Source organism: Chelonoidis abingdonii, chromosome 6 (assembly GCF_003597395.2).
Source record: "Chelonoidis abingdonii isolate Lonesome George chromosome 6, CheloAbing_2.0, whole genome shotgun sequence".
NCBI classification, from domain to species: domain Eukaryota; kingdom Metazoa; phylum Chordata; order Testudines; family Testudinidae; genus Chelonoidis; species Chelonoidis abingdonii.
Genome location: NC_133774.1, coordinates 104,050,343 through 104,275,342, shown reverse-complemented (window position 1 = coordinate 104,275,342; position 225,000 = coordinate 104,050,343). Strand labels below are relative to the sequence as shown.

General features: G+C 41.1%; 3 long non-coding RNA genes across 7 annotated transcripts; 1 reads left to right on the top strand and 2 right to left on the bottom strand.

Annotated features, from left to right (window-relative positions):
* Positions 1–75,155: 75,155 nt before the first annotated feature.
* LOC142047001 (uncharacterized) lies at positions 75,156–180,582 on the bottom strand. Of its 2 annotated transcripts, none has more exons than XR_012656154.1 (3): positions 180,430–180,582; positions 83,810–83,915; positions 75,156–75,271 (listed from the first exon to the last, which is right to left on the bottom strand). It is a non-coding gene; the product is annotated as an uncharacterized LOC142047001 (long non-coding RNA). The 2 variants fall into 2 exon arrangements; XR_012656153.1 differs by lacking the exon at positions 180,430–180,582 and adding an exon at positions 93,278–94,114.
* LOC116823191 (uncharacterized) lies at positions 128,838–165,545 on the bottom strand. 3 transcript variants are annotated; one of them, XR_012656152.1, is made up of 4 exons: positions 165,498–165,545; positions 159,234–159,401; positions 131,099–131,202; positions 128,838–129,971 (listed from the first exon to the last, which is right to left on the bottom strand). It is a non-coding gene; the product is annotated as an uncharacterized LOC116823191 (long non-coding RNA). The 3 variants fall into 3 exon arrangements; XR_012656150.1 differs by lacking the exon at positions 131,099–131,202; XR_012656151.1 differs by lacking the exon at positions 131,099–131,202 and having other exon boundaries at positions 159,234–159,449; positions 165,498–165,542.
* Positions 180,583–181,406: 824 nt separating the features above from the next.
* On the top strand, positions 181,407–197,684 carry LOC142047000 (uncharacterized). Of its 2 annotated transcripts, XR_012656149.1 has the most exons (3): positions 181,407–181,498; positions 181,719–181,785; positions 194,393–197,684. It is a non-coding gene; the product is annotated as an uncharacterized LOC142047000 (long non-coding RNA). The 2 variants fall into 2 exon arrangements; XR_012656148.1 differs by lacking the exon at positions 181,407–181,498 and having other exon boundaries at positions 181,517–181,785.
* The last annotated feature ends 27,316 nt before the right edge of the window (positions 197,685–225,000 follow it).

Here is a 225,000-nt window from a genome sequence, read left to right as displayed (position 1 = left end):
CATATGACATCCATGTGGACAATAGGAAATAAATTCACCATTCAATTAAAGAGATCCAGTGTAATCCAAAATAATGGGACATTTGGATCTTTCCAAGGGAGGCATCTGCAAAGGGGAAATTTCTAATGGCCTAAATTCCATAGCTTTACCAATTTCAACATTTGTTTTGCATTTTTTCTTTGTTTTTTAACAAAAATTTTAAAGTAATTTAAATTTCATATTTGGGAGGTGCTTGAACTTTCTCTTGTTTTCTTTCATAGCTGCTTATGTTTCTCAAGTCAAAATATTTTATTAAATATATATATTCTGTTTAGCATTGATATTTGGCTTTGATTACTTTCCCTGTATTGTTTATGCCTCAATTTTTAATTAGACTGAATCTGTATGAGAGTTAATATGTACAAGATGGGGGTCTCTATCCTGGGGAGTGTGGGTAGTGATATTGAAAAATACTTGTGAGTCATGATGGATAGTGATGTGAACTCCTACCATGATACTGTGGCCAAAAGGGCTAATGTGATCCTTGTATGTATAAATGGAAATAGTGAGTAGGAGCAGAGAGGTTATGTTACCTCTGTATTTTGCACTGGTGACAATGAATAGTCATTGGGCCAGGGCAGAGAATGAGAGTGACTCTCTAGCTGGTGGCTAGGACACATTCCTACAGTGTAGAAGAGTCAAGTTCAAGTCACTTCGCCACAGCAGGTAAAGGGGATAATTAAACCTGGGTCTCCTATAAACCAAGTGCATGCCCTAACTGCTGGGTTAAAAGTTATAAGGAGACCACATTCTCCTACTCTGGCTGTTTGGGGTATCTAGCTCTTTAAAAGTGCCCCAAACAAATGTTGTGGTGCAAACAACATATGTCATATAATCCAATATATTTGATTTGCTGGAAATTTTCATGATTTTCAGATCTGGCATGACTCAATGGATTTTTTTTTCTTCCAATTTTTCAGAATGGCCAGTAAACAGAAATAATCCATTAGTCATGCTACTTATAACTTGATATCTAATTTAACAGGCTTTTAGAAGTTTGGTACATAGTACAAAAATTATAAACCACCCAAATTGTAGCTCACATTAAACTTGAAATTTAGAGAAATATGATGTTGGGCTGCTATTATTATTATTTAGTTGTAATAGAGATGTGGCTAATGTCCCAGTCATGTACTCCATAAGATGTAGGATTTCTCTATGCATGAGGCAATCTGCACCATGGAGATTTGTCCCTTCGTTTCAGTAGTGTCTAAGGCCTTCTATATGTCTTCTGAAGTAAGTTCAATTTCATCCTAATGTTTGTAAAGTTCCTTGATTAGAAAGTGTTACAGGTGTGCAAAATAGTATGTGTTGATTCACTCATGGAATTAAAATCCGAATGCAAGAACTTTCCCATTCCTCACTCATTCCCTTCCTCAGTCTTAAAAAGTCAAACCAGGAGAAAACCAAAAAGCATGTAACTAACGAAGTTTTGATGATTCTTTACCGTATTATTTTATTTGTAAGTTCGATACTTGCCCCTGTCTTTATCTATTTTGTCTTTTAGATTATAAGTTCACAGGGGTGTGCGGCTGTCACTATCTCTGTAGAGCAGAGGTTCTCAAACTGTGGTCCATGGACTACTAGTGGTCTGCGAGCTCCATTTGGGTGGTCCATGGATAGTTCCCCTAAGGTACACACCTGGGCAGCCACACATGAGAAAACAAAAGGCCACCCACCTAATTAGTGCAGCCACGCAGGTTATGGCCTTGGGGCAATAGGTGTTAGGTGTGAGGGGGCAGTGGAGTGAGAAGAGGGGGTGGAGGGAATTTGGGACATGCAGGTCTGTGGTGGCCAGAGAAAGAGGTGACTTTCCCCAACTCCAGGGCTGCGGCTGCCAGGGAAGGATGGCCCTCTTTCCCAGCCTCAGTTCTGTGGCCGTTGTGGCGGTGGAGAGACCCTCCTCCTTCCCAGCCTCAGCTTGGGGGCTGCTGCAGCTGCGAAGAGAGGGAAAGACCCCCCCTCCTTCCCAGCCCCAGCTCAGGGCTGCCACGGAGGGAGGGAGAGGGCACATCCATCACATTAGAAAGGTAAGACTGCTGATATTAAAATGAGTTGTGTGCTTTTATTTGTAGAACAAAAAACGTTAATTATTATTTTTTTTATATGGAGCTTTTATCTAAAGCACTTTACAGTAGCTAGGTAATGGCACAAACAACATTTGGAAAGATCATTAAGTTGTCCATCAAGACCCTCAGCAATTTTCAAGTGGTCCACGAAAAGAAAAATGTGAGAATCACTGCTGTAGAGCATCCAGCACAATAGGACGCTGATTTTGACTGAGTCCCTTCCACATTACCATAATATAAATGTTTACGACTGATACAGTACTATGTGCTTATTTTTAAACTGGGAACCATACCCTACTGTTGTCCTATTTTGAGTTTATAAATCATCAGAGCCTTGTTTATTGAGTTGGAGTTTTTCCTCGTTCTGCCATACTTTGTGTTTAATTTCATGCATTAAAAGGTGCTGAAAGTTGTCAAAAGTAATAAGACTGTAGTCATGTTATCCTAGTGCCATTTACAGAGTCAAAGCTGTGTGCAAAGTGAATTTCTTTCCTCTGACAGGACCACACATCCATCTCTTCCCATCTGCTCATTGATGCAAAGAGACTGTGACAAATCAAGTTCCCATGTAATTACATGGAAAACTAAAATGTGCATGTAAAACTTACATGTAAAACTAAAATGTGCAACATCCTTCAGACAATTATTTCTTTTCTCTGTGTATTTTTTCCCTTTGTTTCCCCGCCCCCACCCTGTTAGAAATCAAACCAGGTACTCTTTGTTTAGACATTCTGTTCACCAGCTCTGCATATGTTAGACTGCATTCAGATATGAACATGGGCTTCCCCTGTGATCTTGATGGCTATAATCTCACATTTAAAAGAGAATTAGTCACAAAGACTCACCATGGAAGTAAAACAGCCAGTTGGTTTGCATGTTAGTGCTGTTAAAGTAGTAAAGCAAAGTTTTTAAAAAGGTAAAGTGAATATAAGAAATTGGGAACAGTAATTAGAAAGAAACAGTTTCAAAGTGTGTAGAGGAACCAAGCTAACTGACTATAGTATCAGAGGGGTAGCCGTGTTAGTCTGGATCTGTGAAAGCAGCAGAGAATCCTGTGGCACCTTATAGACTAACAGAGGTTTTGGAGCGTGAGCTTTCGTGGGTGAATACCCACTTCGTCAGACGCAGGTAACTGTTTTGTATTGCAAGCCATTCAACGTCTTTTTAGTCAGATGCTGTGTTGTCAATTGGCAACTGAACTGAAGCTCAGCAGTTTCTCTTGGCAGTCTGCGTCCTGAAAGTTTTTTGCTGCGGATAGCCACTTAGGTCTGCTATGGTGGCAGGGAAGGCTTAGAAGTGCTCTCCTACAGAGTTTTGTATATTTGCCATTCCTGATATCTGAGTTGTGTATCCATGTATCCTTTTCCGTAGTGACTGGTCCCAGTTGGCCGCATGTAACATAGCAGAGGGCTATTGCTGGACTATAAGGATGGCTGATATACATTGTGGAGCGTGCAGGGATGATACGACAGTGATGGGTGGCCTGATCTGGTTGTCCTATGATGGGTCGCTAGATGATAGCTATGGGGCGAGTTGGCTCGAGGGATTTGGTTGCAATGGTATGGTTCATGGGCGGAGAGTATATTGCGTGTCAGTTGCTGGATAGAGAATACGTTTCAGGTTGGAGGTTGTCTGTGGGCGAGGACTAGGCCTGCCACCCAGACCTAGTGACAGTGTGGGTCATTGCCCGGATGGGTTGTAGTCCCTGATGATGCGTTGGAGAGGTTTTAGCTGGGGTCTGTATTGTGGCCAGTGGAGTCCTGTTTGGTTTCTGTCTTGGGTTTGTCGTTGCAGTAGGGAGCTTCTGAAAAAACTAAACAAGAACAAAGATTAGGAGTACAACAGTCCACAGGCGCGGCATGTGCTTCTGATTTGATCGTTCTAATTTCCTCGTGGGGATGAGCCTGGTGGGTATGGTGTTGCTCTTCTGAGGGGTTAGAGCAGATGCGGTTGTACCTCAGTGCTTGGCTGTAGACAATGGATCGTGTGATGTGCCCGGGATGGAAGCTGGAGGCATGAAGGTAGGCGTAGCGGTCGGTAGGTTTTAGATATAGAGTGGTATTAATGTGACTATAGTATGTGAGCAGGAAAGGCAGCCCAGTAGCTATTCAGTCCTCTTCCTTGACTTCTCTTTGCCCTCCTCTCTGATACCCTGGGTGAGAAACAATCTAATCTGGGGTGAAGAAAGGGTCATTTGGCTAATGTCCAGGTGTCTGGTTAACTAAACTACTAGGGCAGTAGGTTGACTCCTATTTTAAATTAGTGAGATTTTTTTGATGGTTGCTAACTTGGGAGTTAGAAGGGTGTGATGAAGTTTCAAATTTTTCTAAGTGCTATTGGCCTCCTCCCCAGTCTAGTGAGCCCCCAGACATTTTATCTGTGTTCTGTTCTCACCCAGAACATTTTCTGTTTGGAGTTTCAAGTGATGGATGGATGTGGCATAAAAACACCTACAATATCACAGAAACAAACTGAACAAGAGAGGATTAGAAGCAACCAGCTGGCTGGAATTTAATTGGCAGAGTTCAGCTAATGTAAGAAAACTTGCCAAGATCTAGTCTTGTGTTAGGTCATCTGTTTCCTCCTAGCTAAACGTATCTTGGATATTTATAGTCGTAAATGAATTATTTTTCCTTACAATCTTGCAATTTCTGGTATTTGAATGTCAGTCAGGAAAAAAAATAAGGAAAACTCTAATGTATTTTTCCCTCTCTCTTCAGATGGAAAAAAAATTGGAAGGAAAACACATTTTGTCTTTCCAGAAGAAAATAAAGTTTAACAGCCTGCCTATTTTTCAGTAAAAACAAAACACACTCCCTTTAAAGAAACATATTTTATGTGGTTAAGTGCTAATGAGGTACTGTGCATTCTTAAATTGACCTGTATAGTATGCATAAAAATAGGCCATGCTAGTGATGGAAAATCTAATGGGGGGAACTTGGTTGGCTTACCTGGGCTGAAGGGAAATTTATCTAAGTACCAGTCACTGCAGCCAGAGATGAGGGAGCTTGTGGTACTTTGAACCTGCAAATTTAAACAATGTCAATAAGCAGTGAATGTTTGCTATGCTTATCTGAATGAAACATCTAAATCATTTGAGTTTTGCTAAGCTCTAACTTCTATTTTTTTCTAAATATTAAGGACTAAAGGTCCTATCCAGCAGCAATTCCTAGAGTCAGGTCATACTGAAGATAATGGGAGAACTCTCATTGACAATTTGGTCAGAACCTCATTGCGTGGGCTTTAGTTAAGGTGTTTTTTTTTTACAAAGTATGAAATTTCAATTAAGACTTGGCAACATGCAGGACTTAGTCCTGCAGCCCTTACTTATGCGAGTAATCTTTACTCATGCTCTACTTTATTAGCCCCCCAATCATCTCTCTCATATATTTACCCATTTGTTTCTTTGGGTGTCCTGTATTCATGAGCGTGCCCCTCCTTTGATTACTGTGTGTTGCCATCTCATGGTGCTGATCTCCATAGTTGCACCTCTTTCTCTCCTTTGTAGTGAGTCACCCCGTAAATGCTACACAGAACATTGTTTTCCTCACTCTAGTTTACATAGGCTAGAATCTATGTTGTTAAGCTGCAAAATCTGGTTTCTTATGTCCTGAGTTGTATAAAGTACAGTGCAACTTCCCACTTCAAATGCTTTAGACCAACCACAGAACTTGTGTGAATATTACATGAAAGGCATAAATTAGCCCCTTTTAAAAGGACAATTTCAAGGTATTTAAAATATTTTCAGTGATATTTTTCCAGATTTTTTTTATTAATCCTTTAGAATCCTGAAACTAATCTGTTTCCTGGCTATTCCCCCTCTGCCCTCTTCCCCCCAACACTCACACCCAATCCAGTCTGAAGACAAATTTATGATGGTGAGTTTTTTCTGAGTATCGAGCTGGTGGTGGCAGTATTTTTCTTTCTTAACTTTCAGGGGTAAAAAAACAATTAGTAGATGGAGCTAATAAAAATCAAGAGAAAGTTAGGTCAAATGTTTGGTCCACCAACATTATCTGTGTTCCCTTTAAGAGGTGAACTTGCTGCAGTCTAGAATAGTGAGTGACCAATACAAGCGAGCAGAGATCAAATAGAGAAAACTGAACCAGATATTCTTTTCAGTAAAGCATTCGTGTTAAGTACTTCTTTTACCTGTCTTAAAGAGGTTTCTCTTTCTTCTGATGATTTATTCTGGGTGTCGTATGTGCATACAAAGTTTCTGCATCAACAGCTAGAACAGTGGCCTAGACTGCACCTCTATTGATTACTGTCCTCCTAGCCTCAGGAGAACCACTTGTCACTGTGTACAGACTATGATGTTTTCTGCTGCAGTGGAAAAATAACCTTAGCTGTTGCAAAACATTTTCCAGTGATTTAAGGCTATAGCATTCTAGCAACTCACTGTTATAATGAGCTGTGGGGTTTTTCACTTGGAATTTTCAGGATATGCCCTTGAATTATTTATATCTAGAGCAGATACCTGCTTGTAATGATTTCCCATTTTGGCAGCCCTGTCAGTGATGTTACAGCTGAGGAAAGAACTTGCCTCACTCTTAGGACAGTCAATGCAATACCATTTCTGATCAGTGAAGTCTGTGCTCCTTTAAATGGATAGACTTTTGGTCGTCACACAGAGAGATGCTGTTCAGTTGTTCACACAAGTGCCTTTAATTCCAGTGTTCTCCTCAAAGATTGAAATTTAATGAACAAATGTGTGTGTGGAGGAAGAAAAACAAACAATGCAAAACAATCCCCACCCCCATATACACTGTCAAAGTACAGTTCTGTGCTGTCTAACAAGCCATTCTGCCTCTTCCCTCCCCCCGAATAAAAAGAAACATTACATGTTTGAGTAGATAACAAGAGGTACCATTAGGATACAGAAAATTGAAAACCTAGACTCCAATAAAATGCACACCCAGGGGAATTAGTAATGCCTTCTCCACGTTTTAGCAGAATACTTCCTTTTTATGCACCTAGCAAACAGTGTTCACAAACAAAGCTATGATTTATATTTATGGACAGGTATACATGTTCCCCTGACCTCCTGCTGCTTTTCTCGCCCTCAGCACCAGAAGCAATTTATGGAGACCAGCCTAAATAAACATTAAGGAGTCAAGGCCACAAACTGACAGCAAGGAAAATCAATGGCTCCAGAAACCAGCTAGTAGGATCAATAAAAGAGATTAGGCATCACAAGCTAGTGTGGGGCACTTACAGGTAAATGTGGCTTACACGTCATCTGACAGGGTTCTCTCAGCATCAGGATAAAAGCTGTCATATAAACAGAAGCACACTGAGTAGCCAGTGCAAGACGCTCCTTAGCTGCAAACACTGACTGCTGACCTCTGAAGGAAGGAGATATATACTGGGGCTGCAGGGAATTTCCAATTGCTTTTCCGGAGTCATCTCTCACACCTGTGCATTTGCCCGTAGGAATAGTTTCAGATGCTGGTTTTGCAGAGATCACTGCTTTTTCTTTTCTTTTCTTTTTTTTTTTGCCTTCCTGGATTTTTTTTTTTCCAAAGCCCTCCCTGACAATTCCCTCTCTATATATTCCTCTGTATAACCTGTTCAGGTGCATGTTATGGTGAGTCAGGAAACTTCGACTGAGTTCTGCTCAGCACTGCCACATTCTATCAGATTTAGCTGAGGGGTAAGAAATCTCCTGTACTGCAAGTCAGATGTAAACAGCACAACAACACCCCTCCCCCTCAGTTTCCTTTTAGTTCATGCTGTACTAAGCACACAGCTGTGCCAAAACAGCCCTGTCATTGTTATCCAGCCAGATTTTAACTATATGTTGTGCACAGGCTGGGTTGTCATCCTTTGTCAAATCATGAGTGGTCAGTGTTTTATTAACCACAAACCTTCTATTCATCAACATGAATAGAAGATTGGGATCACTGTTTTATGCCTTTTCATACTGAAACAAAACAGATGAGCAGAATCTGAGCTGGAGTCCCAGCGGAGTGGGTCAGGGTGCATTGGAGCCCATTTTTATGTGGCCCTCCCAAATTGGCTGGGGCTACTGGCCCATTACCTCAGTGGATAATCTGCCACTGACTACAGCAGTATTGTTCAACCCATGTGCGATGGGAGGTAGAAGCTGCAGATGGTGTCTCAAATAAGGACCTTCAAGTACAAGACATAAACGCCATCCAAATCTACTCACCTGCCCCATTAGTAGGAAACCCCCCCCCACCACCCATCCCTCGCTTTAAAAGTCCTAGATCTCTCAACCCAATCCTAGAAATGGAATGGTATGGGAGAGAAACAAGTATTTACAGGACAACATGAACACGTTAAACATCATCTTCAACCAATAGGCCTCCAATGCAGATCAGAGCGTACTGGCTATCAGGGAGATAGGCCGCTTAACGACTGAGTACACACAGTCTGTATTAGCTTCTGTTTAAAAACAGATGTGAGACATAGCCTCAGGTGTAGTGCTTTGCAATAGTCTAATTATGAGCTGACAAAGATATAGATGCTGGTAGCAAGACTGGGTTTGAGAGAGATAGTGGACATTGCTGCTACCTGATCACCTAAGAGCAACTGGGAATGTGACCAAGATTGGGAACTTAATAACCACTAGTACAAACAAATGCACACACTTTATCCAGGGGGCTGGTATACTGTTCCCCATCACACAGTTGCTTACCCCATCTTGCCAGCATCACTTCCATTTTATCTGGATTAAGTTTCAGCATCTAGCCTTCAATTTATGCCATGCTTCAATATGCCTGACGTTTGAAAGAAAATGTGTGTGCATTTCCTTTATTAAAAAGAGTGACCTGATAAACATGCCTTCACATCTCTTAGCAGAATGTCAAAAATAAGCTCGCTGAGACCTCAGTGCATCCATTCTGTCATATTAATAAAATCCCCAATAGCTTCAATCTTCATCTCTGCCTTCAAAAGAAATAACACGAGAGGAGAAAGACGCATATTATTATTATTTAATATGTATATTAGTCCTGTCCAATCATGATTTCTCCCTCCCCCCCAGTGCTACGTGCTGTACACACACACACACACACACACAGACACACACAATTTCCTCAAGGATTGTACAGTATAAGTAAAGGCAGACTTCACAGAGAGGTAGAATGGTTGGCGGGGGGGGGCGGGGTGTCACCAGTGACAGAAAATGGAGAAGCGGCCTGAGAGAGTTGACAAGGAAATCATCTTTGGCAATGTTAAGTTGGCAGCAAGTCATGCAGGATGAAATGTAAGACAGATGGGTCAGGAGCAAGAGATGAGAGAAGTTATTCAAAAGCAATGTATGCTTAGAAGAATGGAACCTCTACTTCCTCTTGGGGGCAAGGGAACGGGATGGGGAGAGGAAGGAAAGATCAGCTCTGTCTAGCCTTATCTACATAAATTATAATGTTACATATCCATATACTGTGCTTCATTGCTTTATTTAGAATTTATACACTGGTGGTATAAATGATAGCTTGTTACTGTGATGATGAAAGGATATGGGAATTGTACAGAATATGCCCTGGAGTAAGTGGCAGGCAGGGGACTCTGATTTGGGAACAGGATTCAAGTTCAAATGGGATTTAGGGAAAAAACAGAGGACTATCTGCAGAATTCTATCCCAGGTAGCAGGGATTCTTGTCTGTTTTGTTCTAGGTTCCCCATCTGAAGATTCTGCACTTTGTGGAGTGATTCTGCAGGACTGGACCAGCTGGAATGGTGGTATTGGGTAGTAGTGGTGAAGAACTGACTTCACAATAAGGCCTGACCAGACCAGGAGCAGTGCTGGCCATAGCTAACATGAAACTGGACAGGTAGCTGCACATCTGAGTGTGACCCGGTAGTGTGGGCTTGGCTAGACTGGAACAGCCAGGCAGAGGAGACCCACCCCCTTAAAAATCCTTGACTATGGTGGACTTTAACTGTATCTGTTGGTGGGAACTGTTGTGTGCCTACCCATTCTTGATCACAACACACTGAGCAATTAATATTTGCAAATATGGGTTTGGTCACACTCCTGATACAATGACTGTGGGTTTTGTGTGTGGGTGTGTAATGTTTTTTTTTTTCCTTTTCTCCTAAATGTCTCCAAGGACTCGGAGTCCCTGAGAGTGGGAAGAGTGACCAGAGAGATTATATTTTAATTTCTGATAGGGAAAAATAGGGATATGGCTCTGCGGGTGGGGGAGGGTGAGCCATCATTCTTTTTGTTTTAGAAATGGACCCCTAGACAGATTGAACCCAGCCATTCTTGTTTCCATTGGCACCTGGCAGAAGGTTACAGTGAATCAGATGCCTTGCCTTCCACCCCTCACCTTAGCCTTTTTCAGGTACACAGCAAAAAGAGTTCTTTCCTGATGGGAGTTTGATCATTTGCCTAGGACAGACCACACTGAGAATACCACACACAGGGCAGACAATCCCCCAGAACTGGTGGTTTAGTCTACAATTAGATTCACCAAGCAAGTAACAAAGGAGCTTCTGTAGCACCACTCTTGTTACTAAGAAGCCAAACACAGTCTCCTTTGGGCATTCCAGCCCTTGGCTCCCATCCAGACAAGCAGGTCTAATATAGTGACAGGTTACTGAAAATCCAGTTCACCATATGTGAGGTTCTACTGATCTCACATGATCAGTGGCTTACCCCCAGAGCGATGTGTAGCTCAGATCTTACCTAAATGTCAGCCAATCCTTAATAAACTAACTAAAGATTTTATTAATAAAAGAAAGGTGTGTTATTAATGGTTAATAGCTCATATACATAGAAATGATAGAAGTGATGGAATAGACTGCTGGCTTGAAAAAGTCTCTCTGGTAGCTTCCAAAAGATTGGAAGGGCCTCAGTCCATAGTTCAAGCTACTCTATTTAGTTGTAATTCCACAGTCCAGAGAAGTTGGAGCAGGAAAGAGGCAAAATGGAGATGTCTCCCATATCTTTTATATTCTCTGCCATGTGCATGGAAATTTACTGTCCCAAACAGAGCCCCCAGCCCCTGTGTGTGGAAAGTTACTGGCCCAAGATGGAATCCAGGGTCATATGAGCATATCACATGCCCCTACTCATTTTGCTGAATCACAGGGGGTGGCTATCTGAGGCATCTGCAGGAAGACCTACTGGGCAGGATGAGTTTCTTCAATGGCCCGCTCTGAGAGCCAAATGTCCTTAGTGAGCCATCAACACATGGCTGGATAGTCCTGATCTGAATCTTTCTGAGGGTGTCACCTAGGAATAAAACACATGTAAGTCAATATTCGTAACTTCAGATACAAAGATGATACATGCATATAAACAGGATAATCATAGTTAGCAAATCATTTTTCCTTTGATACCTTACATAACATACTTTGTACAAGACTTATGGAAATTGTGTAACAGTGGTAACAACAATGATATAAATGGTCACCTTTCTTATACACAGCATCACAGGGAGATCAAAATTTCTGTATTGTTTTTGTTTTTTCGATCCCTTGGCTACTGCTCCATGTAACTCTTCTATTTAGTGTGGTTCAAATGTGACCACTTATCCCCAAATCACCTTTCTTTGAACAATGTCAGCATTTCCTTAGGTTACCCTTGCTGTACTGCTGGGTGATTGATATCTATCAACATGTGTCTCACAGTCTGTTGCTTCTCTGTGGATGCTTCATACATTTATTTTCAGTTTCATCACTGAAGTAGAAGCTAACAGCGTTGTGCTTTATTTAGTTGTTGCTGGCATCTGTGTTGCCCCAGGAATGGTGTTTAGCTGGAATTTGCTGAAATAGCTGGCTGTCTGCAGGAGGAGACATCGCCGGCTCTTTGAAATGCAAAGCAAGAGCTGGACATGGCTAAAGCATTTCAGATATTTGAAATGTGCGAAAAGATTCAGCTTAGTCTTCATCTGTTGCTATCTTTGCTTGATTAAGGCATAGTACTGGCAGGGCCTCAGAGACCTTTTCTGTGCATAATCTCCATGAAAACATTTATGGATCAGGGTGAACTGAAGAAATTCACCATTTCAGAAAGTTCATTTTAATTAGAGAGAGGGAGAGAGCGAGCCAAGTTTACAACATGATCTCAGGGTCCTAATTTTCATTTACATTAAAGCAATGTAAAGAGATAATAAAGTAGGTGTAAATTTAATTTATATTAAAATGTAATTGCATTTACTCTCATTTTAAGGTCCCTGAACAATATAAGTTACTCTGACAGAAGTGCCGGTATGGAAAGTGCTATGTTGGTGGGAGACACTTTCCCATTGACATAGCTACCACCGCTCTTTGGGGGTGGTTTAATTATGCTGATGGGATAGCTCTCTCTTGTTGGCACAGAGTGGCTACACAGGAAGACCTTACAATGGCGCAGCTGCGGCGGTACAGCTGTGCTGCTGTAAGGTGTCTAGTGTAGATATAACCTAAACTGCTACAAACTTCAGTATGGCACGTCGTTTCTCTATCAGACATCAGTCTTATGCCAAGTTCACTACACCCTAAATCAAAATCATTTTCAGAGTGAAAGCATAAAACACAGATCTTCTCCCATACTTTCCCTTTCATTTCAACAGTGTTGTTTGTTCTACATTTGAACAAGTCCAAGTTTCACTCAGATGTTGCCTGTTATCATGTTCAGACTTCCTTACGCTATTAACTTCTGTGTGTAGAAAACCCCCTTTCTCTATCTCATTTTTCACACAGCTGAAAAAGTTGGATCAGTTCAAGTATTTGGACAGTACCATCTCAAGTGGCGGTTCCCTTGATAAGGAAATTTCCTCCAGAATTAGTGAAGCCACCCAGGCCCTTGGCCGACACTGAACAAAAGTCCTTAACCAACACAATTTTAGTCTTTCCACCAAATTGAAGATTTATAGTGCAGTGGTTCTAACATCTCTCCTGTATGGATCTGAGACATCAACTCTTTACAGACGTCTCATTAAACAGCTTGAGCAATTTCACATGCACTCCCTCCGCTCAATAATGAGAGTTGGCTGGCAGGATAAAGTGACCAATATTAAGGTCCTTGAAAGAGCAAACACAATGAGTATTGAGGAAATGTTACTGAGAGCACAACTTCGGTGAACCAGACATGTCCTTAGAATGTAAGACCACCGTATCCCAAATCAGATCTTGTATGGGGAGCTGAATCAGGGCAAAAGAAAGAAGTGTTGTCCATATAAGCACTTCAAAGATAATCTGAAGAGTGGTCTCTGGTAGGCTGGCATCAGTCCCAAAGAACTTGAGCAAATGGCTCAGAATAGGACTCACTGGTGGTCTCTGACAAGATTAGCATGTAACAGGTTTGAGAAGGATCGACAAATTCATCTCCAGGTTGCACGTGAAAGGCACCACAGAGCTGTATCATCAAACATCATAAATACAGATGTCCCATGCCCTCGGTACGGCCGACTGTGCATCAGCTTTTGGAATTCTGAGTCATATGCATAGCCATAGATGAGAACTGAGACAATATTGTCATCGGCGTCAGCGATGGACTACCAACATGTAGAAAACCTCTTAGGAGCTTTAAAGGCACATAGGGTCACATACTCAGCCAAGGGCAGCTCTAGCTTTTTTGCCACCCCAAGCATGGCAGGCCGGCAGCCTGTGGCAGCTTGCCTGGGGGAGGTCCCCAGTCTTGTGGATTTGGTGGCTTGCCTGTGGGAGGTCCACCAGTCCCATGGCTTCAGCATATCCGCCGCCAAATCTGCAGGACAGATGGAACTCCTGCGGGCAAGCCGCTGAAGGCAGCTTGACTGCCACCCTAGCAGGGACCGTCAGGGACCCCCCCCGCAGCTGGCCGCCCCAGGCACACACTTGGAGCACTGGTGCCTGGAGCCGCCGCTGTAGTCAGCAGGTGTAAATGATCATAACACTGAAGGTAGTAATGCTATGACAGTTTACTCCTGTGTAGAACCTTGTGATAAATTTCAGCCCTAATAAACAAACTGCTGAAAGCATACAAGTTTTAAAAAGCAGCTGTTGCTGCACAGAAAGCTTCGAGAATGTGTATATTGAGAACATATATTGTTTCTGTGTCTTGATTTTCTATTATTGCCTTTCTTCCTTTCTTTAGAAGGGAAATTAGACTAAAATGAGATCTTTATTTCATAGCAGATCATCTTCCTAGGTTTCTTATTCCTTATACTTTGTGGTATCATGATAATTTCGACAGTGACAAATTGTGATGCTACAAAGAAAGGGGGTTGGTGAAGGTTGTGCAGCAGGAGCAGATGAACTTCCAGAACTATATTTTTAAATAAAAATTAAAAATAAAGTGCATGAACATACCTGAATGCATGATATACAGAATTATTATTAGAATCCTTGCCCTGGTTTGCAAATGCATTGTATTTCACATGGATCTCCACCCCCCACTTCCAGAAAATTTGCCTTCTAAAAACAAGATACTTTTTTCATTCAAGTGACCCTAGTACATTCAGATTGTTTTTTCCCCTCTACCTTTTGTAATGATTCTACCTTAACACACATCACAAATACAGTACACTAATTCAACCAAGTTGCCTTTAGCCCAAAATAGTGCATGACTGCTGGCCCGAGGGGGTCTGGAAGCACTTTTGGATCTTGATATGATATATATTTTTTGGGGAGACAAATGTTTATGGGGAAAGTCCCTTCTATTCTGTTGCTTTTGAGGGTGTTTTTCTGGGAATTAGTTGTATTGGTTTTTTTAAAGATAACATTAAAAGCATGCAGAGTAATAGATGAGTGCCTTTAAGCACAGTTACATATGGAAGTAAATAAAATACACAATTCAAATTATTATTACACAAAATTTCAGCCAATAATGATCTTCAGTGTAATTTATGGCCTGATTCATTAGCCACAAAAACACCACACAGCAACAGGAGAACAAACCAACAACATATCAAAACAAAATAAACTCTGGAAATAGTTGCTAATATGGACAAAAAGTTCAAGGTAAGGTGGGTTGCCATGAAATGGAGTCTGGCACAGGAATTTCTGTAAGGAGGGCCTGTATATATATATATATATTTCCCAGTGTGTTACATCACCTGCTGCACCTTGTTATAAGAGTGCAACAAATCCAACTTGGATTAAGAAGTTTTCCATGTCAATCCCTTAGGGCGGCTGATTATAGATTTGACCTTTTGAGATTCTGTGTATTTCCCACTTAATCAGTGCTAGAATGAGTTGCTGCTAAGTAGGATCTATAGGAACCCTATGGGAAACGTGAAGCGATCTAAAAATAATGAGTCTCTTTTCCACTTCTGTCCCCTCCACCCAGTCTGAACTCTATTAGGCTATGATAACAGTCTTAATCTAGGCTACACAGAAGCATAACATGGCATGTGATGCTTGCATTATAGAGGGGAAAAAAAAGACTGAGATGCTTGGAATGTAAATGAAGCTTTACAACATGGTCAAAAATGCTTCACTTGCCCCCTCCTTCTCCTCTCCCCCCGCCCCCGGCTAAAATGTGTTTGGTTGCGCTGAGGCCTGTGACGTTTTTTAAGCTTCAGCACCTCACATTCTGACAGAGTAATTGGTTCCCTGTTGCCTGGGCAATAATACAAAATTGGAACCATCTCCATTTTGTCTTGTTATAGTAACATACTCCGTAGTTTAGATATAATCTCACAAAGTACTCTGATTTGGTCATCAGTTCACTTTTCAATAGCAGAGGCTGTGCGTTTTTTTCCCCCCTACCCTTTTGGGTTTTTTCCTCCTCCCACCCTTCAATAACCTTCTGTGAAACTGAACAGCATAATAGATGTAATTAGACCTTCAATAATAGGACTGAATGGAGCAAGCAATGAGACTCCTACTAGGGAAGCAATCAGTGCATTAGGTCCCCAGGACAGAAACTACATTTAACAAGGTTTGGGGCTTAGGGATTGTCAGTTTCGGCCTCTCTTGCTTCCCCAAGAGAAAGTTCTACCCAGAATGCAAATCTTCACTTCCCATTGCTACAAAAGAGAGGAAAAGAACATTAGCCACTTTATTACACACATAATGAAGCGAGCTATAGCTGTTAATATATTTTTTTCTCAGGCAGTAAATCAACTGTTCACAAGCGCTATGAAGTATAAATATGTGTTTCATCTGTGTTTTAAAATCATTTCCTGTGTTTTCCTCCTCAGTTCTTGGAAGAAGATAGCTTTGAATGGTGTCAAATAAAAATACACTTTATTTTGGCAGAATGACGCAAATAAATTTCCAGGCAGGAGTAAAGATTAGTCTTTAATCCTAGAAGGAACAACACCAGAATGGTCCTTTCAAGAGAAATGAAGAGCAAACATTAAATATGATAGGTTGATTTCTGTTCTTAAGCTATGTAAGCAAACATGCATGTACAAAATTGCCATTCACCTTTATATCCTATTGAATCATCTAATCATTCAGCTTTTTGCCCTATGGGATCAGCAGTTGACAGGAAATATGGTGAATATGCAGACAAAATATTCTGACTGTTATGTCACAGGAATTGTAATTATTTTATTTATCCAGTGCCCAAAAATGTGGTAGCCACTTTACAGGTCAAACAAAAACACATGAGGTAGTCCCTGCACTTACACTATACTTTAATTAGTTACTTTCATTGCTACCACGAGCACAAATGTAATAGTGGTTAGAGTAAGGTCAGTAGTGATCACAGGTCAACTGCAAAGGTTCTGTTTGGCTGTGCACCAAGAAGCTTATCTGGACCTTCACTTCTTTTCTCCATGTCCCATTCTTATTCCAGCTCAGGATCCTTTTCATTTCCTCCACCTCTGATCATCTCCCATTCTCCCTCTGTGTACAATGAGCTCTGGTCACTTGCGCTGGCTTGAAGCCAATGACCCTCTCTCCATTCCCTCACACTAGTGCCTATCTTTCACCTCATTTTGTCCTCCAATACAAAGTCTTTCTGCATCCAACCTTTGCTTAGCCACGATCGGTTTCCAGGAGGAATGATAGTTTCTGCTGTGTTGGCGCTTGAGCTTAATCTGCACCAGGGCTTGCCAGGGCTGAGCCGTGACACTTCTAGGTTTGACACTTCATAGTCCAGGCACGTCTGGCTTGCTGCATCAGTTATGAATGTAAAACAATTGTCTGAGCCCCCAACAGCAAATTGCCCCAACATCTCTTTCATTACAATTTAAACACTGGTTGGCTCCCCAGCATGTTCCAGGGCTTCCCTGGATCAAGGAAGTATTTCCTAATACAGTGTAGGTGAGGTCCTGGCCCCAGTGCAGGTACTGAAAAAAAAACAACCACCCATGGTTGTCATTCTAAGAAAACCCTAGATCATGTAAGATTTTAAGACCACTGTCAGACCAGAAAAGCTTACAAGAACTGCTTAAACTGTCCATAGATTTTGAAAGATACGAATAAAGATACTAGGGTCAGAGGAGGGGTTATTGGGAACAGACAAGCCCTTTTAGTTCTAGACTGGATCAATTATATAAACCAGTAAGAACATTTAAAAATGCATGGGTTCAAGGCTATGTATAGGCCAATTCCTACTTTTATCAAACTATCACTGCCACTAGTTGTTAATAGCCTTTGCTGCGTAATCTCCCTTTTTTTTTTTTTTTTTTTTTTAATGTAGTGTGGTATCTGAGCAGTTTGTGTAATTTTACATACTACACTGTAATAATGATGGCAAGTAATTTCGAAGTTGGCATAGACACTAGTGTGAAACTTAATGAACTTTGCTATAACTTTTATTTGCCTGATGACTCAGAATACTATATTGCAGATAGATAGAAGGAAAACCCACACACACATGCAAGTAAGAGGAGGAGAAGAAGGAGCAGTGATGCTGAACCACTGAGACCCACAAATTAATCTCAGTCCAATGTCTTCCTGTCATTGTGTTGCAATATTTCCATTACGCTGTTGAATCAAGACACCAGAGTTGTGTTTATCTGACAAAGCTACATGCTTCAAACATCGGAATCCATTTTCAGGATTTCACTTGAGGGGTATTTTGTGACTAGCTTTGATTCTTTTTGGTGACTAAGTGTCTCTGTAGCTCAAGACTGAGCATCACTGATCTAACCCATCTTTCTGATATACTGAAAAGGTAACTTAAAAGTTAACTTATGTCAGTACTGTGCCTTTCCCAAGACCTACAGCTACAGAAGCCTAATTGAAAGGAAGGGGAAAATCAATCCATTGGCTTTGACTGCAGATAATGAGCAATGCTATGGGAAAAAAATCTATTATCAAACTAAACCCCCTGGAGTGTATGAAGTAGAATAGCCACATTCCACACAATGAAGCTTTTGCAACATCTACAAGATATACACTGCCAAGAATTGTCAGAATTACAAAGGCAATTTATAGGTACAGCCAGTGGATATAACTGACATTGTTACTTCCCTGCGTTTACATTGCTTAGATGAAATTAATTTTTACTGGCTCAGTGAGACAAAAGCCTTGCCATATATGAAATCATTAAAAAGTTGTTCGTTATCACAGTGTGCTATCTGAACCTTACTTAAGAATGGTGATAACTATGGTACATAGTGGTCTCCTATCTCTGTCAGTGGCCAGTACCAGATGCTTAAGGGAAGGAACAAAAAAAACCCCATTGTGGGCCAAAATAAATAAATCTTAGCTTCTGTACTGTAGTAATAGTTGCTTAAGCTTGACTGTATTTTGGCTAATTTGCAATCGTTGCAGTGACTGGCCAATAATGGATGCATAATTGGACTCTACAACCAAATTCTGTACTCCCCATACTCCAGTTGAAGGCCTGGTCTACGTTGGCCGAGGTGGGGGGGTGGGGTTGATATAAGATATGCAACTTCAGCTACAGGAATACTGTAGCTGAAGTTGACATATCTTATTCTGACTTACCTCCCGTCCTTATGGCATAGGATCAACGGCCACGGTTCCCCCTTTGACTCCGCTACCGTCGCTCACCCTGGTGGCGTTCCGGAGTTGACAGGGAGCGCGTTTGGGGATTGATCGCTACCCACCGATATGGCGGGTAATCTAGATGTACCTGAAATTAGTGGAGTTGCACAAGTTTTAGCTGCGATGAGCACTATGTAAATAATTGATGTTTCCGTTTGGAGACCAAACCAAAAAAAAAAATTAAAAAAAATGTTGTGACCTCAAGAAGTTAAAAAAAAAAATTTTGGATTGAACAAAACACTTTATTTTATTTTTAGATTGAAAGAAACATCTTATTCAACCAACAATTTTTAACTGTTTCATTTTTATTTTTTCCTTTATTTAAAAAAAAAATGTAAACTAAACTTAGATTTGAAAAGTCATTTTTGAATTGAAAGATTGAAATGGTTCATTTTGAAAATGTTGGAATGAAAAGGTTTTTTGGAATTGTTTTGGATTTTTTTCCTACCAAAACAATTCTGTGAATTTGTCATGAGTTCCTGACACGTTTGTTGACCCAAAATCTGCACCTACTGCAACATCTATTTGTGAACAGCAGGGTTCCATTGTCTGTTTTAGCTGCCGTGGTGTGTAGGGCACATGTGCAATGAATCAAGAGTGAGATGATAAACGCTGCCGAGTGGGTATGTCCATTAGACATGTCTAGCCATCCTTTAATTGCATTTTATATATATATATATATATATATATCGCTACCTCAATATAACGCCACCCGCTATAACATGAATTTGGATATAATACGGTAAAACAGTTGTCTTTGGGGGAGGGGGGCGGCTGCGCACTCTGGTGAATCAAAGCAAGTTCAATATAACATGGTTTCACCTATAACACGGTAAGATTTTTGTGGCTCCCAAGGACAGCATTTTATCAAGGTAGAAGTGTATAATAACAATAATTCTATATTGCCATTTGGCAGACCCAATATTAATGGTACCATAATCAGAGTTAGGTGTAACTTCGGGTGCAGCAATATGGCTTGAAATTAGTCTTGGCAAGCTCAGTAAAACCAAGGACAGAACTTTCTCAGGACTGCTGGCCATACCTTTGGCCATTACTTTTCAACAGCTGGGTAACAATTTCAGTAACAGTGTAACTTTGCCTTCCATCTATTAAAGTTGTAGAGATAGGTTTCCTGACTCTACCTTACTTTAAAAAAAAAAAAAAAAAAAAAAAGCACTAACCCTTTGCTTGTAAACTGTCTTATTTTCAGAGGAATAAGGAGTTTGAAGAAAAAAGTATAAAGTGCAATTATCATAAAATGTGTCATTCTTTTGATTTCATCTGTGATTTCCTGCCCCCCCATATTCTGCAATCCATTGCTTGAAAAGAAGTGTGATAGGTTCACTGGAAACCCTAATTTAAGACTTTTTGGACAACCCCACTTGAGAGGGGGCAGTTCTCCACCATGCAGTGTCAAGGAAGTCAGACAGATGAAGCTAGCTGTTGTGACTACCAAGCAATCAGGTAACCTCACCTCCTCTTTCACCACTGCCCCTATTGGCTCACTTGCAGTGAGGAGCAGCAATCAGGGTGATAGAAGGAGGCATAGAGTGTTGACTGACTCAGTTTCCCTTGGGAAGAAAGGTGTGGAAAGAATGGGAACATATACCAGGGGCACACACATCACTGGGTTAGTGGAAGTAGAAGGCACCAGCCATGGACACAGTTTGTGGAGTAGGGAGGAGATACATAGACAGTACTAGGTGAGAGAGAGCACAATGATGTGGGGAGAGCTCCAATAGTAGAAAGACAAGATTACAATCTGAGAAGCAGGACTGATGGGTGTAATGGGAGGAAGAGCGAGAAAGAAAAGGGGCCAGCAACAGGTGATGAGATGAGAGATAGAATGGCACAGAGAGAGAAGGAAGGAGAAAATAAATCATTAAAGGTAAAATTACATAAGAGGTGGCAGCTCAATTTAGAAAAGAAAACAGGAACGATTTTTAAATGGTTTAAAAACTCCGAACAATTAGTCTGAGAGGAAAAACAGACACAGAAAAGGCCCATTTATCCTGGACTTAGGAAGGGATGTCATAAAATGTGCATGCTGAGTCTCAAATGAGGTGTAGCAGATTTTATAATCTGACGATTGAGTTGGTTGTATTGGAATTTATATCCTGCTTGGAGGTTGGCCTGATTACGTTAGAGCTCATATCATGGATCTTGACTGTGTTCTTCCATCGCTCCTCAGTCTTCATCGTGAAGAATCATTTCAAAAATTTACTTTGGTTTAGTGCAAGTGATTCACTCTTTAAATATCAATCTTATTTTTAGAAAATTAGAAAAATGATTTCCAGGGGCTTTAAATAATGGTATAAGCTCCTTCCTTCTTATTAACTATAGACAAATATCAAGTACAAATCTAAATTTTCTTTGTCTACTAAGACAAATAGCTTAGTACAAACCACTGAGCTAATGTTGAGCACACTCTAGTATCAGCTTTTACTGCCTAGTTCTGAAGTCCTTACTTGGGCAGAGTTTCAATGAAAGAGGAGTTTGCCTAAGTGAAGGGCTCCAGGTTTGACCCATAAGTTTCAATTCTGGTCCTCTGTTCCAAGCTATATTTTGATTTGCACAGAATTTTTCAAGGCCTAGGAGGACAGAAACCTGTGTCCATTGGAGAGGTAAGGGCACACATCTCTCTATCCCTCTGATTATCTAGTGAATACCTTCTGGCAACAGCTGCAGGACTCGCATCTTTTTTAAAAAAATGAGTTACATCTACGTCCATAGGGAAAAGGTTACATATACAGGCAGGCTTCTGCCACAGCAAGAACCTGTAGGCAGAGGTGGATTACGGGTTTGTGAGGCGCTGGGCCAGAGCAAGTGGGGTCCCACCCTACATCTTCTGCCTGCAGTCCCCCTCTGCCCTCTGTCTTGATGCTCCTGCCAGGGAGCAGGGGCTTGCCCCACCCTGTCCCACCCAGCGTTCCTGTTGGGGAACTGGATCAGGGCACGGGGGTTTCTCCTGCCAACCTAGTGCTCCTGCTGGGGAGCACGGTCAATGCGTGGGGGCTTGCTCCGCCTATCCAGGCCTTCTGCCAGGGTGCAGGGTCAGGGTACGGGGGGCTTCCCCTGCATACCCAGCACTTCTGCTGGGGGCAGGGTCGCTGGATGGATGGAGAGGGACAAGCCCCCATGCCCTGACCCTGCTCTCTGGCAGCAGCATCGGGCAGGGGGAGCAGGTAGGATGTGGGGGGCACCCATTTTTCTGGGGACCCATTGGCCCAGGGATTAATCCACCACTGCCTGTGGGTAGAGGTAACAGCAACAGATCTCTGCAAAGCCTTATGCAGGTAGTTGGGCCAAAGGATCTGTGGAACAAGTGGATTCACTGCCATAGCTTGACACTCCCAGGCTTACCCACAAAGCCCCAGTTCATGGTCATATGCTTCCCTAGCTCATAGGAAGTTGTGAAGAGAGCTCTGTGAATAACCAGTGTTTTGGTTCAAGTGGCCAAACCAGGGGGAAAAAATTCAGTTTGGCACAAAATGAATATATTTCATATTTTTCAGTGAACCAAAAAAGTAAAAAAATAAAAATGCATTTCAGTCCCAGCAAAATGTTTCATTTGGGTTTTGAGGGTTTTTTAAACCTTTTTTGTTTAAAAAAAAAGAAAATCGAATTGTACTAAAAATCAAAAGAAAAAGCCATTTTGAAAATGTCTAAATGAAACATTTTGTCTTTTTTGGATTGTGTTTGTTTTGTTTATTGATTGAAACAATTTTGCAAATGCCACACATCTTGGTTAACACAAATCTGCATTTTCAGAAGAGTAAAAAAGTTTTTGTCCAAAAATTTTTGTCCAGCTCTAGTTGTGGAATCACCTTTCATGACCTTTCTGTGGTCTGCCCCTTAATCTCCACTTTTGCACTTTGAAAAGGATAGGTGAAATCCTGGCCCCATTGAAATGAAAGAACTTGCACTTTCCATTCTTGGACTGTGTGGGGCCTATACATAGCCGATAGAGAATAGGTTATAGTTGCTAATGAAACCAGCAACCTTTTGCATAGATTGGTAAGAAAGGAGTGCGATCTTAATTTCTCTTTGCAAATAAAGAGTAGAAATACCCGCTAATTCTTAACATTCTACAAGTTAGAACTCTGCCTTCATTGGCCTTACTTTGAATCTAGGTTAATGTTCCCATCAAGTTACATAACATTTCATCTGCTGACACTTTTAATACTCTTCTTAGTGCAAAGAAGTAGTAGGGAAACATATGAAACATCACTTTTAAAGAGCTTTGGAAAACAAAATATTCCAAAATGGAATTTGAATTAATTAGACCAAGGATGGAAAATTCAATTTAAATAATGAATTAGAAACCCTTAAAAAATTGGAACCTTATGTTTTTAAGGTAACTTGCAAAACTTTTTTCTCTTCAGTTCAAAGCCATTAACACTGAGCACTGCAGCATCATACTGTAGTAACTTTGTTTAAAAAAAAAAAAAAAAAGTGAGCCCTTAGGAGCAGAGCCTCAGCTGGTGTAAATCACTATGGAGCTATTATGACAGTTGAGGATTTGGTCTATAATTTACACATTGAAAACATTCATTATATGATAGCATAATAAAAATGCTTGCTAACAAAAAGTATTATTAATCAAAGTGAATCTATTTAATTATTATTAATGTTCAACAACAAAGTTTTCTGAAATTTTTAAGGGTTTTAATGCAATTCTCAAAAAAGCAAAGAAAAATCCAATATATGTCATAATCAATTACTGTGTATTTATTGTCATATAACATATCAATATTGAAAAAGGTAAAAAAATAAACTAAAGAGTAGAGTCACCCCGGAAGGTACAGTTTCATCCTCTTGCAACCACATGGCCAGCTGCACTGACATTCACTACCAGGGGTGGGTAGGCTACAGGATCCATGCCTCTGCTCCTCTCAAAATCTGTTTAGGGGGCAAAGGAAGCTTTATTTTACAGCCAGAGAGCTTCATAGGAATCCCTGTAGCAAAGGCTCCTCAAGAAATGCATTAAATCAGTAGATTTCTCAGCCAGCCTAGCTCTGCCCTGTCTCAGGCTGGCTCTGCCCTAATCATATGCCAATACCCCTAGCTTCATAGGAACACTAATGGCTTGAGTTGTTTCTCCATTCCTGTTAGATTTACTGCTTTTGAGGGACCCACAGCCTTGGAAGTGAATTGACTTCAGCACGCTCACAGGTGGAATGAAAAAGGAAGAAGCGATGGGGCACCAGGAAATGCACCCACTGATATTCCACAGTATCCTTTTGAAAAGCATGCCAGGCCAAGGCAAACAAGCATGTATAGAGATGGTATAGCAGCGACGTTGAAAGAAAAATGTTCATGTTAGCACTTAAGTCACATGAGTAGCACCACTAAAACTGGGACTACTGGCATAAATAAGGGCTTACCAACATTAGATTACCACAGTTGGACCTGTAAGGAGCACTCTAACATTGCTTCATGAACAAGATGCTACTTCAGGGATATCTCACAATGTGCCTTGAATAGAAATATTTTGAGGCTGTCTCTAGAAAGACCTGCTAATTGAGCTAAAATTATAGGGACAATGCTAAAGTGTGTAACATGATTCATCCCTTAAAAGTTTTTGCAGGACTTTCTTAGGTGAGATGCAATTGAAGAACTAAAACAAATATTGTCGGAAGAGGCCAGGGGAAAGGATGCTGGAATATTTCTATGGGACAAAATGAAACATAATGAGGCAAGAGAGTTAACAAAGCGAGAGAGAGAAAGAAAACATGTATATTTTACATGCTATTTTTGTACCTCCCGCCTCCCTCCCACTAAACCTTTTTAGACATATGACAGTGAAAGGAAAAGAAAAATAAATGTAATGGAATAAAAAACAAAAATATAACATCATTTTGTTTTACTATGTGTGCAATAGAGTTATTGTTGGTGCCTACAAGTTAATATGTTGTGATAGTCTTCTTCTTATGTTTATTTTACGTCTGTCTTTATTAGAAATATCTGGACAAATTTGTCTCCCTGTGATCAAACTCTGATACAACCAGTAGCTAATGTAGGTAAGAGCACAAGCATTAGCATTTTGTTTGGTTAGATGTAATCTTGGATGCAGATGCCTGTAGAATGCAAGGCTTTGGGGAAAGAGATTCTGTGTGTGTGTACAACACAGTGGGGCTCCAACCCCAGTGAGGGTGTTTAGATATTATCATAACTTAAATATTAACTACCATAAAATAATAGGGTGAGATGACATCTTGTGTTATGGAACATGGCAAGGAGAAAAGAATGAAGCCAAAAAAATAAGTGTATATCTCTGTGTGTGGAGCGGTGTAAGGACGTAACTTTTGGCTTCTCAACCATTCTTCCCACAGCTGGTCCAAGCACACATCACACTGTGGAGAGACTGGGGAAATAGGGGTGGTGAAACAGGGGCAAAACTGATAGAGCCATTCTCTTTCCCCTGGATTCTGACCAGTGGAGGGTAGGCTGGAAGTAGGCAGTCCCTTTTCCCATGGAGAGACAGGACAGTTGGAAGGAGTCCAGCCCTCTACCTCCCTTGAGGGAAAAAGGTCCAGTGGAGGTTGTCTTGCAGCAGAAGAAAGAGGGCAGGATTCCTAGCATGGACAATTTTTCCCACCTCAGATTCTGATGCTTATGCTCTTAGTAGTGGGAAGAATGGAAGCCACATACGTTCTCCAGCCAGGCACCAGCTCTTCCTCTTTCATATTCTTCCATCTAAGGAGTCTTCATTTTATTATCCAGTGAAGAGGAAGGAGGAGAGGGGCAGGTCTTAGGAAGCTGAACTCCCTCAAGACCCAGAGAGGAAGAAGAACTCTCCCAGTGCTTTAATTTGTGGATACTAGTCCTCTATTTTGTGTTAGGTGTTGGGAGAAAAAGTGTTTGGTGATAGATGCTTGCAGGCATATTTATTTAGCCTTGTACAGCCTTGTACAGCACCAGGGTGTTGATCGTCTCTTTTGCCAAGATCCAGAAGGATCCCAATGGAAGTTAGCCTAAATATCTTTGTGGATTTGGGCCTTTGGTCTTTTTATCTCCATTAATCATGAGTAACAGGTGATAATTTCCAAATCAATATTCCAACTTGTGACAGGTAAGACAGTAAGCAAACTCAGTCAGTCCTCTCTAGAGCTGGGAATTGTATGGTATTTGTGCCCACGTATGTCTTGTAGCTTAAACCAACCATTCATATTTTAGTTATAACTTCAATCTTGACCTGTCAGTTAAAATTTCAGTGTTTTATCTATTAGTTCTCTGAAGCCTAGAACAGGATATGCATGTGAAATATTTATTTAAAAATACTTTTGTGTGATTTGCATACTGCCATATTTATAATTATTTTTGTTTGACATGGTGCAACTGCAACTAGCATAAAATCAAAAGCAGTAAACCAGTAAATTGTTTTGCTGCTTGTCTGTTAGCAGTATGCTAAGAATGCTAGAATTCATCACTAGGAAAACTAAACATAATATTTAGCTACAGGTCAGGAAGTGAGTGTCTCTTGATTTTCTTTTAAAAAATGTAGATACCATATATTAACGCCCACTTTTTGCTTCTTTGAGATGAGTTCATCCCATCTAATATGCATTAGAAATAATCTACTCATTTCATGAAAGGTTTCTAAGGCATGAATAAAGGGCCAGGCTGGTTGACTAGTGGAGCAATTAACGGAATCACACTCAGCTTCTTTCTGTGGCCTATTTTCTCAGGCCAGCCATCAGTGTAATTATCAACATTAGAAGAATTTTCTGAGATAGAAGAGAGGGTCACAAGTCAAAGGGAGTTCAAGTTCACTCCATGAAACTTGGCTGTTTGGTTTTAATAATTCTTCATTAAACACCCTTCATGGTATCAAAAGGATTTATTTCCAGTGTTATCCTGCAGTCTTTATTTCTGTGCAGTCCTGAAGAAACAGTGACGAGAGAGTATTTTAGTGCTTAGCATTTCCCTTCCCAATTTTGAGACAGTTTGTCCAAAATTGATATTGTATTAAACTAGCAACATAGGAGGGATCCGTTTTCCAACAGATAGATATGTAGGCATGTGTAACCAAGGCTATGGGTTCATTCTTAGCCATGTCCTTGTGCATATGTGTATGAAAGTTCAGGTATAAATGCACATAAAAGATCATAAGTACAAAAAAAAAAGAGTAAAGACATTTGTGTATATATACATACAGCCCCGTGTATATGCATATTCCAGACCATTTATGTGGTATATATAACCATGCTTATGTGCCCACACAAAAACTCTTGCCAGAAAGATGTTACAATTCAGAGGATTTTGGTTAATGTACCCTTTGTACTTTAACATATACTTCCTCAGCGAAATAATGTTCCCACCGTCAACACTGTAACACTGTCTCAGCTTCACTGCACACTGAAACTGCTTTTATTATGCTGGATAAGCAGGCCAATCTCTTTTTAGATTAGATTTTTAGATTTAGATGGCTTTTTCTTTTCCTTCAGATTTCATAGCTCAGCAAGGGGAGGAAGAGAGGGGAAGCCTAAGAGGGTGGAGAGCAAGAGAGATTTTTCATTGTTCCCAGTAATGGAATGAAACATACTTGTGGCCAATTTCTCCAGAACTTGATTGGTATTTCTGGTATTGTGCATTTGGGCGTTTGGTCTTTTTATCTCCATTAAGAATGACTAATGTCTGCTAATAATGTTCTAAATGAAGACTATGTTTAAAATGTTTGAAGATGCTTAATAGAGTGGTGGATCACTCTGTCTCTGAACGTTGTTGGGCTTTTAGGTCATTCATTTCAAGTGATATTTATAGCAAGAGCTGGGAGTGGGGATGGAGAAAGAGGGAAAAGAATGAAGGTTGAAAAGGGTGAAAAGAACGAGAGTACTTGTGGCACCTTAGAGACTAACAAATTTATTTGGGCATAAGCTTTCATGGGCTAAAACCCACCTCATCAGATGCATGAAGTGGAAAATACTGTAGGAGGATATATAGATAGATAGATATATCTCTCTCTATATATTATATACACATACACACAGAGACCATGAAAAGATGGGCGTTGCCTTACCAACTCTAAGAAGACAGATCAATTAAAGTGGGCTATTATCAGCAGGAGGAACAATCACTTTTGTAGTGGAAATCAGAATGGTTCATTTCAAACAGTTGACAAGAAGGTGTGAGTAACAGTAGGGGGAAAATAGCATGGGGAAATAGTTTTTAGTTTGTGTAATGACCCATCCACTCTCAGTCTTTATTCAGGCCTAATTTGATGGTGTCCAGTTTGCAAATTAATTCTAGTTCTGCAGTTTCTCATTGGAGTCTGTTTTTGAAGTTTTTTGTTGAAGAATTGCCACTTTTAGGTCTGTAATTGAGTGTCCAGTGTTCTCCAACTGGTTTTTGAATGTTATAATTCTTGATGTCTAATTTGTGTCCATTTATTCTTTTGCATAGAGACTGCTCTGGTCCTCTGGCTGCTTCGCGCGCGCGCCGGCATCTGGCACATGATGGCATATAATCACTTGGTAAGATGTGCAGGTGAATGAGCCCCTGATGGTGTGGCCTGATGTGGTTAGTCCCTGTGATGGTGCTCCTTGAATAATATTACAAGTTGACAATGGGTTCTTTGCAAGGATTAAGTTTCCTCGGTAGTGTTTTTGGGATGTAGTTGCTGCGTGCTGAATATTTGTTTTTCAAGTTGCGGGCGGCCTGTCTGTAAGCGAGAACTGGCCTGTCTCCCAAGGTCTGGTGGAGTGAGGGATCATCCTTCAGGGATAGGTTTGTCTCTCTCGATGAATGCTTGTTGAGAGGTTTTAGTGGGGCAGAATGTGAGGCTAGTGACGTTCTGTTACTTTCTTTGTTGGGCCTGTCCTGTAGTAGGTGACTTCTGGGTACTCTTCTAGGCTTGTCAATCTGTTTTCAATCAGCAGTAGGTACTGTAGTTTTAAGGAACGCTTGATAGCGATCCCGTAGGTGTTTGTCTCTGTCTGAGGAATTGGAGGCAACTGCAGTTGTATCTTAGCTGGCTGTAGACAATGGATTATGTGATGTGTTGGATGAAGCTGGAGGCATGTAGGAAGTTAGTGGTCAGTAGGTTTCCAGATAGGGTGGTTGTTTATGTGACCATCGTTTTTTTATTAGCTTGTAGTTGGTCAGGAAGTGGATTTCTTGTGTGGACTGGGTTCCAGGCTGAGGTTGAATGGTGGGCGGGGAAATTGTTGAAACTCCTTGGGTGAAATTTCCCAAGGGCTTCTTTTCCATGGGTCAGTCCAGATGATAAAGATGTTCATCCAATGTGTAGCTCGAAGGGCGGTGTTACTAGGTATGGAGAGTTGAGGAAGCGTTGTTATAAGTCAGCCATTTAAAAATGTTGGATACTGTGGGCCATGCGCAGTACCCCATAGCAGTTGCTGCTACTTGGGATGGTTTTACTGTTTGACAAAGTTCCCTCCTCTACCTGGTCTCTCTGCCGGCTTATTGGCAGATTTTGCTCACCTCAGTGATCTTCCCACATCTGGGGTCAACTTCTCTGTGTCTGACAGAAGTCTGAAGGTTTAGAGGGAACCCGGGCCCCCGCTACTCGGGTTCCAGCCAGCCCGGCCCTGTGGATATGCAATGGTCCTATCTGTTACCTCCTGCTAACAGCTGACATGCAGCTACAACTCCCTGGGCTACTTCCCATGGCCTCCTCCAAACACCTTTTATCCTCACCAGAGCGCATACCTCCCCTAATGTCTGATACATCGCTTGTTCCTAAATCCTCCCGCAGTACAATCTCTCCCTCAGCTCCTCCTCTCTCTCGCTCCAGCCTCCTCACTCGCACTTCTTCTCCTCTGGCTCCTCCCTTGCCTGACGGGTGTGAGCTGCCTTTTTTAACCCAGCTCCCTGATTAGCCTGCCCTGATTGCGCAGGTGTCTAATTAAAGTAGCAATCTCCACTGCCTTCTAGAAAGGTCTTAATTGGCTCCAGGTGCCTTGATTAACCTGGAGCAACTGCCATTTGGTTACCATGGTCCTAGGGATTTGTTTAGCCTGGGGCTAACATACCTGTTTCTCAGTACTTTACTGTAGCCATCTGGCCTTGCCCCATCACAGTACACATTGTTCCCAAATGTGAAATAGTTGCGGGTGAGGAGAAAGTCACAAAGTTCAGCTACCAGGTTTGCCATGACATTATCGGGGATACTGTTCTTGACGGCTTGTAATCAATTTTTGTGTGGCATGTTGGTGTAGAGAGCTTCTACTTCCATAGTGGCTAGGATGGTGTTTTCTGGAAGATCACCAATGGATTGTAATTTCCTCAAGAAGTCAGTGGTGTCTTGAAGATAGCTGGGAGTGCTGGTAGCATAGGGCCTGAGGAGAGAGTCTACATAGCCAGACAATCCTGCTGTCAGGGTGCCAATGCCTGAGATGATGGGGCATCCAGGATTTCCAGGTATATTGATCTTGGGTAGCAGATATAATACCCCTGGTCGGGGTTCTAGTGGTGTGTCTGTGCAGATTAGTTCCTGTGCTTTTTCAGGGAGTTTCTTAAGCAGATGGTATAGTTTCTTTTGGTAATCCTCAGTGGGATCAGAGAGTAATGGCCTGTAGAATATGGTGTTAGCGAGCTGCCTAGCAGAGTCTCATTCATATGCCGACTTATTCATGATGACAACAGCACCTTATTTGTCAGCCTTTTTCATTATGATGTCAGAGTTGGGGATGAGGATGGGGTGAGTTGCTCAAGCTCTGGTTCTTTTAAATATTATGCCCAGTGATGCCCTTTTGTCATTGGAGGTGAAGGATGAATGAGTAATGATGAGGAAATAATAATGAAGATCAGTGCAGTGAAAAAAAGATTCTCCAGTTGAAGTGATGCTTTCACTTACCACTGTACAACACCACTGTCTACAGATGATGACCTGGGTTAACCCTGAGAAACTGCATTACCCATCGCTAGTGCTGAAGAAGTGCAATTATGGGCAAATTTGAAGACATTGGTTTTGAGCAAGTGTTACTGAGTGCATGAAATGACCTGCAGAATAGAACTGGGTGTTGACCAGATTTTCCATTTTGCAGAATAGTCTGTGATTTTGACATTTTTTTCCATTCCAAATGGAAGAAACCTCCCCCCCCCCCACATCATTTAAAATTTCATGAGAAACAAAATTCTGGAAAAATATCGTTTTAGGTCAACTGAAATGTTTCATTTTGATAAATCAATATGTCATTCTGATTTTGACTTTTTAAGAATTATATATGATATTATATAAAATGTAAAAAGTCAGAGGAAAGTGATTTTGGAACTGAAAATCAGATTGTTCCATTCTGTTTTCTTTTCAGAACGACATGTCCTTAAAATGGATGTGTTTCTGTGAAAAGCTTCACCTTTGATGAATCAGCATTTTCTGATGCAGAAACGGTTCTTCAGAAAACTTCTACCAGCTTTACTCAGCTTCTTTAATTCTGGTGATGATACATGAGAAGGACAAATCTAGCTTGACATTCCCAGCCCACAGGGATGCTGCAGGACTGGCAGTTAGAAAATCTTTTTTTTTTCTTGGAAACAGAGACGATTTAATATAGAATGAGCGAGAAATAATACAATGCAACCCCACGATGCCGTTATTACAGAGCTACATCTCAGCTTGAGCTGCACTTTCAGCCTTCTAAGAGAATAGTTGTAAAATCTACACCTGGGACGAGCAACTAGAGTAGCGTGGAATACTGATGTGATATGCTTCCTTAGGCTGCTCAGCAGATGAACAATTGCATTTTGAACCATCTGTAATCTGTGGCTGGCTATCATTGTCCATAACTGCTCCAGGTCATCTTAACCCCAACTGTGCTTTATTATATATTAAACTTACAATCAATAGTAGAATATAAACTTGCTTCTAGAGAAGAGTACGCTGCCACTCCTGCCTTCCTTCAAGCTCCCTACTCTCCTCTGAGCAGTTCCTTTCTGTTTGCTTATATAGTTCTAAGTGCTGGGAATACTTCCACCCAATTATCCCCTCAGCTGTGTCTTCACTCTGCCAACTCCCCGTCTTTCAATCAGAGCTCAATTAATATAAACTGTGGCAATTTGAGTGACTTATCTCCTGAGTCAGCACAACCTGTTACTTCTGGGTCAGTGTGAATTAAACTGCTTTGCAGAAATCCAGTCTTGAGGTATCAGAATGGATCACTTAGGCCAGGTCCCTATGTGAGAGAAAGGGGTACCATCAGTTGACCAAGCAGCTGAAAAATAAGGTGTTTCTGGTACTGCTACTATTGGGAATTCATTGATCATGAAAAGGCAAGTGTTTCAACATCAGATGAGTCAAATTTTTGCCTTTCCCTCCAATTACATCTCCTTGTCACCAGAATCATTTCAGTCTTACCTGTTTTTTATCTTAAACTAGGCATTGTTCATTTAGATTCCTATTTACTTCAGACCCTAAGCTGGCAAAGAGACAGCAATGTCTGCACTAGGGTAGGAGATGTAAGGCTGGGTGTCTCTTGGATACTGTAGCTGTCTTATACAAGTTCATACTGTCTCAACAGCAACATCACAACATATGTTGAAAAGTAGAGAGGAGGAAACTAAACCTTGTGGCGGAGGAGCACCTGGGTTGGGCAGAGACATCCAATGGGGTGAATTTATTAATGGGGGAAGTCTATATCCTGGTAAAGAGGATAGGAAAGAAGTTGGTAAAGTACAGGTAGGATCTAGTGGGGAACAGTCAAATGTAAAAAGTCCCATTTAAATTTAACACGTGAAAGCAAGCAACTGAATATTGACAAAATGTACAAGTGCTTGTATACAAATGCTAGAAGTCTAAATATTAAAAGCGCCTGGCATTAAACGAATGACAGAAATTTGGTGAAATCAGGATAATCAATGGGGCACCATAAGACTAGGCAGCTGGGCTAGATGAATTGGTCTGAGCTAGTATGTCCATTCTTCTGAGAGGGCTTCCAGTGAATAGCTGCCTCTGCTTATCACTTCTCTCTGGGTCTTAACTTACAGGAAGGCGCTAAACCAACTTAATACTATTCCATCCATTTAATACTAGGTCCTGCAGGCAGTGCTTCATGATGATCGATAGTACTGAAGGCTGCCAGAAAGTTTAACAGCACCAGCAAGGACATTTGATCTTTGTACACAGTTGTGAGAAAATCATTCATCATTGTTGCTAGTGCTGTTTCTATGCCAAATCCTGCTCTGAAGACAGAATGAAAGGAATCTAAGTTGTTGAAAGAGGCTGGTGTTGCCAGACTTAGCCTGAAAACCATCAGCTCAAGGATCTTGCCCAGGAAGGAGAGGTTGGAGATGAGGTGGCAGTTGCAATGTTGTATTTAGTGATAGCTACTTGAGCATGGTTGCACCATCAGGTGGATTATGGTTGCTGGGGAGTCAGCCTCTTTCTGAGCAAAGTGTTGATAATCTCTGCTAGCAGTGACTCTGGGCATTCACTTAAGATGGGCAAAGGTGTAAATCTCACATGGTTCCATAGGCTATCTCCAGCAGGTACAGAGCAACTCTACACTTGCATGCAAAAAGCTGTCCTCGATGCAGTGGGTCCTCGCACATATGTATAACAAAATGACATTCTCCATGAGCAGTGAACAGCCAGATGGAATTGTCCCGCAGGCTCAGCTGGTCCTGGGTCACACAATGAATGCCTTGCATACACAGACAGCACAGCACTGCTTAAAAAATCACACTGTACAACTGCTCTCTACCCTCTTATTTGCTGGGCCAGCTGGCGCTCTGGTGGAACTGAAGATCTAGCCTTCAGTCTCTTGAAGTAGAAAAGGTTTGGTTGGTTGGGTTTTTTTCTAAAAGAAAAACCACATCTAAATCAGTCTTGTGCATACTACCATTTTTTTTAGCAAAATTTTAAATTGGATGTACTTTCACTAGTGATTAATTTGTAAGGGAGATGTAAGTGCAGCCAGGGAAATGTCTCCCACTAAACTATATTTGATTCCTGGCTTTAAACATTGGCTAACGCCTTACCCCATGAGTACATTTTCCTTCTCCTTTCAATATATTTTTTGTGATTTGTATTATCATTTGCTTAAACATGTTACGCAACACACATTTTACCTCAGCTGGTGCTTCAGATCCTTTATGTGGCTTCTGCTGGCCCTAGCCTTCCAGGAATTTGACAAACTAATCACTGACTTTAGCACTTTATTTTTATGGTTGGGATTGTGGTGCTGAAGAAACTTTTCTCCATGCCTCTACTTCCCTTTATACTCTTAGGACTGACCAGGAATCTGAGAATTTCACAGTAATAGCCAGTGAGTGTCAGAAGGCAATAGACTTATTATTTTAACTCCAATTCTCATTCTTTCTTCTCTACAATAACTACTCTTTTTATGTTATTAAAAACTATTTCATCTCCTTGAGGTCCTGTGTGTGATCAAATTTTTACCACTTATTTACTATAGTTTTCTCTATTGTGCACTATGCGCTGCTTGACCACTGATGTGTTCAGCAGCTGTTATACTGCACAGTGCTGCCAGCTGTCCTGCATGGCACCAGGCTACCGTATTGTTGTGCCATTTGGAATCCTGCTGCTTTGCTCCATTAATAATACCAGTCATTGGTAATTTCTTTTTTCACAAAATAGTGATCATTCCATGTTTTTTACACTCCTCCTCTCCCAGGTGCTCTCCAGAAATGGTGGGGAAGGTATCAAAAAGGCTGTAATCACAGCATTTCTGGCTCTAGTAGCTGCAGGAAAAATGGAGGGGAATAATCTCAACAACACTTGGACTTCCAGTCCAATTTTTCAGTTAAACAAGTTAAAAAAAATGGGCCAGTAATCTGCTGTAGTATGACAATACCTACGTTAAAAATTCCTATGTGGCACTGCCTTGCTTATGTGCTATCACAATACTTTCTAACTGCTGTCTTTGGTTGTTTGTCCATTTGTCTGTCTGCTTACATACACACATATGTGAAAGAAATAGTATATATGGGAAAGCAGAGCTTATTTTTTAAATTGTAAATGGGTTTTATCTTGGTAGGTTTTGAAGTATCTTTTCTCAATCAGCATGAGGATTCCAGAAGATAAACTGTTTGATTTACCACTCTGTTTCAAACTAGAAAGATTGCAGTAAATTGTCTTGTTTGCGACAGAATGATGACACTGATACTATGTTGTTAAAAGTTATTTTTAATTTTGCTCATGGATGACTGTTGAGAGACTAATGTTGAAAAAAAAACAACAACCTAGAAATCAGCAATTTTTATAGGGTATTTGCACTGATCTTTCTGTAAACTGGTGATACACTGGTGCTCAAGACTTTTTTTTCCCTGATAAGACCATGCCAGCTTTCTCAAAATGGCCTTATGTATCCAAAGTTTTTATATTTTGGTAGGGAGCGAGGATCACAGACTTAGTCTTTGTGATATGTCTAACACTGAATATCTTTTAAATTGCTGATTTAAAGAGGACTTTTCTCTAAAATGGGATGACCTTATTAGAACCTGATTAGACCACATTGTATGGCTCCACAGTGTAGGCCTTGCACCTGATTTGTCCATAGACGTGGGAGAAATGTGCTGCAAGTTGGAGTAAGTGAAGTTCACAAACCATACCAAAATCTCCAAGATCCAGCCACCGTAGTGGGAGAAAGTCAAAACCAACGAACAGGCTCTGAGCAGTCTCACTGCACTGGAAGATAGCTAGCTAATGACAAACACTGTGCCTGTAGAACATCACTGTCTGGCATCTGGACTGCAGTTCCAGCTCCTTACTCCACAATAGTTCAGAAGACTACAAGAGCTAAAAGCTTCATGAACTCCCAGTTATCTTAAGTATCTTATTTTTCCTTCTTTCTGTTTTTGTGTTTTGTTTCTCTTAGCTGGGTGTTGTTCCAGCCTTTTTATAGTCTTTAATTGTAGGGTGTGAAAGTGTGTCTGCGTGCATGCATATGTGTATTAACAGCCATAAAATCCATGTGGTGGGCACCAGAAAGTTCCCTGAGTTTAAGCAGCCCTAATTATTGGCTAATACAACTATAAAAGAGTGTATTCTGTGTCCTATGTTTAAAAGTCTTGAGAGACTTGAAATTGTCCGCTGTAATTTCTGGTAAATAAGAGTGCTCACATTTTTGCTTATCAAGAATGTTCTATTAAAGTCCATGTTATAATATGTTGGGGTGGCATGGAGAAAGGGATTAGCCACCACACAACACCAGAGTTCTAAGCAGAAAGCTTTATAATTGGCACTGAGGTTGTGGTTCAGAGATTAGATAATTTGGTTTCAATATTAAGACATTTAATCAGCTACATGTTGTAGACCTCATTGAGTTTGATCAAATCCTTTAGTTGGATTTATAACCAAATGAACAGCCACCTTCTTAGAAGCATCTTTAGCATTCATAAGAATTGATTATTTTTACTATTAATTTGATGATTTAACTTAATTGCTGATTTAAGTCCAGTCTAATACTGACTTGATATTGATTTTATAGATGTAAGGCTTTAATCTTAGTGCAGTTTAAAATTAGTATTAATTGCTTAGCTTTGGTGACATATTTCAAAATTTTGTTTCGGTTTTTAAAAAATTGATAAAGAGATACTGAGTCACATTTTTTTCAATCCGCAGTTTGGTCTGGAACCTTTGAGGGCCTGGGTGGATACAAGCCAGGCAACCAAAAGCCTGACTAGTTCCCTCTTATTTCTCTTTGGTTCTCACGTGTAGCCATGAAATGTTGTACCACTAATGTAACTCCCAGCAGAAAACCCACTTATTATTGTAATACCCCAGAGAAAAGCACTACGTACAAATATCCTGTCAAGTGTTTTTTTTTCCTAAAGAGAAGTTACAAGTTTAACCTAGTACATGTGCCATAAATTGTATGTTAGACAAATCTCATTTCAAAACTAAGCATCAGGTTCCCATTCTGTTACTGAACCTTTTTATAGTTACTGTTTTAAAAATTCTTTAATAGAACTGGTTGAATTATTCATTGTGGACAGATTAAGCAACAAATTTAGCCCTTTTTATAAATCTTTTGAGATATGCGTTTGCTAATTTTGCAAACAAATTCCATCTGTGGTTTACTGACATTCATCACTTTAGTTACTTGCTATACATTAGTCATGGTGTGTGACTGATCACCTAAGTCACATGGTGGTGTTTCTGCTGCCAGTTTTGGCACTTTTTAAACAGACTCCCAAAACTATGAATAGGAAATAATGAATGCTTTTGTCCCATGTTTTGAGTGTGAAGGAGGGAAAGCCGTATAAAATATTGGAATTAATTTGGAATTCAAAACAATGTTCCTGAGCAATGTTTGAGCATTGGCCTGCTAAACCCAGGGTTGTGAGTTCAATCCTTGAGGGGGCCATTTAGGGATCTAAGGCAAAAATCTGTCTGGGGATTGGTCCTGCTTTGACCTCCTGAGGTCCCTTCCAACCATGATATTTTATGATTCTGTGAAAGCTGTGGCCTTCAACGACTTCCTCCATAAAGAAGGATCAATGCTGGCAGTTTTTATCTGACAACCAAATTACATGGGGGAGCTGTAAATGACACAAACAGCATCCTCTCCTGTGAGACTAAAAGTGTCATTTTTACCAAACCAACCAGTCACTCAGAAATCTGCAATTCTTACCATCAGGTTACTAGGCCAACTACTTGTACAGGTTACTTCAATACGCTAATATCTTTCAAAATGTGTTTGGATTGTTCTTACAATACTATCTTCATTGATAGGACTGACTAGGCCCAATTCTGATATCACTGATGAGCGTAAAAGAACAATAACTCCACTGATATCAATTCCATTCAGTTATATGTAGGTTCTTACACTTATGCAGTATAAGAAGTATCTGAGTACCTTCCAGGAGTGTATTAAACATCATGATTAATATCTGTTATGTGTCATTCCTTCTTTCTGTCATCCTCTCTCCAGAAAGTAAATTGTGCATATATAGTGTAAGTGTAGAAGTTTATTATTAGAGAATGTATGGTCAAAAAAGTGCACCTGGCACTGGGAGCAGTATGTGGTGAGGTTTTGGATGGTACAGTAAAAGCTTTGTTAATTGGCATGTTGAAGGAATAGGGGGTGCCAGTAAGTCAAAAATTCCAGTTAAGTAAGAAGGAGGAAGTTTATGTTTGGGAGCGGGCTCGGGGCTGGGGTGCAGGAGGGGGTGCTGGGCACGGGCTCTGGGTGGCAGTTTGGGTGTGGGAGGGGGCTCAGGGCAGAGGGTTGGGGCACAGAGGAAGTTTTGGGTTGCTGGATCTGGGTGGTGCTCACCTCAGGTGGCTTCCCCCAAGCATCAACTTGTTCCTGCTGCTCCTAGGCAAAGGTACAGCCAAGCAGTTCTGCACACTGCCTCTGCCCACAGTTCCTGGACACTGGGAGCTGGGGAGCCAGCGTTTGGGATGGGGTGGGGGCCATTCTTCCACCTAGGAGCATTGACAGTCAATGGGAGCTGCAGGGGTGGCGCCTGTAGGGAAAGGCAGTGTGCAGACCCGCCTGGCCGCGCCTTCACCTAGGAGCAGCCAGGAACCTGTGTCTGCTTGCGGGGAGCTGCCCAAGGTGAGCACAACCTGGATCTGGCACCCCAAAACCCCCCCTTGTGCCCCAACACCCTGTCCCAAGCCCCCTCTGTATCCAAACTCCTTCCAAGAGCCTGCAACCCCCCGTCCTGAAATGCTGGTTTCCAGTTGGTAAAGTGCTGAATAACACACTGTACTTGGTTCCTGTGGGAGTTGGTTCCACGGTCTTGGATTGGACCCAAGAAAGTTCAAGACAATGGGGTTACACTAGTGTTAAGTCTCATGAGGTCAGAATTAGTTCCTGTATGCTTTGAACCAGAATAGTCTTACACAGCTACTCTGTCTCTCTCTCTCTGTGAAGAATATTATGAAAGATTTTTGTTGAACTTCAATCAGAGCAAATCTGAGTGTATTTGAATGGTTTGACTGTATGCATATAAGTATAGGATTTTTGTTTATGAACAAGAGGGACTAGGAAGCAGATTGGAATAACATAGTATTTTTTTAATTCCCTTATTCTACAGTCAACAATTTTTGCTCTTATGCTCTAGAAAACTTGAGAGATACTTTTATGTCCCAGTATCTTCAAATTACTTTTCAAATAGCAAAATAGTGTGAGAAGAGTAATTGTTAAATAGGAAGCATTGTTTGGGTGATTCTAAATATAATGAGTAGGTATAGAATTGGATACTTACTGCTGAAAGATAAATCTTCATAAATGGCCTTACTGTATGCAAGGTACTGAGTAAATTTTGGTTTATGCAGCTACGGTCAAAACAACTTGGACCCCCTTCTCTCCAAAAAAGCATATAACCAGGTAATACCCGATGAGTTAAAGAGGGCTTTAATGGGCCTGATTCCATCATAATTCAATTTATTTTCTAGCTTTTAGAACTAAATCAAAACTGGGAGCAAATTTAGCCCATACAGACAATAAATGCCACCATGAAGTGTTCTGGTATGGGTGACGTTAATGAATTTTTGCAAAGCCTAGTGTAAATCAATGCTCATTGTAGGAGTGGGTGCCAGGGGGCTAACAAAGTCTATATTTCTTATTTTGTTTTCTGTATATGTAATATATGTATATGTAGCAAACAAAAATGCCTGAGCTGGTCTGAGAATGTTAATAGCTTAACTAGTCTGAGAAATATTTTTTCTTCTTAGCCTAGCGTGCTTATGGGGTTAATACGGAAGGGTTATTGCTTAACAACCACACAGTAGTCAAATCTCATCACCTTCAGCAGGAATAATTTATGGTTTAATCTTACATGCAGGCGTATTAAATTAGTATTACTCATCAGAACCCGCTTATTAATAAAACAAGCTGAATTAGCCACTGGAGAATCATATTTGGAAATGCAATGACAATTTTACATTTTTAATAAAGGTTCAGAAATATTACTGCAGAGCAGGTGGTATGAAGAAATGTGGTCAAATTTGACATTCATTAATAATTGAAGGATGGAATGTGACAGAGGTGAAAATTGATATTGATTTTTTCCCTTCTAATATTTGGATGAGTTCTGAAAAAGTAAATAAAAAGACATATCAAGTCTCACTGATTTCTTTGATCACCCCTCTCTGTACGCACACACATATATCACTATTTTCCCTATCATGTTTTGAATAATTCAACACCTATAGTCTTTCCAGTTCAATGCATTATAAAACACACTCAAGCAGAGTTTCAATCATATTAGACTGAAAGCTGAATTTTTTATGAAGGATTATTTAAAACAAAATGCTTCTTGGGCCCTACAGTCTCTGAAACCAAACAATCCTGATAGTTCAGTGAGGAAATGTCAACAATGTGGAGAATTTTTCGATTCAAAAAATTAAAGGAATCCTGTTTGATGTATATGAACCATATCAATATTAACAACCTTCTGTTGGATTTCAGAAGTGATTTGACAATGGCAGTATTATAGGCCTTGTTTTTTAACTAGATGTGAAAGCTCTGAATTACTTGTACTCATGCTGAATTTGACCTGCCTTGGGAAAGCTCCAGCAATACTACTGATCTGTTACTTTGATTCAGCCTAGATTCACCAGCTCACATTGGCTGAACTTCAGGGTTCTGGTTCTAGACCTTTTTGCAAACAGAGAACTCTGTATGGGCTGGATTTTAGGGCTGGATTAAACCAACAAAAGGCCCCAGACACCACCTCTGGTCCCTATGTCTCCATTCTCACCAGCCCCATCCTCCTGTGGCCCCATCATTGATTGCGGTAGTGGTGGCAGGGGTTATCCTCTCAAGAGCCATATCTTGGATGATGGTGTTCTAACACTGCTTTTTGTCAGTTGGACTGGGGACTCCATACAACAGAGTCCTCTGTTAGGATTACAGAAGTCCCCCCTGTCTTCTGCTGCCATGGTTGATTCATATTGGCAGGGTGCTCTAACACAGAGAGCCCTTTGCTGGAGTGGTTGGCCATCGTTGGGCCTCTGTTCCAGGGAGTGGGGGTGGAGCCTGTGCCCCCACACCTTGTTCAAAGGTGCCCATCTTTTCTGTACTTGCCTGAAGAATGGTTGTTAGAGCCCCCACCCTTGTCCATCTGAACAGCTGCTGTGGTGGTGGCTGGGAAAGTGGCATCTAGAGCCACCTCCTCCAAGCTTTTAACGCAGTGGTGGTGACAGCTGCCCTCCAATGCCATGTGATTCTCTGAGTATCTCGGATGGTTCCATAGGCAACTCCTATGGAACAGGCTGCCCTCATACGGCTGTTCACAATGGGTGTAGCTGTTGTGGCCGAATAAGGACAAGAGTGTTACCTCTGTTCATTGCAGACTTTTGGCCTAGAATCTTCCCCAGCCTACGTTGCCTGCCTTCCCCATAAAGTGGTAAGGAAACAGTGCACATACCTTCACATCTCTCTCCACCATTTTTTTCTCTCTGTAAAACAGTCTGACAAGAATCACCATTTAATAACAATAAAAAGCCAGATGAAAGTCATTAGCTTTACCACTGGTGTAGATCAGGGGCAACATCCTGGCCTCAGTGAAAGTCAGTGGGGGGCCAGGATTTTATATCTGATCATCTTCTGGCTTTGAGGAGGGTTTTGTCCATTTGATTAACCTAGATTATCAAATCTCACAGGTGCAGACCTCTGTTCAATAGGTTAGTACTCTGCTTAACAGGATTCTCTCCCTTCAGGAAATCTGTGGCATGGGAGAAGATATGGAATCTCCTGTTGTATTGATGGGGAGGAATGAGATGAAGGCTGTATGAAAGGCAAAACAACAGAAAATCCCAGAAAAATAGAGTCCAAAGGGAAAACGGGCCACCTCCAGGCCGGCCTAACTCCCCTCCCCACCCTTCCTCCCACTGGCATGGGGCCAGGCTAAGGTCCCCTTCTCCCCCAGGACTGGTTCTAGCTTCCCCACTGCTCCCCCGCATGCAGGATTGCCCCAGCCTGCTACCCTCCCATTGCTCCCCGGCATGCAGGACTGCCTGAGCCCTTCCAACCTCCCGCCCCCGTGTGGGGCCAGCCTGAAGTCCCTCTCCCCACTGGCTCCTGGGGCCAGCCCAAGCCCCCCTGCCACCAATCTGTGACCCCCCGCCTCCCCATGGTGGGGGAGGGGAACCTGTCCACACTGGGGGCTGAATCTCCAAGGCCACCTGCTTGTGCGTGGGGGCTGGTGGGCCAAGCCCTGTTGCATGCTGCCGCTTAAGGCCACCTCACCCCTTCCTGCACCCAGGGCAGGCCAGATGGCATGAGCCACTATCCCTTGCCCTCCCGCATTGCCTTTTATCCCCTCACAGCCACTAGGATCCCGCCCCACTTTTTTGACAAAACTGAACAAGTGTCCTGTTTGCACTTGCCGACTGACGGTCGGTTGGCAAGAGAAAATGGGACAAATGCCCAGTTTTGTTACAAAATGTCAGGATGGCCAGGACAGGGCCTAAAAAAGGGACTGTCCCAGCCAAAATGGGATGTATGGGCACTCTACGAAAAATAAACAACTCAAGGGGTTGGTACAAATGACAAAGTCCTAAAGCAAGAGAGTTAAAGGACAAATTCTTCAGAGCACAATTGCTTTCAAAGACTGATTCGTATTTTCATATGAACATCTCTAGTCCAAGATATTGAGCATAAATAACATTTATTGTCTGTAGTTATCTTCAACTTTCATGTCTCCTTACTGCTTACTACAGAGCAAGTTAGTAGGTCTCTTTGACTGTGTTACCAGAAGAAATGGCTGTTGCACTAACTCATTTTTCCAGCCTGAATATAAATTGACTTCAGTAGCCAGAATTAATGAAATCGAGTGAAATGACTCAAAAGGATTCCACAAGGTATTTCGCTTTAATTAGTGAGATATATTGCAGGAAATGTGATTCATCAGAGATTAAAGAACGTTACAATATATTATGCGCTTTTTTTAAATGTAGGTTGGTTACTGCTGGAAATAGAATTCTGAATTCTGGATTTGTTTGGCATTGGAGTGACGTTCATTCAGTCTGTTTTCATATTTGCATGCACAAAAAGAATAAATGAACTCTTAGGTACCTATTTCTTTGTAGATTGTTACCAGCTTTTGATGTGTGTCAGTACAGACAAATGCAGGTTTTGCGAATTACAGGGTATCCTTCAGGAAGGAGGCTGGAGCTCATAGTCTGAATCTGGCCAGTTGTGATACATTCTTTTGAATCTTATGCCCTGTATTGGAGGTGAAGGGTTTCTTCTCCTCAATCATATTGTCTATCACGTACTGCAGAGCAAAACTATTCTTCAAATAGTGAATCCCTGCTGTATCTAATTTTCTTCACCTGGCTATTAGGCTAGATGTTTCTCAAAGTAAGTTTTATGCTCTTCACAGACAAGATTGCTACAATTTGGATTGGATTGGCAGTCTTCATGCCATGAAAGCTCTGTGTAGGAGATGATAAATGCAAAGTCTTTCGTGTTGGGTGTTCACTAGTTTTCCCTGCTGGTTTCTGGAAGTGGTTGGGGAATTCCAGGATGCAACCTGCAAGTCTGGTCCATATCTTTCTTGGCCGCTCAAATTCATTAGTCAATCATTGAGTCCATTGTTATAGGATAGTATCAAGGCTTAGGAGAGGTATCAGCAGCATAAAGACATGATTTCTAGGACTATGCTGAAGAAATTATTTCTTGACACAGACTACCTCATTAATTATTGCACTAGCCATAATTTTCCTTTTCCTGGGTAAGGGAAACCTGGCAGCAACTAGAGGCCACAGATTTCTTCAACTTCCTTCAGTTTGGTGTGTGGCATGAGACGGTAAGGAGACTGCACTTAATGGTTGTAACAGAGATTGCTATGTTCCTACCTGTGTCTTGTGATATTTACGACATGGAAAGGCTATAAGACAGAGTAGGCAAACTTTTTAGCGTGAGAGCCACATTGGGTTTTGGAAATTGTATGGAGGGCTGGTTAGGGGAGGCTGTGCCTCCCTAAACAGCCAGGTGTGGCATGGCCAGCCCTGCCCCCTCTCCGGCCCCCCACATCTTGCCCCCTGATGCCCCCCCAGACATCTGTCCCATGCAACCCCCCCATTTCCTGATGCCTCCCGGGACCCCTGTCCCATCCACCCCCTCCCTGTTCCCTGTCCCCTGACAGCCCCCCAGAACCTCCACCCAACTACTCCCCACACCCCATCCAACTCCTCCTTTCATTCCTGATTGCTCCCCTGGGATCCCTGCCCCAATCAACCCCTGTTCCCTGCCCTCTGACCACCCCTATCTCCTGACCACCACCCCGAACTCCCCTGCCCTCTATCCAACCCCCCTGCTCCCTGCCCCCTTACCGTGCTCCCTGGAGCATCCGTGGCTGGTGATGCTACAGCCATACTGCTCAGAGAGACTGGGTCAGGCCCGACTCTGCAGCTGCACTGCCCCAGGAGCTCGCAGTCCCACCACCCAGAGTATTGCACCAGCAGCGCACTGAGCTGAGGCTGCAGTGAAGGGGGAACAGTGGGGGAGGGGCCGGGAGCTAGCCTCCAGGGCCAGGAGCTCAGGGGCCGGAAGTGGCCCACGGGCTGTAGTTTGCCCACCTCTGCTATAAGAGATGACAGGCATGATTTTCAAAGGCACAGGTAGGCAGCTGACTCCAAGTGAAAGTCAATGTGAAATAGCCACGTAACTCCTTTAGGCACCTTTGAAAATTCCAGCCTTAAGCTTTTTTCCAGGAAAGCACTTTGGCTCTTGCTGCTCCCAACTCTACAGAACTGGATCTGAGAAGCCCCATAAGCCTTACAATGGTAACAAGGGATTGTGTTAAAGGACTATGAGACATTCCACTAGTACATGATCTCTAGAGTACTTCTCACTTTGCCCTCGGGAACCTGATAAATTGTGCTCAAGATTACAAAATTCTCTGAGACCCAGCTCACTGAACTTAAACTTCCAAGTAAAACTGCAGGGGATGATTTGCTTCAGACTCCTGCAAACTGAACTGTAAGGTTTGATTCATTAACCTTTTGTGAAGGGAATCCAGGAGTGTTCACACTGCCTAGTTTAGAACCTGTAGTGTAGACTATTTCTGCGCAGTTATTTTTCATTTCTTTAATTCTAATGATCAATTAGTGTTCCTATTAGTTAATTTACCATCCAATGTTCTAGAGATAACTTGTTTTTTCCCCCTCTTTCTAGATTCCCATACAAGTACAACACTGATATTTCTACAAATCTAGTCATTTTAATTAGTGTCATTATTATTTACTTGCTTTTGGTTTGTGACTAAAAGAGACTTAGGTATTTTGATGCTCCCACCCTCTCCTCTCATTCACTAAATCTTTATGAAGATAAAAAGTTTTCCTCCTTTATCAATTTGATTAAGTGGGAGGTAGGGAGTCAGTGCAACAAGGGACAGAAAACTTTCAGCTCCTGTTAATGGACATTACGTACAGAATTCTTCATCCACCACATGCAACTTCAACCCCTTCTACTGAAGCAATTGGGTATAATACCTGGAAGAGATACCATTAAGTGAGTTTCTCAGCTAATGAGCCTGAGTGCAATTCTCTCGGTGCTCTCTGTTCACAAGTATAATGCCAGTGTGGATAGGGACACCTGGGTAAATGAAGCAAAGAAGGGAGAAATGTCTTACATTTGCCTAAAGAAGTAATTATCAAGTTCAAGTGGCATAGTTCTGAAAGGCATAGTACAGGTGAGATGCACTTTTTCACTTCTGTGGCAGAAGTAGTAGAGAAACAGGCCTTAGTTTATGTGGCATACAGTACAAGATACATGCACAACAAGATTAATTATGTTTCCCTAGGCAAAGCCATGATGCCACATACAGTGGAAAATTATCCCTACTGGTTGCAATTCCTGTGATCCCAAGCCCCTCCATGCCTGTTATAAGAGTGCATGCAGGCACAAGGTGCACCAATGTTGTCAATCAGCCTTTCAGAGCCTTATCCGTCAATGGCTTTCAGTGATCCCTCTGAGCATACCAAGTTGAGTTCTTAGGACATCCACGTGTGGGCTACTCCTACATAATTTTGTTTAGCACGTGGAGAAGCTTCGTGTGTTTTTTTATGCTAGACAGGGAGGCACTGCCAAAGGTTGGATTCTGAGTTCTGTGGGGAAATGGTGACTTGCTGGGAAGGGAGAATCAGAGAGATTATTAACCTTTGTAGGAGACAAGCAGAGAAGTCCCATGGAGGCTTCATGGCCTAAATTGCAGAAACTGAATTTTGATTAGACTAATGCCTAACTGCACATGTACAGAAACATCTGAAAATCACAAAAGAAAAATAAAATCAAGAACTAGAGATCTCTTTCTTGGCTTGGAAATTTCTTAACTCAGAACAGAAAAGATCTTTTTGCATTCACATTATTGTCAAAGAGGAGAAAATCTTATTTTAAAAATGTTGTTGAGAAATAAGGCCAACTATTGAAATAAGAGGTTTAATGCAGAGGAAGTAAGCGGATGGTACATGCGTCCTCATGCTCTGCTCTGGCACTGGGAACAGATTATTATTTTATGAAGTCTACAGAAGCTGAATAACTCAGAGTATAATACACAGAACATAATATTTTAAATGCTAGTGCCACATTTTTCTGAATCACAGATCAATTCATCATTTATAATTTAGCACAATTTGATATAACAGGCAAAAATATATATACTGTGTGAAACAAATAGATGTTACAAGTATATGGTATTTTTATTTCTAATCTCAGGAGGGGGGTTGCTATATTTTGTGTCTCTATTTGTCCACAGTCCTTGGACTACACTGATTGCTCTTAAAAGATGAAAGACATTCCTCTCCATTTAGTGGAGAGAATTTTACAAGAGACCATCAACTGCAACCCACAAGGCACTTGTTACAAATGTCATCTTGAAAAAGTTTTCTGGAGAACAATGAACTGCAGCTCTGACCCAATTTCTCCCCCTCTCCTGCCCCCACCACACACACCTCAAAAAATAGTAACATCCCTCTGTTTCCTTTGGAGGAAAAATAACTTGACTCTCCCTCCCACACACACACACACGATGACAGATAATGCCAGTACAAACAGCCTATATTCAGAACATGTGTGCTTAGATAATCAAGTTTTGTCATTTACACAGCATCCGCTACACAAAATTTTAATGTTTACAAAAGCAGTCATGATATACATTAAAAAAAGATTCTTGCTTTATAAAGATACGGTATCTATTTCAAGACATGGGAAATTAAAAAGGTCTCACAGTTTCAAGGTAACTGCACCTTTCTATCCTAACCAAGCTCCACTCCAGGACAGGAGTGCCTGGTGCAGTCTCAGGTCTGCAGCCATCATCTGTCTCTGGGTAGGGGCCTGTCACATGATCCACTCACAGCATGTGGCACTCCCTCCTGGGGGCTCTGGAGATTAGCTCTTGCCAGGTGCTGCCCTCCTCTACTCATCAGTTCTTTCAGCCTGCAGCCCCTCTGACTCCTGAAACTGCAGCTTCCTGTCTGTGGCTTGGCCTTTGGGCCAGATCACTGAGCTCCTCCTCTTCCAGAAAAAAGTCTTTCCAGACCACCTGCTGTCTCCAATGACCTGTGTCACTTCCCATTGGCTGGTAGGGGAACCCAGCTCCTGCTATTTCTGGGTTTGCCAGCCCAAGTTCCCTCTTCCCAGGGAGTGACTATTGACTAATTCCTTACAGCCCCTTGGACTTTATACAGGCCCCTCCTGTTCCTGCCAAGTTGAGCCCATTTCCAGTTAGTGGCCTGTTCCCTGTCTCCTTCTGGTGCAGCCTGGGCAGTTAATTGGCCCATTTAGCCATTTTAACCCTTCCCAGCCTTGTTTAGGGCGAACACCCCATCACAAGACTCTAGTCCTGCTCCCTTCTGATGGGGAGGTTTTAAGGCTGCACAGCACCTACCAATTACTGCAATATCACCAGTATGCCTAATGGCCAGTATCTGGGCTGGGATTTCTCTCTGAGGATAACAGCATATTTACCAGTGACCCCACAGTTCTTTCCCAGCAGAATACAATAATTTGAAGGAGGGCGGAAAAAACATGCAGAGAAAACACTTTAAAAAAAACAAACAAACAATAACCAGACTCCAACCCACACTAAATATACTGGAAATCACCCAGCTTCTACATGGGAGGTCTGATCAACTAACATTCTTTCCCACCCTGCAGAAGGAGTTGGGGACAGAGAGTCATGTCCCTTTACTGAATCAAAATTAAGATCTCGTGTCAGCTGAAGCTCAATGTTTTTATACCAAAACTCCTTTCTTTGACTGAGCCTCTAGAAAACCCAGTTTGAACCAGTACATGCAAATGCCTCAAGTGTTTCTCTGGAGTTGTTTACAATCTCCAGGGTACTCACCTGACATTGTTTTGGAGCCCTGGTAACCCTTCCCCATAGAGTAGGACACAATCATACAATGGTCCCAAAGGTTGGTTGCCTAAATGTTCAAAATTCCCTTTCCATCCCAGAGCTCCAATATGGATGATGGGATTAATTGTGAATTTGCAGATGACACTAAACTGCAGGGAGATGTAGATACAGTGGAGGGTAGGGATAGGGTCCACAGTGACCTAGTCAAATTGGAACATTGGCCAAAAGAAATCTGATGAGATTCAACAAGGACAAGTGCAGAGTCCTGCACTTAGGAAAGAAGAATCCCATGCACCACTACAGGCTGGGAACTGACTGGCTAAACAGCAGTTCTGCAGAAAAGAACCTGGGGATTACAGCGGACAAGAAGCTGGATATGAGTCAGCAGTGTGCCTTTGTTGCCAAGAAGGCCAATGGCATATGGGCTGTATTAGTAGGAGCATTGCCAGTAGATCAAGGGAAGTGATTATTCTCCTCTTTTCAGCACTGGTGAAGCCACACTGGAGTACTGTATCCAGTTTTGGTCCCCCTCCCCACTACAGAATGGATGTGGACAACTTGGAGAGAGTCCAGTGGAGGGTAGTGAAAATGATTACGGGGCTAGAGCACATGACTTATGAGGGGAAGCTGAGGGAACTGGGGTTATTTAGTCTGCAGAAGGGACGAGTGAGGGGGGATTTGATAACAGCCTCCAGATACCTGAAAGGGGGGTTCCAAAGAGGATGAATCTAGACTGTTCTCAGTGACAGCAGATAACAGAACAAGAAGCAATGGTCTGAAGTTGCAGCGTGGGAGGTCTAGGTTGGATGTTAGGAAAAACTATTTCACTAGGAGGGTAGTGAAGCACTGGAACGGGTTACCTAGGGAGGTGGTGGTTTTTAAATCCTTAGAGGTTTTTAAGGCCCAGCTTGACAAAGCCCTGACTGGGATGACTTAGTTGGTGTTGGTCCTGCTTTGGGCAGGGGATTGGATTAGATGACCTCCTGAGGTCTCTTCCAACCCTGTTATTCTATGATTGTATGTGGTTTAAGTAACCCACAGGGAGGATCAAGGCAGTCCCACTTTTGTCTTGTTTAACTTGGTCCAGCTTGTATTAAAAAGTAATGTTCTTATCTGGGCCAGAATTGTTAACTTGCAATGTATAGGCAAAAACATACTAACTGTGATTTTTTAATTTACTTTGCACATATATGAAGGGTGAAGGTGGCAATCATAGCCACCATGAGATATACAGGGCCAGGGTGTCCTAAGGTGATGCTTTAGCTTACTTTTTTTTTTTTTAATTTCAGAGTCACACATTACTTTGCTGATAAGACGAACCTAAAACAAAAATATATCTATCTAAATGACACATATGCTCATGAACATTATATATATATATATATATATATATATTTATCAATTATTATTATGAAATGACTCATGAATGACCAAACATAAATATTTCTACAGCATGTAACAGACAAGGCATAAAAAACACATGATTTGATGACGTGGACTCACTCATTAATATTTTTCACTGTGTGGGGCAAGAGGAGAGAGAGCGAATTGCCATGTTATGATAAATGCTTTACTCTACTTGCAACAAGTGTGATTACAGGGAACAGTGTTATATCATGGTGTAGAAAAGTGCTGGCATTGGCATACCTACCAACAACCTCAACGCAAAAATGAGGCTGCTAATTTGAATAAGTGGGCATACTTTGCATAAAAAGAGAGATAAATGGAAAGGGGACAGCTAGAGAGGGAAAAGAAAACTCCTCCTTGTTTTTTTCCTGGCTGAGAGGTACAGCAGATTTCCTCCCCACTCATTAATTCAGAGTCCTACCCCAGTTTGATACCTTCCTGACCTGCCCATTCCACAGTCAATCAGTTCTTATGCTCTACTCCATTCCAGTTCAATCAGTTTAGTCTTGCTTCTCCTTTCTCCCAGAGCACTGCCTATATATATATATAAACAAATAAACTAATTCCCAGTTTTATTTGTGTGGATCAGAGTGAAGGATGGGGCTACTGTGCTGGATCCTGTGCTATCTGTGAGTTAGCACAAGAACAAAGGGTCAAATTTCTGATGATATTTAGGTAGGTGACTAAAGACACTGATATGTGTCTAATGGAATTTTCCAATGTGCCTAGATACCTAACTCCCATTGAAAACATGGTACTTTTGAAAAGCCTACAAGGTGCCTATCTGCATCTTAGAGTACCTAAATATCTTTACAAAACTGGCCCAAGGAATCACTTGCTGAGCTTTATACATGTAGGGCCCAGTGTTGCGTTCAGAGCCATCTGTTCAGAGAGATTAGGGCTCCTGGGCCTTGGGAAACTTTGGTTAAGGTCTGGTCCACCAGACTTGCTATTAGAGAGGTGAGGTAGGTGAGATCATATCTTTTATTGGACCAACTTCTTTTGGTTAGAGAGACAAGCTTTAGAGCTTACACATCAGGTCTGGGAAACAAATTCAGTGTCGCTGCTAACTACAAGATTTTAATAGATTGTTTAGCATAAGTAGTTAACACACAAGGTGAAGCCTGTTAACATGCCTCCAGTTGTAAGGGAGGAAAGAAGGGGAGAAGCAGCTGGTGGAGAGGGGTTATTAGTGGGCTACAGATTGTTGTAATAAGCCATAAATCTGGTGTCTCTATTCAGTGCATGATTTTTAGTGTCTAGCAAAGTTAAATCCCAGGCTCGTCTTCTGAGAGCACTGAGCAGGTTCCCTTTGAGGCTGAGGACTGATAGAGTGATCACTTTTTGAAAAGAGTTTACCCACAAGTGATGGGGTGTTTTTGTCTTTTATCATTTTCCTGTGTGAGTTCATTTGAGAGCGTAGTGATTGTCTGGTTTCACCCACATAGTTGCTATTGGCGCATTTTGTGCATTTAGATGAGGTACCCCGCATCCTATGTGACTCAGGGCAAGTCCCTTGGTGGCCCTGCCTCAGTCCCCCATCCAAATAATGGAGATAGTAGTACCTTCACACAGTGGTGGTGTGATTTACTATGGTAATGGGGGCCATAGAAGTACCTAAGATAGATATGCATTTCCCAGCAGTTCCAATGAGAATTTTATCAAAGAACTGGAGCTTTAGAAAACAAAATATGCCACATAAAATGAAAAAGAACCCTGTTAAAAATGGGTATGATAAATGGGTATGAAAAAAAGAAACACCTTGTAAAAATACTCTTTTCTGAATACATGGGACCCAGACTAATAATCATACCCATTTTCAGTCTATGCATAAAAATAATGGTAAAGTCATGGCAATATATTCCTGGAATTTATATGAAAATATACACAGCACATCTTTCCTGCATAAATTCTTATCATCTATAATTCATCAAACACTGTGTGGTCTGTTGTAGGGTCATATATTATGTACAGTAACTTTTTTCTTACATTGCATAATCACTTACTAACTTCTTATGCTCATACATTCCTTCCTCCCCCACCACACTTTGGCATCCTAAAGCAATTACTTCAAAGCATAACAGGAAACATACTACATATCTCCTTCTGTATGCACTCACAAAACCACAACAAATACATACTTCTGCTGCTACACAAAAACAGCATAACTCACTAAGATTAAACTATAGATGAAGCAGACCTCTGCTTCCTGGAAATTTCTTTTGTTGTATTTCAGAGCAGTACAATACAGGGTCAACTGCCCTCTGCAGCTGTAGAGCTGAAAGTTCATTCTCAGGGACAAACCTCCTTTCACCTGCTCCAAAGCGGCGGCTCCTGCCTCAATCCAGCTAGGGTGACCAGACAGCAAGTGTGAAAAATTGGGCGCCTATACAGGACAGAGCCATGAATAGCAGGATTCTCCCCTTAAAATCGGGACAGCTGGGCATCCTAAATCCAGCCCTTGTTCAGACTTACAGTCCTCCATATTTTTCCTCATCCCCGTTCCACTTTCCTTCATGCCCTCAGCCGCAATTCTCCGCAGAAAAGAGAACAAGAACCACCATATTGCTATTATAAAAGTTCATTTATTCCAGTGTTTTGCCTCCTCCTCAAGTGTCTGGCCTCCTTTCTTTACTGTCCAGTCAAGTCTTGGTGGTGCTGAGGTGACCTGCTCTCCTCCCCTCAGTCCCACACTACCCCCCTCCTCCATTTATTTCTATATTATGTTGAACAAATTAATTCCTTGATTATGTCTTTGGCTTTGTAATTGTGCAGCAACAGCCAGACTGCATAGCACAGCACATTCAGGTTAGTTTCAAGCATGTTTTTGTCCAAAGTATCCCCTCCTAGGGTGAGCAGGTATTTATATTTCTATATTATATTTCTCCTGGGGCAAGCTGAGTGCTTATGAAACAAAGTGTGTGTGGGAAGGAGCACTTTGTCAAAGGGTGGGGGAAAAGACAGTGTTCACTTCTCTCTGAACCCATTGACCGTCCAGCTACTCTGCCTGACTTTCTTGAAATCAAACACCTACAAACCCTCCACAGACCAGACTGGCATCTCACCAGGTCAAATACTCTATTTCACCAGATCTAGCCATGCCAGAACTGTGGCTTCAGGGGCGGCTATAGGTATTTTGCCGCCCCAAACACAGCAGGCAGGCTGCCTTTGGTGGCTTGCCTGTGGGAGGGCTCTGGTCCCGTGGATTCGGCAGCACGCCTGTGGGAGGTCCGCCGAAGCCACGGGACCAGTGGACCCTCCGCAGGCATGCCGCTGAAGGCAACCTGCCTGCCGCCATCGCGGTGACCGGCAGAGCGCCCCCCATGGCTTGCCGCTCTGGGCACGTGCTTGGCCAACAGTATGAGTGTGCCAAGACATTTAACTTCGTTAACCTTTTATTCTTTTCAAATTACCAAAAGAACAATGAGTAAAGAAGCAAAATGTAGTTCTGTCAGGACTTTTTTAAACTTGGCAGGATTTGAAATAATGCAGCCCAGCCAGCAAATAAAAAAAAATAATAATTAGTGGATTGTGTCAGTCTGATCAAAACCAAAAAAAACACAGTAGCCTGAGTTGCTCAATGGAGCAAACCCTTAGCTGGTGTAAATTAGTATAGCTGCATTAGTGATACCAGTGGAACTTATTCCATTTTACACCAGCTACAGATCTGACTCTACACTATCTATTCCCTTACTTTCCATATTCATCTCCATTAAGTTTTTGAGCTTGATTCTTCCCTCATCTACACTGGTATAACTCAAAAGTAACTCCACTGATGTCAAAGGATTTACGCCAGGCTAGAGTGCAATTCTGGCCCTTCATTATTAAGCCGCTGGTATAATGTTTTCTTCTTTCTTGCACCTGCTTATTCCGAATCCTACATTACAGGTTTCTGGTACTCTGAGTGTTTTCAGATGTGTTTCCAGCATTGTGATTAATTGGTGGTGGCGGCGGTGGCGGCAGCAGCAGCAAGTTTTTGTTTTGTTTAACTTATTACTGAAACCCAGGTAATTTTTCTGCTATCAGCGCATATTGATAAAGAGCTATGTGAAGATGGCTCCATGGAGCTTTTCTAAAGATCCAAAGACTTATACACAGAGTGACAATGCTCCAGCAACTGTAATTCTATATTCAACAGGGTGGCAGCTAAATGATTCTTAATGTAATCATAGAATATCTGGGTTGGAAGGGACCTCAGGAGGTCATCTAGTCCAACCCCCTGCTCAAAGAAGGACCAATCCCCAACTAAATCATACCAGCCAGGGCTTTGTCAAGCCTGACCTTAAAAACCTCTAGGGAAGGAAATTCCACCACCTCCCTAGGTAACCCATTCCAGTGCTTCACCACCCTCCGAGTGAAAAAGTTTTTCCTAATATCCAATCTAAACCTCCCCCATTGCAACTTGAGACCATTACTCCTTGTTCTGTCATCTGCTATCACTGAGAAAAGCCTAGATCCGTCCTGTTTGAAACCCCCTTTCAGATAGTGGAAAGCAGCTATCAAATCCCATCTCATTCTTCTATTCCGCAGACTGACTAAATCCCAGTTCCCCCAGCCTCTCCTCATAAGTCATGGGTTCCAGCCCCTGGACTCTTTCCAATTTTTCTACAGCCTTCTTGTAGTGTGGGGCCCAAAACTGGACACAGTACTCTAGATGAGGCCTCACCAATGCCAAACAGAGGGGAATGATCACATCCCTTGATCTGCTGGCACTGCTCCTACTTATACAGTCCAAAATGCCATTAGCCTTCTTAGCAACAAGGGCACACTGTTGACTCATACCCAGCTTCTTGTCCACTGTAACCCCTAGGTCCTTTTCTGCAGAACTGATGCCTAGCTACTTGGTCCCTAGTCTGTAATAGTGCATGGAATTTTTCTGTCCTAAGTGTAATGTTTCATCACTTCCTTAACGATTGGTAGAAAAAAAACATTCCCCAGTTAAAGTCATAGCTCCTTTATTCTGTATTTGATAATTATTCATAAAACACTAGAATGTGACTCTGGGTTAGTGACAGTGCACAAACCATGCTCCCAAGACATATTTCAACTCTTTGCCTCTGAATCTCCACTGCCTATACTACTGCAATCATTTATAGCCATTCAAAGTGGGTGTAAAATGCTACTGAATCAGAATGGTAGAGCTTCAGATCCACTCTGCGCTAATGTAAATGACCAGACAAGGAAGAAGGCAGTGCTATCCGTTCTGCAGTGTAATTTGCAAATTAGGCAGTTATAGGACATTTTTCTGGCCCAAGGAAGAGTGAGCAAGTAGCTTAAGTATTAGTAGTAGCATTGGAGTTAGTGGCATTACTACACAAAAATGGTAATATGGTGTATTAGTGGGTAAGAATGTGAAACACATCCAAAACACCAGAGTCACCACACTCAAATGCCATAAAGTGGAGCTGGCCAAGCATGTGGCCTATTTTTGGCACAATTATCGTGTTTGTCAGCCAGCCCCAGCTTCTGACTGCCAGAGGTTTAGGGAAACTCAGTTCACGGGGTTGCATCCCTGACCATCTTGACTAATAGCCATTGATGGACCTACCCTCCGTGAACATTTCTCACTCTGTTTTGAACCTAGTTTACTTTTGGCCATCACAACGTCCCTTGGCAAGGAGTTCCACAGGTTGACTGTGCATTGTGTGAAGAAGCATTTCCTTATGTTTGTTTTAAATTTGCTGCCTATTAATTTAATTGGGTAGCCCTCGGTTCTTGTGTTACGTGAAGAAGTAAATAATACTTCCTTACTCACATTCTCCACGCCATTCATGATTTTAAAGATTTCTGTCACATCCCCCACCACCCCAATCAGTCTCTTTTCTACATAGACCAGTACCAGTCTTTTTACTGTCTCCTCAGATGTAAGCTGTCCGATAGCCCTAATCATTTCTGTTGCCCTTCTCTGTACTTTTACCAATTCTAATGTATCTTTTTTCATATTAGGCAACCAGAACTGCAGATAGTATTCAAGGTGTGGGTATACCATGGATTTGTATAGTGACATTATGATACTCTGTTTTATTTTCTATGCCTTCCTAATGGTTCCTAAATTTCTGTTAGCTTTTTTGGCAGCTGCTGCATACTGAGCAGATGTTTTCAGAGAACTATCCACAATTCCAAGAAGATCTTTCTTGAATGGTAACAGCTCCTTTAAACCCCCATCATTTTGTATGTATAGTTGGGATTATTTTTTTTCCAATGTGCATTATTTTGCATTTATCAATATTGAATTTCATCTGCCATTTTGCTGCCCACTCACCCAGTTTTCAGGGATCCCTCAGTAACTCAGTTAAGTACAAAGCTGACTGCACAATCTTGAATAATTGTCTATCTTCTACAAACTTTGCCACCTCATTGTTCATCCCTGTTTCCATACCATTCAGGAGTTTGTTGAACAGCAGTGGTCCCAGTACTGCTCCTTGGAGGACCCTGCTCTCCACTGTGAAATCTGACCATTTATTCCTAGCCATTGTTTTCTACCTTTTAACCAGATATTGATCCACATGAAGACCTTCCCTCTTATCCCATGAGTGCTTACTTTGCTTAAGAGTCTTTGGTGAGGGTCCTTGTCAAGGTTAAGTTAGAAAAATTATTGCTATAAAGCATGATGGAAAACATATTTTCGTAGGTAGCTCTTTGCTTGAAAATGTGAAAAAGTAGCTCCATACCACTAGTTAATATCTCATGTAAACCAGTCAGTGATTATTTTGCCTGTCCAGCCCAGACGGGAAGCCAAGTCCAAATCTCTTACAGCTGTCACCTACAGGCGACCCAAGCAGCAGGTAGCAAAATAGTCCTTTTGTTCACTCTCTCTCTCTCTCTCACACACACGTGTATACATGCATAAGGTAGCGTGTTGTTTGTGTGTGCATCTCTCACACAACCCATATACAGGTACGCCCATGTATAGCTCATGTGTGCATGCACACACCCGCACACACTCAGCATATTTCACAAATTTTTTGAAATGCAACATCAACAAGGCCCCTGTTTATCCCAGGGGATTAATTTGGTTCGACTTCATACATCACACTGTGCCTAGCATTAATATTTTACTCCAAATGCCATATCATCTTTTATCTTTTATTTATAGTGATCTTCATATTCATTTCTCAACCATGGCAGGCACTGCAGGGAGCACAGACATTGATCTTTAATTTTTTTTCTCTCTTTTTGCAATGCATACTTTTTGACCCTTAAGAAACCACAGAGACTAGAGAGAGAAGGGGGAAAAACCCACCACAAAGTCTGGGGATTCTACACAGGAAGCTGGAGACCAGACTTAGCCTTTGTCACCCAGCAGGATGCTTGGATACAAATCAGAAAAGGAAAAAAAATAGTTGTGTGAATTTTCCTTCAGGTGGCAATGTGCCTGTGTGCTGCTCATGAACTGAACTGTGAATGCCAAGAGGCAGGTGGACAGGAGGCTCGGGTCAGGGAGGTGTGGCTCTGGCAAGGGTGAATGGCAAGACTTTTTTGGGAGGTAGGGGGATAAGTACCAATAAATCTATATGCAGCACTTATTGACCAATTGATTAGATACAAGATTACCATTTAAAGGGTTTAAATGCTAAGTGGCGTCTTGTTTGAACAATAGCCCAGTTGGACTGTGAATCAGTATTAAGTATAGCTATCTGGTAGCCATGTTGCTACTCCCTAATCAAGACTCTTTCTGGCCTGCAGGGGCTGATGTGGGGCAGATTAATCAACTGAAGATTGTAAACAACATACTGCAAACAGATAATGGTCAAACCTCAGCAGTGTTGGAGCCTTGGTTATGCGCTGTAAAGGTTGGGGGCTAGATTCACAAAAGGACTTAGGCACCTAACTGCCATTTTAGGTGTCTAAATCTCTGAATCAGGCCCCAGTGAGAGTAACAAAAGCACCCACTCAGCTGTTCCTAAACCCTGTAGGAACCTAAACTTGGCAGCGTAAAAGATCCCTGAGCACCTATATTTCCTGCCTCTAGTCATGTACACTGCAGCCCCACACCAGGCAACTGGTTGACTAAGCCCAGAACAATGTGCAAACCAAGGGGAAAGAGACATTCCCCCACCTAACTCGTATGTGAGGTCTAAATCCCAATCCTGAGAATTTGTCTAGCAGATTGGGTCCCTATCAGCAAACTTACACAAAATGGCTGGAGGAGGACATCCTCCCTCATAACGTTCAGCCCAGTGGTTAGGTACCCATCCATGACATAGGAGACCACTGGTCCAAGGCCCTCTTCTGTCTGAGGGTAACAGTTATAAGGCAGCAGCTCCTCTTACTCAAATGGAGTAGGATCCTAATCTCAAGAGAAGGTTTGCAGCTGAGACTTCCATGCAGAAGGCAGCACCTCTCCGCAGCTTGGATTTAGCTGTCTATCTCCAAAAGTGGCGTGGAGGTTAGCATGCACTCCTTGGCATCTCCCCTTGGCTAGCTTAGGCAAGGAGTCCTGGCAGGTTGGCTTTTGTGAATCCATTCTGAGGTGACTATCTCTCCCCATTGTAAAGCAAGTAGGTGCCTTACCCAAGCTTTGAGAATCCCAATGATTTTCTAGCTACTTGAAAGTTAGGTATGGTGATGCTCAGCATCACCACATCTAAGGCTTTGTCTACACTTACAGTTTTGCAGCGCTGGCCGTTACAGCTGTGGTCGTACAGCTGTGTACGGCCAGCGCTGCAGTGTGTCCACACTGACAGCGACCAGCACTGCAGTGTGTCCACAACTTGCACACAGTTGCCAGCGCTGAGTGTTGAGTGTGCATTGTGGGCATGCTATCCCACCAGAGCACCTCGTCCCATTTTTTGTCTGCTTGTGTGGGTTTCGGGTAAGGGGACGAAGGTGTGCGCGTCATTCGTCTTTCCTGGGTCCAACGACCTGTTGATGCTCTGGGAATTCGACCCCATGCCTAAGAGGCCCTCCGCACCTTAGGCACCTTTTTTTTCTTTTTTTAAAAAAAAAACTACCCCGTTCCCCCAGCTGCGGTCTGCTCCATGGTTTCCGCTCCTTTGAGTGAAAGCGCGGCGGGAGCGCGGCAGGCCCCACTCTCCCAGCTAGAGCTCCAGCCGGGCGCGGGGCTTGCGGCGTCCGCCGTGGGCTTCCAGCTATGAGAGTGGTGGGCGGTGGGGTTTGTCGGCTCCGGCCAGGATAACAGTTGAGTCGCGGAGCTGTGCCAGCGCTCCGGCCAGAGCACGGCAAGCCCCGCGACCCGGGGACTCCGGCCAGAGCACGCATAAAGTCCCCGCGGACCCCGGCTGGAGCTCCGCGCCCTTTAAATAGTCCCCCCCTGAGCCCTGCGGGCAGTGAGGGGGGTATTTAAAGTCCTGGGGCTTCCAGCTGGCCTCTGCCACCCCGGTCTCCTTCAATAGCCGCTGAGTCCCGCCTCCCTCGTGCATTTTCCCCAGCGCTCCCGCGGCTATTTAATAAGGTCCCCGGAGAGAAGGAGTTTGGGGCTTACTAAAGGGCTGGTTCCAGTTGCCTCATGGGCTCACCCCAATGGACCGCTCCACACCAGTCCAGCCCCCCTCTGCTCTGCAGCCAGCTCTTTGCACCCCCTGGCCCACAGCCAGTCTCTCTGCCAAACACCCTGTCTCTGTCCCAGCCAACCCCTGCCACACCCCCTGACCCCAAAGCCAGCCAAGCCCCCCACTACACTTGCTGCCCGTACCAGCTCTGCACACTCTGCCCAGCCCGCACCCCCTTGTTCCCTGTTTCCTATCAACCCCTGCTGCACCCCACTGCCTGAAGCCAGCCCGCGCCGACACCCCTTGTCTCAACCAGACCCCCACATCCCTTGTTCCCCTGCCTGCAGCCAGCCTCTACCTCCAGTCAGCCCCTGCCTGCTTCAGCCAGCCCCATGTCCACTGAATGCCCTGCATTTTTTCCAGGGCATTAACCCTGCAGGGAGCAGCTGAACCAAACATGTGCACACCCCCAGGATAGTGGTCGGGGACCCACCCATGTGAAACTAGCAGGTCATTTAATACCAGATCAACAGCATATATGATGCAATGTATTAAATTTTATTATCATAATTATGGAAATGAAATAATAATACATGAAAGAAATGAGAGGCTTTTTTCCCACTTTTTTTAAGTCATCGCCTGCTTCCGATCTGCTCCTGCGGTAGTCATTTCTTTCTCTGGCAGCCTTCTCCTTTACTCTTGGAGTCCTGTTCCTTTTCATGGTTTCCTTTTATCCTCCAGTCTTGCAACTTTTTATTCTTGGGATACAGGTTTCCTAACTGCTTTCACCATCTCTTCTAGTCTTCCTTGGTTTTTTCTTAAGCTTTGCTGTCTTTCAGAAGTGTCTGCACTGATGGAGCCAAGTATTCAAGTTCTACTTTAAAAAAATAGAAAAAACAGAGATAAACTGTTAATACAAGATCCTTGTCATTGTTTTAAGAGTTTTTGCTTGGCATGTCATTTACACATGCCTGAGCATAGCACAGATGAGGGCCGCAGCTGCAATTAGAAGATGGCGAGTTTTCCCCACACGCATGGCTCACAGTGGCCAAGTGGGGCTGCTACGGGCTCACCTGGAAGGGGTGGGGTGGGGTTGCTCACTCTGGATGCCATGGGTTTCTGTGCTCTTGTGGAAAGCAAAGAGCAGCTACAGGGAAGAAATAACACGAACCTATTCACCCACATCTGCCAAGCAGCTACTCTCAGAGCTTCTTGCCACACGCAGCTCACCTGGGAAGGTTGGGGGTTGCTTCACTCTGGAACCATGGGTTTCTGTTGCTTGTGGAAGCAAAGAGCAGCTACAGGGAAAATAACCTGAATCCCTACACCCCACATCTGCCACAGGCAACTACTCCAGACCGATCTTTGCAACAACACAGCTCACCTGGGAAGGGTTGGGGGGTTGTGCTTCACTCTGGAAAAGGCCATGGGGTTTCTGTGCGTGTGGGAAAGCAAAGAGCAGCTACAGGGATAATCAATGGGTTATTCCACATTCTAGGCATGCTTGCATAGCAGCCATAGCCCCCTTGTCCCAAAACATTGCATCCTTTAATATAAAGCTTTTTACTACCAGTGACAGGCTCCATACATGGTTTCCTCTACTACACTACAGTCCCAAGCAGCTGCCCGACTTCTGGGCGAAATGGGGCTTTCTTCCGTAGCTGTGAAAATAGCTTCCTGCCCTGCATGACGCCTGGGGAGTCTCAAACACCCCAGAGCCTCCCTCTCGGGTTTCCTCTACAACCATCCCCCTCCTTTCTCCCAGAGCTTCTGTAGCTCCAGGGCAGTGGGGAGTGCGATAGTTATGGACTCAGAGAGGCTGTTAAAGAGGAATGCTGGGTAAGTCCTAATACCCTGGAGCCATAAAAACTGTGTGAGTGTCCACACCTGATGACAGCGCTGCATTCACCAGCGCTTGGTCTCGCTTACACCATAAGAAACAGGACCCAGGTGTACAGCCAGCGCTGCAAACAGGGAGTTGCAGCGCTGGCTGAGCTTTTAAGTGTAGACACCTGCTAAGTTGCAGCGCTGTAACCCCCTCACCAGCGCTGCAACTTGCAAGTGTAGACAAAGCCTAAGTTTGTTTATGAATCTAGGCTGAGGTGTCTTATCTAAACCTTATGCAGCTTCTCGTCCGGTATGTTCCCTTTCTGATTTTCATATTGTTCTTCATCTTCCTTCCTTCTGACCCATTCTTCCACTCACTTGGCTCTTAACTCTATCATCTTGCCTTTTGCAGCTCACTGTGTGAGCTCCTGGTCCATCTATATCTGCTTCTCCCAATCCTTTCTCTCTCACTGCTAGGCTGCCTTCAGTTTGGTTGCTCTGGCCAGATGCTTTATTCAAATCTCACGGGCTTGCCGCTCCTGCAGAACATCCACGTCTTGCCAGTCCCACCCTGAGGAAACCATGGAATGTACGAACTTTGAGACAAACAGCTAACTCAGCATAACTTGCTAAATCCACACCTGGATAGCAACAAAGGTAGGAAGCCCAGTGGGGACTGGGTGGAAGGACGCAGGCTCAAATTCAAACAGTAGATTTAGGGTCAACGTGGGATTTGGTCTGAGCTTCATGCTGGGTGGCATCTCTCTCTGTTTAAGGAACATATAGGCATCTCTATGGTGTTCAGCAACAGCCAGACTATAGCATTTGCATAGTTGGACTAGGCTGGGGCTGCTGAAGTGCAGCCCACCCTGTGCAGATTCTGAGCTCCTAAGAATTGTGCAGTTGTTTCCTTTTCCATATATGGCTGGTGTGGAGAGAGGTTCAGGCCTTGGTCTCAGCTTTGGTGGGACAGGGGGTTGCATCTCCACCCACAGGTAAAGGATGAAGTGTCCTTACTCAACCACGCTGCAATTCATTCAGTCATCAACTAGCCCCCATACAGAGAACTTGAGGAACAAGGGCAAAGAAGGCTCCTTACATTTCCACTGCACACTAGGAACAATTCTGGCTCCCAATGAGCATCTTTCTCCCTGTTTAAATTATTTATTTAAGAAAATCATTACTCTACCCCCCAGGAAACAGCTTTGTCATTCTTCTTGGATTGATCCATCTGGCTACACCTAGGGTAACTAGCTGGGTGTGTGTGGGGGGGGTGGAATGGGAGGGGAAACAATTATCCCTAAGATTTATGTCACCATCAAAGAACAACTCCAGTACTGGTCTGTCTTTGACATGCTAAATGGTGAATTTAAAACCCATGGATTTTGATCCCTTAATCACTATATATGAATACTGGCTTAGCAAAAATGGTGGGCTCAGTTTTGCTCCAGCTACACAAGCAGAAATTCCAGTGAAGTCAGGTTCAATCCCATGGAAATTGTGCCTAATTATCTGAGGGAAAATTGGACCCTAAAGGAATAAACAAACAATCTGATGACACTTAGTTATTAAATCACACATCTCTAGACATTTAAGAATAATTAAAAAAAAAAAGACTTCCAAAAATAAATGCATATAAAACAGCATTATCCATTTGAAAATTATGCTCTTACAGTTCAGCATGATTTCATGCTCCCTGCTTCTTCTGGCAGTCTGTAGCTAGCACTGGGCAGAGTATGTGCTAAACCCGATTAAAGAGAGTGTAGCAGTTGTAGTCTTGCATTGCGCTCACCTGGCGTCTGTGGAGCTGATGCCACCTTCTGCAACCCCATTTAACATGACAGTGGCTGCTGCAGTCACAATCAGGCTCTGAATGGTTTGCTAATAACTCAAATTCTCTTTAAGATTTCACAAGGAACTATAACCATGTGTCCATGTCCCTACCTGCCATGTACTTCATGGGAACACAAATGTTGATGAACCAATGTATAATGAATTACGTTATATTAAAACTTATAATGAAGGGGTGGTAAAAATCTCTAAATTGCTCCAATGCATTTCAACAGACTGTCACTCAATGTTTAGGGCCAAATAATTACATTACGACTATAAAAGAAGAAAGCAGTGAAACTACTTTGTCTCTGTAGTGCAGTGAGAGGTTGCAGGAACGTAGCCCAGCAAGGTGGGGCAGGATGGGGGAATTCACCAACAGCTGTCCAATGGGGAGCAATCTCTGCTTCTCTGCTCACACTGCCAAGAAAGTGTGGGTGCATGGTGAGGGGCTGTGATATGGACACTTGACCACTGGAACTGGACTGAGAAACAAATCCAATTCTCAAATGCTACCAACAACCCCTCAGTTGGTGTCACAGTACTACAGCACATGCTGTTCCTTTGACCCTTCCACAGTCTCTCGGAGTGCCTTCTTCTTAGTCATAGGCCCTGAGCCTCCACTTTGCTCAAGTGGGAGCTCCATGACTCCATTAATGGGTCCCAGGCTTCAGCACCTCTGTTTTGTGCTGTGGCTCCTTCAGCAGGTCCAAATGAGCTTGGATCCCTTTGGAAACAGCCTTTTGGGAGCTATGCAACCAGCAGATGCTGGCAGTGACACAGGACAGTGTTTTCAAAACAAGAAATCATTTATCAGTCAGCAGAAATACACTGTTCGGGGGTTAAAATGGTAAAGAAAAGTCTAAGAGTAACACTTCAGTTAGGTGAGAGTTAGGTTGATTAAGAAAGTTCCTCTTGGGACTAGCCTGGGATACAGACTGCATGCCTGAAGCAAGCCTCCTGGGCCCTACCACCCTGTTCTGGGTTGGATTAGCCCCCTTCCACTGGGAGAACAAGTTCTCTTATATCTGTCTCTTAACACCTCACTGCTGTCTCTCCAGTTGAAGTCATGCTGTGTTCATATGTACTATATATTCCTCTCTCCTTGGATTGAGGTGGGGAAGAGCTAGAACACAGCAAGTAATGGACCATTCACATTCCAAAATGTCGCTTTGGGAGATGTTTTTATTTAAAGGGTCCAGTCGCTGGTCTTCATTGCATCTCCAAGATAGTGCTATTCACGTGCTGTAATTCTTGCTAGGTCATTCATATGAATCCAGACATGTCTCCTTGGATCACATCCAGTCCATTTATCACTTATTCCCCTGCTCCCAGCAAGGGCTCTGGAAAGAACCAAGCAATAGTGGAACAAAAGTGAGTCACTCCTAATTCTCATAAAAAAAAAACAACACAGAAATTTCCCATGTTCACCACAGTTGGAAACAGCTTTGGGGCATTAGCAACCTTAAACTGGTAACTTAAAGATTCCATATGTCATTAGCAAATCAGTTGTCTATTCTGCCAGAGTTATGCTACTGAATATATTATGACATGCAACTTCAGATTTATCTGTAAGTCATAGAGAAGACCATGACTATGGGCTGTCACCTTACATTAGCTGATACTGTAGTTAGTTCTGCTAAATCTCCAGGTTTCCTTAAAAGCTAGTTAGTCTTTAAAGAGAGCTCTTCTCCTTTCCACAACCTTTTCTCAACCCCACAAAGGCAGCGGATACTCTTGCAGGGTTAATTTGCTTAGCTTTAGGTTTAGATTCATAGAGCACAGTGTGTCCAGCCTTAATATTTTACACTGTAAGCCATATCATCTTTTATCTTTTATTTATAGTGATCCTCATATTAATTTCTCAATAGCAGCTGGCACAGCAGAAGGGACAAGGCATTGATCTTCCAATTTATCCGCTACTCTTACATGTCCTGAGGTCGAAGCAGCCTAGAGAGATCGATGGAGCTCTGGCATGAGTCCAGCCGCTGTGTGTTTCTCACGCATGAAAATCAACAACAGGAAACTGAAATTTGACAATTGCCAGTAATATCAGCCACCTCTGTAATAAATATAACAGGATACTCTTCAATAATTTAATGGGGTATCTGGCTTTTCAGTAATGAAAAATCAGCCATGTGAGAGCGTGTGTGTAGCTGTTTTGTGTGTGTGTGTGTAAGTAATGAGAGCAGTAGCAAACATAGCTATGCTATTTGTTTCGTGTACAGAACAGAAAGTCATAGAAGCAAACTATATTGAGATTATATACATTATTTCTTTATCAATGCAGGGAAAACTATGGTAAAATAAGAAAAGATTGCAGTCATGTTTTCAGATGCTAGGTAAGAATATATATTCCCTCTAACCTTACAAAATGAGTCACAGATGCTATATTCTAAGCTGTGACTAGTATCTTAGAAACATTTATAAAGCCTGCTAGGGACAGGCCTCTGAAGGATTACACAAAGAGAAGACTTTCTTACTCTTAATCATTATATTGCTTGTAGTCGCAAAACTGGGCTTGACAGCTCTTGCTGTTTCACTTCCATTTTATGTCTTTTTTTAACAAAAAGTAGTTGATCTGCATTGTTCACAGCTATGAACCACAGACCAATTCCACACACCCTCCAGCCTCCCTTTCCTGTGTGTGGTCAGATGCAGCAGGACAGTTTGATAATCACCATTATGTCTCTGCTCTTAATTTAACCTCCCAGCTCAAGTTCTGCTGTAGACAGTGGTCAATAATATACTACTGCACTCTCGCTACTAAGCACAGTACATCTCAACCCACAACTTCTATTGCAGCTAGAAGAAGGTAAAAAAAAGTCATGTGTATGACTGAAGCTTGATTAGACATGCAAAAATTACTCTAACCCACCACAACCATGAGGAACTTTATCTACAGGCCACACATACACAGTCAAAATAAGCTATGATAAGACAAAGTTTAGTTTTCACTGTTATGCATTCAAAAGCCAGGATATCACAAAGTTAATATTGCACATGTAACTTTATCTGCCCCCTTTCTAGGCGCATACTTTAGGCTACAGTATTTAGTTATATATTCACATGCTCTTTCTCAAGTAATACAATAGAATATCAAATAATTGTTTTTTTGACAAACTCCTCTCCTGTGGATTGTAGCAGATCAGAAGGAGAGCAACAGGGGAGCTACACCCTACCTCTACTCTGGGCCTCAGCAGCCCTCCATTAGTGTCTGACAATGGTGAGCATGGACTGAGGCAAGGGCACAGTTGCATTTTACCATTCTTGATAGAAAGGCATGGTATGACCAGTTGAGCTTTCTATGGTAATGGGGCTATTTGAGAAAGGCGGATGTTGTAAATGAAATCTCTTACTTCAACTTTGCAGTAAAAGCTATGAAAGGTTTTAAAGTAGAGCAGCAAAATTGCAGGAATTTTGCTGCTCTACTTTAGCTATTTTTCAGTTTTTCTGACTATAAAGCTCCTTTAGCCTCAGAAATTCAGAATCATTAAAAGAAGAAAAAAAGAGCTAAGATTCAGGGATGCTATGAAACTCAGCTTTAGCAATTTTCTAAAGTATTTAAATGTTTGACTATAGAAACTGAAATATAGGGCTATAGGAGGAAATACAGTGACTAGGAATTCAGAGCCAACTTCCTTCCCCCAGTCATCTATAGGTCAGAGGTTCATCCCTCATCTCTACTCACTGAGTCCTTGTTCTCAAAGCTGTGATTCTTATGATTGGGGTTAATAAATAAAGTGTGTGTGTGCGTGCGCGTGTGTGTACGCGTGCACGCTCACTCAACAGCCTTTCTTCCCTAGACCAGCATCTTTAAGGTTTAGTATCAGTTTTGTTTCTAGACTGTAGTCTGGAAAGATAAATGTTACCAGCTTAGTTGCAGTAAGACTGAGGGTATTTCCTAATTAATATCTTCCCCATTGTTTTCCTAAGGACCCCTGGCTGTACTCTATCTTTGCCATAGTTTCATTTCCTGTTGGTTCTTCCCTAAGAGACAGTTTACAAAGCCGAAGACTCTGATTGAGAGCCCCACCTCAGAATACCCTAAAGCCTCATAGTTAGGGCACTCAGCTGGAATGTGGGAAATTCTGGTTTAAATCTGTGCTCCCAATCAGGCAGAGCAGGTATTGCCATTAAAACACTGGGCTATTGGCTATGATGGGAGGGCAGGAGGAGGGCCCTCCCTCTTCTTCCAAGGAAGGCTGAATCAGGCTGACCGGCTTAGGTGCCTAACTGAAGGAGAGGAATCATAACTGAAAATCCCAAGCAAAGACTGATGGGCCTGAGGGCAACACCTGTCAGATGCCTGAGACCCAGAACAATGGGAGCTAGGTGCTTAAGTTCCTTTGAGAATCTGGGCCATACATCCTACTCTTTTCCTCTGTATTTCGTTGCTGGCTAGCTTAGGCAGCAGCAAATCCCTTTCTTAGGCACCTAAGTGTCCCCATACAATTAACAGAGACCCTGGGCATGTAACTCAGGGCTCCGAATTCTACCATGCAGGCAGTCATACTTGAGACCCATGAGGGAGATGTCTGCCTAGTCCCATACCTCCTCAACCCCCATATATCAACTCATTTCTAAGTACTTTCCTAGCAAATAAGCAATCAGTTTGTCAAAAAAAGTTTAAAATGATCCTCTGGATAAACTTAAAACTATGAATATGGATTCCAATGGAAAAATGAGAGAACAAACGACCTAAGACTGAATCACCTAAGCAGCTGAAGGGGGAGAACTTGAGGCCACAGCCAAACCTAGCCCAAGATATTACAACAATTTCAAGAATTCCTCACAGACCAACTGGATTCAATCTCAAAAAATATTTATGGCCTCTCTAAAGATCTGTGTGATGTAAAATGTTGAATGGCTCACTTGGAAAATGAGCTACAAAAGACTGCAATTGAAACCAGTGACATTAAAGAGGAAACTGCCTCCTTACAGCTTAAACTAGACAAACTGGAAGAAAAACAGGATGACTTAGAAAACAGATCTTGAAGACACAACCTTCGCCTCTTGGGCATTGCTGAGGGTCTAGAGAGGAAGACTATAATCAGCTTTCTTCAGAAGCTGTTCCCTGACATAGTTAAATTGGACTCCCAGCTTCCCCCATTAGATACTGAAAGGGCTCACTGAATGCCTAAGTACTAGAAGGCAGGAGTCTGGGGAGCCCAGGCCCACCATCTTCAAGCTGCTGAAGTTCAATGATAAAGTAACATTAATGAATGCTGCCAGAGAAGCTGTACAAAGGCCAGAAAAATTTCTCTTTTCCTGACTTCTTAGCTGAGCTTAACAAAAAGAGACCTGCATTCAATGGCATAAAACAAATCTTGAGGGGGACCAATATCAGATACAGCATCAAGTACACATCTACCTGCACTATGGAGTTATCAGGCTCCACAAAATTTTGCAAACTTCAAAGACTGAGACCAGATTTGACCAAAAATAGCAGAATGTTTTCCTCATAGAAAGCATACCTCAACAACTTTAAAAATCAGTTTGTTTTCCTATGTATCCTTGTAAATCTAATACTAGTCACTAATATAATCTTCCTGCTCCTAGCAGATGATTGAACTCTTTCTCTTGTTCTCCTTTGGACAAGGACATAGATGAGTTGCAGAGAACGCACAAGATTTACCCAAATTATGAAAAACACCTACGTTCTCCAATCAAAACCAACATAAATATAATGAATTGTTATCCAGCCAAGTCAAATTTGAACTCAACAGGGTCAAACAACAATATAATGAATGGAGAGATAAAGGAGATAAACTATTTGCCAGAAGACTTACGATGGAACTAGCCAACAACAACATTTCTTCCTTATTACAAGACAATGGGAGTGCCATCCTCGAACCAGTAGATATATAAAGCTTGATAGAATTGCTTAATTATTTATAAATCAGACATCCTATTTGACTCTAATAAATTTGATCATTTCATTGAAGGCCTATCTTTTAATACTCTAACTTCAGAACAAGTGTTTATGCACAAAGCTATCACAACACAAGAGGTCAAACAGGCTCTAAAAATCTGAATTCTGGCAAAGCACCTGGGATGAATGACTTTCTAGCAGATTTCTGCAAAACCTTTTTTTAATCAGCTACCTTCTATTCTTTCAAAGGTCTTCACTGAAACATTCCAGGAAGACACCATGCCTTGTGACATGAGAACTGCTTTAATTACTTTTAATAGTAAAGAAGAACAAAAATGGTTGTAACTGTGGCAACTTCCACTCCATCTGTTTCTTGAACATAGTTTGCAAAATAATTGCAAAAATGTTAGCGACACAACTGAACACCATCATCCCATCAATTATACATATTGATCAGGTTTGTTTCATTAAAGAAAGATTGGCTGCTGATAATACAAGAAAAGTTGCTTATTAGATCCAGCAAGCTCAGATGTCAGATGTTCTCTCCATAGCCTTATCTCTAGATGCAGAGGAAGCATTTGATAGGGTTGAATGGCCCTATCTAATAGCTGTCCTTAAATAAATAAATAAAGAAAGAAAGAAAGATTTGGAACAATGTCCGTGTACGGCGGTTGTGGTTCTCTCTAAAATTTCTTCTATTGAAGTCCCAAAGGCACCTAAATTTCAGTAGTCTTCCATGTTCCAGATGAGTGCCCTAATCACTGGGCCAAAGGTTACACAGGGGCTGCCACCTCCTCTGTTTCTTGCACAAGACAGCATCTCCTTCCAAAAGTTAGGTGCTGCTATGCTGAGTGTTGCAATGCCTAAGTCCCTTTGTGAATCTAGCCCCCGATTCCTTTTTCTGGGGCTAACCTACCAATAAATTCTGGCCCAGCTTTGTGTTCAAATGTCCGATTAGCTAGCCTTAAGATCCTGTGGTGGACTAGGATTGGTAGGTGGGGCTGCACAACCTACCATTCATGAGGTAAGTTCAAGTGGAAGCACAGTCACTTTCCCCTCCTCTATCCTGGTATACCTCTCCATCCACATGCTGGAGTAGAGGCACTGACTACTTCAGTCAGTTGTGCATAAGATATTTAAGTTCTTGTGTTGTCTATTTTGTTTACTGATGTACCACATCTTTCCTTTTTGGTGCTGGACACTTGATAGGGCCATTGAGCAAGTTCTTACTGACTATACTGATGATCCCAACTTTGGTTGTTTACAGGATCATTTTTCTACAGAACATTTGCAAAACAGCTGGCTATTCAATGTGAGGGAGTTAATGGTGTATCCCAATGTGGAGAATGGGAGACAGAGAACGTAAGGGTTCAGGGCAGTGAAACCACTGGCCTACACTGCTTGAAGCTGCCCTTGATCAGCTCAAGCCTGTTTTACAAATTGGAGAGTGTTTTACAGCATCAGGCCAGGGATGGGTAAGTCCTATGGCTGGGTCAGCCCAGGGAATGGCCAAAAGAGCAAAGGGTTGCTGAAGTCGCAGTAAGGACAAGCGGCAGCGCATGGTCAGTAGATTAGCTGCAGCCACCATTTACTGCAAGAAGTATGTTTTTCTTGTCCCAGGGTTGATTATTATTGTTACAGTCTTTCCAGTCAGTGTGATCATCCTCAGTACAGTGCGTTTTAAAAAAAATCTGAATAGAGACTTTTCAGAGTCATATGTTACCTCTCTCTGATATATCAACACTGAGTGCAAAAAGTGTTAGCTGAAGCTGGAATCTAAAAAAATGCAAGGAGGCCTACCTGACCTTATATGATAGGGCTGCCAGTGGGCATAAAGCACCATCAGAGTTAATGAAAGAAAACTTAATTAACAGAAGAGTGTTCTAGTACTTCATTTACTCACATTAAACAAATGGTATCAATGGAAGCTGCTGAATGCATGGCTCTTTTGGGGGGAAAAGAAATCAAGCCACTTAGTTAGATGCCTTAAAACAGATTTAGGGGGTTAATTTAAGCCAACCATTATTTTTTAAATCTTGGCCTCCAATTTAAAAACAAACAAACAAACAAACAAAAAAAAACAGAAGTCACTGTTTCAATGAATATCACAAAATGCAATGTTTTGCACTGCCTCCTGTCGCTCCTTCATTAGCAGTTAACTAACTAGCAGTATTCCCTCAGTGGATATAATCTACCATACAGGGCCGGCGCTTTCATTTAGGCGACTTAGGCAGTTGCCTAGGGCACCAGCATTATGGGGGGGGGCGGCATTTTGCCGGGGGGGGGGAGGGAGCCAAGGCCGGTGTGCAGGCGGCTCGGTGGAGCTGCCCGCGGTCGTCGTGCCTGCGGAGGGTCTGCTGGTCTCGCGGCTCTGGTGGACCCTCTGCGGGAATGCCTGCGGCAGCTCCACCAAAGCTGCGAGACCCATGCACGGGGCGGCGAAATGGCCCAGCGCCTAGGGCGCCAGAAACCCTGGCGCTGGTCCTGCTACCATACTGATGCATAAACCAAGATGCTTTTCTGTGAGAGTGTTATTCTAGAATAAGTTGAAGTTTATGTTATTACTGTTAAACAAAAACAGTATCATCCAAAACCAGCTCTCTCATTCAAATGTTTGCTCAGGAAACATTGATTCATTCTCCAAAGACAGACAAACATGATATGGAAGTAACAAATAAAACATTAACCTGAATAGAATATTTAAAACAATGAGTAAAAAATAGAATATAAAATGGTATCTCTTCATCTTTCTCCACCTCCCTTTTACTTTCATGAAAAAAGCTAGGATCAATGCAGCGTTAAACAGGATTGTTTCAAATGGAAAATTTAGAAGTTAACATTTGAAGCTTGTAATTGTTTCAGAATCTGGCCCCTTCAACTTGAAATACTAAACTTAAACTGCTGAGTTGACTGTCTCCAACCTTAGCTTGTTTTGTAGATCTTACTGAGACTTAAAAATGAGAATCTCTCTGATATTGGAATGTACCATATGCCAAGAAATGCCAGTTTGTATAGCATTATATGTTAAGTGACACACAATTTTTTATATGCATATGTTGTGTTTTAAAACACAAAAATCAGGGGGCAGGGTTGAGGTTTCAACCTTAACAACACTTGGTGTCCTGATTTCTGAGAAATTAAGTTCTCAATAGTAACACTGTGTGAGGCCAAAAACAAGATTTACGTTACAGTGACATCCTGTTATGTTTTGGAGGGAAATGGTTTTTTAAAATAAAAACCAGAAGAGTTATCACTTTTGGAGATAAAAAATGGTCGTATCCTCTATCCAAATAGACAAAAATATATATGCTATCAAAAGATAAAGCAGGCAATGAACACAGAACCTAAGAGACCTGTTAATTATCCTCCCACCAATGTTGATTCTAACTTTCGCCAATGTTTTGACAAGTCCATTTGAAATTACTCCCATGATGGATTTTTCCACCATTTTTTGTTTTACAGTCTAATGCAGTGCTTCTCAAAGCTGGTCCATCTCTTGTTCAGGGAAAGCCCCTTGAGGTCTGGGCCAGTTTGTTTACCTGCCACATCTGTAGGTTTGGCCGATCACAGCTCCCACTGGCCGCAGTTCGCTACTCCAGGCCAATGAGGGCTGTGGGAAATGCAGCCAACACTTCCCGCAGCCTCCATTGGCCTGGAGCGGCCAGCCACGGCCAGTGAGAGCTGCAATCAGCCGAACCTGTGGACACGGCAGGTAAACAAACTGGCCCAGACTGCCAGGGGCTTTCTGTGAACAAGCGGCAGCCTGACTTTGAGAAGCACTGGTCTAATGTATCCCATGTTTAGAACACTGTTCCTAATGTTTGAGTGTACATTTTGTATTACTTAATTTCATCTTATTACTAATCATGCTCCCTTATGCCACTCTAAACAGTTTTGCTTCCTTTTTTGTTGGTGGTGGAATTTTCATCCCGCAGGAAATTCAGATATATAGAAACTTGTTTTCTCACTGCATTGGGACAAAATGTTGAAATAGCAACAAATTTTCACAGAATAGCAAGTTCTGAAAATTTTTATTCTAAAATTCAAAAGATCTCATTTTGGCTTAGTTCAAAATTTATCTGTCCTCTCAGGTGCTGCACTGCCTCATAGGAGTTGCAGTTCAGGCACCTCATGCCCCAATTCGCCTCTGTCGGTTTGTCTCCTCAGGGGGACTTCATGATGCACCATGGTCATGTGATTCCCATGATCCAGAGGGGAGGCCATGGTATGTCATGAGAGATTGAGTCAAGCCCAGAGAGAAGACTAGAGGCATGAGATACTCTAACTATAACTGCCATGAGCTACCATGGAAGCTCAGGCTGGCTGATTAATGTTAAAATGATCCCACATGAGATATTTCAGTTTGGTTCAGCAAACCACAATGTTTTGATTTCTGTCATACTGACCAAAAAACACAATATTTTTAGTTTTTCCTGTCCGAAAATAAAAAATGTTTTCTGCAGCATTGAAATTTTCCTGACACAAGATTCTGATTTTGTGGAAACTACTTTCTTTCAAAAAGGTACTTAAGGAACGAAGTGATGCAATCTTGGAACCATTAGCAATTATCTTTGAGAACTCATGCAGGATGGGTGAGGTCCCAAAGAACTGGAAAAGGGGCAGACAGTTTTCCTATTAAAAATAGGTACTAAGAGGACCCAGGGAATTACAGACCAGTCATCCTAACTTCGTAGTTGGAAAGATACCGGAAAAACTATTAAACAATCAATTTGTAAGCACTAAGAGGATAATAGGATTGTAAGAGATAGCCAACATGGATTTGTCAAGAATAAAATCATGCCAAACCAACCTAATTTCCTTCTTCGACAGGATTACTGGCCTGGGGGAAGCAGTAGATGTATATCTTGATTTTAGTAGGGCTTTTGACACAGTCCCACATGACATTCTCATAATGAAACTAGAGGAATACAGTTTAGATGAAATTACTATAAGGTGTGCAAACAAGTAGTTGAAAGACCATACTCAAAGTACAGTTATCCAAAGGTTAATAGTTGGACTTGGAGGGCTTACCTCATGGGTCTGGCAGGGGTCAGTCCTGAGTGTGGCACTAGTCAATATTCTCATGAATGACTTGGATAAGGGAGTGGAGAATAGACTGATGAAAAATTGCAAATGACACAAAACTGGGAGGGGTTGCAAGCACCTTGGGAGACAGGATCAGAATTCAAAGTGACCTTGGCAAAATAGAGAATTGGTCTAAAAATCAAGATACATTCAGTAAAGACAGGTATAGTACTTTGCACTTAGGAAGAAAAAAAAATCAAAATGTCCAACAACAAAATGGGGAATAACTGGCTAGGTAGTAGTACTGCTGAAAAGATCTGAAGGTTATAGTGCAGTGGTTCTCAATCAGGGGTACATCAACTCATCTAGATATTTGCCTAGTTTTACAACAGGCTAGATAAAGAGCACTAGCGAAGTCAATACAAACAAACATTTCATACAGACAAAATGAGAAAGTAAGCAATTTTTCAGTAATAGTGGGCTGTGACACTTCTGTGTTTTTATCTGATTTTGTAAGCAAGTAGTTTAAGTGAGGTGAAACTTAGGGGTATGCAAGACAAAGCCAACTCCTGAAAGGGGTACAGTAGACTGGAAAGGTTGAGAACCACTGTTACAGAGGATCACAAATTGAATATGAGTCAACAACATGATGCAGTTGCACACACACACAAAAAAAGCAAATATCATTCCAGGGCACGGTGTATTAACAAGAGTGTAATACATAAGATACAGTAAGTAATTATTCCACTCTACTCAGCACTCATGAGGCCTCAGCTGGAGTACTGTGTCCATTTCTGAGTGTCATATTTTGAGAGAGTCCATAAGAGAGCAACTAAAATGATACAAGGTTTAGAAAAACTGGGCATGTTTAATCTTGATAAAAGACGACTGGGGGTGGGGAGACAGACAACAGTTTTCAAATATGTTAAGAACTCTTACAAAAAGAATTGTGAGTAATTATTCTCCATGTCCCCTGAAGGTAGGACAAGAAGAAATAATGAGCTTAATATGCAACAAGAGAGATTTAGATTAGATATTGGGAAGCACTTTAACTATAAGAGTAGTTAAGTTCTGGAATAGGCTTCCAAGCGATACTGTGGAATTTCTGTCACTGGAGGCAGGTTAGACAAACACGTGTTGAGATGGCCTAGGAATACATGGTCCTTCAGTGCAGGTGACTGAACTAGACAACTTCTCATGATTCCTTCCAGCCCTACCATTTATATGATTATATAACAGTCATCCTATCCTCCCCTTCTCAACCAGAATGTCATTTGGCCGAACTTCTTCCTTTCTGTATCTAATGCTACGGAACAATCAGAAGTTTATAAACTAGCTGCATCCACTTCCTCTCTTGACATTAAACCTCACTGGAATATCCTTTGCCTATTCTGCTACAGATGACCATGTCACACTCTAATATCTCTTCCTTCCCACACCACTCTAACACTCACCATTGCATAGTCTTTGTTAAACCATGACTGTAATACCACCTAATGGCTGACAAAATAGTAAGCATAAGACCAGGATCCCTTTTTTCAGTTCTGCAGTTTCCACAGCCTTTATTCCATCCTTGCATTTCATATTTCCATCCATAAAAACTAGGCTCGTCATTTCCAGAGTCAGTAATAATGATTCACACAAAAGCACTGTAAGAAAAAGAAGAAAAGCTTAGAAGAAACTCAATAATCTCTTAAATTTGAATCTTAAAGCTAGCATTTCATGGGTTCCTAAGGTATTATACATTATAAGAAACACCTTAAGTCTGAAGTCAAACCACAGGCTTTCATCTATAGGTAATTAAATGACCCTATGTTTCAAGACAGAAGTCAAGAAATTTCAGCAGTACAGTAATCCTTATAGACTAATCCTCAAGAATTTTCTTCACAACATGAGAGAGGTACTGCAAAGAAGCTTATGGACCAGTAAGAGAATTTAATGGGCTCTTAACCCCTTTCAATTGATGTACATGATGTGGGATTAGGAAATAGAGCAACTATGTAAGTGTCATTTCATTTAGCAAGAAGTCCAAGCGTAGTTGTTAAAATTGTATGTGCAGCTGTTCTTCTTGGCACTGAATCTTAGATCTTAAGAGAAAACGTGGGGGAAGCCTTGTTGCATTATAATTGTATCAGAATATCTCATTTTAATCAAATGTCATTTTCTTCTGGGATGATAACACTCTAAAATTAAAAAGTCCATTTTAAATTAAAAAAGGTTAATTTGTTGACCTCAACTTTGTTTAATTGTTACTAATGCATTTTATGCTAATTAAACAAGGTTTCCCAATAATTACATGAGGAAACTGCAAAGCTTTTAAGGCTTCTGTTAATCCAGCACCCTGTGGCTGCTTATTTCTAATTTGTTCATTTTAATACACCAATTATATGAATTAGATAAATAAATATGTCATAAAGAATCTATCATTTCAGGAACCCTGACCTGCAAATGCTCTACATTTGATGAAAAATACAATACTACATTATTTCTCAGAAATAATAATGAATTCAGTGAACAAAGGTTTGTTTCGTAGATTGAAATATCAGCATTGTCTAATTGTCAGACTTCACAGGCTCAAAGTCAGTTGACTATGTGTAACATTCAAACTAATTTAAAAAAATTGCACTATGTACCAATCAACTAATAGCTCTAGAAAGACTATATGATTTTAGATATCCTGCCCACGCAACATTAATTCTGGCATTTTGTAACTGTCCATGCCTGACTTTGTAGCCTTAATAATGGTCTCAAAATTTAGTTCATTTTGTACACAATGTTCTTAGGTTTTTTTTCCTTGAGACTACATAAAAGCAAAACCAAATTCTGTTATGTTCATCTGTACCAATCCTATCCCCATCATCCACATGGCTGGGGCTCTGAACCTTCAAGCATACACCTCTAGTACTTGAGCTACAGAAGCAACAACATTGCCTGTTACTAGAAAGCTGCTCATTATTTGTTGACCAGCCATTAAAGAAGGATGCTCAATATAATCCGTTATACATGGAAGTTTTGCAACATTATACAGCATAACCAAGCACAAGGTTTTGGAAGAGTCCCTTCAAGACAGTGTCATCCACTTAGCCATACTAACACTTGTATCTATACTGGGGGTGGCCAAACTTACTGACCCTTTGAGCCACATATGACAATCTTCACAAGTTCGAGAGCCGGGGTGTGCCTGCTGGGAGGCATCTGCCCAGGCTCAGGGCTTCAGCCCTGTGAGAAGCGGGGTGGTGGTGGTGGTAGGGGCTTCAGTCCCACTTCTGCTGAATCCCCTAGCCCTGACAGGCATACCCCATGAGGCTGAAGCTGATGGGCTATTTTAGTCATAAAAGGGTTGAAAAAGACTTCCAGCTGCATAGCTCTGAACACTGGCAAAGCCTATTAGTAAAAGGTGTTATAACATTCCAGACCTCTGAGTGGCCACCTCTGAAAAAGAGAGTGTGTTAAATGGGTGAAATAGAAATATGGTTACCCAGCTCCTTCCCTCTTTGGAAAAGCCAAGAGCAAGTAAACTTTTCCATTTTATGAAGAAGTCCCCCATCCTCAGCCAGATGGAGGAAAAAAGACTACATCTGATATATTCTGTACATAAACAGTAACACAATAGCAGTATCAAATTTGTCAGGCAATTAAACTTTATGCCAAGCTAATTCAATTTTTCTGTGACTTTATTAAGTTCTATGAAAAAATGAAATCTGTTCTCTCCAGTAAATCACAAGTTTCACAAAGCATTTTCTAACACAGATTCCTTGCTCTGCTATTTTGATATATTAAATATCCAGCAAAGAATTTCCAGGGTCATAAATCTATAGTGATAAAATTAATCCTATTGCTGAAGAGAAATAAATATTTTATTGCAGTTTTATGAGCTTTTGTTCCCTTTTCACTTGCAGGTAGGTGTTGTTTAGCGCTACAAAGACATTTTGCTGCTGAAAAATGTATTAGAACCAATACTGAAGTAACAGAATTCCTATCTACAAAGCTGTTCACTTCTCACGATAAAGATTCGAGAGTATCCCAAAGAACTCTTATAAGGGACTGTTGTCAATACCGCCACTCCAATGATTCTTCTCCCCATACTTCAGACTCTGGAATATATTCCACTGATATTAGTGATTATCATTATCATTTCAGTGCCATTTTAATATCTCAGTATTAAAGTCTACTGAGTACAAAAGAAACAGGCAAACTTGGAAGCCACTAGCATTGATCGAATTAATCTGGGATTTTATTTTCTGCAACAATAACACCCTTGTTTTCCTTAGCAATGAAAGGAAACTTAAAGGTGTCCTTTGCCTTGATCATAACTTGGTCTGAGGTTCTGGTATAGTGACAATTCATAATAAAAACAAATTTATTGAAAATGGAGATAGCATATAATACTTTTATAAGCTAGATCTTCAGCAGCAAAAGAACTTCATGTGACACAATTGAGAAAGGATCAGTGCAAAGATGGGAATTCCAGCTGAGTAGTTAAAGAAGTGAAATTGGGGGCAGGGGAAAGGAACATGATCTGGTACCATGTTACAATATATATAAGTTGTGCCACTCTTTAATCAGAGTACAACAGATAAGCATAATGGGCCTGATTCTCCATGGCCTTGGCATCTTGTGCTGTCATTTACACCTGTGCAAAGTGAGTCTAATTGCTACCATTCCAATTTGGTAGCCTATTACATCCACTTTGCACAGATGTATATGCCTAGCTATGTTGTGAGGCACGGGAGAATCAGACCAATGTGCCCAAAGGATTTCTATATAGCTTGACAAGTCCTCAAGCACAACAAATAAAAACAAATGGAATCCTGGAGCACTTGTAAGGAAAACTTGACTCACTAAGATATCATGATCTATTTAAAACAAAAAACTTCCACATGCACAATAGTGCATTATTTTACACAAAAACATTACAAAACTCCAGAGAAGGCACAGGTCACTCAACAGGTTGGGCTTTTGTCAACTACTAAATGATTTCGCCAAAACACTGTCTGTTTCCTTTAATTCCTTTGGCAAGTTTCTGTTTAGATTTGACGCAATAAATGTTTGTGTTTTGGGATTAATTAATTAGTGGATCTATCTTTTGAGTTAGGCTACTCAAAGTAGGTAAAAAGGCATGAGTTCTCCCTCTCCCTGAATTCTTCCCTTCCCCATTTCGGAGAATGAGATACACAGTATTTTCTAATAAGTTAATTAGTCAATGTGCCAAAATTGCTGCATATATTACTAAAGTAAACTCTGAGGATACCTAACAGACTGTATAATAAACAGCTTTCTCTGTATCTTGCTTCACTATAGTTCTTCTATACTTAAGGATATCTCCAAAGAAAATTCTCTCTTTTAAGATGTTATTTCTGTCTTTTAAATATTTCTCCACATTGCAAGTTTCTCTAAAAAAACCCACACATTTGTCTTTATGAAAGTAGAAGAAAATAGGAGGAGTCAGGATTTAAAATATATTCTCTTTGAATATAGATAGTGGAAAGAGGTCTTTGAATATATAAAGCAACTGTCTATTAGTGCAATACAATTCTGGTTTCCGATTAGATTGGTGGCTCAGAAGCCTAGAAGCGGTTTTTGTCTTGACCTCGAAAATATTAAGTTATCTGTATCAGAACCTGTCTGCCTTGACAACTCCTATTAAATCAATAAGATTCTTTCCACTGATTTCAATGAGAGCTATATTAGACCCTTATACTGATACTACAGTGATGAGCATGATAAGGGCTGGGACAAGCACTATTCTAAGATCAGAAGCTTCTAATGCCAACAGATCCCGGTCATTGGTGGGCAGGATTGAACCTGGGACCTCTGGAGCTTAGTGCATAGCCTCTACCGCCAACTGGCTGTTAGCTAAGGCTGTAGGGCACTCATTCTCTCTCTCTCTCCAAGTGGTCTCGAGACAACTAGATGGGACAGAACAGCACACCCAGGAGGTGTGTGGGTTACATGCTTCCTCAGCTAGGGGAAGTATGTCCCAAACTTCAGAGATTTCCTAGCTGAAATCCTGGACAAGCCCCCACTTGTAATGCTGACAGACCCCAGTCAGCGGTGGGCAGGATCGAATTTAGGACCTCTGAAGCTTAGTGCATGAGCCTCTACCATATGAGCTAAAAACCAACTGGCTATTAGCTAAGGCTGTAGAGCAGAATTATTCATTCTCTCTCTCTCTCTCTCCCCCTCCCCTCCTCCGATGGGACAGGACACCCACCCAGGAAGTATGGGGGTTACACAGGCACTAGTCTAAGATCAGAAGAATTTTACTATCTATCTTGCACCTTTTAATTAAGGCCTCTACTTGACTCCCTGCCACTGCTTCTCCCTCTTGCATTATTTTTCTTATACCCACCCATCTAAGATATTTACAAAGATCCTATCACAGACTTTAAGGTCGGAAGGGACCATTATGGTCATCTAGTCTGACTTCCTGCACAATGCAGGCCACAGAATCTTATCCACCCACTCCTGTATCAAACCTGTATCTGAGGCACTGAAGTCCTCAAATCATGGTTTAAAGACTTCAGGGTGCAGAGAACCTCCCAGCAAGTGACCAGTGCCCCACACTGCAGAGGAAGGCGAACCCTCCCCAGGGCTTCTGCCAATCTGCCTTGGAGGAAAATTCCTTCCCGATCCCAAATATGGCAAGCAGCTAAATCCTGAGCATGTGGGCAAGACTCACCAGCTATATCTAAACACTAAGCAAGTTTTTTGATTCCCTGTCACCCTTTTCCCCGCTGAATCATCTAGATATCCATCCCACAAATAAGGCATGTAAACATCAAATTGACAAAGTGTTCACATTTTCCTTCAGATTAAAAAAAAATGAAAGAACCCATAAATCGCTTATTCAGCAGTAGAGACCGTCAAATTTCATCCTGGATATACAATAAGCTTTTCATTTTGGCCTAGGTGCCAAATGCAGTGAGCAATTACTAATTCATAACTGTAACTGACAAAGCTTTAGCTGATGAGGAAAGGAGAAACTGTACGAACATGAGTTGGAGTATAGCATAAAACAATAGTGTTAAATTTCCAGAAACTCAACAGAATGACATGTGATTAAATATTTAATTAAGCTAAATACGGACCAGTATCTTAATTCAGAATGTATTCTGTGGAATAGCATTCCATTGAAATGAAGATGAGACAGTTTAATACTTCCTTTTAGCTAATTTTATTTAATACTCATCTGCGTTCTGCTGCTACTTACTGTTGAATCTTACACTTCATCCAAATCAAAGTCTTTGTTCCACCTTTCTACTGAAAAAGTGAACTAAACCCAAGGAAAAGGACTTTGCTAGTGATGAAATGAGCTGCAACCCACTGGGACCAAGGGAAGTACTCTCCAGCCCCGTACCAAGACTAGAGCAGCTGCATGGCTAACACTGCTGTGTATAGTGTCTGTGGAGAATGGAGGGGGGTGGGGGAAGGACAGTGAGTGTAGCCTATTGTCCCCTCTTAACATTTAAGTCACATGGCTCAACGCTGTTAATGGATCCTCACAGCATTTGTGGCTAACACACCTTTTGCTCCGTTTTCCTCTGCAGACTGCAGTAGATGTACATTACTTATACTTTCAGTGAAAGATTTGTACTTATTACACTTGTCCATTGCATGCAATTTCCGAATAAGGATATTTTAATCAATGATATAAAACATAGTCCCTAACTCCCATATATCAAATCCTGCCATCCTCTCTGTGGCTCCAGATAGAGCCCTATACACAGCTGTAGAATACAAAGAGATGAAGCAGGATTTAACAGAGTGGCAAGCCTGGATCCTGTGCAGACAGTTGCCATTCCTGGTGTACTGCAGAGCACTATTTCCATGATGGTTCAATGCACCCCAGTATGGAGAAGTTTGGAGACCAGGCAGGCTAGGGAGGATGGGGGCTGCTGGATCTGCAGCTGGGAGACTCACTGTCATTCTTGCATGACCTACAAAATAAAAAGGAGTCATATAAAAAATGGAAACTAGGTCAGATTACAAAGGATGAATATAGGCAAATAACACAGGAATGCAGGAGCAAGATTAGAAAAGCAAAGGCACAAAATGAGCTCAAACTAGCTATGGGAATAAAGGGAAACAAGAAGACTTTTTATCAATACATTAGAAGCAAGAGGAAGACCAAGGACAGGGTAGGCCCACTGCTCAGTGAGGAGGGAGTTAGTAACAGGGAAACGTCGGAAATGGTCGAGATGCTTTAATGCTTCTTCATATTTCGGTCTTCAGAGAGTCTGAAGGAATGTCTAACAGTGAATGCTTATTGGGAAGGGGAGGTTTATAGAAATATAAATAAAAAAAATAGAGCAAGATAAAAAAGTCAGTTAATGCTGCAGTCCCAGCCTGATGACATGGTCGTAGACAAAAATCAAGGAGTTAAGAGAGGAGTATCTGAGCTAGTAGCTATTATCTTTGAGAGTCGATGGGAGACGGGGGAGTTCCAGAAGGCTGGAAAAAGGGTAATATCTGTGTCCTCATCTATAAAAGGGAAATAAAAAACACCCAGGAACTACAGATCAGTTAGTTTAATTCTGTTGCTTAGGGAAATAATGGAGCAAGCAAGGTAAAAAGAATCATTCTGCCAAACACTTGGAAGGTTGGAAAAGGGTGATAGGGAATAGCCAGCATGGATTGTGTAAAGAACAAATCAGTCATCATCCAACTGAGAGCTTTCTTAAGGATTAACGAGTCTTGTTGGATAGGAGATGAGGTGTGTAGTGACATTAAATAAATACCTAAGACTTCGTAAGGCATTTGACTTTCTAGGTCTCGCATGATGCCTTATCGATAAAACCTATTGGGCACAATCACAAATGTTAGATGGTTGCTGTACTATTAAGTGGTGTTCATAACTGTTCTGGAATATTGGTACTCAGAGAGTCGTTATAATGGCTCCCATTCCTGCTAGACGCTCTATATAATAACAAGTGGGGTTCGCAGGGGTCTGGTTTTTTGGACGACTCTGTTCAATACCTCTTTCATCAACGACTTCGAGGTGGCATAGAAAACGCTATTAAGTATTTGAGGATGATACCAAAACTGGGAGGGATTGCAAACTGCTTGAAGGCAGGGTCAAAGTCAAATGATCTGCGCAAATTGGCAGAAGATTAGTCTGAGAGTATCATCCGGCTGGAAGTTCAAAAAAGGAAATTGTAAAGTTCTCCACTCTTTAGGAAGGAAACAATCAGTTTCACACATACAGAACTGGTGTAAGCGAGGGTCTTAGGTGAAGCGAGGTATGTCAGAAGATCTAGGGGTCATAAGTGGACCCCATGCTAAATTGAGTCACAGGCTGTTGACTACTGTTGCAAAAAAGCAAACGTGGATTCTGGCTGCTAAATTCAAGGCTGTGTTGTAAAAATGAACACGAGAAGTCATGTTTTTCAGCTTCTGATCTCTGCCGCTGGATTAAAGGCCTCACACTGGAAGTATTGGTGGTCCCAATTCTAGGCACCGCTAATCGTCAGGACAGATTTGGAGAAATTGGATGAGGGTCCAGAGAAGAGCAACAAGAATGATTAAAGGTCTTGAGAACATTGGACCTATGGGAAGAAGGGCTAAGAAGAATTGGGTTTCTTTACGTCTGAAAAGAGCAGATGAGAGGGACATTGATAGCAGTTTTAGGTGACTATAAAGTATCATAGGAGGAGGAGAAAACGTTCACTCTTTAGCCTCTAATGATTAGACAAGAAGCAATGGGTCACTAATCTCAGTCAAGGTGAGATTTAGGTTCTGGACATTAGGAAAGGTGTACCACTGTCAGGGTAGCTTAAACATGGAATAAATTGCTTAGGGAGTTTGGAATCTCCATCTCTTGGAGTATTAAGAGTAGTTTAGATGAATTGTCTCCTTATCGGGATGGTCTAGACAGTATTTGGTCCTGCCATGAAGGCAGGGGACTGGACTCGACCTCTCGAGGTCCCTTCCAGTCCTAGAGTCTATGAATCTATTCTTCCCTCAATTTAGAGAGGATGCAAAACACACACAAGTGACTGGAGGCTTGAAGCAATTAAGCTGCAATAGTGACTTCATTCAGTTCTGCAGCTTGGGAAAGGAGGATTATTCCTTCCTTATTGAGAACTCCTTCAGCAAGCCCGCATATGTCACACTGGAGCATGGTACAAGATTTGCCCCTAGTAGCACTAGGAGGGGGTAAGAATACAATGTAACCTAGTACACACCAGTGAAACTGCTTCAAAGCCCACAGGAGTTAACAGGACCTTTTCCATGGACTTCCATGGGTGTTGGATCAGGCCTAAAGTTTCCAGCAGAATTTGTAAATGGTTCCTGGAAAAAGAGAATTGATACCACCAAGTATTATAGCTTGAGGTTTAAACAAGAATAGAAAAGTAAATGAAAAGTGTTAACAGTGCCGTAGATAAGGACTTAGTCATTTAACTTCCTAGGCAACCCTAAACAAGCTCGTGCTCTCTCTCGACTCTTTCTCCCCCTCCCCCAACAGAGCTCTTTTTAGATTGAGTGAAAACGATAACCTGTTAAATTTTAAGCAAACATTCTAAACATGGAAGTTAAAATTGCACACATCCTAGAGAATCAGACCTCTGAATAGCCTCTCCACTGGACATGGAGAGTCTTTTTTGGAACAGTGCAGAATTTGAACCCATAAGACAATATCTAACTCTGTTCTATATGGATCCATAGATCACTGAAGAGATTATTGCCACAATTTGAAGCAAGTACCATTACAATCTCTAATTCTGAGGCCAGGATGAGATCTAATGCAGGGGGAAGACTACCCCTCATCTGCAGGGTTCTTGCACCTTCTTCTGAAGCATCTGGTACTGGTCACTGTTAGAGATGTGCTACTGAACTAGATGAGCTTCAGCTTTGATCCAGTTTGGCAATTCCTATTACAATTTGGCCCTTAATGTAGCATACTACTCTGTACCACATGGGTGCACTTTGAGGAAGCGATAAAAGGGAATCTCTTTCCCAGGCAAATGCAAGACCAGATTGCAACCTAGCACTCAAAAGAGTATTAAACTGTGAAACTGCCAACAGACATGGTGACTAGACTATTCTAAAATGGCATATTCTGTCACATCGTGCATGGCTAGGCCCATAGCTCTATTTGCATATGCAAATAAATCCAAAACATGCTCTACACATTGCCCCACTTGCATGGAACAGTAAGATACCAATACACAATGTTTCCTGCTTGTTCTGAGCTATCCTGCTTTGACTTGTGTCAGATACAACTGGCTCCTCTGTTCACCTTCCCGGTCAACTGCAGCTCAAGGAAGAGCTTTGCTCAAAATGCGAAAAAATAATCACTGTGTAGTTAAAAAAAAAAGACCCACAAATTGGAATTTAAACAAGAAAAAAATCTGAATGAGAATATGCCTTAGAAGAAATAAAGGTCTTCCAGGCAAAAACCAAGTGTGGTGCTAACAAGATGCAGCACTGACTGGCTCTCTTGTTTAGGTTAAAAACTCATTTATAGCTCTTCTGGGCTTTTTTAAAAACTGTGAGGGAATTAGACCACAGTTTCATTCTATTAAAAGAGCTTATATGGGAAAACACAGTGGGGGAAATTGACTAAAATTATGAAAAAGTTCAAGGAAGTGGAAAAATTGCATTACTGGAAACAGGGTAGCAGAATGCAATAGCAGTAGCCTCAGAAGAGAATGGGCACAGATCTAACACACAATAGAGTTGTCTGCTTATCTACAGCACACAAATGCCATGAGAGCAACCAAAGCTATGATATGTCCTACTATTTAAATATGGAAGACAAAACAAAATGATACGAGTGTTCATTTGTTGGCTGACAATCCAGATGTGAAATTGCATCTCACTTTCTTTTTTGTCAGGACAGCTTCAAATAATTTAAACCTGAATGGGGAGATCTCTGAACTCTAAATTAGCAGAACATTTCAGAAACTTTGTTCTTTATGCTAGTGTGTTTTTCTACCTGATCTTAAAAAGCTTGGACAGCAGGATGCATTCAATCTCAGGCACTAATTTTGAATTCCTCCAAACTCAGATTTTCTATTCTTCTTCCATGTGGTACAATACAGTTCATCCATTTTTTATTTACTAATTTATTAAAAAGAAACATGGGCAGAGGAGACCTTTTGCTGAGTAAACATGAATTCCCTTCTGTTAAATATTTAATAGTCTTGCAATCATGACAGGGTTGGTTAAGTATTAATATTATTTAGCAGATCAGAGTGCAACTGTCCTGTGCTTTTGGTTAAAAAATAAAAGCAGTGTTTCTATTATCAATTGTCCTTTTTTACCCAGATTGGCAACACTGGGCATAGCAAGAATGAGGTTTGCTACAGTATTTTCCAAGACTATATCAAACGCAGATGCAACCTAACACAACAGCAGGACTCCAATCAATGATGATGTAGTTTAGTTTCACCATTTCATGAAATAGATTATAAATCTGAAAAATTTGGTCATTTATTTTCCAAACATTCAACTGTGTTTGGATTTACTAAAACAACTGGGTTCTCAGCCTCTTTGTCCTCCCCCTTCCATTTACTCATTCAACAGCATCAGAGACAATGGCTGGTGCATCCTTTCCACCACAAATCCTGCTGGCCAGGAAATGATTTCACAGAGCAAACTAGAAAGGCGTAGGATGGGACTCCCACTTCTGCTCCTTTGAAAAGGAGTAGCATGCACCCCAACTTAGTCCATGCTGCTGACAGCAGCAAGAGTATTAGCCAGTTGAAGAGACAGTCCAAGTTCATACCATTAAATCAGACAACACCCATTCTTTGAGGCATTAGTGTATGGAAGCAGGATCTAATATTTCCATGAACATTGGCTTGGAACCCTACCAGGGAAGAGTCTTTCTTGGCTTACTAGCATATCTACACAGAGCACGACCTTAGAATTCTACATCAGTATTAGTTCTTTGTGAAAACAGAAATATGCAAGACCAGATGACTGTATAAACAAACAGGATGACAAGTAAAGATTGCAAATTTAGTCTGAAAGCTGAAATATTTTAAATGCTTTATTGTTTTGTGGCCTCTGAAATCATTATGCAGGGTTCTCTCTGAAAAACAGACTAATGTTCTTCAGTGCTGGAGGGAAGGAACAAACTTCCTAATTGTGAAACGCTGCCTTGCTCAGAAGATGGTCTAGTTGTTCACAGAGCAAACAGTACAGCTTTTTTTTTTTTAATCTACTCCTTTTCAGAATGCATTTGCACTCTGATGAAACGATAATGCTGACCCTGCTATTTGTTTCTTTTACTTAGTGGAGAGGGAGGAGGGATAGCTCAGTGGTTTGAGCATTGGCCTGCTAAAACCAGGGTTGTAAACTCAATCCTTGAGGGGGCCATTTAGGGATCTGGGGCAAAAAAAAAAAAAAAAGTTGGAGATTGGTCCTGCTTTGAACAGGGGGTTGGACTAGATGACCTCCTGAGGTCCCTTCCAACCACAATATTCTATGACTGTAATATATATCATCAAATGCTAAAGTAAAGAATTGCCCTTCTGTAAATGGTCAGCAGATACACAACAACAGTACGTAGAGTTCTCCATCATGGGTGAACTTTTTTGGGGAAGACTTTTATCATACAACTCAGTAAGTTTTTCTTTTCATTGATAAAACATTTAATGAATGGCTACAGGTAAACTGTATGTCTATATAAACCTGAGTATACAGATGTTAGCTCTTGGTAAGTCATGCAACAGAAAATGATTAAGAAAGTTTATGGCAACAAATCTTGCTGTAAAAAGTCACTTTTATTTGAAACAATTTTTGCCACAACAGCACATTTCAGACCTTTAAGATACCTCTTTAAAAGATTTAGTATGTCCAATATAAGTTCCATAGCATCAGTGGTAAACTTCAAACTCTCAGCAGCTGAGCTGAAACTGACTTTTAAATTTATTGCTGCTGAACTTGTTTGTAACTAAACAAGCACTATTTTCTCACCTGTAAGAACAATACTTTGCAGATGCATATACACATGTATTTTTGCAGTTGTAATGGTTCTTAAAAATATTCCTTATTAAGAGAATCTACAAAGATCAGGGTGCAGAAAGAATTATTTCTGAATTAGGATTTTGTTTTTATATACTTTTACCAGTGTTTTACCAGTTCATTACTGTTTAAAAATAAGGAACTAGAAAGCAATGCATCAGAGATGAAATAAAGTGAGGGTTATATTAATTTTCATTTTGTGATACCTCAATTGTTTTGTTTTAGTTCTGCATTGACTTCAGTGGGAATTGGACCCTAAATGTCAGATTACAATTGTGGGGCCTCTATAGTTTAGAAAGCCATTGTCAATGAACTCCTCTTGAACACATCAATGGTACCTTACAGACAAGACAGACAATGTAGGAATGAAGAAGACTACCATCTTCTTTCATCTTTTCTGAATTCATATATTCAATAGTCATAAAAAAGATCTCAATTTCCCCTCCAAAGTTTCACGTGAAATTTTAGGGGAGGTTTTAATGAAAAATCAATGTATTTTGGGGTTTCAAAAACTATTTTTAATAAACATTTTTCATGTTTAACAACTGAAAGTATTTACCCCCAGAAAACTTTTGGTTTTTATTAAAAATAAATTCACCAAAATGAATTTTTCCAACAAATTTTCATTTTGGCTGAAAAGTAGTTTTTCTTTAAGGTGTTTTGACCAAAGAGGGGAAAAAAAAAACAAAAACAAACAAACACAGAAAAGCCCACAGCCAGCTAAGTTCTATTCTCGAACTTTGCTGGTAAAGTTATTCCTTTGGGAATATATCCGGCACCTAATTGGCCATATCTGTGTACAAATTCCTAATACCTAGTGAGGTATTCATCAGCATAACTAGGCATGTGGAAGCATATGCATAGTTTGGCCTAAGTAAAGCACAGAATTGTATCCTAGTAGACCTACCTCTGCCCCAAGGCCCCCTCCCTCCCCCCCGCCATGAAGGAGGGGTAGTCTTTTTGGAAAATGCTTCTTTCTAGCCCTGATGTAAGGAAGATAGCTGTCTTAGACTGGGATGGGAGAAATCTAAACATTGAATCATTTGACTCAAATTTCAGTTAAAGAATTTATTGAAGCTAAAAAACGTGCATGAGGTGATTTGTCCTTGTATATGAAACACTGACTTGGTCAAAATTCTAATTAAAATATTTAAGTAACAAGCCACTCATTCTTAAAAGTAATGAGATTACATGCTGAGTAAATGCCATGACTACAAGCAATAACTGCTACTGAGTAGTTTACAGGCCACTGTAAGTCATTCTCTGCTGATCTTTCAAATGGAATTTCATGTAGGGAATTTTGAAGACCACAAAAATATTGTTTCTTACAAGTTCAGTCCCTGATTTGCCAGAAGTACTCTCAACCAAAATAAAACCTGATTGCAGTTTTTTAGAATGGCCAGTGCTGAACTCAAGTTATTTTTTATTAATATAAATATATTTATAATATCAATTACCAGAAGATCTGGAGACTCTCCATGGAATTTATCATGTACAAGGAAGAGAGGTGAATGGTTAAGGTTCTCCCTACTTTTTCATTTAATCTATGAATTTACATTTAGGTTCCTATTTTAGGGGAGTCAGTAGAGATCCCTCAACAGGTAATTGTTAGGACAATGCATTCCTGAGGAGATGGTATTGCATTGTCTTCAAAAGTGAAGAAGCGGGTTAGGCCTGATCTATGGCAGAGGCTAGTTTTAAAGTTATGAGTTTTCAATTGAGAAAATTCTGTTAACTCAACATTCCTTTTGATCACAGTGGGATTTGAAGTAGCTGTGCCCCTGGTCCTTCAGGGTTTGATATGGGCTATATCCAACAGTCCTTTTATAGGGTTTGATCCAAATCCCACTGAACTGGATTCTGTACTATATTTGTGCCCAATGCACCATACAGACCCCTGTGTTGTGTTTTCATAGAATATCAGGTTGGAAGAGACCTCGAGAGGTTATCTAGTCCAACCCCCTGTTCAAAGCAGGACCAATTCCCAAATAAATCATCCCAGCCAGGGCTTTGTCAAGCCTGACCTTAAAAACCTCTAAGGAAGGAGATTCCCCCTACCCCTAGGTAATCCATTCCAGTGCTTCACCACTCTCCTAGTGAAAAGTTTTTCCTAATACACCTAAACTCCCTCACTACAACTTGAGACTGACTTCTTGTTCTGTCATCTGGTACCACTGAGAACAGTCTAGATCCATCCTCTTTGGAACCTCCTTTCAGTTAGTTGAAAGCAGCTATCAAGTCCCCCTCATTCTTCTCTTCTGCAGACTAAACAATCTCAGTCCCTCAATTTTCTCCTCATAAGTCATGTTGCTCAGCCTCCTAATCATTTTGTTGCCCTCTCCCGCTGGATCTCCAATTTTTCCACATCATTCTTGCAGTGTGGGGCCCAAAACTGGACACAATACTCCAGATGAGGCCTCACCAATGTCTAATAGAGGGGAATGATCACGTCCCTCAATCTGCTGGCAATGCCCCCATTTATACAGCCCAAAATGCCGTTAGCCTTCTTGGCAAACCACACTGTCATATCCAGCTTCTTGTCCACTGTAACCCCAGGTCCTTTTCTACAGAACTGCTACCTAGCCATTCGGTCCCTACTCTGTAGCACACAGTGCATGGGATTCTTCCATCCTAAGTGCATGACTTTGCATTTGTCCTTGTTGAACCTCATCAAGTTTCTTTTGGCCCAATCCTCTAATCTGTCTAGGTCCCTCTGTATCCAATCCCTACCCTCCAGTGTATCTACCACTCCTCCCAGTTTAGTGTCATCTGCAAACTTGCTGAGAGTGCAATCCATGCAATCCTCCAGATCATTAATGAAGATATTGAATGAAACTGGCCCCAGGACTGATCCTTGGGGCACTGCTTCATACTGGCTGCCAACTAGACATGGAGCCATCGATCACTACCAGTTGAGCCCGATGATCTAGCCAGCTTTCTATCCACCTTATAGTCCATTCATCCAGCCCATACTTCTTTAACTTGCTGGCAGGAATACTGTGGGGGACCATATCAAAAAGCTTTGCTAAAGTCAAAGAATAACACATTCACTGCTTTCCCCTTATCCACAGACCCAATTATCTCCTCATAGAAGGCAATTAGGTTAGTCAGGCATGACTTGCCCTTGGTGAATCCATGCTGACTGTTCCTGATCACTTTCCTCTCCTTTAAGTGCTTCGGAATTGATTCCTTGAGGACCTGCTCCATGATTTTTCCAGAGACTGAGGTGAGGCTGACTGGCCTGTAGTTCCCCGGATCCTCCTCCTTCTCTTTTTTAAAGATGGGCACACTAGCCTTTTTCCCATCACCAGGGACCTCCCTCAATTGGCCATTATCTTTGAAAAATCATGGTAATGGCTCTGCAATCACATCCACCAACTCCTTTAGCACCTTCAGATGCAGTGCATCTGGCCCCATGGATTTGTGCTCATCCAGCTTTTCTAAATAGTCATGAACCACTTCTTTCTCCACAGAGAGCTGGTCATCTCCTCCCCATGCTGTGCTGCCCAGTGCAGCAGTCTGGGAGCTGACCTTGTTTGTGAAGACAGAGGCAAAAAAAGCATTGAGTACATTAGCTTTTTTCCACATCCTCTGTCACTAGGTTGCCTCCTTCATTCAGTAAGGGGCCCACACTTTCCTTGACTTTCTTCTTGTTGCTAACATACCTGAAGAAACGCTTCTTGTTATTCTTAACATCTCTTGCTAGCTGCAACTCCAAGTGTGATTTAGCCTTCCTTCAGCCTGTCCTGCCTATCAGATGGACTGCAGTGTGCTTTCAGGTGGTTACTTTACACTGAACTGAGGTTTTAGGGTCATATGCCAGATATTTTTGCCTCTGTAGTTTCCAGTGTGATTTCCTGTGATTCATTAAACATTAAATGAATGGGATTGTTCTGATGAGTTGTGTGGCAAGATCAGTGTCCTCAATGAACTTGGAAGTTAATAGTCTAAATGCACACCCTCTTGTGGCTTTGTTATTAGAGCATCATTCTTTAAAATACATAAAAATATAAAGCCCATTGTTAGGGACTATGGTTCTGCAACATTTGACCAGTCCGAATTATAAACATCTAACTTGGGCGACTACAAAGACCTATGCATCCTCTACACCGTGCAATCTGGGCCAAGGAACCACAGTGTCCCTCTGTTGTTGAATCCAATTGCTATGGGTCATGCAGGAGAGACAGGATAGGACCCAGTAATAATAAAACCCCTTAATTTCACCTGTGTATAAGGCCTCCAATGTGCTTTAATAGGCTAAGCAGCTTGGGATTCTCATGAAAAGTTTTGCAGGCACTAAAGTGGCAAAAACATATATATGAAGCCTGCTGTCTAGAACTGTGAAAAGATAAACACTTCATAAAACCTCCTGCCACAGAACTAAACATATTGAAATGACTTTTTATGGAGATATTGAAACAACAAGGCTTGTTTCTCCTGAGGGTTCAATTATTTGGAGTGCTGGTAGCGAACTTTGATTGATAAATCTAACCTTTACTTTCCTGGCAATAGTTTGATCACAGTGATGAGAGAGTTAGAGAATGGAAGAATAATATTTGGATTGCAACAAAATAATGAAAATGCAAAGATTGCCTTTGACTTTTACAAGGTGAGAAATGATTTCACATTTTGACTGTATGATGGCAGGAATCCCTTCTGTAAGAGGCAAGCCTGGACTTTGCATAAGGTTATTTTCCAAACTTTACACGATTTTTTGATCTTTTCTAACAGAATTTTCATGACATTCAAATGCAATTCAAGTTATAGTGGCAACACCTGTGTTTTTATTAAAGCAGTATTAATGACTGATAAAGCCAATGTCATGACAGCATTTTATATAGGACATTTCAGCTAAAGAGAAAAAAAAACTGGCCAACCCACAAGAAAACTTAAGTAGCCTTTCCAACCAAAAAAATTTGCAATGTTTGTCACCTCAGCTCATTCAAATACACCCAACAAAGATATCCACCTAGACTCTATGGGATCTCTATAGGTCTCTTCAATTACCCCTTTAAGTCTTTATGTTTCACCCTTTTCTGCCACCAAACTTCTCTGTCTAAAATCCTCTATTGTTTTCCTCGACCCTCTCTCTTCATGTAGAAAGACCAGGGATGGTCAGTGACTTCAATCACATCTCTCACGTATAGATCACCTCCTGATGTCCAGATCTGATGTTGCAGGGGTTCTCTCAGTTCAGTGCCCCTTTTAATCATTCTGGTGTCACAATGGCCTGTCACTGTATGTGTTCTAGCTCTCCAGCCAGCTCACTGATCAGTCCATTCCCCTTCTAGGAGAAACAGAAAAGCCCCAGATTGGAAACCCCAAAGGCTAATAACTCCATCTGGGGCCTGTGATACTTGGCCTCTTCTCCTTATGATGCCTGCACCTTCCCCTCTTTGTTTGGGGAACAGTAGGGGAACCCAGTCCACCCTCAGACCTTGCTTTAGGCAAATAAGGGACAACTTCTTTGATCCCTCTTCCCCTTCCCGAGCTACTTCTACCTTCACCCTGATTGTCTACATCTTCACTGGTCTCTGGCTAAGGAGAAGCTGTAAAGAAACACAGATCCGGGTGGGGATAGCAGAGTCCAGACAAGGAGGTATGTTCTCAAAGAAACACTCGCCCCCACTACTTTGCAGCACCTGGGCTATATTGTGAGAAATCCCTCGGTCTCTCACCTTTACAGTAGTCGATTTCTCCCTCCTCCAGACAGGAGTTCCCCCTCATATCTCTCTCAGAAGGTCTTTCAAGCATCTTCCATTAAGCTAGCCTATTCTTCTCTGCTTTAGGCAAGAGATCCCTCTCAGCCTTCTTCCTGGAGCTGGGGCTTGTGTCTCAGGCCACTTGTCATGGAATAGTCAGCTGCAAGACTTTTGCCAGCTCCCTTCAGCTGAATATCCTCTCCAATTAGCCTTCCAATCTGGAGGGCTCAGCAGGCCAGCCTTCTCCTGTCAGTGGTGTCTGCCTGCTGCGCTGGAAGGAGACATCCTTTATGCTGATCCCTTTTTCCCAGCTCCTGTGACACACTGTCAATATCCTGAGACAACTCTTGTGGAAATGAGACAATTTAAAAAGTTTAAGTTAAACTTTATCAAATTAAGGTTAATACACTGCAGTTGTATATGTGCTGTGGTGGAGTTGTATGAATTTTCTTATAGGGAGAAGGGGATGCTATTGTACTTCCTCCTCTATCAACCCCTTTGAAGTTACCACCCTGGAGAGGTGTATGTATATTAGTTCAAAATGGATTCTTCAAGTATTGGGAGACAAAGAAAGCATTTGTGGATAAATAGTCTGGTTTTAAATTGACTCAGGGCCTTCTTCTTGCGCTAGCAAGTGGACAGAACCTCTGATCCACAGATGGCCCTAACGCCTTGGGTAGAGTTGGAAGGACTGGGTGTTTGTTCTGAGTCGAAGCGGTGATGAACTGATAACCACAAGAAATCCCCTCTGGGTAGGGACTTGAAGGACATTTCCTGTCAAAGCCCATGTTAGGGTTGGAGTTAACTCTGGTAAGCGCATTAGCACATGTGTAAAAGAATCAATCAATGAACCTCAACGTTTCCTTTGTAGTGCTTTTAACTTGAAGAATAACGTAGCCTTGCACAGGAAGTTGTGTGTGGTACTTTATGACTATAGCAGTTACACCAGTTATCTGAATCTGAAGAGAAAGCAAGCAGGTATCCACAGGTGCTAAGACAGACATAGTGAAGACAGGAAATAGTTCAGCCTGGAAATACCCAGTTCATAAGGGAGAGGGACGTGGGTCTCCAACAGAGAGAGGCAAGAGCTGGGAAACCAGAAGCCTTACATGGGGTGCTCACACTGGGCCACTAAGGGGAAATACAAGTTCAGTTGTGTTGACATGTGACAACTGCTTCCCAGTTGATTGGTGGGAAGGGAGACTTACCCTGCCTTCTCTACACCATTCATTCCTAGGACCCTTAAGTTTATCTATTGGACCTTCCAAACACTTAAAGAGCTAGGTGGGATGACCATAGGCGATACTGCCCTCTATGGCAACCTATTCCACCACAGTGGCATCAAATGAAAGATCTATCATTTTATTCCCAAAAGTTTCCATCTGCACAATTTCCATTCACTAAGAGTCAGATTTTTCCACCCTTACTGACATGGAGATGTACCATACAACACAAATAGGTCCACTGAAAAGATCAAGAAATCTTGCAAGTCCAAAGGATACATGAGGAACCAGTTATTACCCTGGGTGGCCCTAAAAAGTGAATCTGACCATCATGATTTATTCTGAAAGTCAAACATTCTAGACTTTTTTAAAATTGAATTTTCTTTAAACAGGGCTTTCCATCTTTCTCAAAGAAGCATCGTGTGGCTGCATGCTAGAGTTTGGAGAAAAAGCATTTCTTCTGAGGCTGAGCCATACTGGGAGAGTAGGAAGATGGACTGCTCAAGCACCAGTGTCTGGAGGCATTACGGCTACTGGCAATTGGGGTTTAGCCTGAGGAGAGAGACACCCCCTACTGCAACTTGAAACAGGTTCAGAGAGTGCAGCACTCTCAATATGGGAGGGCATGGCCACAGCTATACTCAGTCAGAAGCAACCCTCTTGGCATCTTGCCATCTTCTATGATTAGAGAGTCAGAATGCTAAGAGACACATTAAAGCTGCCTCCAGCAAAGGTGTGCTATTGGGAGCGAAGTCTCCCTGCCAGCTCTCAGCCATGCAGGGCAAGTGTAATTTAGCCCTAAATCATTTAGTTAGTGAAATCACTGCTAGAGACTATAGTTAATCACAACAAATTGGATCCGTATAAAGCAGTCCTCTGCTTACAGGCAAACATGAGCAGTGGATCACCTTTCCACCTGGTTCCCCAGACTGCAGACTGTCTATTTGTCTGATGTCAATCTAGATGTCTGAAGCTTAGGATGAAAGCACAAATTTTAAAAGTAGCAATTTTTCCAGTAGCAATTCTGCCTAGAGATTTACAAACTCCTCTTGCAACGTGATTGATGTGTTAACAAAACCGAAGCTACAGTTGTGAGTACATATGCGCAAGCACACACACACACCCGCCCCAAGGATAATAAAAGTAAAAGTCACTTTTGAAAATAAGGCTTTAATTCTCAACAGGTGTCTAGTACAAAGGGAATGGAGCAGAATGGCACGCAGACAAAGTGATTTTAAACTGACAAGAAAGTTACATTGAAAATGCCTATGTAACCCACACACCTCTGGGTGTGGTGATCTGGCCCTCTAGTGGCACCGAGACCACTTAGAGATTAATGAGACTGCTATACCCTAAGCTAAGCACTAGTTGGCTTTTAGCTCAGCAGTAGAGGCTCAGGCATTTAGCTTCCCAGGTTCTATACCACTCACCGATCACTCGGGTCCATCAGTATTACATCTATACATGTGCCACTCAGAAGGCTACATTTTCTAAATGGCATCTCAACTTGCACATGCATAATTTGTGTACATGTCTTTGTATCTGAAAAATCTGCATTTGACCAATACAAACCTCTGGAAACTGTATAACTAATGATCTTTTTTCCTGCACACATGCAAACCCCATGTGTAAAATGCATGATCAAGTTTAGGGAGTGAACTCCCCCTCCCATCAATATGGGATTAAGAATTGGCCAGAACCTTCTCTGGAGATTGCCGGAGTTAGTGATCCTTTTCTGTACTGTCTCCTCTCAGGTCAGCCATGAATCTTCAGAAAATGCTCCATATTTCACATACACATCAGTTTTGCCTAAGTAAAGCTCTCCAGAATGATTCAACTAGGATGGATGCTTATTTCCCTATAATGTATGATGCCTCCATCCTTCAGTCACTCAACAATGTTCACAAGCAAGCTGGTCCTCCGTGCCTTCAATGGAGATACAACTACAGCTGTGCCAAGAATTGTGTGTGTTTGGTTCACTGGAACAAAAAAAAAAATTGTTTCTGGTTGAACCAACACAGCTTTTGTTTTATTTTGTTTTCATACTCAGCAAAAAATAATTTTAAAAATGAAAATATGAGGTTAAACAAAACACTTCATTTGAGCTGAAAAGTTTTGTTTTTGATTTCAAGCATTTGTATCTGCTTTTTAATGAATTAAAAGAAAAAAAGAGGATATTTGGAAATGCCATTCACGCTATCACATGAAGAAGGGTGATGCGTCCTCTACACGTACACGCCTCTGGTTAGGACACACTGCTAGGATGCTAGAGACCTGGATTCAAGTCCGTACTCTCCCTGATTCAGAGCAGCGGGTTGAACTGCTGTCTCATGCTATTGTCCAGTGGTTAGGGTGGACGCTGGGGTGGGTTTCATTCTTCTGGTGAAGCTGTTCCACTTCGTATAATAATTAAAATTTTAATAGGAATAAGGACTGGAAGCCGGACCTCTTCCAGTTGAGTGCTCTAAGCACCAGGCCACAGAATCACTCACTCACACTCTCTGCTATCCAAAGTGGCACACCTTCCACCGAAGAGCAAGAGATCCCAATAGTTAGGGCACTCAGGTTATGGGAAATGAAAGTTCAAGTCCCTGCTCTGCATCCTGCAGGTCTCCCACACTCCAGGAGAGTGCCCTAAGGACAGGCTTATCAGGTCATCTCCTCCTGTGGTTTTGTGAATGGCATCAAAAGTCCCCCTGTCAATGGAGCCTGAAATTTTTTTTTTTTTTGGCCAAAACTATTCAGCAAATCAGAGTTGAATTCAAATAGTTACAGGATATTCAAAATTGCATCTTTTTGGAGAGGAAAAAAAAATCCAGCTCTAGTTACAAGTGTTAGATTTGTCCCCTGGCCCTTGTGTTTAGGACCATGGAGGTAACAGAGTATAGCTTATTTGGAACAGTCTTTTTTAAATGTGTTTAGATTCTGTATTACTCTCCCAAGCTCCCCCGAAAACAAAAACTGCTTTTAAAACCCTAAGTGCTTTTTTTGCAAATTAAAGAGAGCAAGGTGTAGTTGATTAGCCAGTTTGACAGCAGTAGCATAAAATATGTTCCATTTCCAACTCTTTCAGGGCCTAGTCTCTCTTGCTGATGCAGTGTCTACACTGCACCTAGCACCGAGCTCTACTTTCACTAGTTTTGTCCCCTGCCATCTGATCAGATCCTATTTTAACCTTCCAATAAAAGCAGCTGAGATTAATTGTTTAGTTTAATGGCTCCGTCAAATGCCTTAAAAATAAAATCAGTTTGCATGCTTCCTTCCAGTTCCCTCAGTGAAACCAAGGCTGCAAGTGACGACATTGTTGTACCATAAAAATTGACAAGCCATCAAAACAGAAGCCATATTAAGGTCAGTAAAGGTTAACAGCATGTAATGATCCTGGTTTAAATGAAAGAGGCAACTGTGACTAAACATTATAGATCACTAACGGTAGTGGGTGAGTCTCTAACCCACACACACACACACTCTACATTGCAACAACAACCAACATGTTCTTAACTTGGGGGTAGCTAATCCATGTTAACTCACTCATGTTAAAATAGCATCCTTATGAAAGTTTGCCTTTCGAAAAAAAAAAAATCATAGTCCACATACGCTCAGAGACCTACTAGAGCTGTGCAGCTCAATTTTTAGCCCAAATGTCACACAAGTGACTATGAAGTACTGCACTGTACTCCAGGTGAGTGTCAAAGCACGTAACTGGAAAGCCAAGGAGTCTCTCACATCTAGATAATAATTTACACCTAAAAAGTACAGATAATTTTAAAGTATGATTAAAAACAGTTACCTTTTACTAATAACTTTACAGACTTCATACAGTGTAGGAGTGTGGACACCTGACTGCTAGCACTTGCTAAAGGTATACATCTCTTCCCCCCGCCCCTCCATTTTTGTAGGGCATTTTGATCCTCTCCATACTGTGGGAAGAAACTTTGTAATGTCAGTTTCTAAACACAGTAAACCTCGACTAAGGCCATTTCTTTTTGCAGGCCTTTTTGTTGCACCTTATAATTCAAGAAATACCGTGGACCTAAGATCACATTTTTATAATCATGGACCTGACATTACATAGAATACGGAAACAAGCAGCTAACAATTTCTGTATATTCTCTTCATCAATGGTAAAAAAAGGTCAGCAAGAGTGGTATACAAAGTATGGGGGAGAGGAGTTAGGGAAGAGCCAGTATAACATTATATGAAATTTCTACTCCAGACAAACAAGAGCTGTGTGCTAAACATTTCAGATGTGGTCCTAATATGTTTTATTTTCTCCCTTCTGGCTGATTCTTACCTTTCTGTGATGACTGACAGTTGTGTTGATTTTCTATAATGAACTGAAATTTTAAAAATTAACTTGAAAAGAATGGGATGCAGGGGGGAGTGAGCACAATAATATCTATCATTTGCTTTTTGCCCTCCATTTAATGAGATGCTTTTGCAACTAAGGTTTGCTTTCCTGTTCAGATTAACGGTAATGTAGATGTTCATTCAAATGCATCTTTAAACTTTGTGTTGCAGCAAGTAGGCAGTCACCGAAGAAGTGTTTATCTACCGTATTCACTTGAGAGCAAAATAAACATATTGACCTTCAATTCTTCTCCTTTTTAGCTTTTTCTTATCACAGAATGTCAGCATTTAGTGCAAGGACAAATGCCTACATTTTTGTGAGGAATGCAGACAATGCTGTCATGAAACAAATAGCCTCTAGGAGGAAAAAAATGGAAGCCTTTCAAAAAGGTTTAATGTATGAAGGAGGCAGTTTCAGTGAACCCATCACTGTATGTCAAATGCCTAAATAAGGAAGGAGGGGGGAGCCCTTTGGAGAAAGATTTCCCTCCCCAAAACTGCTACATTTTAGTGAAGCATTTATACATGCAACAATGATAAAATCTTAAAATATTCCACCTAACCTCATGCAATACGCATTCCCCTTTTTAGGCTTATTCTACCACTTATTTTCTTAGTTATTCATGATGTTTTGGCGCATAATATGGTATGGTGCCTGAAAACAGAAGCCAGCTTTCTCAGGAGCATGTGAGCTGAATATCAGATATGTTTTTTCCCCCATAGCACATTTCTGATTAACAGTTTTAGGTTAACGAATATTTGTTTCTTTTCCCCCCTCTGTTAGAGAAAAGGTACATTATCTATAGTATCTTTGGAATGGATTCAGTTGCAAAGGTAACATGCAATATAATGCATTTGTTGGTGGAAAAGAGTATTTCCCAGATATGATTTTAAAGTCACTTTAGATCTGGAGACAAAGTAAAGTTTTGGTTTTATGTTTAAACACGTATACAGGGGTCTCTCCAGCTCTGTCCCTTCATGGAACAGAGTTTATGAGCCTCTGTTGAAATAATTAAGAAAATAAAGAGAGTGTAAAGCCCAAACCCTTGAAGAAAAAGAAATGTGTCTTTAATCCAGAACTTCCATTAGAAATACTGGAAAAATCTTACATCTGTTTCTATGCCTTGGCTTGTTTGCAGGATAACAGTTATCGCTTTAGCAGCTTCTATCACCATATGGGTACAATAAGTAAATGAACATAAAACTGAATGAACACATAAAAGGAGGATAAACCTACCCAGACTAACAAATCCACTCTCCCACCTGCTGTGTGCTGGAACATGAACAGAACGTCATCTGGATCACGAGGATTAGTAAAACAGTTCTAGTTAACATGGTCCTGTGGATGAAATTATTATTTTTCAAAGTAAGTGTGTGATATCTGGGATCCCAATGATTTTAATTAATTCATTATGCTGAGCCAAGGGCAAGTGAAGATGTATATTTCAATTAGCTAGACCTGCATGCACACAAAGTTGAGAATCATCAATCCAAATTAGAGCTGGAAGAAATTTTTGGACTAATTTATTTGACCAAAAAATATGCAGTTTTGGTGGTCCCAAAGCTATTCATGAATTTGAATGAATTCTCTGAATTATTTCAGCTAATTTTTCACCCATTTAAAGATGCAATTCTCAGAGTAGCTGCTCTCCTTATGACCTTTAGCACAGCGATTAGGGCACTCACCCAGGACATAGGAGATCCTGGTTCAATTCTCCCTTCTACAGAGAAGGGATTTGAAGTTGGGTCTCCTACATGGCAAGAGAGTACCCTACCTATTGGGATATTCATAGATCTCTCTCTGTCTCTCCTGCTGAAGCTGTTCTACCTTTTAATAGTTATTGGAGCAGGGACTTGAACTCAGGTCTCCCACCCACCTGATGAGTGTACTCTTTCCATGGCCCTTAGCTACTCATAGTCATTATGAACAACTATGAATTGCCACTTCAAAAACCCCTGAACCAAACCCCTTGTCCTATGAGAAATAACCAACTAAAAGGCAGTGAAACTACAGACCAATTTGACGAGGAAAGAATCTTCCCCCATCCCTTATGCAGGAGATGAGGCACTGAACCTCCACATCATAACTGTTTCATGGTCAAACAAGCAAGCTTCCCCCTGGGTTTGAGGCCAGTGAATCTCTGATCTAAACAGACCACTGCCACACAATTTCCATGGCTCTTTCTTGTTCATTCCGCCTTGTGCTGTGCAAGCTTAAGCATTGTTTCATGCCTTTTCCTTAGTATCCACATTTTAAAGATGGGAGAAATAATTACCTACCTCACAGACTGAGGTGATGGTTAATTAGTGAAGCTGTAAAGGGCTAAGTATAATATTCCTGTATAAAACATTGCTTCTTGTGCTCAAAGACTTCAGTTCTCAAGAGCTCAAGATCAGTTCTTTTTAACATGTCCTTTATCACACACTTGGCAATGACTAGTTCTTCCTTAACATTCCTCCCATCCTACATCATTTATCTTTGGCCTAGATCCTGAGTCCTCATGCAATACACACACAATAGGTTGAGCTCCAGTACACGTGAGAAGATTCTATGTGGGGGCAAAAGTTAGATTAGACTTTGTTCTATCACTATGACTTGTTCTTGCTATATAGCAAGCTAACATATCAAGCTAGGTTCTTGGCACCTAGCCGGGAGGGCACCAGGCGGCTGGTCCTGCGGCTTTGGTGGAGCATCCACAGGCATGCCTGCGGGAAGTCCACCGGAGCCATGAGACTGGCGACCGGCAGGGCGCCCCCTGCGGCTTGCCGCCGTGCTTGGGGTGGAGAAATGGCTAGAGCTGCCCCTGCCCCTAGCACAGAAGTTTCTGACAGCCTCACAAACACTGACACATTTTACATTTTTTCCTTGCTCACTTATCTCTTTGCACTCAAGTGAGGCCTGGGTGGAGTCAGGCTCAGATGAACCCAGGCATTGATACAGTTATCACACTACATCAGTGCTTAGCTATATTCCTCATGCATCCATGGCCTTGCTCTTGTGCCAAGGCAGAAGTAACGTGGCAGGTGTGCAAACCTGCCCTTTCATGCATACACGTTTTTCTGTGCTCCCTGTCCTATTCATTGCTTTTTAAAATCTTCACTCATGTGCAACGCTCTGCATCAGTTCTGTGATGTATCCAGCCCCTTGAACGCACCAGGGCCAGCATCCCAGTATGATTTTAAGTCGTGTAGCTAGGAGGGCAATCAGTCTTACTACTATAGTACAGGTTGCATGGCAGTATAGGAGAGGACGCAGACTCTGCAGAGATACTACGAACCACCCACGCAGGTAGAACATATACTTTGCCAGGAATAGACCCAGTGCAGCTAACCTCCTCCCCAGAGGAGCACAGGAGCCATTGTGACTCAGTCACAGTATCTCCCATGCACATCACCACATGGCTGAGCTACAACTGAGCTCTGGTTTGTCAATGTTCCAAGTTTTTCTGTCTCATTCATGAGCAGATCAAAGGAATCAACAATTGCCTGCATTGTGTGTAATGTGCTCCCCTCCCCCACCGTTTGACATCATTGTCTCATTCATGTACACTCTCTGAAGCACGTGCGCTTCGTACATTTCTTTGCCTGGTTTGTTCTGTCTGTTGTTGTAAGGCAAAAGAGGGGTAATGTCACTATCCATCTCTGCATTCAGGACACAGAAACAGATCACAAACTACTGGTGCCAGTCTCAGATTTTTTTCCATTAAGAAAACTTGGGGCCTGCTGTAAGCCAAATACAACAGCATATACAACTGTAAATAGTTCTGTATTTATTATAACTTACTCAGTCCTGTGTTAAAGCTTTTGGTGCATAGGCAACTACTGCATTTTTTGCATTGGCAGCATTATTTCTGACCCTGAGTTGCCACGTATTTTAGTGATGTTCCATCTACCTCTGTGCGTTCATTCTACTTGTCTGCATTGCATCCACATGCTCTCCTCTCTTCTCTTCCCCCTCCCCACCCCAACCATGCAATTTCCTTCTTGAGCAGCTCTGAGGAGGGCATGCATTCTGATAACACAGAGGTGGTATATCATGATAGGTTTTCCTGTGGGGTGATTATGCCCACAGGAATCTCTTTCCCAATCCTCTTTTTCTCAGCACATCCATTCTGCAGTGGCTTCAGCTATCTGACATCAAGGTACATTTCAGGTCTTAGCAATCAGAGACATCCCAAAACACAAAGAACTTTATTGCTTCGATGTTGATCTTTGTGTTTTGAAATCTAATTCTCTTATCTTACTCTGTATAGATGAGCAGACTCACTGCTGGCACCCATCTACAAGCAGGTGCATGATGTTCTGTCTCTTCTTGTGGCTCAGCTCTCTGGCTATGTTCTGTTTAAATCCACTTCTTCCAGGGTAACAGAGTCCAACAAAACAGACGTCCAGCAAGTAATTCCAAGACCATGTGTCAGGTCTCTAGCCCCTGACTCTGGGCCCAGTGGTCTGTACACTCCTCACTCTGGACTCTGAATTATCCTTAATTCCCTTACTTCAGGGGGGCCACCTTCCCAACAGCTGGTAGAGGAACCCAGGTCCATCCTCTGCACTGGGTTCGATATCCAATAATGCCACACCCCTCTCCAGGTGCCATTCAGTGACCTAATGGGAGCAGGCTCCTGTTAAGAAGTGGGATTTATACAGCCCATCACACTCTCCCAATGAATTGTTTCAGTCTGTGACCATGTTCACTTTTACCTCTGCAAATAGGAGGAGATAAGAGTAGCTGAGTTCTTAAGAGAGTGGTTGGAGCACTTGTAAAATATTGTTCCTTCCCGTACAAGAGTTAACACATATATCCCAAACGAAACACCACTTCATGTTCTGCAAAAAAAAGTTGTTCCTAATATGCATCTTCAGTTTCCTTGGGTCAAGACATTCTTTGTTATGCAGTGCTCTACAGAATGGCAGATTAATAGTACTGACTCAGACAAACTCCACAGATGTAGTGCCAACATTCTTCGTTCCTGACCTGCACCATTCCTGATCTTCGTTCAGCAAACACTGACAGCGTATGGTTGTGTAATTTTTTTTGTGTGGTGTGCTCAATAAGGAACTAGGATGAAACCACCAAACTGGTTTCACATGCAACTGAAACTAAGGATTTGAATTTTAAATGTACAGAAGTGAAAAGTCTTCTACTGAACCCAGGGCACCCCCAGAATCAACACAGGCCCTTTGGCTATCATACTATCTTCCCCTACCCCATCTGCTAATAGTAGTCCCTTAGTAATTATTCCCTATCTTTTCCAAAGACTTTCAGTTTGCCTTCTAATATCATTGGTATTTTTCTCAGAGCTTGTCCAACCCATCACATCAAATCTAACCTCAACATCAGAGACTTCTGAGGAATACAGTTACCGTGAACAACACTTTGTGTACTTAAGAAAGACCAATCCAGTTCAGATAGGATAGGAATGCCTCAAAACGTTTGCTGAGAATTCAAACCAAACACATAGTAAACATCAAGACTCAGCATTTTTCACTGTTTTTACTTCTGCAAGACTGTGCTGCCTGAGACTGAAAAAAGGGAAGTGTCAAACTATCAAGAGAGTTGGTTTCTTGGTATTTCTATTTCAAAAGGAAGATGGGATATTGCTCTGAGGGCTGGTTCTCACAAGATTTCTAATCCAAATTTATTGATCTGATCAGATGCATATCTCAATCGAATATTTGGATTCTTTACAGGCTTTTCCCATCAGTAGCATTAATATTTTCATCACCGTGAATGCTTATCACTTGTCTACTCTACAACTGTAACGTATTTCTAGCCTTTGCAACAACCACGCTCAATCCATGATGTACAGTTCTTTGGGGTGCTGCTTACAAGCTACCATGTGTATCAGAGTCCTTCTCACACTGCTGTCTCACATGTGAGACAAAGACAATGCTGATCAAATGGATGAAAGCAGCCAATACACCCCCAGAAGACTAGCAATGGAAAAGGAGAGTATTAGATGGAGTCACTAAAAGCCACCACATTATAGAGCACAGATTATAGCAATTAAAAGTGTAAAAACTCTGTCTTGTCACTGTGTAGTTGAGCGATCTCTTAACATTGCATAGCAATATTCGTGTTATGGCATTGAATCAATAAATGATAAAGAGTTATGATGATACAACATCACATTCATCACAATTCAATGTGAAGTGTCAGTGTCTTTCTCCCCAGTTCTATTAATTGGCAACGAAGCTCTATTGCTTCTCAAGGTTAAGTTACACTGATCTACAAGACCTTCATATATACTAAAATATTTTTCGAGTGTATTTGAAGATCTATTGCCATGTGTTCAAAAGTTTCATCTACTTTTGTTTGTGGATTGTGAAAAAAAAATGGTGAATTGAAAAGAAGAGATCATCTGTTTTGGGTCAAACGAAGCCTATTGTTTGCCCTGAAATATGTTGTTTTGTGAAATTTTAAGAGGCTAGATTCACAAAACAGCCAGGAGGACGACGACTGTGCCAGGGCCATTGTTATGAACTTCAGCGCAATAGTTAGGGCACTCACCTGGGTTCTATTCCTCTGTCTGCTGGATATTCAGAAGGGATTTGAACTTGGGGCTGCCGTATTGCAGGACAGTGCCCTAGCCCATGGTGGAGGTCTCTCTCACTCCCTCCTGAGGAAGCTGCTCCACTTTTATACTAAAAAGTGGTCACAGAAGCAGGGACTTGTGTCTCCCACATAATAGATAAGCATCCCAACAACCAATCTATATAGTCCTTTTCCCTGGTCCAATGACTAGTCATAGTCACTCACGGTAGCAATTCATAATCATAAAAATGTAAAGCAGATTCAACAGGAGAGATTGTGCTATGAAATATTCTGGTATGTGTGTGTCTCAATGTGGGAAACCTGACTTCAAATTTCTTTTACACATCAGGAAAAGCAGGGAATTGGACCAAGAGCTCTCACGTTCCAGGGGAACGGAACAGAACCGCTGGGCTAAAAGTTATAAAGAAACTGTCATTGCCACTAACCCCATTGGGCATTTTGTGAATGGGATCCAAAAATAGCCAAATATTTGGCAGATTCATGACAGATTTGTAAATAGTTTTGAGTCATCCAAAATGCATTTCAGCAAATAAAAATGTTCTGTATTATCTATACTTGGGATGAGTAGGGCCTGTTGCTTTCTTTGAGAGGCCTCACAAGGTTGTACTGGATAGTTTATAAGCTGTATCAAATACCCTTTCATGCAGGACCTCACAGATTTCTGCGAGACAGCAGACCTTACTGTGGCCCCCGGGCCAGTAATTACAGCCCGTCAGTGGCTTCTCAGTTGTCCAGAAGGAAGCAAAAATAGCCTCCACTCTCCAGTGAGGTGAAAGAAAAGACCAACTCCTATGGTAGCAACTCCCACTTTTCAAGAATATCCTTAGTCTACTCAAAGAAGGGGAGGGAGGGGAACATGAGCTCATACATATTGCATTAGCCAGAGGAAAGCAGCACCTGCCCTTTGCTCCTTGCTATGCTTATGAAGAGATCACATTTTTCTCCTCATCTTCTCATTTCCCCCATACTATTTAGTGTGGGGGAAAATGTTATGTTCTCCTTTCAATTTCCAGGCTTTTCTTTCTCACAGAAAGGGGACTGACACATTCTTCACTGAGTCCAATGACTCCCCCTTTACCTCACTTTAACCCACCTCACCCTTAAGGCCTTGTTCTGCTACAGAGGACTGACGGAACTCCATGTTAGAACCAGTCAATGTCACTGTCTAAATCAACATAAGGATCACTACTGAGTCCCATAAAACATGTTCCTACTGCTCCCTAAAATTACCAGGACTGAATATGCTGATTTCACAGTACTCCCAGCTCCTCTCTGCCTCAAGGAGTTAGAGAGACTGGAGCAGAAAGTTAAACCAACATCTCTGATGTGACAGTGTGCTATGCCTGGCCATCAAGCCAGCATGATTTATTAGCAATTTTAATTCATTTTCGAAGACATTTCCCAAGGGCTCAATTTTGTAATCTTATTACTATGGGCCTAACATCCTATGGTAAAAGTTTGCTTTCTAACCTGTCTTTTGTTGTTAAATACAATTTCTTCTCTCATTAGAGAAAGTCTTGAGATGAAGTAGTTTGCTATCTTTCATCCACAGTCAAAATATTTTCATGTGTATTTATTAAAAAAAGTTAGATAAATACAGAACTGGCTACCAACAACATTTTTTACATGCTTATGCTTTTGTTAGATAAGTGCTAGAAGTGAGAGAGTTTACTATTTTCAGCTAAGGAAGCCATGCCTCTAAGTTTTATATATGAAATAATCTAAAATAGCCTTACATTAGTTAATACAGATAGGGACAGCTCTTAATCCCATTTAATTCAGTGGGAACCAGATTTTTCCCATTTTAAATATTGTAAAATTTTACAATTACATGTAAAGATTGTGTCCTGCAATTTAATGTACGTTTACTGCTTGTTTTTTAGCCTCTGTTCGTTGTAAACCAGAGTCCTGAAAGAAGATTTAGCAAATCTGCCTCTAAATAAAGACAGTCTAGCTTTTTGATTATTTATATTCCTTTCCCAGGGCTTTGACAGCTTTGCAATTCTCTGGATGATATTTTTATTGGCTCTGTCAGTTAATGAGGAAGTACCATATTTAGGCCACTGCATTAGCCCTGAGAAGTTTTTGGTTCAGCCATAGATATTTAACAATGTAATTTTTAACATGACAAATAGATATGTACAAAGCTGCACTACTTTAAAAATCAACAAGAAACTTATAATACAAGTGCACAATTGTTGCTTTGGAATTGCATCTGTAAATATTTTATATTTGCTATTATAAAATAAATTCTTACAACAGTGTCAAGGACAACCATTGTAGAAGTGGAACATAACTTTTAGAGTATTAAATTGTACATGAGCAAATACCCTGGTGAACAGAATTTTGTCATGGAAGACTAAGGGAAGAGCATAAAGGATGAGGTTCTCATCCAAAAAAGAAAATGCTAACACTAAAAAATGGTGATTGCACTGTTATTTGCAGACTGTAAACTGCACAGTATCAGAGCCTCAGACATAGAAATGGAAATATACATTGCTATGAGTGAGTTAGCCGTGCAACATGAATATATTATTAACAGTACCCTCTTGGAGAGGACCCATCAACTCCCAACAGAGGAAGAAATCAGAAGGAGAAGGTGGGGTTGGATAGGACATACAATACGCAAGCAGCCAACTAACGTCACCAGACAGGCACTGCGGTGGAACCCCCAAGGCAAGCGGAAAAGAGGCCGTCCAAGAAACACCTGGCGACGCGACCTTCAGGCTGATAGCAAAAAAATGGGCTATACCTGGAACCAGCTAGAGCGAATGGCCCAGGATAGAGGACTCTGGAGATCTGTGGTTGGCAGCCCATACCCCGATTGGGGTGACGGGCATGAGTGAGTGAGTTAGCATCAGAAACGACTACATTTTCACCCTTGATAGGAATACATTGAGAGGGAAGTGATAACTTGGAAGTGAGCACTTGGAAGTAATAACTGGAGAACCCAGCACTGCACAGTCACAAAAGACAGTTTCTCCAGAGTAAGGTGGGAACAGCAGAAAAAATTGGATAGGTGAGCAGCAGAGTACATCTTAACACAACATTCATCCTCCTTTGCAGGAGCTACTCCAAAGCCCCTGGAAATCAAAGGGAATCTTTCCATTGACTTTGATGGGCTTTTGCAGCCCGCTTATATTGCAAGAAAGTGTGTGACTTGTGAACACCTCCTTTTCTTATTATAGTCTCATTTTCACATACAAATACATTATAGAATGATTTTCATACATCAGAAACTGTCTAAAACGGCAGTTGGCCCTTGTGATTTGTATTTAAATAAATATACTTAATCCCTGTAGTCATTCTTCCTGCAAATATTTGATATAATCAGTGATGATGCTTCATTCAAGGAGTTCCCACTAACAATGTCTACTTCTCCATCTTTATTTAGCATAGGGCAAAATTCACTTCATCCGTATAAAACCAATGTATTTGGGTGAGGTAAAAATGGTGTCATTTCCTACCCTCAAACCCAGGCTAGATCCTGGTGATCTAGCACAGACTCTCTGATCCCCATATAAGTAGAAGAAGTAGAGGTGGGAATCTGAAGTCTCTAGAGAAATTGTGGTGAGAGTACAATGCACCTGAACTAAAGGACAGTGAGAGTAGTATTGCAAGAAAAGGAAAGCTAAAAAATTTTACCTATTAAAGCAGAATTGACCTATATCTGTGTTAGGGTCTTTGCGAGCAGAAACTCTAAGGAAAGTCTTACACATCATGCAAGGGACAGAGAGGCCGTGATGTCTGGCAGGATCAGCTAGGTATATGAACATTTTACCATAATAAGTGCAAGCTCACAAAACTTTTTTCCATAAGGAATGTGCAGTGTATTCAAAAAGCCACTCTGCTTCTGTTTCCTGTGTTTCTCTACTCCAGTTTATTTCATATTAAAAGTATATTATGTTAAGGTAATCAAAATGATTGCAACAGTTGGTTGGTTTAGATTTTTTTTTAAAGTATTGTCTGACATCTTTTAGGGAAACACTACTATTGTCTCCTTTCTTGGGGCTGGTAAAAAGTAGTGTGAGTGGGGTGCCAGGAGAGAGACTGCAGATTCTGCTAAGAAAGCGGAGGGTACAGAGTGTATATAATGACTGCCAGGATCACACATAATATCACTGTCACTGTGAGGATGACTAGGGGCCAGATTCAGAGGTGATTCTAAGTGAACCTAATTTCCTAGTTCTGCCAGCTCTCCTGCTGAAGTTCAATTTGCTTACACTTGGCTAGTCTCACACACACTTACTGACATGGAATATACACCCACAGGAAAGAGTTACAAAACATGGGCTTAAATCAACAGAGTGCAAGAGGCAGGCATACGTTTTGCAGGTACAAACAGCACTCACAAAAAAGTTGGCTACGCTTGTGAAAGTGGGGCTCTCTGAGTCAATTAAGGCTTTCAGTCGCACCCTCCAATCAGCATAGCCGTTTCATTGCTAGACTGCTAATTTGAGCACAGATAAAGCCTCATAGTACCTCAGGGAAAAAAGTTTCTTCTACCACTTGGGCCCAGATATAGTCTGTCCAGCACTCCTTTCCCCCAGTGAAATGGAGCAGTAAAGATATTATCTATGTGCTTCAATTCAGTAAATTATACTGTAGACTAACATTTATTTTAGGGAGTGAATCAGTTGGTAAGTAACTAATGAAAGAGTGAAGACATGCACTGAAAGGGAGATTGTATATCATGTGAAAGCAAACAGGTATTTATCCTAATGGGGAAAGACCTATATAATTGTACTACAATAAGAAGTTACACTTATCTTTTCCCATGGCCAAGGTGAATGATATTCTCTTCAGGATTTCCCTCCAGGAGTACCACAGGAAGGAGGAACATGGAGAGAGAGAGAGAGAGAGTTTTAAGAGCTACATCAAATTATAATCCAGTCACTTACAGCACATATGATATAAAGAGTTTCAGGTACCACAGCTGTCCCTGAATCTCCCTACCATTTTTTGTCACTTTCAATTTACCTGTCATCTTTCTCTCTCTCTCTTCCACATAGCAAAGAGAGGGAAAACTAACTGACCATTCAGGAGAAACAGTGAAACTGACTCTATATAGAATGCAATCACATGAACAAAATAAACCAGGGGAGTAGAAAGCATCTCTAATGTCATACAGTGTAACAAGCGGAACTTCTCCCCAGCTCCCAGAAGACCCACAACCACACCTAGAATCTCTTTCTAGGCAGTTTATTTCCCAGCCTGGCCAAACAAACAAAATTTATTGCTCAGCACACCTTAGGCTACAACTCCCCCTTTACCTCTCATAGGCACTTCTTGTAACTCCTTAACTCTGACTCACCAAGTCTCTGGCTTCGCTAGGCCACAGGTGCCCTCTTTTAAACCTAATTGGGTTAACTGCCAGTCATGAGTGCATTGGCTCTACTCCCTCTTAAAGGGCCAGTGACATGCAATTATAGCAATCTCAGGTATTTTTAACAGAAGTTTCTGGATCAACTCAATGGGAGTAGGGAAGTGTTTTTTTTTTAAACAGTGTCAGTTTAATTAACTAGCTTTTCTACTGCACTGGTTCTTTCATTTACCAAAATATATACTCATCCCTTCCTCTCACTCATTTATGTATATGTTTACATACTATTTATTCTTATGGAAATATTTGGCCTAAGAGTTTAATTTTATGAACAGGACTTCAGATTAGGACTTTATTCAGCATGCTAGTGTGATAAATAGGGTTGTGTGAATAATTGCTTTTTTTCTGTTCTCTGGCAGTTTCATTGAGAATTTTTTTTTTTTTTTATTAAAATTTAAAAAAATAGTTCTTGGTCAAACAAAAAGTTTTGTTCAACCTAAAATCAAAATGTTTCATTTCAATTGCAAACTTTTTTATGGTTATTTTGGTCAATGAAATTTTAAACGAAAAGTTATTTCAAACAAAAATATTTCATTTAGAAATTGTTGAAATGAAACGTTTGATTCCCCCGCCCCCACCGCCCCCGGTGGGCAGGAGGGCTTTTGAGCACAACAATTGAGCAATTTTTTCCCCAAGAAAAGTTTTAGTTGAAAAATTTTGTCCAGCTCCACTGGTAAGTGGGAGATTGCCTCAGTAAAGATTGCTAAATAGAGCCTTACACCTCTTTCATATTCAGGATAGACTAATAAGGTAAATGAACAACACTGCAATAGATCGCCAGTCCAAAATTTCACTCACTTAAGCCAAAGGAAAACAGTTTACTTCAAACAATTTCTTTTTCAAGGATTTTAGTCTTTTTAGACTAGAGACATGTTTTGGCATCTCACAGCTATAGTTTCAAAGTATCATAGGGGTTTAGCCATATCAATCCAATTAAAACTAATGGACATGGTGCAGCCTTTGCATGCCAATATTTAGGGATCGAGTTCTTTGATCTAATTTGGTAATAACAAATCATGGACATGACTAGATATAAAACCAGGGAAACAAAACTGCAAGGTAAATGTATGCTCAGAACTAGATTACCTGCTTCTGCCTGTTCTGAAGAGTTTCAACAGAGGACGAATATGCTCAGAATTCCAGCTCTGAACAGTTCTCAAAGACTTGCTTAATCTAAACCACAGTTAACTGTAACACTGGCTATTTATGACCAACACCACCTTTTACAGAACTAATTACAAAAGAAGCAGTGCAATTAATAGTCTTCTACTTAGCGTATGTGCAATGAGCCTCAGGTGGCATGTGACAAGGATTCATCACTGAATTTGCTCCACTGGTTGGATCATTAACTTTAGAGCGGGGAACTGGGAGCCAGAGCTTTAAGGTTCCTGCTACCTACCTGCTCAGAGACCTAGGATAAGTCATTAACCTATATACTTTAGTTTAGAATGGTTTATCATACTTCACATTGGTGATGTGGGGCTTTATGAAGTAGAGATTAAAAGCGCCAATTAAGGCATGGTCCTCAGTAAGAGAGAGTACAGAGGAGCACAATCACAAGAAAAGCTCCAAGAGGGTGTGTGTCCTAAGCAGGCACAATGCCTCCTGGATCACACAAGGAGACTGACCCCTGCCCCACTTTTTGAGGGGGCAGTGTGCATTTCCCTTGTTTGAAGGCCCCTGTGCAGAGGGCCTCTTCTCCTCACCAATCTCGTTTTAGAAAGGCTAGTGTGATCATAATCAGAGAGAGGTATAATGATATCTGTGTGGGCCCTCAACCAGAAAGCCCCAATCTTTCCCTTTTATTCCATGTATTTTCTGTGCAACCACAGCATAATAAAGTATCCCCTCAGGAACATCACCATCCGAGAGCAATGTAGAGGTTTCTGGTGCCTCTGCAACACAGTTTCACCACACTTAAGGACCTTCCAACACACAAGTGCTAAGAAGCCTTCAAGCATCCACCAATGTTGCTAATGCTTACAATTTTATTGCAAATCTCCATCATTATTTGTTTTTTCTCAAAGTCCCAGCTCCTGGACTCAAGTGAATACATCAGAATCTCAGATTTTTTTTTTAAAGTACAATTGTTAGCTCTGCCCCATATGCATAGTAATTTACACCAGTGCAAAGTAAGTGTAACGTGCTTGTGTGAATGACTACACCAGAACTCTCCACCTTCAAAATTGCCATGTGACAAATGACCCAAACATGGAACATTTTTATTTTATTATGTGTTGCATCATAATTGACAGGTGGTTTTCTAACTACAAAACTTGTTTTAAATGAGGTTCTCACTGTGTGAATTAAACCATTTTTTAAAACACTTGAAATCGGCTTGTCACATACAATCAAAGTCCCTCTTCTTTCCCATCCCATTTTCTTCCCCCCAGGGGAATTTGAACGTGTTCAGATCCCCTGCACAGACCAATTCCACTTGAGTTACAGGAGTAATCACTAGAGGGGGATTTAACATACATACAACCAGTGGGCTACATAACTGATTTGCTAGAGATCTGAAGATCAGGATCCTGAGTTCTGCCTCTGGATCTAGCTGTGAAGTAATGTCTACTGGTAAAACATAGGCAACCAAAGCACATAGAGTTGGCACAGTTGGTCTGAAAGGCCGTGTGGCTAAACAGATCTGAGCAGGGTGTGCCATATTAGAGACTTAAGTTTGTTCCTAACTGTGTCTGAAGTAACCTTGTACAACCACTCTGCTTATCTGTAAAATGGGGAGGGTAGCACGAATACTGAACTGACATCTAAAGCTGGAGTACGAGACCTTAGTTATCAATAAGGACCATGATGAGCACAGAAATATAAATGGCATTCAGAAATTAGACTAGTCTTTATGATTGTTACTTCCAAGTTAGTGTACCTTCTGCCTAGGCTGCAGAGCATTCTGGGGCAGTCTGTCTCTCATATAAGGAATGCTGCACAATGTGGCAGCACAGCAGGACAGGCAGCCTGATTCAGCTTCAAAGCAAAACATGTTGCAAAACCTAGCACACTTGCAAGTTCTGGACAACAGAAATGTCACAAGTCTCATGATATTTGGTGCTTTTATTAAGGCCTCAGCTTCTAATTGCATATGGGGCAGTGACTATCTTTTTGTTCCGTGTTTGCACAGAGCCTAGCACTCTAGTGTTTTGGCCCATGACTAGGGCAGTAGCACTAATAATAATAAATAAGGATGAAATGAGAATCTCGGCTCAATTTAAAAAAATTAAATTAAATTAAAAAAAAAACATTGCCCAGAAATGAGTGAAAATATGACCCGAGTGTAAGAGGCTGAGAAATCAGAAGGCAAAGAAAAAACTCCAATTTATTGATTTTTAAAACATGTTTGTTAAATGTTGATTGTTAAACCAATTGTGTTCCAGGCAGAAAAATACATTGTTTTATTCAAAAAGACTGGTCCTGATGGATGCACAAGGTGGCTCACTAGCATGTAGTGTACACAGTGATAAGTATGCCACTGAACTTCTTCTCACATTACAGCCTCATTACCAAAGCTAATGGCATGTCATCCTCCAATCCCACCCCCACATTGATTCACCTACACAACCCTGCTTGTTCACCAGACAGCACTGTCCATCAGTAGCTCAAAGATCCAATAGCATTAATATCTAATGGACGCATTTTCTATTCATTAGAATGTGTGACTATAACGAATAAGGCATAAAAGCTTGGTTAATCACTAATTCATCGCAATTAAAAAGCTATTGATTTTTTTTAAAAACAGTTGAAGTGCTGGCTCCAAGGATCCACACATTAGTGAAGCATTTGTATGTGGTCCAGGCTCTATCACCCAAACTAAGCTCCTAAAGCAAACTTCCATGTTAGATCTACATCGCACTAAAATATAGTACATTAATGCTGACTGTTGTATGTAGAAACCACTCCCATTGCTAGTGGATAGGGCCTGAGTCTTCTCTCATGCTAATAGTATTGGAGAAGAACTCCATTGAAGTGAATGGAGTCTCACCAGTGCCAAACTAGTGTGAAAGAGGAAAATCAGGCCCATATCTTTCATCTTGCCAACCGATTTGGCATTTGCTTGTTGATATTTCTTAGTTACTGGTAATTCCAGAAAAAGAATTTCCTTTTTAGTTTTCATTGTCACAATAACAGGCAGTGAAGTGCACTCAGTGAAAACAATAAGCAGGTGCAGAGGAGTTGCTTGTTCTTATACAGACTAAACAGAGCCCACTCTGGATATTCGCTATAACAACAGCAGGGGAAAATGTGTTTGCTTCTGCAAAGAGAAGCAAAGCTGGGGTAAGAAACAACTGAATTGTGATTATAAAACAAGCTATTGGTTAGTTATTCTCTTGATACAGAAAAGTTTAGAAAACTGCCTAGAGAAACATAAGTAACAATTCCCCCCAATGGAAAAAAAATGGGAATTGCTGTTCACCATGTAAAAAGACTGTTTTGCATCTTGAGTTCAAATGCTATATTCATAGGATAGAATATATCCAGACAGATTATGGAAAAAAAAGTCTTTATAAACCTTGCAAAGATCTCAGCCTGTTCTCTGAGAGCCAACATACCTTGTCATTAATTTTGAGTACTATTTTGTTTTTCAAGGGAGGAAGGAGGCAGCTGTTCCTGGGGAATGGCTGTCTAAATTCGATTAATGGCTCTACATAACCAGCACGAGTTTACTACATTAACTAGCAGTTATATTTCTCACACCTTCAATTAACACTGGTTTTGCTTAATCTAATATCTGTGAAGGCATGATATGATCAGAAAACATCATTGCCAGCCAAGCATTCCTCAACTCAAACGGTGCTGATTTATCTCTTTGGCACCTCATTAAAATGCAAAATATATTGAAATAGATTTTCAGCACTTTCAGGCAGCAATGTTTGTAATAATGTTAATTTGTGAATTTCCTCTTTTTTATATTCTGTAAGCTGCAGTTGCCACGTTCAGCCTAAGGCTATTTGTATTGTGAAGACAGAAAATGAACAGCGAACATTTATTTCTCATATCTTTCTGAGGAACCTGAGGCGCATGAAGATATTTGTGCTGTAACAGGCATAGTCAATCTCCTTCATTCCCTTTAGTCACTATAGATCAACAGCAAACTCCCAGCTACTCTTGCTGCAGCAATTAACCTGCCAGGGCTCTCTGCTGTCAGGCTCAGTAATAATAAACTTCCCCCAGTGAGAGATAGAGCTATAGATCCTCGCCCTGCAACTTCCGTAGTGGCTGAATTATTAAGAATCAGCATGATTAAAGAGATGACATGGTATTAGTTAAAAAGACATGCTTTTTTTCCCCCCCTGGACTGAGGTTTAAACCTATTAAGGAATAGCAGCTGAAGCCAGTGAGCCTTTCCTATCGGTCCACAGGTCTTTTAAACAAAAGGGGTGGGGGGCGGAAATTATAGAAAAACTATTTACAATGCCCTGTCATTTTAAAAGTTTAAGGATAAAAATGTAAAGATAAAGAGGGAACTGGGATAGTTAAATCGTACAGCATGTGTAAATCCAAGAACCGACTTAAGAGGATAATTTCATCCAAGGGACACAAAGGAGAACATATTAATGTTGATGTAATTAGTAATATTTAAATTATTGTTCTTAAGAGAAGATAAATCATTAAGCTTACATTATTATAATTAAGAATAATCCCCATGTACAATCTATGTAATAGATAAGAATAATTCACAATATAATCGGTCAGATAATTTGGGAGGAACTCTAGGAATAGCACATATTTCACAATAAACCTGGTCTTGAAAGGGTGGCAATATTGTTATAAATGCCATAATGGATTGCAAATGAACCAGTTGTTTACATTCTCCAGTGCTAGCTGAGTGAGGTAATGGTAAACTTGGGCAAAGAGTGAAGCAAATTTATTAAAACAAAGGCATGGAAAAATAAACAATTTTTATGCACTCACAGTTCCATTAAAACACACTTCCTTCTGCCAAGCCTACCGGTGATAATGCACTTAGGGGCCTGATAATGCCTTCTTAACCAAATGCTCCTATTGACTCCCAGGGGAGTGTTATCTGTGCAAAGAATGCAGGATTTGGCCTGTAAGTGCTGCTACATATCTATTAAAAAATGCAGCACTCTGCAATTGCTAGAGTAATTTGTACCTATCTTGTTTGGCCTACTCATTTAGAGCTAGACTGTGATTTGAATTACATATTTGTACAGGGCAGTAAAGAGGAGTAAAAACCACTCCATGGGCTACCCAGTCCTTGGATACAGGCACAGTGGAGAATGCCCACTTACTCCCCCCACTCCATATCAGGTAAATGAAGAATGAGCGGGAAGAAGCCAGAAATAGGAAGCTCTAAGACTCTGCCCTTCTATGCCAGTCAATGCAGCTGAGCAACTGAGTGGTTTTGCAATTTGCTGCTTGTATAGACAGTAAATTATTTTCCCTCCCCCTAAAACCCAGCACCTCCACTGAAAAAAGAAAGCAGGGAAGGATTTGTGCTTTAGAGGGGTCTCAGAAAGCACAAATGAGCCCTTATATTTTAAGCTCAGTATATCAGAAACCAAATGTTCCTGTGTGTTTTATACAGCACTGGGCACACTGTTGGAAGTTAACTAATAAAGAAAGATAAATGAATTATCCAGTTAATTCATTTGTAGAAGCAATCTCTGAATCAAATCATATCAGTCTCCTGTAACATGTCTTACACTATTTTCAAAAAAACTGCTAAAATACATGTACTCTTTTCAGTCTCAGGCTGCCTGTAGGATACAAGGACTTGGACTACTGTTGTTTGACCAGAGGCATATATAGTAAGCTTCACTGCAATTTGGAGACTGAAAATAGAAGTCTCAAAGCGTTGGTGCGGGGGGGGGGGGGGGGTAATAAGAAAAATCCACTGGATTTTTTGTCTGTTTGTTTTTAAATCAAGTGTCATGCCAAACATCAGTTTCGTCATCATAACCAAGATAAAATTTGTATGGCATGGTATAACATTATCAATTTAGTACATCAAAAATCTCATTTTTCCCTTGTTATTTAAAAGTGGTGTGTGTGTGTGTGTGATCAAATACATTTATATATGGAAACAAATGGATTTCCCATACCATGCAGGAGTACGGATGTGTTCCCCTGTGAGCATTCTACACACTGTGGAGCATAGCTTACAGGAGGCACAGGACTGCCCAGAGGATTCAGGGGGCCTGGGGCAAAGCAATTTCGGGGGCCTCTTCCATAAAAAAAAGTTGCAATATTATAGAATACTATATTCTCGTGGAGGCCCCTGCAGGGCCTGGGGCAAATTGCACCACTTGCCCCCCGCCCTCCACCTCTGGGTGGCCCTGAGGAGGCATTTTTCAAATTCTGTGCATAAATTATGTATGTTCACTAATGGAATTAACATGTATTGCAAGTTACAGTAAGCATTGTTTACTATGTAATGCAACTGGTTCTATTCAAATTCTAATCAAAATTCAGTATTACTGTTCTGTAGTCATTCTTCCATTTCATTACACTTTATGATTACACTGTATATTATCCTTAGCTATATTTTGGGATGAGACTTCAAAATCCAGACTCTTGTCTGCTCTTGCAGATATTAAAAGTATTCCACAGAACTTTTTATATGAATGGAAATTTACTGTCTCCTCCTATGTTGCTGTGCACTGAGCTGTAGACCAGTTTGTTACTGGCATCCACTCACATGGTGTCTGAATTCCTCTGGTTCTGTAAAATACTTTGGGGGCTTCCAAGATAACAAAAGCAAACAAAAATTCCAACAAACATCCTGGAATGAATTAGATACATATGAAGCTTTTCCACTTAGTCACACTCATATCTCATAGTGCAGAGCTCCATTGATTTTAGTGAAGTTCCATATGGTCTCATTGTAGGATCAAGGCCTTAAAGAGTTAACTGTTTAGGAAAAAGAACAAAGCCAAGATCCACAAAGGTACTTAGGATCCTAACTCCCACTGAAATCAATGCCATATTGTGTATCTGGGTCTTTTTAGTCTCCTAAATAAATGGCCTTATTTCAGATATGCTGAGCACTTAGCAGCTGTCACTGAAGTCAATCGCATCACTTTTGAAAAATCAGATCATTTATACAGACATGCTTAAATATGGATTTAGGAGCTTAACTATAAGAATATCTTGGCCTTTACAATGGTCTGTAAAACCCTAGCACACTGTGGCTGCCATACTAATAACGAAGTGGGAGGGTGTATCTAGTGTGGTCCTAGGGGTCAGTCCTGGGTCCTGTACTATTCAATATTTTTATTAATGACTTGGCTAGTGAAGTGTAGTGTATGCTTATAAAATCTGCAGATGGGAGACATTGCAAGCACTTTAAGAGGACAGGTATAGAATTAAAAAAATGACCTGAAAAATTGGAGAATTGGTCTGAATTCAACAAGATGAAATTCAATGAAGATAAGTGCAAAGTACTTCACTTAGGAAGAAGAGATGAAATGTACAACTACAACATAAGGGATAACTGGCTAGGTGGTAGTACCACTGAAAAGGGTCTGGGGTTACAGTGGATCACAAATTGAACATGAGTTAATAATGTGATGCAGCTGTGATAATAGTGAATATACTTCTGGGGTGTATTAACTGCAGTGTCTGATTTCGACACAGGAGGTAATTGTCCTGCTGTACTCAGGTGTCCAATTGCTGGCGCCATAATTTAGGACAGATGTGGACAAACTGAGGAGAGTCCAGAGGAGAACAAAAATGATAAAAGGTTTAGAAAACCTGACCCATGAGGAAAGATTTAAAAAAAAAAAAAATCTGGCCATGCTTAGTCCTGAGAAAAGAAGACTGAAGGAGGATCCAATAAAAGTCTTCAAATATGTTAAGGGCTGCTATCAAGAGGACTGTGATCAATTGTTCTCATGTCCACTAAAAGTAGGACAAGTAGTAATGGACTTAATCTTCAGCAAGAGAGATTTAGGTTAAATATTAGGAAAGCTTTCTAACCGTAAGGGTAGTTAAGCTCTGGAGTAGACTTCCAAGGGAAGTTGTAGAATCCCCATCACTGCAGGTTTTTAAAAATAGGTTGGACAAACACCTGTCAAGTTTATTTGGTCCTTCCATAGTGCAAGTGTCTGGATTTGATGACTTTTCAAGGTCCCTTCTAGGCCTAAATTTCTATGATTCTATAAGACTATTTCCTGTGGAAAGGTCTAATCTTTACCACTCATACTGCATTATGGGCCCTATCCTGCCATCTTTACCCATGCTGAACTGTACCACATTTGTGAACATTCATTTTAATGAGACTACCCCACAAAGTAAGTTCCTACTTGCCATAGAAAGTGATGGCAGAACCCAAGGCCTGCATCTTTCTGCCATGTCAATGGAGCCATGTTCCCCTTTACAAAATACCGTCTATCCCATTATTTTTTCAAGAGTTGCTATTTGTAATAATAATGGTTAATGTGCAGCGGACCAAAACCAGAATTAATGTTATCACCATGAGGATTGAAATCAGAATTCTCTAGCTTTTCCCACTTTGTGCCAAACCAACATTCCTAGAATAAAACTACTAACACACTGGTTGTATTCTTGTTTACTGAACATGAATCAACACTACAATAAAATTTCTATACAATTTATAACATCCCTAAGAAAGCCATAATTTACTGTTGCTTCATGAAAGCAAAAAAGAAATTAACTGTTAATCTTTTTTCATTTCTGTTTAGGTCCAGATTCAGCAAAGTACTTACACATATGAAATAGAATGTTCAGCAATGTCTAAGTGACTTATGAGCACAATTGAGACTCGTGCTGCCAAGTCACTTAAACACTTCTGAAAATTGCACTTGTGCATGAATTCCATGTATGTCAATGCTATTTAAGCTTAACATTAAACATGAGCTGACATCTCACTACTCCTTCCTCACAGGTGACTATACTTTATAAATGGCCAACTGATGAAGCAACTGTGATGGAAGATGCACTGCAAATCCAATTATTTGTGTCATGTAGAGTTTTAGTATTATGCCACTACTATGATGAAGATAAGGGCTCATCTACACGGCAGGTTCCTGCATGGAAAGCCCAGGTGTGAATCTGCAGCACACCAGTTTGCTGCTCAGTACTAGCTTGTGTCCACACTACTACAGTGCACTAAAAATCCCTATTTACAGCTTGGCTTAATGCAATGTAGATTCACATCCTGGCTTGCTGAGTAGCAGCTTGTTGTATAGACAAGCCCTAAAAAATTATTTTCTTCCATCACAGTCCAAGGAATTTCAAGTTTAATTCTTCAGAGCGCTGGGCAGACTGATGAATCTAAAATACCTCCACTCTTCCAGACTGAATTTTACTTCCTGTGAACAGCTTAACACCTTCTTTATGGGAAACAAAGTATATCCTGAGCTTTTTGGCTGCTGCTGTACCATTGGTAAATGTCTCATGTCATTCAGTGAGACAGAGGATTGAGAGCTTCATCTAACCACCTGCAAGTAGGATTGCCAACTTTCTAATCACACAAAACACCCCGCCCCACCCATTCTGGGGCCCCAACCATGCCTTGCCTGTTCTCTGAGGCCCCTGCTTGTTCCATTCACCCTCCCTCTGTCATTCACTCTTCCCCACCCTCACTCACTTTCACTGGGCTGGGGCAGGCGGTTGAGGTGTAGGAAGGGGCATGGGCTCTGGGCTGGGGGTGCAGGCTCTGGAGTGAGGCCAGGGATGAAGGGTTTGGGATGCAGGAGCAGGCTCTGGGCTGGGGCAGAGGGGTTTAGAGTGCAGGCGCGGGTGTGGGCTCTGGCTGGGGCCAGGGATGAGAAGCTTGGGGTACAGGAGTCGGTTCCAGGCTGGGGCATGGGGTCAGAGCTCCAGCTGGGGGGAGGTGGGCTCTGGGGGAGGGCAGGGGCAGAAGGATTTGGGATACGGGAGAAGACTCCAGACAGAGGGCAGGGAGTTGGGGTGCGGGAGGGCATGCAGAGTCCCAGCTGTACTTACCATGACTCAAAGGAAACGGCTGCCAAGTCCCTGTGGCCTGTAGGTGCACGGGCTCCCTTTGGTCATGGTTCCTGGCTAATGGGAGCTGCAGAGCTGGGTTCTTGGGCAGTGGGAGTGCATGGAGCCTCCCAGTCCATGGCCACCCCAGCACCTAGGCGCCAGAGGGACCTGGCGGCTGCTTCTGGGAGCTGTGCAGAGCTTGGGCAGGCAGGGAGCCTGCCTTAGCCCCAGGTCCCCACTTGCACCACCAACCAGACTTTTAATGGCCCAGTTGGTAGTGCTGACTGAAGCCGCTGGGTCCCTTTTCAACCAGGCGTTCTGGTCGAAAACTGGATGCTTGTCAACCCTACCTGCAAGTTCAATCTTCATCCTTGTTGACCAGTAAAAAGCATGGAGGGCAGCTCTGGGCCCACTATTGCCTTCCCTTTGGGAGAGCAGAACACAATCACTTCCTGAAAAAGGGCAGCTTACGGCTGTCATAAACAGATAGTTAAGGATTAATGTCTCTTTTACCTGCAAAGGGTTAAGAAGCTCCGTAAACCTGGCTGACACCTGACCAGAGGACCAATAGGGGGACAAGATACTTTCAAATCTTGGTGGAGGGAAGTCTTTGTTTGTGCTGTTTGTTTGGTTTGTTGTTTGCTCTTGGGGCTAAGTGGGACCAGACGTACATCCAGGTTCTCCAAATCTTTCTGAATCAGTCTCTCATGTTTCAAAATTGTAAGTAATAGACAGGCAAGGTGGATTAGTCTTATGTTTGTTTTCTCAACTTGTGAATGTTTCTTTTTGCTGGAAGGATTTTTACCTCTGTTTGCCGTAACTTTGAATCTAAGGCTGTGGGGGTCCCTCTGGTCTATATGAATCTGAGTACCCTGCAAAGCATTTTCCATCCTGATTTTACAGAGATAATTTTTACCTTTTCTTTAATTAAAAGCTTTCTTTTTAAGAATCTGATTGATTTTCCTTGTTTTAAGATCCAAGGGGATTGGGTCTGAAGTCACCAGGGATTGGTGGGGGGAAAGGAGGGGGGAATGGTTAATTCCTCCTTGTTTTAAAATCCAAGGAGTTTAAATCTGTGTTCACCAGGGAATTGGTGAAGCCTCTCAAGGCAGCCCAGGGAGGGGAAAGTAGGGGTGGGGGACAGGGAGTGTGCCAGACACTGAATTTCTGGCTGGTGGCAGCATACAAGATCTAAGCTAGTAATTAAGCTTGGAAGTGTTCGTGCAGGTCCCCACATCTGCACTCTAAAGTTCAAAGTGGGGAAAGAAACCTTGACAACGGCCCTGATCAAAAAAGACAACTCTTGTCATTAGCAGTCACAAATTATTACCTAGTTGCTTTGCTGAACAGGGATGGGCTTAACGGTTTTGATGATTTGCACGTCCATGAGTAAAATGCATCTCTTCCAATATATTGGATGCTATGTACTTGAATGCATTCACTCTGCCAATGCCTGAAATAAAATTAAATTTAATAATAATTCTTATTCCTTTCTTTTTTGCCCTGAAGTTTCCTCATGGAGGTGTGATGTATTCCTTGTAAGTCTGATAAATGAATGCACCACTATTTTAAAGTGTTAACTATTTCTACTGCATTTTAAATGTGAAGATGATTTTCTAGGGTCTTTTGTTTCTTCCTTTACTACATATTTCTAAATTCACTGGTATCACTTATAAAAATGTTATTCTCGTAACAATTTTTAAATTAATTTGTCATTGTGTTTTTAAGTAGCCTGGCATTTATTTAGTAACTGTTACTTCACCTTCCTTTCAAGCTTAACATCACACCTGTGTCTATTAAACATCATCCCAGTCATCATAATCCTCCTTGAATCAAAGGCAACTTGTTTCTTTTGGTAGAAGCTTTGAATGAATAATTCATTTGGAAGCATATTCTGTGTTGTACATTTTCAGAAGATAGAACCATTCTCATGTCAGTCACCCGAGCTCTGTCAGAACAAAGTATCATACCATATATGCTCCAACTGTACAGTGGATGGCAAGCAGCTAAGATTACCAGCTGTGTTAATCCTGGCCACTTTCTTTACATTTTATTGCAGAAAATTCAAATTCAAGTCTTACTTTGATATGGCATTGAAGAAAAGAGAGTTATATTTCACTGTTACCCAATATAGGTTGGTTTAGGGGTTGTAATATAATGAAGCCTAAAAATTCACCTCAGTCCAACCACTATTATTTTATTTGGGGAGAGGTACAGTTCGTTCCTGACTCCCCCTCCAGTACTTTCAGAGTTCTATTCCTAGATATACTGAGCACTGTCTGAACTTGTCCACCTGTAATGTTAGTCTTGAAATTACAAAGTTCTCCATGCAGGCAGACTACTGTGTCCCTGCAAAGTCCCATGGGCACAGGGCTCCTTGGAAGCTGCTCACAGGACTGGGGCCTTTTCTACTCCTCAGGGGTATTGCAGAGATTAGTATTAACTAATCAGTTGCACAATGCACCAGGAAGGAAAGGTAATTTGTACATATGCTCCCAAGATCATATAGTCCAACCTAGACATTGCTTAGGAAAAGACAATATGAGGTAGTTAAAGGACTGAAGAGATCAGTACAAAATAAGACTACAAAAACAAGAAACTTGAAGACAATGGCATCATCTTTGTTCTGCTGTTTTGTGTATGAGAGATTTTCCAAAAATATTCAATTTATTTTTAAACTGCATTTAGATAAATTTGACAGAGGAGTGTGGGTCAGCACTGCAGAGTGCATCAAAACAAACAGGGCTTGTTAACATCAGTTTTTAACGGTCCTGATTCTCTGCTGGCTTGCACTCTGTGTAACCGTTTAGACCAGGGTAAAGTACTGGTAAAAGGGTATCAGTTGGGATCTGATTGCATTTTAAACGCCTTTTGCACAGCTGTAAAGGACCAAAGTAGGTGCAAGGCAGTGGAAAATCAGGCCCAGGGCCTGCAAAGCTTAATGAGGATGAAAACTGCCATGTGTTGTTATATATGAACTGGGACTGTTACTATTGTCATCTACAGAATCCTCTGTAACAATGAAACGTGTGTTATAGAATCCTCATATGCCTGAATGTGGCTAAGTATATTTTGTTCTGTAGCTTAATTTCCAGCATAAATTTTGCAAAACTTTTAAAGTTATTGTAAATGGTTAATATTGAGACAGTGTATTTATCTTGCCATTTCAACTTGTCTTTCTCTGTGTCGAATGAGGATTAGAAATGGCTTAGACTGTAAGAACCTTTGTTGAGACTGGTACTATCAGCTCCTACATTTGGACTGTTGTCAGTGAATTGTTCACTATGTTTGGTCTCTAGTGCATCCCCTTTGATGCTAACCGAGAACAACCTTCTTATTTTTCTTAACCTTTTCCTATCTAGACATTTATGGCCAAGTAATGCCATTTTTATTCCAGGAGGCACGTGTAGTTTGCCCCAGGTGGTCTCACTTGTCTTAACTAATACAATGGAAGGCAGGAAAAGCAAGTAATCTATACAATATAGAAAGACTAAGGGATTTATCCCTGTGGCTCCTGGGTGATGCCTGCCTCTTTCTCCTGAAAACCTCCAGAACTTTCTCAATACTGCTAGCAAAGAAGTCTTGGACTTGTGGAATATAATATACACAGGGATCAGGCAGCTTGAGGTAAAGCAGAACAAACAAACTAAACCTCTGTCTATGGCCATAGGAATCAATATTTGCTCCAAAGTAGAAATCCTTGAGAGAACTAAGTTTGGGATAAAGCTAACATAGTAGTTTTCTTTTTTCCTTGCAAAAGGTTTGCTTTTCATATGCAAAACAAACAGCCGCGTGTACTAATAAATGCTGTTTATATCCCTCCTTGCCGTCCACAGACCCTAAATCACTCAGTGGACTTTATAAAATGGTTACAAGATATGGCCCTGATCCATGGAAGAACTTAAGCATGTGTGTAGAGCCATCCCTAAGTATGTGTCTAAATGCAGTCCCGAATTACTTTGAACTTATGCTCAAATCCCATTGACTTCAATAGGACTTAAGCATGCACTTAAGTACTATCCTAAGTAGAGATGCTTTCTGACTCATAGCCAAATATATTTATAAGATTACCACCCACCAGCTGTTTTTTGTCATAACAAGAACTACTCACATGAGTAAATCCATTGATAGTGATGGGATTAATTGCATGAATAAGTCTGAGTAAGGGCTGCAGAAACAGTTACTGAATACAATGAATGGTGACATATTGGGAGGCTCACTTTGCCATTGAATTGTCAATAAAAATAAAACTAAGAGAGAACACTAGTGAAGACAGTATTAAGAACAAACTAGATACCTCATGGTCTTTTCCCTGAGGATTTTATGACTGAACAATCTCTTATAACACTTGCTCTGTACTGCACGTTGTTCACTTACTCATTGCTTCAAGTCTACCTGCTTCCCTGGTGATTCAGTAATGGTTTCTCACTTTTTTACCCCTTTCATGGCATCTAAATAAGAAGCTGTTTGATGGCTATTTAGAGCTCATGATCAGGGACTAGGAGAATTTATTTTGGCTACATTGTTTTTCCATCTGACACCTATCATCGGTCTAACAGGTAGAAGAACAAGCCTCAACCTTTTTACTTAAACCACAGTGTTAAACACTGGCTTTGAGGTTAAGATATGTTCCCTTTTAACAACTGTCTTCGTCATGCCATCTGTAGTGGCTCACGACAATGAATGCCAACCTCAGGGCAGATTGTTAAGAAGCAGGGCAGAGACCCAAAGGGGGTGTATGTTCAATAATTAGATTTTACCAGTGTGAACTCCTAAAGCACCGTAACAGTCTTACCATGGAGTCAGACAGTCCTCTTCAACATTCCAGTCTTTCTTGCCATCCCGCAAGCTGGACTTAGTAACAGATGGTCATTTTACAGCAAAAGTCCAAACAATATTCAGGTTACACCCAGTCCTAAAGGACCAGTCAGTCACTTACCCCAGGTCAATTTTCACCTTAGATGTCACACTGAAAAACAATGCTTGTAACCAGTCCTATAATAAACTATCTAAGCATTTGTTAACTAAGAAAAGAAATGAGAGAGAGTTATTACAAAGTTGAAACAGGCAAACTTACAGACAAATGAGTAACAGTTTACGGTTTCAAAAATGACAGAGTTGTAGTAATCTGCCACCTCTGAGTATCTTTACGGGCTAATGCAGGTTGACCCTGGGGATCCCTGCTTCTCTTTCATAGCATTGGCCCTATGAGATCAAAACAGCAAAAGAGATAAAAATAGCTGACAAGAACATTTTTCGTTTCCTTCTTCCAGAATCCAAGCTGATGAGATGAGCCCTTTTGAATGTAGCCTCTTCATGGGTGCAAGGAACAATTAATAAAGTGTTTGTATGATGTCCCACAATGGCCCACTTAGTTTGATAGACCTTCTTGATGGGCAGGAGATGATTCCTCCTGACTGGGTTCACCGTTTCAGAGCAAACATTTTTTGCCGTTACAAAGCAAAAACTCAAATATTACCTACTAGTATGTATTCAAGAAATTATACGCATGTAGCAATTGACAAGTATGATATAAATTCTAAATGCATTGGTATAAGTCCAGTACCCAACTTAACCATACTAACACACACGTGAAACAGATTGGCTTCCAGCAATGAATTTCCCAGGGCTCGGCTGAGGCCTAAATCCCTGACAAGAGCTGGCACCTGGTCAGTCAGTGTCTTATTTTTCTATGGAGAAGACTTGGTGACCAGTCTTGTTTAGTAAATAAACTTCTGTGGAATGAGCACGCACTAGCACTATAGATGTCACATAAGCAGGGAGTCAGATTACTTTAATCAACTCAACTCAACTCTACCATTAATTTGCTGTGTGACTACACAAGCCATTTAGCACTGGTCTACAGTGAGAACTTATATTAGCATAGTTGCCTCTCACAGAAGTGTGAAAAAACCCACACCCTTGAGAGATGTAGCTATGCCTACCTAACTAACAATGAAGAACTCTTTCTTTGACCTACCAACAGCCTCTTGGGGACAAAGATTACTTGAGTCAATGAGAGAACCCCTCCCATCGGCATAGGTACTGTCTACACTGAAGCACTACAGCAATGCACATGCAGGCCTGCAGCTGTGCTGCTGCTGTAGTGTATTAAGCGTAGACAAGCCCTGAACCTCACTGTTTCCTAGTTTCTCCATTTATACAATGCTGATACTACTAACAACCTCAGTAAAGCGTTTTGAGAGTTTTAAGATCTGATACCACAACAATAAGTGCCTAAGAGAGATAGTAGATATGGAACAGTTAACTCTGAACTTCTAAATGACAATTAGTTGAATGTGTATTATTTTGCAAGACATTGTTTATAATTAGTTTAAAATTTAATCATTTTCCTTAGTCTAAAACAATCAAGAAAAAAACAAATACTGTGAAGTCACAGCACTTTTTTAAAAGAGATTAAATCTGAAGGCTTTATTTTGTTTATAGGGCTTGAACTCCTTCCCCTTTTTGAAAAGGTTTGTTATGTGACTGAACACAGCTGATCACCTTGGATTTGGCTTGTGCAACGTAGAGCAAATAGAGCCATAAGAAATGTTTCTGATCAAAAGCAAAACTGATGCCTTTTGGATTTTACAGTGTTTTACAAGCAGAACGAATCTGTCTCTCAAATATTGGTCTTAGTGGAAAAACAGTTTTCTCCAAGGAAAACTGCTATTGATTTTATGGAAATGGATTTTTTGGCCATGATAATTGAAAATTAACAGATGCTGATTGATTGAATTGATTGAATTTTCATAAAGTTAAAAAATTCCTGCCTTACCTTAAAACCTAAAATTTCATTTTCACTAACATCAAAGGAAGTTCTGCTGGCAAACCCTTGTTAAAGCTGGAAGGAGTGAGAAAGTTGGTGATTTTTGTGTTGGGAAACTTTCAGAAAGTTCAAACTTGAAGCTTTCTGTTTAAATGCAAAGTTTTCACCCTGTTCTGCTACAGCAAGAAGCATGTCACACAGTAACAATTTGTTTCCTCAAAATACATCCTGATAACTCATTGTGTTTTTCTGGTTACCTCAACGTCACCCAAAGTGGTGTTTTAACTAAGTGACACAAAATCTAAAATGCAGCTTTAATGTCGGCAACTGTACGAGACAGTAAAATTTTACTAACATAACAAATCATGTTACATGCGTTCATAATGCATGGATAGTTTTAAGTCTTTGTATTGTAAAGTAGTTTGAAAACTGCTTGTGTTTAAGCAAACTCCTCTTGAAGTTACTGTGATATCACACACATACACACACGTTTCTTCTTTGTGAATCTATTGCTCTTTATGTAAGGTGTTGGATTAAAACCACCAGAGGAAAGAAGCCCTCCACTTATCTACAAGCAGGTATAGGTAGCCTCACTACATGTCTTCCTACGCAGTCCTATCAACATGCCTCAGTATGGTTTTGGAGGGTCCATTTATATGCAAGCATGTTAACGTATTTAACGAAACACATTTTAAATACCACTCTACACCTAGTGTAGACAAAGGCAGTGGTATTTAAAAGCATGGTAGCTTGTCAGCTTTAGTGTCTCTCTACACTGTCTACAATAGATGCGAACTGATGTTTATAATTGGGTTAACTAACCTGTGTTGAAAGAGTATTTCTTTTGCCCCACACTGCAGAAGGTCTGAGATGCCCTGAATCAAACGCATCTCCCAGAAATCCTAACCATAACCCCTCCTATACCACAGATCCCTCCAGTGACAAGGAGGTTGCATGCTCTTCACACTATAGCTGCCCACCTTCCAAGCAGATTTCCAGCTGCTCTAGCCCTTTGCATTGACTCTGGCCCTATGTATCTGGTGTAACAGACATAGCAGGATGAACTAAACATGGAGTGGCAGTTTTGATTCTCATTTAATTTGTTTTCAATGGCTTAAGTCACATGTTCTCTGCAGTCAATACATCTGTGAATTGCTCTCATTTCTCCCAGCTTGCAATTCACTCTCATTTGCAGTAAGGGCAGAACTACACACACACACACACACACGCACGCACGCATAATTTCCTTCAGTCAAGAAAGTGTCTGAGCAATGTCAAGGATATAAATTCCACTCCTGTATGCCAGGAGGATCCGTACATCCACCAAGAGAAATGGAGCAGTCATGAAGAGAGAAGCCATGTAGCTGTACTTAAGGGGTATTGCGCTGCGAGAGAGTTGAGCCAGCCGCTGTAGCCACCAGGATGAGAAGAGCTTCAGGAACCTGGCATGGGAAAAGAGGAACAAGACATTGCAATCAGTAGCAGTACAGACTAGATAATCACTTTTGGCCTTAAAAATGTATGAGGCAGCACATCGCTGAGGCGGCTCAGTCCAGAGGAGAACTGAACAGGACACTACAGCCACATGGCCGTGAAGACCTGAGTCTGAACTTCTGAGAACCAGCTGTCAAGGTTCCTTCCCCTCTCTGAACTTTAGGGTACAGATGTGGGGACCTGCATGGACATTCTAAGCTTAATTACCAGCTTAGATCTGGTATCGCCACCACCATCCAGAATTTTCAGCCTCTGGATCACTCCTTTTCCCCCCAAAACTTTCCCCTCCTTCACCAATTCCCTGGTGAGTCCAGATCCAATCCCTTGGATCTAAAAACAAGGAAAAATCAATCAGGTATTAAGAAAAAAGGCTTTTAATTAAAGAAAAGAAAGGTAAAAGAAAATCCTCTGGGAGAGATTAGCATACCAGCTACCTCTCACAGACAACAGATTCAAAACACAGAGGATGTTCCCCTGGGCACAAATTTAGTTACACAAAAATATACCCAATTTGATTCTCCTCTAATTGCATAAGACAGGTTACAAAGAAATAAACATAAACCTATTTATTCCTTTCTAAAACTTACTACTCTGATAAGAGACTAATTCCTTGATCTTTTTCACTCCGGCTGAAACTGAAACTCTAAACAAAGGAAAAACTTCCCTCCTTCCTTTTGAAATATCTTGTTCCCCCATTGGTCCTTCTGGTCAGGTGTTAGCTAGGCTAGGTGAACTTTTTAACCCTTTATAGGTAAAAGAGGCATTAACCCTTAACCATCTGTTTATGACACCAGCATTGAGAGATAATGGGAGAGAGGGTAACTGATGAATTTCGGTGGGAGAGGGAGCTAAACTGATCAATTTGTAGGGGTAAGCAAGTGCTGAATTCATGGAATTGTGCGTAGCGCTCTATTGTTCTTTGTGAGGGCCCATCCTGATGTCATTATACTCCTGGGTTGACCTTTGCTTTAGACCCGTCCCCTCCAACAATATACAATACAGTGCTTTTAACTTATCTTTTACCATTAAACTTTTTTTTTAAGAAAGCATTTCAGTGAGTAATAAAGAGACCTACTTTCACTGACATCTATATTCATTTTTCAGAATGGCTGCAGACACAGCTGTCTGGTAGACCAGGTCTCTGTTTCAAGGGCTGCTTCAGCATATAGTATGATGACCCTGTGAAAGTTCTCCAATGTGAAAATATCTCACGAAGATTTTGATTACCAGAACTATCCGTATTTGGAGAAAATAGCTTTTTTGTTTTTATTCCTTTTTTAGGGGGTGGAAATCACAAATATGTTTGGGCCAAATCTTACCCAGTATTGCATGACTGGATGTAGGACAGCTGCTTTTATGCTCATCACCACTTCAAACACACCCATGTAGCAGAGCAGGATTCCCATTGAGAGAGTTTATGAGCATACCATCACCCCACGAAGGCAAGGTCTGAGCTCCTAACTGGTACTGTGTATACCACAGAGAGCAGTGTGCAAATATATCCTACTTTGTCTATTTTGTCCTGTGCTGGTAAGACAGCTCTGGGCTCTTACTGCTGGTCCATAGCTCCCAACAGTAAGAGTGGGACCTAGCCCTTACTTAGCTACAAAGAGCAACTATCACAATTGTACATGTGACAACAGTATTAGTTTTCTCTTACCAATTCTTCAAGACTAGACTTGACACCAACCATTCAGAGATGAAAGAGAACTAAATCTTGCCACAAGGCACAAGCGTCATGGTTAGAGCTGGGCAAGATATTCATAAAAGAAGGGTTTCTTCCCAATCTTCTCCTTATAAATTTGTCTGTTTCAGTTTGGAAAAACACCTGTGAAATTGGAACAATTAAAAAATGTGAAAAAATAAATCATTCTCTGGGTGTTCAAGAAGAATGGGAATCTGCTTTCATGTGAAAATTTGTTGTGAATTTTGAAAAATCCCAGCAGGAAAGGTGGTGGTGCCATAGTCTCATTTAAACATAGATGAGGAGCCAAGAGGCTCTGGTTTCTATTCCTATCACTGTCTCTGAATGACTGTTATTTTGCACTTCTACACTTTATAAATATTATTTAAGAGGGAAACATTTTCCTGATTTTACAGATAGTGAAAAAAAATCAGTGATTTGAATGAATATCAGTGATCTTTCTGAAGGACAGTGAAGTCTAGTGGATTAGACATCATAAAACTCATGTTCTAATCTTTGCTCTGCCACAGACTTAGTCTATGACCTTGGGAAAGTTTATCATCTTTGCTGAACCTCAGTTTCCCAATTGTTAAATGTCGTGCATTGAACTGGGTACTTCTGTTTGGCGTTATTTAGTTCTAAAAGATAATAGAAGTATAAGAGCAAAGAGCAGGGACTCGATACTACTACTAGTGGTCTTTCATTAATACCTAGCTGTGGTCTGATGACATTGCTTAGTGCAGGAGGTATGTCCAGATGCTGCAGACTCTTATGAGATGCTGGGTACCTGGCAGCTACTCCAGTCTCTTTCAATTTGTCTTTGAAAGACTTCAAATGTGAAATTGCAGAACTATTAACTATGGTTTGTAATCTGTCCTTTAAATCAGTTTCTGTACCCAGTGACTGGAAGATAGCTAATGTAACGTCAATATTTAAAAAGGGCTATAGAGGTGATCCTGACAATTACAGACCAGTAAGTCTAACATCAGTACCGGGCAAATTAGTTGAAACAATAGTAAAGAATAAAATTGTCAGACACATAGAAAACATAAATTGTTGAGTAATAGTCAACATGGTTTCTGTAAAGGGAAATCAGGTCTGATTAATCTATTAGAGTTTTTTGAAGGGGTCAACAAACATATGGACAAGAGGAATCGAGTGGACATAGTGTACTTAGATTTCCAGAAAGCCTTTGACAAGATCCCTCACTAAAGGCTCTTACATAAATTAAGTTGTCATGGAATAAGAGGGAAGATCCTTTCATGGATTGAGAACTGTTTAAAAGACAGGAACAAAGGGTAGGAATAAATGGTAAATTTTCAGAACGGAGAGGGGTAACTAGTCGTGTTCCTCAAGGACCAATCCTGTTCAATTTATTCATAAATGTTCTGGAGAAAGGGGTAAACAATGAGGTGGCAAAGTTTGCAGATGATAACTATCTTGAGCAGTTTAGTAAGACCAAAGCAGACTGTGAAGAACTTCAAAAAGATCTCACAAAACTAAGTGATTGGGCAACAAAATGGCAAATGAAATGTAACGTGGATAAATGTAAAGAAATGCACATTGGAAAAAAATAACCCCAACTATACATACAGTATGATGGGGGCTATTTAGCTACAATTAATCAGGAAAGAGATCTTGGAGTCCTCGTGGATAGTTCTCTGAAGACGTCCACGCTGTGTGCAGTAGTAGTCAAAAAAGCAAACAGGATGTTAGGAATCATTAAAAAAGAGCGATAGAGAATAAGATGGAGAATATCTTATTGCCTTTATATAAATCTATGGTACATCCACATCTTGAATACTGCGTATAGATGTGGTCTCCTCTTCTCAAAAAAGATATACTGGCATTAGAGAAAGTTCAGAAAAGGGCAACTGAAATGATTAGGGGTTTGAAGCGGATCCCATATGAGGAGATATTAAAGAGGCTAGGACTTTTCAGCTTGGAAAAGAGGAGACTAAGGGGGGATATGATAGAGGTATATAAAATCGTGAGTGGTATGGAGGAAGTGAATAAAGAAAAGTTATTTACTTCTTCCCATAATATAAGAACTAGGGGCTACCAAATGAAATCAATGGGCAGCAGGTTTAAAACTAATAAAAGGACATTCTTCTTCACACAGACACAGTCAATCTGCGGAACTCCTTCCCTGAGGAGGTTGTGAAGGCTAGGACTATAACTAGATAAATTCATGCAAGTTAAGTCCATTAATGGCTATTATCCAGGATGGGTAAGGAAGGGTGTCCCTAGCCTCTGTTTGTCTGAGGGTGGAGATGGATGGCAAGAGAGAGATCGCTTGATCATTATTTGTTAGGTTCACTCCCTCTGGGGCTCCTGGCATCGGCCACTGTTGGTAGACAGGATATTGGACTGGATGGACCTTTGGTCTGACCCAGTATAGCCATTCTTATGTCTTCTTTTTCTGTCTTCTTTCCTCCTGTTTTCTTCCTAGCCGTGTCAGACCAAGACTACCTGATCCTGCCCCACTGAACTGGCCCCTTCAAAAGGAAATACTATCTACCAGAGTGTGCTAACTAATTTTACAAGCAGAAAGGAAACACTTAGGTCAGCAGGGACAGGTGGCCTACTGGCACTACACAAAATGTTCTGCTTGACAATACTAGATAATTGGTGTAATTATAGCAGATAGGTTTAAGGTCCAATGACACACTTATCCACTATTGTAAAAAAAGTCATTTAGTAGATTGCAGAGCTAGCAGGGCAGAGAGAGACATAGGCTCAGGTACTATGGCGATGAGCACTACAGAAAAGCCTATAAACTGGAAGAAAGTGAAACATCACACAGCTGAGCAAAAATCGTAGACTCTGAAATCATAGCATTCCTCAGCACGACAGACTTTCCCTGCATGTTACTTCATTTTGATTAAATGTGTTTTTTCCAATTTCCCTGGAAACTCTAAAATAGTTTCTATAGGCATTCCCTGCAATTGGTGTTAAACTAACTGGTCTGTAATTTCCTGGTATGGCTCTAGGCCTCCTCTTTAATAATTGGATTATGCTGGCCGGTCTCCAAGCCTTCAGGGATCTTTCCTGAACTAAGTGAACTTGTAACAATATAAGATAAAGCTTCTCCAATTCCTGTCTTCACTTCCTTTAGCATTTTTTGAAGAATGTTGCCCACTCCAGAGGCCTAAGCTCTTAAAATTGTTTAACCTTTTCACAACCATTTGCAGGAATTGTGTATTCTGTAGCTTCTATATCAATAATCTTTTTTTGTTGTATTTAAAAAAAATCTAGGAATTCTATATATCTATCATTTTCTCATTTTAAGAAAAAGAAGAAATAATTGTGTAACTGCTATATTAGCAGAGATGGCAGTTTTCAAGCTAGATGCCCTTGGATGTGGCTCCAGGAACTACCTATGAAGTCTACACTATAAGGACCCATCTTTGAACTGCATGTATAGAACTACAAGACACTGAGGTGTCACAGCATGGTCTAGGGGACCCGTACAAGGAGTCAGGAGACCTGGATTCTATTCCTGGCTCTGCCACAGATCTCTTATGTGATCTTGGGGAAGTCACTTCATTTCTCTGTGCCTCCCTTTCCCTTCCAATGTTTTGTCTACCTTGTCTGTTTAGATTGCATGCTTTTCAGGGCAAGGACGTTTCTCCCCAGTTGTTTGCACAGCACTTAGCGCAATAGCAACTCTATCTTGTTTGGGGCCTCTAGGCACTACCATGGTACATATAACAAAACCACCACCCATGTATGATAGAGTTATACAAATAAATCAGTGGTACCTAACTTGTGACCCTCAAGGCTGCTACGGCCCTTGAGGGCTGCTATTATGAGCAAGGAGTACTCTGAGCAGCTGTTTTGTTCTCTGCAGTTGTAGAACAGCTCCCCCATTGGCTGCCTGGTACATCACAGTGAAGGGAGAGGAAGCAGCCCAGCAGGTCCATTGCCTGAATCCCTACTGGGATGTAGGAGCCCCCAGAAGACAGGATAGGAGTTTGATTGGCTTGTCTGAGCCTAATAAAGGATGGCTCCCCTCTTCCACACAGCCACCCAAGGCAGGCCAACAGAGGGTCTTAGTGGGAGAACCAACGACAAATGATAGCTCTCGGATTCCCTGCACCGGCCTCAGAAAGGGCTATGCATCAGATGGGGAGAGCCAGGGCACAGTGTGCCCCAACCATGCTTCCTTCCCAGCCCCAGTGCTACTAGAGGTAGATGTTGGAATTAGCTTTACACCTGCTGAGGACTCCCCAGGACTGGGGGAACAAAGTAGAAAATCTACCTCAAACTACCGAGGATAGCCCCTTGACCTTTTTGAAATACTATGTTTAGTCTCTATATTGAACAGGCTGGATACCAGTTCAGTAGATATCATTAATCCCCACAGGACAATTAATCAATGGAGCCATGGTGAAGATTTGGCTCCATCTCTCTTCTGCAAAATCATCCCTTACTCCTTGCAAAACCCACAGGTAAGTGGAGAACATGGAGACCTGGGAGATGGGTCAGAAATAGGAGGGAGCGTGGACTATAATGGTAGAAAGAAAGGAGGGTCAGGGTAAAACTGAGAGGCAAGATCAAATCAGTATCTTAGATGCCTATACACAAATGTGAGAAGTATGGGTAATAAGCAGGAAGAACTGGAAATGCTAATAAATAAATACAACTATGACATTGTTGGCATCACTGAAACTTGGTGGGATAATACACATGATTGGAATGTTGGTGTGGATGGGTATAGTTTGCTCAGGAAGGATAGACGGGGAAAAAGGGAAGAGGTGTTGCCTTATATATTAAAAATGTACACACTTGGACTGAGGTGGAGATGGACATAGGAGACGGAAGTGTTGAGAGTCTCTGGGTTAGGATAAAAGGGGTAAAAAACAAGGGTGATGTCATGCTAGGAGTCTACTACATGCCACCTAACCAGGTGGAAGAGGTGGATGAGGCTTTTTTTAAACAACTAACAAAATCATCCAAAGCCCAAGATTTGGTGGTGATGGGGGACTTCAACTATCCAGATATATGTTGGGAAAATAACACCGCGGGGCACAGACTATCCAATAAGTTCCTGGACTGCATTGCAGACAACTTTTTATTCCAGAAGGTTGAAAAAGCTGCTGGGGGGGAAGCTGTTCTAGACTTGATTTTAACAAATAGGGAGGAACTCGTTGAGAATTTGAAAGTAGAAGGAAGCTTGGGTGAAAGTGATCATGAAATCATAGAGTTTGCAATTCTAAGGAAGGGTAGAAGGGAGTACAGCAAAATAGAGACCATGGATTTCAGGAAGGCGGATTTTGGTAAGCTCAGAGAGCTGATAGGTAAGGTCCCATGGGAATCAAGACTGAGGGGAAAAACAACTGAGGAGAGTTGGCAGTTTTTCAAAGGGACACTATTAAGGGCCCAAAAGCAAGCTATTCCGATGGGTAGGAAAGATAGAAAATGTGGCAAAAGACCACCTTGGCTTAACCACGAGATCTTGCATGACCTACAAAATAAAAAGGAGTCATATAAAAAATGGAAACTAGGTCAGATTACAAAGGATGAATATAGACAAACAACCCAGGAATGCAGTGGCAAGATTAGAAAGGCAAAGGCACAAAATGAGCTCAAACTAGCTATGGGAATAAAGGGAAACAAGAAGACTTTTTATCAATACATTAGAAGCAAGAGGAAGACCAAGGACAGGGTAGGCCCACTGCTCAGTGAGGAGGGAGAAACAGTAACAGGAAACTTGGAAATGGCAGAGATGCTTAATGACTTCTTTGTTTCGGTCTTCACTGAGAAGTCTGAAGGAATGTCTAACATAGTGAATGCTTATGGGAAGGGGGTAGGTTTAGAAGATAAAATAAAAAAAGAGCAAATTAAAAATCACTTAGAAAAGTTAGATGCCTGCAAGTCACCAGGGCCTGATGAAATGCATCCTAGAATACTCAAGGAGTTAATAGAGGAGGTATCTGAGCCTCTAGCTATTATCTTTGGAAAGTCATGGGAGACGGGAGAGATTCCAGAAGACTGGAAAAGGGCAAATATAGTGCCCATCTATAAAAAGGGAAATAAAAACAACCCAGGAAACTACAGACCAGTTAGTTTAACTTCTGTGCCAGGGAAGATAATGGAGCAAGTAATTAAAGAAATCATCTGCAAACACTTGGAAGGTGGTAAGGTGATAGGGAATAGCCAGCATGGATTTGTAAAGAACAAATCGTGTCAAACCAATCTGATAGCTTTCTTTGATAGGATAACGAGTCTTGTGGATAAGGGAGAAGCGGTGGATGTGGTATACCTAGACTTTAGTAAGGCATTTGATACGGTCTCGCATGATATCCTTATCGATAAACTAGGCAAATACAATTTAGATGGGGCTACTATAAGGTGGGTGCATAACTGGCTGGATAACCGTACTCAGAGAGTAGTTATTAATGGCTCCCAATCCTGCTGGAAAGGTATAACAAGTGGGGTTCCGCAGGGATCTGTTTTGGGACCGGCTCTGTTCAATATCTTCATCAACGACTTAGATGTTGGCATAGAAAGTACGCTTATTAAGTTTGCGGACGATACCAAACTGGGAGGGATTGCAACTGCTTTGGAGGACAGGGTCAAAATTCAAAATGATCTGGACAAATTGGAGAAATGGTCTGAGGTAAACCGGATGAAGTTCAATAAAGACAAATGCAAAGTGCTCCACTTAGGAAGGAACAATCAGTTTCACACATACAGAATGGGAAGAGACTGTCTAGGAAGGAGTATGGCAGAAAGAGATCTAGGGGTCATAGTGGACCACAAGCTAAATATGAGTCAACAGTGTGATACTGTTGCAAAAAAAGCAAACGTGATTCTGGGATGCATTAACAGGTGTGTTGTAAACAAGACACGAGAAGTCATTCTTCCGCTCTACTCTGCGCTGGTTAGGCCTCAGCTGGAGTATTGTGTCCAGTTCTGGGCACCGCATTTCAAGAAAGATGTGGAGAAATTGGAGAGGGTCCAGAGAAGAGCAACAAGAATGATTAAAGGTCTTGAGAACATGACCTATGAAGGAAGGCTGAAAGAATTGGGTTTATTTAGTTTGGAAAAGAGAAGACTGAGAGGGGACATGATAGCAGTTTTCAGGTATCTAAAAGGGTGTCATCAGGAGGAGGGAGAAAACTTGTTCACCTTAGCCTCTAATGATAGAACAAGAAGCAATGGGCTTAAACTGCAGCAAGGGAGATTTAGGTTGGACATTAGGAAAAAGTTCCTAACTGTCAGGGTAGTTAAACACTGGAATAAATTGCCTAGGGAGGTTGTGGAATCTCCATCTCTGGAGATATTTAAGAGTAAGTTAGATAAATGTCTATCAGGGATGGTCTAGACAGTATTTGGTCCTGCCATGAGGGCAGGGGACTGGACTCTATGACCTCTCGAGGTCCCTTCCAGCCCTACAATCTATGAATTAGTTGTAAGACAGGCCCCTCAGACCTGTAGGCTAATGGAACCCTCTCTATTTGAAATCAGAGCCCAGCCTGCCATGGGCTTCAAATAAGTTACTCCTGATTTAAACCAGTATAAGTAAGAGAACCAGACTCAAAGCACATACATAGCTATATATATTCAATGTCTGTAGCTAAATGTTATACATTGCAGTTCATTTTGTATAAGTGCCAGTGAAGACTTGGATTCAGAGCTTTGATAACTGAAGCTATGTTAGTGTGACCACTTGTTATGAAAAATCTATGAGCTCTTGAAAAGTGATGGCTATTAAAAATAATATAATATTGCTTGCTCTGGTCTCAGCAGTGTTATTGCATACTTCTGATGTCCCCGTATGACTACGTTTCCTCTTTACGCTAAAAAACATATCTGCCACAGATCTAAGGCAGAAGTATATGCCACTCTGAACTTTTAGTAAAAGTCCATGTCATGTTTATTTAAAAACTAAATTAGGAAATTTATGGTGTGCCCTTTAATGCTAGTGCATCACACCTCATCTCACCTTCTCCCCATTCCCCTGGTTTAGGAATAAATAATCCATGCATTCACATTTCCCACTTGTCAAATGCGGGCAGCACTGAAAATAAGCAGCATAAATTGGCAGATAATGCACCTTATTTCCATGTAGAAGCAGGTGCATTTTCCTCAGCATAAGCAGAAAGATGACACTGATCTACTCTGACAGGCAGGCTGATCTAAAATTACTCAGCACACTTTGCCACTGGTTGGGGGAGTCTCCCATGAGCTTACTCTGAAACTCTTCAATCCCCAGGGTGCTAATTAAAATTTACTGGATAATATTTGCAGGATTCAATGGCCCTAGTTACAGCAATCATCAGTTACTAAATGTTAGTGCCAGAGATGGCACCTGATGATTGGCTCCTTATTCAGGAAGGTTTCCTTTTGTTCTCCTCCCCCACCCTGCCCCTTAAATTCTTCAAGTACAGTACCGTGGCCAGATCACTGAATGTCTCAATTGGCTTTAGACTAAAAATCACTTAAATAGAAGCTTAATTATCAATTGCTCATTGGGCCTCCTGCCAGCCAGTGGTTACGGGTTTATAAAAAGAGGGAAGTTCTACTAACAAAAACTTCTCTGTTTGTAATCAGAGCCCAGCAGCCCACTCCCACTGTAATTAGAGTAGCCGACAGGAGAGGCCAGCAAAGTGGAGAATACAGCACTTCCTAATTATACTCAGTTCAAATTTGCTCATCGAATATATGAAGTCAAAACCCATTAATCCATCGTATAGGTGTTGTAAACAACCTCTACCAAACAAACATAACAGCCATCAGAGCCCATCAGCAAAAGTGCACAGCCTAGCTAGCCGCTAGATTTCTTTTTTTAATCTTAAGGTACTTTCAATATATGGGAGCAAGGAAGTTCTCAAAAGAATAACATTTTTAAATATGTTGTAAATCAACAACAGAAGCATGGATCCTTACACACTTTTGCTAGTTTTTGTGAGTTATTAATAAATAGTATCTTACATTCCCAACATCCATTCTAAAGCACTTTACTAACTTTGCGCTATATTGTGGCCAATCTTGTTCTAGGGTGTGCACATGGGAAAAGGGTGCGCACATGGGAAAAGGGTGCATTCTCCTCCTTCTCCCTCTGCCCCCATGCTTTGACCAGCCACACCTTTAGCTTTTCCATCCCTCCAAGTAAAAAACCTGTTTGAGGCTTGTAATGGAATGCCAAAATTGTATTATAATATACAGCCACTAGATTATGCTATGTGTAACATACCTTATCTCAGCTGGTAACAGCTATAGCCAGCAGTGCATGGAAGTATCCCATGGAGAATACATATCTTGTGAATCTCTCCATAATGGAAGCTCTGTAGTCAATCCATATTTGGTACAGGCACTAGAGCAGTCAGTAGTAGTTCTGCAGCCTACTGTGCACAAGGAGTACATTGTAGATTGCCACGTATTCGCAGGGGCAAAAGAAAATGCAGACCTGTTATTTACCAGGCTGCACGTGGCAACAGACTATATAGGTAAGAGATGCAAGGAGAGTATGGGTCACGAGGCAAACTGCAGACACACACACAACAATTAATCATTTTAAAATTTTAATTCGGGGAAGTTACAAGGGGAAGAAGAGCAGCTTATGATTAGCTAATAGAGTTACAAAACCTAAAACACACATGCCTATAAATATCTACTACAATATTTAAAAAAAAAAATGCAGCATTTAGTAATAACTGATACTACAAATACAAACCAACCACATCCGCCGCAACGTAGAAGCTCATTTGACACGTTGACTGAGAGAGAGGCTTCGAGGTGATCAGCTCAGGTTACGGCAATACACGGCATACACGGGAACACGGAACTTTCTCCTCTTCTACTGCCTGCACATGGCAGGGCAACCCCTAAGTACTCACTATGACATCACAGAAGTGCAAGGGACAACCCCAAAACCTGTGTGTGTGCCTATGATGGCATCAACAATGTTACACCATAGGGGAGCCAGGTGCAAAAGGTCTGGCTTCAAGCCCCAAAAGGTGATAATGCATATTGTTGTAGAATGCGTTCAAACACTGAATGACAAAGGAAGAAAGGCCAGGGCAATACCGTATGCAAGTGATACAGGATGAGACAGGAACCCATTATAACATGCCCCCCCCGTGCCCTGGCCGAGATAGTTTTGGCCGAAAACCTAAACTTCCGAGTCCGACTCTCATTCCCACCTACGAGGGAGTGCGCTTCGGGGGTGGAAGCGATGTAGGCCGAGGCAACAAACTTGTGAATGCAGGCTTTTATGAAGGCACATCCGAGACAGAGAAGAGCGAGCCCAACCAGAAGGGACACAAACAGGGATTGGAAATAGGATTTGTAGGGCGCAAGGCCAAGCCAATTGAGCCATGACCAAAACTGGAAGGTCTCTCGTGACTCTCTGACAGTAGAGCTCAACGTTTGCAGGTCTTTAACAATTGAGGACAAATTAGGAGAAATAGATGGCAAAGAAACACAACATTTATCAGCAAAGTCTGGATATACTTCAGCAAATTTAGTACAAAGTGAGGAAGATTGTAACAAATATTGAATCATTAATCTATTTTGAATACTATATGAGCAAGGGAATTTAACTGCTGATTAACTAAGGAGAAGCCCTTGCCCGTAGTATTAGCAAGCGTTTCAATAGCAAGGGATTGAAACAGCACTTGATCACGTAACATCATATAACCAACAGGGTTAAAACTAACAATAGAGGATGCGAGGGAGGAAGCACAGCAAATGCAACATCACTGCACATCCAAAAATGGCCGGGTCTTAAGGACGAAAATGTGGTATGGCTCCACCCATTATTGGTTACAGAATAAAAGGTGGACGTGCGATTGATACATGCAGCCTCAGCATGATGCAGATGCAGGGCATGAAATAGATACATGTGTGTTAGGGAGGTATAGAAGGTTCCAAAAAAATATCATGATCAAACGATAAAACAATTAATGGGACGGGGGGTAGGTAAAATTAAGAGTGGGTTTAGTTAAGGAGGTATTAGCATAAGAGAAACTTCACATAGAACAATTAGAATATGCACCAACCCAAGTAGGGGCTGGGTTAAACTATTACCAACAAAAACCCAACAATGAGGTGCTGGAACTGTAATACCTTAATTAAAGGAAAGCTATGATTACTTCGACTTGAAGCATTAAGAACTGGAAACACATAAGAATTAAATTGTGAAGAACAATTATTCCAAACACTAGAAGCAGCCCACTGCACATAGGGGAAGAACAATTTACATTAGATATATTAAATGAAGAAAAGTTATAAACTCTTGGTACAAATTGAAAGGGTAATGGATATTTAGGTGAGAAACTGAGTGGAGCAAACAAGGCAATCTTCTGGACTTAAGCGCTGACAGGACTGGTTTCTGCTGACCTCTGCACCCAGTAGGTGGCGAACCAAGTTTGTAGTCCACCTTCTCCTAAGGGCTCCGTGGGCAAAGATGTTGTGAGGGAGAGCAGCATAACCTGTAAAACAGAATAATACGAGCCCTGCTCAGGGGCATTAGTTTGTTTATTAACAATTACATTTGCTGAGCCAGTTATGATGAACTAGCTTGTCACTGGGGGCACTTGTAGCCACTAAGTAGGTGTTAGGGTACTTGCTGGCCCGTAGGTTCTCGATGGCCAGAGGCTTGGGTTAGAAGCCATATCAGTGTATAACAGAAATGGTTTATCAAAGTCATGTTCAATAACAGGATTGAATCTCTTTACAGACTCAAGGTAAAACTTAGTTAGAAAATAGTGGATTGGATCTGCTTTTGCAGCAGGACTCCTGTCTGTACATTTACAATTCTTGGTAACAGCAACACACTAGTTGCAAAAATCACCATTAGCAATAACAACAAATTCATTGCAAGTGTCCAGTTACAATCCTGTTTGTCATGCCAGACCTTTGGATCAACACCATTGGAGTTTGGGCATTTTAGGGTTAACCTGTGGCTTCCCTTTGCAAAATTTAGTCTTCTCTTTTCTCCTTGTTCTGCAGGACCAAAACCTGATTTCTCTCGCTTAACCAAATTCACTGGCTGAGGGGGTGGGCTCTTTGTACTCACAGCTATTAGCAAGTCTTTCTTCTCCCTGCTAGTCAGGTAATTTGCATTAACACAGACACTAGCATGGAGACATTTCTGTTTCAACAACATTGTTTTTCCAACAAGCTGGCCACACACACACACAGCCACTTGATTACAGGGCTGCTTAACTTTTGTAACAGCTTCTACTCTATTTGAGACCTTCTCAAAGCTACCCCCACTGGATTTTTCAACAGGAAAGTCAGTGGATCCATTAACAACAGAAAACTTTTGGCTGTTAGGAACTAAAACTTCCTTGATTAAATCACTTTCACACCCTTTAGCTGCAGTAAATTGCTTGCACAGATTACCATGAGGATTTCTTTCCTTAGCAGCTTTTCTAAGCAACAATTCACCCTCTCAGAACTTCTGCCCTTACCCTTTTCACCTAGGGCTTGCTCTAAAGGAACACTTCCCTGAGCCACAACAGATTCTTTCTGGGTCTTACTTACATTCAGAATTACTTTTGGCCCATTAGGCAGATTCCTACACAATTTCTTTTCAGGCCAAACTCATAGACTCCCTAGATAAAACGTTAGAGGTACTCTCCTTCCCTTGGCAACTTTCCTTATAGTCACTGGCAACCTGCAAGTTGTTAGGCTCAACACACACAAGTTTAGGAATTATTTCCTCCTTGTTACAAGTTGTTAAACTGTCAGTAGGTAACACAATTAAATCACCTTTCTGCTCTCCTTGCTAGGGTATCACCCTGGCTAGGGTATTACACCCTGCTCAGACAGCAGCTGCAACTACAAGCCCAGAATTTCTGGTCTCTTTGCTAAGACACAAACTGGATGCAACCTAGTTACAGTGCCATCCTTCCCAGCAGACAGGAACTCAGGACCATTCCCTTCCTGGGCTTTAGCTGTATTTACAACCAACTCTGAGACAACTGAATTACCCTTAACCATCACAGGCTGAAAGGCACCTTCTGTTTGCTCCACAGACACAGAAAAGCTGGAGACACATTCTCCTTCACCAGACACACAACTTGGGATTTCATTTCCCTTGTCCCAGCACACAGGGCTGTTTACAGACAACTGCTTGGAGACCGAGGTAGCTTCCTCCATAGGCAAGTCAATACCCCTAACAGACACAGGCACATTTCCTTCACTGTTACAATTTTCCACACAGGAAACAGGTAAGGGATAGGGACACTCATCTTCCACTATTCTTGTTTTCCCAAACTGCTGACTAGACACAGCCATAAGCTCACCAGGCTGCCTAGGGTCATTCAGACTTTCCCTACCAGGCCACATTGCCACTCCCAACAGATAGCTGCTGCTTTTTTTCACTACCCTGAGCTACTTCCAGCAAATCACAGTTACCCATTTCAGGTTCACTTTTACAAGCTGTACTAGTCAACAATTCATTACCCATTACAAATTTACCCTTTTCTTTCTCAGTTAGGGCTTCCACCTGACCATTTACTTGAATTTTCTTCTGAGAAACTTTCTCAGATTTATATTTATCGGGTCGCAATTTTATGGTTTTCTTAATTAAATTTAATTTTTTTATCATTTGGCATAATAATTTGCGTGCCGGATTAGCAGGTATTACCCGAGGTGGGGAATCAATTTGGAAACGGTACCTCCGGATTTTTTAAACAATGCGGCTACATTCTCTCCAAAGCTGAGAGGGATCTGCAGCACCGAGGTTCTCCACAGCCTCCGTGCACTGAGGCTGCAGGGAACAATCGGCTGGCTGACACCTAAAGCTCGGGTGGCACCGAAGGAGGCAACCTGTATCTGCCAGGGTTAATGGTACCCTGTTATTTACCAGGCTGCACGTGGCAACAGACTATATAGGTAAGAGATGCAAGGAGAGTATGGGTCACGAGGCAAACTGCAGACACACACACAACTAAAATTAAAATCAATCAATTTAAAATTTTATTGGGATAGTTACAAGGGGTAAGGGAGCAGCTTATGATTAGCTAATAGAGTTAACAAAACCTAAAACACACAATGCCTAAAATATCTACTAACAATATTTACAAACAAAATGCAGCATTTAGTAATAACTGATACTTACAAATACAAACCAACACATCACGACCGGCAAACGTAGAAGCTCTATTTGAAACACGTGAGCTGAGAGAGAGGCTTCGAGGTGATCAGGCTCGGTTACGGGGGTACACGGGATACACGGGATTCACGTTTTCTTCCTCTCTCCTGCCTGCACATGGCAGGGCAACCCTAAAGTACTTACACTATGACATCACAGAAGTGTCATAGGGACGGGGCCCAAAACCTGTGTGTGTTCGCCTCTGATTGGCACAAGCAATGTTTACACCAAATAGGGGAGCAGGTGCCAAAAGGTCTGGCTTCGCCCCCAAAAGGTGAGGTAATGCATATTGTTGTAGAATGCGTTCAACACTGAATGACAAAGGAAGAATGGTGTAAGAAGTAAAGGTAGCCAACCTGGTGCCAGAGGATAAGAGAAAGAAGAAAAACCTGCAACAAAGGTTGCAAACAGAAGAAAAAAGGCATCAAAAGTTACAGGATTTTTCTCCTCAACAAGCCATTCTTCAGTGAACTTCGGCTTTGACAGACCTTCAGAATGAACAGACTGGAAGCGGCATTTTGCAAGATTTCATGTTGCTACTAAACTCCACAAGGAAACTGGAGAGATTCAGGTAGTGTCTTTAATTTATGCTATGGGGAAGCAGGCAGAGCATATCTTGAAATCCTTTGCCTTTACTGATGACAATTCCAAAGAGGACTGTGAGAATTCAAGAACCAGAGGAAAATGTTGAATTTTTATAAGAACTTTACATGTCTTGGGAAAAAAAAGACGTGATTGTGGGACTGTAAAATGTGAAAATATTACAGATCAGTTATTGGACTTACAGACAAGTGTCTCTTGCAGCAGTTACAATTAAGAAGAGACTTAATCCTACATTTGGCTATCCAAATAATAAAACAGACTGAGCTCGGAAAACAGCAAAACAAACAATTTGCCAAATCTGAATAATTAGAAACTAGCTTAGGAGCAGTACAGAGGTTATGGCTGTATTACAGAAGTGGGTGGATGAGGTTCCATGGCCTGTAATGTGCAGGAGGTCAGACTAGATGATCACGATGGTTCCTTCTGCTTAAAGTCTCTATGAGATACAGCACGAGTGCTAGAAGTAATTATCATAAGACTGTGAGACTATGAGGGGCAAATTCCAGCCTAACTATGAAACCTTTCAGACTAAATGCACAAGATGTGGAAAAATGTATAGTCCAAGGAATGTGTGTCTAGCCAAAGGCATAATAGGTAATAAATGCACAAAATATGGACATTTTCCAGCTGTTTGCTGCACTAATGCAGTTAAGGAATTGAGTATTATAGACTAACAAGAGCCATTATTTCTGGGATCTATCACATGTGATGACACAGATCCTGCCTGGAGTGAAACTGAATATTCATGGGAAGACTATTGACTTTAGGATTGACTCAGGAGCAAACATGATAGTCATATCAGAAGGGACGTATAGTTACCTTCAATCCCTCCCAGAAATGAATTCTCCTGACAAAGCCCTAAATATTTCTGGTGGTATTCTAAACTCCATGGACTGGTTCATCGCAGAAACAATTTACAAAACAAATAGTTTGCTTTCAGAATGATCCTGTGACCATATGCAAAGGCACGCAATCTTTTCAGCAGCAACCACAATGGGCCTAGTGCAGTGGTTGACAGTCTCTGGCACGTGACTCGCCAGGGTAAGCACCCTGGCGGGCCAGAAGGTTCGGCGGACCATGGCTCCCACTGGCTGTGGTTCGCCATCCCAGGCCAATGGGAGAGGCGGGAAGCGGCGAGGGATGTGCTGGCTGCGGTTTCCCGTCACCCCCATTGGCCTGGGATGGCGAACCACAGCCAGTGGGAGCCATGGTCTCCGCTAATCTGCTGACACGGCAGGTAAACAAACTGGCCTGGCCCGCCAGGGTGCTTACCCTGGTAAGCCGTGTGCCAGAGGTTGCCTAGTGAGAAAGGTAGAACAATTCAATGAAGAACTGGTGATATCAGACTTTTGAAAGGCGATCCAGTATAAATAACCCTAAGAGACAATGTTGAACCATACATTATACAAACATCTCTACCAGACAGAACTTGGAAGAGATTAGCTGCAGATTTATCCAAATTCAGATATCATTACATAATCATAGTGGACTATTTTTCCAGGTATATAGAAATAATGGACCTGAAAGTGTCATTGAGAAAATGAAGTGTACTTTTGCTCACATCAGTATTCCAGAACAAGAAGTGGCAGACAATGGCCCACAATTCACCACAGCTGTGATTAAGTCATTCCAAATGAAATAGAATATTGCTCTGATTACTAGCAGCCCACATTACCCACAAGTGAATAGAAAGGCTGAGAGAGCTATAGAGACAGCCAAGAAAACCCTACAGCAGGAAGATCCATTCACTAATATCAGCTATTGGATATAGTCCAGCATACCTTCCTCCTGATGGGAGATCAGAACTACTATTCCAACTTAGATTATTTTCCAATCTCCAAAGTGGCCAGACATGAAGAGAGTAGTCAAATTGGATAAAAAAGAGCTAATGAACACTTTTGTAACAGATTTCACTCAGTTAAAGAACTGCCAGATCTAGTACCTAGTGACTGTTTGTGTGTCAAACTGGATGGAGAAAAAAGATGGAGAACTCCAACCAAAACCATTACCCAGATCATATTTGATTGAAGTTGACAGTGGAAAGTTCAGCAGAAATTGCCAACATTTTCAGTTTTTTTCTCAGAAAGAACAATCAACAAAGCACACTCCACAGATGGCAGATGCAGAACAAGAAGACAACTCAAAGATTCTCCAGCCAACAAGAGACTGTCATTGCAACTAACGGACAGCCAGATGATCAAGTTGTTAGACATCTGAGTCTTGTCACTGAAAACCAGTATGGTTCAAAGACACTTAAACTGATACATACTGAACTTCAAAGATAGCATGATGGTGTAAATTTTGTAAATTGTAGGAATGTAAAAATTAGTGATGGAGATGTAATGGAATGCTAAAACTGTATAATAATGTACAGACTCTAGGTGGCACCATATGTAACATACTTTAATGCACTGCTGGCTATATCAGCTCAGGTAAGGTATCTCATAGATAATGCATCTCTTGTACCCCTCCACGATGTAATCTCTGTAGCCAGTCCATATCTGGTACCGGAGCCAGACCTGCTAGTAGTGCCCCTGCAACCTACTGTGTATAAGCAGTACATGACAGGACTAGCTCCCCCACAAATGCGAGCCTTGCCAAGAGAACCAGGGACAAGGCTGGCACCTGGCCATAGCTTGTCTCCACACCTGCTAAGAGAGTTCACCAACCTATATGCTGGGATGCATAACAGCTGCATTCCCAATAATCATCATTCTTCAACACACTTGTCCTCTGGGACAGTGAGACTCTGCAATGGCCTCTACCGAGGGTTGTGCTATTAAGTTTGTGCCACACTGAAACAAACAATCTGGCCCTTTATATATGTAGGAATTAACCATCATGAAATGCAGCCACCTCCTCAAATGTTGAGCTGTTTGACAGGGCTCAGCCACTGCATGCAGCAGTTTAGGGCAGGATGCAAGGAAAGACTAACTGAAGTTTCAGGGCAAGTTATATAAGCATTATAGTTTTCCAGATTAGGACTTGGTCTATTTGGCTAACATTCCAACTTTTGAGGGGGGAAATGCAATGACAGGGTGTTTTAATATGGGCAGGACCCCTATTTTGTGTCTTATTTCAAATATGTCATCTCTAGTATCAGAATGTTACCCAGCATGGTGATGGTCATTGGTTAAGTAGTGTCTCAGATGGAAGAGTGAAACCTGCCAAATCACCTCTTCCTGGCAAGACCTAGGTCTTCCAAAATTCCATGCAGATAATAAGCCAAATCAAGTAGTCCCTGCAGCAGCTAGTCTACTTGCTAGTGTTACTAGTCCCTAAGCAATTCACCTGGACACTGGACCTCAAATCAGTCAGAGAAAAATAAAATGCACTGTCTGGAGTGCTGAGAAAAGTGGGACTACAGCAGATATAAGAGAGAAAATGGGGAGTGAAGGAACAAAGAAAGAAAGGAGAGTAGGCAGAGAGAAGAAAAGAAAGAGAAAAGAGCACTTTTTGATCACATACTTGAAGTATAGACTCAAAGAATGAAAAACAAGAAAAAAGTTGATATCATTTGTAGAACTTCACATCTAAGTAAACCCACAATTCCTAAAGTTCTGTTCTACTGAAAGATAAACATCTTTTGTATCCATGGATTGACTTTATATAGAACCCCTGAATGTTCTGATAAATACACACACACACCACACTCAAATGCTATTCCAAACAACAGAGATAACCTGTTTTTCTTTTAATGTTCTTGATTAAACTACCTTCAACAGCATTAGAAGAAATATCAGTGTCAAAAAGGGTATCAAACATAACACATTCATCATGAACAAGTTTGGATTCGCAATACTTTTAGTCATTGCCCAAGGTGTCAAGCAAAATAAAGGTTATTCCTAAACAAATGTCTATCATTAAACTGTCTATCCTTGAAGCTGAACTATGTCCTTTAAAGAATCCTTAGCTCTGCTATCATAAGACACTTGGCTGGTAAATAAGTCAGTCATTTTTCTCTATTTCATCCCAGGTTTCTAGAAATTTGAATGGTATCTATTTACAAACTGGTATTAACAATTCCTGTAGTTGATGGCATTTTGAAAAAAAAGTCAGAAGTCTCCTAATTGCTTTGTTTCTTTAGTTCACAATATTCCATAAGTGTTCCTGGCTGTCTGCACAGAGGTTCCTTGAAGCAGAGTTTGAGACAGTCAAGAGGATTCTGGAAATGCCATCAGGACACGTCAGCTCTGCTCCTGTCAAAAATGTTCCTTGGCAATGCTGTTGCTGAGCTCCAAAAATGATGACAAGATGTTTGAGCTGGAATCCTGCTAACCCTTCAGACTGAATTTGAACCTTCCTCCAAAGTAAGTCTATTGGGCACTACAACTGAAAGCTTATTTTCTCCTTCACAGAGAAAGCAGTTGCTTATTGCATGTGCATTTGCCAAAACAAATCCTGCTGAGGCACTGGAAAGAAGAAGATTCTCCTTCCAATGGAGTAGAGTCAGCAGCTAACATTTTTCTGGCAACATGAATTGAAAGGCTCACCAGTACCAAAAAAGATTGCTGGGAGAAACACAGGAAAATCCTCTGCATTTGCCTTCGAGTTGGCAGCACATGAGACTCTGCTTAGCTTCCTCTCTAGCATACTTTTATTTCAAGGTGTGTGCACTTGTTTAAGGGCCTGATTCTCCTTTCACTTATGCTGGCTTTACATCTGTGTAACTGCAACGACTTCAGCAGAATTACTCCTGATTTACACTGATGTATCACAGATCAGAATTCAAGCCCCAGCAGCATGTGTCTCTCTCATTCTTCCTCCATAAGGTACAAATCCTTGGATGAGTGGGAAAATGACTGCCGTCTGTGGGTTTCAGTCCTCTGTTGCTGTTGTTTTTTTAAGCTAAGTCTAATATATTTTTATTTAGAGGCATCCTAGTAGCAATCATCTACATAGTATCATTGTCCCTTAACACCCTGTGACCAGATATTCAGATGATCCTGTCTTCTTGATCTAAAAATAGTAAAATACAGTTTTCTGAGAAGATGGTAGAAGAAATCCCTCTATAATGTTTCCGTTCTTATTTTGAAGAATAAAAGGAAGCTTAGTTCTTTTTCATGGTATTAATTATTATGGGAAGTAAATATGGCCTTGATCCTGGAATCAGATCTGTGCAGGCAGGCAGACACCTACAACCATATGGAGTCCGATGCTGATGCTTTTGCAATATTGGCGTTTTATGCACTATCCCTTTTGAGGAGGTCACTGTGGCAAGATCAAAAAAGCTCCAGAGGTCTGCATTTGGGCCTGCTTCTTCCAGCAATGACAGCAAACTCAACATCTTCATACCTCAGCTGCATGTATCTTCTCCAGGCTCACCCTTGTGACAGCTGATTGGTCTCACTTGCCCAGGACTCAGCTCCTGTTCTGGAGCCATATTCCTCTCTTCCAAGGAAAGGCAGGTTGGCAGTAGGAAGTTAGAGGTAGGATTTCCTCCTGGTCTCCTACCCAGTGGGGGAAATGGGGTCAGCATCCATCTCAGCCTATCCCCTAATCATAGATTCATAGACTCTAGGACTGGAAGGGACCTCGAGAGGTCATCGAGTCCAGTCCCCTGCCCTCATGGCAGGACCAAATACATATACAAATACCAAATCACGTAGGTCTTGTGAGGGTAGGGATGCTTTTGCTTTTTTTTTTTTTTGCAAATAAATACAAACAACATGGACTTGTAAACGACTTATAAAAAGAAATAAAATGAAAAAAAAAAACCAGTGCTCACCGCCAACCTCCGCAACCACTGTCACCACTGCTGCTGACAGCCAGGTGCCAACTGCAACAGAGCAGCCGTAGCACCCTGGAGCCACTCCATCCACTTCCGCCCCTTACTTCTGGCCTCCTGTGTGCTCATGACCCAAAAGTTGGTGGACTTATGGTTAGATAGGTGGGGAAGGAAGGAAGTGGGAGGAAATAACAGTAGGGAAAAGAGGATATGGGAAGATGAAAGATGGCTGAGAAGGAATGAAGGCGGGAACATTGTTACTGCACTTTACTGTACAGTTTATGATCCAGAGGCAGTGAGACTCATTACGGAACCACACTGAATGCAGATCACATGCAGGGAACATTTCAAGTTACAGGCTGAAATCCTGACTCTACTGAAGGCAGTGCTGTGTGGAAGCAATCCCTAGAAACAGTGCTATGGTAAAGTAGTGATGCCATATATAAGGTTGAGTCAAAGCTTTTGCCATTGATAGAATCTTAAAAGCTTCTCCGTTGCTCTAACCATCTATTTCTAAAAAACCAAAACAAACTAGAAGTGGGAAACCCTCTTCTGAGGGGTCCTTGAATTTTTGAGGATGTTGAGAAGTGCTCTTAGGATAAGCTATAAAACCTCAAAAAAAATACCCAAACCTTTTTTGTAAATTAAGGTGTGGGGGGGAGGCTCACCCTTCTTCAGAACACTCATGCCATATTGCCACAGTCCTTAGAAACCACAAACTCCCCTCATATATGCATGCTGGTCCCCTGTATCCTACAAACGATTGACTTTCAATATTTACTTTTATAAAAGACATTCCCTAATACAGCATAACTGCAGTGAGCTTTGCCAAGTGTATCCAGCATAGCTAAATAATTGGACAGGCTAATTCCAGTTGTCAAACTAAAGGAGAAACTCCTGCCCCCTTCCCTACTTCCTTGTCATGTTTGCAAGAAGTGTTTGGGGTTGGGAGGAATTACTAGTGGTTCACAAGCTGGGAACAGAGGGTCTGATAAGCCACCGAGGGGGCAGGGAAATACATTCCCCTAAGTTGCAGCACTATTGGTGAGGTGGAGTCATGATTGTGGGGCATGCCCTGGAGAACACGGCTAGCTCCTCCAAACTTCCCCATGTTTTATGGAACACAGCAAGAAAGGGGGATCTTCAGGGGGTTCTAGGAGGGCAAAAAGCAGGAGCTGGGGAAATGGGGAAAAGGGAAGAATAGATATATCCTCCCAGTTACTCCCATCATGCTGTCCAGCTTTGGTTCTTCAAGACAGCAATGCCCTCCTGACACACCACAGCTGACTCACCACCCAGGAAGCTGCCTTACTATCAGCGTCAGGATCTTTATCCTTCAGACAGCTCCAGGAATAATCCTCTCTATCCATTCCCTTAAAATAAACATAAAACGAGCAGAGCTGCTAGTTCCACTCAGAATACAGTTTCTACAGCCCACAAACCAGGTCTGGTTTATCAGCTGACATCAAGCCAGAGAAGGTTTGTCAGACAGACAAGAATGGTCCGAGGAGGAAAACTGTCCTTGGGACAAAATAATATATTAATGGATAGAAGGTACATTACTAGAGGGACATGAATGATGAGGGCCCTTTAAATGGGAGAAGAAAATTACAAACCAACTGACATTGCCTCAAAGCACAGTCCACCCATCTAAAACCTTATCAGCAAAAAAATGCCAAAAGGAGGTCTTGCCCATATTGTGCCCATCAGCCAGCACTTTGTCCACTAATCATGACATACTATGCACAGGGAAACCACATATTCCTCCATGAAGAGAAGCAAGTATTTATCTGTTTCCTACTGGGATAGAGAACCTGAACTCTGGCCTCAGCAATAAGGCACACGTGGACCTGGCTTACCTACTTTTATGATTCAGGCAGGAGAATTGTGCCCCGGAGTAACTTTACTTGGCTTACAATGCTATTTTGTTTGTGGGGACATATTACATATATACATTATATATTTCACCTTATAGATCTGGGAAGTCTGCTTTGCCTTGTATTTATATGCATGGAGCTTCCCTTGTCTTTTTTATCATCAATATGTCAACTTTTTTTCCCCCAAGTGCGTCTACATATATTTTCAGTATGTTCTAAATATTTTCTCTCTAGTTGAGGACAATAATGTTCACAGTAAAATCAGATAGTCAACCAGTGTAAATCAGCACAGTTGCACTGAAGCCAGTGGAGCTCTGCTGATTTACACCAGTTGAGGATGTGGCTTGTTGTATTTTACAGACACTGTAGTCGCTGGCCCCGTCTCCCCCCAAAATCTGGTTCAGACTTTGACACAGAAAGGAAGTATGCCAAATTTACAGAGGAAGGGTTCCAAGGTTTTGACATGGGTGTTTGAGAGAGTCCTTACCTGGTATAATCTGAAAAGCCACAAGGGAGAAAAATAGTTTGTCTTTATTTTCCTCAGGTAAATGACTTGAGTTGTTCTAAAAATCAGGAGTAATCTGTTTCTCCATGAACTGCAATCTTGCAATTACAATATCAGACTCCAATTCATTGTAAAACTAAAGAGCTGAACTCAGGTTTATGGCAGGCAAAGCAAAGATCAGAGAACATCAAGCAGCATCATACCTTTTGTCCTGCTGTGCAGTCTGAGATAGACATTAAATACTTTATTCCTCCCACACACATTTTATATTCACTGTTCTTAGAGTCAATGGCAATGAAATACCATATATCATCATTGTAGGAGTTCATTGATACTTCATTTTTCATATCAGCTCAATGTGAATGGGGGCGGTAGAGGGCGGGTAACAATTTTTATGTTTTCAGTATAATTACTATATCCAAACTTAAGTTATTTCTTCAAGGAGATTATTCACATTAGTTAACATTTTTGCCACAATAAAATGGACAATATTACACACTCTGTTTTTGGTTAATTGCATTGATTACATATGCTGATCTATATATTAACTACTGAATATTACAATGCCAGCACTGTATCTCCATACAATTAAAAATATAAAATTCTTCGAATACAAGTTGATTGCAAAGTGAAACACTCAAAAGTTAGGAAATGCCAGAAGTAAAGTTGTCTGTGCAACTTTAAATTCACACCTCTTTGTGGCCAATCATTAAGATATAGTCTTTAATTATATGATGATATACACCTCTACCCTGATATAACGCGGTCCTCAGGAGACAAAAATATCTCACCATATTATAGGTGAGACCGCGTTATATCAAACTTGCTTCCCCCCCCCATTCCTTGTTCCCTGACCGCCCACCTCCAGAGACCCCCACCCCTAATAACCCGCAGGACCACATCCTCTACCCAACCCCCCTGTCCCCTGACTGCTCCGACCCCTATCCACCACCACCACCACCCTGGCCCCCAACAGGCACTCACTGGCAGCAGCGGGAAGAGGAGCAGCCCGGCCCCAGCCGGCTCCACTCTGCCACCTCCCAGCTGCAGCGCTCCGCTTCCCGCTGCCGGTGAGTGTGGGGACGTTGGAGAAAGGATTTCCTCCCCCCCATAAACTCACCTGCAGCTTTCCTTGCCTCAGCCCGAGCCGTGTCGCTGGGGGGCGGCTGGGGAAAGGTCCTGCACTTACCTGCTCGACGGGAAGTGGAGTGCAACAACTGGGAGCTGGTAGAGTGGAGCTGGCTAGGGCTGGGCTGCTCCACTTCCCGCCGCCAGTGAGTGTGGGGAGGTTGGGAAAGGAGGCCCCCTAAAGTGGAGTGCTGTGGCTGGGAACTGGCGGAGTGGAGCAGGCTGGAGCCGCATCACTCTGCTTCCTGCCACAGATGAGTGCAGAGAGGTTGGGGAAAGGACGGCCCCTATATCCACCTGCGGCGGGAAGCCGAGCGCTGCAGCTGGGAGCTGGCTGAGTGGAGTAGGCTGGGGCCGGGCCGCTCCACTTCTGCTGATGCTGGTGAGTGCAGGGGCTGGGGATCTCTTCCCCCAAGCCCTCTCGCCCGAACGACATGGCTAGGGCTAGAGCTCGGGCGAGGGAAGCAGAGCGGGCTTCTTTCGGCCCCCGCTAATCCCCCAGGCCACTCTGAGACTGGGGGGCCACCAAAAGGGCCCTCCCATAGCTCCTGCCCCCCAGACTGTGGGGGCAGAGCCCTTGACTCCCCCAACACTCTCTGCCCCTTATCAAGCCCCTCGGCCCCAGCCTGGCCTGGCATCCTTAACACGCTGCTCAGAGCAGCATGTCAGAGCTTTACTACCTTGTATGAGAACCCGCCTTATATCAGGTCTTGTTATATCAGGGTAGAGATGCACTTTTTCCCCCCCACAGAATCTCTGCCTCATTCTGTGTACTGTGACTTATAGTAGAAAGTATTAGGTAACCTGAACAATAAGAATTACTACCATAATGTCAATTGAAAGGAGGGCTTTCCAGTAGTCAGAATATAAGACCGGGAGGCGGGAATTTGGAGTTCTATTCTTGGCTCTCACAATTGCTTGAGACATGACCTTGGGACAGTCACGTAACTTCTTTGCCCCTCACATCCCGCATGCTTAAAATGCAATAGTAGAGCTATGCATTAAAGTTTTTTTTTTTTTTAAAAGTACTTTAAGGTCCTCAGATGGACATCACTGTGGAAGTGCCAAGTTTTATTATTCTTGTAAAATGCAATAGTTGAAAATCAAAACCTGCAAGCTGTTTTGATGAGGTATTAAGTGTGACACTAGCAAAGATGCAATAAGGTCCATTCTGAACACACAAACAGAGCTTTGACTTTGCTCCCTTTTCATATCAATGGGAGATTTACCTTTGACTCAGTGGAATCAGAATTCGTCCCAATGTAAATGCAGAAAAAGAAAATAAAGCAGCCAACAGAACTATTTTGGAGCAGTTTACATTTCAAGGAGTCTAAATGAAAAGTAGTTACTAGCTACACTAGCACAAATCAGGAATAATTGCATCAAAGTCAATGAGGTTACAGTGGTGTGAGAGCAGTATTTAACCTGTGAACATTTTCCCCTTCTCTGTGCAGTCTCCTTGTGCTTTTAAAAAGGAAAAGGAAGGTACCGTTTCAGAGGCTGGGTGCTCAGAGTTCACTCCTCAGCTCCCTCAGGAACAGAAGAATGACCACACTGGGTCAGGCCAATGGTTCATTGAGCCCAGTTTCCTTTCTTCCAACAATGGCCAATGCTAAATATTTCAGAAGGAGTGAACAGAACAATCATCAAGTGATCCACTCTCTGTCTGCTCCCAGCTTCTGGAAATCAGAGACTGAGGACACTCAGAGCATTGGGTTGCATCCCTGACCACTCTGGCTAATCATCATTGATGGACCTATCCTCTATGAACATATCTAATTCTTTTTTGAACCCAGTTATACTTTCGGCCTTCACAACATCTCCTGGCAATGAGCTCTACAGGTTGACTACACGCTGTGTGAAGAAGTATTTCCTTCTGTTTGTTTTCATCCTGCTATTAATTTCCTTAGGTGACACTGGTTCTTGTGTTATGTAAAAGGTGTTACCGAAATGCGGGGTCCGCCTAGCTGAGAGCCAGTGATAGCCAGACAGGGATAAGGAAATGTTGCTTTATTCTGCAGAAGAAAGGAGAGTTTTGTACCTTGGTACAAAGACTCTACTTCAAACAAAAACCAAGAATTTTGTATACATATTTACATACAGGCTTCGGTCGTGTTAGCATTTGATTGGTGGTTAGCAAACCCTGCACTTTTGCAATTTGCTCAGCAAAAACCGGCTTAGGACCAGCTTTAACTGCCTTAAGACCGATAAGGGAAGACAGTTCAAAAGTTCAGGCTACTGTGTCCGTGAGGCGTTCAATTATTTTTTTTTAATAGTTGTCAGCTATTATAAGGCTACTAGCTGTTCGGAGGTCGCTGCTGATTGTCACAGTCCCCCCTTCGGGCCTGATAATTTAAATTGTCAGGCCCAATACAAAATTTGAGGTTAAGCTGGAGGGAGAGATATTGAATTTTTTTACGGACAGTAGAGCTTTTAGTAATAGCATTACATAAACATTTTGCACATTGCAATATTACTTAAATGATACAAAGAAAGAAAAGAAAAAAATAATTTATTTGACAATTTTATGGAAAAAGGCCAGTAAACTACGACCAAGGTTTGGGAGGAGGTTTTTAAAATTAAGGGTATAATTAAGAGATACAGTGTGGAAAACAACAGCTGCATTTTTGATGGACTGCAATTTTTTTTTAAATTAAATTAGAGCGATTAATATAAAAACAGCTTTTTTTTTTAAATGCGAGCACAGGCCCTCCCTATTTTAGCATTTACAGCATTTAGCACATGCTTATTTTGCAGTGTTATTTTGTTATGTTATTGATTTTTTGTTGTAACTTTTGGGAAGCATTTAAGGAGGCATTAGCTGCTTTTTTAAGTTTTGCAGAAATGTTTATTACTGCCAAAAGCTTTTCTATTTTTAGTTTAGGAATAAGTTTAGGTATAAAAGAATGAAATTCCGTTTGCCTGATTATTAGGGGTTTTTTAGCACGTTTAACCCGAGCCCCTTTCAAGGGTGTGAAGAGCTTGTGAGAATAAGTTTTTAGGCTGAGGATTTGGCGTGAGTCCAGTGTGGTGTTTACCTGAATGTTTGGTAATGCTCTGGCTACACCACACTGGGTGAGGGAGAAAACCCAGCCAGACAGCTTTATAAGCATTATGGCCATAAATAAAATACAGACTGGGGCTTTGTAAATAAAGGGTGAGGGAGCTTTTTGCTACTTGGTGGCGCTAATTTACTTTAACATTTTGATGTTTGGAGTTGCCAAATACCCGGCCCCGGCACCACCAATGGTATGCATTTAAATGTCCTATGGCGTGGGTGTTGTTTAAGATACCCCCAAAGCATGTAACAGCAAACAAGTGTGATACAAAGCTTATTAGCATCCCCTGGCATTTAGAAATTTTTATAAGGGATGAGTGAGGTGATAAAATGCTAGAGGAGACGTTTATATAATATGCATGGGTCTTATTTATTGGACTCAAGGGAAGGAATGAAGGAAACCACTTTCCTTGATAATATTTGCCTGTTAATTTTGCAATGAAGGTTTTTTGAAACTGGCAGAGAGGTTTTTGGGTGTTTACACTAATCTTTAAGGGATAAAAGGGCTCACCTTATCGGAGCACGAACCCCAGGGGCCGCAGTGAAGTGAGGAAGAAGGGCTAAACCCCCGGTGGCGCCGCTCCTAGTTCGCCGCAACCGTCCGGAGTCCGATGTCCAAGCTAGGAGGGTCCCATCTGGGGTCGCCAGAAACTGTTACTGAAATGTCGGGTCCACCTAGCTGAGAGCCAATGACAGCCAGACAGGGATAAGGAAAGGTTGCTTTATTCTGCAGAAGAAAGGAGAGTTTTGCACCTTGGTACAAAGACTCTACTTCATACAAAAACTTAAGAACTTTTTATACACATTTACATACAGGCTTTGGTCGTGTTAGCATTTGATTGGTGGTTAGCAAACCCTGCACTTTTGCAATTTGCTCAGCAAAAACTGGCTTAGGACCAGCTTTAACTGCCTTAAGACCGATAAGGGAAGACAGTTTAAAAGTTCAGGCTACTGTGTCCGTGAGGTGTTCAATTTTTTTTAATTGTTGTCAGCTATTATAAGGCTACTGGCTGTTCGGGGATCACTGCTGACTGTCACAGGTAAACAACACCTCCTTATTCACCTTCTCCATACCATTCACGATTTTATAGACCACTATCATATCCCCCCCTCAATTGTCTCTTTTCCAAGCTGAACAGTCCAGATCCTTTTAATCTGTCCTTAAGTGAAAGCTGTTCCATACCCTAAATCACACACAAAGAGCAGGCGAGCATACCAGGCAAACACAGGTGAGACTGAAGTATTTGGGGCTGCCATTCTTTGCCAGAGATCATAGCTGCTGTAGTCGTGTTACTCTGCAGTCCATTGAAAAAGGGATCTAAATTATATGCCTATGTGAGATAGAATTGAGACTCTTCTATGGAAAAGTCTACAAAGCACCTGAAAGTTTAGTAGCTTACCCTGCTATTTTTATGACAGGATAGTAAATATCTTCAAACATCCCCCGCTTCCCCCACTGCCACTCACTCAGCTACCATCATTGTTGCTCCTTCCCTGACAAAGGGGTGAGGGTGGGGGGAAACTAGGGCATGGTAGAAGAGCTGTGTGAGAGAAAGGAAAAAGCAATACCCAATACCAATAAAAAAAATTGTTTTTAATTCCCTGGCTATCACAGATAGTGGCTGCTGCTAGCATTTAAGATAAGATTAGTTGGTGTTGTGCTATCAGCACCTCCACATTTTCCCTACAGGGACTCCTTCTGACAGGCTGAAGCTGGAGGCATGTCTGAGGATTAACACGAGCTAATGATTATACACTAAAGCTTTGGAACTGTCGGACTAATAGGATTAAGCAATACCAGATGCAGGTCCCCGTTCAGGTTAAAAATGCACTTTTTACATTACAAAGTCAGACAGATCCCTTTGAACATGCAATGAATATGGATGTTTTCAATTATCACAGTCTTCCAGGGCTATACGATATGGTAAATTAATCCCTTTAGAACATCGGAAACAGGACAAAATAGCCTTCTTGAAGCTGAAATCCTTCGTTTTAGATTTTCTTTCATGGGGATAAGCAGAGGTGTACCACACATAATTAATCTTATTACAAACAGAGAAAGGAGAAATAAAAAAATTTTAAAAAGAGATGGCCAAAAATTGTTTAAATATTTGAGATACTAAGGGGCAGGGAGTGGGAAAACTTTAAAAATCAACATCTCTTAATTAATTTCCACAACAGTGAAAAACATGGGAATACTGTGGCAAATGAGTCTCTGCTGTCCTTCAGGCAGCAGTCAAACATAATAAATACTACTACCACCACTCCTACTACTACTAACCAGGTCAGCTGAGAAAAAGACAATTGCCAAGAGAAGATATTCTTTATCAGAAGAAAAAACTTTGATTTTGATCCAGTTCTGGAGTAATGGGTTGCAGCTCCACAGAAATTGGTCAAGATGCAGCCATTTGCCACAAGCATGAATTTGGCCCCTTCATATTTACCCAATATTAGGATGTAACTTTGAGGAAGGAAAGGTATAAAAAATAAAAAAAATAGCATAGACAGTAATGGGATATTTACATCCCACAGAAAGATGAGCAAGTTCTGTGCCTCTTGAACACTGTATCTTGGAAGAAAATGTGGAATAATAGGATTTAGCAGCTGAAACTAGTGAAGGGCAAACATGAAAATGCTGGTAGTTTAGTCTGGATAAGTATCCAAAAGTTCAGGCACCGATGGCTTCCTCTGAAAAGGGGACTTGTGTCAAACTACTACAATCTTTCCCATTGTGCTTCTCCAATATTTAAGGAATTAGCAAAATAAAGTCTGAATTGGAAAGGGAAAGAAAAAATATGACAAAAATATAAAAGGAGCCTAGCAGGGGATTAAATCTTTATCACTTGGTTGCTTCCATTAAACTCATTCTTAGCCCATCATTAACAAGAAGAATGAGAACAAGCCACAGCAGAGTTTATATTTTAGCACAGGATAATTCCATGCAAGTCCCCACACCAAAGGACACGAATTCTCACCCAGGGATCATGATCACCTGGCCTTTATTTAAGGCTACAGGGGGTGGAAGATACCAACACTTTTCTCTTGTAATATGGGGTAAGTATAAGGAAATGATTGAGAACCACTGACCTAGGACAACACTGGAAACCCAACACAAGTAACTATACACACAGTGAAAAAGAATGGCAACATATCAAAACTTGAGTGGACCTCTTCAGGAAGCAGATCTCAGACACACTGACAACAATTAGAAAAATCTGGATGTCAGCCAAAGCTCAGAAGAAAAAAAAAAAGATTCAAAACACAAGAACAATCATACATGATTTCACTCACCAAATACCATGTCCTTTATTTCTGACTGAGAAATTATGAAGCAGTTGCATGATATTTTACTTTATTTCAATTTTACTTTGTATACTACAAAACCGTAATTAAATGTGAGCTGTTAAGTACCAATAAAATGTCACTTTAAAATATACACGGTAAAGACCTCAAACCAGAAAAAAGTGCAATTAGGCAAAAAAAGAGGGATTTTCCCACTTAGCTGACACTACATCACACTGTTTGATAATCTGCAAACATACACCATTAGAGTATATATTCTAGAGGGTAGATTTCACAGATTCTTAGATTCCAAGGCATCACTGAAGCTAGAAAAATTCAGACTGGAAATACAGCACACGTTTTTAAGAGTAATTAACACTGGAACAATTTACCAATGGTTCTGGTGGATTCTCCATCACTGATAATTTTTAATCCAAGACTGGACATTTTTCTAAAAGACAACATGTTCTTGGAATTATTTGGCTTTGGAATCTATGAATGCATGTCTATGAAAAGATCAGGGGTTCATCTTGTAGAGATTTGGAATTTTTTTTTTTTTTAACCATATGCCCAAGCATTTGGAGAATTTGAAATACAGTTAGGAATACAATTTACACTTCTCCATACTCCAATTAAAACTTTAGAAAAAAAATATAGCAAACATAAGGGCAGAGAATACAGACATTCACTGCTATTAACCACCTATTAAAGAGAAGAACAATTTATTGTAAGCAGATCTTTTCATTAAAAGTCTACTGTCTTTCCATACAAATGGAGGCTACTGTTCTTCAGCAGGTACTTATTGACACTGGTATGACTATTTGGAATATGGATCTGAAATACTCTTGTCTTCCTAAAGGACAACAATTCAGTGGAGTGGTCTGTTCTTATTCATCAGCTTCCTAAACGCTCTTGGGGTCAGACTTAATGTCAGCTGTGATTCATCTGTCAAAGCTTTATTAATTTACACCTAGACCGGCAGACCCACAGTTCAGTGATCACAATGAGAATTTCTGCTTAGTGATACATTATTTGAGTCTCTTCTGAAGAAGCAAACAAATTAAAGTTCCAATTTAGCCTCTTCTTCTCTTTCAGCTTGAGTTTCCCTTGGTTACTGCCTATCTAATGTCATTCTCATTCTTTATTTGTGCTGAAATTTGGGGATGATTTCCAACCAAATTTGGAGCGTCTTAATCTTTGAAGATGGGACAAACCCAAAGTACATCAAAGTGCACTACAGAATTTTTAGTGCTCTGTAGCAGGGGCCACACAGCGAGTTAATACACAGCAGGCTAATCCTCTGTAGATTTACATCCAGGCTTGCCTAGCACTAACAAGTCATGTAAACAAATGGAATGCTAAACCAAACACCTACCCAGCAAAACTAACCTGACCAAAAGGGTTAACCATGTAAATAGTCACACTGAATGAGATACATTTAGGTATCAATTAGATCATGTCTACACTATGGCCGCCCAGAGGATTCAGGGGGCCTGGGGTAAAGCAATTTTGGGGGCCCCTTCCATAAAAACAATTGCCATACTATACAATACTATAGTCTCGTGGGGGCCCCTGTGGGGCCCGGGACAAATTGCCCCACTTGCCCCCGCCACATGGGTGGCCCTGGGAAAAATAAACCTTCCGCATCTCGGCACAAACCTAGTTTTGAGAAAACTTCTTTACAAGGTATCACTGGTTCTCAGCATCAGCTAGTGCTAAAAGGCACTAAAGCTCATTAAAAGAGTTGGACAAATATTTTTCGTCAAAACTTTTTTTGGATCGAAAACTAGGGGTTTTTAAAAAGCAGAAAAAAAATCACAGACAATATCTGCTTTCCTTCAAAATTTGTTGTGTTTTTTTTAATTGAAAAGCTGAAATTAGTCTGCCAAAACCTGAATATGGTTTGGGGTTTCAGAAGTGTGTGGCCAAATATTTGCTGCTTGCTGTGTTTTGATTGTTTAAAGAAACAATAAAAAACAATCCAAAACTTTGGAACCAACTCAGCATGTGACAAATGCCTGAGCCCATCCAGTCAGAGATTTTTCCAGGTTTCTGATACTCTGCTGGCTTCCTTGACTCATATCTGTCTCTATAACTTTGGGTTCATTTAGGTTAGAACATAAGAACAGCCATACTGGGTCAAACCAAAGGTCCTTCCAACCCAGCATTCTGTCTACTGACAATGGCCAATGCCAAGTGCCTCAGAGGGAGTAAACCTAACAGGTAATGATCAAGTGATCTCTCTCCTGCCATCCATCTCCACCTTCTGACAAACAGAGGCTAGAGACACCATTCCTTACCCATCCTGGCTAATAGCCATTAATGGACTTAACCTCCATGCATTTATCTGTTTCCTAGAGGACTGGCTTCCATAGTAGATCCGCTCATTAAACTCGAGAGGGTTACTGTGAGGTTTGTCTTTAGTATAGTTTACATTACTCCACAAACTGAGCATTTGAGCTTGTTGCAAAATCTGAGATGAGCCTTATTATGAAAAATGAAATGCTCAAAATAGCACATCCATGTGAACGGACACAGGGTGCTAAATTAATTAAATCCAGGCGTTCTCAACTGGGGTCATGAGCTGTCAGTCTCCACCCAACCGTGCTTTGATTCCGCATCTTATATAGTGTTAAATATATAAAAAAGAAGTGTTTCAATTTATAAGGCGGGAGGGAGTCCGCACTCACAGGTCTGTATTGTGAAAGCGCACCAGTATACATAAGTTTTGAGACCACTCGATGTGAAGCCCCTTGGAAGCCTCAGGGATATGCAGGGGAAGGGGGGTCTCTCTTGGTAGGATGGAAAGAATATTGCTTCTTCTCATGTGATCCTCCCTCAGAGCTAATTTAATGAACCTACCTCTCCCTGACAGAATTCCCTATGTCACTGAAATGAATAAGATATATTAATTTGGCTTGAGAAGTTGAAAGGTGATGTATAGCGCCTAATGAAACTAATTATGCTTGATCTTTTGCGGGTCGCAAATCTGTGCTGAGTGAGCTTTTAGTGTTGGGAAGTGTGTCGGCGTCCAAACAGCCTGGCCGCTCTATCTGACCTTCCCACCCGCCCCCGTGGCTTACACCACCCTAGAATCCCTCAACTCCCCCTGTCTTGCCCCTCCCGAAGTCCCCAGAGACCCACCACAATCATCACCCCGGGACCACCTGCTCCCTGTTCCCTGACTTGCCCTGACCCCTATCCACGCCCCCCCTAAATCCTGACAGACCCCCGGCACGCCCACAGTCCAACCCCCCCATTCCCTGTCCCTTGACTGCCCTGACCCCTATCCACCCTCCCCTAAATCCTGACAGACCCCCGGCACGCCCACAATCCAACCCCCTATTCCCTGACTGCCCCTCCCAACCTCTGCCCCCTTCCTATACCCTCCCTTTCCCTGGGACTCCCTGACCCTTAGCCAACCCCCCCCGGCCCCGGTAACTTGGCCACGGCTCCCCCCTCACCCGGAGCCTCAGCGCATCCAGCACCTTACCTGGATAGAATCACCATGTCTCCCGCAGGCCCGAGCTCCGCCCCCCTCAGAGCCGCGTGGTCAGGGGGCGGGGCTACGAGCTCCAACGGGGCCTGAGCTTCCTCCACTCGGCTTAGAGCTCACAGCCCCGCCCCCTGACCACGTGGCTCTGAGTGGGGCGGGGCTTAGGGGCCCTGCCGGAACCACGCTGAAGCTGTCCAGGACACTGCTGGATGCGCTGAGGCTCCGGGAGGGGCGCAGGTGGGGCTGGGCCGTTCTCGTGGGGGCCCCTGCGGAGCTCGGGGCAAATTGCCCCACTTGCCTCCCCCTCTGGGCGGGCCTGGTCTACACTACCCCGTTCACACTACAGAGGTGAGAAAGCAGTGCATGCCAAAATGCTATGCTGTAACGCCCCTGGGTAAATGCTATGGGTGCAAACTAAAAGGTTCCTAATTCTTATTAATGTAATCCTGTTTGAAGAGAACTACATTAATGCACATTAGGACCCTTTTAGTACATACCAACTTTAGTTTGTGTTTGCAGCATCCACATGGGGCGAGTTACACTGGATTATTTTGGTGCTCACTACCATTCAAATACCCACAGTCCAAATTGTGGGTTAGCGTAGACAAGCTCTTAGTGTCCCTTAAATCCGTGTCTGAGAGATCTGAGCTAAGGAATGGATAATCATGTTAAACCTAATTGTGTCTTGATTAACTATACTATTTAAATGGCTAAGTCTTTTCTAATGTAGCTGTCACATCTATTTTGTGGAACTATTTCCCTTCCAATTTAGTTTTCTTGTACATGTGAAAAATATTTTTATTCTGTTTAGGAAAGTCATAAGAATGAATTTGTTTATAATTGTACGGGTAGGAAAATAAAAAGGTATTAAGGAAATCAGAACATTAAAAAAAAAAAGGGGGATGGAAAAATGTAGGGCTAAAGCCAGCCAGCAGAGTGAGAGAGCCATTGCAATTCCACAGAAATTAAGAGAAAGTTATACTGACAAAAGAAAAATATAAGATTTTTAACAGAGTTCATGAGATGTGGATGCACACAGCCCTTGGTAATAAATAGTTTCTATATACAGCTATATACAAAGTATCATGAAAAACAGACATCAGTTTATGTATAGGAATTACTATAGCATTCATCACAGCAGTAACCGACTTCAATTTAGCACTGAATAATGCCTCTTGCTAGAAGTATCAGCATGTCATGGGATTAGGCGCTTAATATTTGTATAGTATATTTTGTTACTTCAATATAATTGTTTATAGGCAAAGTATTTTTGAACGATAAATATTTAAGTGTTGAAAACATTTAGTCCATTAGACAGAGGAAAACAAGACAAAGACTATTAAAGGGGCAGGGAGAGGAGAAAAAACAGCCAACCAGGATTTGAACTCAATACCTTTGAAATGTAAAGCAGATACTTTATCCAGTGAGCTAAATAGATTTTGGGCAAGCTTTCGTACACAGAAATTAAAAGGTATTATTTTGGCCCACCAGAGGGAGCCTGTATTATTTTATTAATACAAGAGAAACACACTGACAATTGTGTTGAAAAAATAATTAAAAATAGATATATGGCTCAGTTTTGTAATGTATTCCCTAGCTCATCCCAGCGCCTAGCTGCATGCCCAAATATCTTGAAAATCAGACCATTAAGGAGTTAAATTCAAGGGAGTTACGCCAGGGATGGATTTGAACAGTTATTTCTTTAAATGAACGCGCACAGGACAGTGTATATACATTCCCTACAAACAATGCTGAGATAAAATGGTAGTGTAAGTGTGAACCACAGCTGAAACGTTAATTATATCAGAAGTTACCGACTAAAAAAAGTCAAGCCCTTCAGATCGTTTGAACTGTTGCTCCTGCCCTGATGAGTACTTCCCTGAAATGGATAAGGCTCTCATGAGTAACGCCCAAGCAGTTTGTCTTATAAAAAGAAACCTCATTTAAAGAACAGGGGTTGAATAAATGACTAAACTTGTTTTGCTCCTTGATAATATGGGAGGGCGCTGCTCCACTGACGTAGAGGAGAGTTATGGGCTGAGTCCCAGCTGAGAAGTGTACCCTCCAAATAAAGTGAGGAGAGAGACTGGACCACCATCTTCCTGCTGCTAGCGGTTAACTAAAGCAGGCCAAGCAAGCAAGCAACCAAGAGTGGGGAGATCAGCGATATAGGCAAGGGTTGCATGATACGATACTAAATGTAGGAAAAGATCCTTTGTTTTCCTGAGCGGTCAGCACAAAGCTGCCAAAACCAGGGCAGCTCCGTCTTTTCCTAGGTAGCAATTGAACGCTTTCCCTACCCACTCTTCTCACATGCTGGGACAGAAAAGGTTAAAGGCAATGTATAATTAAGGCCAGGAGCAAGAATCGAACTCTAAACCCCTTGCTTCTTAGCAACACATACCAGCCTACATGGCTTCTCCCCCTTTTCTTCCATTTTCAAAATTCACAACTTAAAAGTGGGTTTTTCATTTACCAACACCTTGGCAGTAAACTGTCAAAATTGTTCTCATTTCTTGGAGATTAAGTGAATTAGAAACCAAGCAATTTTCAACAACTGTTTCATTGCAAAATGTTTTGCTTAGTTCTACACCTTTATGGAAAGCAGTCACTAGTGGGTTTTTCAAATGGTACATTTAATGCTCATTGAAAGTGACACATTGCAACCTTGGGAAATCAAGCCCCTCTTAATCTACAGAATCAGTACAGCATGAGCAGGAATAGCATCATCTTTATTATGCTGCCCCACAAATATGCCTCAACCCTGACCTGGAGGGACCAGCACTAAGGATAAAAAGACAATTCATTTGTTTTTGTCCATCTACACTTCAGCAGTCGTACAGCTTCTCTGCTACCAGGGTGCCAATTGTGTAAGTACTTTTGTGATTGACACCTAACAAAGCTGGGCAAGTCTCAAAAATATTTCTGTGACTATTTAAATAAAAAAATGAATTAACTTTGCCTTTGTTTTTGGGTTCAATTTCCATGATTAGTTGAGTGCACGAGGATATTGGTAAAAATAATGAATTCAAATAATTCAAATTCATTATTCAAAATTACAAGAATACTTTGAACTGATAAATCTGTGTATTTGCACTAGAAGCCTGAATCAAAGGGTTATGTTCAGCCAATTAGGGAACAAACTATCATGTGACTGTTGTGGCCAGTTAAAACTAACTAAAAGCTTGAATTTCAGCTCTCAAACACAACTGCTCCTAAGCAACATACAGTCCAAGAATCTTACAGAGAAATTTGATTAAATATTTTACCTACTTAGACAATCCATGAACAGAAAAGGCTAACCTCATAGCATATGTGCTACAATTTATTTACTCTGTTCCAAAATTTAGCCAACCACTTGCCAGACTGTGAACATGTTTCACAAAAGCACCTAATAAGCTGTCAGATGGTAACTATTTTAATTCTTTATCAACTTCAGCCAGTGGCCTAAGAAGTGAAAAAGCTCCATATCCCACTTATCACTGAGTCAGTTGACCAAGAGCTATTGTGTCAGTAGCTAGTTATCCCTATTAGTAACCACTGCAAAGAAGATGTATTGTGCCTTTAGGAGTTACAGGCACTGTGGGGAAGTTGAAGAATTCAGGAAGTTAAAAGATTCAAAGTCATTGGCATAAAACCTCTCTGAACCTGTGCTGTGCGCCAGCTCATCGTAATCATTCAATCACACTTGTGTCACAATATTCATCTCAGCATTGCAAAGTTTTGGCCCATGACGCTAAAGAATTTCAGGCCTCTCATACAGTTACTCAGAATCTGTTCCCTCTTCAGCTCTCAAACAGCACTAGACCTTGCACACAAGTTTCTGACAAATTAGCTGCTCATCAAGTCTACTATTAAACAAATATGAAGCAGCAGTAGCTCTCAAAGTATGATTACTTATAAAACCCTTCAAATCCAGCCTCACTTACACAGCCTCCCTATAGTTTTACTCAATTGATTAACTTCAACCAGTTTATCACTAAACCACTCATTTAATTTAACAATCCGCTAAGGCCTCAGTTAAAATGCATCATGTGTCCCCTTCTTGGGCCTTTAATAATTACTCACGTCTACTATGTCTTCTAATCTCTCTCTTAATGAGCATCCCCAGCCCTTAATAATTTAAAAGGATGTCAAGATGAATCTCAGGAAGAGAGAAAATGTTTTAGGAAGCAGAAGCAATGAGAAGTGTTCAGCTGGTTGAAAATGAACAGCTACCTTATAATTTATCAAAGAATCATCAGTTACAGGTATAAAATACCAGTGAGTCACTGAGTCCCTCTACAGGACTGTGCAAGTTCATTCCCTATAGTGCACCATGCAGTGCATTCTCCAGACTAGCTTTGGAAGTCCCAAGTAATAGTGTTTCCACTACTTTCTTATGGAAGAACTATTCTATGGCCAGATAGTTCTCACTCTTCAGAAGTTCTACTTAATATTCATCAAACTTTTCCCTTCTTAACTTCATCCCATTTCTTTTAGTTGTAGCTGAAACCACTTCTGCATAAATACCCTCAATCCTTGGAGCCACATTCTGATGACTCCTGCACAGATCTGTTGCATTAATTTTGTTGGAATAAATGGGCCCCAAAAGCCAAGGGTATTCATGTTTCAACATTAAACAGTTTTAAACAAAGTTCAGGGTTTGGTATACAGAGACCTCAGCCTGCTTAGTATCAGGACAAATACACCATTAAAAACTGTAACACTGTCTCAAAGATACAGAAAAGAAGGGTAAACAATTACAGGCAACTGAAATATGAAGTATTAAACAATGCTTTCATATTAACCCTGTCCCTTGCTCCCTCTGTCTTTAGCTGGAACTAATTTTTAGATGGAAAATCTACATTTGACAGTCTTTCAGATGGTGTTAAAGAGGACAATAACTGTCCTTTTTGGGGGGAGAAGAAGTTAGTTGAGATGCACTCAGGTTGTTATAGTTGTTAGTCCAATTCTGTTTTCCTAAAGACAAAAACACACAGAAGGAGAGAGAAAAGAAGAGAGAAAAATACAGCTTCAGTCGCTGGCACGAACTCTCAAGTGCTGTTTTTCCAACAGTGAAGCTGCAAAAACAGCACAACACACCATTTTGTTAGACACTTTGGATAAGTCTACATCACCTGTGGAAGCAAGCTTCTCAGCCTGGGTCAACGGACTTGAGCTAGCAGGTCTCATGCTCTTTCTAAAATTAGCTGTGTAGACGGCACTTTGAAGTTGTGACCTGGGCTGAAGCTTGGGCTCTGAAACCCACCAAGCTCCTTCCCTACACTTCAGAGCCTGAGCATCTGCCTGAGCCACAATTTCAGAGTGCTGTCTACACAGCTATTTTTAGACTTCATGAATTCCATGAAGTCTGTAGACTCAAGCTGGGATGCTCACTTCCATGGGTTGTTTAGACATATCTTCTGAGACCTGGCAAACTTGTACTAGCATTGGGCTATTTAAGGCATTGCTTTTAGCTGTCTCTCTGGTTATAGGCTCACAGTAGTGATGCAAAATATGGAGCCTTGCTAACTAAGCCATCTATCTAAGCATCTGGCTAAGGAGAGGGATAAGAAAATGAAGAAAAAGTGGAGAAGAAAAAGGACACACAAGGAGAGAGGAGAGGTAAAAACGTCTCACATTTCTCAGTGATGTTTGGGATTTAGCTGCAGCCAGTGAAGGTGGTGGTGTCATCTAAGTCACTCCTGCTGGCCTGGTCTGGTCAGGATACCTTACAGGGTCAAGACAATGAAGGTCCAACAGTGTCATGGTGGATTCTGGGACTCAAGAAGTTGGTGCTAGTGGCAGCCAGGATGGTGAAGCTTGCTTCTTCCTGTTCTCCCCTCTTGCAGTCAGCCGGCATCTGCATTCATGTCCCCTAATTTCCCCCACGTCTCCTAAAAAGCCCTCTTCTTGAGGACCTCAGAATGGAAGAGTTGGGTGGAAGAGCCTAGACTCTCATTATTTTCTTCACCAGTTAGGCCTAATTTCCAACACATCAATTCTGGTCCATTGATTTCCAGTCTCAGACATCTCATGTTTACCAAGCATGATCTTAACATAGTCGTTGAATTATATCTGCAGGCCTTTATGGTCAGATTAATCCAGTCAGTCATTCTGTCTCCCTTTTGCACCTTTTCCGGTCAACATTATTATAGGTAAGGCTACAATTTAATCATGAGAATTTTTAGTAAAAGTCATGGACCGGTCACAGGCAAAACCCAAAAAATCACAGCCCCATGTCCTGTTCGTGACTTTTACTACAAATACCCATGACTGAATCTTGGGGTAGGGTTCGCCTCGGGGGCCCACCACTCCGGCCGCCGCCAGGGGCCTGCTGTCACTCCGGCCACCGCTGAGAAGGAGGGAGCCCTGGGAGGCCCCCTGCATTGGGAGCTGCTCGGGCAGTCCCTGGGGCCACCTGCCTGTGGCCACCAGAGCAGCAGCTGGTGTGGCTGGCTGTGAGACCGCCCAAGCAGATGGCTACAGAGCTATTCGAGCAGCAGCTTGTGTGGCTGTTCCCAGGGCTGCCTGAGCAGCTGGCTTCGGGGCCAGCTGCTTGGGCAGCCCTGGGATCAGTCACACTAGCTGCTGCAGAAATCATGGTGGTCGCAGGAAGTCATGGAATCCATGACAGACATGGAGCCCTAATTATATGTGATTATGAAATGTTCCAAACTTTTATCCACTTTCCTATATGTAGGCAGAAAACTGGGTAGACCTACTAGCCCCCAATGATCACTACAGACATATGGTGGGACGGCCCACGGAGCCTTAACCCCTTGTCATTTGAAGACCACAGGGTCGGCTTTCTCCACACACTGCCAGGGGGCAACAATACCCCAAAAGACTGAAGAAATCCCCCTCCACACTAGCTGACAGAGCAATCCAAATCCATTGTCAGGAGTAAACTGCACTTAAAGGTCATGAGTAAGGAGTAGGACTGGGATTGCTACGTGCAAGCAGAATCCTGAGGACGTTGGGAGCATCAGTAGGATCAAAATGATCTAAAAGAAACCATTTTAGTAACTGTTGTAATTACACCGCAGGATCATTTATGCTACTAAAATCCATGTGGATTAGTGGTCTTGGCAAGCTAAAGTTTACATCCAGAGCAGTTCTTTTCCTGTAACTCATTTGTTTTTCCAAACAGGAAAACTGTGAAATGACTCCTCCATTTGTATGGCTTAGTACACTTCAGGGGGGAAAAGGAATTTTGGTAAATTAAATGGCCACTTTCAAAATTTGTTGGCCAAAAATATGATCTACAGGATTTTTTTTTCTTACATCTTACTAAAAAGTTCAGGGGTGAAATCCTTACCTCCGGTCTGGCCCCTTTACACTGGGTGAAGGGCCAGATTGGAGTAAAGGGCCCTAAAAGCCTGTACCCTGCTCAGTGAGGATTTTCCTAGTGCTAGGCATGGTGGGACACAGCCATAAAACTCCCTAAGGATCCCTTGCAAGCCGTGGTCCAGGGGACCTGGTTAGGCAGGCTCGAGATGGGTGGGATGTTTTGGAGTGGGATAGCAGCACGCAGTGTTACAGGGATTCTAGGCAGTGCTGCAGCCCATAGGCCCACTTAGGCTCCCAGAGCGGTTTAATCCAGGGTCACTCCAGCCCCTAGAGTAGCCCAGGATCAGGAAACTGCAAGTGCACCTTCAAAGCCCTATCCCCTAGGTTGTGAGCTCTATTCTACAACAGAACTTCATCCCATGTTTACAGTGGTGGGGATGAGCATGGCTGGTTCAAGCGTATCAGGGGTTCCTGACAAACCCATTTGATCCCAGACCCATGCAAAACCTGAGATTCAGTATGTCATTTTCTCCTTGCACATACCCCAGACTCCTCTGCCAGCTTGTTTTGGAAAGCATGGAGCGAGATAAGTTCAAGTAATGGATTAAGACTTCCTGTTAAAAACCAGGAGGAAGGGGGACCTGTGTGTTGCCCCACCTGGGCTACAACAAAGGACACATCCTGATTGTCCACAAGGCTCAGGTTGTCCTTCCAGATCTGGCCTACACAAAGCAGCCTGCATGCTACACCACATGAGGCCCGAGCAGGAAACATTTTCAACTTGTCCCAGTGATCCAAGGGCTCCCAAAATCTAGGGGCTCAGTGTGGCCACAGGCTTGGCACCATTATGTGAACTGATCTGCTGGGGGAGGGTTAAAGATTCTGTCCTCCTTTAGTAAAAGGCCAAAACAATTAAATATCCAGCACTCATGCATAACCCTACAATCACTCAACCGACTTGTACTTCCAAAGAAAGAGGGAAATAAATCAGTAAGGAAACAGATTTCAATGTCAAGCTTTAAAGAGATAATTATAAACAATAATGAGGACTTCTTTAATTATGAAAAATACCATGACAGTATGCTTTTAAATTATATATCATGGAAAACAAGGTGAGTCACGTAATCATACTCCTTTTGACACATAACAATCTTCATCAGCAATCTTCATCCAGCCCCCATGTCAAGACTGCATAAAGGGGGCAGGCTTCCTGGAGGATGTGAACATGCATCTAATCTAGTGCTCTGAAAACCCTTATGCGCTAACCCACAAGGATTGCATCTTTCGAAGCCACTTAACTTACTGTAGAACAAGTGCTGGTTAAGACGTTATAAAATATTCATTGAATCTCTCTTAGTATATTTAAGTAACAAGCAAACCAGACTGAAGACCTCACAGAATATTTATGATAAAACTTCATAAATTGTTCAATGTAACCTGAGAGAGGAGCTGTCCAATGTGTTGCTGACTTCCTGCTCTGAGTCGTTATGCACCCTGGATTTGTCTAAAGACAGCCCAAAATAATCACTGAAGCAGAAGTCACCTTACTGGTTGTAGGGTTAGGGTTTATGTTTTCTGTTTTATTATGAGAATAATAATATAGATCCTAATAAACACCCAAGAAACATTTACTTTAGGTTAAAGCTAATTACATGTCATCCCATGAACTACTATCTCAGTCCTTAGGCTAGTATAGATAAGTACACATGTATAGTTAAAACTGGAAATCTAGGTCACTTCGAGGTGGTTGTCTAATGCTAAATGCACAATATGCCCTGAAAGCTCAGATCTACAAATGGGAACGCTACCAATGGCAGAATTTAAAATTCAAAATGCAGATTCCTGCACCAAAGCCTTGTCCAGGAACATAAAAGGTGGGGGTTATGCAAAATACTGAAGGGCATCATGAAAATTAGTCAAGATGTCTTTTTTATTTTGTCCTGTGATGAAAGGATGAGACCCCAAGTAAACACACATTTTTAAAATAAATGAGAATACTTTTTTTACACAGTGTTTTGTAAACCTAGGGAATACACTGTAAAACCGGAAAGACAAATGATGTAACAGAAATTTAAAAGGAACTGGCTAACTTTACAATCATCAGTAACATTGTCAACTATGCAAGCTAGGATAAAATTAGAAGGATAATCAAACTTCATGCTTCACAGTACAAGACAATTGCCTATTGGGGAAGGAGAGCAATTTCTCCCCCACCCCCATCTTCTCACATCACAACACCACATAACCGACCATACATTTGAATTATGGCTGCTTTCTAATGCATCAGGTACTAGCCAGTGCAAGAGGCAAGATACCAGAGTAGAAGGAACACTGATCCCATCCAGTATGGCAATTCTGATGTTTCTACTGTATGTGGCCTCCCTAATTAGGGCTAAGTAAATCTTCTGTAACTGACATCACCTTTGAAAAAGGAGATTCATTTGACAACCTTCTTTGCATCTTTGCTAGAGACACATGAATTCACATGCAGCTATGTATTAAGTTTGTTCTTCCAAAGTGAAAGTTTCTTTGTTTGAAGAGGGATAAGAAGTGGAGTAATTCCACTGGCCTCTATGCACAACTAACTTCTTTAGACAATGGGCCCTTTTTACTTTAATTTATATCCTGGTGATGGTGATCCACTCTCTATTGCTACCATCTCCTACAGCCTAGCCAACGATCAAACCCAGAGAAGATGGGAAAAGAATAAAAGAAATACAAGCTAGCTATAAAAAACAAAACAAATAAACCTCTGCTGTTTCTGTACTCTGAAACTAGCAAAGTTTTACTGCTAAGTGTCTCAAGAAAATAGAACTAATTTACATTTTGCTTCCCACCACCATTCCAATAGAGCAAGACACAAGAATCAAAAATGCTTCTAAAAAGGATCTGTGTCCTCAACTTCATCCTCCTAGGATGAGTCCCCAGAACTTGGCCATTCCCATCGAAGGTGAATTGTGCTCTTGCACTGGATCATACATGCCACTCTACAGTATATGGGGGTCCTGAACAGGCTGGAGTGAGAACTCCTATAGCAAAGGAGCAGTGTATGTCCAATGTGAACTGCCCCACACTACTCACTGTTTATAAGCTCCAGTGTAGGGAGTGTGCTGTGGGGAGAGAGGGCAGGAGGAGGTGTGTTCTTAGTACTCAGCACTTGGGGATTCTGGACTGCAGAGCAGGCACGAGGCTGTTGTAAACTAGAGCAACCCTTGAAACTGCTCTACCTTATTCTGTCAGTCCTGCAGCAGTCCTGCAGCAGTCCAGCAGATTTGTGCCAATCTGGATGGCACAAAGGTGGTATACAGTACCCTCCCCCCATCCCTGTAGGGTTGCCCCTTGGCTGTTGCATCTCTCAGGACACTATGAGAATCTTTTCTCGATGTCTCATTCAAGTTACTGTAAGAACTAAACTGAGACTCTAAATAAAGTACCTGACTCCAATATTGAAGAAGGTTCTTTCCTGGCCTTATGATAAACTAAAATTGAACAGGAGAAACAGAGACAAGTGGTGAAAAAATCTTGCAAAGTATTTAAAATAAAATTTTATAAAAGTATATGTTTCAGAGACAGAATTTGCTTTACTTTTGGCCATAATGTCAACATTTGACAAATAGTCTGAAAGGTTAAGGAAGGCAGAAGAAAAGCAACTATATACCAGCATAAGCACAAACACCTGGCACCAGATGGTTACAGAGTCTAAGGTCACAGAGTTCCTAAAAATGCCAGTTGGGGACTACATGCCTGCCTATGCTATGAAGTGAGGAGAGCAGCAAACTGGGGTAAAAAAAAGGCAGACATATCTGCAGAGAGGTAGCTGTGTTTCCTGTTTTACTTTATATGTTCCAGAGATAGTAAATAGTTGTTAAGGAAGAGGGTACTCAGACGATTTTGTGGAGAGGATGGCCTTGCATGGATTTCCCAGTGGATTTGTCTGATCAGCTGGTTTACCAGCTGTGCCCTCTCTCACACACACAAAAACTTACTTCTCTTTGCTTGAGGAAAAGATGTCACTAGCTGCTGTGAGTTGTAATTTTGGAGTTTGACAAAGAATTTTCCCTGGGAAGGCAGCATTTGACTTTGGCTTCCTAAAGTCTGAAAAACTATTTTGTATCCCAACTTTTTTCCCCTCTGTTCTAGGAACCATACTTTACATAAATTCTCCTTACCAATCACTGCCCACACCTCACCTTACCCAGGAAGGTGGAATTCCAAACAAAGCAATCAAACTGGCAGATGAGTCAGATTTGCTTATTGTATTGTACTCACACATGTAAAACAAGTGATGCCATTTCTGCTCTCATTATTTATTAATGTCAAGAGGTGCATGCAGTTTAAAATTCTGCTCTTTTAATTTTTTTCCCATGACTGTCAGAAGGATTTTTTCCCCCATACACTTTACAAAATATTCTAAGCACTAAAGAACTGTAATTTCTCATCTTGAAAATACTCAGAGAAATAATTTTGTTTTAACATTTTAAACATTTATTTCGGTCTTTCAGATGAGAAATAAAAACCTAGCCCTGTGATCACTTACAGTCAGAGAAGATTCCAGGGCACATTTTGTACAAGTTGAACTGTTTACCCTACTAGGGCCAAATTATCCCTACCAGTATGTGAGTTCACTCTGTACTTTGGCTAGTGATATTTTCTTGTTATAGGGTGGAGTTTTCAAAAATGCCTACAGGACTGAGAAGCCTAAGGGTTTATCTATGTCAACATTTAGTTCTTAGCAGGCTGGAGTGTAAATCTACGCTATGCTAGATTGCCGTGCCACAAGTGTCCATGTGTACCCTGCTGCTGTGCAGTAGAAGTTCCCTAGCGTACCTCAATCTACTCTCATTCAAAGCAGTGTAGATCAAAGTGTAATACAGAACTTCTAGGTCCCTCTATTGCGGGCATTGAGATGTTGAGAGGAAGGATAGTATAGTAGTTATGGGATCCCATTCTTAGGTGCCTGTGTCTCCCCATTCATTGTATAGGCACCTAATTCAGGCTTTGTGGATCACAGTGTTGTTCCTAAGATTTTCTAGGCCTAAAAATGAGGCAGCATGATGCTCAGCATTGCAATATCTAAAGTCCCTTTGGGGATCCCACCCTAAGAGACTTAAGTCACAGCTTAAGGTCAGTGATGAACCAGGGAACTGAAACCAGGTGAACACTCTACCTACTATATTATCTTTCCACCCTTCATCTCAACACCCACAATAGAGGGACTTTATGAATATTAAAACTTATCCATTTCTCTTCAAAGTAGCTTAAGGAACTCCTGCAACTTGGTGACTAGAATTATATTTGTACAGCAAGGGTCAGAACCAGTTTTCAAGGAACTTTGTAATACATTTGTCCCCCTTTTAATTGACAAGTCATATAATTCTGGGATGTGGCCAAAAGAAAGTGAATCAGCCACCTGCTCAATAATCAGCTTTAAATGGTTAGCACTTGCCAACATTCCTCACCCAGCGATTGGTAGATAATGACAATCACTGTATTTCACTTTTGGACCAAATGCACAGAATGATCTTTCCATTGGGGCTGTAATTTTAAATGCTGTCTATGAAAAATCTAAGAAGAATTAAAAAGGGACCGAGTCTTAACAAAACAGAAATCCATTCCTTCAGCCTTTCCATTTTGTATTCACTCAGCTGTGTATTTAATACAAATATTGCTTCAGGATTTCAGAACAGATAAGGCTGATGTTGGAGAATGGTACAGGAAGGAAGCACACAGGTATCCCAGAGAAATTTTGCTTTGTGAATAATGATGATGATAATAATTAATAATTATGTGCCATTGGAGAATTGCGCTAATTGGTAATCTCCTGTTTTAAAAGTCCTAATATTTTATTTCTGCTTATTGCCAACTACCAAGTGGAATACTAATGGAAATGTGGACTGGTATTGTAATAATTATAACTGTAATCACATGAACTCTTCTGAGCTAACCTCTAATTAAAATAAAGCAGATGATGTAGAAAACTGTCTGTATAGAGCTGAATTTTCAATAATTTAGATTATTGGGGGAAATTATTTTCCTGCATTGAAAGAAGAACCACCAACATCTGAGAGACAAGAAGAATACCATGTATTACAGATTGCACAAGAATGGGGAACTCTGGGGTTCTGAGAAGTAGTGTTGGCTGGATGGCAGCAGGAGGCAAGAGAAGCTATTTAATGGAGCTAGAGAGGATAGACAGAAAGTGGGAAACTGTTACATTTCCTAATGTACTCAGCCCAGGAATCAAGTAATCAGCAAACTGTACTAGAGCACTGACATAACTATAATACAAATTTCAAAAGCGTGTAAGTGACTTACAGGCCTAAGTCCCATTGACTGTCATTGAGTCAATTTGGATCTTCAGAAGCACCTGTGTGAATATAGGCTATATATAAGGATTTGCTAGGTTATGTTTTTACTATTTTTTTTTTACACAGAAAGTGTAACTTGATCTTTCCTATTGTAATAGTCATCCTTCTCTCTCCACCCTTTGTCGTCATCTCTCACATATCCCAATCCCACTTTGGGACCAGTTAGCATGGCCCTTGCACCCTTACCAGTGAGACTCTGCATGGCTGCAAATGGATCCCAATCAAGTATCAGGTCCATATTCATTTACTTCTGTTCATTTTTAACAATTGAAATCAATCTCTACATCAAAAAATCTCTTAACAATAAACTTTGAGAAAGAATACACTGTTGTTGAAAATTAGTCATGCACCTTGCAAGGCTCTATTTTATAACCACCACAATAAGATTCCAGTTTTTGTACTTGCTAAAGCTATGGTGGCACATTCCAAGTGCTTGGTGGCAATTGGCTCCGCTTTATGTTGGAAATCACTGTTGGGAGTACATGCCGTACATAGCTTGTGGCTTATGTTACAGATAAAACGTTACTCATTAATTAAGCACCATAATAAAAAAAGAGGAAGCATTGCAAGTGAGTAAAAAATTGAAAATCAGAATAAGAAATACATCAGGAACCTCATAATTGAAATTTGGGCCACGGGATTCACAAATGCCCAGATGGATGGAAACTGTGAGAACTGTGACGTATGCTAGTTGTTGTTTAATGAGAAAGTGACTTAAAAAAATAGTGAGGTTTTAATCTTCCTACTCCCCTCTTTCATGGTGTCTCATTTGAGGCAGCTCTTTATTTTTCCCGTGGAGATCATGCTGAAATAAACTGCCAAACATCCCTTACACCTCCATGCCATCTAATTATAGCCTGTAACAGTCGAGAGTGCTGACAGTGCTGAGCTATTGACTCTTGACACTCTCTAAAGCACTTAATTATCTTTTCACATAAGCCCCTTTCAGACCTGTCAACTTCTTTGTATTGTTTATGAAAAAAAAGTTGCATATTAAGATTTCAGGACTATGCACCTGGAGACAAACTTGCACACAGACTGTTTAAAGGAACCTTTTATAAATGACTTGAGGAGAGTCTAAAAGAAGCTGATTTAACAGGACGGAGCTACTGAAATGAGCAGGCTTTGGCCTGTAGCGCAGGGACGGGCAAACATGTTGGGATCAAATGGGAACCGTCCTGAGTGTGCCCATATCTTAAACAAAATCTTAACCAAACCTTGGGTGAGATTTTAAAAAATCAAATAGTGTTTTCCTCCTCCCTCCCCCCAAGATCATCTTTACATACCTCAAGGTCCTGGTTCTGACAGGGTGACCGGGAGTGGAAGTGTGACTGTATCAAAAGAAGCAATGTTTTCACAGTATTTCTGGCCTGAACGGAAGAAGAAAGTAAATTTTAGAAAGCAGCCTGTTTTCATAAGATCTAAATTTTCACAGAACTGAGACAGGGACAACTCAAATACTCAAAACATCTTATGAGCCTCAAAATGTCTTAAGATAACATTTTCAAAAGTGCTTAAGTAATTTAAATGCCTAACTCCCATTGATTTTTCAATGGGAGTTAGGCATTTGAAAATTTTACCTTTACCATACTTGTCACTCATCTTTAGGAAGTGGGATGTTGAACACTTTCTGAATTCACTTTAAGCACTGATTATTTGATTAAGGTGTAGCAGTACAGAATGTTGGAAACATAAGTTGGAGCAACTTGGAAGAGCTGTGGTTGTGATTTGAGGAGATCTGGGTCTGAGTTCTCCCACATGTGGAACTCCTTTTGTGGAACTCCTTCCTGAGGAGGTTGTGAAGGCTGGGACTATAACAGCGTTTAAAAGAGAACTGGATAAATTCATGGAGGTTAAGTCCATAAATGGCTATTAGCCAGGAAGGATAAAGAATGGTGTCCCTAGCCTCTGTTTGTCAGAGGATGGAGATGGATGGCAGGAGAGAGATCAATTGATCATTGCCTGTTAAGTTCATTCCCTCTGGGGCACCTGGCATTGGCCACTGTCGGTAGACAGGATACTGGGCTGGATGGACATTTGGTCTGACCCGGTACGGCTGTTCTTATGTTAATCAAAGAAAAGAGGTGCATGGGTATCTTGAGGTTCCAATCTGCATAATTTCAACAGAGAATTGTGTAGGTTGTATCAATGGTTGTGCACTGGGTATTGTCAGTAGTGAGGTGGGATGTGAGAGTAGTCTGTGGATTTAAAGATGAGTAGTGGAAACAAGTGTGATATTCAGTGCTTGGGCATTTACCTTAATTCTCTATTTCCTGGTTTCCAGAGTGTCCTGCTGAACTCTACATTCTGGAAGGGCACAAGCTACCATCATGCAACTTAAACTCTGCATTAAAGGTTGGTTCATTTGTTTTCCATTTCTTAGTTTATTTTTAAAACAGAGAAAGAGAGATGTTTGTTGGCAGGAGTTAGTGGTCTTTTGGGCAGTTGTAGTTCTCGTTTAGGTTTGCAGTGGATATGCTATGGTGGCTATGTAATAATCAAAAGACCTAGGTTTTATACTGTGCTTTTCATCAGTAGCCTTCAAAGAACTTCACATCATTACCCTGTTTTACAGATAGGAAACTGAGGCACAGAAAGATGAAGCGACTTGCCCAAGGTCACCCAACAGGCCAGTGCCAGAGGTAGGAATAGTCCCGTCCTAGGCATGTGGTTGCTATGTGATTCCTCAGTGCTCCTTCCACATTTTGTTAGACTGGAATGGGGATAATGGTCCTGCCTTGAAATATTTGCAATACATAGGCTAACAAGGGTCTATGGCCCAAAAGCTTGATGGTTTTATTACATGATGGTTATAGTAACTTGACGCATGAGGGAGTCACCCCCTGCCTCACAACATGTAGCTCCCTGCTAACATTTCCAGCTCCCCTTCCCCTCCCCATCTCATTCCATTAACCCATTAGTTAGCACTCTAGAAACCATTAACATAAGAAGTTACTCCCCCCACACGATACCCTCATTACATAGCTTGAGCTTCACACTAAGTGGGGCCCCTCTCCACTTTCCTCCCACTATTCATCCCCACCTGGGACTCCTGTCCCTGCTTTAGCCAAGCTTCTCCAGCCATGGCCCAGGTCCACCCATGCTACCCATCCTCCAAACTGGGCCCCTCCCCTTTCCCTCCCACACACTGGTCAGTCTGCTCACTACCCCACATAGGGGTGATGTATACTTTAACTATTCATTTTGTGGATTTCAGATGTTTAAATCTGCATAATCTTCATGTCCCTCCACATGTATTCATCCCAGCTCACATGGAGGGGCAGGGAGAGGGGCTCAGGCACCCCAAGAGGAGTAAGTCTCAGATCTCAGAACAAATAGTGGCAGAGGGGCTCAGGGGTGGGGTATCCCAGATCCCAGTACATGGAAGGAGAGAATTCAGGGTTCACAGCCCCCACTCTACCTCTAAATGCACAATTCCATCTGCTATTCCTCATTCTCCAACCCCTCCTATCCTCTCCCTTCCAATCCCCCTAATTCCTAGCCTACACATTACCTGAGCCCCACAATCCCTCTTCCCTACCCTATCACCCCATTCCCATTGACATCCTTCCCCCGCCATTCATTGCAGACCAAACCCCTTGTCCTCCAGTTCTCACTTATTCTTGCATCCCTAATCAACCCTCCCCTCCATGAGCATTTGCATGTGTAATTTATGTTCTTTTCAAAAATAGTTTCAGAGTCTTCTAAATATTCCTTTCTACATGGCTATGTCTCCTAAACAAAAGATTAGCAATACCGAATCCTTGAAATAAGCAGAATTTTTTCCAAATTTTCCAGTTCATTTGGATTTCTGCCCTGGGTGGGTTTCAAATTTCAAAATGGCTAGAATCTGTGAATTTAATGATATTTTTTTTTCTGAGAGGCTGTATCTCACGAACCCCAGGCTCAAATTACCCCATTATAAGATCACTACACTACACTCCCATGAGGCACAGAATTTTTCAAGACAATCTGTGAAGGCACACAGATTTTTGAGCATTTAGAAGATTAGTCCTTTAAACAGGAAAGGCTTCCCCACCTTAACTAGAGCAGAGATGGTGCTCCACTGTATGAAATTAGAGGTAAAATGGGAAGGGAGTGGGGGCAGAGGGCTCCATACAGCTATCATCAGGATAGCACGCTCAGAAAGGTGTTAAGAAGACTATTAATCTCAGCAAGATGTTCTCATCTGAAAGTGAATACTCAATAGAGATTAATACAGCCTGAAACAATAATTGAGACCTGTGAACTGCTCCATTCATGTCAGTGGGTGTTTCCTTCCCTCCTACCCAGTGCCGGACAGTTTCGGATATGTGTCAGGTATGTCCCCATTCAATTCCTCTTCAGTGGCAATACTGTTTTCTTGGTGCATGCTCCCCGATGTCCTGTATGCCTGTTCTGAGCTCCCCACCCAGAAGGAAAGGGCTTCCCCAGATACTGGCTCAAAAGAGAGGTGCAGGGAAAAGGGCTTGAACCCCCTTAGAGGGACAAGGCACCTCAGATTCCAGCTCACATTGCAGGGGTAGGGAAAGGAGTTCAGACACCCCCAGAAAAAACAAGCCTCTTCCAGAACCTAGCTCACATCAGGGGGACAAGAAAGGGGGTTCAGATACCCATGTGGGTAGGGGCTCCCAGATCCTGGCACACACACCAGGGGGTAGGAAGAGGGGCTCAGGCCTCCCTAGAGGGGCAGGGATGCCCCAGATTCTGGTGCACACACATCCTGGCAGAAGCAAAGAATGTGGGGCTGTCAGGAAACCCTGCCCCTATCCTCCCCCATTCCCCCTCTCAGGGTCCCTCCCCCCACATGCCCTTTCATCTCCCCTACCCCCATCCCCATAGTACCTCTCCCCTTGATGCAGCTGCAACACTCTCACCATATTCCCCCCACTCCTTCACCCTCCAAAATGCCCCTCTCCTGCCAGCAAGCATTCACACATTTAATCTTGGTTGTTTTTATAAAAATACTGTCTTTATATTCCACAAAAATAAACATACACTCCCCAGCAGAGACAGATTTTAGCAATATGCCTTCCTACCTTTACCAGATTTCTGCCTACAGTGGAATCCAAACTGGCACTGGCTAATTGGATAAGGCCTGAAGGTCTATTTCTTAACCCCTTGAGCTATCCAGCTGGTATGAACCCCTTAGCCAAATGGCCCTATATTTGGATGGTTGACCCTACTCTGGACCCCCATGAGGTACACAAATTTCAAGGGTAATCCACATAGCCATATAGATTTTAGAGCACTTAAAACTGTCAAGCTTTAAATAGGAAAACAGTCTTAACTTTAACTATAGCAGAGCTGCAACTGCTTTTTTATAACACAAAAAATTAGACAGACATCTGGGGATATAATTTTACTAAGGGGGTCTGGTGGTGACACCATAAAACACACAAATGAAGTTTGAGGTACCAGCACCCCTAAGAGAGAATTATAGTTCCCAATTCTAAACTTGTCTTTAATTTTTTCATATTACAAACAAATGGAGTCATGCCCTATACAAATTACTCCTTCCCCTCTTCCCATAACTGCCCCTTCCTTTACTGTAAACTCCAGCTGAAGTCTCTTATGTTACCTTCCTTACTTTTTTCTCTTTAATCCTTTTACACCTGTTCAATTCCCAGAAGAGATTCTTGCCTTGGAGAGAGTGACAAATCTTTTTCTTTTCTCCACCTCTTAAGGAGCCTTTTGAATCACCAAAGAAGTTTCTCTTATGCTCTAATGACTACTTCTTTGCATAGGTTCATGGGTTTGCTCTGCTGCTCCAATAATTCTTCCCTTCAGTGTCATTAGAGCAGCTTTACCTACTTGTATAGCATCAGCAAGTGGTGACACTTGCAGCACACCGACAAACTATGAGATTTGCTTTACAGGGGGTCTAAGGAAGTAAGTGATAGTTTGTCAATCACAGCACTTGAGTTGCTGGATATTCCAGGACAGTGTGTAGAGCATGGATACATGTATTATATAATATTTACATGCAAGTTGTTTTTCTCAGACTCTTTTCTCTTCCATTTGAAACTAGTTTTACTGTTCCAAGCCAAAGTTGCAAATGGAAGGAGAGAGAAGGGTGGGAGAAGGCAGCAGACAGTTTTACAAAAAGGAACACTTTGTTTATAAAAAGAATAATTATATGGTTCCTAGAGGTACCCATAGTTGAATTATGAGAGGTTTCTTATTCTTGTTCAGGATGGTAAAAGAACTGCTTATCTTCATTTTATGGTTCTCCAACCACGCATGAGGCTCTATATACCATAATTCAATTATAAGCAGGAATCATATAATTACAGATTGTAGGTCTTTATTTTAAGATGACATACCAGGGCCTTAAACGTTTGCTCTAGGCTCAAAACTTGGAACACAAGGTTTTGGCCCAACAGCTAAGTATTACACAAGACCTTCCATGACAATCCAGAAGGCCCATTTTAATTACAGAACTTATAGGAATTACAGGAAAAAAATAATAGTTTGCCTGTTTGTACATGCTATTGCTCTTCTGAAGTTTAGGAAGATATTTTAGAATATTCTGTCTTTCTGTGAGCCCCAAAAGGATCCCGCATTTTTATCCTTCTACTAACCTCAAATGTCCTAAATCATGGCACACTCTTATCCTCCAAAGCCCATCAGTCCTATTCCTGGTGTCAACTGGAGGAACTGTTAATGATCACTTCTTCCCTGCAGGAGATGTGCAGATTGTAGCTGAAACCACCCCAGCTCCTCCTGGCACAAACTGAGCTGAAGTCCCAAATTTGGATCACCCGCTTGGAAGTGTGTTATGATCCCACTACATTCCTTTCAGTTGTGTTTTAGGCAAATAATACTGTTGATTGGGTCCTTTTGGTATTTTCATAACAAAAAAGGGGTAAAGGATTTAAAATAACTGTTCTCACAGTTTATAAAATGTTCACTACTAAGATGCAATAACTTCTCCACAAGGATTCTTACTGTACATTCAGCATAAAGGATCCAGATGACATAAATTCTGCTACTAATAGAAGATCTTACCATATTTTGTAACAGCATGGCCTGTGGAAGCATAAAGAGGAATAATCACTGACGCACCAAATCCTGTCCTATGTTGTATGGGGGAAGAATATGTATATATATTCTTTTTAAAGACAGAATAATTTTGGACAAAACACAATCACCCATTTTTTCCCCATATTTTGTTTTACAAAATTGAACCATCTGAATAATTCTGACCACCATGTCTTTATATCCAGCAGTACTTTAATGCAGGGAGAGCTCTCACCCTTGTCTTCTCTAAAGCTGGCTAGAACACACTCAACCTGACTTGTATTTCCTCAGCCCACAGCTGTGACCCAGCTGGTCCAAACAGAGAGACCCATTACACTATAATATAAATCTTAAAGGACTCAATGGTGCATATGGTAGAAGCTGTTAAACTTTTTCATACAGTGCACCAAGGAGATTGTCCTTGGGGACCACCTCCCCCCACCCATATTGTATTACTGTGCTAGCTCTGGTGTCTACACTTATGACAAACTGGAAAGAATCCAGAAAAGAGCTACAACAACCATATGAGGTTTGTAACACCTTCCTTACAGTAAGACTAGAGAAACTCAATTTAGCTTCAAAAGAAAGAAAAGGTGGTGACTTGATCAAGGTCTCTATTAAGCATCTACATGATGAGAAGATGTCAGAGTTGATGGCTCTCTAATCAAACAGAAAGGCATAACAACATCTAATAGTTGGAAGCTGAGGCTAGTAAAATTTGGATTAGAAATAAAGCACACTTCTTTTTAGTGTGAGTAATGGACTATTAGACCAACTTACCTAGAGGAATGGTGGAATTTCCATCACTTGAAGTCTTTAAATCAAGACTGGATGTCTTTCTAAAATATTTATATATACACTCTTGTTCAACCAGAAAAAAGTAGAATTACTCGTTGAAATTCTATGGGTTGTATTATGCAGGAGGTCAGAATGAATGATCACAGTGGTACCTTCTGGACTTGAAATCTATTTTCCACTTCTGGTCTCAGGCCTGATCATACTGTATAACATTCTTGCTACAGCTACAGCAGCTGCTTTATGTAGAAAGGTACTATTAGAAAAAAGATTAGATGTATTTTAGTTGTCTTTAATGTGATGCAGGCTCTGGAAACCAGAAGGAGAGCTAGACTCAGCTCTCTATACATCCACTAGCAAGTGCTCCACAGAACATTTGAGATCCACTGGTGTATAGCAATTATCCTCAAACAGTGAGTATCACAGCACTGATCTTAATTTGTGAGTTCTGCAAGATAGGAGAGGTGAATTAAGGGGAAAAAGGCATAGAATGAAGAGATAGATACTTAACATCTTTATTTAGGCCATCTTATTACTTGAGAAGTTAATACTCAGACATATTTGACGCTCAGCAGCTCCTTCAGTCCATCCACCCCAAAAACAGCAAATCAAAAAAGTCAAAGTTTTTAGCTTTCTCAAATTATGTTTCTTTTAACCTACTTTAATGATGATTTTAAGGACTTGTTTGCTGATACATCCAAACTCCTGGTGATATAAAGTACAGCTACTTAATATCCCAAGCCTTAATGCATGCATACCAGATAAATATATGGAGTTATTTTATTGCATTTCTCTTCCTTGTACAACATTTCTTCGTTGACTCCCTTAGGCAATCAAAACAGCCCATGAAAAAAAACCACACACAAATAAAGATAAATACTGAAAGAAAGACAAAGACCAGACAAAGCATGCCCTCTGTTTGTGGTTTAATGTACTTATGTAGAAGATAATTGTCTGTTTCATCTGGGGTCTGTTCCTTCTATGTTATATTTAAATTAATTACATATGGAAGTGTTTGTACTCTGAGATGGGATTGAGATTTTCCTAGAGCAAAGCTTAATGGAAAACTCAGACTTTATTACTGCAGACATGGGAACAAATTATTACAGCTTTTCCTCATTTATTACTCCCACCATCAGCAACAAAGAAAAAACATATCTCAGTGTCAATCAAACAAAAAACATGATTCTCCCTGGAGCAATATGAAAGCCAGCCACTTAAGTTACACATGTAAATATCAGTATGCAAAAAGGTATGACATGCATATGCAATTACCTATTGTACTTGTACAAGTGCACAATTACCACTTTGCTGTGCATGCAAGGGAAAGTTTAGCATGTGCCTTTTGAAAGTTTTGCTCTGAGACCTTGTCTACTCTTGGAATCACCCCCCATTTCGGTCACTGATGTAGCCATACCAATGCAAACCCAAGTCTAGATAAGAAAAGCTGGGATTTGCACTAGTGGACCTTGACCCACTTTCAAACAGGGATAAAACTATTAATGAAAATTCCAGCTTCCCCGTCTACATTTGGCATTTGCATTGGTGCAGCAACACCAGCCGCTGAAACAGGAGCTGATTCCAAGCCGAGACAAGGCTTAAGTGATTAGGTGATCGAATATTATTTGCAGAATAAACTGATCATTGCAGGATTCAGGCAATTCCTCCTCCACTGACAGACATGCCCAGTTAGGTAGGTCAGTTATATGGGAGGGGTGATGAGCTATTTTTCACTTTCTTTTAAAGTAAGGATACTAGCCACTGGTAAATGCAAAACTATTAAACTTGCATCAACAGTCTGTCTGGTATTTTGTTTCACACTGTGTGTTCTTATGTTGTATGAAATCCCCAAACACATTAATGAAACCTCATCTGTTAATTCTGAACTTAAGTATTCATAGACCATGCTACTTCTATCCCCCTAACCCAGAGTTAAAATAAAATATCTGCATACCCTTTATTTATTAAAACTGCTCTTTTTGCAGGAAAAATACTTTTCTTGTTGAAAGTGCTGCTGCTTTTCCATCTGAATCAGGGATAACTGTTCTTCAGATGGCAAACACCACTCTTCATGTGTCATGGGTCTTCTGTGATCAGTTCTCAACATAGCCACTATTTTACTCCTTCCCCCACTTCCCAAGATGCTCCCACTCTTCCTCTACCAATAAACCATCTCCAGAGACAGAGGAGGTGACTTCTAAAAAGTTGTCTACACTACCAAAAAAGACAAGTGTGTGTACTTAACACTTCTGCTAATTCAAATTAAAATAGCAGTGAAGACATGGCAAATTTGCTAACTCAAGTTAACAACTGAAGATACAGACAACAGGGAAGCCCAGAGTTGAGCTCAAGCTGCTAATTCACACTGAAAGAAAAGTTGCCGTGTCCTCACTGCTATTTTAACCCAAGTGAGTTAGCTAACTCATGATAAGGGCACACCTCCTTTTGCAGTGAAGTCCAACCTCCCTTTCTACCTTTGACACTCCCTGCCCAGAGGTAGACAACTGATTACACAGAGAGGATAAATGGCTGGCCTGTAGGTCACACAGCAACTAAGTGGCAGAGCCAGGATTAAAACTCAGGAGTTCCTGGTCTTGGTCCCATGGTCTGTCCATATGGCCTCTCAATATGCCTATGGATTGTGCAGAGAGCAAAACGTGATCAGTAGTGATCAGTAGTTCTAGCATGGTTAGTGTCATAGGCTGTCCCTTCTGAGATCCTTTTTCAGTTCCCTGAGTGCACCTCTTTCAAGTGGTAGGCCCACGTCTCCACTTCTAAATACAACTGGTCTTCTCCATGCTTTGCATTTCCCTGGAGCTCCTATAAAGACATGCATTGGTGTCTCTCATTCTCTCTGGGTACCAAGTTACAGCCTGCTTAGTGCAAACCCTAGCTTAGTGCAATCTGTGTATGTCAGCCTCACAGTACACTGAGCACATCCTCCCCCCACTCCCCTGCTCTCCATAATGTAGCACTTGAAATAGGTCAGTGCCTTTTGTACTCTCTCTTCTCAGTCTTGGCCAAACAGCCCTGTCTCCAGAGTGGAGGCTGAGAAATCCTTCTTCATAGCTATAAACCTAGTTATTGTGTTTAAAGAAATGTTCTTATCTACATCATTTTTTACCTTTCCTGCATGGTTTCTTTTAACAACCTGGTTTTGATCTAGCTGTGCATTCAGGGTAATATCACAGAGGTACACTCAGGAACATATGATATTTATACAAAATACTACAAGTGTTCTCACTTCTCCACAGAAGGATGGATGCTCATTTCACTTCTGTATTTGATTTTCAGTTCATATTTAAAAAATTATTATTCAAAAATGCAGAGGATCAAAAAAAATGTAGCTTTAATTAATTTATCCAGCTGAATCCAGCCAGTATCCAGCCAGTATCCAGCTGAATACTGCCATCACTACTTCACCTAAACTATTTCTGAGGCATTAACATGTTTAAAAAAATTAAAAATAAATAAATAAATCCCACCTGGATTTAAATCCAGCTCTGATTTTATGTGACAAATCAGAGGAACTGTCACAGATTGAGGTATGATTAGAGGAGGTTTTGGAACAAATTGATAAACTAAACAGCAATAAGTCACCAGAACCGGATGGTATTCACTCAAGAGTTATGAAAGAACTCAAATGTGAAACTGCAGAACTACTAACTGTAGTTTGTAACATATCATTTAAATCAGCTTCTGTACCTAATCACTGGAGGATAGCTAATGTAATGCCAATTTTTAAAAAGGGCTCCACAGGTGACCCTGCAAATTACAGATCACTAAACCTGACTTCAGTATCAGGCAAACTCATTGAAGCAATAGTAAAGAACAGAATTGTCAGACACATAGATGAACATAATTTGTTGGAAAAGAGTCAGCATGGTTTTTGCAAAGGGAAATCATACCTCACCACTCTACTAGAATTCTTTGCGGGGGGTGGGGGGGGTCAACAAGCATGTGGACAAGGGGGATCCAGTGGATATAGTGTATTTAGATTTTCAGAAAGCCTTTGGCAAGGTCCCTCACCAAAAGCTCTTACCAGAGTAAGGAGTCATGGGATAAGAGAGAAGATTCTCTCATGGATTGGCAACAGGTTAAAAGATAGGAAACAAAAAGGTAGGAATAAATGGTCAGTTTCAGAATGGAGAGAGGTAAATAGTGGTGTTCCCCAGGGATCTGTACTGGGCCCAGTCCTATTCAACATATTCATAAATAATCTGGAAAAAGGGGTAAACAATGAGGTCACAAAATTTGCAGATGATACAAAACTACTCAAGATAGTTAAGTTCCAAGCAGACTGCGAAGAGCGATAAGAAGGATCTCTCAAAACTGGGTGACCGAGCAACAAAATGGCAGATGAAATTCAATGTTGATAAATGCAAAAAGTAATGCTCATTGGAAAACATAATTCCAACTATACATATAAAATGATAGGGTCTAAATTAGCTGCTACCACTCAAAGATCTTGGTGTCATTGTGCATAGTTCTCTGAAAACATCTATTCAATGTGTAGTTGCAGTCAAAAAGGTGAACAGAATCTTGGGAATCATTAGGAAAGGGCCAGATAATAAGACAGAAAATATCATGTTGCCTCTATATAAATCCATGGTACACCCACATCTTGAATACTGTGTGCAGATGTGGTTGCCCTATCTCAAAAAAGATCTATTGGAATTGGAAAAGTTTCAATAAAGAGCAACAAAAATGATTAATTTTTCCTCCATTCCCTAATAAGACTGGGACTTTTCAGTCTGGAAAACAGATGACTAAGGAGGGATATAAAATCATGACTGATGTGGAAAAAGTAAATAAGGAAGTGTTATTTATGCCTTCTCATAACACAAGAACTAGTGATCACCAAATTAAATTAATAGGCAGCAGGTTTAAAAAACAAACAAAAGGAAGTATTTTTCCACATAACACACAGTCAGTCTGTGGAACTCTTTGCCAGAGGATGCTGTGACTATAACAGGGTTCAAAAAAGAACTAGATAAATTCATGGAGGATAAGTCCATTGAAAGCTATTAGCCAGGATGGGCAGGGATGATATTCCTACTCTTTGTTTGCCAGAAGCTGGGGAATGGACGACAGGGGATGGATTACTTGATTACTGGATCTGTTTATTCCATCTGGGGTACCTGGCACTGGCCTCTGGCAGAAGACAGGATACTGGGCTAAATGGACCTTTGGTCTGATGCAGCGTGGCCATTTTTATGTTCTGATTGAACTGTACAGGCATTTTTTAAACTATTTAATTATATTCCCTTCTCACTTTTCTCTCAGGAATGTGGCCACTTAACACAGCTACATAACAAAACTAGTGAGAATAAGCCATTGGAATAAAGCAGCATAGAGATAGCCTTTTGACTTTCCCTCAAGTGAAAGTATTTTCTTGCACTTACTGCAGCAAAAACATTTAACAGTAAAGTTTCAGTACCAAATCTCCCTTCTTGTGGGTAACAGCTTAGAAAAACTACTCTCGGTTTGAAAATAAATAATCTGAAATAGTATCTCCACAAGATCACTGTCTTGTGCAGTGAACAATGCTAAGACAATATACAGAGTACAATACAGATGCTTAACTAAGTGAAAGCCAACCTGGCTATAAAAGTTCAGCTCCCTCTTCAGGAATGGTTCCTTATTCCCAAGAGTTTCTTTTGAAGCCCCAACTTGTCCTGCAGGCATGGCCCCAGGCTCACTAGTGAGTTATAACAAAACACCCACCTGACCACAATGGGGAGAATGGGTGAGAGGGACTTCACCTACTGTAGTGGAAGTCCCAACTTTGGGGCCCTGAAAAGCAGCAGATACTTGCCTTGGCATTTCTGTAGGCGCTGCTTCAATGTCCAGCGGTACTTCCTTCAACAGGAGGAAAAAATGCCTCTCTAAAACATTGTCTCCAAGGCTCTTTCCTCAGCCCTTTCACGAAAAACCCACCAACACTGCTTCCAAGTCTCTCTCTAGGATAAGGGAGGGATTCATGTGGCATGTGCCTTTTCCCAGCATGCCTTATGATAGCCATAAGTCCTGGGTTGTTTTGCTGCCACAATCAGGGTAGTGCAGAACCAAGGCCTATTTGAAAGGGCTGTCCCCAACTGCTGACATTCTATTGGAATTTATTACAAGATTGTAATCTTATACTGACACAACTATCAGCTACAAAAATTATATTTTTTTTGCAGACATTAATGTACTGCTACAGAATATGAAACATGCAAAGAATTAAAAACACCACAAATGACATTGTGTGCACATGTAAGTAGTAAAATAGCATTTTATATTGCAAACTAATTTTATAGTACCAGCCACATAACCCTGTATACTGCCTTTAAGATAGCAATAAAGCTAGCTTTGAGAGGCTGCCTTAAAAAACAAAACATGCCTTCTCTATATAAATCAAGCTCATTCACATATTTAACAATAAAACAAGATCTAAACTAACCCTTGAAAGATGCCTTTACAATAAGTTTCTTCTCTCATATAATATAATCAGTATAAACTGTTCAAGGTCTGTATTTGCAACCACCACAGAATCATCTATAAACATGTGCACAATACTCAGAAATACAAAAAAGAAATTATTTTGCTATTTCTCAGACAATCTGGAAGAAATTCAGCCAAACTAATGGATTTCGAAGTGTTTATTTTCTGTTTTCTCTTGGTGGAGTGTAGATTATTTCCATTCCCTGGCACACAAGTGTGCCAGAAGTTTTGTTTTTTTTGGGGGGGGGGGGGATGGGGAGGCACCCTTTGGTGTTTTAAGATAAAAAGGAAAAAAAAAATAATCAGAAGTGAACCAACACAGGGAAAAAAATGGTAGCTAAAACATGTGCCTGATAGATCACAAGCACCAGAATCTTGAGCATCAAAGGCTCTGGGGATAGATCAACAAAGGAACTTCACATCTTTCCCTTTAAAGTCATATGGACTTCCCAATGTTATAATTTCAAGTGCCAAAGGAAAAAAAAAACAACAGAACATGATCTAAATCCATTTATGGAACTTATGGACAAAGAGACCAGTGTTATAACTGATATTAGATAGGACATCTACACCCACACACAGACTTTGGAGGTGTTTGAAAGCCACACCCAGATCTAAATTTTGCAAGTTGCCCAAGCAAAAATAATGGTTATGAACATCCACAATCTCTAGTGTGCTTGAAATGTAGACCCAATTTTTGCAGTTTGAACCCACTTATAATAACGTGTACATATTATCTATCACATGACATACATCATTTATACAGCTTTTAATGATTTCATAATTTATGAGTGGTAGAATGATTGAGTTATGAAAGATCATCCAGAATGAATAGAAATAAGTTATACATCAAAAGTAAGATCACCATATGTTCTGTTTATGAACAAAAGTTTCAGGAACAATTTAGTTTATGTTATATTTGTTTTTCTTATGAATTTCTGACAGCAGCATCTTGGCTCATCAGTGGAACACAAATCAAGAGGAGACAGCAATAGGACAATTCATAATGGATCTTTTTGCTTCTGGCAACGGGATAAAGTCAAAGAAATTGGGATTAAGGTGGAGGGTTTGTGGGGCCAAGTGAAAGATGCAATAGATACCAGTTTGTGTTATGAGGTATATATAAAAATATATTGATTTTTGGTTTATAGCAGGTGGCAGTCAAGCACACAAAGGGAAATGGCATGTTTTTAAATGCGTAACCCAAGACATGTCACTAACAACTGATTTAACATCATGCAGTGAACATAGAAGTGATAAGGTATTGCAATCTTTACTATTTTCATTGTAATTTTTAAAAGAAAGAAGATTTAACAGAAAGGGTCAGTTCTTCAGCTACCATAAATTGGCACAGCTCTGTTGAAATCAGTGAAGCTGTGCCAGTTTAGCCCAGCTGAAGGGAGTTTCTCCATACTGGTTTTGTGTAAATAATATTATAAAATAACAATCAAACCAGCTTAATAGAAATATCAATTTGCCACAACATTTTATAACATTATCCAGGATTTTCCAATAAGCGATTTAACCTTCCTCAAGTTGAGCATTAAATCAAAGCAGAATCAATTTTTCAGGTCTTTAGTATTGAACATTTAAAATCTTTGTTCTATAGCACATGTACATGCAAATTATTCAACCAGAACAAAAACAAAACATTGAAAATTGCTTGTGCATAGCATCACGTGCAATAAATTGATTATAGTAATTACAAAAGCCACATTTGCAAAAATGGCTTCTAAATTTGTACCACACATTTTGTCAGCATAATTGAAAAATATATTTTGTGCATGCAAGAAGTGTCCTGAGGCTCAATCTAGGCAGTTAAACACCATTTGTGTATCAAATACCAAATTTTGGGGTGCACATGATTGCCCTCACAAAACTATGTGTACATATAATCAATGGTTGGATTGAAAAACTTGCCCTTGAAAGCAGTTTGAATAGCAAAAAGTGATTTTTAATTGAGATAAAATGGGAAAATTAATGACAGCTAATGTTAAACTGACATATTTGTGTAAAATTGGTGTGTATAGAAATTTCCTTTTTCCATTCAGTGAGATTTGCTATTAAATGGGAACTGTAATAGTAACTGGACTTGGTGACTCAGGTCTAGAGCAAATATTTCTTTCAACATATTATGCATTCTTTATGTAAGCGTAGATAAGGAGCATTGAATTTCTGTGGCTAATGCTTTGTACTTATTTTTTATTTATATAGCTACATAAAAATGTAACAGTCTTTTCAAGAATTAATGTAGTGGATGTTAAAGGAGAACAAAAAAGAAAATTACATATTGTCTGTTAGACAGAAATTTGGTATTACTGTGGTAAAGGTCAGCAAAAAAAAAATTTTTTTTCAACAGACAATGCAGGGGGAACACTACTGGAAATCTTCAATCCTCATCCCAGGTAAAAAGAATGTTTCTGATGCTATGGTAATTTTAGAAATTTGAATTACTTTGGGCCAAATCTTCAAGAGAGCTCTGGGTCAAATCTTCAAGTGTTCAACACTGACAGCCAGGGACAGATTTTTAAAATACTCCTATTAGGCATCAAAATAAGAGGTTGTGAAAAGAAGCTTAGGCACCCAAAATTCTGAGGTCTTTTGAAAAATCTGGCCCTGATTGTGAGAACTGTGCCCTTGAAAATTCTGGAGTTGTTTTTAGATGCATACTGCTCCAATTACTGTAATATCTAATTTGGGACACATTAAACATTGTGATATAGATGACAAGTGTATAGGCCATAATAAAAATCAGCATAACAGAAAACTCCAAAATATGGTAGGAAACTAGAGATACACTGGACACGTCCTTTTGTCTAGAACTAGAAAACAGAGGGTCAAAGTTTCACCTTCCAGATTTAGCTTTTTTAGAGTTCAGCAATCTGGTTCATTTGGTAGGTGCCATCACTTGCTGGCTATTACCTTTCTCATCTCACAACCGTCAACAAGTGTTTAACTGGCAATAGTACAAATGTATACACTGATGTAAAGAACACTTCAGTACACAATAGATTTATGATTGCCTACATATTATCACTGTAATATGTAATTAATCCCCCTTAAAATTGCTTCTGTAATGTAATAACTTCACTTTCTCTGCAAATATGGTCTACAAATCCTTTAGACCTTCTAGCTTTTGCTTGTTCTGTATCAAGAAGTCTTGCCTCCATTAAATCACTTTGCTTTTTGGTGCATTATTAAAACTGCATCTTTTCAGGGGTAAATTCATTAGAGGCTTCAAGCAACAAGCTGAAGAAATGACAATTATTGACTAATCAGGATAAAAAAAAATGTTGATTAGTATATAAATGAGAATGATAGGCTCCCACTAAGACAAAGGGGTTGATTTTAATATTGTGCACACAACTAAGCATCTGATTTCAATGCACAATGACTGACTGCATATGCCAATCAGGTAACCGTGCATCTAGTTGGCTATTTAGGCAGATTATTACCCATTTCAATGTACACGCATTGCACACACAATTGCCTAAAGCATTTTAGAATACCATGCTTTTAGGATAATATTTACTCCTGTACACAGGACCAGCATAAGGCCTATAAACCACTTTAGCTCCAATTGGGTCTTCAAATAGGGCATACGAGAGAATATAGGCATTGTGCCAGCCCTCTGGACAGAATTTAATTCTACACAGGTTGTCTTATATATTTATCCTACCGATTAAAAGGACATACTTCAACAGGGTTAGTGCTTGGATTCAGTCTGTAAGCACCCTAATGTTCAGATGTCTACATGAAGCTTAAACAAAAGCTCTTGGAGCCTGACAATGCTAGCTGGAAACTCACATGAATGATCTCCATTGGGGGATTTCCAGTACTTCTTGCTTCTAGCCAGGTTAAAAATACCAATAAGCTGCAGCCTGACTCGCACGATTTTAGAATTTGTTTCCACACAGAACCTGAAAGAGCAGCAGCACTAAATATAAGCATTGTTAAGCACTGGAACGGGTTACATAGGGAGCTTGTGGAATCCTGGCATTGGACGCTTTTAAGAACAGGTTGGACAAACACTTGTCATCAAGGGTGATCTAGATCAGTGGTTCTCAGTTTATTTACCATTGTGGGCCCACATATGCAGCTGTCTATGTGTTGTGTGGATGCGGCCTGTACATCTACCAAAAAAAAAAAAAAAAAAAAAGATTTCGTATTTGCTATTTGACAGCAATACGATTCAAATTGGTATAGTACCTCTCATTTCAACACTTACAAGTGTCTACTAAGAGCATTTTACAATTAGCAAAAATTAATTTTAACAGTTAATATTATTATGAACCTCAGATCCATTCCAACCCTACATTTCTAGGATTCCTTAATCTTTGAAAAAAATTAAGAACATTCTACAAATATTTCACCTTCAAAAATCTTTGGATCTAGGAATAGTTAGTGGTTCAGGGACCAAGAGTGGGGTCCTAATTGTCCAATCATTCAAAATCCATGTCTATCCCTGGTTAAGGTAAAAACAAAAAAAACTGGACATTTTCAAAATACAGCCACCTGAGCTGCACCCACAAAATATACAGCATACATACAACCTGTAGGGTGTACATATCCTGTATTTCCAGTTCGTTGGCACAGTTTACATCCCCAGATTAGGAAAAATTTGTCTATCTAGTCTATACCATGGTTCATCTGGAAAGTAAAACTGGACTAAATAAACTATATTTGATCTGTTATCAATAAAGCTGAAAAGAGCTGGTTGAAGATTCAAATTATGCAATATAAGCCCTCATACAGAATAAAAACAGGCAGGTATGCCTCTGTGGTCTTCAGTTCAACTAATGCGTGGTGCAACTTATTCCTTTCTGCTAGGTCAATTAGAATGCTTCAGGCAGGTGTGAAAACTGCCAGCTTCCTCATTTATCCTCAAATGCCCTGGGTTGAAAAGCCATTTAGAAATAGCCAGTTAAAACTGAAGGGGTCACATAAGACTGGCATGAATGAGCAGCAATCAGCTGGGAAGAAACATTGAAACAGTATAGATTTTTCTGGGAAATATTTGTGAACTGCTGCTAAACACAGGGATCGAGGTTGAGATTCTATAGCTGAGAGGGCAAAACGGAGAACGGTGCTTTTTAAATACTCTGACTGAAAGAATTATTCTTTTCCTTTAGAATGCAAAAGCCTCTCAAAGTCCCATTGGAGAGGGCTAGGAACAGGCATATTTTGAAGAAAAAAACAGCAGCAAGTAACTCTAATTAAGCCTTCCATCAGCTTGTGAGTTTAGAAAGTTTAGGGACCATTTCCCTCCTTTAAAAGGGATAGCTCCGTGGTTTAAGCATTGGCCTGCTAAATGCAGGGTTGTGAGTTCAATCTTTGAGGGGGCCATTCAGGGATCTGGGGCAAAATCAGTACTTGGTACTGCTAGTGAAGGCAGGGGGCTGGACTCGATGACCTTTCAGGATCTCTTCCAGATCTATGAGATACGTATAACAGATATATATCATAAATACATATTATAGAAGTTACACAGTAAACAATGTATGAGAGCTTGCATGCCAAGTGGGATTTTCCACAGCTTTGTTTATCAGGCTTCATACTGTCATGCTGGATACATAAATTAATTTGAGAACAAAGTCCACACACACACAAAAAGTCAATGTACTCAAGATGTCTTAAAAATTGGCTGAACATTTTTAGCCCAGAAATTTGCTCTCAGATTCTTCTTCAGTAAACCTGCAGTAATTTACATCAAACCCCTTCAAATTATATTTGTGGTATTTATCTAGGCAGTGATTGACGCAAAACATGACAAAGAGCACTGTCCTTAATCATCTATTGACCGTAGAAGGATCCTTATGTGGGACACGGTATAAGTTTGCATGTTTGCACATGCACAGGAAGTGTGGTTTACCAAATCACTTAGAACCATAATAGCAGTTACATTTCCTTGTTCCCAAACACCACTACTGAGTCATGCATACGGGCATAGACTTGGTTGATTAGCAGTTTACAACATCACAGAAAATCATATCTAAAACACCATTAATCAGCAAAATTAGTGAAACTGCACTGATTTTCACCAGCCAAGAAAAAATAAGTGTATATGCATGATATCATTAGTGGGCAAATGCTCACATTCTGTGTTCAGTGGGCCTGGTTCTCCTCTCACTTACACCAGAATTTTCATTTACTTGAGTGGAGTTATTCCGGACATATGTTGGTGTGGGTCAGAGGAGAATTATGCCCATCTTCAAAAGCATAAGTATGTGGTCAATGGTCAATTAATGCTAGGTAAATACAGAATATATTTTTTAATTCCAGATTAATTAATACACACCCACACACACTTCAATGGAGCTACTCTAATTTACATAAGCCAAAGATCCGGTCGTAATCAGGGCTGCCCCGGGGGCGGGGGGGCAAGTAGGGCAATTTTCCCTGGGCCCACAGGGGCCCCCACGAGAATATAGTATTCTATAGTATTGCAACTTCTTTTTATGGAAGGGGCCCCTAAAATTGCATTGCTCCAGGCCCCCTGAATCCTCTGGGCCCTGGTTGTAACTGACGTGTAATGACAGTTTCCTCTACATTTTAACTGATTTTTATGACCTAGGCTTTAAACAGTAATTCTCATCTGGCCACCAACAGAATTTATCTTAGAAGATGATCCCTATGGTCTGTCCTTTACAGTTAGTTAACTATACAATTTGCAAATTCTCTGTAATGATTAGATAGAGTTTTACTTATACGGGCTTGCATTGCTGAATGAATTGGAAGAGACTTATCAAGTATACCTGCCTCACTCATCTCAGCTTTGAGCAATCGGAGACAATTTCTCATCCTGAAGGCAGAGATAAAAGACTAGACTGGGGTAGTCAATGGATTTGGTCCACAGTCTGCCTAGACTACCAGACACTTTTGAACAGACCCCAACATCTTTATATATAAATTATTTTCTCTGGAGTCTGGACCTTGACTATACCTTGACCAAGACATTTTGACCTTGACGAAACAAATAATTGACTACCCCTGGCCTAGACTTTACACTTTGAGGAAGCAGGTCTACACTTCTAGGTCTTTAATAAATCTTTCGTACTTAGAATATGAAATGTAGCATAGTTGTCATCTGAGAAAACTACCTGGGCAAATCTGCTCTGAGCTTTGGCCATCTCCAGGAAATAGTGCTTTCAGGTGGAAAGGAGGAAAAAACAGGTGTGGGCCCATCAGCTAGCTGGCCAATTTCCATATCAGAAAGTAAAGGATTTATGAGTCCTGAGAAACATTTAGAGATGCTTACCTCAACCCTGACAGTCCCAACAGTTCTAAATCTTGCTTTTTCCTCTCCAAATCTCCTGACATCCAGCCATGTGTGTTTCAGGGGAGGAAAAGCAGTTGCTGTCTCTCACACTTTCCAGTTCTGGGTGATGAGAACTGCTGCCATCCTTACAGAGGTAGGGCCAGCTTTGGCCCTGGCTTCTAGCCAACTGTGCTAGAGAAAGGAACTTTGATTTTAAATCTTGTCAGTAAATGCTGCCTCTGGCACATTTTGACTCCAGATGATTGGATTACAAAGCAAGACCTAATTCCAGCTTTAACCGCCATGCTATTTATTTAAAATAGACTGAAGCTGGAGGTGGGAGGTTGGAGAAGAACCTCATAGAAGTCTTATGTCCTTGGGAATGATGTCTTCCCCACTCCCTCCTCTTTTTCATAGTATTAAAGAGCCAAAAAGCCCTGTTCTTAAAAGATATAAAGGAACAGAGGGATTTCTGGCCATGATGAACATTCTAGAAAGTTCTGGGACTAGGATAGACCAAAGTGTCTGGACATGACCAGACTTAAAGAAATATTGGCTGCAGGTTTGAGTAGTGAAGGACTAGGGATCTCTCTCTTCCCCTGACCATAGGATTGCCAGACACTCATAAGCTATGTGGAGGTCTTGTAGTAAATTGCTTCCTGTGGTATGCTTTTTAGAAATGGTGGTCACTGGTGTTAAGACAAGTCCATTCTTGGTTTGGTTGATGGCAAATCTGAGGTAGAGAGACAAATATTTCTGGCTGTAACTGAGCCTTTGGCCCAAATTCTCTTTATGTCTTTGTCCGTTTTTGAAAAATAGACAGAAAATGGCTTTAAAATAGACAAGTCTAAGAAGAAGCATGAAGCGCAACCTGCTCTCTCTCAGGCATAAATGAGACTGTGAGGAAGATGATCTGTATCCGGATTATCTGGTGCCATTAGAAGAAGCCAAAAAACTGTCATTACTGCTCATGGCTGCTGCTGCCTCCTTAGCTGATCTCTGAAAGAGAAATCTATCCATTCAGAATGGTGGGTACAATAGAGACTGAGGGAAGGAAATAAAACAATGGAAAAAGTAAAAGTGAAAACAAGAAAACTTTACAGTCAGACCTCTATTCTATGTGTATAATTTACTACATATCTGGCAGTGGAACAGTCTGTTTCATGGGGGGTAGGAGGATGATTATAGTCCAGAGATGATGGAACTATTAGTACCTCTTTCCTCTCAATTTGCACACTTGCAAATTGCAGATTTTTAGTACTAACAAGTATTCTAGGACAAAAAGGTATGGGATATTTGTGATCTCAGCTATGACATTTGAGGAGGACTGCGTCATAAGAATCTTTTTTCTACTAAAAATCAGATTTTTAGCAGATTTTTTCTACTTTTTTCCCATCTCTTCATTCCCAACCATAGGTCTTCAGCATACCCAGTCCTCCTGTCTTCCCTCCGAACTAACCTCCCAACAACCCTCCGAACTAGGAGGCATATTGAAGGGCCATAGGAAGCAACAGCCACTGGCGTTTGAGAGGATTCAGAGACAGAGGAGTCTCTTGCAGCCATGTTAGTCATCAAGTACTAGACAAATTCCTTTTTCCAAGTTAATCTGGACATTAAAAAAAAAGGCATAGGATTGGTCTAGGATTGGTTCAGTGTATGAGCCAATTGGTTCAGTGTATAGGTTTGTGCTGAAGTTTTTTCTCCCCAAAATGATTCACCTACTCTTACTAGGGATAAAACACACAGTCTGTTCTGTGTTGCCATTCACTTTGACTTTTGCAGCATTATAAATGACATATTATTATATTATACACACACACACACACACATATACAGTACAGTGAATTTTCTACTTTTTTCTGTCCCTCTCTTTAATTGGCTAATAACTGATTAACATCCCTTGGGATGTACCAACTCTTCTAATAAAGTGTTTCTACACTGCTGTCTGTTTTCTACTTTTCCATATACACATTTGCTACTTTTTGATATATCAGATTTCATGCAGTCAAGCTAAGATGTGATTTAACTAACAAGTATTCTAGGACAAAAAGGTATGGGATATTTGTGATCTCAGCTATGACATTTGAGGAGGACTGCGTCATAAGAATCTTATGATTACTATGGTGGTTACTTAATCTATACATTGGTTTATTTTCATTACCATCTCTGCTAGAGTATTCGATTTTTGTGCCCCTTTTGTCTTTATTTATATTTAATTTTGGCAATCACTACTTTGGGGGTTAAGTTTTATATGTCAATTCTATCTGTTTCCTATACTGCTTTCTTCTTTTCAGCACTCTTTACTGCCATTAAATGGACACTGCATCCTTTACCCTATAATTAGCTACACTGTAAACATAGTAATTAGTGAGTTGGCCAGCCCATCACCATAAAAAGCAATGAAATAATCAAAGCAGGAAAACCACCACCAGCGTTTGCAAAGTATATAGCATTATAAAATACATACTAAAATCCCACTCATTTCTTTGATGCATGAACTTTATACAAAACACACAAAATAGCTCAAAGTGAAGATATGATTGTGACATTTTAAAGATCAGTGGTAAATTTTACTATACATGTAAAGGATTTTTCATTTATTTATTTATTTTTGGCTAAAACATGCTATCATTGTTTCTCCCCTTTTATCAAAAAGCTCTCTCTCACACACATACACACACACACACTTCCCCCAGCATGCTGATCTGAACAGTTAAATGTACTCATAAAAAGTTACAGAATGTTAAGACTTCCCAAATTATGTTGTTCAGATGCTCCATGTGGTAACTAGAATGGATTATAATTATCTAAATATTTTCCTTTTCTAATAAAATTTGCACTGATTGTTTCACTAGATTCACTACATCATTTACTAGGATTTGTTTAATCAAGGACAAACCTGATACAACACAGGATCTCCTCATTTTCCCTGATGAGTGGGATCAAAAATTCTTTTTTTTTTTCCTTTGGTATTATCAAAATGATCATATGTACCTGATGCATTGTGCTGTATGTTCCTGAAAAATAATGCTATTTAAATATTGTATTCTGAAGGCCCTCACTGCATATACAAATACATTTTATTCTATATTATATTAGTACTGTTAAACCAAAAGACCCAAGGAAATTCCCTGATCTCCAAATTGTTGTACAACTATGCTTATTGCATCACTCCAGGGAGTATACCCACCTCCATTTAGAGGAGGCACAACTTTGTAGCTTTCTAGAGTTTGTCATATCCACTGTCTCAGCAATGGCAGTAGGTGGGGAATTAACCATATAGGACAGGGGTGGCCAACCTGTGGCTCCGGAGCCACATGCGATTCTTCAGAAGTTAATATGCAGCTCCTTGTATAGGCACCGACTCCAGGGCTGGAGCTACAGGTGCCAACTTTCCAACATACCGGGGGCGGCTCACTGCTCAACCCCTGGCTCTTCCACAGACCCTGCCCCCACTCCACCCCTTCCCGCCTGCTTGGCCTGATGTGCCCTTGCTCCTCCCCCTCCCCCAGATCCTCCTGCATGCCATGAAACAGCTGATTTGCAGGTGCATGGAGGGAGGGAGAAGTGCTACCCATGAGGCTGCTGGTGGGTGGCAGGTGCTGGGAGTTGTGTGGGGGGGAGCTGATGGTGGGCTGCTGATGTATTACTATGGCTCTTTGGTAATGTACATTGGTAAATTCTGGCTCCTTCTCAGACTTAGGTTGGCCACCATGATATAGGATATTGGATCAGATCTCTAACCCATAGCCCAAGCTCCATCCCAGGGCCTTTGATGGGCTTCAGCCACTTTTAATATAAATAGCAAAGCAAAGCAAGGAAATTCAGAGCTAAGAATTCACTTGCAAAGGAAACAGAAGGGAAGGAAGACAAAACAATGCATTAGACAAAGGGTATTGGATGTGTGATTAAGGCCAATTATTGAAGCTACTTGCATATAGTTGTCTTTTTATAGATATCCTTTGTTTTGAAACTTTACATATTTTTAAAAATTAAAAACAAAAATAATAAAAGATGCTCAAAGATTTGTTATTTACTTACTATTTTCAACATTACCTTCAGAAATATGTTGAACTATTGAATTATTAAGTAATTATACAGGAACTGCAAAACATCCATTTTATTATTCACTCAATAGTCCATAACAGCTTCTATTGAGACATTTCAGTTTATTGGGTCAAGGCTTAAACTGAGAATGTTTAGCTTATGGATCATTGACCCATTAGACTGTAATGGTTTTAACCTCTCAGGTCAAAGCCTGCATACTAAAACTCTATATTACATAGGCATCGGGGGCGAGGGGGGGCGGGAAATAGCTCTACCCACGTACAGAAACACTGCTTTGAGGTGGGGGTGAAAGTAAAGTTATAGCTAAATTGGGTTTCATAACTTTTGAGGAAAAAACAACAAACATTTAATTATTTCATCTAACAGACAAATCAACTGCAAAACATCACTTAAAACAATGATCTGTTTTAGGAGGAGAAAATAATGCATTTTAAAAAGTAATATTTTCTAGCATTCAAAAGATATAAAAAAAAAGATTCTTAGAAAGGTTACCTGAATCCAATTAACTCTTTCCTTCAAGCTGAGAAGCCAAGTTTCAACCCCAGAATTAATTTTTATAAATCCATTACATTAGGTTGCTGCAATAATTAATGCCAAGGACAAATATTTATTTATAAAAGAGGGGAAGCCAGGGAAATTTACCTCATCTAAACTACTATGTACAAAATAAATCTTGCTTGCCTAAATTCATGCGTGTCTGCAGTGTTGGTTCTAGGATATTAGACACAAAAGGTGGGTGAGGTCCAATAAAAGATATTACCTCACCTACCTTGTATCTCTAAATTCATGCAAGCCATAGCTACTGATTGAGTAAAGCAAGCAAGATTTAGCTTTACAAATTACATTATGCTAAATGTTCAGGAACTCATCAGCAGTTACTAAGAAATGCATTTTGCCCTCCATTCTAGATTTTTATATGATTTGCATTACAGCATTTGCTAAACATGGCCCTGATCCTGAAGATGCAGGTATAAAGGAAGAGTTCAACTGCACAATCCTTTTGCAAGCTTATATTAGGATATTCTGTAACTCAACCAGCTAGGAGACCTTCATGTAGCTTTTTCCCTCCTCCCTCAAAAATTTCACAAAATAAATCCCTGGGAATGATAAAGAGATTTAAATGAAACTTGTGATGCTTGCTGTTCTCCAATAAATTGACTGAACTGTTTGAGCGATAGAGCACATTTCACAGAGTATCCTTTTTTTTTTTCATGCCGAAAATGCTGAGCTTATTATCAGCCACTTTTCACAAATGTTACAAAATGAATGGCCTAGAAAACACACACAATTATGTGTATGTGCTCTCAGTACAGCAAGTATTTTATACATACATACATAGAGAGAGAGAGATCTTCTGTAGGTGACTGTGCTTTCAATCTGAGAACCTGTCCTTGTATTTCTCTCTCTCTCATTTCCCTACTAACACAAGATCTGCTCATTCTCTAATGCCAGTGCATATTTAACACAGAATTCTTAAAGTAGTACCATAAATCATCCCGCAAACACCCCAACTCTATTCATAGTTATACATATGTTGCTGGAGATATAGATAAATATAAAGACAGAAATATACACAGACTGAGAAAATATGCCTGTAGACAGAAACATATTGCACATATGCAAATAACTAAGCGTCTGGCACTGAGGATTTGCCCTTTAGCATTCGTTTATATCTTCTCTACCCCTGCTTTTTCCCATCTGTTTATTTTTTCCTCCAAACATTCACTTAAGGATCCAATAACACCTCAAAAATCAAGAAATATAGTGCCACAAATACAACTGCCAGGTGTAACATACAATATCATTTGTAGGAGGGTGAAAAAAAAAGATATAAAGGAGGCGGCATTCAAATTCTCTCACAAAGGTTACAGGAAATGGGTTTTATCCATTTCATCTGAACTACATTCATTCTTGGTTAGATTTCAGGTCTAGTTGCTATACTTTAAAGAAATTGTATAATCCAGGCCTTGTCATCAGCTTTCTTAATTTATTTCCCTGAAATGACAGGCCTGGAAAAGGCAGGCTAGCCTCTCAGATGTCTGGATTACTCTGTAGCTATGGAAACAGGTGTTAAAGTGCTATGAATTTCAAGTTACACTGTTACTCTGCACATCACAGTCTGTACTGATGACATGTTATTTTATATGCTGACCAATGAAACAGCATCAATCTTGCTGATTTATAGGAGGCCATCATATAGGAGATTTTCCATGATGAACTCAGAGAGCTTTTCATGGATTCTATGCTGTGTGTGCATGTATGCGTGAACATGCACATATGTGCACAATATATGCAGTCAAACTCTGGTGAAAGTTTTCAATTCAGTTAAAAGACAGACCTTGCAAATCCTCTTCAGATCTGTTTTGGATTGATCAGTATTTAGTTCCTTTCTCTTTCTTTGGAAAAGAAGAATATTTTTCTAGTGCATCCTATGTTGGATACGAAGTCACAGAGCAGACCCTTGGAGGTGTATACTCAGTTTATATCAGACTAAAAATTGAACAGAAACTGAGTAAGGACCTCAAGAATTAACTCTGCCTCTGAGCTAAAGTGCACTCCATGTCCAGTCCTGCAAAGTGTAGATTCCTTCAAGGTGCTGAGCACCTTCCCCTTCTACTGACTTCAGCAGCAGCAGCAGAAAAGGGTGCTGAGCAGTTGAACAAAAGGACCCCCATCACAATCACGCCCCTCCCCCACCAGAGAAGCCAGATGGTATGGTAGCAGCAAAGCCTACTCCAAGAACAGAGTTCTCTGCTGTGGTGATATTGGTGGGGATTCCCCATGTGTATGAAACACTGCCTTTGAGCCAATGGGTTAAGAGGTGGCAACTAACATTTTGTGTGTAGAACAAACAGCTGTCTGAGTTCAAGTTTTCAAAGCAATGACTGCAGGCTCTCCCACTCTCTCCTCTTATTCTGTCCCCTCCCTTCTTCCACTTGTTCTCCCTCCCTCCTCCCCCCGCCCCATAGGGCTTTTAGTTGGAGACAGGCAGGTATTTGTCCCTTGAGCAGCTCTGTGCCTTGTTTCTGAAGAGCAGGGTGAGTCCCTTCTGCTCCCTTGCGTGGTAGGCCTGGGAATGCTCAGGGTCAGTCCCGTCCTGAGCCTGCCTACCTGTCCATTGGGGCATTTATTCTTCACTATCATCTCCGGCATCCACCAATTATGGTAGCACAAACAGGGCTGAAGTCAGATTTGGCACTTGACTTTTGGCATTGGAAGGTGTGTCCGCACTTCTCAGTGCTTTGCAGATAAAGGATTTCAGTTTCCACTTAGAAAAGGTGGCACTTCTAAAAACTATGTTTTTTTTTAATTAAAACAAAAGTGACCATTTTAAAGGATTTAATAACCTTGGAGCTTTTACCAAACTAATTTACAAAGTTCTATTGTTCCAACAGAAATAAGGCACATATACTCACACAAAGCCATGTTAAATGGGTTCAGTGACGAAACAAGATACCAAGTGAGAAGAACTGGAAAACAGTCTCCTATTCAAAGAACTAAGAAAACACATAGGCTATAGCTCTGCAAGTTACCCCACCACTGAGACTCACTGTTATTTTGGAGCATCCACCTTTCCATCAGGTCAGTCTTCATTTGTACGCAGTCTTCTCTACAGACACAGCCAACATAGATGCTAACTGTGGTGACTGAGCTTTTGTGAGGTAAACACTTTCTCACAAAAAAAGGACCAGATTAAGAGCAAGTAATTTCACGGATAGCTATTAGATGGGAGTGCTTTTTTTTTTTTTTTTTTTTTTTTTTTTTTTTGTCATTGGTGACCTCTGACAGATTTCAAGTCACAGGTCAGAGGCCTGGTATCCCATTAGCAATCACTCAAATCATCTAATCCTACTATAAAACATTTTATTTAAAGGTAAATAGATACAATTGCTTTTATGATTTTGGAAAATTTGTACCAAACAGCCAAAAGGAAGAGCAGGTGCTTCATGGTACTTGAAGCATGAAACACTAGTGGAAAGCAGATCAAGAGAAATATGACCTGATCCATCCATCCCAGGTATGCAGCACCATACAAGCAAATTAAAAAGGAATAGCAGAGTGTCAGGGGTATTAGGTTTACATTTATTAGAGAGGAGGAAAAAAAAACCCATCTGTTGTAGAAAGATTTTCTTTTTTTAAAATACCACCTTTTTAAAAATGTAATTCCCCACTTTCCTGGCATTCACTTCAGCATTCCAGAGTCAGCACACAGGGGCTTTATTATTGGATTAACTAAAAATGAGATAGTGAAACAAGTTTTCAAAAAAAAAAAAAAATCCACTGTGTCGTCTGGTGACATCTGTGAATTTCCTAGGCTAATGATACTGTTTCTTCTTAGCTATTCAAATAAAAAGTATTACCCACATGACACAGCAGGGCCTGCTTTGACTGATCACAGCAGGGCCATGCATTTAAAGACTAGGCTATGTTTTAGGGGAAAAAAACAAACAAACCTATCTTCTTCCAAGTCCTTAAAAGCTGATGTCTCAAAGATTTTTATGTACAGACAAAAGACCTCAGATCCACTGCCTCTATGGCAACTGAAAGTCTTAAAATCATTCACTTGTTCCAGTGGTAATCCATCTGAATGGCATTTTTTGCATTAGTATATCAAATCAGTCTCTTCCCTGAGGAAATCCTGATTCTGTTAGGTCCAGTCAAAATATCCACACACGTGAATAATCCCCCATTACTCTAGCCTGCATTGGTTTCAGGCTCAGGTCCCACAGGCTAAAGAATGGATCCTTAAATCTACTGTGCAATCAATCCCCTGGAGTTTGCCCATTCTTTGATGCATCACTGATTTAACCGAGCATTCTGCTTAATGGCAAAGGCAGAAATGATGAGCTCAGGAGGAGATGATGCAAACAAATAATCTGCTCTTTTAAAATCCTCCCTGTGACTACTTAGCAAGGAGATGAGAAGGGGAGGGGAGAAATCAGGGGGAGAATTAGTTTGAAGGTTTAATCATAAACAAGTTTGACTTATTAAAAATAAAAAAAAAGGTTACTTGAGCATCCCCCAAAACCTCACACCCATCCCCTTTAGGAAACCAAAGATGCCCATCTGGGTTGTCATACATTTAACACACACCCGGAGTGTTAAGTGTCACTGCCTCCTGCACAGAAAATGTCATCATTCCCACCTCCTGGTTGGCATCTTTAAATAGCTCACTTTATTTATGGTGTACATAGTGTTAATGTCCTTCAGTTGCTCTATTTTCAAGGATGGAAAAGCAGTTGCTAAGCATTTCTAAATGACAGCCTCAGGGTTCATTAAAAATATGGCAAACATTTGCTAAGCTCATTAAGTGCAATTTGTGTGTGTGTATGTATCAGATTCCTCCTCTGCATGTTATGCGTGACCAAACATCTATTAACCCTAATCCCATTGATGAGTCTGATACATTCAAACCAGCAATTAGACAAAACAAAAGGGATATTTATCGAGAGAGACTCATAAATGGGCTTTCATATTGGTCTAAACTGCTGCAAAATGACAGTTTAATTCCCTTCTGTTAATCCCTACCTACTAGAGTACTCCCTTTGTTTGATTATAGGTTGTCAGATTTAAGGATTCTGATTGAATCAAAATTTGAAGTAAACTAGAAGTACACAATAATTACCCTGGCTAGGCACTGTTGCCTACTGTATAAGCAAAATAAACAACATAAATCAGAAAAAAGGCTGAGCAGGAGAGGTTTCGGGAATCTGCTACTTACAAAATATAGAACTACAGCATTTCCTCAGCTTTTCTAGTCTACTCTGATAACAGTAACAAAAAACCTTTTGCTATCCATTAAACAAGAATATTTTGAAACCCTGAATTTCTCCATGACCAGAGAAGCAGCCTCTCACTCTTCTCAGGAAAGATTCGTCTAAACCAGAGTTTATCCCCATGAACACTGGCATCTTGTATACATTTTTCAGTCACTCTGAACCATAGACATTATTACAAGCCCTGTGAAATATTTGCAGAGTTTCATTACGAGAATGAAATCCAGAGCTTGGGTCCTCACGCTCATCAGAACATTGCTCAAAGGGTTCATTAACCCTCTGAACAATTTTGGGCCCCATTTTGGGTGCCATGAATGACTTTCAAGGAAGCCTGGTCAGGTTTTTCTTTTGGTAAGAAAGTCACGCAAGATTCAAGGTTTCTCATTCATTCGTGGAAAAATGGGGAAAACATTCTTTTTTAATTTTAAGAGAAATTCTCCAGTCAGCTCTACTTCTTATGCAAAACCAAATAAAGATCATGTGTTTGGACTGGATTTTTGCTTAAATATTTGTGGTTTATTTGAAACTGAATCTAAAGGTGAGATCTTGAGGTATACGGAGTCCATGTAAGTTCTTTTAGATCTGTCATTAGATTTTGATATCACTCATCATGGCATGTGTTAATTTACTCAGATGCTCTACTAGAGCCTTATAGAGTTGTTTGAGAACCTCCATTTTCATTTTGAGAGACACCCCCTCCCCCAAGAAAACAGCTGTGGATAACTGTTCCTCTATACCAACTATTCACATACAGCTATCTATGTTGTCACCCTTCTCCTTCATTTGACCTGCATTTGACCTCAAAAAGTTACTTAGATCGCAATCCATACCTTATCAGTATGTTGATGACACCCAACTCTATCTACCCAAAAGATACAGGAATGCATAACTCAGTCAATGGGAACTTGGGACTATCCAAGAGCTGTGACCTATATTGGAAAAACTGAGATTCACTTAGATTATAAATTCTTCAGGACAGTAAGTTTCTTCATTTTGTACATGTGTGCACACAGCACCTGACACAATGAGATCTGGATCTGTGATCAAGGCTCCTAGATGCTAGTGTAATAAAAAAATTAACAATAATAATGGCAAGTTAGAGAACCAGACAGAAGAGCTATCAGAATTTATATCAGTGCCCTGATTAGAGGATTTTGACCATCATTGTAACACAGGTGTGCAACTGAGATGTAATCCTGGGCTGCCCCTGTAATCTGCCATATTTTGTCTTTGATGCAGACCTCAACATAATTTTCTGTGCCTTTCTCACCTAAAACACACGCAGAAAGTTCTGATATGCTCCATATGGAGTTACTCAGAAAATTAAGCTAGTGCTGAATAGAGCTCTCTGCTTGGCATTTCAAAATGGATAACATTAAATCAGAGCTCCAGGAACTTCATTGGCTGTCAGTACATTTGAGGATGAAAAGCAAGCTGTTGGTTTTAAACCTACAAAGTCCTGAATGGTTTGGGACCTGTTTGCAAGAATTTAGCATCTCTTACACAGGGATAAACTAAAGAAATGAATGTTAACCAAATGAACCTTTGTCAGCTTTTCACAGTTTAAAAACAAACAAACAAACAAAACAAAACAAAACAAAAAACAAACAAACATTTTTGCCCATGAAATCTTTTCCTCTTCACATAAGATGATTTAAAGCAAAAAATGAAAACAGTTTCACTTTTCCTTGAATCTGTGGCTTTTTCCTGGCAGATTTGTTGATCACAACAATGGTTTCCACTTGGATCTGTAATAGAAATGCCTTATTCAACTTGACATTTTATAGCCACAAAAAATAAAATGGTCTATTTTGTTTAGTTACAATTTTTATAAGCCATTCCCAGATACTTTGCAAAACAGGAAATTATTCCACTTCATACCGATCTAAGTCTTCTGAAAAGAGAATCAACTGATTTCCTCAGAGAGAAAAAATACATATCATAGGGATTAATTATAAATAATCCATCTGCTATCCATCCAGAATGAAATTCAGAAGTTATAGGAATCTACAGGAGGAACATTTGTATATGCATATGCACTCACACAAATCCCAACAGATTCTGACACTAACTAGAGTGGCTTTTGTCACCAAAATCCTGGAATAAGAGAATTAACAATTTGCTTATATCTGAAACATATTGTATATTGAGGATTGAACATTTCAAAATAGCCCCAGAATCTCTTACTGTATTAAATTGGCCCGCAATCTTCAGTCTACTGAACATCCAAATGTGTATGACACAAGATGATAATTATCAACCACCCCAAATTACCTAATCCAAAAACTCTTCCAAAACTAATATGATTTTGTAATTCCTCCAACTTTTTGTCAACTCCAGCACCCTAAAAATAACCTCTCCAAAACCCTCTCTCAAGACTCAGTGAAAGTGACACTCCCACTCCTCCAACACGTCTGCATCTCTTGGCCAAATAGGCACTACAGCAGACACAAGAAATTAGACAAAGGTTTCTAACCATTAGAGGAGTGAAATTCTGAAACAGCCTTTCAAGGGGAGTAGTGGGGGCAAATGACATATCTGGCTTTAAGACTAAGCTTGATAAGTTTATAGAGGGGATGGTATGATGGGATAGCCTAATTTTGGCAATTAATCAAAGATCAATTGCCAAATTATCCGCAGGTAAGTATGCCCAATGGTCTGGGATAGGATGTTAGATGGGATGGGATCTGAGTTACTACAGAGAATTCTTTCCTGGGTGCTGGCTGGTGAGCCTTGCCCACATGCTCAGGGTTCAACTGATCGCCATATTTGGGGTTGGGAAGGAATTTTCCACAAGGGCAGATAGGCAGAGACCCTGGAGGTTTTTCGCCTTCCTCTGCAGCATGGGGCACGGGTCACTTGCTGGAGGATTCTCTGCAGCTTGAGGTCTTCAAACGACAGTTTGAGGACTTCAGTAACTCAGACATAGTTAGGGGTTTGTTATAGAAGTGGATGGGCAAGATTGTATGGCCTGCATTGTGCAGGAGGTCAGACTAGATAATCATAATGGTCCCTTCTGACCTTAGTCTATGAGTAAGAACAGGATGCTCTGGAAACACTAGATTTCATAAAGCAGAGGGTCTCACAGGAGCTCCAACACACGCATTGCAGATTCAACATACTTATGTCCAGCTATAATTGTGTCAAGTGATGTTTTTAGCTTGCTTTTTAATTTTTCAGCCTCAAATAGCTCCATGTAATAACTCAATGGAAGGATGTGTTTGCTTGGAAGAAAAGTAACTAGACCTGAGTTTTTCAAGTCTGAAATCAATGAACATTAGTGCCTCTGTTCTATGTAACCCTTCTGCCAGGTGGAGTCAGCAGCAACAAGGGCACTGTTCAATATCTAGGGAGTTCCTCTCTACAATACAAAAGAGAACCACCTTGAGCCCCCACCCTGTAATCTGGGAAAATGTAACCACACCTGAGTGCCTCTAAGAAGTGATACTTCCCCTCTTGCAAGCATCGAGTCTGTGTATAACAAAAGAGAACTTTCAATAAAAGGGAATCAAGCATTAATTTTGGAAAATACTACCATCACATTCAATAGCATGCAACCATAAGCAAACCCAACCTAACAATCAGGGCGAGCGTTAGGCCAATTCCCCGGAATCAGGCCCCATGCCCAAGTTACCTTTTTATTTTTTTTAAACTCACCGGGTGGCGGTCCGCTCTGGAGTCTTCAGCGGCATTTCGGTGGCAGGGGTGTCCACTCTGGGGGGTTTTGGCAGCATTTCAGTGGGGGGGAGTCTGCTCCAGGGGTCTTCGGTGGCATTTCAGCAGCAGGGGGTCCTTCGGTGCCACAGAAAACCCGGAGATGAGCCACCGAAGTCCTGGACTGCCACTAAGTATTCGAATCGGGCCCCACAGTTCATAAAGCCAGCCCTGCTAACAGTAGATTGGGCAGTGTCCTTTGCATCCGTTTCCTACCTTGCGGTGGTAAAGTCTGATGAACCAATGTTCCTTTAACACATCACTCCCACCTCCATCCCTCCTGTGCACCACACTCACAGATGGCTGTCCTTGGTTAGTAGAAACCTAGAGTTCAGAGGTGCATTCACCAGGTTCATCTCTCACTCTGGGGAGAGAGGGGTATTGAGCAATGCCTCTGCTGCTGCCACTTCTGCAACTGGCTCACAGCTGGTTGCTGTCACATTCTGATATTCCACCACTTAACACAGCTCCCAGTGATTTCAGCAGACAGTGGGGAACCTCACTGCCAGCTGTGGTGTGTGTTATCTTTTGCTGAAACGCTGCCCCTGCACAAGGTCTGAAGCTGAGCCCCTAACCCTACTCAGCAGTGATGTCAACTCCAGGGACCACCAAGCAGAAACGAGGACTCTCAGCTGAGTCTAATCAGCTCTATCTTTAAATACTGGAGAGAGGAAGGTCAAATAAGTTTCTAGGTCTCTTACGGCAGAGTTCACACCACTGGATAGAAAAACAGTCCCCAGCCACTCTGATCTTCACCAGGATTTGGTATCCCTGTTCCCTACTTAGCAAGTGAAGTTCAGTTTAGGGTGACCCCCTCAATCAGGGCATGCTAAGCACAGCTCTGTTGCCCTTTACTCATACATAAAGGATAACATTCCATTATTCATGCTTTCAAAAACTAAAGTGATTCGTAAACCCAAGCCAGTCCAAACTGATCATTTTGACAAAGCAGCTCCATCTGCTGCATACCTACTCTGCCTAGGTATATCTATGCAAACACACTCAGCTCCTGAAGTCTTTTCCCCAGTGTGTCATTAGACCTGACATACATCAGTGATGCATGGGGTGGGGGGGGGGGGCAGGTAAACCTAGCAATAGAAGGTAAAAGGTAGATGGTTAAAAACCAAAAACATAATTCTCTCTTGGATGTTTCCTGCAGATGTGTCACTGAAATGCTCTTAGAGCACAGCATCCCTTAAACTCCCATGCTTGTTGACCTCAAATCACATTCAAATTCATGAAATCAAAATAAAGACTGAAACCTTAAACTTGACTCAGTGTTCGCTAGGTAGCCAGCCAGCAGAGAGTGGGAAGTACAGGGGTGAGAGACTCTCTGTAACCCATGTTGTTGAGGAAATCTAGACTAGTGAAGACACCCCACAGCAGCATGCTCTTCAAAATATTTTCCTCTGCCTACAAACTCTGTTGGATTTAGTTTCAGCCAAATACTCCATGTGCTAATCTTCGCTAGACATGGAGATATGTGGATAGCAGTGATAATAGTGTAAATTATCAATGACAGTTAAAGTTGGGTGTTATCTGTCTAACTTACCATGATTTTTTTTAGCTACTGAATTGCTAGCCAGAAATGGAAAAAATACTATCATACAGAATGACTCTATGGCAAAGTTCAAGTGACCTACCAGTGTCTGTATTTGTTTTAACAAGACTTTCTTGACCCTGGTGACCTGCATGAACAACTGCTTAAGATTTTAGCATCTATTCATTGGCAGGCAAAGCTTTTAAATGTTACCCAAATTAAAAATAAATAAAATAAATAAATAATTGAAAAGAAGTTTTAAAGGAAAAAACAACATAATACATACTCTATTCACAAAGAACTTTCCTTTCATCTGACACTCTAATTAAAAAGAGTGTCTCAGTAAGACAAAATTAAGCAGATTCCATGTCCAACATTGCCTGGATGATCCCTGACCACACAAGACCTTACCATCTCAATTGTCTGATCTACTGATGCATATGCAACAAAGCAGCACTCAACAATTGTTCACCAACTCTCCTTCCAGATATAATAAATCTGGAACTGGTCTAAATTCAGCCACAGCTTTCCTTAGGACCACCTCCAAACAGAGACATCTAACATGCTCAAATGCAGCTCACAAAATGGATGTTATTCTCCCAAATATCAACTCCAACTACACGTGGACTCGGGTACTTATAACTAAGTCCATATAAAGGTTGGACCTTCAGTTCTTAGACAGCACTTGCATCCTAGGGCCCAACTAAGGACATCAAAAAAAAAAAAAAAAACCCTCAGGAAAACCATCATACAACAATTCTTTCTCCGGATGGGATGTTTTGGTGGCTGGGAAAGTATTTTCTCTGTGGGTCATTGGCACTGTCATATTTTGCAGCTAAACCTTTTTCCTTCTTCATTCTTTTCTTGCCAGGAAGCCACTTGAAGCACTTGGCAGTGAGGCATGACTCACAGGACTATAAGCAGTCACATGCCTACGTTTGCAGGTTTTTTGCCACCTACACTGGCCTTAATTGAACTGCCAGCACATATTTGTAGGGGCACTGTCTGAACTCACATCTTACAGATAAAATGATAGAGGTGAGTTTTTGCCCTCAAGACTCATTTTTATTACTTAATATATCCCTGAAGTTGGTTTCAAAAGACTACTTTCTCGGAGGCTGGAGAGAGTCCTTTCTCAGAGGTGCAACAGTATTAACACTTATGATGATTTTTTAGCTAATCAGATATATATACACACCTACCCATATATATGCACATATTTTACTTACATCCTTAATGTAAGATCAAGGGAATACTTACATTAAAAAAAGGGAGATAATACAATTTCAGTCAGTTTATCTGAAGAAAATAGCTTAAATCACATGAGAGATAGAACATCTGGTAAAATCTGAAAAATCTTTGTTTTATACAGAAAAATAATTAGGACTATGCCACTGGACCTATGAAATTGAAGTTGTTCAACTGGAGTGGTCAAGGAACAAAATCCAACCCATAAATTTTTTTAAAAAAACAGCATACATAGAAACGTACCAAAAGTAATCCAATAAGGCTAAAAATAGATTTCTCCTAGGTTTAGGATTTTCTAGTTGAGCATAAAAGTACATTTGCTAATGAAAGAAAATGTGCACATGGAAGTTGCACTTTAAAACTTGATTTTTTTTAAAGTGAAAGAGCTAAAAATAAAAGAACAATTTAAATTACAGATCTGTGGATTTACGCTAGTGCAAGTGACATCCAGATCAGGCCCTCTGATCTCAGAAGTTCAGCTCTTAATTACTGGAAGCCAAAGTCTGGACACAGCATGGCCCCTGCTGTTTTAATTCCCAATTGCTTAAGAGCTTTTTTTAATCCCTCCTCCCCCTTTTTACATTCTCAGCCCCCGACTACAAGCAGCCATTGCATAGCTGCACACCTTTTGCTTTGTGCTTCTGGGCAGGGAACAATAGCAGTCCCTGTGCCCCTGCTTTCTGACTCTTCGTCATAGCATTATAGTCCTGTCCCCGGGACTTCAAATCAAGGGTCCTAAACCACTAGGCCTTTCCTGTTCTTTTGCTAACTGAGCCTTTACCTTAAATAAATCCATGGAATGACTTTAAATCATCATTATATTTGGTCATATACATTTTCACTAATCCAGAGCAAAACTGCTGAGCAGTTCATTTCAGAACCAACCCTCCAGAACCTTCATAGTAACCTATCCCAGGATTTCTTTACAAATTAACAGAGGACCCAATTACGCTAACTCCGACTAAGTTAAGTCATCTTGTGACAGTCACGTGAGGTGATCAGGGGAGTAGTTGAATGAGTAAAGTTTTGGAAGATAGGGCCTTTTATATAAAGCCTTCTTCAGCCCCATTTCTCTCTCCATCCCTACCTTATTTAAAAAAAAAAATTACACTTCTTTATTTCCCTCCATTTTCATAAATTCTTTCACAAATGGACACTCTTGCAGTTCTAAACAACATTTTAAGCTTAGATGCAGTTCATTTTTCCAGTAGTATTTTGTCTCGTCGAGACACATCTGCTTATTTTTTGTAGCAAGACATTACTATCCCTTTTCACTTCTACAAGAGTGAAAAGACGAAAATATTTTATAAGTATTTAAAAATAAAGCATGATCTTACCTTCTATTTAACATGCATGTGATTTGTACCTCTCCCTCAGTGAGCTATTGTCTGAATATAAATCTTTGCAGGTTCTCCTTGACGTTAATACAATAAGCTGCTCTTTTACAGTACCTTTCACACAATGTTCCATGTCCCAAGGCACACTACAATCCAGCAATTTAAAAAACAAACCATACATCTATTTCACTAGCTTCCTAACCTGCATGCAGCATTTTGAATGTCTGGTTTTAACTACGTTAAAATGTAAAGGTTTCCAATTTCAGGATATTACTTTTTTAAAAAGAAGGTTCATTTTAAAGCAACATTTAGAGGGGAAGGAAATCTACTTTAAAAATCCAAGCTCATACACCATATTCTAAAGATAAAACAAGGAGTATTTTAAGAGATAAGCTCCAAATGGAAATGCACCTTTTTATAGAAGATAAAAGATTAATAAACAAAAATACAACATAGAGACAGGTGTCACAGAAATATTAAGCTTTAAACCTGAAGTTTAGACATAACATCTTTGTGAAATCATAAGTATAGAAATAGCATGTTAGAAGAGAAGGAAAAAATAATAGGATTATCTGCCAGTGGTATGGCAGAAACAAAATATCTACATTAAAAACATGATGTTCTTCATCAGTCGTGCATCCAGCCTGTAAGCCTGTTAGGCCCAGCTATTCAGGCAGGCTTGGCAGATTTTCCCACTGGCTCACTGAGCCCAATGCTAAAATGAGTATCTTTCAGCTTACATAGTTCTAATTTAAATGCATATCCTATTACAATGGAACAGCAAGTTTCTAGATCTCAACTATGGTGGCATTTGCTCCTAAGACAGACAGAACAAAATGGTCCACAAAGGTCCCATTCATGTTAAACCGGCTTCTGCTAAAATCACGAGTGGTTTGTTACTGAATGAGTTACGCAGCAGAAAAGCATACCATTGACCAGCTTTGGTTTCTCCAGTACGAATCAGGACCATATCATTTGAGGGTAAATTTTTGCTCAAGGAAATACATGGGGAGTTGCACATTAACAACCAACCCCTTTTATTGCTAATGCGATTTGTGCATCCTACTTTGAAAATGTAGCCCTTTAGGGCTGTGATACTGTCAGCATACCAAGTAGCAGCTTCCAACAGCCAGGATGAGTGAACATACAATTAAAGCTCCATGTCTTCTGAATCAATAAGAATTGATTGAAAAATAAATACTTGGGTTTAATCTATTAAGGTCAGGGAAAATTGCCCCCTTGCTAAGTGGCGCTGAGAAATTTAGCCTGACCTTTCACTTCTTTGTCCTTTTTGAAAGGTATCTGTCTGCAATCTGCAAACTCACAATCATCCAAAGTGCAACCACAGCAAAAAGGGCATCACCTGCTGCACAGATTTGACTGAAGATCTGATTATCTATGGATAAACTATTATTTAACCATAGTGCATTAGTTGGTTAATTTCAATCACCACTAAATTCCTGTAGCATCCTAATCAGGGTATTCACCAGTTAGAATGACTTGATGTACTCCTTTACTGTGATTCCCCTGATCTCTCTTCATCCCCCCTTGCCCCTTTCTGCTTTACCTGCAACCCTCCTGCTGTCCTTTGACACCCTCACCCTCCTTACTGAAGAGTTTGGGCCCAACAATCTCTGTGCCAGGTCCAAGAACAAAACCTGTGGCAGTTGAAAGGCTGACAGACAGGAAAGTGGTTGTGGGGACACTCTCAGGAAACAAAATTCACATCCCCCCTATTTTTACTTGAGACAAAATCAAAAAGTTGATCGTACAGTGCAGGGGGAGATAATGGCCCAATTAGTCATTTCTGCTGATTGATCTTGATTTGATTTTTGCTTATACGATCAACAGTCGCACTAGGAGGTTTTGTGAAGGAAGTTGGTATATTGTAAAGACATTAAAATTAAAACACTAACCCATCCAAAATGAATCAAATTGCTTTTTTTTTTTTTTAAAGAAAAGTTTTTCCTTTAAATTAAAATCTTACATTAGACTATATGCTCCAAGTGATTTTCATCTAGTTATTTTTACTCATTTACAAGAAATTAAAGTGGGAGAGATGACAGAGAATGAGAAAGTGCCAGCCCAGGGGGCTTTAATGGAACAGACCAGAATAAGAAAACAGAATGAAAGTGAGTAGGAAAAAGGAGACAAAAACCTCTATAAAATGAAAGATCATTACATAGAAAAATGGGGAGGAATCTAATTAAAAATGCCTTCTTGGATACAGAGTATGAAGTTTGTTATTTACTCCTTTCCCTGCCTCACCACATACTGCAAACTTTAAATAGAAAGTCACCTCCCTCTGTTCTGCACAACAAACAGTCATGTGTTCAGATGCAAACTGCTGCAACACACAGCCACACCCACCTCCCTCTCTCATGGAGACATTGGTTTGGTGCTCCCTTTCTGGAATTAACCCGCTCTCCAAAAAATAAATAAATAAATAACGAAAGAAATGGTGGTTCTGATTAAGAATATAAACTTGCTCCTTATAAAATGTAGTTAAAGAATGGGACATAAAAGTATGTGTTACCAAAGGTACAAAGCGTAGGGGGGGTACGGTTGGGTGGTGGTGGAGAGACAATAAGTTGTGATGGTCTAAATCAAAACCTCAAATCCAGCCCACCCTGAATTTTGGAGGGTGTTTGAAATCAAAACCTGCAGTCATGTTCAAATATCATTGCTGAACCCTGCTCCTAGAATGGAGAGAACTCAGACATCCTGTCCAAAAATATTTTCCCATTCATAGACTTTGTGGGGAAGGGAGATTCAACATTCCACTCTGAACAGCAGCAGCAACTTCTCTCATTGCAAATGTATGTTGCATACACCTTAAAACACTCATTCACTGGGTTATCCAAATCATTATTGTAGATTAGTTGTAAGGATCAGTTCTGACAACGTCCCTTCTGATCAGCATCAAGGAATCCTTGAACCCAAGAGCAGCCCAAATCAGCCATGTTAATGGAAACAAAACTTACATCTTGACAGGACAGAGTGTGCCTGCTAGGCATTTTAGTGCTAACACACCTTAGTCAAGTTATTGTTGTTTCTAACTGACACTCCCACAGGCTGTTCGACTCTTTACATGAAGCCAAGTAGCACTCGATGTGAAATGCTTTCCAGACTTTGAAAGCATCAAAAGGAAAAGAAAAAAAAATATCAAAGAAACCATTTCCATTCTGAGGTGGAGGTTAGGTTCAGCAGTCCAGGTTAAAATACTTGGTCACTGAAAGTCATGTGAAAACAAACAAAACAAAAAACAAAAAACACATGCCCCTTACTTAGTTGGCAGTATTGCTGGATTACACTGTTGAAGGTAACAGTTAGTATCACAGACTTCCAGCCTTAATTACACAGGATTGTTAGTGTAAAAGGGAGCTTACTGTGGAGGGATGTTTATACTTGATTTCTTTTTAGGAACAGTTCAGAACACACAAAACAGACCCAATCCAATTCCCGTATATAAAAACTTAAACCAAAAAATGTTGAAGCCTCTGTCTGATACCTTATCTCTGATTACAGGGACTTTAATAGTTGTTTTCTGTTGGAAATGGATTGAAGACTCCAAATCCAATAGAAAAATCTTTGTTATTTTATTGTCCTTTAATTTTTCCAGCGCGCATCATTTACCTGTTAAACCATAATGGCTCGTTCAGCTACCTTACTTCACAAGCTTATATGTACAAAGGGACTTTTAAAATACACAATAAATAGGTATTAACCAGAGTATGGCATTATTATAGACCTGTAATACTGAATGAATGATTAAAGTAACACAACATAAAAATTTGTAAGTATGCATGGGCAGTAGCTGCTTTACAAACTTGAATGAGAGGTTTCCAATTACTGGTGTTAATCAGAGAGGGGTCTGGATTATATTATGACCTAGCAACCCTCAACAATTCCAGTTTAAAGCCAAGCTCTTAAAAAAAAAATTAAGCTGTCAAGGGGCAAAAATACATTTAAAATCTGTAAACTGGAATCAATCAAGCTTCATTTTGATAGGGTCATGCTGGAAAACCCACAGAGTGTTCCAGTTATATAGGTTAGAAATCCATACCCAACACATAATAGACAAATTGTTTGAAAACAGATCTCACTAACCAATTTGTAAAAGCTACAGAACATTAAGCAAAAAACCCAACTCTCTTTTTGTGTAGTCTTGAATAAATGCTAAGTGGCCTCACATCATACATGGAGATCCTGCCTCAGCCATAAACTCCTACTGGAAAAAGCCTATGCTTTGGTAGAATTTCTACTTAACTCCCAGAATTGTTGATATTTTTCCCTCAGGGATGTCAGAGTGGTGAAAAGGGATAAGCCTACAAAATACACAGTTAAACTGCTGGCAAAACACTTCTTTAAAGGCAACATCCCTGTGTCCTTATTTAGACACATCTCTCATTTAAAATCAAATGTGAGTTTTGTGGGCCAGACTCATCCCTGCCCTGGTGCAGGGGCGGAAGGAGGCATCCACCTCCCCTTTTCAGACACTACTGGGGGCCATCTCGACCCCGGTGCAGTGACCACTACAGGCTACTGCAGGGATGCAGAATTCCTAGGGCACAAGTCAGCACCAGTTACAACTTCTTTCTACTCCAAAACACCCATGCTTTGGAATGCCTTTTGCATCAGAGGCCCTTGCAGGGGCAGTGCAAAACTGATGGGGGTCTCCTGCTGCCCCAAGGATATTTGTAGGAGCCTAGTTAGTACAAAAACTGTCAGTAAATGATGGGCCCTGTATGAGTAAGAGCACTTAGCACATGGAAGAAAGGGAGTTACACCAAGCTGGTTTCAAAATGGCAACTTTAAGTCTGCAGCTCCTTGACTATCAATTAAGAGAGACCACAACAGAAAACAGGTGTGTGTGTGGGCGGAGGGTGGAAATCCTATAAAAGAGCAACTTTACATTGGGGAACATCCTCAAGGGAATGTGTTGCTTTGAGAGTTGCATATCACCATGATATTGCACTTGTTCTCTCTCTCCCTTCATACTACCTATGTTTTATTTCCAGTACAACAGGATTAAACATAGGGTCCAATCATATAAACAATTACTGTGTATAACATGTATGTAATATCACTGGATGGACAATGGAGATAGAATATGGAGATGTTTAGCACCAGAAGAACAAGTCTCTTCTATTTGAGCTAAAGGAACAATCCCAATAGTTGCTCGCAATATTCTGGTCCTTGTACAAAAGATCTGTTTACCCAGGTTTTGTACAAGGAATGTAAATTTTGTCCATAGCTTTATTCAAATAAATGACTCCAGATGAAATGAATAGGAGCTTTGACTGACTGATCTGAACAAGGCATCACGGAGTAAGAATGACACAATAAATTTACACGGGCCCCATTATTGTAACAAAGAAGCCAAGTACTGAATATGATCTTTCCAGGTCAGGCTTGAGGGATATTAGTGTTGTGAAGTCCACGAAGTTTTTATTATAGCTATCCAAGTGGTAGCGGATTTGTAAAGAGAAGATTGGTTTTTCAGGCATGTCCATCTACCTTCTTCCACAAGATTAAATTCCAATTATTAAAAAAAAAAAACAAACAAACAAACAAAAAAAAACCCGGCTCAGTTCCAACCCTGTAGACAAATGGGTCTGGTTCACAATCGTATCAACAGTACACTCTAAGAGCTTGTCGAGATGAACAGTTACTGGGCAGCAAGCCAGGTTGTAAATCTGCAGTATTCTAGTGTACTAACTGTACATGCGTATCTACTAGGACTCACTAAAAGTTCCCGAATGTGTTTTGATTTACTCTGGTTTGAAACAGAACTCGATCAAAGCACACAAAGAGAACTTTTAGTGTGCGGTAGCAGGGTTCACACAGAGTTAGTGCAATACTGGCTAGTGCAGGACAGATTCACATCCCTGTTTGCTGTGCATGAACATTCGTCTAGACAAGCTCTAAAGTGAAGAGCTGGTGAGAGGGTTTTTTGTTTAAATACAACCACAAGCAGTACTCAGAAATGTAGTTTAAACAGCACAGAAAGGGGAGCAAATCCCCACATCATCACTGGTATGTATACGATTGAGGAGAAGATAAGGTAGTGGTGATAGGGTTGATGAGGGTGTGGCACAATCAGAGGTGTTACAGTACAATTGGTAAATGCAAAATGAGCTACATAGTAGCCAGTAGTGGGGTCTTTAATTACTCCTGCCAACCAGGAATAGTTCCTTATTCGAGAGTGCTTATAAATACAGCGCTTAAGTGCATTACAGCAAGGGCAACTATAAGCACCAGCCACTGAGAGAGGATTTTGACAGTTCCCATGAAATCTCTCTCATAGTAAGCTAGTCAGGGCCTTCTGACTTACACTGACCACAGCATTCTTGGCAGCTGGCAGCACTCACTCCCTTCTGCTTACTTCGTTTTTTGGATTATGAGGCCACATCTACACTACGGGATAAAATCGAATTTGCTCAAATTGGTTTTATAAAACTGATATTATAAATTCAATTTCATGCGGCCACACTAGGCACAGTAATTCGGCATTGCGCGTCCATGCTCCGAGGCTAACGTCGATTTATGAAGCGTTGCATTGTGGGTAGCACTTCTGTAGCTATCCCATAGTTCCCGCAGTCTCCCCC